The following is a 247897-nucleotide window of genomic DNA, read 5'->3' on the forward strand; positions in this document are numbered from 1 at the left end:
CCATCGATGGGATTGGGGGAACACACGGATCCCAGTTATGGATGTTCCCTAGTCCCATCCCCAGACCCAGCCACGGGATAATGGGGAGCACACGGATCGGGGTCACAGATTTTTCTCTAACCCCAGGGTTGGGGTCCTGAGAGGCGTGTGAACCCAAGTTAGGAGGCGTAGTGCACCCGCGTACGGATCACCCCTAGTCTTGGCCGTGGGTGAGCACAGTCACAAGGGTCCTTGGTACGCGAATACCGACCCGGCTTCAGCTCTCAGGCCGCTGTCCCCGGGACGCGCGCACCAGGGGCGCGCGGGACCGGGATGGGCGGGCCGGGTGCGGGCGCGCGCTCCTGGGGGCGCGGCGCTGCCAATCGCAGACAAAGGCCGCCCAGCAGATCATGTGGTGCGGCGGGAGGAAGTGCGGCTTGTTTTCCCGGCTGGGCTCTGGAGCGGCGGGTGCGGCGCGATGCACGGGTACCCGGGAGCGGACGGCTGCGAGCCCCGATGAAGCCCGAGCGGCCCCAGCCCGATGGAGGCGCCTCCGTGGGAGCCGGTGCGCAACGACTCGCTGCCACCCACGCTGAGCCCGGCCGTGCCGCCCTATGTGAAGCTTGGCCTGACTGCGGTCTACACCGCCTTCTACGCTCTCCTCTTCGTGTTCATCTACGCGCAGCTCTGGCTGGTGCTGCGCTACCGCCACAAACGACTCAGCTACCAGAGCGTCTTCCTCTTCCTCTGCCTCTTCTGGGCCTCGCTGCGTACTGTGCTTTTCTCCTTTTACTTCCGAGACTTCGTGGCGGCCAACTCGTTCAGCCCTTTCGTCTTCTGGCTGCTCTACTGCTTCCCCGTGTGTCTGCAGTTCTTCACCCTCACGCTTATGAACTTATACTTCACCCAGGTGAGTCCCGAGAGAGTCGCTCATCTGCTGGGGTCGTCTTCCATCCTTCAGGCGGGGACAGGTGGAGAGGGTGGTGGCGAGGCGCGGGTCCTGGGACCATTCTATCTTCAGATCCTACTTGCAGGTGACCCCACTCTATTCTGAAAGTAGGGAGGACTCACCGGGTACCGGGAGTCTTCCGTGCACATCGTGTTGGGTGCTGATGCAAGGGGTGCCTGAACTCTAGTTTCCCTTGTCTCCCTTGCTCGTCTTTAGACACCCCTTAGTCTGGTAGGCCATTTGAGTCTTGACCCCACTTTGGGGCCAGACGCGGCCTATTGGGAGTAATGGTGGGGCGGGCTTGGTTTTGATGAGATGTTTTGAACCTTTGGGATTAGGAGCCCTACTGTACTGTGAATTAGTAACTCATTCCACAGGATTGCTTCACCAGGGCCGTCTGGTGGCACGCCCAGCTCCCCAGCTGCAGGAGGTTTTTGGCTTGCTGTCTGAGCTCAGCGGAGAAGCCCCAAGAAATAAGTCATAAAATTGAACCTGGGCTCTTTTTACAGGCTCACCAGCTTCGTTTTATGAGACCTGGAGATAATAAGCTAAAGGATTGCACGAGGGCTCCTGTGGCTGTGTCTTTACTTAGTGAAAACACAGTGATTGCAGGAGGCTTTACAAATACCGAGCCACGTACTTCTCCAAGGCTTTAATGACACTGCGGCGTTATCCTTGCCTTCTCCAGTTCCCTTTAGCTTTCCAGGCACTAAAATGTCCATTTTCACAAGGGCCCTGTCCAGGGGGCAAGCTCTAACTGTCACCTGGTGGGAGTGATTTAAGTATCTTCTTTGTGGCGGAGGCCCGTGCAAGCAGGCATACTGTGCCTTTGAACAGTTGCTCTGTTTTCAAAATGTTTTGATGAAAAGAAACGTGTGCTTGTTGGGGTGCAGGTCAGGGGTCTGACTAGCCGGGGCAGAGTTGTCCTGGTATCGTAGAAACTGCTGACTGAAAATATGGAAGAAATAGTTTTGCCTAACAAATACCAGATGTGTTTGTGCACACCTGAAATCCTGGTACTTGTTGAGTGGAGGCCGTTGGGTCAGGGGTTCTAGGCCAGCCTCAGCTACATAGTAAGTTTGGGGCCACCCTGAAGTATATGAGCCCTTGTAGGGAGTCTGAAGGAAGCTAAAGGGGAGAGGAGGAAAGATACCAGACATGTCAGGTGTGGTGGATCGTACCTGTAATCTTAGAACCTGGGTAACTAAGCCAGGAAGATTGCTGTGAGTTCTAGCATAGCCCGAGCAACAGCATGAGACCCTGCTTCCCCTCCTTCAATCAGATGGAATATATAACGGAGTATGTATGTTTATATAGTACTATATATATATATAGGGTCTCTGCTTGGAGCCTTCTTTTTTTTTTTTTTAAAGATTTATTATGTATACAATGGTCTGCCTGCATGTGTCCCTGCAGACAGAAGTTGGCACCAGCTCTTATTACTGGTGGTTGTGAGCCACCATATGGTTGCTGGGAATTGAACTCAGGACCTCTGGAAGAGCAGTCAATGCTCTTAACCACTGAGCCATCTCTCCAGCCCCTTGGTGCCTTCTTAGTGGTCCTGTGGGTCAGCATATTTTCTAGTCCAGGAGTAATGGGTGTGGCTCTTCTGGTGCTGCCTTTAAACTCTAGAACCAGTCCAGGCCATCGGCTTCATGACACACGGGTTTTGTAATTGAGTAGAAATGGGTGGTTCCTGCAAGATGCAAATGTGAGGTAAGGCAGTGTCATTTGGAAAACTGTGTCTCAGATGGAGATCTTATCTCTGGTCCCTTTTGAGTGTGCTGCCCTGTCTCTCCGGCAGTCACATGCCAAGCCTGCTCTTAGAGCCAGATTAGGGCCCGGCCGGCGCATTTTCTGCACCATCTGCTGGTTGTTGAGTAAATGCTGAGCAAGGGGAAAAGTGACCAGGCAGGCAGAGCCACTTGTCAGGAGGCTCCAAGTCACCATCCTTGTTTTCTTTATGTCCCCCAGGTGGGAGGACACAGCAAGGGGGCGTTTGTCTGAGGGCTCAGGGTAGGAGAAGACAGCACCACAGTGAGGACGTTCCTAGCTTCCTGACAAGAATTCTGGTCCTGGAGAGTTAGGAAGCTGACTCCTGGACTCCAGCCTGCTGTGCCATCTCTTGTTCTCTGACATGGGTTCTCAGTCACTAGAAGTGCCTGGAATGTGGCTCTCCAAGGATCCCTGTGCTTGAGCTCCTTTCAGACCACGTAAATCCAACTGTGGGGGAGAAATTGTGTGCTGGCTGGGCCCAGTGTGCGGGTCTATGGTCTCAGCTCTTCAGAGGTGGAGACAGGAGGATTACTGAAAGTTCAAGGCCAGGGTAGACTACAGAATGAGACATCTCAGTCCGCCTAAAAATAGTCAAATCCAGTTGAGGCGATAAGGTCTGTACACACACACACACACACACACACACACACACAATCATGACTTGAGGGGCTGAAAAGAGTGAGGGCTGGAAGACTTGTACAATGCGATGCCTTCATCCCCAGGGATGGGGGTCCTGAGGCAGGGGACTGGATAGAAGAGAGCTAGAAGGCCCAGGGGTTGGAAATGATCAAGAAGGGAGCTGCCTTCTGGTTGTCACATCCTTAGGCCTGGCTCATGTCACTTACAACCCATGAACTGTTCCTCCTCCCAAGTCTCAGAAAGAGGCGGCATTACCACGAAGTCAGCGTCCTGTGTGGAGTGCCCCCACCCCTGGAATGCCCCACGGTATTTTTGTTTTACACAAAGAGCGGTTTGGAGAAGGGCGTGTCTGCTCTCAGCCTGTTGCTGTCCTATGAGGAGCAATACCTTGCCTGGTAGCTCAACCTGTCTGCCCTGGTCCTGTTCTCGCTCTGCCCCTGTGGGTGACTGCTTTGTCTGCGAGGTGGGCCTCAGCTTCATTCCGGCCCACTTTCTGCTTCTTTTGCATGAAGCCTTAGTGGTGGTAGGATCCCCTGCACTGCTTAGTCACACAGACGTTGGGCTGGCGGTCGGATCCCCCATCTGGGCCCTTTTCCCTTGCCAGACAGAAAGGTACCCCCATCCTGCGCGCATGCGCAGAAAACTGAGCCAGGCGCTAGACCCTGGCAGGGTGAGTTCTTCCAGAACTCTCTTAGAAGTCCACTTTCCGTTGCTATTTATACCCATTGGGCCCACCCAGTCTCAGATCAATGGGTGCCTGTTGAGGCTACTCAGGGACTCGGATTCGGAAGGGGCTCTCATGCCAGTGGGCTCGTGAGACTCCATCTCAGCCACACCTTCTGAGGTAGCCAGGAAGATGGAGGCTGGCTTGGCCTGTTAATCGGAAGAAAGCTATGTGCAGTGTGAGTGTGTGTGCTATCCCTAAATGTCTGAACTCTATTCGGATAGACTTGTTGTTCCCAGTGATGGGTCCTTGCACCAGCTCCAGGGGCCGGCTGAGGTACACACAGCTTGGGGAGGGGGGCAGGGAGGACGGACCAGACATGCACGGAAGCCTTGGACCCGGAGTCTGACGAGCTCCACATCAGATCACGCTCTTAATGGTTAGGGCCTGATAAGACTGTGACCATGAAAGTCCCTGTGTGGCGGCATTGTGTTGTTCCCCTCCCTGGGCTATAGGGCAGATGGTCCAAAGTAAAAGGTCTCTCAGCTTCTGCACGGAGCAGGTCTATCTGTAGAGCAGAGGGTCATGAGGTGGTTGGGGCTCTGCTTGCTTTGTGTCCCAGACACCTTCCTAGGAATTTCCAGTCCAGGACTCCAATTTTGGAGGCTCCTGGGGTTGGTTGGATGAAGTGGGTACGGGCTTCTCTTGGACCCTCTGTGGTCTGAGAAGAGGAATGAAGGCGTGAGCTCTCTGTGGGGAGAGGTGGCGTGGCGAGTGGACATTGACTTGGGAAGTAGGAGCCACCAGAAAATGGAGTCTGTGGACTATGTCACCATGCCACCAGGAGAACGGGTAGTGGATTTCGGACAGAGTAGGTTCTTACTGTGACTTCTAGCAGTCAGTTCAGTCAGAATTTATCTGTCAAATACCTGTTGTGTGTCAGGCCTCTGGGAGCTGGGAGGGAGAAGCTTCTAGGCCTCTTGGTGATTATGAAATGGTCTAAAGTTTGGGAAACAGACACGGCAGATCTTGCTGACTCCAGGTATCTCATGTCAGAGCTGGGACTATGCCTAGCCTGGGCTATGCACCCCACATGGTCCAGGTGCCTTGGCCCTTGTGCTTACACCCCAGGCTCTCGGTCAGTGAGAGCTGTGTGCATTTCTGGGTGTGCATTTGTGCAGCTGCCTGTGTGATCACAGGTGCAGAGTTTTTGCCCACACTGTACTCAGTTGCACCTGCGCGCCTACTTACCTGTCAGGGTCTGTGTGCATCTGTGAGAATTTGTTTATGCATGCATACTTGTGTGTCTCTGTGTACAATTGCCTGCATATACACGTACCTGTGTCTCTGTGTGCCTGAATATGAACCTATATGTGTCAGCACGCATGCTTGTGTATATGCCTGTGTGTGTGTGCACAGCTATGTAGATCTGTGAAAACTCACCTGTGTGTACATGTTTGTCTTGTGTGTACACTTCTTTGCATGTCTGTGTGTGAACACCTATGTCCCCATTGGTATGCATGCTTATGTATGTTTTTGAGAACATGCTTGCTGTGAATGCTCGTGTGTGTCTCTAAATATGTTTTTGTGTGCTCCTCTGCATGTTTGCATGTGCTAGTGCTTGGATACCGGTGTGTGTGTCAGTGTGCATGTCTGTCTGTGTTTGTCTTGTGTGTCTGTGCTCCTGGAGAGCTTGCACTCACTGTCATTCCTCCTGTCCCCAGTACCTCCTGGGTAGAACCTTCTATTTGAGCAGGACAGGCTCCTCTGCTGTCCCTTCGGCAATGTTTTTGTTTGCTTGTTTTGTTTTGAGACAGGATCTCCCCAGGTTGTCAAGGTTGGCCTTGAACAGGCAATACAGCCCAGGCAGGCCTTGAACTCTTGACCCAGGCTCCTGAGTAGCTGGGTTGTCAAGTTTGGGTTACCAGATATGACTTTACCATCTTGTTTTCCTCTCTTTCCCCAAACTTCCTTTGCATGCTTGGCACTCTGGGAACAGGAAGACAGCTCTATAGCAGGGGCTCTAGTCCTCTGACCCCGGCTCTGTTCAGTGGTTCTAGTCCTCTGACCCCGGCTCTGTTCAGTGGTTCTAGTCCTTTGACCCCGGCTCTGTTCAGTGGCTCTAGTCCTCTGACCCCGGCTCTGTTCAGTGGCTCTAGTCCTCTGACCCCGGCTCTGTTCAGTGGCTCTAGTCCTCTGACCCCGGCTCTGTTCAGTGGCTCTAGTCCTCTGACCCCGGCTCTGTTCAGTGGCTCTAGTCCTCTGACCCCGGCTCTGTAGCAGAGGTTCTAGTCTCTGACCTTGGCCCCAGCAGAGGCTTGGCTGAGGACACTGCACGGCAGTAGTTATCCTTAGGAGCTGCCAATGCTGGTCCCTTACATCTCAGTCCCTGCCTTTGCATGGTCACACAAAGAGACATCAGGGCAGAGCCCTGTCCTAAGTTGTTGTCATTGTGTGGATGAGCTCAGTGACCCATACCAGGGTGCATCTGTCCGCACCCACTGTCCTCAGGCTCACCTCTGAGGCCCCGTCCCTGTCCCTCTCCTGTTAGACGGTCCTCCTGCTAGCTGCTCAGCACTGAGCCCAGCATGGGCAGGGAGCGTGCGAAGGGCTGAGCAGGCAGGCAGTGCCCGTGCAACACTCTGCAGCACCTCCTCGCCAGGGTGTCTGGGGTTTGGGGAAGATCCGATCTGTGTCCACTTCCTTCAACCCTTCCTGGTCACCTTGAATTTCCTTGTGAGGAGGAAGCCACTTCCAGACTGGAAGCCCTGCCAGTCTCAAACTCCAGGTAGCCAGGGCTCCTAAGACAGAAAAACAGCTGCACCAGCGGCTGACTCAAGCAGCACCTATGGGAGCCGCGGGGGCTCAGAGATTCTAGTTCATTCTTCAGCTGAGGTCTTTACCTGGGAGGGACTAGTGAAGCCTAGTATGCCCAGTCCTTAGACTTCATGTGAAAGATGGGGTGAAAAGAAGGCGTGTCAGGTACTGGCCAGGACATCAGGCCTGTGAGCCACATGTGGTCTCTGTCACATAGCCCTCTCCCCCTTCCTTCTATTTTCAAATCATCCTTTATAAAGGTAAACCGTCCTTAGCACACAGATTTTAAAAATTGCCTTCGGGATGGACTTGGTCTGTGGATGTAGTTCTCTAGCCCCGGGGTTAGGACAAACCTGTTTGTTTTCCTGGCTCTCACACCACCTTTAGTCTGTGGGGTTTGTTGGAGCAAGTCCTGCAGGCAAGTCGCAAGCCTTGGCTTTGCTCAGGAGAGTATCACTCATTCAGCGCCCAAGTTTTTACTACCTCTTTCCCAGGAGGGCCACACTTCCAACATACAGACAGATCTTTGGGGGCAAATCATAGCCAACCCGTGGCTTCCATTAAACAGTCACCCCTTCCTCTTCACGGCAGCCCCAGGCTGTCCTTTCTGTCTGGACATTACACATCATTGCACAGCAGAGGAGTCATACAGCGTGTGACCTTCTTCGTCCAGCTTCTCACACTTAGTCTGTTACGTATTTGTTGTTCATTTCACAGTGCTGGGAATTGAACCGAGGGCCTCCCAGATGCCATATAAGCACTCCCTTTAAGCTATATCCTTAGTTCTCTTAACTTTTCATTTTGAGGCACTAAGTTGCCTGAGCTGTCTTGAACTCATTCTGTAGATCCAGGCAGGCTAACTTGTGTGTCATCTTCCCAAGTAGCTAGGATGACAGGCCTGTACCACTAGGCAAAACTGCCTTTCTACTTGGAACCAGCCATCCTTGGTGCCCTCCCTTGTTCCTGACACGATACGGACTTATCCCTTCCTTCCTGGTTGCTGTCCTTTCAAGTCCTACCCAGAAGCTGGGCCTACTGGCCCAGGCCTATCAAGCCTGCTACACAAGAGACTGAGGCAGGAGGATCAATATTTTAAAGCCTACCAGGGCTGCAGAATGAGTTCAAGGCCAGCCCAGGCAACTTGGAAAGTCGTTGTCTTCAAATAAAATAGAAAAGGAGGTTGGGGATATAGCTCAGTGGAATAGCACTTGCTTGGTATGCTTTAAGCCCCAAGTTCCATCCCTAGTGCGAGAGGTGGGGGAGAAAAAAGCCTCAGCCAGGCTGCTTCCTCTTCAGGAGTTCCCATAGCTATTCATTCTTTGTAGAACACGAGGAACTCCATCCAACACCACATGACCCGCAAGGTCACGGGTTCCTGGGAAAGTCTATAAACCCTTCACATTTGTCTTATTTCTGAAGCAGAAGGCTCCTCTGTGGGGGAAACCTGGGCATTTTGGGTGCTAACTTGTTTCGTAGGTTTTGCATAATTTACTTTCCAGGAAGGAATCCTGTGGTAAGATACAGTGTGTGGCTGCTGTGTGCTGACCAGATGACCCTCCTTTGTGGAGCCCTTGGGCTTGACTAACTAGTTCCGCCAGTCACTTGGTTAATCTCCTTTGGATCATGTGGCAGTTGAGGAGTCCTGGCTACTGGACTAAAGGTTCAGTGATTGTGGCTCCGTGTGAGAATATGATCATAGTACTACAGCCCGGTCACTCCTGGGACTGAGAAGAAAGCTCGTGAGGGAGGCTGTCCTCGGATGTTAGTCTGTATGCCGAGGCAGGTGGACAGTGCTTCCCGGTCAGCTTGGAACGGGCAGTAACAGGAGGGCGGGGCGGTGTGTAGCTCAGACTGAAGCGGTCCTTGAGTCAGCGAGGTCACCTCTGCCTCTTCACTGGACAGGTGGAAGCAGAGCCCATGAGGCATGTCTCCTTAGAATGAGGCTGCACTGACGGTCGTGGGTACCTGAGGACAGAGGGTACAGATATCTCTGGGACAGCACCCAGATGAACGTCTCTCCACCTCAGTGGTATGGCAGATGCTGAGCCCGTCTGAGCCTGGGACTGGGCTGACTCTGGATCTAGCTCGCAGCAGGGACAAGAACAGGGAGAAGCATTTGGCCTGCCCTTGGGTTCAACTTGGAGAACTTTCCATAGGAGGCTAGCCTTGGCCTCACTGTGTAGCCCACGCTGGCCTCAAACTCATCACTTTCCCTTCTCAGACTCCCTAAGACTGGAATTACAGACATGTGCCACCACGTCTAGCTTCTAGCTGCCCTTCTTAAGTGACGCATGTCCTGGGGGACCATGCGTACAGTGTCGCCTCTGTAGGCCCAGCTCTGTTGCCATGGACACGGGCTAGGTGTGGGGCTGCAGACCCTCTCTGGTCCCAAAGCTGTATCTCTCACCCAGAAGGAAAACTAACAAAGAATGCAGAAGCAGACTCTCACTTTACTGTCTTGCACTGCTGACCTCAACTGCAGATCCCCTAGGGCGACTCCGAATTCTCCTGGGAATCCTGTAGGAAGGGCTACACTCTGCATCTGATTTCAGGGACCCTGACCGTCTGTGGTCCTGCTCGGTGAAGTTGGACGCTCAGGGCCCGTAGACACACACCGTGAGGCAATGGGTGATGCTGGTGCTGGCAGGCAAGGGAAGAAGGAAGAAGACCAGGGCCTCGGGAGTTATGTAATTTCCCCAGTGTATCAGGAAGTGGGCAGTGCAGCGTGGCCGTGAGTAGGTGCTCACGTGCCGCTGAATCCCTCACCTGGTTGAGTAAGAGAGCTCCTTTTATGGTCGAGAAAGCATCCAGGCTAGTCTTTGGGCATTTAGAATCGAGGTTTGAAGACAAGCCAGGTGATCCTGAATCTTAGTAGCCGAATGGGCGCCACAGGACTCCATAGTGTCTATCAGTAGGCAGGGGTTTGGTATTTCACTCACCGAGGCCTCAGAAATGAAACGGGCAGGTGCTGTTACCCATCCTATTTTATGGGTCCCGGAGGAGTAGTGAGGTCAGGCACCTATCCCAGATGCACAGCTGATAATTGGTGAAGCTACCGGAGTTCAAGCCTGGACTCAGCTCAAGCCTCCCCACTCTTCCCCTTGTTCCTCTGCTTAAGATGGATGTGTACAGGTGGCCTGCGAAGGCACGGTGAATGTGGCGCTAGGTGAAGGCGCAGGAGCTGGAGAGCCGTTCCACTGAGTGTTGTTTTGGGTGGACACGCCAGCTGTAGAAGACTGCGGGAGGGATAGAGACATTCATAAGAAATACAGCCGGCTGGTGGTGGCTCAGACCTTTAATCCCAGCACTCAGAGAGGCTGAGGCAGGCGGATCTCTGTGCATTCGAGGCCAGCTTGGTCTACAGAGTGAGTTCTAGGACAGCCAGAGGTACACAGAGAAACCCTGTCTCAAAAAAACAAAACAAAAAGAAGAAAAAAGAAACACAAACTGGTGTGTGATAGCCCCATAGTTTCTTCTGCATACATACATATACAGTAAAAGTATAAACCAGGCTGAGTCGAAAACAGTAGCCTCAGGGAAGGAATCACCCTGGCAGGGAACAGAACCAAGCAGGGCTTAGCTGGCAATGGTAGCAGTTTTATTTATTAAAATCAAAGTGCAGAGCTGGAGAGGTGGCTCAATCAGTCAAGTGCTTGTTGTACAAACATGAGGACTTTATTTCTGATACTCAGCATCCACATTAAAAACAAACAAATAATCCAGGCATACATAGTAACACATGCCCGTAATTCCAGCTCTGGGGAGACAGAGACAGGAGGATCCCTGGAATTGCCTGCATAGCCAGCCTGGCTTAACTGGACCTTGCCAAATTTAGTGAGAGATACTGTCTCAAAAAGTAAGTTGGACACTGGTTTAGGAAGACTTGTGATGCTGACCTCTGGGGCGTACACACTCACGTTCTCTCTCTCTTCCTCTCTCCTACTTGGGACAGACATACATAAGCGTTACTATTGGAAGTGAATGTTGGGCATATGAATTACTCTCTGTGCATGTGTGCATACGGAATGTTTTGAAATAAGATGTGTAAGTGGCTGGGGATGTGGTGTAGCATATGTACGAAATCTTGTACAACATATGTAAGAACCAAGAAAAAGGGATGTATGAGCCTTAGAGGTGATGGTGCGGGCCTGCCATCCCAGCTACCCTGGAGGCTGAGCAGGGGGTCTGGAGTTCACAGCCTGTCTGGTCTTCAGAGTAAGTTCAAGGCCACCCTCAGCACCTTACTGAGATGCTATCACAAAATAAAAAGGGAGAGGGAATGTAAGGGATGTGTAATTCAGCGGGAAAGACTCAAATCCGTCTTCTTAACATTGCCAGACCAGTGCACATACATACATTTACAAACCTACGTGTGCACGGCTAACTTCTCAGCTACTTCTAAGGGCTCCCCAGTGCCTTCAGCCCACAAGGCAGGACCGTGGCTTCCAGAGGGTAAGGGGATTGTGCTGCGCCTCCAAACCTGTCTTTTCATTGGGTTGGGTACAGACTCTTAAGAAGGTTATATTTTGGAAGGATTTTGAAGGTTCCTGTAGAAGAATTCTTTTTTTTTTTTTTTTTTTTTTTTTTGGTGGGAGTGGATGATTTGCAGGTAGGATCTCAATATACAGCCCCAGGCTAGGCTCAAACTCAAAATGATCCTTCTGCCTCAGCCTGCCAAATGCTGACATTACAGGTGCATACGCACACCCTGAAAACAAAGGAGGAATTCCACATCAAGTATAAGTTAGGAAATGTCATGGAGCTCTTGGAACATAGTGGGAACGGCTGTGTCTCTGGGGACAGCAGGTTTGCAAAGGACACTGTCACACATGGGAAGGTAGGTAATGCGGGCTGTTTCTACCAGGACCAACTATTGTGACATTAGTGAAAGAGAATGCTAATGCCAGCGTGAAGTAGTGGTTGAAAACACGGGTTATGGGGAGTTCAGAGGGTGTGAGCCGATCTGTGACATCAACAGCCTGAGATTTATTAGGGGAGAGAGGCAGAGGTCAGCCACTTCTCAAAAGAACTGCGTCACATGCAGGGGCCTGTCATCTGGAAGGGTGTGGCGAAGAGCCTGGGGTTCCTGGGGGGTCTTGAGGTTAATTATAGTTGAGGGTAGTGAAGAAGCCGATTCAGGGAACCATGCAGGACCCCCACATTCCTGTCATCTGTCAGCTGCAGCCTTTTAAGGCTGAAACTCAAATGTGCAGCCTTCACGATAGAGAACAAGTCACTGAGTGCCACCTAAGACCTGTGTGGCACCCTGCCTGGTTCTGCTAGGACAGACCGACACTGAGAGGACTTACTTCTGTCTTTTCCGCTCCTTCCCTTTCCTCTTATTGGAGATTGAACCCGAGTTCTTTTGAATGTGAGGCAAGCATGCTCTCACTGAACTATGAACCCAGCCCCTTTTTTTCTCTTCATTTTCGTTTTCAGACAAGTCCTCACCCAGTTGACCAGGCTGACCCTGCATCATAGTGCTCAGTTCCAGGTAGAACTTAAAGAAGCAGAGGAACTGGGTATGGTGGTTGTGGGGCTGTCACCTTAGTGCCTGAGAGAAAGAAGAAGGGGCTTGAGCCTTTCAGGCCAGCCTGTGCTAACTGACACCCCCTCCCCACAATAACAAAAGACTGATGAAGTGAAGTTAAAACTAAAAGGAATTTACAGGCCCCTTTGTCTTGGTAAAGGCCCAAGAGACAGGCCTGTAAGACCTGAGGTGACAGGCCTATGGTGGCTCTGATGAGATTGGTATCCTCCTCCTTCAGGCCATTCCTGCTGTCTCTCTCTCCCCTCTGTGGGGGAATCCCCTGAAAGCCCTGGTCTCAGTGTTGGGAGGGGAAGGAGGAAATGCCCAGTTCCTGACCCAGCTTCTCAGGGTGTCTGGGAGCCTGTCTTGGTCAGTGTTCTGACACATGACCAATGTAGGTGGAAGTTTCTGTCCTGGCCTCCTGGTCCTAAAGAACCACCCAGAGGGCTGGAGAGATGGCTCAGGGGTTAAGAACACTGGCTGTTCTTCCAGAGGTCCTGAGTTCAATTCCCAGCAACCACATGATGGCTCATAACCATCTGTAATGAGGTTCTGGTGCCCTCTTCTGGCGTAGAGGAGTACATGCAGGAGGAACATTGTATACATAATAAATAAATCTTAAAAGAACCACTCAGAGTCTTAATATTAATTATAAATGCTCAGCCAATAGCTTAGACTTGTTACTATCTAACTCTTGAATTTAAATTAACCCATATTTCTTATCTGCCCCCTGCCACACGGCTCATGTCTTGTTACCTCATTTTCTATACATCCTGATTCCTTTCCATCTCTGGCATCTCCTCTGACTCCGCCCTTTTCCTTCCCAGCATTCTTAGTTTGGCTTTCCCACTTAACTTTTTCCTGTTCAGCTATTGGCCATTCAGCTTCTTTGTTAAACCAGTCTCAGTGACAAATCTTCACAGTGGACAAAAGGATTATTCCACAGCAGACCAAGGCGACTCTTATAAAAGAAAGCATTTAATTGGGTGCTGGCTTACAGTTTCAGAGGTTTGTCCATTATCGTCATGGCAGGAAGCATGGCAACACACAGGCAGACATGGTGCTGAGGAAAGTAGCCAAGAGTTCTACATCCTGATCCTCAGGTAGCAGGAAGAGAGAGCGCTCAAAGCCCACCCCCAGTGACACATTTCCATTAACAAGGCCACACCTCCTAATCCTTCTAATCCTTTCAAAACAGTTCCACTTCCTGGTGACTAAGTATTCAAATATATGAATCTATGAGGCTACTCCTTTAAAATAATTTTTATTATATTTTTTTACTATGTAAAACAATTTTTAACTTGAAATATATTTCGATCATTTTCTTCCACTTCCCCAAGTCCTTCCAGATTCTTTCCCCATCTCTACCCACCCAATTTGACGTTCTTTCTCAAAAAACAAAACCCCCCAAAACCAAGAAAACAAAATAAGCCACCACCCCAAAAAGAAGCAAAATGAAACGCCAAACTGCAACCAATTAAAAGCATACAAAAAACAGTGACACCCATTATATGCTGGTCAACTACTCCTGAGCGTGAGACCTGTCCTGGAGTGGTTGATATGCCCAGTGTCAATCCAATAGAGAAAACTGATTTTCCCTCTCCCAGCAGGTGTAAGTGACAATTCAGTTGTTAACCTTTACCATAGGGGCTAGATTTTCCTTCCTTCCTTCCTTCCTTCCTTCCTTCCTTCCTTCCTTCCTTCCTTCATTTAAAAAAATACAACAAAGTAAAATATAATAAGATAAAGCAAGAACTATCAAAAACAAAAACTATCACATCAAAGCTGGACAACACAGACCAAGAGAAGGCATAACAACCAGAGACCCACTTGTTCTCACACTCAGGAATCCCATAAAAACACTTCACTGGAAGCAGTAATATATACCCAGACCCATGCTAACTCAGCTCTCTGAGTTCGGATGAACTCCTGTTGATTCCGAGGGCCTTGTTTTCTTGGTGTCCTCCATCCCCTCTGGCTCCTACTCTTTCTGCCTCTTCCACATGGTTTCCTGAGCTCTGAGGGGAGGGATTTGATGGAGACATGCCATTTAGGGCTGAGTGTGCCAAGGTCTCTCAGTTTCTTCGTAATGTCTGGTTGTGAGTGCCTGTGTTTGTTCCCGTCCGCTGCAGGAGGAAGCTTCTCCGATGATGGCTGAACAAGGCACTGATCTCTGGGTATAGCAGAATCATTAGGAATCGTTTTATCACTACATTCTTTTTTTTCTTTTTTAGACTAGTTTTTTGGTTTTACCTTAGTCCCTAGGCTGTCTAGTTTCAGGTATTGTCAGAGTATGGGTTCCATCTCATGGACTAGGCCTTTAAGGTCAAATGAGTGATTGTATGATTAGTGGTAGCTTTGTGCCAGCATTACTCTATTTGCAGACAGTGCACCATTGACGATAAAGTATTTGTGGCTGGCTTAGTGTTTACATTTCTCTTTGGATGTGTGCGGAGGACTTCCCTATGACAGAGACCCTGGAACGGAGGGAATGGCGGCTCTGTGCTGGTCCCAGCTGGACATCTCTGTGTTCAGTGAGTTGTGTGGGTGTTGTCTTCAGCAACGGCGCCTTGCTGTTAGTTGTGGAGAGCAATCAATCACAAACTATAGTCTTGGTAACAGCCCGAGTTGTTTGGGGATCCCAGTGGGGCTCCTTTGGCCAACAGCTCCATTAGATGTAACCCAGTCCTGGTACTGGAAGCTTTTTGGTGACAAGAGATGGCCAGCTGGACTCTTGTTTCCTTGTGGGGGCCGGCTCTTACTCAAACCACCCCAGGCCATGGCCTGGCTTCTCCATCCTTTTGCTGGGTCTCCTGCCTCTGTCCTGCTCAGATCTTCAGTCTTAAAATTTTAACCAGGGCCAGCTCACACCCTCCAATAACCTCTGCCTGACATGTCACCTGAATCCATTTTTAAAGAGTGGTTATGTCCAGATTTGACTCACAGCTCCCACTTCCCTCTGCTTGGGGTTCTGGGTACGCACTTCCCTCTCCGGCCTTCCCCAGCTGCCAGACCCAGTGGCCACAGTCATAGTGCCTCACCTCTCCCCATGTGTGACAACCCTCCTTGTCCCACAGTTCTGCAGACTGACCTTGACTGTTGAATAGGCCCTCTGACTCCTCTCTGTTCCTCTTTGCAAAACAAAACAACAGCTTAACTAGGGGATAATTCACGCCCCACGGTTCCCCTACTTAAAAGGGCACCGCATTTAGAGTGGTGCAGCTATCACTACAATCACTTGTCACCCCAAAAGGAAGTCCCTTTTTCCCCACCTAACTGCCCAGACAGCCGTCCATCTACAGCTTGGCTCTGATTTGCCCATCTTTGCTTCTGCCGAGAGCAGTTCTTGGAACCCTTCTATGGTTTTAACCTGGGAATGTACCCTCCCAAGCCAGGGCCAGGCTGGTGTCTCCCGGCCCCCCTGATCCAGCCTTCCTGCTGTGCCAGGACTCCAGGAGGCTCCCAGGCTCACACTTCCACCTCCGCTCCTCTGTGTCCTCACAGTTCCCATCCCGCTGCCCCACACCTCCCTGTAATTCTACCTTCTGCCTACCTACATCCTGTCAAATCCCGCGAACCCACAAATCCAAGCTCTATCATATCTTTTAGCTCCTCACGCCTCCCACGTCTGCTCACACTCCCCACATCTCAACCTCACCCTCCCCATACTCCCCCCCCTTCTCTCTCCTCACCTCCCTTCCTTTCTTCATCTCTCCTCACATTTTACCTTTTCTCATCTCCCTCACTTCCATACACTCGCATCTTGACGCTGTCCCACCCCTCCCTACAACCTCACACCTCTCTCACCTCCTTAGACCATCCTGTACCCCCTCTCCACCCTTCCCTCCCCTCCTCAGACCCCTCTGTACCCCATCTCTTCACACCTCCCTACCCCTGCCTTTGATCCCCTCTTTTATCTGACACCTCTCTTGGTCTCTCACCTCCACACCTCAGATCTCCTTACACTCTGGCCTGTCCATGCGCCTGTCCACCCTGTCAGCCCGCCTGCTTCCCTTCAGAATTCCCCACCTCACACTTCCCCGCTTGTCCTCAGACCCTTGCACCTCCTGTCTCCTCACTTCCCCTCAGACCTTCCTGGGTCTCGCATCCGTCCACACCTCCTTACCCTTCCTCATGCCTGATTCAGTGTCTTTCTTCCTCTCGCCCTTTCCTACGCCCTCCATCTTCTCTCCCCTCTTCTTTCCTCGCTGGTGTTTGTTTAGGGTATGCCTGTTTGTCTTCAGGTCAGGAACCAGCTCTTCCTTTCCACAGTTGTTCAGAGGCCAGCCAAGTGCCTGCTGCCCACTCTGGCAGCCCTTTGACGGCCCGTTACAATTGTTTCCTTAATCTTGTTGAGTTCACCCCTTAAGCGGTCAGGTGGTGAGGTCTCCTTCCTGTACCTTTTGTGGCTCTGACTTTGTATCCATCAGGATATACGTGCTGTCAACGGCTCTGTAAACTGCAACGGAGTGGTTCATCTTTGCCTCCCCACCAAGGAGCTTCCTGTATTCCCAGCCAAGCTCCTGGAGTCAGTGCAGGCTCACAGAAATGGTAGTGGGATAAGAGGCCCCAAGGACCAAGGCGTCACGTGAGGCTGGTTTCCATCAATCTTTAATGAAGGCCTGCCGACAGAGTGGGTGCACAGGACAGCCTGGAATTATTACCGCTTTACAACTTAGTGCAGGTGTGCATGTCTTTTAATTAATGAGGACAAAATTATGTTCAGAATCTTTATATTTGCATTGATCTATCAGTATGCTATCTATCAAATATCCGTTCTCACGTCACTAATATCTCAGTTTCAGTCGTCAGTCATTTCTGTAAACTTTAAGGAACTTAAGTTTTAGGACAAGGGAAGAGTTCTGAGCACAGTCTGAGGAGCCTGGCTGCATTCAGATGAGATGCTGTTGCCACACATGCAAAGTAGGTGGAGCTTTTGTTTTGATTTTGATTTGTTGGCTTGGGAGGATCACAGTGGTGTCCTTCTATCATCTGGGATGACGTCTTCCCTTCAGGCAGGGAGGAGACCTTAGTGGTGAGTTAGGGTTGGTAGCTTAGTGTCATCTTTGATAGCAGCAGGTGAGAGGAGCGACTTTCCTATTTAGTGTATTCCTTGGATTCGTGTCCAGGGGCTAAAACTTGGATACATTTTAAATTTGCTCTTCCTAATTAATATTTTTATTTTTTTGGTTTTTCGAGACAGGGTTTCACTGTAGTTTTAGAGCCTGGCCTCGAACTCAGAGATCCGCCTGCCTCTGCCTCTGGAGTGCTGGGATTAAAGGCGTGCGCCACCAACGCCTGACTGCTCTTCCTAATTGTTGTTGCATTCTCGTTGGTGTTGTTACCGGTTCTCAGGCTGCCATGAACACCCCATCTCTACCACAGGGGAGTGTTCCCCGGCATCTGGTCTCTGAGCAGCCATTAGGAAGACTGAGTGATGAAATCAGTTTGGAAAACTGATGCACAGCTTGTTTCTCTTAGAGACTGACATTATAGCAGTCTTTTTAAAGGCTCTGAGAACTCCTGTAGGGAACAGGTATTTTCTGGGGCCCCAGGACAGGTCAGTGGGTCAAGATGCCTGCTGCCAAGACTGATGGCCTGGGTTTGATCCCTGGGACCCCCGTGACAGACTCACAGATGCTCTTTGACCTCCACCTGCGTGCACGGCACATCTGTGCCCATATTCGTGCACACACAAATGATTTAAGATGATAAGTATGTTTTCTAATGTTTCTACATGTATTTGCTCACATGACCATATCCTCAGTTTCCAATACTGTTTATTATTGATTATCAGTTCTGTTGGAACAGTGTAAAGGTTCTGCCTCACAGCTAATCCTCACACGTGGGTTGCTGTGCTGAAGCAGGAAAATGTTTCCAAGACGTGTGTGCTGGAAATGGGAACCCTGCCCTTTGTGTGGGGCTGGGAAAAGATTTTCACGGGTCTTAGCTAGGGTCGTTGGGTCTCCCCCGAGTTCATTCAGTGTGTCCTTCACTGAAAGTGGGCAAGCAGAGCTGCAGGGCCAGGGACTTCTAGAAGCAAAAAAAAGCATTTCCTTATTTGTAAGGTACATAGTTGGTGGGGCTGTATTGACCAACAGACTGTGGGGACTATTTTGTATCTCTTGAGTGAGGACACCATTCTGCACATTCCAGAGAAAGCAGACACAGCATTGGCCAGGGCTGGGAGTGAGCTGGGATCCCACAGGAGCCCTGGGCCTCCATTCATAGTCTTTCCCATGTCTTCGTGTGACCTAGGCCACACCTGCGGCCCTACTGAGGGCAGGGATGATGGTGGCCCAGTCAGAGACTGAGTCCGCAGCCTGTAAGTCTGTGCTCCCGCCAGCTGCAGTTAGAGACTCTTTTAGTAGGTCTGCTATCTGGACACATTTTCTTCAGTGGGACTGTAAGCCATCGAAGGCAGGGCTGGTCTTTGCCTTCTCTTTGCTGACAACATCATGCATGGAGCTGAGCTCATGGGATAGGACCACTCACTTGTGTCCAGGCTGGCAGTGTAGCTCCCAGAGGCACCGTGGGTAGGGATGGTTAGTCTCACGGTAAAGCCACTGAGCCTTAGGGACTTGTAGATAGTGAGTTAAAGAAAGCTACATACGTTGAATGAGCCCGACTGTAGCACAACACTAAACAAAGTGATGTATTTTCATGATAAGATAAAGCACCTTTTTTTTTTTATGTGACAAGAGTCTTGCCTTGGCTGGCTCTAAATTTTTGAATTTCCTGAGTTTGGGGATGGTGGTCAAATACCACCATGCCTGCTTTAAAAACACCCCTTAAAAGTCATGTAGTTTCTGTCTTTTCTTCATTGGCTACTTTAACGAAGTCCACCCCCCCCCCTTTTTTTTTTATTTTGGTTTGGTTTGGTTTTCTGCAGTCCTGGGAACTGACACTTGACTGAGCTCAGGTATTTATTAGTATGCATCCTCGGTCCTTACTTTACGTTTCAAGACAAGGTTTCACTGAGCTGCTGAAGCTGACCTTAAACTCACTTTGTAGCCTGGGCAGTCTTGGAACTTGGTGTCCCTCTTCACCTTAGCCTTTTGAGAACTGCTTCTCAGTGTCAGGGAAAGTGCCTGGTACCTGGCTGTAAAAGGAAGGGGACTTTAAGTGATGGTGACATCTTGTTGCTAAACACTTTATGCCCAATCTTCCATGTTTTTCTGTCATTGCAGGTGATTTTCAAAGCAAAGTCAAAATACTCTCCAGAATTACTCAAGTATCGGTAAGTACCCCAGAATGTTGCTTCTCAGACAAAAGGTCAAAGTGTACATGAAACCGCGTAGACACTTACCCTCTATAAACACCAGACAGCCCTGCAGTGGTCCTGTTTACCTAATGGAGTGCTCTCCTTGTTCACGAGAGCTGGCACATTGTTGGGTTTGCTGGAGTCCTGTGGAATAGTATGTACACACACACACACACACACACACACACACACTCACACCAGGCTGGAGTCCTGTGGAACACTATGTACACACACACACACACTCACTCACACACACACATACACACCAGGCTGGAGTCCTGTGGAACACTATGCATACACACACACACACACACACACACACACACACACACACACACACACCCCAAGTGTCTTGCACTCTCTGTCCTCCTTCCTCAGCCTCCTGCTTGCTGGCTTTGCAGGTACTTACTATCATGCTTGCTTCAAACATGTAACTTTTGGTCTAGTGCTCGTCCAGCATGCATGAAGTCTTGAGTTCAACTCCTAGTACTGTAAAAACTGGATGTGGTGCATACCTATGATCTCTGGACTCTAGAGGACTCCACCATTTAGAATGGTGGAGTCAACATCAGTGGGTCAGAAATAGGCTGATGTCATGGCTCTGTGGTTCTGAGAGTGTACTGCTCATCCAGGGGACCCGAGTTCTATCCCCAGAACCCACGTGTAGAGAGTGTAAAGAGAACCAGCTACCATAAGTTGTCCCCTGATTTCCACATGTGTGCTGTGGCACATGAACCCACATACATACATTATATACCCCCTCCCATGCACGACTCCCCTAGAAAAAAAACCTCCCAGAAAGAAATTGCATCGGTACTGAACATACACACACATATTTTCTCGTCAGTCATTTGCTGTATATTGGTTATCCTGCATGACACAGACTTGATTTAGGTTATACAGGAAAATGTGCATAGGTTCTGTGCAAACAGGCCTTTTTATGTAAGGGTTGTCCAGGCATCCTTGGATTTTGGTGTCTTTGGTGTCCTGGAATGAATCTCTTGTAGATACTGAGAGATGACTGTGTGTTGAAATTAGGAGCGGCTAGGTCCAGTTTCTTATTGGCTAGCTCTTTCATATTGTTCTAACCCATTTCTAATATTCTGTGTAGCCCATGAGCTGGCTTACCAGGGAGGATCTTAACCTGCGTCTGTCTGGAGTGGGAGCATCATGGCGACTCACCCTCAGCTTCTTTTTCCCAGAATTCTCTTCTGTCTACTCCGCCTACCTAATTTTCTGTCCTATGAGGGCCGAGGCAGTTTCTTTATTATTAAGAAATCACTCCCCCATCAACTGTGTGTGTAATGAGGATTCTACAATAGTTATTCAACGCTCAATCTGTTTAAATGCTTTTGAGTGTGTGTGTGTGTGTGTGTGTATTTGTGTTTATGGGGATGCCCGAGGACGCTGGAAGTGTTGGCTCCCTCTGGAGCTGGAGTTATATGGTGCTGTAAGCTGCCTGCTGTGGGTGCTGGGGATTGAACCCGGGTCCTCTGGATGAGCACACACTCTCATAACCACAGAGCCATCTCTTTGGCCACCAGAAGAGTTATTTTTTCATTCCCAGTCTGTATCCGAGACACAAGTTCAGAAAACTGTGCACGGATTGGGAGTCTGTGCCCAACACTGCCTGCCTGCAGTTTGTGTGCTCTGATTCTGTCACTGCTGCCGTGTCGTTCTCTGTGTTTTTCCTCCACACCATTGAGCGGGAGCTTTATCCCCTAGATGCTGGGCTGTTGGGGCCAGGAGGTAGAGTACCCTTAATCTCAAAATTACAAATACCCTCAACACAGAGCACCTGAATGTGCGGATGAAACATAGTTGTTTCGTTTTGTTGTTGTTGTTTACACTTGGGGGCTATTCCTGAGATACCTCACTCACTCTAATTTATATTCCCAGCTTTTAAAACAATTTTTTAAAAAGATTTATTTATTAGGTGTACAGCATTTCTTCCACGTGTGCCCGCATGCCAGAAGGGGGCGCCAGATCTTCATTACAGATGGTTGTGAGCCACCATGTGGTTGCTGGGAATTGAACTCAGGACCTCTGGAAGAGCAGTCAGTGCTCTTAACCACTGAGCCATCTCTCCAGCCCCAAAACAACTTAATTTTATAATTAATTAATTGTACTTGGGATTAAACCAGGGCTTTGCCTAGTCGCAAGCGTTTTGGATGAGGGCTACTCGGTTTGCAATGAGTAGACCGCTGTTTTATGGTAACAGCCCAGCTTGTCTGTGCTCTGCACCGTCATCTCCCATCACGGTGCTAACCAGGCTGACCCTGCTTAGCTTTTGTGGCCTCTGGATTAGTGATGCTCAACGTGGGAAGAAATGAAAACGACGCTGCCTCCGCTTGCAGCTCCTCCACCTCCCAGGACCCGCAGTGATGTGAGCCGTCGAGGTTCTGCGTCTTCCAGACAGAGCAGTCTGACCTCTTCTGTCTTGTGGGGTAGGGGTGGGAGTCTGGGGTGGAGTTTCAGTGCCCCCGTGCCTGTGTCCAACCCCAATCACATACGCCTTCTGGTCTGTCGGGATCTCATTTCTCTGGGCCACATGTTTCTCCTTCCAGGGTACACGCACACTCTGAGCTCCTTGTCATTAGAGCTGGCTTCCCCTTTTCATCAGATGAGTCTGGGGTGTGTGTGGCTCTGGGTACAAGGCTGTGCGGGGAGGCATCCCCGGTCCCCTGGAAAGATACTCGTCATTCATGCCAAATTGTCTCCAGCAAGAGGATGTTGTAGTTTGGGAGTCAGAGGGAGCCAGGTTCAGGTATCTCACGCAGGGTTTTGGGCCTGAGCCCTTCCTTCCGAGGCGAGGTTTCATGTCTTCAAGACTGACCCCCAGTTCATTAGAAGGTCACTGAAGATGGCTGTGAACCGCTGATCCTTTCCTGGTTCCACAGGCGTGCACCAGCACTCCCGGCTAACTCAGCACTGGGAATCGAACCCAGGGCCTCATACGTGCCAGGCGAGCACACTAGCGGCTGAACCACGTTCTGTTCTTCCATCTCAGAACATACAGAACAGCGGCAGGAAACCCCGCCTGCGGTGGTGTGAGCACAGTCAGGCCTCAGGCTCTGAACCTTGAGTAGGTGGGGGCAGGCATGACTTGGTTCTTAAATCTCTCTGGTTCTCAGTCATGAGAAACCTGTGGAATTTAAGTGTGAGGGACCCAGGAAAGCAGAGAAAATGGAGGGTGCACGAGGGTCAGAGGCAACAGAGGTCTCTGTAGCAGCTGCTGAGCTTAGCTACAGGCTGTTCTGGAAGCCAAAGAGCAAAAGGCTTTGTGGGGTCACGGCTTCTAACTGGTGTTGAGACTAGAAGCATAGGTCACTTGGACCAGTCTAGTGTGTGTGTGTGTGTGTGTGTGTGTGTGTGTGTGTGTGCATGTGTGTGTGCATGTATGCATGTGTGCAGGGGGCGGGGTACATGCATGCATATGTGTCCACTTATCCACTCAGAGGCCAGAGGAGGACATTGATGTTGTGCATCCAGCTCTATCCCAGTCCTTATTCTCTTGAGGTCGTCTCCCACTGAATCTGGAACTAGGCCAGACAGTTCCCATCTGTCACCCTAGCCACCTCCAGTCACTGGGCTGCAGGTGTGTACAGCCATGCCCTTTTTGTGAATGTTCTGGGGATGTGAACTAAGGCTGAGCCCTCAACGCCAGTCCGTTTTTGAGTCACATGATTTCCCTCTTTTTTGCATTTCTACCACGTGGGTCTGCGGGAAGAGCTATAACGGGAGTGTGAGAGGAGCCTGAGGTGAGATCCCAAGTGAGGCGGAGCAGTCTGTGTCACCTGTGGTGGCGGTCTCTTACCCGCGTGTAGCTCTGAGAAACTGTAAGCGGGAACTGGCAGGGAAATGAACCACCTACGGCTTGGCTCTGTAGTTTGATAAGAATAATCCATTTAGCCTGGCGGTGGTGGTGTATGCCTTTAAGCCCAGCACTCGGGAGGCAGAGGCAGGCGGCTCTCTGGGAGTTCGAGGCCAGCCTGGTCTACAAGAGCTAGTTCCAGGACAGGGACCAAAGCTACAGGGAAACCCTGTCTTGAAAAAAAAAAAAAAAAAATCCATTTAGCATTTATTAGTTGCCGTGGCAGGTTTGTGTTGTGGTTTCCTTGCACTGTTAGAGCTCAAATCCAGGTCTCTATGCTAGGCAAGGGTTTTGCCACTTAGCTAAGTTCCCAGCCTCAGCTGCGGCAGGGTTTTTTTGTTTCGTTTGGTTATTTTAAACCTGTATTCATTTTATGTATGAGTGTTTTGTCTGAGTATATCTGTGTACACCTCGTGTGGGCCTGGTTCCAGTACAGGCCAGAAGGTGACTCTTGGGCTGGAGTTACAGTTGTAAGCTGTCATGTGGGTGCTGGGAATTGAACCCAGGTCCTCTGGAAGGAAGAATTGCTGAGCTGTGTCTGCAGCCCCGGTGGCAGGTTTTTACTGATGGGAGCTCTCTGCAGCTGGTGAGTGTGGGGGGAGGCATACAACACATATGCAAATGATGTATTAACTACGTCCAGCTGTCCCTTAGCATTTGCGAGGGATCGGTTCTGCGACCCAGAATGTAACTCATGTAACATCCTGGTTTCTCGTTGTCACCAGGTTACCCCTCTACCTGGCCTCGCTCTTCATCAGTCTTGTGTTCCTGCTGGTGAATCTGACGTGCGCTGTGTTGGTGAAGACGGGAACCTGGGAGAGGAAGGTTATCGTCTCTGTGAGAGTGGCCATCAATGACACACTCTTTGTGCTGTGTGCCGTCTCTCTCTCCATCTGCCTCTACAAAATCTCCAAGATGTCCCTAGCCAACATCTACCTGGAGTCAAAGGTAAGGTGGGAATGTGGCAAGTTCCTTATTCTGAAAACGGCTTCCTGGCTTGCACCTAGGGCACAGCAGATCTTGCTCGCCCTGTGGCTCACTGAACTTTGTGTGAACTTTTATTTCTGGGTGGCTTAGCATACGTTAAGTGTGTAAAAGTTGTTGGGGAAGCTTAGTCTGGTTTAGAGCTACATCTGATTAACCGTTAACTCCTTTTTGTGGTGCTGGAGATCAAACCCAGGGCCTGTGCATACTAGGTAGCATCTCCCACTGAGTTGCAGCCCTGCACATTTGAAAAATTCTTATTTGGAGACAAGGTTTTTGATGTTTCCCAGGCTGGCTTTGAACTCAGCAAAGGCTAGCCTCAAACTTGTGGTCCTGCCCCTTAGGCCTCTGAGTAGTTAGGACTAGCAGAATGTGCCATTAGGCCTGGCTGAACCCACATCTTAATTGTCTAGTAGTATAGCTATACCAACAACACTAATAGCATGCAAGTGTCTAGTGTTGACTGTCCTTGGTCCCTTGATAAACACCCTTTTGGGCATGGGGTAATGGGCTCAAACTCAGGGCGTAGTGTATATTAGGCAAAATCTATACCATTCAGCTCTGTCCCCAGCCTTTAAAAAACAAAGAAAACGAAACAAAAATCCTAAGACAGGGTCTCGCTGAGTTGCCTCGGCAGGCCTTGAACTCACTGTCACCCAGGCTACACTTAACTGGTGATAACCCTGCCTCAGCCACCATCACTATAGCTGGGATTATGGGCTTACACATCCAGGCCTGACTTGACAAGCATTTTTAGTGGGAGTGTTAAATCCCACTTAATGGATAAGGAAACAGAGACACGCCCAGAGAGGTCAGGAAGCTTGTCCCAGGTCAGCAAATGAGGGCCAGGGTTCATGGCCTCCATGGTGACTCAGATTCAGCCTTTCCTTGCTGGTGGAATGTTCCCAGAGCTTGCTCTGGGACAGCCAGGGGCACTGGCCCCTCACCTCAATCCTCACTCTGATTACTCCTCTGGTCTGGCCCTGTCAGTTGTGAGGAGCCTGGGATTTCTCCAGCGTCTGTGCTTTAGCTGCCCTGTGACAGACCTGCTGTCGCCTTCCTCTGGAACTCTCTGAGTCTCAGTGTGCCTTTGGCCTGAAAACCACAAGGGTTGTCTTTAGGAGCGGTCAGTAGATGAAGATCCCCACCTCTAGCCCTCACAGGGCACCCCGTGATTCAGCTGGACTCATGAAAATCCTCCATTAGCTGGGCCAGTTCTTTTATTTGTAAATTTTGATGAGTTTTACATTAATTTTTGCCATAAAGTTCATTATCTTACTTCTAATACATGAATTGTGCATAAAATTTTTGAAAAAAGCTGTTTTTAAAAGGGAGGCTTAAACGGTGGATGTCAGATATTAGCTGACCCCTGTGACAGATGGTCCTTTGATTTAATGATTCTTCTTCAGTGCAGGACTCAGTCAGTTCTGCTTTCCTGTGGTCCTTTAACTGAGGCAGAGCCTGATAAAGCTTCATAAAGAGGAATAAGTCACAGACAACCCGTGACCCCATCCCAGAGGCCGAGCAGGACTCCTGTGCTCCCAGCCTTGAAGGTTCTAGACCTTGAACAAGGCCGTGTGCATCCTGACCGGGGCTTGCGGGCTGTGCCAGGCAGTCAGCCAGGATCTTGTCACTGAACGGTGGGACGTAAGGGATCCCATGAGCTTTGTGACACTCTGGCTCTTAAGATCAAGGCCTTGGGGGCTGGGCTGATGCCCCAGCCAGTGAAGCGCAGGCGTAAGGACCTGGCTCCGACTCCCCCAGAAGCCATATTAAATGTGGAGCGCAGCATCATGCGCTCGGAATGGCAGTGCTCAGCAGAGGGGGCAGGAGGACCAGCGAGCTCCAGGTACAGTGGGACCCTTTCTCAAGCACAGGGGAGTGTGACCCAGGAAGACACTAAGAGATACACACGGAAAGAGGCATCGTCCCAGCTCCAAGTTTTAGATGAAGGGAACAGAAGTCTGAGAGGAAGGGGTGCAGATGCAGCAGGGCCTGGAGTGGGGTACTCTGGCTACCTTCCAAGGCTCTCAATTATCAAGGCCCACTGGGTGACACCAGGGACGGGGCTGATGCACCTCAGTGGCCCACTCCTGCTGGCTTTGTCTTCCAGGGCTCATCGGTGTGTCAGGTGACTGCTATCGGTGTCACCGTCATCTTGCTCTACACCTCCCGGGCCTGCTACAATCTGTTCATCCTGTCGTTTTCTCAGATCAAGAATGTCCACTCCTTTGATTATGACTGGTACAATGTGTCAGACCAGGTCAGTGGGGGCATGGCAAGGTGCTGCATCAATGGGGACCAGATTAGTAGGATACAGTGAGTGCTGCCTGCTGGAAGGCCAGACTCTCCGTTTCTGCTATTAGTCCAGTCCTGCCCTGTGGGAGTTGATGGCCCACTGATGTACCTCTGTGGTAGAGAAATGAACCCCTCTAGTAACACTAAGGAGTATTGCAAAACAATCCAACAGAGTCCTAACTGGAAAAGCAGCAGTTACCCAAAAGTGTGTAAGTCCAGGTATGAGATGCCAGCAGTGCTCACAGCTGGAGCTGATTTAAGACCGTGAGATAAAAATTACCTCAGTGAGCTAAACGCCCAATGGCTATACACATTCTATCCCTGGAAAAGATGAAACCACGGCTGTAACCTAGCAACCCTGGCCAACCCTGTTCCACAGGTACAGCAGGGAGAACGCTGGGCAAGGATGCTCAGGTCCACGTGCTGTTTAAGGAAAGCCAGGCATGAGAATCCTAGACCTTAAGCAGTGGTGGATTCCAGAGGTGTTCATCATACACATAAGTGTTTTCAAGAGAGACAGTAGCGCCGGTGCACACCATTCAAACCATCGCTACTGCCCACTTTTCCTCTTCCCAAACTGAAGCTTCATCAAGCAACAGATTTGGTTTTAAGTTACTTCTGTTTTTCTTTCAGCCAAGGGCCTAAAACCTATGTTTGGGTGCGATGGTTTTGGTGGCTTCAAGTACCTGCATCTCCTTGGGGAATGGGCGACAGCACTGGGCTGAGCTGCAGTTGTCAAGGAGATGTAGGAGGAGTGAGGCAGCCTTCAGCATGATGTGCTGGAGAAGGCTTGAGGACCAGGCTGTGGCTCAATGTTCTCTTCCCAGTAATGGGCCGAGAAGCTCCCACATCCGATTCCTCTCTACTCTGGGACCTTACCTCCATGAAGCCCCCGTGGCCCTCCCCTTGCTCAGGGGACTTTGCCTGGACAAACTTTCTGTGGTCAGCTCTTGTGGGAACAGGGTGTGGCTATTGTGAAGATGAATCTGGACAGACAAGCTATTCTCCTTTAGGGGAGGAGTCTGGGCTGGGTGTGGGCTCTGGGTTCATCCCCTGAGCTGCAAAAGTAAGTGAGTGGCCAGTCATAGCCATCTAAATGATCTCCACTGTTCTCCAGCTGGGGCCTGACCCATCACTGAGACCAGGTTTCAAGAGTGGGTTTTAGGGGGGCATATCACTGTGCCTAGAGGTGTTCTCTGCTCTGTGTCCTCCACCACCGGTTGCCTGAGGTCTCCTGACTTCATTTTCCCTACTCTGGAACAGGCAGACCTGAAGAGCCAGCTGGGTGATGCTGGCTATGTGGTGTTCGGCGTGGTGCTTTTCGTGTGGGAGCTCCTACCCACCACCTTGGTGGTCTACTTCTTCCGAGTCAGAAGCCCCACGAAGGACCTTGTAAGTACTTAGTCTCCGTTTGCTGGCACCCCTAATCCTCTTGAAACCAGCAAGTAGAATTTCCCTCCTAGTTTTTCAGTGAAAAGTGACCATTGTGAGGTAGGCTCTCCGCGACTCTTTCGAGTAGGATCTTCTTTCTCTTAATTCTCTTAAAGAAAATGCATTTGGGGGTTTAGCTTTATTTTATAAAAGAAATGAAAATTAAGGTATGTCTCATGGCTCAGGAACTAGTGAGAATCTTGGACCTTAAGCAGAGTGCGATCACAGAGGTGGTTATCATACACTCAAGGGTTTTCTTTTCTTTTTTTTTTTTTTTTAAAGATTTATTTATTTATTATGTATACAACATTCCTTCTATGTATGTTTGTATGCCAGAAGAGGGCACCAGATCTCACTACAGATGGCTGTGAGCCACCATGTGGTTGCTGGGAATTGAACTCAGGACCTTTGGAGGAGCAGGCAATGCTCTTAACCACTGAGCCATCTCTCCAGCCCCCCTCAAGGGTTTTCAAGAACTAGTGATGCCCAATGCCGCACAGTGTTCACTGCCCCCTCCCATATATGCTGTTCTTTTAGCAGAAGGCGGAGGGAGGTATGGCAGTTAGGAGAGTACTTGCCTGACATGCATGAAGCCTTGGGTTTCATCCGTAATACCACATAATCCAGGCATGTGATCCTAGCACTGGGGAGATAGAAGCATGAGGATCAGAGTTTCAGTCATGTTTGGCTACGTGGTTCAAAGCCAGCCGGAGCTACATGATACTGTCTGAAAAAGACTGAAGACTCACTTTATCCCAGAGTGATAGCAGCTCATCAGGGAGTGGGAGAGCAAGGCAGTGGCGTCGCAGTGACCTTGCTAGAGCCACCCACTTGTGTTTGGCCACATCTGCTGAGCCAACCCTCTAGAAGAGAAAACCAAGTCAAGTTCAGAATCCCCTGGAAGCCTTGCTGCACCATATAAGCTGGGGTACAGCTCTGTCTTCCTGGGTCATACACTCGGGGGGACGGGCGGCAGTGTGAGCGATTGCGTCACAGAATGATGCACGTAGACACGCCACAGCTCCTGGTCCATACCTCTGGGTGGTCACTGCTGAACCAGGCACAGGAAACAGACCAAGGTAAGGGGGAGATGGAGTCCAGCCTGGCTCTGCCAGGATGGACTCCAGCAATGCCCATGTGCATTTTTTTTGAGGATTCAGTTTGGGGCAAAAGAATGAAAGATCAAGGAGGGACCCCCGAGAGCCCATGTGCTTATACAGGTGTGTCTCCACATGGACTGTCTGCTTTAGTTTGGGGAACTTTTTGTCGTTTTGAGATAAAAAGTCTGCTGTAGAATTTGAGCTTGAGACAGAACCTCTTGCCCCAGCCTCCCAAGTGCTGGGACTGTGAGTGTGAATGGCCATGCCTGGCTATTTGGACGTATCTGTGAGGATATGTAATTCATATGAACAGTAATTCACCATTGGAACTAAGAACGCCATTGTGAGGTTTATACAGGCTTATGTTTTTGCTCCTCTTCTCTCCCTGTTTCCCTCACTCCTTCTGATCTCCTTTTTCTCACCAACTAGTCTGTCCTTTTTTATAAACTCCCTATAGATCCTTAAAGAAAGCAGCCCCTCCCTCCTCCATGATGTATTTTGGGGACTGTAGCTCAATTGGCAGAGTGTTTGCCTAGCAATGCAGGGAACCTTAGGTTTGATCCCCAGCGCCTGAGAGGTAAAAGGAGGGAAATCAGCAATTGAAGGCCATCTTTGGCTACTGAGGTTGAGGCAAGCCTGGGATTCATGAGACCCTGTCTTGACAAGAAGGAAAAGAAGAAAAGAGGCACATTAAACACTCTAGCCAATGGCAGCACTCCTTCCTCATGCTAGCAGGCTGTTGTGGATGCTAAAGGATAATGTCTTCTTCCAGACCAGCCCTGGGATGGTCCCCAGCCATGGCTTCAGCCCCAGGTCTTACTTCTTTGACAACCCCCGAAGATACGACAGTGATGATGATCTTGCCTGGAACATTGCTCCTCAGGGACTTCAGGGAAGGTAAGAGCCTGCTTCTGGTGGAGAGAGACTACCCCTGACAGAACTGCCCTGCATGGGACGTAGCCAGGGGTGAGAGAAAACCAAAGGTCTTTAGAAGATTCCCCTCCCCCAGCATTCTTCCTACTCAGTATTCCATGGAATGCTTGATAGCTGTGCTGATTGTAAAGAAATCAACCTTTACTTAGGACTCCTCCGAGCCTTCCCAGAGAGCGCCAGGGCATTTGCTGCTTGAATCACTCAGTGAAATTGATCTGGGACATCCAGGCAGACATCTCTGATCCTCTTCTAGAGCCAGAGAATACATGAACAATAATCACTAGAGTGAATATTTTAAGAACCAAAATTTTGAAATTTGCCATTGTTTTTTTTTTTTTTTTTTTTTGGTTTTTTCGAGACAGGGTTTCTCTGTAGCTTTGAAGCCTGTCCTGGAACTCTTTGTAGACCAGGCTGGCCTCGAACTCACAGAGATCCGCTTGCCTCTGCCTCCCGAGTGCTGGGATTAAAGGCGTGCGCCACCACCGCCAGGCCTGAAATTTGCCATTCTTAAACAGTTACAAGATATTCACAAATATCACCTCATTCATTGTTTGCTACAACCTTATGAGGTCAGTATAGTTGAGTTCTCATGATTCAAGACCTGTCTGAGGGAGTCCCTTTGCTGGGTAAGCACTGTGGCTGGCCCTGGAGCACACTCAGTGTCAGAGCACATGGGAACTGCCTCCCTTTCTTGAAAAGTCACTAGCAGACTGGGCTCAGTCTGTTCTGGGGTGGGTGCTTACACATGTTAGCATTCACAGTGGTGTGTGTGCTCAGGGCAGTAAATAAGCTGTACCTGGCTGCCTTCAACTAGTTCCAGTCTGGATAACAGCTAGGAGATAGGAAGCATCTGCCTGCCAGGAGCAGCCCTCATGGCTTTGGTTCCTCCTCACCTTTTGCGCTATCTGCCCAGTGCTCAGAATGCGGTGCTTGCTTTGCTCTCTGTATAACTAACAGAGAAAGTCCTTGGGAATGAGGAGAGGGCTCTGAGAGGACCTTGGTTTGGGATACAAAGCTGAAACAGAATACATTCCTGTCTCCCCGGAGGAGAGATCCACGATCATATAAAAATTAAAAGCAGTTAAGGAAAGGCACAGAGCAGCCATGTGTAGAGTACAGTCTCTGGAAGCAAGCCAACATGCAAAGATTTCTCAAGGGCAAAAGTTACCCTCCCAGAGTTCGGGCTCCACTTCTGCCTGAAACTGTGGTTTTCTTACCTAGCTACCCTGCTGGAGCATCCCTAACCTTTTCTTGCCAGAAGTTAAGAGCAGAGAGGAGAGTACTCACCCTGTACACAGAGAAAGAAAAGACCGTATTCCATGATAAAGGAAAATGAAAACAGTATTCTGAGTTCTAATGAGATCTTAGATATTGCTTTTGAGAACTGTTGTAGGTGTCCACTCAACCCTGACAACAGCCCAACAAGGAAATTACTAATGTCACTCCTGTCCCACAGATGAGGAACTTGAGACTTAGAAGTTGTCTGTCCAGAATGTACGGGTAGTACACTATAATGCCACCTTAGGGTTCAGGCACAATTTTTTTTGCTAAAACTATGTTCTCTACAGTGGCTAGTTTTAGGTTCTAGTAGTTCGAGTTCTGAGCACTGCAGAGTCCAGTAGACTTGAACACAGGCCGCCAGAGTTGTGTGTAGCTGTTGGTTGGAAAATGGGCTTCAAGACACCTGGTGAAGAACTCGGGTCTGTTGCTAATGTCAAGCCCCTGAACTGGTTTTGTTTGTTTGTTTAAAGTTTTGCTCCAGACTACTATGATTGGGGACAACAAAGTAACAGCTCCCTGGCCCAAGCAGGAACTCTGCAGCAAGACTCCACTTTGGATCCAGACAAAGCCAGCCAAGGGTAGTACCAGCTGACAGTCCTGTGCAAGAGTCCTCTGTCGGAAACCTTCAGCCAGACAGACTGGATGACAGCTGAGTTTTTAGGGCACTTTTCCTTATGAAACAGGACTCCAGTTTTTTTGCAATAGCTTTCTCAAGGCTAGGTAGGACTAAGCAATAATTCAGAGTGATAAACTCTTAACTTTAGTACTAGCAGAGAGCCTGGCTATTTCAGTGGGTATAATTTAAACTTTTAAGAGAGATTCTGTACTTTTATAAAGATGTATTTTATATAACTTAAATACTAATGCTAAAGTATACTAGGTTTTTTCCTTGATTGTTATTGCAGTGTTGTAGTTTGCACAGATTTTCATGCATAATTCACTTTAAAACGTATAGAATACGGGGTCTAACAGCTGTAAGATCCTTCCGTCTGAAGGTCATTGAAGGTCCCAGTGATTGTGACGCCTGTACCTGCCACTCCAGTGTTGAAAGTCTAGGGAAGCAGGGGACCGCCGTCTGTAGTAACAGGCTCCACAGCAGTCTCTCCTGAACCCTGCCCACAGCCTGGTGCTTCTTCACCGAAGGCACTATACTGTACGCACTCCAGGAACAAACGGAAGCTGTCAAGATGCACTTACCAGCACTAGTCGGCCCGGCCGTGTGGGTAGCCACTTTGTAGTTTTCTTCAGCCCAGTTTAACTGAATACGCACTACCTCAGGAGGAAGGCGAGAGTGCCTTCCCTGACTCAGCCAGTGCTCGCTATAGCCGACAGTAAGCCACGGGCTCCCCACAGAGTGTTAACAATAAACATTTCTGGCCCTCAAGCTAAAGGACTGTGGACTCCTGACAGCTTTTCTGTAAGCATGCCTGTTATTGGATGAGCCTGACATGGTGCTCACTGCCTGTGATTTTTAAACAGTTCTTCGACGTCTGTTGAAAGCTATGGGTGTGAAAAAGTGGGTTCTGCCTATGTGGTAGCAGGACCCCTGTCTCAGCCAGATAGTGTTCCCCGACAATGTTCCCATGTGCTATCTCAGGGCTCCCCTGGGTGCACCCTAGAACCAAAATGGCAATCCTGGAGGCTTAGATGCTCTGGCTTCTCACAAACTGCATCATCTGGTCACCAGGGCCGGAAGACAAGTCTCGCTCACAGGCTCTAGCCCACTTCACACATCTCTCCTGCTGTCCTAGAGTTCAGGGATTTAACAGGGACAAACCCACTCTCTCCTATTTAGATGGTTTCAAATGGGCCGTGATTGGATAGAATACCACGTTGAAGACCTACACAGCCCCTCACCACATCTTTGCTTTTGAGCATGAGCAAACATCTGGGTTACAAGCCATCCTCAATGGTTATTTGCCAGGGTGAACTCCACATGGAGGCCTGACTCAGTAGTTTACAATAACAGTGTATATAAGACAGCTTACCTGTCACTGTACCTACAAGTGTTCACTGTTGCAGCCAGTGCCTGTGTCCTTGTCTCCAGCAGCAGCCGAGGGCAGGGCTTTCTGAAGAGCACAGCAGCATCAAAATAGTTCTGGGTGCACTCATTTTATAGCACATGCACACTTTACAGTTTGTCACAGAGAAGACAGGCACCCAGCACTAACCAAGCTATGATCCACTTTTACGATAACGCTGTCAGCATTCATGCCAGCTGTTTATTTTTTATTGGAAAGGGCAAAATGATATGTCTATGGAAACTCACCATTGTTTAAAAAGACTATTAACTCTTAAAGGCTGTCCCCGAAACACGGTGGCCGTGGATCCCATGTAGGGAAAGAGGAACAAAACTGTTCCAAATGTGTTAGATTAAACCTGGGGAAAGAAAAGTTCATGTTTACACCACCATGAAATTAAAATCCTGGTAATATTACAGCTTGAAGTACACAGGGTCAAGCCGGGTATTATGCTTGCAATCCCAACACTAGGTCAAGTTTGAGTCCAGCCTGAGCTATAGCAGTACTCTGAGATGAACAGGTACATGGGACAGAGGGAATCCCACCAAAAATGTGGTACCAGCATTGAGGTCTGCCGTAGCAAGAACAGGACACACACGAGTTGGACTGCTGGGAAAGTCATTTGCCCACAGAGCTAAGGATCTGGCCAAGCTATGTTTGTAGCTACCATTGACTGGCAAATATTCCATTAGACTTGGTTAACAGCCAAGTGTTAGGAGTTGTGAGCTACAAGTTAGTACAGCATACATCCAGGTCACATTGTTTTCCTTGTGGCTGCAGCAAGGATGGACTCCAGGGCCTTACTCAGATATGGCCAATGCTCTACCACTGAGCTGTATCCTCTGCTCCTGACAACTCTGTCTTGACCGTGTCAGACACATAGTAGCTGTTCTGGTCCCATGTTTGTCTGCATAGATTGGGAGGCACTAAGGTTTGCCCAAATTCCCAGCTGCTTTTTGTGAACAATAGTATTGAACCAACACTTCACCCCTATGAAGAACAAAAGCAGCGTTAGTGTTAATTACTGTGGGCACTTGAGAAGCAGTACGAGAACCTCACTCGGATCTGCGTAGTGTATTATGTGTTACTAGAACGTTGTGTACCCATATGCATGTGTACTTGCACAGTGGCCATCAAATCTTGGCCTTACACCCGCTAAGCAAGTGTTTTGCCACTGAGCTACATACATTCCATCCCTGTTTGTTCTCCAAGGTTACAAGTGAGAACAACTATTTTAGAAAAGAATCCTCTCACTTTTACCGGTCAGAGATCTAAGCAGACTGGTGCAGACATGCACCAGTGTCCATTTCCATTTTTTCCAGTATGAGCTATCCACAGCTGATGGGACCAGATGGGAGCTGCTGCACGGAACAGGCTCGAGTCAGCTCTCAGCAAAGACTAAACCAAGAAGGCAAAGTGAGAAAACTTTTAAAGTGGGACTGTGAAGACAAGCTGTGTAATTCAGTGTCCACTGGGTGTCTCTGCTGTACTGGGCTGGACTGACTGCAGTTGTCATGAGTTTGGACCTGAGACAGCACAAAGAGGATCACACATACATTAACTTCCTCTTGTCTCCTGGCAGGGACGTGAAGGCCCCTCTCCCAAAGAACAAAATGCCTGGTACTTGCCGTAGCCATCCCTATGTCCCAAACTATTGGACTCCCAATACCTTTATCTTGTCCTTGCCCTGGGTGGGTACTGTGTTCAGTATGGACTCATGCAGTCCAGGCTTGTGCTCCTTGGATCCAATGTAGGGTCTTGGCAGCTCCTACGGATATCCACAGTTGCCTTCTCCAAACCTTCATCTGCCCCTGCTCCGTTTTCTGATGTAGATACCTCACTGGTGGCTTCTTTTCCCTAAGTCTCATCTGGTTAACACCTCAAATTCTGACTTTCTATGCTCTCAACAGACCATTTTTCCCTGCACTTTAGCCCAGTTAGAACTGGAGTTTAGAGGCCCACTTTATTTGGCTTATGAGCCTCAAAATTCTTCCCTTTCTACCAACCCTTGTTCATGTAACTGTTACCCATGTTTCTGACACCCACTAGTATTTCCCAGTCATGATGTTTCTTCAAGACCCTAACTAAGCATAAAAGGGTGCTTACATTCAGATAAACAGTGCTTTCCCAGGGCTGCTGTGTCTGTGGAGCTAAGCCTCCTTCCTGAAGTTCCCTATAAATAAACTCACCAGCCCCCTCCAGGCTTCAAGTCTACAGGTCAGAGGCCTGTCAAAGGCTTTGCCCAGCTGTAGGTACATCCCAGGCAGGTTGGCCTGTGTGGTTTGATGAGGCCCTGACTGGCAGCTGTCAAATCGCTTTCCCCAGTCAGTGTTCTGACAGCATCAGGAGGGAACCTTTTAGGTGGCACATGGCCTCGGTGGCATTTTCTTCAGGTGTGGTCTTACTATAAATGGAATGGAATCTGGTTGGGCTGTGGAAGCTGAGCTGTGTGGTGGCAGGAGTGTTTGTTTCGCTCATTGCTACATTCCCAGACCCCTCGAGAGTCAAATCCCGTTCTTTTCAGAGCTGCCCTTAAGTAACTCTTGCACTTTTACCAAGCTTAGCACTCACTGAAGGGTCCCCCACTTATGAGTCTTTAACAGATACCCAATTTTTTTTTAACAAATAAATGGAGGAGGGAATTTTTTTGTTGTTTTGTCTTACTTATATGAAGGGAAGTCCAAAATCATTCTTGGAGACTTTGTCTTACTTACCAGGTGAACTCTGACTTCATGGGTGCTGTGTCAGACCTCTATGAATCGCTCCATTTAGTAAGAGTGCTCAAATTCTCCAGGTAGTTAAAATCTAAAAGGGTCTTTCCAGTGTTGAGGCTGAGTTAGAAGAATAAAGCAAAACCATAAACACTTCAGAAAAAAAAAATACCAGTGGATTGCGGTCTTGGTCAGAAGTGGGGAAGCTATTCTGTGAGTTAATATAGAAGCTACCAAAGGACCAGTAAATCCGACTAGAAAACAGCATGGAAAACCTATTAGAGCAAACAAAGCCAAATAACTAGAAGACTAAGCCGCTCATCACACTCGAAGGACCAATACTAACAGGTGAGGTTCTAATAATCACGTGGTCAAAACGGACAAAGATCAGTAAGCAGAGCCAGGAGATGCCTTCACATATTAAAAGTTGTTCATTTTATATAGTTTGGCAGACCCCAGATGTTGTGGGTGAGCAGCACTGTCAGACTGTAGGTGGCGTGTGAACAGAACCAGCCTCTGGAGGACAGACTCCATCAGTGCCTTTCACAACGCAAAGTGTGTGTCGTCTTTCACTTTTCAATACTTACCGTAGCGATGCAGGTACAAACGAGACATGACATGTGGACAAAGCCCAGGAATGGTACTGTTCAACTAAATAATGACACGGCCATGGTAAGGATGCCCAGCAACCACTAAAGTGAAAAGGCGTCTGTGCCATGTGGCCACTGCAATATCAGGTGATAAAAAGCAAATGATGTGTGTGTGATATCACTCCCGGATAGAGAGAAATAAGGCTTTCTATTTATATATGTTGGCTATTTTTTTAAAAAAAAAGTATGGATGGAAATACACAAAGCCCAGGGAAGAAGGCATCTGTGTGCACTGTAGCATATTTTTGGTATAAAATGTATTTTTTAACCATATGAATGTACCACCTATTCCTATTCAGAAAGTTAAATAAAACAAGCATTGTTTTTTATAAAGCCTATGGCTCAATACAAATCAAAGAATGCCAAGGTTCCTATACTTTGATTGAATGGTAATAGGTCTTTACAGAAATGACACAAATGGCTCTCGTTATCATCAGTAGAGGCTCTGGAGCTGATGGTTCTGGTGACACTTTCAGGCTCCACAGCCGTGAGTTATGACTTTGGCTGAGTCTCAACTCATCTGTTTTTATGCTTTAGGAAATAATTGTACTTACCACCTAGTGTGCTGGTGACGAGCTGACGCATGTGGCACCCTCAGCACAGGCTGCCAACGCCTGACATTGTGAGCGTGAGAAGAGCCCCTCAGAGGATGTAGATGTACATTTTCTTCTGATTCTTAAGTTATAATTGATTGCTCTTGAAATGGAGGAGGAGAAAAAAACCAAAGCAACAAAGATTGCAGAAACATGTACTTTAATTCATGGTCTAGATTCTGGTGGATACAACAGTGAATTATATGGAATTCTCCGAAAACTCAAAGTTGCACCTGTAGATGTTACTTCAAATAAAGGACATGTGGATTTCTGTGCTTGGCTTGTACCACGGAATTTCCATGACACCGTGTACCTGGTCCGAGCCTTCTGGTGACTAGCCTTGGCTTCTGCAACTGCGGGGAGGCCTACTGTCAACTGTGTCCAGATGTCCAGCTGAAGGCAGTGCCAAGAAGACCAGCACAGCTGTCTTTCCTTATACACAGTGGCACCTAGGCAGAGTCGAGAAATACGGCATAGCGTTTCACACACACGACACAGAGGCCCAACATTTGACTTGTCAACTTTCAAAACTGACATCTTGTTCTGGCTGATCCGCCACATAATCCAAAACCGGAGGTGTACTGAACACTGGCCATATTTTAGTATGTACAGTGTCTCACACGAATGCCATTACAGGAAAACAAGCGTAGGACCTGCTCTTCTTCATGTTGAATATGTACCAGGTGCGCTCATTCCCATCGGTCTCGCTTGTCAGGTGCTCGAGTTTTACAGTGGGTGATGAGACACAGACAGCATGTTGTGGCTCAGCTGTCAAGCGCTCTCAGTGTAGGCAGTATCCCCCAGCACTGGTGCAGTGCCCAGCCTCATATGCCCAGCTCAGCAGCTGACAGTCTCCACAGTCCTCAGATACATGGAAATACAGGCCATGCACACAATCGTGATGTAAAAGTTATCCAATGAACATCAACTTAAGAATACTTCCTTTACTGAGGAAATTCAGTGAACCTTGAGTACATTCTAACTTAACCACAGCTTTTCAATTTCCTAGAACACACTCCAATACTACTGTGTGTCCTAAGCTTGAAATAAATCACGTTAAGAAAAATTCAGCAAGTGGAAATGAATATGTTTTTTTCTCAAGCCAATAGTGTAAAACAATAGCATCTAGCTGCAGTAATGGTAAGGAACATTACCAAAATGACCTCTGCATTTAAAATAAAAACAAAGTGCAAAATTTTCACATTTCCTTACATTCTAAATGGACACTACAGAACACTTCTTACTGATGCACTAGCGAGGTCACTGGCATTCACTTTGTGGGCTTTCTGTCTTACAGTGGCCCACTCCCATCACACGGCAACACTTGCAGCTCTTTAAAATAAAAAGCAAAGAAGAAACTGAAAGCCAGCTTAAAAAAATAATCAATCTACAAAATTCACCACTATCAATAAAACATTAAGTTTATAAAGGTTAGAAATTAGGAGGGAAATAAGTAGTGAGGCCTCAGTCCCCATCACCCCTCCACAGTGGATGACGAAGCACTGAGAGAGGAGGGAGCCAACTCAATCTGGCACACACCATGAAGTCACAAGGAAGACAGGTCAGACTTTGGCAGATAAGATATGGGTTTTTAAGAGCACTTACTGTTTACTTCAGAAAGACGGACTCTAAGGAAAAGCGAGACTTTGGACTCGCATTACTTCCACACAGGTAAAAACCTTTCAAGTAATTTCATTATCCACTGCCACCTTTAGAAGAACCAAAATTTAAAATATTTAAAGACTTTAAATCCCAGGTTTAAAAAATGACAGTCTAGGCCTTCCAGTCCTCTACTGTCTCAAGTCACACCATGGACGGCTGATCTGGGATGAACTGAAGATGGAGAAGGGGGAAGTGACACGCCTGCCAAAGCATCTCACCAGACAGAATCACACCAAGAGGTAGAGGATTGCATAGATTGTGTCAAAATCAAATATTGAAAATGCACTTTAAAACAGCAAAATTTGTGTATAATGCATTAGCATTATAAACCCACAGGATCCCATTCAAATTTTATGAATAAACAATCCATTAAATAAATAGGGCTTTTCATAAAGAAACTGAGAATGTTTATAATTAGGAAAGGAATGAAGAAGTCCAAAGAAGAGGAACTGTAGGCTTTAGGGAACGGACACTCCACTCTGAGCCGGCCTGGTGTACACAGGACATCTGGCCAAGTAAGCACGGGAGGGCACTTACCCACTTCCACCAAGGCAGGTCCCTTTAGGCCAAAACCAAAGCAGCAACAGCAATTAAACATCTTAAAGTGGTTGAGTCCTGGGAAATCATCCAGAACCTCTCTCACTAGTCACTGAAAGGCCTATTCATTATAGTGACAGCCCCGTATCACAGAAGGACACACAGTGTCAGCAAGGTGGAAACACTACAGCACTGTCAACTTTCTGTCACTGAGACCAGCCCTAGGCGCACTGGTTCCCTAGTTCTTCTATCACAGACTGAATAGTCTTCTCAGGATAAACAGTCATTTAAAGTTTGACAACAAGGAACGCAGGGTAATACAATACAAACAAAACCAATGTGAAACAAACATGGGATTAGTATAACTTACAATTTTAAAGTATATACTTCATTTATAAATATCTCTAGTCGATATTCTATTAAGGATCATAAATATTCAAGTGAACATTTGAATTTTCTCTGTAAGAGTTCAGAATTCTTGAAGTCTTAGACACTTTGTCTGCTCAAGGTCCAAAGCTAAAAGGCTTCACACAGTCCGTTATGTCTACAGAGACATAGAAAAGTCTTCATTACCTCCTGTGCTGTAATAACGCTTTAAAGTTCTGTAATTCTCTTATGCTTGTAGAAAGCCTACAGGAGGAAAACAAGTGCTTGTTAGTAAGGACAGCGATGAGATGTGTACACATTAGAATAGCTGATACCGGATCCTGGAAGCAAAAATCTAAAGGAACCAAACACTAAATATTGAAAATTCCATTTTATTTATTTTTTTTTCATTGCATATATTTGGGTTTTATTGCTGGAAAACATGCAAAACTAAAACTGGGATAATGCTGAACATCCACAAAGTTCCCAACTACAGAAAATGCCAAAATTCTTATGTTCAAATCTATATATCACAGAGACACTAAGTGTGCTCTCTTCCACTGTCTGAAGAACTAAGTTCAGTATACAAAGTGATGCAGGCAGGAGGATCTAGGTGTTTAGAAGGAGGTAGGCACCATTGTGCTATAAGGTAAGTTAACCCTTACTTGAGCAGACAATTGGGGGAAAGCCTAGAAATAAAATCTTTCTAGGCCTACCCTGTATGGAGTATTTTAGAAAAAGGAAGTTACTTTATATTCTTATATTAAGTCTTTCAATCTCTGGCCTCTGGTTTTTGTTTTGTTTTTAACTTTAATTGGAATTGGATTTATTTTCATATATGTATACAATGTGCTTTAAATATATTCTATCCCTACTTCTGCTTTCTCCATTCTCATCCCTCACCCATCTCATTAATGTTTTGTTACCCTAGTTTTCTTTACTTTAATGTCATTTATACAAACATGGTGTGTGTGTGTGTGTGGGGGGGGTAGAAACCGCTCATTCATTTCCCAAGTGCCCAGACTCAAATAATAATGTAGAAACTATATTAATTACAACATTGCAACATTGGTCAATAGCTTATGCATATTTCTAGCTAACTCTTACATCTTAAATTAACCCATTTCTATTAGTCTGTATATCACCATGAGACTGTGGCCTACAGGTAAGGTTCTGGCCAGCAGCTGGTGTCTTTCTCCTTCAGCTGCTACATGGCATCTCCCTGACTCCACCTACTTTCTCTCTATATCTCTGTTCGGATTTCCACCTGGCTTTACTCTACTAAGCCATTGACTGAAACAGCTTCTTTAATAACCAATGGTAATAAAACATATTCATAGCACACAGAGGGGACGCCCACATCATCTGTGTTGTGTGTATAAAATCTGTATCCACAAATGACAGAAAACATCGTCGTTCTAAGCCTGATGTGATTCACTGTCTTGAGTTCCATCCATTTCCCTACAAAGGGTAAAACATCATTTTTCTTTATACTATAAAACAAATTCTGTATATATACTACGTTTTCACTATACTATTAGACAGTGATGGCAACTGGCTCCAGGGGTGGTAAAATGATTCAGTTCTGACTCTGATGTATACTGTTTGTAGCTCTCTTGAAGCCAAAGCAACTCCGACCTAGTATGCGGTCAGGAGTAGAGAAACGTGTTCACCTCACTGACAAGTGACTCATGGGATGCCTGTTTTGACAAGAGATAGGAAGTGCAGAGAGAGCACAGAGAAACAAAGGATGGAGCAAACCTATGAGAATTCACTTTAAATAGTTATGCTGTAATTCCATTAAAAGTGACAAATCACAGGGCTCTGGTTCTTTGGGCTTGCTTAGAAGGGCAAAGGAAGCCAATTCATCTTCACATCAAGACTACAGATGAGAGCTAGGTGTGGTGGTGCACGCCTTCAATCCCAGCACTCGGGTGGCTGAGGCAAATGGATCTCTTGAGTTAGGAGGGAGTCTGTCTGGTCTACAGAGTGAGATACAGGACAGCCAGGGCCATACAGAGAAACCCTGTCTTGAAAACAAAACAATAACAAAGACTGTAGATGAACGACAGAAACAGTGCCATGCATGGCTCACAAGTCCCTCCCAACTCCCATTACCTATCTACATTTATGGTACTGTGTAAGTGATTGCTGGCTCAATGAATAAATAGGCAGCTCAAACCCAGAAATAAAATTCTGGGATGCAAAGAAATCAAAAACCTACAAGGTCATTTTTCCTAATGTAAAAAATTCAGGGTTAATCAAACAAAACTCCAGTATGCCTTTAATCCCAGCACTCAGGGAAGCAGAGGCAGGCGAATCTCTCTGAGTTCGAGGCCAGCCTGGTCTACAAAGTGAGTTCCAGGACAGCCAGAGATACACAGAGAAACCCTGTCCCAAATAATAAAAAAAAAAAAAAAGACAGCCAGCTAGCAGGTCGCAGGTTGGCTCTGAAGAGGAGCCAAGGTTTGCTGAGATGCACTGCTGGCAAATGACAGGTCAGGATCCCAGGACTCCAAAACCTGATTCCTAGCCAGCATTCCCTAGAGGAGAAGGGGCTCTAGACAAGAGCTAAAGCTAGGAGGGACATTTCTGAGAGCCAGTGAAACTTTGATGGAATGTTTAGTTTGATTTTTCCTTAATTTAATTTTTATATTAAAATGTTTAAGTTATTTAAGACATTTTTCATTTCAATTAATTTACATTTTACCTAGTTTCTTGTTATTTTTCTTCAAACCTCAAAAATGTGTAGGCTGAATGTATCCTGCGATGTGAACCATCACCAGCTGCTACCTTGTGAGCTGTATGTCAATTAGCACAGACATCTTCACATAGAGAAGAGCTGGACATAGCAGCTCCCACCCTAGCACCCAGGGCTGAGGCAGCCAGAGTTCCAGGTCAGCTTGCACAAGAGCAAAACCCTGCCTAGATAAAAACACGTGGAGGAAACAGGTGAAGGCTTGGCATTAAGGTGGGACATAACTAAGTTATCTTTAAGTGATCGGTCTCCTTTGAATTTAAAATCACACTCATAAAACATACACATTAATCCCTGTCATCTGGTTCCAGTTTAAAAATAAATTTTCTCCATGATGTGACTTACTTTGCCCTACTGTTACAACACTGCATACAATTTCCTGATTCTTTTCCTTCTGCTTTATAACCTTCAACACTGCATAAATCTCCCTATAAATTCAAATTATTTTTATACCCATTTCTGATATAAGAAGCAGTGTATGTTTCCTGATACAGAAAGAAATGGGGCAGGAATGTGGAAGAGGACTCCCACACACTGTGTAGGCAATACAGGGCAGGGAAAAGGCTTCATATCTTTGATTACTTCATCACATTCTCCTCCTGTCTACTGCTATACTACAGCAGGCAGTAAGTAGCTGGTGTAAGAGGTCCTTCTTTCTATGTGTTGCTTTCATTGGATGAATAAAGAAAACTGCCTTGGCCTTTTGATAGGGCAGCCCTTAGATGGGCGTGGTAGACAGAACAGAATGCGGGTAGGAAGAAGGCAGAGACAGCCGCCATGGAGCCAGCCGCCAGGTCAGACATGCTGAACTTTCCTGGTAAGCCATGGCCTTGTGGTGAACACAGATTATTAGATATGGGTTAAAGCAAGATGTGAGAGTTAGCCAATAAGAGGCTAGAAATAATGGGCCAGACAGTGTTTAAATGAATACAGTTTCTGTGTAATTATTTTGGGTATAAGCTAGCTGGTGGGACACAACCCGCAGCTCCTCCATACTACAAGTAGCCAAATAAAATAAAGAATATTAGGAGACTCTTTCCCCCATCAAACTGAGAAGTTAAACTGAAAGGCACTGGTACTGGAAACTATCAGTTCTTCCTGGGACTGACAGAGAACTGACTGTAAGCCTGAAGGTCACACTAAACAATTTAAGGTTTTTTTTTTGTTTTGTTTTGTTTTGTTTTGAGACACACTTTTTACTACTTAGGCTAGGTTGGCCTTGAACTCATGATCTGCCTTCCTCAGCTCCTCAAGCTGGGGTTGAGTGTGTGCCATCACACCCAGCATTTTAATCTTCTGTTAGCAAGCCAAACCAAAGCATACCTTTGGGGAAAAAAGACAATCTGTGCAGTATAGTGAAGCCTCGAGGGAGTCAGGTCTCAGCTGTAGGTGCAATTCTTACCTTCCAAAAGCATTTAAAAGAGCAACTATTTCCTGCCGAGTGAGCTGGAAGCCTTTAGATGGACTGTTCTCCGGAAGTTTCTGGATTTCTTTTTCAGAGAATAGTATCTTCAAGGCAGTTCCTAAACCCTGAGTCTAAAGAGAATATTCATAAACTTACAATTAACGTCACACAATAGCTACTATGAAGAATTGCTCAGTAAGGACACTGAACACCCTATGAGGGAGCTGGAGACATGGCCCAGCAGCTAGGATGCTTGCTGCTCTATCCACTGGCTCATAAGCACCTGTAATTCCAGCTCCAGGGAATCTGACACCTTCTACTGGCCTCTCTGGGCATGTGAGAGCACATGCGTGCGCGCACACATACACACATACACACTGCCCTAAATATAAACAAGGGAAATAATTTCTTTTTAAAATCCTATGGGTTGAGCTTTACGACACAGGGCTGGATTATGCACGAGCAGTGTCTATCCCCTCACAGGTCACATGCACACAAACACAACAATGCTCAGGAAAACTTGATCAACCTGATGCTTGTTGAGCATGTTTCTGTTCCAGATGACTGAAGTGCCTGTTTTTATCTTCAGAACACAGTGCTGACTCGGAATCTTGAAAGCACTACTACTTTTTTTTGTTGTTGTTGTAGTGTTAGGGGATCAAACCTGCTCTACCTCAGCTCTGCACCCCAGACTTCTTAAACACAGTTGCTGCATTTAGAACCTTAGCAATTCAAAGTTCCAAGAGTATTGCAACAATAAGATAGTTCTCAGCACTAGAGGAAAAGAAAATCTTGATTTCAGCACAGCTTCCTTTAAAATAAACCTATCTCACCAGCTGGTGCAGAAAGATCACAAATTTAATGATGCCTTGAGTACAAAGCAAGACCTGTATTTAAAAAAAAAAAAAAGAAAAATACCCACACAAACAAAAATTTTGCCTTTTGACTTTCTGTACTTATCATCATCTTTGGAAGAAAATAAGGTAAAAAATCAAATAATCCTCTGTACACTAAAGATTAAGGCCTGACACACAGAACTTTAGCATTTTGTTTCACCACTGAAACAAACCATGTTCAAAATTGAATGTTTAGGGCTTATATAACCAACTTTAAATATGATGGTACTAAGACATGGGATACAAAAATGTGCTTGCTCATGAACCAGTTTAGTAGTGTTATCTTTCAGTAACAATACAAAAAAAGCCATGCTTGGATCTCCTTGTTTCCAAACACTAATTCATTGAACAACAAATAAATCTTGATAAAACTAAGCAGCTGGGCAGTGATGATGAATTCTTTTAAACCCAGCACTTGGGAGGCAGAGCCAAGTGGATCTTTGTGAGTTCAAGGCCAGCCTGTTCTAGAGAGCTAGCTTCAGGACAGCCAGGGCTATACAGAGTAACCCTGTCTCTAAAAACAAAAAGAAAAATAAAACTAAAGCAAGCAGAAAAATGTAAGGCTATGAATATGAACAGTCTGAAAAGGAAAGACAACACACACCTGTAATTTCCCCCACAGTCTGCATTTATCACATCCCACACAGTCCATGATACGGGAGATGTTCTTGAAATGTAACCGGAATTCCTCCTGGTGTGCAGAAAATACCAGAATTAGACTTTTAAAATTAAGTTACATTTGGTTGAATTACATATAGAATAAAGTTTTGAAGTTTACAAGCGATTAAGTTGTTTTTCAACAGTAAAAGCTCTGACTCTGTATACACAACATAGTATGTCACACAACAGACATTAATAGAAGCCAATATCCCTGTGCACATTTAACACGCTTTACTGAGAAGACACCTAACCAAGGGCTGGAAAGTCAACAGTGTGAGAGAGGCCTTTACTTGTAAGAACTGAGTTGTGGCTTACATTGAATGGCTTCTAAAATCTACTTTGTCGGGGTATTTCCTCACAGCAACAGAAAAAGGAACGAGTATAAAACGTAACTCAGACTGTTGGCCATAGAACAGATCCAGCCGTAAACCACTCAGTGCTGTGCTGTGACATAGGTCCTCAATCAACAGTGATCACTATAGGGAAATCTAATCAGACTCGCATCAAAGTGTTGGACAACTAGGAAAGTCTGGATGACTAAGATGAAAATACAACAAATGGCTCCCACAATACCCCTGTTACCTTTAATGACTTGGCCCCCTTCTTGTCACCTGCAAACATGGATTTCTCATCAAAGTGCATGGGAAAAGACCTGATGAAATGACAAGACTATTAGTAAGTTACTAATGAAAAGTCCAAGGGCTTGTCCTAGTGCTCTGCTAAAATTTTATAACCTTACACACATTTAAAATCTGCTATTTATGATGTAGGAGGGTGACAGTTCATGCATACACAGTAAGACTACAGCAAGCTATTCTCTCTTTTGGGTTTGTTTTTTTCGAGACAGGGTTTCTCTGTGTATCTTTGGAACCTTGTCTCAGAACTTGCTCTGTGGACCAAGCTGGCCTCAAACTCAAAAAGATTTGCCTGTCTTTGCCTCCAAGTGCTAGGATTAAAGGCGTGTGCTACCAATACCCAGCTAAGACTGCAGTATCTTAAGGAAATTAGTAAAATTATTTACAAGTGAAAAGCAATCTCCAAATATGCCAACATTTGTATTCTTGTATACATTAATGTGTAGTTTACTTTAGTCCTTCACCATCTACCTTTTCCTTCGTGCCTTTTGTAACACAGAGAGCATTGTTTTACAGACTACAGATGATTTGAACAGTTATGTTCCAGAAGGAAGCGAATAGCACCTTGTATGCTCACTGTAATGCTTATGCACTTACTATGACTCTACAAGTTTAAGCAGTAACTGAAAGAATACCAAATCAGTAGAGCATTTTGATGCTACATAAAATCTTTGGTTCTTTATTAAAATATACATAGCCTATTTGCAAGTGTAAACCCCTCTGCAGCCAAGCTTTAGAGAGGCTTTTTACTCAACATCACTAAAACTCCTGTGGTAATATTGCTCCTGTGTTCCTCGGCTCTGCATCTCTCTTTGCTAATGTCTGGAGGACTCCAAAACTGACATTTAAGTCTTACTTTGTGTCCTGAAAGATGCTAAGAAGAAGAGTCTTGGTGTCGGCATCTTCTTCCAAGTTGCCAGTGTAAAGATCAACAATTGAGCGCTCAAAATAAGGGGCCACCTTTGACAAAGCACGAAGCTCAATCAAGTATAAAAAGTAGAGATTCTTCAGCCTTCTTGGACCCTCCCCCTTTGTTTCCACAGGATCAAAGCGGCGTTTGAATTCTTTGATGTTAGGTCCCCAACTAGGTTTACCCCAGGTTTCTGAAAATAAAGAGAAATATATGTTTTTTAGTATAAAAAGCGTTTTTTTTTGTTTCGCTCTGCAGAATATGTATTTTACTTTCCAACACTTTTTACAGTATCTTAGAAGTAAATTAAGTCTTCATTTACGAAATCGAATTACCTTCCAGAAGATAATTTGCACACAGATGTAAATTGATGCTGGCATGTAGTCCTGATATAAGCTTATAGAATACTCTCTTCTCAAGACACAAACCTATTCAGAAAAACAGAAAGAAAAAAACAAACCATGCTCATTAGATACAGAATATTTAATCAAAACAGGCAGTACCTGGGCTTTAGATTAATATTTAAGAGCACTGTTATGGCTGGAATATGCAGTATCCCTGCAGGCTCAGGGTTGGGATTCTTAGGTTTGTTTTGGTGGGGCCTAGCTGGGAGAAATACAGCAGTGGGAGCAGGGCCTGAGGGGCAGTGTTATTCCTGTCTGCTTCCTGTCGCTCTCTGCCTCCAGCCTGCAGTACAGCTGCTCTCTGCCACACATTCCATCAGGATGTTCTTTTCACACGCTCAGGGCCAAGTAGCCATCGAGTAAACCCCGTGAAACTCTGAGCAACATTAATCCTTCTGCATGTAAAAAGTTTCTGTCAGCCATGTTGTGCTGTGAGACAATGGTCTTAGACCTGCAGGCCCAACCTGGTGACTGTGCCCACGAAGAGCAGGCAAAAGCTTCTACCTCTTGCTCTGCAGTAACACAAAAAGCCGTCCTACAAAGGCAATTCTACCAACTTCTATTCTAATGGTACATAGCAAGTTCGACCAGCAAACTTAGGGAGATCACTTCTATATTTAAGAGCACTCAAATTAATTTTCAATGATAGGCTTAGGGGACACTGAATATATGTAAACATGTTAGATTTTCTGCTGTCACAGTTGCCCTGAATTAGAATATCTCTGGGCTGTTTTCAAGAACTTCTCCAAAAAAAAAAAAAAAAAAGAACTTCTCCACCAACAGCATAGGTGGCAGCAGTTACTGTCACAGCTCCAGCTGAGGAAACAACCTCAGAAGACACTGAACCAGTTGCCTATACCTACATGAGCTCTTAGGAACCACACACACATCCAGTGCTTCCAAGCAGCACGGTGGAGTGAAATGGTTGGTGCACAGGGCCTAAGGTCAAACACTGTTAGATTTTATTTTCCTCCTCCATTATCAACATTCAAGTGTTTCTCTCTGAGTCTCAATCAAGAGTGTTCAACTTATACCTCATGTGTTAACTCATCCCAGATATCTATAAATGCAGTCCAACATGCCTGTAGACCCCAGTATCAGGTCACAGTGTCAAATGTTGGACACCCCTGATCTTACTTTCCACATTGTTCATCTTTAAGGTAAACTTAAGCTGTGCATCATTTTCCAACACAACTCATAATAGTAGTCACACATGTTCACTTTAAAATGACCAGTATATACATATAAGTGACTAAGAACAAACAGAAATTATGTTCATAAGAAACACAGGCAGCTAACAACTCACAGAATCAACTACTTAGAGTTTAACACTTTGTTGGAAGCTCTAGCTATAAAACAATGACTTCCCTCTACCACTCAGCTTGCTAATTCATCCTCCACCAATATAAAACAGTATAGTGCAAGTTCAAAAGCATCATAATCCCAGTTACTAACCAAGGCTGTTAAACTCCTAGAGTATCTAGCTTTTAATTCATAGTATTCTATATTGGTAATATGGAAAAGACGAAGGATGAAAAATGTGTTATAAACTATATTGCTTTAAGTTTTCATTAGGCAAATGTGGACTGTATGAACAAGGGTACATACGTACCATCTTCTACATTTAATTCTCATTGCCTTGTTTTACACATCACAAGTGCTTCCTTCCTAAGAGAAATCCCCCTGCTTCAAATGCACACTTGTTTGCTACTTACATAGGTTAACACCAAGGAAAACCCAATAACCTGTTTAGCCTGCATATTCATCTGGTACGGATTTTTGACTGCTAACATCCTCAGGGTTTTCACATAATTTTATCACAAAATATAATAAACTAAACGTTAATTTCTTTCAAATATTGTTGAGTATCAGTTGTCTAAACAATGAACCACAAATTAAAAGTTTACCTTCTAGCCAGGTATAGAATGATTCTCCTTTAAAAAAAAAAAGAATTTGGTTAAAATATTTTAAACATTTGTGTATAAAAAACAAATTTAGGCCACTTAAGGACTACCTCTAGGGATGCCCACTTCTTTAAATAGTAAAACGGGCATACATTTCTAGGAAAAACCCATATATAATTTAAATAACTATGGAGAGTGTCCTTACAGATATCTTAATTATTAAAATATATAATTTTAGTGTAAGTACTAAAATATATCTTATTTACTGAAAGTTTAAATTCAAATGCATGGGAGCAAACACTTAATGAACTTAAATCTGTCGGAGGTAACAAGCATAGTATTATACCAGCAAAGAATAAATACAAAAAATAAATTATAATTACTCAATTTTTCCTAAGCCAATAAAGCTAGGTGTGTTTCCTCAATAATCTAAGAGTAAACTTCAAAGGATAATTTTCAATGTAATTCTTGTTTAGAGTGACTGTGACCCAACTGTATGGGCCCTAAGACATCTCCTGGGACCCAGAGGAAGGTGGTAAGGAGCACAGAACTTGGTTCCACAGCAGCCGTGAGCTGTCTAAACCAGAGGTCTGCTATACAGCATGCTGACTAGAGTTAGCAACAATGTGTTGTGTTCTTTTTTTTTTTTTTAAAGATTTATTTATTTATTATGTATACAACATTCTGCCTCGATGTATGCCCGCACGCCAGAGGAGGGCGTCAGATCTCAGTACAGATGGTTGTGAGCCACCATGTGGTTGCTGGGAATTGAACTCAGGACCTCTGGAAGAGCAGCCAGTGCTCTTAACCTCTGAGCCACCTCTCCAGCCCCATATGTGTTGTGTTCTTACAAGTGGTTTTTGCCACAAAAAAGTATGTGTATATATATAGAGAACAGTAATCTTGTTTAGCTATTCCCTATGACACATGCTCCAAAACACTGCTGATAAATGTACAAAATTTTGTCATTAAAAGACAGAAGCTTCTGGCTCAATAATGCTCTCCCGAGTTAGGAAGGGAAAAAGAAAGGGAAGTGCTGCTGTACTTCTGAGAGAATGACAGAAAACCTTGCCCAGTTTCAGGGAGCTCCTCTGCCTCCTGAGTGCTCCCCATTCCACCACAAAACAGCTGACAGCCTTTGTAGTACCTCCTCCTCCTCCCCTTGCTAAGGGCTGTTACCATCCCACTTCCTTACCTCCACTGCTACTCCCATTGATGATGAGGCCTCTTAACCCATCCTTTAACGACTTCAGTCTTTGCACTTACTACTCAGCTCTCGGGTTCATGCATTTCCTCCAACAAGCCTGCACTAGCTAGTTCTACTGCTCTACACCTGCTCCTGTACTTCAGCATTCACCTCACAGGCCATTTCTCCAGGAAGCTTTTCTCATCATGTCCCATCATACATAAGGTGCTCCGTTGCACCCTTACTGAGTCACACCTGCTGGGGTCTGTGTCTGAGTTTCCGCATGTTGCTGTGTCAGTGTGTACTTACTGAGTCACACCTGCTGGGGTCTGTGTCTGAGTTTCCGCATGTTGCTGTGTCGGTGTGTACTTACTGAGTCACACCTGCTGGGGTCTGTGTCTGAGTTTCCGCATGTTGCTGTGTCGGTGTGTACTTACTGAGTCACACCTGCTGGGGTCTGTGTCAGTTTCCGTATGATGCTGTGCTGGTTGTGCACTGCATTTGCTTTCCTCTGTGCATCCTTGGCTCACAGAGGGAAGGCGTGCATTTTATACATCCTCCCAGTCTGCACAATGCTACTGAACACAGGTAAGGAGACAGCAACTGAAATAATTTTCTGGCTGTTTTGCAGCCAAATGCTAGTAATTAGTGTTTATGAGATTAAGCACTACATTGAAAACTGAGAATGTAACTTTCAAAGTCAGTAAGTAAATAAAGAAGTCACAAATTATCTGGTAAAAATAACTTTGCTACATTCCCTCAGAATCTTCACGTAGATTAAACAAATTATTCATAGTGTACATGGGTGGGAGGCGGGGTCCTGAGTGCCACAGCTGTGTGGAAGTCCCTGGACAGCTAAAGGGATCTGCTCTCTTCCACCATCGTGTGGGTCCTGGGGATGGACTCAGGACATCAAGCTTGGCAGAAAACATCTTTACCACCAACCTTCAAAATTTTGTTAACAGAAAATGGGGAAGTGGACTTACTTTCTATACTAAACATTTAAGTAAAATGGTAAAATGGTCTCTAAGCTTTTTTCTTTTTTAAACATTAAGACAACTTCATTATTTAAAAAAAATCTCATTTTTGGTCACCATTCATTTCTGAAAAAAAAAAAATAGGCTAAGCCACCTGCATTTGGTGAAAAGAAGAAAAACACCAAAAGTTAATAGTAAAAAGGTTCCTTCCATGGTTGAAGTAAACACGAGTTTCAACTCACCATCATCTTCCCCTAGAGGAGAAAAGAGAAAGGACATTACAAAGTGCCTTACCCTGCCCAGATTCAGTCCCACTAATGTTAACACACAGCTTATCCTCCCTGCTAAACTTTTCACTGGACCATGAACTCTGATCACTACTGCAGGCATCCTGCAAATATGAGCCTTGTCTGCAGGCCAAAGAGGGCAAGATTCCCACATTCTATAAAACAAACAGGAGGAGGGAGGAGGAGACAGGAAGAAACTGACAAGGGAGAAGGAGCTGGGCCTGGTGACACTGCACAATCCCAGACACTTGGGAGGCTGAGGCAGGGCCGCACCACTGAGGCCAAGGCCTGGGCTCTAAGGTGAGTTCTAGTCTGGGGTGGTGGCTCAGTCAAACTCTGGGGAGCTGGGGATGCAGCTGTGAGTGTGCGTGAAGCCCTGGTTTCCATCTCCAGCACATTAAAAGATCAGGAAGCAACTGAAGTGGGCAGAGGCAGCTAGGCTCAGTGCTTATCAATACACAGACATCCTTCAGTTTCCACGCTTGGGACTCTTTTGCTCAGACAGGGTCAACCACACTCTCCTGCAGTGGGAAAGGCCCAAAAGCTGAGCTGGCTCCATGCTGCTCACCTTTGTGCCTTTGCCTGACAGATTCTGGTAGAACAGTTTATTTTTCAGAAAAAGGTTCTGTTTCTCAAAGACTTTTGGAAAAATAGTTATAGAAGCCTAGAGCTGCCGGGTGGTGGTGGCACACGCCTTTAATCCCAGTACCTGGGAGGCAGAGGCAGGTGGATCTCTGAGTTCAAGGCCAGCCTGGTCTACAAGAGCTAGTTCCAGGCTCCAGAGAAACCTTGTCTCTAAAAACCATAAAAAAAAAAAAAAAGGAAGGAAGGAAGGAAGGAAGGAAGAAGGAAGAAGGAAGGAAAGAAAAAGAAGCCTAGAGCTGGCACTACTTCAGGAACACAGTGGAAGAAATGCTGAGCAGGCAGAGCCCTTCTAGCCCCACCTGTCAGCAGGAGCTTCCACACCCTCTGCTTCCACTTGTCTTTAATGGTCTCCTATTTTTTCTTTTCCTCCTTCCCTACTGGCATTGTTGATTTTTTACTCTCCTCATCTTTGTAGCAGTTTCTAGTCTAGTTTACGGTAAATGGTAAGTGTTTCTTTGGATTTGACATATTTTGTTAAACAATTGTATTTTCTACTTTGAAACAGTCACCACAGAAAAGGTCTGAAGGAGGGATGGCCCTTTGTCCTTTATACAGCTTCCGCGGTGTCAATTTTTAAAACATTTTGTGTAATTAAGACATTGAAGTTGAAAACATAAAAGTTATGACATAAACAGCAAGAGACAAAAAATAAGTCATGGCCACTCTGCTCATAGTCCCAACTTTTGCCAGTCCGTTTCAGAAGGAGCTTGGAGAACAGCATTTGCCTTGACAGAGTCAGCATCTAAGAGCAGTGCTTATGTCAACCACTCCACATCTACTCAGGTCTCGGGCCCAAGATATAAATCTACTTAGGCATTTCAACTTTTAACTCAGTCCTGGCCTAGACTCTGGAATAGTAGGTCAGCTACAGGGTCAATCCCAGGGATTAGCTGCGCCTAGATAAGAGGATGAAGATGTCCCCACTGACCATAGCATGCTACACCTGAACAGCACATTAGCTATACATACATGTACCTTAAATAGCTATGTTTTTACAGTAGGTTTGTCTGGTACTACAACCTCAGTAGCATGTGATGTGGATTAAGTTCTACTCAAACATGGAGGTTGGGGAGGGGTCACCACAACATGAGGAACTAAAGGTTAAGAACCACTGAACTAGAGTGTTTAAAAATGGGGGCCAGGGGCTAGGCAGTGGTGGCGCATGCCTTTAATCCCAACACTCGGGAGGCAGAGGCAGGCAGATCTCTGTGAGTTCGAGGCCAGCCTGTTCTACAAGCACTAATTCCAGGACGGGTTCCAAATCTACACAGAGAAACCTGGTCTTAAAAAAAAAAATCAAAAATAAAATAAAAATAAAATGGGGACAGGGGACAAGGCCCTCATTCTCTCTTTTCTTAATTTACTACTGTGGGGCAGGACCTGAGCCTCCAAAGTTGAAATTTCTCAGGAAATCTGAGATTCATATAGATTCCTCACATCTTCTAATCCATCCTACAACCAGGCTCCTAGCTAAAGACCAGAAGACATCTAGTCTATTAACTCATGCTTGTCTTAATCACTAAAATTAAAACATAAAATTGCTGGTTTACTCTTTTTCAATTTGAAAAAGTATGAAATGTATGGAAAACCCACCTCGGCTGGGTGCCAGAGGATTTAAAGGACGATACACAGACCGAGGCCTGGGAAAGAGCAGAAGGTGCAGCTGTAAAACGGTTCCCCACAGAAGCAGACACCTGCTCCTCCCTCCCCGCCCTCCGTCACTTTGTTACACATCCCAGTTCCCCACAGAGACAGACACCTGCTCCTCCCTCCCCGCCCTCCGTTACTTGAAGCAGTTCTCCTCGTAGATGCTGTTCCACACCCTCCATGCCGAGGAGCCCTTGTAGCCAGTGTACCGCTCTGGGTTCAGCAGCAGGTCCACGTACTGCGCAGCAGGGGAGCGCTCATCTGCCGGGAACAACAGGAAGACAGCTCAGTGTCACTACTCACCTACATGTCACTTCCAGCTCACACTGCTGCGTGGTTAACCCCCGTGACCGCACTTGACCCTGAATTTGTACAACTTGGACAAGTTACTCAAGAGAGGAAAGAACAACTTCTTCCTTTTCTTTGGCATCTCAAAGTTCACTCAAGAAATGCAACATTCTCTACCTTAGTTATAACCACCCAGGAATAAAAAGAAATAACAGCATCAGATTTATGTGATTTCTTTTCTTTCTATAATTACCTATCTCAACAAAGACTAGGAAACATTTTGTTACATCTTCTATCACAAAGATTTTCCCATTATTCTCTATAGAATGAATGATCTGGTCATTAAACTTCCTCTTCCTTTCCTACCTGACATTGTATTTTTCTGTCACTGAACAAGATCCATTAGCTATTCAATGACTTTGATTCCCATAATCACAGGGGAAGCTGGCAACCTAACACAGCCCATTTGAAGACTACCTGCTATCACAATGGAGGAGGAATAGAAAGGTAACAACAAATTGTTACTATAAATGAACAGAATAAAACAGGTAATGGAAACATGCAAGATTTTATCTCTAACCCTAATCCCAAAGATATTGCACTACACAAATTAGGCACAAGAAACAAGTTACAATTAGATATTAAAAACTCACAGGCAATTTAATTTGAATTGATGTCATTAATTTAAAAAATCCTAATAAAAAATAAAACCTCAAGTCATGAGGTCTTAAAAAGCATTTCTTTTCAGGTATAAGAATGCAGGAAGTAGCTAATTGGTACAGGAACTGGTGAAGTTGTGGATTTTAATACCTGCAAAACAAACACAAACCTTAAGAGGAAAAAAGTATGTTTTTCCCCCCTTTTTGTAATTAAATAAGAATTGCTAAAATTTATTATTTAATTTCTACTTTTTTCCAAGAGTACAACAAAAGACAGGTTTACTGGGTATATTTCAAGGGAGCAGGGCCAGGGCAGGAACAGAATGGCCTGCCTCACTTATTTCTAACTTCTGTATCTTTTATTTCTAAATCTTTGTATATGGGTATTTTTGCCTGCATGTATGTTTGTGCACCACACATGTGCAGTTCCCACAAAAGCCAAAAGGGGGTGTCAGATACCTTGTAGCAGAAGCTACAGATAGTTGTGAGCTGCCACATGAGTGCTGGGAATTGGAAACTCAGGAAGAGCAGCCAGTGCTCTTAACTGCTGAGTCACGTCTCCAGCCCCAGTTATGTATTTTTAATTTCTTTTAGCAGTTTTTTAAACTCATCTGTAAGCCGGGCGATGGTGGCGCATGCCTTTAATCCCAGCACTCGGGAGGCAGAGGCAGACGGATCTCTGTGAGTTCGAGACCAGCCTGGTCTACAGAGCTAGTTCCAGGACAGGCTCCAAAGCCACAGAGAAACCCTGTCTCGAAAAACCNAAAAAAAAAACCAAAAAAAAAAAAAAAAAAAAAAAAAACCCAAAAAAAAACTCATCTGTAAAACAGATTAGTTATATATAAAACTTCTTAAATACCACTGAAGGTCATTAATGTAATCTCTGATATAAACATGTGTGCACACATACATACTCTGAGTGTATACATGTGAAACTAAACATGTTCAGGGTCTGCTATGAACGTGTGGGCGACACTAACACCAATCTCCACACCACAGAAAACCCACTCTACTATAAAGGGAGAAGATTCTGACAGCAAACCATGACGATTTACAGTATATTTTAGTGGGTCAGCAATGTAGCTCAGTGAATGCATACTTGTCTAGCATGTATAACACACACACATACACACACACAAAAAAAATCATCTAATAAAGTGTTTTAAGGAAACTTTTAAAAAGGTGTATAATCAAATTACATCAGCTTAAAAAAACTCCTTAAATAAAACTTTTGTTCTTGGTTTTCCTTCATTTTAAAAATCTTTTAATTCTTTTTAAAATCATGGAATGGGTAGTATTTGTTAACTTATGCTAATAAGGGGGTTGGTAAGCTATCCAACAGCTATCTTTTCTGTTTGACCATGCTAACCACGTAGACATCGGAGGGTAACCTTGGCTGCCTGTTCTGCCTCTATCTTGAGATAAGGTTCTTAATGTTCACCATGCCCTACCTCATGTGAGTGCTGGAGATTCAAACTCAGATCCTAGCACTAAGCTCTATATGGCTAAATACTGGAGCCATCTCTCTAACTCTGAGTAGAATTTAATGAAATGCCTCCTTTTAGTGTAATATACAGTCACAGAATACGAAAATCTCTAAAATAATCATGCTTAATCTTTTAATGTAAAAATTATAGTGGGTTTTGTTTAGTTGGCTCATCTTTTTAAGATGAGGTCTAACATAACCAGGATAGACTTGACTTCTATGCAGCCAAGAACGACTGTGAATTTCTGATCCTCCCTCCTCTGTATCTCAAGCACAAGGATCACAGACATGAGCTGTGGCCCAAGAAATGCCTCTAGTGTTAAGCACTCAGCATACCTGAGTGTCAACCAGAGCAAACAAAAGAACAGCAACAGAAGGTGGCTCTGGCAACCCATCAGTTCCACCCATCACAATGAGGACGCTGTCTGCTTCTGTAGTGTTACATCTAGATTATCATGGCAACACTTTCGCCTCAGTCCTCATCTTGACTCTGCTACAGCACCAGTCCTCGTGGGAGGAACTGGGTCACGGGTGGGCTCTGAAGTTTCAGGAGACTCCAGCCATTCCTGGTATTCCCTCTCCCTGCCTTGTGCTTGAGGATCAAGATGGAAGCTCTCAGCTATTCCTGCCACCATGCCTTTACTTACCACCATGGGCTCTAGCCCTCTGAAACTGTTAAGTCCAATTAAGTGCTTTTTTAAAATGTTATCTTGTATAAGCTGCCTTGGTAGACTTTTGTTTTGTTTTGTTTTTTAAACCACAGCAATAGAAAACTAAGACAGTCTAGGAATCCTCTTCAGTTATTACAAAGCAGCAATGACCACCTTAGATCCCTAAAGGACTTAGGAAGTTTCTGCTGTCCATTTCCATGTAGTCGAGCTTCATGTTCTTTCCTATTTCCCACAAGTTAACTCTGCACTAAAAACCAAAGAGAGGCCAAATGAATGACTTGAATGCACAGCACAGTGCAAATATTCTCAGGCAATTTGTGTTTCTGTAATTTTCTTTTGCTAAGAGAGGCAGTAGTTACTTGTCTGACTGATTCTGCCCATGTGCCCTTCTAAGGGATGCTTGGAAAGAGAGGGCTACAAGGAAGTCAAGTCAGAGTCCTCCCTAGTACTGCAGGAATCGTTATGGTTTATTGAGACCTCCACCAAATTTTTATGGCCTGTTTATAGAACCAAGTGATCTGATGAGAAGGCCCATGGGATATGGCATGCTGGAATGTTCATACAGGTTTGGGACTCAGATCTAGAACTGTATCATGTCTCAGCCACTTGCTATTATATGATCTTGGGCAATTTATTTGCTTTTTGAGGCTAAAGTTTCTCAGCCATGGAATAGTATACAATCTACTAAGGAAACTATAAAGATCAGAAAGAAATAACATATCTATAGCACTTAGCACTGGGCCTCAAACATAACTCTCCCAATTAATGCCAGTATCAATGGTAAGGTTTCCACAGAGAGAGATCCAGTGTTAAACACTAATTTAGGTCATATTTTCAACAGTTTAAGTGTCTCAGAAAAGGCTTCAGGTTAAAGTGAAGATGAAACTTATTTTATTACCATCAAGTTCACAAAAGTGATCCTGTGAGTCGTCATATCTTGCCCAGTCAATGAATGCTTCTTTGCTTTCATTACTATGGGAAGGAGGAATAAAAAAATTATATTTGGAGCTGAGATATTAACATTGTATTCTAATGAACAAAAATAGAGACCATTTCTTGAGAAGATGCCACAAAGTCTAGCAGTAGTAAATGAAGGAATGATAAAAAAAGTCATGTGAAAAACAGAGTTATCAATTTCGATGAGTTGTTTATACTTCCTAACTACTTTGAAATGATTATTAGCCCTTGTTAGCACTCAAGGTCACCACCAAAACTGACATACAAACTGCAGTAATGTTATTTTTTTCTAAAACAGAAGATCAGCTTATTTTCTGAATTCTTTAAATTCAAGTTATTCTATATTTATAGAACCCCCAAATATTAAAATCATGACTTGGGCTGTGGTGGTGCACACCTTTAATCACAGCACTTAGGAGGCAGAGGCAGACAGAGCTCTAAGTTCGAGGCCAATTTGTTCTACAAAGTGAGTTACAGTGCGGCCAGAGCTACACAGGGAAACCATGCCTTGGGGAAAAAAAAAGTCAATGCTATTAACAAACTAAGTACAATTAAACTTGCCTTAATGTACTATTGATGGCGCCCAGCTTGTTGGCCTGCTCACAGTCTTCCAGTTCCTTGGTATTGTTTGCTGCCTGTGAATACTACAAGAGAATTCATACAAAGTTAAGTGAGAGTGATTAGCTCTTCTTTAGCAGACTCTATTAATGGTGACGTGTTCTATTGTGAAAATCCTTACTGCGGATTTTTACAAGGCCTGAATCTGTACGTATTAAGTGAGCAAAGGCAGAAAAAGCCACAACAGTTAGCAAGCATGTGCTGGTGATGATGTCATCTGGGAAAGAGACTGGATAAATATGTATCTAGAGTTTTACAGACACGTAAGTCCTTAGAGCGGAGTCTTCAACTTAGGCCATATCCCAAGGAAACATTTTTTTATATTATAATCATCTTAGTGTTTGTATCATTTTAAAATGCTGAGATACACAGACCTTACTGTCCAGCATCTCACTTCTCTCTTTTTTTTTGGTTTTTCGAGACAGGGTTTCTCTGTGGTTTTGGAGCCTGTCCTGGAACTAACTCTGTAGACCAGGCTGGTCTCGAACTCACAGAGATCCGCCTGCCTCCATCTCACTTCTCTTTACAGGACTAGGGAAACTATCATGTGCTCACAATGAAGTCGGGGGCAAAAATGCCAGTGCTTCACTGCAACAGGAAAGAACCTGAATGACTGAAATGTCCACGTGCAGGGAGGCTACTGTTAAGTCACACAAATGACTAGCACACTGCTGTGAGGGTGAACACACAAGATCCAGTGTGTCAACAGAGAGAGGTTTAGGAGCAAAAATAATGAGCCAAAATGTAAACTGAAAAGTATTTCCAACTTGAAGAAATTCATTACTAAAAATTTTAACTTCTCACAAAATAATCTGTATATTATTGTACTGCAGGCACATGCTCTGAAAGTGTGTTACTTATAGACAGATACGTATGTAGTAAGAGTAGAACCACATACGTAACTTCAGGAAATGGATGGCTCTGGGGAGGAGGAAGTAAATGGGATTAGAATGGTGTTAGGAACAGGGGGTGGGCTGGACTACCTTGCTATGCTTTGTTTAGTATAGCTTTGCAGCCAAAGTAAAGATGAGCAAATAAACAACAACAATGCATGGAAGAGATGGGTAGAACAAGAAGACAGCACACAAGGCAGAGAGAGAGAGTGGAAGATCTTCTTCGTGCATGTGTGTGCAGTAGTGGAAAATAAGAGTTAACTGCCAGCTAAGAACACAGCTTACTCACTGTAGCACCAATTCTAATTGGCCTTAATAATAAAAACCCAGAGTCAGATATTAGGGGGTGAAAGCTGAATATCAGAGAAGCAGAGCAGCCAGCTACTAGTTCTTACCTCTACAAAATCATCAGACAGAATGGGGTATCCTGTTTCTGCAAGTCCTCAGACTGAATGCTGTCTCTACGAAATCGCCTGTCTCCTCCTGCCTTATATTCGTTCCGTTCTCCACCCAGCCATATCACTTCCCATCTCCACCTCCTTAGTGCTGGGATTAAAGGTGTAAGTCACCACCACTTGGCTCTATGTCTCTTTTAGACTGATTCAATCTCGTGTAGTCCAGGGTAGCTTTGAACTCACAGAGATCCATCTGACTGTCTCCTGAGAGCTGGGATTGAACATGTGTGCCACCACTGCCTGGCCTCTATGGCTAACTAGTTTGGCCAGCTCTGCACTCTGATATGTAGGCAAACTTTATTTGTTAAAGCACAAATAAAATATCACGATTCATTTTTAAAAAGCACAAAGAATACCTTAACATCATTTCCAAGTACTTGGCTCAAAATATCTTGGCAATAATTTTCTTTATACAATGTAATCTGAATCTAACAGACACTAACTGAAACAGAAGACCAAAAATAGCTACTAGTATTTTTGCTGCAGTTACAGTTTAGAGTTTTTCTATCTAGAGATTCTGCAAACAGATGTAATTTCAAAAGAAGCTAGGCATGCATGGCCCCAGCACTTGATTCAAGAGTTAATAATTTGAATTCTGAGGCCAAGTGGCTCCATTCTCAGCTAAATTCATGGCTCTCTACTGCCCCCAGTATCCAGAAATTTTCAAGGAAGAAAAGTAACTTACCTTATTTGAACGCCCAGCTTTAATTCCAACTGGAATTTTACTCTTAAAAGAAAAATAGTAACATTACTTAGAAGACAATCAGAAGGAATGGCTGCTATGGAGGGAAAGAAGGGGAACAAAAAGAAACTGATCTACTTTGTTTCCTATGTTTGACTTCTCTATTTAAAAAATTATACTTTATGTGTTTGAGTGTTTTGCAGCGTAGATGCATGAACACCATATGCATGCCTACTGTCCATGGCAGCCAGAGAGGACAGACACTGATCCCCTGGAACTGTGGTCATGGATAGCTCTGAGCTACCATGTGAGAGCTGGTAACTAAAGCCAGGATCTGGGTAAGAGCAGCAAATGCTCTTAACCCCCTAAACATCTCTCCAGCCTCTGTTGAGTTTTTAAATAAAAACTTCATTTACATTTCTGATTAGAAATGTAACACAGATGAGGTTATAATGCACTACAGATGGAAAGTACCTGATCATTTGAATTTACAAATTAAACACTCAACTTAGAAACCTATTATGAGCCAGCCAGCACTGTGGTTCATACTTGTGATCCCAAAACTCAGTAAACTGAGGAAGAAAGACTGCCATGAATTCAAGGCCAGTCTAGGCTATAGGGCAAGAACCTACCTTCAAAAATTCAAATGCACACACAGATAGATACAGACACACAGACACACAAATACAGAATATCAAAGTCAAATTAGTCAGGTCTAGCTGTATGACACAGGCTGAGCAGGAACATATCGACTCCCAGGCCAACTTGGGCTATATAACGAGATCCTAACTCAAACAAAAACAAAGCCAAATTATGCAGGCCTGGGTGTGTAGCTCTGTGGCAAGGTGCTTGTTTAGCCTGTACAGGCCCTGGGTTCTGATCTCAGCACTAGCACCAAATGAAAACAAAACAAAACAACCTGGCTCCTGTTGCAGAGAACTCAGGACCTTCAGATTATGAGACTGATGCGCTGCCTACCGCGCTAAGGAGACGTGCTCCTGTTCCGGAGAAAATGAAACTGAAGACACGGGACAACAAAATGCAGTACTTAAACCTGACTGGATGGACAAGCTACAAAGCACAAGCATGTGGTCAGCTAATGATATGTGACGAATGAGGCTCAGAATGGTATCAATATCCTGATTTAGTTCATTCTGCTAACGTTATATACAAAAAAGTCTTGCTTCTAAGGAATACAGCAGTATTTAGAGCATCCAAACATAAAGGACCAGTCTGCAGCATGCTCAGACGGTTCAGGGAGTACAGCAAACAAGGGACCATGTGCATCCAGGGGATCTGGATAAAGATCTTAGATCTTTCTTGCACGTCTAAGATCACTTTCCATGAACATCTTATCTTGTTGAAAAAGAAGATAATTTTGCAAGAATCTTCCATTTACGATGACAGTGGTCCACACGCTCTTTCAAAAAACTATTTTCAATGCCCACAAACTAGCCTGATTTGGTAAGAAAAGAACTGAAAATTTAAATTATAGCTTAAAACTAATTGTTATTGAGGGAGAATCATTTTAAGTTAATTATGTTATATGTCAAAACTGAAGTATCAGAACTTGGGGTGTATCTCAGTGGTACCTGCCTAGTATGTGTGAGAATGTAGGTTCCTGTGTGTGTGTCTCAGACAAACCCCACCCACATACCCCTAAAATGTAACATTATCTTGGTAGGAAAGATAATGTTTATGTTTTATTTATATGGTAGTAAACATAGTTTTAAAGGTTGAAAAAAAAAAAGCAATGGGGGGCTGGAGAGATGGCTTAGTGGTTAAGAGCATTACCTGCTCTTCCAAAGGTCATGAGTTCAATTCCCAGCAACCACATGGTGGCTCACAACCATCTGTTATAAGGTTTGGTGCCCTCTTCTGGCCTTCAGACACACACACAGACAGAATATTGTATACATAATAAATAAATATAAAAAAAAAGCAATGAAACTTTACTCTAGGCTAGACTTTCTCACTTCATGCACTGAAATCCCCATTTTAAATGTGACATTTAAGGTCCTGAACTTCTCTTTTTGCCTATGAAACAAGATCAATGAAGCCCACTGCAGGTCTAATGCTAGAAATCCTTAGGTCTCCCTCCCATTTTAGAATCAAGACTTACGTCCACACACCGTCACCAACACCACTGGACACAAGAATCCCTCAACTCATCTTTCAAGGAGTCTAGTCATACGAGCTGAAAGCCTATGAAGTCTGCCGGTAAGTCCAAACACAAGGATACAGGGTTGTGATATTTTTAAAGCCCATGAGGAAGTCCCCCTTCATTATTATACTCTTAATTACTGTACCTCTGGACAGGGCTCCACATGACAATCTTTTATTGAGCAGTGGCCATCTTCTGCCCAGAAAGGACATGGTCGCTTCAGATTAACCTTTCGAGGAAAAACAAATCAACATTAGCAATTGGGTATGATAATTACAGAATGTTTGCCAGTGTCACTATGGTGACATGGTAGCGATGAGGAGAGAGGAGCTTCTTGACCCTGTGGCGCATACACAGCTCACATATTAAATGACTGCAGCTTTGCAGGCACCTGGGTGGCATGTTAACTTTTAAAACAAAACGATTATGGGTTCTCTGACACTGGAGCAGAGGAGCAGGCAGCTCGAATTCACTGCTCATCTGAAGTACAGTTGTCACTGGGCAGCCTTTTAGAATGACCTTAACATTCCCCAAATACCTGCGGTCACCTTAGCATCGGGGTTCCCACACCCCCTTAGTCAGTGTGTACTGAACACTGGCTATCTGTCAGACACCAGGTTAGGCTCAAGGCAAAAGAGAGCTTTCTCTCCCTAGGACTTACAATATCCTGAAGAAAAGAGAAATCAAATAATCGCACATTGTAGTACATGTTTCAAAGGAGAACCCAGAGTTCTGTAATAGTGCTGCTGATGGACGGAGCCTCTGAAGCAGTCGTACGTTAGGAAGATGAAAGGTGGTGGGCTTGTGTATTTGGCTACAGCAGTGGAGAGCTTTGTGGTGCTAAGAATGAAGAACCACCACTTCCACCATTTTTAGTGGGTAAAGAATGGACCAAAAGGACGGAGGTCAAAAGGTAAATACCGATTTCCAAATTCTTCATACAACAGGAAGCTGGTAATCCAACAGGACTTGCAGATGTTATTGCCCAAGCTAAAAATCAACGTTGTCTGTTTCCTCTCTTACTTGTTACTACTTTTTATCACCTTCATTTGCCTCTTGCCTAAGTTACCACAATAGTTTTCCACCTTCTGCACATAGCAACAGTTACATCAAAACCAAGGCAGTCCCTACCAGTGTCTGCTCAGAACTTCATCTCCCTTGGAGCAAATCCAAGCCTGCAGCAGCTCTACAAGCCCTACTCTGTAACCACTGGCATCTGCCTCTCCTTCCCTCATCTATTACACTACATTTCTGCTTGACATGCTGGGTTCCTGGAGTCCCAGCGCCTCTATACTGCCCATTCTCTATCTGCTTTGCTCCTACAGGGGGCTTTTTCTCCACCTTATTCAGGTCTCTCAACAGCAGCAGGCCTTGACTAGACCCTCTAAAGTAGTACTTAGAATGCAACCACCCCCAATATATTGCTGTATGGTTTCTGTGTGTTTGTATATGTGTTTGTGTATGTGCCATGTGTACATGCTCATGTTTTTAAAGCTGACCTACCTATCTCTCCAATCCTACTCCTCATTCACCTGCTTCTGTGGTCTAATTCTTCAAATAAACTAAGCTTACTCCTGTGTCAGAACTCTTACATCTACTCATTAATTTCCTTGGGATGTTTTCCGCAGATCTCACCACTACTCACACTTTCACATTAGGAAGGTCTTTCTCAAATATCACATTAGCATAAATGCCATCCTTTCCTGACCATTTCATCAAAGCAAGGCTACTTATCTCTATATCCCTTACCCTCCCCTGCTTCTCCACAGCACTCACCTTACATCTGACATTACTGTCTATTTACTTATTGTTTGTCTCTCCAAGCAGAACAAAGCTTTGCCCTATTCACTGCTGTACCCACAGTGCTAAGACTAGAGGCTGTCTGTCACAAAGCCATCAATATGACAATTGCCTAGCTGAAAAGGTGAGCGGCTCCATCTACCTCCTTGTTGGCTGAATCCCAAGTCTGCACACGTGTTGAAACCAACTCTGATATTTTTGCTTACTTAACTTTCATTTTCTCTTCTTCTGTAGCAGTCTTATAATTCCCTCGACAAACAATCATTCCTCGTGTCTCTGAATGGCACTGTTACCCGAAGTATACTTTCTTCTTTTGGTAAAGGTATCACATGACAACCTGGACTAATCATTTTCTCCTCCAGAAATTTGACTCTTGTATAAAGAACAAAAAATACGGGAAAACAGTTAATGTGGCCTGGAAGTTTGGTGCAGGGCTGATGGTACAGCTCAGTGGAACAGTGCCTGCCTGAATGTCTAGTGGCCAGAACCCTAGAACCACCACAGTTCTGGTGGTGTCCTAACGATAATGCCACTAGAGTCTGCTCCACTTTCAGCTTCCCTGAAGTGCACTACTTCAGTTTGTCTTTCAATTTGTAAACTACTTATTTTCTCTCTCAAACTTCTATTTTTTAGTCAACACGAGTGCCCTACTTAGGATACTCGGGCCTATTATTTCTTCATTTTAAAAATGTGGATAATAAAATTTTCATATGAAGAGTAAACGAGATAGCCATTCATCCAAATCCTCAATTCCTCAATGGGCCAGGCTTTGTATGGATACAAAACTAGAAGATGCGATCCCCAAAGGGAGGTGTGAGTGCGGCTGTGACACCCAAACAAAGGCGGTCTCTGACAGCACCCACAATTTCTACTTACTAGACTGAACCGTATGAAACCGGTATGCTTAACCATTTCATATGATTTTTCTAATATTATGAAGGAAGCAGCTACACATACTGTCAGGGATTTCATGTTCAGAAAGCACCTGTCTTATTTGTATGAAAAATGCCTAAAGATCAGCCACAGTGTAGGCATAGATTCACCAACTGTACAAACTCTGTTAGGAGTGCAAAGGAGAAACATTCACTCCTTTCTGGATATTCTTGGTATTTGTGGGCAAAGGAATGGGTTTCCAAATCTGTAACTTTCTAATTTATCTTTTGAACACAACCTACAACTGCCAAAAGACTACATTTTTTATCCTCAAAAATATTTAAAGAGCTAAGATAATATATTCAGAATCAAAATAAAAAGGAAACCATGTTTAAATTTTAGAACAAATTAAAATGAAAATTATATACCAACTAAATTCTGAGAACAAGAAGACCACAGTAAAGTCAGGCATAGCTTTAAAATGCAGTTGCAACTGGCCGGTGGTAGTGCATGCCTTTAATCCTAGCATTTGGGAGACAGAGGCAGGTGGATCTCTGTGAGTTTGAGGCCAGCCTGGTCTACAGAGTGAGTGCCAGAAATATATATTTGTCAAGTAGATTCTGTGAGCGCACACAGAGGACAGGGACTAGAGGAAAAGGGGAGTGCATATGGTCAAAGGACGTGCTGTACTTGAACCAAAAGGCCATCAAGAAGCCCACTGCTTTGTACAATGAATATACACTAATAATTGTTTTTAATTCCCTAGACTACACCCTTGGTATTTTCTCCTTAAAAATGTATAACTACAATTGTTTCTTTGAGTTCTGATTGCTGACATAGTTAGGAGACTGCTATTGCTTTTCTGGTATTTCCAGAAGGGCTAGAGACTCATACTAGGTTAAAAACAGATTCTACAGAAATACGATGAGGGTGTATCCTCCTTGTAACATCTCTTGGTTTGCAGCCTCCACAAAGCATGCCAGTGAGAGTCTGTTACTCTGCACTGCTTACGACACTCCCCTTACACAAACACGATGCCCCACTGAAGCCTTGTTGGGGAATATTATTTTCAGGCGTGTGACTTTTGTTTACACTGCATCTGTTTAACTCTGTGAAGCTGTGTTACTGTGCCTGTCTAAAACGCCAAGGTCCTAATAAAGAGCTGACCGGCCATAGTGAGGTAGTAGCAAGGATAGGCAGGGCTGGCAGGCCGAGAGTATAAACAGAGGAGTGAAGAGAAGAGCAAGAGAACAAGGAGAGGAGAACATCAGGGGCCAGCTACCCAGCAAACAGAGAAAGAAGTAAAGAGAGTATACAGAATTAAGAAATATAAAAGCCCAGAGGCAAAAAGTTAATTTAAGTTAAGAAAAGCTGGCAAGAAACAAACCGAACTAAGGTCGGGCATTCATAACTAAGAATAAGCCTCTGTGTGTTATTTATTTAGGAGCTGGATGGTGGGCCCCCCAAAAAAAGCCAAAAGAGTGAAAAATTCATACAATGAAGCCTGGATAGTTCGGTCCAGATCACAGAACCTATGCTCACAGAGGCTGACGAAGTCCATGTGGGCATTTGAAGCATCTGTAAAGGAGGAGTCTTCCATCTCAAAATCAAAACTGAAAGAAAAGTGAAGGGGGTGCAGATTCTTGGTATGTAATAAAATCATTTTTCCACTATGATGCTTTTATAAAATTTCATTTTTAAAAGATTTATTTTGAAAAACATAATAAAACAGTCACATTTGCAGACAACTACATAGAAATCTTTGGATTAACAGAATTAAAAATTTCCATCTTACCTTGTAATAACGAAAATAGTCTCGCTCTTGTAACTTTTTTAACTTGGGGAAGATTTTGTAGGTGTTGAAGTTATCAATGCTGTCAATGTCACACAAGCAATCATCCAGAACTCCAGTCACCTAGAATGTACAAACGTATCAACTACAAGATAGACAAATTACTAATGTTTATACCTTAATAAATCTATTATTCTAAAAAATTTATTCATTCAAGTTGACCAGTTTTACTGATTAAAGTTCATAACATTAGGGCCAATAGAAGGGTCTAGAGGGTAAAAGTGCTTGCTGCCAAGTCTGACGACTTAAATTCAATCTCCCTCCATATGGTGGAAGGTGGGAATGGACTCCTGAAACTCTCCTCTGACTTCTGTATGCATGCCATGCCTCATGTATACTCAGCACCAACAATACACGAAATAACTAGCTGTAAAAAATACTTTTAAGATTCATAACATTAAAGCAGTTACTTTTTAACTATGACAGTTGAATATAAAAAACAAAACAACAAAACCAAGAAAATTACAAATTATCTACTTTGAAATACCCAACCTTTCAGGGCTCAAAACAGGAGATACTTCTCTGCCTTTCCTCTGCCTAACCACCAATAAAAATGCAAGTAGCCACTGGATTCCAGACTAACCTAGAAGTCACAGCCTGTAATGCCACTGCTGAGACCACCTGCATCTTTCTTTTTGGCTGCCGTTTATGTGCTAGGCATGATGGTAAGAGCTTTAGTGTGTCATCTCATTGACTCTTTAAAACTATCCTGCAAATAAGGTATTATGACCCTCATTGTAAGGAATTAGTTTAATAAGCTTACAACAATTGTTTACATACCCATGGAACTTAACTACCAATCTATTAGGCTTCAAAGTCTGTTCTTCCTCACCACTCAGAGTACCCATGAAGCCAAAAAGAGAAACAGGTATATAAGAGGTAAATTCTGAGTCCAAAAAATTCCATAAGCCATTCTTCAATTTTATTAAAAATGATTCTCTATATGTAATCCCAGAAGAAACCTAAGTAAAACACAGCATTTCCCCAAAGTTATTTTATGGTTTCATGTACAGAATGTTCTGGAAAGTGTGAGGAATGGTGGAAAGTGTGCTAGTCTCCAGGGTTCTGGGACTGGGTAGGGTATAAGAGCTGGGATGGGAACAAGACAGTGTGGTAATACAAAGGCAACAGACAGTGAGATGGCTCAGCAGGCAAAAATCCTCCCCAAAGCCTGATACTGGAGTTCAATCCCTGGATCCCACAGTGGAAAAAAAGAGCCAGTTCCCAAAAGTTGTCATCTGATGTCCGCATGTGTCCATACCTACATGTGGATTGTGCATGCATGCACACACACAAACACAAATGAGAATGGTAGAACAGGATAGATGCTTGAAGTAAGTGTCTACACCTACACATTGCATACATGCACACGTGTGCACACACACAAGCACTCACACACACAAAGATGTTAGGAACAGGATAGATGCTTGAAGTTTACATCTACACCCATACATTTCATACATTCACACACACGCACAAGTGTGCGCACACAAACACACATGAAATGATAATGACGAGGGGAGACAGGAACAGCATAGATGACCGAAGTGGTTACCCTGATCCATATTTTCACTGTGGGGGTGAATGCATGAAACTGCAACGTAATAAAAATGTGAATACACAGAAATAATGTAGAGTCCAGAAAATGCAAATCATTCTATCAATAGCAAGGTCCTGTTTCTAACTCTGTAGTCTATCTTTACAAGATGTTACCTTTGTGATAACTTGGTAAAGGGAACGTAGCACTTCTCTGTATTATTTCCTACAACTGCACAACAACTTGCATCTCAGTTCAAGGTTTTAAGTAAAAACCAGAACGGGACTCTGTCTATTAAAAGTTCTATTCATAGCCAGGCAGTGGGGGCACACGCCTTTAATCCCAGCACTAGGGAGGCAGTGGCAGGTGGATCTCTGTGAGTTCCAGAGCGAATTCCAGGACAGGTGCCAAAGCTAAACAGAGAAACCCTGTCTCGAAAATCAAAAACAAAAAGTTCCATTCATGAAGGCTTTGGATGGAAGGAGACACACAAGCAGTGAATGGAAGTAGAAGACCTAGCCAGTTCTTTTTCTTTCCCAAAGTAGAAGTGTCTCTTTCAACTCCCTCCCACATGGAGGCAGCAATGCTACCTTTACATGAAGAACAAGGGCTGGCTGTCCAGCATTTGGGCTCTGGAAATTCGGCACTTAACACCCTAGAATCCTCTAACTCCAAATTTCACTGAACTTCTAGGTTCTCAAGTGACAGGTGTGTAGGGGTGTAGGGGTGTGTGTGTGTGTGTGTGTGTGTGTGTGTGTGTCTGCTTTTTAAAACACTTTTTCTAAGCCAGGTACTGGTGGCAGTAAGGGTTTTGTTGCTGTGAAGAGACAACCATGACCACAGCAACTCTTATAAAGAAAAACATTTAATTGAGGCTGGCTTACAGTTTCAGAGGTCTAGTCCATTATCATCAAGGCAGGCCGACATGGTGCTAGTGAAGGAGCTGAAAGATCTACATCATGCAGCAGCAGGAGGAGAGATTGTCACACTGGTTGTGGCTCGAGCATATATGAGCCCTCAAAGCCTGCCTCCACAGTGACACACTTCCTCCAACAAGGTCACATCTATTCCAATAAGGACACATCTACTAATAGTGCCATTCGCTATGGGCCAAGCATTCAGAGATTTGAGTCTATGGGGGCCATACCTATTCAAACTACCAATGTCCCATATAACTCTATCCCAGTACTTGGGAAAAAAAGGAAGGTGGATCTCTGTGTTTAAGACCAGCCTGGGGCTGGAGAGATGGCTCAGCGGTTAAGAGCACTGCCCGCTCTTCCAAAGGTCCTGAGTTCAATTCCCAGCAACCACATGGTGGCTCACAACCATCTGTAAGGAGGTCTGGTGCCCTCTTCTGGCCTACAGGCATACACGTATAAATTGTATACATAATAAATAAATAAATAAATATTAAAAAAAAAAAAAAAGACCAGCCTGGTCTACAAAGTGAGTTCCAGGACAGCCAGGGTTACACAAAGAAAGACTGCCCCCCAAAAGAAAATGAACAAAAAACCCTTTATGTAGTAACTGTTCTTATTTTTTTTTTGTTTGTTTGTTTTTTGGAACTGAAAACTTTTGGTTTGTAAACCATCATGTTTTCAGGGGCTGGAAAGATAGCTCAGTCAGCAAAATGCCTGCCACACAAGCATAAACGTCTAAATTCAGATCCCCAATATATCATAATAAGCTAGGGAGACAGCACTAGGAGGCAAAGACTGAGGAGCCCTGGGGCTTGCTGGTCAGCCAGTCTCACTGAATTGATGAGCTCCAGCTTCATCAAGACTATCTCAAAATATAAGGTAGAGAGAGATTGATGGCACTTGATGTCAACTTCTAGCCTCCATATGCATGTATGCACACACATGCCATTTTCATTGTAAGAAGGATAAATTGCTGTTAATACATATCTGTAACTTTTAAAGACTACTCAGATAAAACCTATGTCACCAAAATTTTGAAATGTAGATGTGAATATTGCCTGTATCCTTGAAGTTCCTTCTCAATTACATCTACCTAAGAGGTTAAAATCAAGCTTACTGTTGTGATCTATTTTTTTTGTAATGCATCCATAAATAATTCCCATGTTCATAACATTAGTATCATTTCCTCTCAATTCTTCTGCAAGGTGCTGCTTTTGCTAACATTTTTACTTTGGCATTATCTATGAGAGTAAGTATTACTTGTAGCTAGCTCGTTCACCTTTCCTGTTGTAAATGCTATATAGTATAAAGACCAACAGCTTATCTATTCTATTTTGCTCCATGCAGAAGGAAGAACAGCCCTGGGTATGTAAGTCCTGATTCCTAAGATTCAAGTTCACAAATGTAATCTTTTTGTTGTTGCTTTTATTGTTTTATTTTGTTTTTTGAAGCATGGTTTCTCCGTGTAGTCCTGGTTGCCCTGGAACTTGCTCTGTAGACCAGGCTGGCCTCGAACTCAAGAGATTCACCTGCTTCTGCCTTCTGAGTGTTGGGATTAAAGATGTGTGCTACCGCTACCCAGTTCACAAACTTAATCTTAAGAGAATATTGATTTATAAAGCAAGAGTCTTTAAAGATGTGATCAGAGACAGGTAAGATAGCTCAGTGGGTTAAAGATGCTTGCCAGGCAAACGTGGTTACTTGAGTTTGATTCCTGGAATCCATGTAAAGTTGGAAACAAAGAACCAACTTCTCTGATCTCTACATGCATGTAGTGGCAAGCAGGTATACACATGTGTGCACACAGACACAGAAAATTAAAAAAAGAAAATTTAAAGATGTGATTAAGATCTTAAGGCGTGAAGATTATACTAGATTACTCAAGGGAAACAATAGTTAGCAGAATCAGGAGGAGGCAGGAGAAATGAGAAGAGGATACAATACTGACATTGAAGATACAGGAAGAAGTCACAAGCCAGAGATAAAGATGCCTTTAGAAGCTTGACAGAAGTACAAACAGTTCCCAGCTACACCCTCCAGGACTCCCACCTTGTTGATGTCATAATTTTATCACTGTAAAACTCATGTTCAAATTTTTGGCCCCCAAAACTATAAGATTAAAAAATTATATTGTTTATAAATTATAGAGATTTGTTAAAGCAGCAAACAGGAAACAAATATATTCCATATTGATTATAAATTTGAAAAAAAATTTGACTAAAGAGCAAAGGTACACAATATCTTTGTACGTATATCTTCGGATATATGTGCAAGAGTTTCTTAAGGTGTTAATCTTGGGTGTAAAGGTACACGTTCAGCTTTACAGGGGTAGAGCAGGCTGACTTCCAAAGTTTTTATATCAAGTTAGTATCTCAGCACCGATGATCAGGAGCTAATGTTGAGACATGCCCTCCTAAATACTTAATATTAATCTATGATTTAAATTTTACCAATCAAGAAACCACACAGAGGTATGAGGGAGTAGTGGATTTTTGTCCTAATGTACTACATTCATTGCTTTCTGATTCTGAAGTTTGAGATGCTTGACATCCAAATGTAAATGCTGGCAAATAAAAAAAATGGATATGGTGATCTAGAACTGAGATTTCTTGTCTTCAAACATAAACCTGAAACTCGGGTATAGATGGGTTTTCAAAACTAAGCATCTAGGTAAGATAAACAAGATACAAACCCTGAAACTCTAGGGCAGAATGTTCTAATGATGGACCAGCCCACTACAGATGAAGTCAACCAGGAGCATTAGCAAGAAATAAGTACTTAAAAGAGTTAAGAGTTGAGCTGTGGGGAAAAAAAAAATTCTGCTGATAGGTAAAACTTGAGGTTTCACAACTAATGTATTGACAATAAAGACACGGCAACCTTGACAAGAGAGAGCAGTTTCAGGGTAGTAGCAGAGGAGTTTGACTATAACGAATAAGCTAAATAAAACAGGAAGAATAAAGTTAGGCTAAACAGAACGGGAGAAAATGAAACAACTCAAGAATTTTTCTAGCTATAGAATTTAAAAAAGGAGGAAGGGGTAGCTCAATCAGTAATGTGCTTGATGAGGACCAGAGTTCAATCCCAAGAACACAAGAGCACGAGATCATAGGATGACAGTAAGCAGCACCCATTAGGGGAAGGAAAAATTAAAGACCTAGGGAAAAAGAAGACATGAAGGGACCCATTCCCTTGAGTGGGAAAGAAGAAATGGCCCCTAATAGAAGAGCACACGTGACTCATCCGCGCTTGTAACCAACAATCACACAGCTGGCAGACACCAGTTAAAAGTCGATTACTCTATAGCAAGTTCTCCTTTGTTAGTAATGAAGCTGACGGGGCAGAAGAGCAGATGATGAAGGATTAAGTTGAAAAATCTGTAATTTAAATTTCTTCAGCTGGGTGTAATCAGCTATTTAATTCATCCTTTGAGTTTCAAATTTTACTTTTTTTTTTTTGGAGACAGAGTCCGAGGCAGCTTGGGCTAAGAAGGAACTAGCTACCTAACTGATACTAACCTTGAGCCTGCTTCCTACCTTTTGAGAGAGATTACAGGTTCACACCACTACACTTGTCTTAAATTTTACTTTGAAAACTTCAATTTCATTATTTTTGATATTCTGACCATTCTTTTAGATCTGTTTTTTCATACTTCTATGTGGTTTTTTATTTAAATACATTAAAACTGATAGTAAGTTACTTACCTAAAAATATCAGAACCTAAAGTCATTTACTGTCTCTGGTGTTTCTACTATAGATATTCCTCAACTTCCTATGAGAAATCTTCCCTAATAAGCTCACTAAAACAAAAAATATCAAATGGAAACTCAGTTAAGACACACAACCTGCCATACATCATTGCACAGAAACACAGGGCACAATTTGGGGTGTACAAGTCGTCTGCCCTTGTGTTTGCCTAGCTGATCAAGACTGTGGCTCTCTGTCCCTGCCCAGCACTGAAAGTACGTAGCTAGTCAGAGAAGAAGAAAAAAAAATCAAAATATGAAATAGTTTCTACCAAGGCTTTCTAACATTTGTAAAGTTAAAAAAACATATTGTAAATTCAAGCATCATAACACAGGGACTATCTGTATCTGATTCATGGTGCCCTCTTGCCTTGTGGTTTCGGTGATTACTTTTTTTGGCACACTGTTAGCTGTTTATTCTACTGAACACTATCTCTGAAAAAAATCTTAAGTCCTTGAGTTGAAAATACACTTCTCTAGGAGGAAGAGATATTTGCTTTTTCTGAGAACTTGTGGGACCATGAACCTGGGCTTGCCATGAATTCAACTTCTAACCAAAGCTTATCCTAGCACACACAAGTGGTACAACCTTTGCCTGAAAAGGCCTGTGAAGGCTGCTCACAGATTCTCAACTGAGTTTTCATCCCTTTCCTTTAATAAGTTCTTTTATTTTCCCCTTTACTCAAAATGGGACTCATTTCTCATTCACGCTTACACTAAGAATGTAGCTCTTAGGGTCCAGGATTTGTGTGTGTGTGGGGGGGGAGCTTAGGGAAGACACTACTGTTATTTCTTCCCAATTCCACCTCCTGCGAAGCTGTGAGACTAGAAGCTTGATCTTTGGGGTTAAAAGACAGCCTGAGGTAATGGGAGTTAGACACTATGAGTCCCACGTTTCTGACTTACATTTGGTGGGGAGCTGTGTGTTTCTTGACTTCATGCCACCGCAGATGGGCATTTTAAAGGATTTCAAATATATCTGACTGAAATATCCTTTTACAGGAAAACCGTATGTAACATGCCATGAATCATATTTGCATTTCATTTATAAGAAAATGGGGCATGAGATATACAAATGAACATCCTTTCACATGGTCAAGAATATTTTCCTGCTTTCAATATAGAAGGCAAAGTACTCATTTCCTTAAATGACTTTGATTTCTTGAGAACAGAGGTGTTTTTCAAGAGTTCTAATTTCTTCCTTTTATCTTTATGGGTTTTTCTTTTTTTTTTCTTACCAAGTTTAGGATGCATGAGAAGTTTAAAAAAAAAAAGAAAGAAAGTCTTAGTTCCACTTTCTGATTTTCTGGTCACTGCGTCTCTATACTCTGAAGCAAGTATACCAATTACTACTGTGTAGAGCAGAAGCGGCTCCATCAGGGCCCCAGCCTATGTCACTTAACAAGTCAATTAAGCTCTCTGAAATTCACTTACCATCACAGCCTTAACCAAATAAAATGTAATATATAATTAAGCATGTTACATTTAAATGTTATTAAAAACTATATACTAAATGTTATTAAAAAAACTATATATCAAACCACTGAAAACAAAATATACATATACTTTTGTAGTAGACTTTTTAGCACAGTGATACATTGAAATGCACTAATATTTAACTGTTGAGCTATATATATTAATCTGGATATAAGGAAACAGAATTACAGGTGCATTATAAACCACTAATAAGTATGATTATTGGTAGCTGGAAAAACCTTAAGTGAAGCTTCTAGACTGGTGATAAATTATATAAATACAAATTAAAATATGACATATTAAGCAAGAAAATGAGAAATCAGACTTTATAAAAACATCTAAATGTAAGGTCCACTCAAACCGGATAAACTAGTAACTAGAAAAAAAATTTTGCTATTGATGGCCTGGGAAATTTATCTTTGCTAAGTCTAGTAAATACATCCAGAATTCTATCATAGTGTTTTCCAAACCAGGCTAAGACATAGTGGAAAAAACAACTTCATTACAGACACTCGCAAGGCTTGTTTAAAATGCTTATTCCTTGCTCAGTTCCAGATGGACTCAAAATATATTGAAGGGGGTCAGAGAATCTCCACATTTAACCAAGAGTTTCTTTTCCTTTCCCTTCCTTCCTTTATTCTCGTTGGTTCGGTGTTTAGTTTTTTGAGAGTGGGTCTTTCTATGCAGTCCTGGTTAGCCTGGAACTTAAATGAAGGCCAAGCTAGCGACCAACCTGTGGCACTCCTTCCGTTTTTGTTTTGTTTTTTCCCTCCTGAGTGCTAGGGTTACAGGTGTGCACCACTGTTCCCAGCTGTTGCTTCTTTTTAAAATCAACTTATTCATTTAAAGAACACTCACATGGACACAAACATAATATTCAAGCATTCTAGGAATTAGTGCTCGGCATTTTAACACCAAGAACAAAGTTAGAAAAACATGTTTACATGGTTATCCTCATAGTTACCATTATTATTATTTTTTAGCAATGAGCGTTAATTGCTTCAAACTACATGCCCCTCATTACCAGGCCATCTGAGACACTTGTTTTGATTCAGTTTTGGCTCTTTGAGCTAACACTTTGCAGCAGGTGCAGACAAGATGCAGCAGCATCTGGCAACCTATTCAAATCTTACTTTAAAAAGCAACAAACCTACCTCTCTTCAAGGCAAGAGACTGAGATCAGCTAACCCTGGACTTTCTAGCATATAGAGCTCTACAGTAATATCCACTTCATCGAGGCAACCCTAAAGTCCAACGGACTCTCCAGAACAAGCCTTTCTACGAGGGGCCCACAGTCAGGGCCCAGATCCTCCAGTGTCCTTAAGTGGGCTCACCTGGCAACGCCGCTTTGCATACGTAGGACAGGTGGGCAATAATAAGGCGGGTAAAGCCTGGCAATCTCTAGTACACAAGTTCAAGGAAGTGAAGACCTGTCCTCCTCCCCCCCTCTAGTCCTCTCAGGAAAAGGATGGAGAGGCTCCCTGTCATCTCCAGAGGAAAAGGTGCCCCCCACCACCCCGCCTCTTGCTCAAGACACCGAGGTTTTCCTCCCCGTCACCATCACAACGATAAAGCCGCTAGCGCTTACTGGCCGTCACCATCTTCCTCTTCCGTCTGCCTCCGCCACGCGTGTCGCGTCCCCGCGCCAGCCGCGCTTTATAGACGTTTCCCGCACTAGCCGGTGCGGTTCTCTCAGTCCCTGACCGGCCACTCGTACCTCCCCCTCGGCCCCTCGGCGACGCCGGCGCGGCCCGTCCCCCGCCTCCCGCCTCTCCGGCTTACCTGGGTCTTGACGAGACTTGGGAGGAAGCTCAGGGTGACCAGCAATTGCACGGCGGCCGCCGCCCCCTGCCCGACGACGGCCCGGCGGAACCCCGGACTCATGGTGACCTCGGCCGCTCGGAGCTGGGGAACGGCGGGCCGCCGCGATGACGACGGCTGGAGGCAGTGCCCGGGAACCGGGAGCCTCCAGGACCAGAGGTCTGCGCGCCGGCCTCAGGATGGAAACGCTCTACGGTCCCCAGCAGCTCAGCGACTGATGTACCAGCGCTGCGCGCCCCCGCTTCATCCCAGGAGGCCCCGCCCCCGGAGTCCTCAGTTGTGATCACGCCCTCTGTGCAAAGCCTTCTGGGAGTCGTAGTCCCTGCATCCCCACCCCCTCCCACCCACTCACGCGCACCGGGAAGGCCTTGAAAATGGAGAACTACGGGCTGGGAGGTGCTCTGCCTCCCTGAGGCGGGGCTCTGCGTCGGCCAATGAGGCGGGACCACGAGGGCTCCAAAACACCCAAGAGCGGGGCGGGAGAGCGAGTACTGTTTTAGGGGTTGGCGGTGGCAACGAAGCCTCTGTTTCGTTGCTCTGGAAAACGAGGCTGGGGGCCCTCAGGGCTTCCGGTATTGTGCCGGTTGTTCCTGGTCACCGCTTGTCCTTTTGGAGTCAAGACATTCTCGATAGGCAAGATCTTAACTTGCTGTCCCAAGAGCTTTCTTTGCCTCCTTTCTCACCTCTGCAGTTACCTAAAACCACCTGGCATCTTGTCAAGGTGGCTTCAGCACCTCCTTCATGTCACACGCCCCAGAAGTGAATGCCATTGCCTGGTGTCTCCCCTACTCCTCTACTAGTACCGGAAAATCTATAACGCACTTTAAAGCATGAAGAGAACACCAAACCCACACAGCGAAGAGGAAGAATCAGGATAAAGGCACAGAAAAACTAGAAGCGACGTGGGCTATTCTAAAATTACCACCTTCTAGTTACAAGCATTGCAGCTCAGATGGAAAGGTACCCCGGCAGTCGGGAGCCAAGGAATACCACAAAGTCAGTCTCGTGGTCTTAATTACACCTCAAATATTGTCCTAGGACTATGTAAGGTTATGTACATAGGCTTCCTGTAGTACCTAGCAAATAGGAAGTATTCGATAAATGGTAACCGCTAGCTTTGTCAATATCCCTGGGTTATAGGAAACACTTTAGGTAGCATGTATCAATTTGTCATTGTTGATGTAACAAATGACCAGAAATTTAGTGGCTAAAAACAAACAAATGTATTATCTTACATTCTGGAAGCCAAAAGTTCAAAATGAATCCACAGTACTGCATTTGTTTGGAGTATTCGAGAGAGAACCATGTTTCCTTGCTCTTTCCACTAGAACTTTTTCTAGAACCACTTGCATCCTAGAATCAGGACTTCACACAACACAGTGGCATAGCCTGCTTCCATTGCCATGTGCTTTCTGACCCTATCTCTCTGGTTCCCCTGCAGAGAAAGACCTATTGCGTGGGGCTCACCCAGGCAATCTCTGTATCTCAAATCTTTAATCATCGCATCTTCAAAGATTCTTTTGCCACCTCACATTTACAGGCTCCAGAGATTAGGGCAGGAACACTAATTAGTGGCTGCCCACTAATCCACCCAGCCGTGCTTTATATCTTTCAGAGAGTATTCACATACTGGATTCCTCCGGACCTACTGCGGAATCTGGAGGGTCAGCTAGACATGGAAGTTCAAGGACTCTTTGAACTTTCTAGACAATGGCAGCAGAGCAACGGACCAAGTGTAAGGCCCTGCAACTCCACAGTCTCCTCATGAAGCTAGCTAGCGCCCTTGGTCCTTTCCTCCTCCATTCTTTTGTTTCCACTCTGGATCAGGCCTTCTTTACTTACACAACCAACTTCCACTTGCTTCTCAAAGCTTCTTTTAGCTGGGTGGGTGGTGGTACACACTTTTAATCCCAATGCTCAGGAGGCAGAGGCAGGCAGAGCTCTGGGAGTTTGAGGTCATCCTGGTTTATAAGAGCTAGTTCCAGGACAGCTCCAGAGCTACAGAGAAACCTTGTCTCAAAAAACCAAAAAAAAAAAAAAAAGGATAAAACGCTGTCTTTTTCCATGCTTCTCATTTTGTTGTGCTTTGGATATGCAGGGGGACTTTCCATGAGCCCCTTTGTGCTTCATTTGGCCTTGGTAACATCATGGAACATGGCCATAATTTTTTTTTAGTTATAAACTGTACTATTTTATTATTTATTTTGGTTTTTCGACACAGTGTTTCTATGTGTAGCCCTGACTGTTCTAGAACTTGCACCACCACTGCCCAGTGTAAATTGCTCTATTTCAAACCCTCAAGTTTTTAATATCTGCTGTCAAGGGCAGAAGCTATGACTATCATTCAGAGCACTTCAGGGTCTCTGTCACTGAAGAAACACTTGAGTAATCAACAAATGTTTGCAAAAATTATAATGGAGTCACATGGCACACAGTATTTGTCTTTCAGCTCAGAAACTTGACATTGTCCCCTCTTGGTAAGTAAGATCAGAAATAGGTGTTTTCCATGAGAAAGGACGGTACTGAGGGTCACGTTGACCAGTGCTGTAATCTGTTTTCGTGTTTGTTGTAACAAGCAGTGTGAGGAGATTGTGAAGCATGAGCTGCTGCCACAGTTTAAGCCTTGCTGTTTACTTCTGCTTTTCTTTTTTTTTTTTTTCAGAATAGGAAAATTTATTACTGTGCTTCCATTGCCAGAATTTAAGATCTTGGTTTTTCCTTCTTGCCCTTGTCCAGGGCCAAAAGGGACACATTGGCTACTTTAACAGCCTTAAAGTGGACTCCAGGATTGGCCTTCAGGCTGTGCCCAAGTGGGCTTTCTTGTATTGTTTATCATGCCACTTCGGGTCCCGTCGGTGGCTGCGGAGCTTCCTGGCAGTCCGGAGACCACAGCATTTGCTCATCTTGCCGACACCACGGGCCTGAGAGAAAGTTACTTCTGCTTTTCTTAAAACCAACTACACAGCAACCAGCACCAGGGCAGGCATTGCCTCTATGACGCCAACCTTGCTTCCCATCTATCATCCTCAGTTTCAAACTTCCCATCCTGATGATGGGGTTGGAAGTTGAAACGGGAAGGCCAAACCACATCCCTTTAATGGCAAGCTATAGGAAAAATTCAGATCCAATTAAATTTAAAACGAAAAATAATAGTAAGTAGAGAAAAAAATGACAACTCACGGGATTGAACAAGGCCTCACCCCTTACAGCCCTGGAAGGGTGAGTCCATCAGGGTGTAATTTGGGGACCAAGAGGAGTAGGGACTCCTGGCTAGCCTTTTCCAGAACATGGCTATTGTACTGATTCACTGCTTCCAGTTACTTTTTGTCAATTTTCTCTCCCATTCAGATCCCCCAAGTTTAGCTAAGATAGGCCATACTGGCTGGTGTTGGGTGTCAACTTCTCACAAGCTAGAGTCATCCAAGGAAGGAGCCTCAGTTGAGGACGTGCCTCCATGAGAACCAGCTGTAAGGCATTTTCTCAATTAGTGATCAGTCCTTGGTGGGTGGTGCCATCCCTAGACTGCTGGTCCTGGGTTCTGTAAGAAAGAGGCTGAGCAAGTCAGGGGGACCAAGCTAGTAAGCAGCTCTCTCCTGTGGCCTCTGCATCAGCTCCTGCCTCTGGGATCCTGTCCTGTTTGAGTTCCTGTCCTGACTTCCCCAATCTGAAAGTGTAAGCCCAATAATCCCTTTCCTCCCCAACTTTCTTTTTGGTCATGGTGTTTCATTGCAGCAAATGAAACCCTAACTAAGACAGAGGGGAAGAGAAAAAAATAAAGAGAAACAGCACAAAAATATTGACAAGCCCTCAGGACTACAAAGAACGGGAAGAAGCTAGGTACACAGATGCACAGCAAGACCCACTCTTCCATTGTTAACAGAGGGAAAGAGGCTGGACACGCAGAAGCGATAGCTGCTTTCCTCAGGAAGCCATTCTATAACTGTGTGTGTCGTACAAATTCACCTCTTCCCCCCTGTGGTGGTAGAGATTGAACCTCAGGCCTCACACATGCTAGTCGAGTGCTGTACTGCTGAGCCGTATCCCCACTCTTCTTCATATTTTAATTTTTAAATAATTTTATTTGTATTTACATATACATGTATGTGCCTACTATTTATTATTTATTAATTATGTATACAATATTCAGTCTGTGTGTGTGCCTGAAGGCCAGACGAGGGCACCAGACCTCATTACAGATGGTTGTGAGCCACCATGTGGTTGCTGGGAATTGAACTCAGGACCTTTGGAAGAGCAGGCAATGCTCTTAACCGCTGAGCTATCTCTCCAGCCCTATGTGCCTACTTTTTGTGCACATTGTGCATGCCTGCAGAGGACAGAATAAGGTATCAGATCCCCCGGACTTGGAATTACAGGAGATTATGATAAGAATGCTTAGAACAGAGCTGGGGTCTTCCGTCAGAGCAGCAAGTGCTGACAACCACTGAGCCATCTCGCCGATTCCCTTTTTTATTGCCAAGTTGCCTGAAGAGGCCATGGAATTTCAACTCTCCTGCCTCAAGCCTCCTGAGTAGCTAGAATCGCAGCCTGTGCCATCAGGTCTGGCTTTCAATTCACTTTTATTTACCTTGGCTTGCATTCACACATCCATTAAATCTTTTCAGTTGTCCTGGTCTTTGGGTACACTGAAAAGTATACATCAGGATACTGGCCAGCCAAATGTAGCAATGTTATGTTCTTGCAGATAATGTAATTCATTATTTACAAACCACCTGGCTTAGACAAGCCTAATTATCTGGAACTAAGCTGAAGGAAAATTATCTTTTTAAGTGGAAAAAATACATGAGCCTTCCAGATCAATTCTGGGAAGGGTGAGGGCCAGCTTTGTCAATTAGTACAACTCCTTCAGGGCAAACAGTGATGATTTTTCATTGATGTGGTTGGGATAGATTACAGTTAATTCTGTGGGAGAATCAATCTTAGTACAGATGATGTATTACTTTTCTCATTGCTATAACCAAACACCCAACAAGAAGCAACAAGGGAAACAGGTTAGTCCATCATGGGGCTCGGGAGAGCCACAGAAGCAGGGGGACAGGCTCTAATCTGTAGTAGTGGGAGCATGAGGCTGTGTGATCATTTCTCAGTGGATGAGGAGACAAAGGAAACATCAGGCTATAAGACCCATTCTTCCCCTCACATACCGTGCACAAACACACACACACACACACACACACCCCAGAAACTGATTTCCTCAAGTCAGGTCCCCTTCTAAAGGACTCGCAATTTCCCAAAACAATGCTACCATCTGACCAAGGATTCAAATAAAGGAACCTCTGGGGACATTTTATATCCAATTATGACAGATGGAAAGCCATGATTTTATTTCCTGTAACTCTCAAGGGAGCCTAGCCTAACTGAGCATGAGTGACCCGAGTCTGTTTCACCGTTTGGAACGGATCGTGTGAATGGCACTTAAACATCTCCCCAGCCCTTTGTTTTTGTTTCATCTTGCTAGTTTTGAGCCTCCTTCCTCGACCTTCTGAGGAGCTGGGATCACAGGCCTCTGCCACAAGGCCTGGTCTTCAGATTCCCTCTTCATGGGAGACTAGGAGATGGCTTATTGGCTATGCAAGCACAAAGATTTGACTACTATCCACGACCTTCACCCGAATCTGATAATTTTATGGTCTGAGTTGGAGTCCGCTTTTCTCATCTATAGATTATAAAATTTTAGGCAAACCTATCTCGCACTATATTCTTTTTAAATCTCAATCCCTATGAACAGCAGCTGATGTCTATAATTGCTGATTAGTCGTGTTGTTCACGGTCTCATTTATTTTAGGACTTGCCAGGATGTAGGGCCCCTGAATGTTTCTTGTGGAGAACTGGGTAGTGTGTGTATTTTAGAAAAGAATATCCCTGAAATTAGAAAGACAGTTTTTCATTAAGACATGAACAGCGGTATATTTGGAGAACAAAGAAGACTGGGAATAACAGGCTGCCACACTGCTGGAATCTCATTACCAGAAACGACTACTTTATAAAAGTTTTTTTTTTTTAAGTATGTGTATGGGTGTTTCGTCTGCATGCATGTCTGTGTACCACATGGGTGTGCATGCAGGACTCAAGGAGACCAGAAGAGGGCATCAGATCCTCCCCCCCCCCCCAGCGTTCAGACAGTCATGAGCAACCATGAGGGTGCTGGTAATTGGACCCAGATCCTCTGGAAGAGTTGCCAAAGCTCTCAGCATCTAAGTTTTAACAGTTTCCCTAAAGGAAAATAGGGTGCAGCAGCGGTGTGTGTGTCGGGGGGGTGGGGGGGGGGAGGTGGCTGACAAGAGACAATAAAGAAGAATGAGTCCTATCAAAATGTTTTAGATCCACACATGCAACTAAGCCCTTGATAAAATTGATAAAATTAGCTTTTGCTGTTGTTGTAGCCTCGAGGACTTTTTGAAATGTCTGTTGCTGCTGCTGGTTGTGGTTTGTGTGTTTTAAGCAAAGCCTTACCTACTACCTCAGGTGGATGACCATGATGTCACTGACAAAGTGACACGAAGTCTGCACATTTCCCAGGTGTCTTCAAGTGCATGGTGTTTCTTTGCCGGCTCTATGGCACGGAGAACTCCTGACTTCTAATGAGGAAAATCTGACCAACGGCTCTAAATAAAAGTCAAGGCAATTGAGTGGAAATTTGGTAACACCAGTCATTTTTTTTCTCGATAGCAAGCTGAATTGTGATTAATGAGCCTGCAAGGTGGCAATCTGACGTGTTTAAACAACTGTGCTGATAGTCCCAGCATGTCAACAGATGACCATAGGGACAGATTTTTTTTTTTCCTTTTCTTTCTTAATGGGATCGCCATCTGTGACTTACAAGGGACTTTTTTTTTGCTTGATGATCACATCTCTGAATTACAACTGAGGGGATTTCTTCTCCTTTTCTTTTGTAATGAATTGGAATTAAAGGTAATGAAAACCAAAGAGCTTGGCTGGCGGATGGCTCTGTATTAGCTATTCTTCCTTTAAAGTGTTCCTTGTGCTCCTTAGTATTTACCCAGCTGCAACATTCAAGTGTGTTTACTAAGTAGTATTAAAACTGATAGACTTGAGTCTGTTAAGAAGCTTTGCTATTCTCAGAGGGATTAACAGGTTTTATGCAATTTGGATAAAACCTTCTTTGGTAGAACAGATTCAGTTATGTTACTATGCTAAAAGGAAATATTTAATCTCTTATTTTCTTTGTAATACTGGGGGTTAATGCTGGGACTTCAGCCATGATAGGCAACTGGCCTGACACTGAGCTATACCCTGAGGCCTCTTTTGACTTTCTGTTTTGAGATATGGTTTTATTGAGTCACTTAAACTGGCCTTGAATCCACGCTTAGCCCAGACTAGGCTTAAATCTGTGATCTTCCTTCTTCAGCCTTCCAAGTAGCTAGGGTGACAGGCCTGTGCCACTAGGTTTATCTATAATCTATGATTTGATGGGGGTGGGACAGTTAAATGAACGAAATCGCTAGAATCATTTTCGTGCCAGCTTCTTCCTCTCACCTTGTGATAGTCAATGTTGTTAGGTCAGCAGCTGTAGAACCACCTAAGACAGAAATCTCCGGGGATGCCCATAAGAGAGCTTCTCGATTGGATTAACTAAGGTAGGAAAGCCAACCCTAACTACCGACAGCATTCCTCCATGTGCTGGGCTTCTCAATAAAAGGAGAATGCAAGAACACCACCCTGTGTAGGTCCAGCTATGACAAGCTCAACAGAGGCCTGAGTCTCAGTAGTTTACCCTAAGGGAATACCTGGTTCCGAGAAAGACCACAAACTGAGACTACCCAGGTACCACCCAGGAACAGACCATCCAAAGGAAATTCCTAACATCCCAACCATTGTAGATAGGATCACCTGCCAGCACACACCCATCACTTTTTACCAGGACACCCCTAGACAAATGTCAGCCAATCAGGATTGAACTCCAGACCAATGGGAGGCCCTGTTTCATAAAACAAGATGGCTTCTGGAGAACAACATTCAAGGCTGACTTCTGACCTCCGTGTGCATCTGCATCCCCATAGTCAAAATAAAATAAATAAAACACACAAAATTAATCCTGTGATGATGATGATGATTGGAAAATAAAAGACAAGCTTAGTACATACTCTTCAGGGCATGAATTATGCTTTTTCTCTTGCTCTTCTGGTTGGAACCCCTGGGCTTCTCCTGGAATGTGACTTCCCACAGTCCTGCACAGGGCTGTGATGAATCATCATAGGAAGGTAAGGTGCATCCTGGGGAATCCTCTAGATCCTCAAAAATGAGCTAAGCCAATTGTGCTGTCCCCCTCCCATGATTCCAAAAAATTATATTTTCTTTTGATACAGGGTTTCTTTGTGTGACAGCCATGGCTGTCCTGGAACTTGCCTTGTAGACTAGGCTGGCCTCGAACTCACAGAGGTCTGCCTACCTCTGCCTCCTGAGTGCTGGGATTAAAGGCATGAAATATTACTTTCTATTCTATTGTCCCATTAAATTATCTGGCTGCTTCTCAGGAAATTATATTTTCTTTCTTGCATCTTGGTGTGTGTGTGTATTTATGGATGCATATTTACATGAAGGCCAAGAGGTCTACAGTCAACATCTGGGTGTCATTCCTCAATCAATCTCCTAATTTTTTGAGGCAGGTTCCTTGCTGAACCTGGATCTCATCAATTTGGGTAGCCTGACTGAGCAGTGGGTTCCAGAGATCCTCCTGTCTCCACCTCCCCAATCCTGGGGATTCAGGCATGCCCACTGCACCCGTCTTTTTCGTGGTGGTCAGGGATCTGAACGCAGGTTGTCATCCTGGCATGGTAAGCACTCTGAGTGCCTACTATAGAGCTAATGCCATGTGTCCCCCTGATGGAGTGGGATTTGTATGCCATGCCTTTGAAAAAAAAAAACCTGGTGAATGGGATTAGTGGCCTTGCAAAACAGACTTCAGAGGACTGTGGAGATGGCTCAGTAGTTAAGAGCCCTGGCTGCTCTTCCAGAGGACCCAGGTTCAGTTCCCAGATCCACATGGTAGCTTGAAACCATCAGTAACTCCAGTTTCAGGGGATTTGGCTTCTGTTTGTGGTCTCTGTGGACACTAGACATGCGTGTGGTGCACAAATATACATGTAGTCAAAACATCCATGCAATTAAGTCTCTCTATATCTATCTATCTATCTATCTGTCTGTCTGTCTATCTATCTATCTATCTATCTATCTATCTATCTATCTATCTATCTATCTATCTATATCAAAGAGGACTCTTAAGAAGAATCTCGGCTGGAGAGATGGCTCAGTTCCAGGGGATCTGATACCCTCACACCAACTGCACATAAAATTGAAAGACCCCCAGTGCTGGGGAGACTCTCACTCAAGTCTCGGGATAACACGACCCCCCCCAGTAACTCACGAGAGACCGTCCTTGCTGCAATCACACGAGGCTTTAAAGATGAGATGAGATGGGAACCAGTGAGACTCATAACCCAAGCAGGGGGAGAGTTCGACCCCGAGTGACCGGGAGAAGCAATTTTTAAGGGAAGAAACCACAGCCCAGTGATCCGGAATTGGCAGGGGGTACGGCACAGAAAATTCCAAAAAAACCAGTGAAGATTACAAGGGGGCAACCCCCTGCCTCTCAGGACCACTCCCAAGGTCATAATCAGCCAGTTCTTAAAACACAGTACAATGACAATCACAAGGGGGAAACTACCTGTTTCTCAAGATTATTCTCAAGATTACAATCTAATTTTATCTTCAGCTAGTTTCTGAAACAGTCACTAAACTGGCTAATCCTGATTTTTGATTCTTCTCTTCCTGCTTGGATTTTTGGCTATTTTCTTCCTGCTGGGGAGGTCTGGATTTATCCAGGTCTTTCAAAATAATTTTTTTTTTAAAAAGGGGAGTCTTTGGTTTTTTTTGGGGGGGGGGGTTGAGACAGGATTTTCCTATAGCTTTGAAACCTATCCTGGAGCTTATCTGTAGCCCAGGCTGGCCTTGAACTCATAGAGATTCACCTGTCTCTGCCTCCCAAGTGCTGGGATTAAAGACGTGCACCGCTGCCACTGCCCAGCCAGTCTTCATTCTTTCTACCATGTAAGAACACAACAAATAGGCAACAGCTTATGAGCCAAACCTGCCAGTCCTTTGACTAAGACTTACATAGGACCTTTTCAACTAGAATGTAAGACCTGCCTCATTTTCCTCTGCACAAGGAAGAGCCCTGGACATAAGGAAGTAACTCAGTAACTATTTGTTGACGTAGTGAGTGGGCATGGTCTACGTCTTGCCAAGGACTTTCCAACTCAAGGTCCATAAATGCCCTGCAGCTCAGTGCTACAAAAATAACCTTGTGAACAATGAGGGTAACAGAAGCAGCCTGGTTTGGGAGGACAGGGTTCCTGGTTAAAACAGCTGAAATAATACACAGAAGACAAGGAATGCAGTGAGGAGGTTCCCAGTGCCCAGGCAGCAAGAGTGCTGAAGTTGGTGACAGCCGTGTCTCAGCTGAGCCAGTGTGATCCTAAACAGAAGCAAATTAACTCAAAGTCTTGCAGCTTATTTTCCAGTAGGTAATCAATGCCTCCCTACTCCGTGTGCCCGGTTCCCCGGGCTCTCTGAGAACAGGAAGGATCCAGTCAACACAGAGTGAAGCAAATAAGAAGCCCTGGTAAATATCCCAGCGTGGGGAAGCGTAGTTGACTCTAGCTGAACCCCCGAACTTGCTAATGACCCCAGGAATCCCAAAGTTAGGGGCTGGAGAGATGGCTCCGCAGTTAGAAGTTAGTGCTCTTTCAGAGGACGCAAGTTCAGTTCCCAGCTCCAGAGGATTGGGAATCCCCTTCTGGCCTCTGCGGGCACCTGCACTTACACGCACATATATGCACACTTAGAAATACATATTATTTAAAAACAAAAACTGAGCACCTGGGATGTGGTTCAGTTGGTAGAGTCCTTGCCTAGAATACATGAAACCCTGGGTTCAGTTCCTGGTACTGTGTGAACATAGCATGGAAGTTCACCACATGCATACATAATCAAAAATAAAATATATCTTTAAAAAGAAATATTGGAGTTGTTTACTATAATCATTTTTGTAATCATTCTTATGATCATATATTGATCGTACAGAGCAAGGAGTTTCTTTATGATTACTTTATACATATACATATACATATACATATACATATACATATACATATACATATATAATGTACTTTTAATCATAGTCACCCTCAGCTGGAGAGATGTTTCAGCAGTTAGGAGTTCTGGCTGCCACAAATCACACTCCCAGAGAACCTAGGCAACAATGAGGACCCTAAGGGAGCTATACATAGATCTAATCTACATGGGAAATAGAAAAAGACAAGATCTCCTGAGTAAATTGGGAGCATGGAGACCTTGGGAAAGGGTTGAAGGGGAGGGGAGAGGCAGGGAGGGGAGCAGAGAAAAATGTAGAGCTCAATAAAAATCAATTAAAAAAAAAGTACTGGCTGATCTTTCAGAGGGCCGAAGTTTGATGCCTCACAACCATCTCCAGTTCCAGGAATTAATACACTGGTTATTACTTGATCTACTTGGGTATCAGAAAGAGCAGAAATGGAAATACTGATTCCCAAGGATCTTAGTCTCCAATCCCAGTGTATTTCTACAAACTTATTCCCATACCACAGCAGCTTCCTTACTCGTGTGGACTAGGATTTACCTCATGCATTGCCTCCATTCTACTTCGACAGGGTAAGCTAATTCTGTATTTACTTTCCACTAAGACATAAAGTGGGAATAGGTGAACGGCCTAGAAAGAATGTTGTTCTATTTGCTAAACAGAAACATTTCTTCCTTATATATAACTCCAGGCTGAAAAAAAAATAAAGAGGGTGAATATGATTAACTTTTTAAATTTAATTTTATGTGCATGGATGTTTTGCCTGCATGCCTGTCTGTGCACCACATGCCTGCTTGGTGCCTGGCAAGGCCAGAAGTGGGTGTCAGATCCCCTGGAACTGGAGCTGGAATTACAGGCAACTGTGAGTCACTCTGTAGGTGCTGGGAATCGAATCCAGATCCAATGGAAGAGCAGTGTTTTTAACCCCTGAGCTACCTCTCCAGCCATCAAAATATAGTATTTTTATCATACTAGCTAACAACATATGGCTTTTTGTTATTATTAACTTACTGAATCCTCACAACAACATCATAACTGGTAGGCATTTTGCTCTTTCTGCATTGTAGATGGCTTATGCACCTTTTCTAAATTCAGGCAGCTTCAAAGGAAATGGAGGAATTAGAATTTGCAAGAAGCCTTTCCCCCAGTGCACTGGCTCTGCACCACCGTACAATCTTAGTGGATCTGACCCTTGCTCCTGACACCCTGACTTGGCTGTCATACTCCACACTCCCACCGTTTGCAACTGAGAAGCTGTGCTTGAATCAATATAGGAGAGGGAAGTAGAGAACATTCCAGGCTTAGAAGCTGTAGGATAAAAAGGCCAGCCAAAGAAACCAACCAATCCCTGAGCACAAAATCCAGCACCCTGACCCTGAACCCAGAGTACTGAATGAAACACTTTATCCCTGTACCTAGAACCAAAGAAACACGCCCTGACTCCGGAACCAGTGCCAAAGAAACACACGTTGTCCTTAGAATCAGAGCCAGTAAAAGAAATATGCCTTGGCCCTAAGGTTAGAGCCCAAAGGCTAAAAAGGACCAGTGAAAGAAACACAGTTTGGCTCTGAAATCAGAGCCATCTCTGCCCCTGACCAACTAAACTAACCAATTCCTGAGCAGAAAAATTTCTCTCTGGGGAAACTCCGTCCCTAAGAAGTCCTATATAAGCCCCTCTGCCTGTTCAGTTGCTGGCTGTTCTTCACCACTCTGGCAGGGGCAGCTGTTCTCCTGGACTCCTCCTTCTCAAAAGAGACTTGAATGAAGATCCTCCTTCACTGGAGCAGAAAAGAAAAGCGTTGCTGGGATGTCCCTTAGGGGACGGAGCAGAAAAATCTTGTTGATAGGTTCCCTTAGGGAATCTGAGCAAGGCTGAGCAGAATGAGCAGGAAAAAAAAAATAACTTTTCGCAGGAGTCGGAGAAGCTTGCTGCATTTATGCAGGGGCTTCGCTTTAGCAGAGTGTAGCAGAAGCAACACCTTGGGCTGCAGAAGAAGTGGGTAGTGTTCCCTCAGGGGAACAGAGCAGAGATCAGCTGTAGTGGCTCTCTAGGAGAGAAGCAGGATTGCTGTATCCTGCTGGGACACCATCTACACAGCATCCCAACTTCAAGTAGTCTGGCTTCATGACAAGTCAGAAGATTAGATTCTCTGTTAAAAAAAAACAAACAAACCATGCAATACTTTTCATTTTTCCTTCCCCTTTCCCATCAGGACAACCCCGACATACACAGTCCCACATCCACTTTCGTGGCATACATATATGATGGCTCATTTTTGTTAAACATAATGACCTTCAGGTCTACCTGTCTATCCTCCTGAAAATGACATCATTTCATTCTTTAAGGCTGATGAAAACTCCCTTGTTGGAGCCAGAGAGAGGTTGCCCTATGTAGCCAAGGAAGACTTGAACTTCTAAACTTCCTGCCTCCTCCTAGGTGTCAGACTCACAGGTGTGCACCCCACACCCATGTTATGGGGCGCTGAGGTTCGAATCTAGGCCTGAGCATGCTAGGCAAGCACTCTACCAACTGTGCTATATCCCCAGCCCCAGCCAATTCCTTTCTAACTTACTCTCAAACCCCACGGTGCAAAGAAGAGTTCTACTTTTCTAAAGAGGAAGAAGAAAGTTAAAAACCTTGCTGTGTAACATTTCAGCTGCCCAGAGGCAATGCCGCAGATGTCTTGCAGTTTCCCTAGCCTTCGCTTCCCATAATAACCTAATTTCTGTTGCCACAAGACAGTTCGTTATCAACTGGGACTCTTTCAAAGCCTTTGGATCATTCTCTCCAGTGATCCCACTAGGTTTTACAGCCTCAGATTCGTTGTCACATTGCTTCTTTCTCCATCAAAAGAAAACCCAATGTGGAGAGACTGCTCAGCCAGTAGCGTGCTTGCTGAACTAGGAAGAGGACCTGAGTCTGATGCCCAGAATCCAGGCATGATGGGATGTGCCTGGAATCCCAGCCCCGAGGAGGTGAAAACAGATTGATCCCCCAATAGATAATCCCTAGGGAGAGACACTATCTCTAAAAAGAAGGTAGGCAGTGTCTGAAGAATGACCTCTGGTCTTCATATACATAGGTTATTTGTGTGTGTGTGTGTGTGTGTGTGTGTATGCGCGCACACACACACATCTGCAAACAGAAAATAAAGGAGAATTCATAGACAATGATGCTGACAGGGGCAGGACAGAGAATACAGATTCACTTGCAGGAAGGGTACCTCCTGGAGAAGGATAAGAAATGCTGGGTCATTTCTCAGAAGAAAGGAGCCCAGGGTTCCTGCCATACTACCAGAGAACTGGCAGCCTCAGACAAGGGGCTCACTCCGGAATTCATGGTGCATTGTGGCAAGCCAAGAAAGTCGGGCACCACTCCTGGGAGAAACAGCTTGGGTGATAAACCTTCCTGCTTAGCAACATATAAAGAATGTTCCCAACTTTAGGGACATAACAAAGACACCAATGAGAGTGACCATGTGTGTGTCTCCCACATCTTGGCATTTCTTCATCCATGACAGTGCCTCTCTGTCATGGTTATTCTGGGTCAGAGACTTCTGCTATTGACATGAAGAGGGTCCCCTGCTTCCTGGGCTCTTGGGTCTGAAGCCCTGTCCCAGTTGTGAGATTCCGAATCCAGATCCTGTGGGCGGAACACCACAGCGTGCGAAGGCCGCGGGTACTTCACCGGTATTTATAAAGAAGGCAGCGAACTCTCAGTTGTTTGTTTTCTCCTACCCCTAGTTTTGATTTTACAAGTCCTCAGGATGCCAACATAGCTGCCATTGCTCCTGCACAGTTTAAGTGCTGACCGACTTTCTCCAGGAAGTCCAAGAGTGCATCCAGCTTTCTCAATGCATTTTTTAAGTTTTTAACTTGTTTGATATCTGATCAAGTTTAGGTTTCTGTTAGGGGTGGATTTTTTTGTTCTGTTTTTTATTTTTATATGTTGGGATGAATGTGAGCAGGCACCGGCACGCATGTGAAGGTCAGAGGACAACTTTGCGGGTGTCAGGTCTTTCCTTCCACTGTGTGCATCCAGGGTATTGAACTCAGATCCTCAGGGCACAAGCCAGAGCAGTTTCTCTTTTCAAGACCAAGGGCAGAGCTGGCAAGATGGCTCAGGTGATGACTGCACTTGCCACCAAGTGTGACAACTTGAGTTTGATCCCTGGGACCTGGGCACTGAAAGGAGGGAACGGACTCCTGAACATGTTCCTCTGATCTCATGGCGTATGCACAGGCATCCAAACATGTACACACTGAAAAACTGTGGTAAAGTCCAGGGGATAATGTAACCCACAGTGCACATTGACTACTTAGGTTTGTGTTTTATGCCTGTTTAATTGTCAGTGGCCACCCAGAAGAGAGACTCCTTCATCAGGAACCCCCTACTGATCAGAGCTCTCTATCTCTGCCCCCCCCTCTCTGTCTCTCCCTCTCACACACAATGACCAATGAGCATTTGCTGCTAGAATCAAATACTGCTTACACTTTCTATTAGATTCCCAAAATGGCCATCCTAGAATTGGCATTCTTCACAGCAAGAGAAAATTATAAGCCCTAGGTACTTTTGCTTGGGTCTTATTAAATTTGAAGCCATCAAAAAGATCTCAACAGAACATGACAGTGTTTTGTTGAGAAGATGACATCAGTGTGCACGCTGTTGACAATACAACATGGTCACCCATCAGCAGAGGAAAGGGAGGAGCTAGAAAACATTTACTGATGGATCACTATGGCAACACCAGGAGGAAAGGGCATCCTCCACACAGGGTAAAGTTCTGAACATATACTTAGCATCACCAAGATGAATTTGAATTTCTTCTGGGTAATTTTTTAGAGTGATTGTCTTGTACTAAACTGTTTGTGGTTTTCATTTATATTTTGTATTTCTTCTCTCTCTCTCTCTCTCTCTCTCTCTCTCTCTCCTCTCTCTCTCTCTCTCTCTCTCTCTCTCTCTCTCTCTCTCTGTCTCTCTCTCTCTGTCTCTCTCTCTCTGTCTCTCTCTCTCTGTCTCTGTCTCTGTCTCTCTCTCTCTCTCTGTGTTTGTGCACATATGGAAGAGTTCTTGTAGGAACCACATAACAACCTTTATTGTCACACCTGGGATGCCGTCCACCTCTTTTTGAGAGAGTCTCTCTCACAAGGCTCACCAAATGAGCTGGGCTGGCTGGATTACAAGGATGCTATCACACATGGCTTTTTCCACTTGGTTCTGGGAGTCACACTCAGAACCCCTGTGTGTGCAAGTACCTTTTCTGACTGAGCAGTCTCCCAAGTCTCCTCATCTATTCTTTTTACTTTTTTGCCTACAACACTTGCTATTCCTAGGTGGTCTCCCATTGCAGTACTAATCAGGCCCTCAACTTTTTTTTTTAAGGCTACAGCACCAGATATTCCCAGGCAGTCTCCCATTCAAGTACTAAGCAGGCCTTCATCCATTCTTAGGCACAAACTGTGTTGTTCCCTTCTAAGAAACTTTGAATGTAAGGTTACATACTACACTTACTATGTATTTATTAAGAAACACAATTTCAGTTTTCCTTTGCTGGAGATATTTAACATACCTAAATTTTAATGTTTATATAATCTTACTGCATTTACCACGACAGTGATGTCACCTTCTATGACCCTACTGCATTACCACGACAGTGATGTCACCTTCTATGACCCTACTGCATTACCACGACAGTGATGTCACCTTCTATGATCTTACTGCATTACCACGACAGTGATGTCACCTTCTATGATCCTACTGCGTTACCACGACAGTGATGTCACCTTCTATGATCCTACTGCGTTACCATGACAGTGATGTCACCTTCTATGACTTCACACTTTGTTTTATAAATTCACCAGGATATGTTCTTGTGAATTCATGTGTGCAGGAAAAAGTTCTTCACGTGCTTTCTCATACCTGTTTCAGAAAAATACATTATAGCTGGGCATGGTGGGACACAGCTTTAGTTCTAGCACCCAGGAGGCAGAGGCAGGTAGACGACTTTCTATGAGTTTGGAGCTAGTCTGATCTCCATAGCAAGTTCCAGGTCATTTAAGGCTATACAGTGAGACACTGTCTCAAAATAAATTACGTGACTTTAAAGGACTATATTTTTAAAATCAGGGCTTTATGTATTTCACGCTGGCCTCAAACTCACAGAGTTTGTTTTATAGCTGAGTCTGACCCCGAAGTCCCTGCTTTTCCTCCTTCCACCCCCCAAGTGTTGAGATTACAGGTGTGTACTGTCACACACAACCGCAGAACTATTTCTAAATAAAAAGTGAGTCCTGTGTCTCCTGTGTTCTGGACATTTCTTTTGGAAGGCTTAGATATGGCATTTTGGACAAGGCAGCATGACAGAAGTGACCTTTCACTGACAAAAGACGTGGGAGCTTTTCCCCAGAAGGTCATCAGATCAACATTGCAGAGAACATAGCAGTGTAGGTAACCCCATGAGGTTGGGACTTCATTTCCTTTCAATCAGAAAAGAGATTGCTGATATAGAAACAACCCAAGCGTCTGTTGATGGGTGGCTGGGTGGATGGATGGACAGATGGATGAATGGACGGATGGATGAATAAGCCATGAGGCATTGTGTAGGCAGTAGAGTCCGTTAGGTTTTACCCGGCAGAAATAACCCAAGGGAAGAAAGGTTTGTTTTGTCTCATGGCTTCAGAGGGTCTTACTCCCTCAGAGAAGAAAACGAATGATGGAGTTCATGGAGTTGGGAGTTTGTAGCTTATTCAGACCACCAGAAATCGGAAGCAAAGATCATAATATTAGAACCAGGGGCAAGTATAGCTTCAAAGGCTCGCCACTGCTGACCTGCCTCTTCCAGCCAAGCTCGACCTCCTAAAAGGTCTATGATCTTCAAAATAATATCATGAGTTGGAACCAAATTTTCAAAACATGAGCTATGAGGAGTCTAATAGTCACCTCCCTGTTGTGAAAAAAACACCACGGCCAACACCACCTTACAGAAGGAAAGGTTCAGTTGGGCTTATGGTTCCAGAGGGTTAGGGTTGACAAAGAAGGACACAACTTGGCATCATGCAGATGACATGGCAGCTGAAGTTGGAAGCTGCAAGTTCCCATCTTAAACCTTAAGCAGGAAGCACAGAAAGGAATCTTGAAATGATACAGTCTTTTGGAAGCCTTAAAACCCACCCCTAGTGACATACTCTCTCCAGCAAGGCCACACCTCCTAAACCTACCAAACAGCACCACCAACTAGGGACCAAGTACTCAAAAAACTGGACCTAAGAGGAACCTTGTCATTCAGATCACCATGGGAAGATTTCAGATCCAGATCTGAATATTCCACAACATTGGAATAGTACTCAGCTCTGAAGAAGAATGTGAACAAGAACTTGCCATATGCTACCTCATGGATGTGCAATAGGCCAAATATTCCAGTTTCATTTCTGCTGCTGTGTTACAACACTATAACCAAAAGCAGATCAGAGGAAAGGGTTTACTCCATCACAAGACTTACAATTCATCACAATCCATTATTGAGGGGAAATCAAGGCAGCAGGAACTTGGAGCAACTAGTTATAACACATCTAGGAACAGAGAGAAATGAGTGAACCCATACTGCTTTCCTGTTTGCTGGTGTCTGGCTTTCTCCTGCTTTGTATGGTTCAGGATCGCCTGCTTAAGGAATGGTACTACCCACAGTGGACTAGGTCTCCTTATACCAACAGTCAAGACGGTGTTCACAAGCTGGCATGATCTAATCATCCTTCTACTAAGACTCCCTTCTTAGGTGATTCTAGGTTGTGGCTGATGTTTAAAACTAACCATCACTCCACACATTGAAAAGTATTTCATGATCTCTCATGGGGAATCAGAAGTAAGGAAAGAAAAGGAGGACAGTAAGAAAGGAAAAAGAAAGAAGGGAGGGATGGATGGAGACATGAAGGAAGAAAGTGTGGATGGGAACTCCTAGAAAAGCCGTGTCTGTGGAATCTGGCTGAATGGAACTGCAGTACTGAAGAAAGACTTGAATGTTACGGGTTCAGGGGCTAATTATCTTATCTTGGGCTAGTTCTGGCTCCCTCTGAATCTGAGCTAGCATCCTGTGACTAATAGATTAAAAAAAAAAACTTATAATCTATTAGCTTAGCACACCACTAGTTCCACCAACCCCAAAGCTTAAAATGTCATCAGAAAACATCTTCCCTTCTTGCCGTAGCCTCCTCTCTGATGTCCCCACCAATGTAGCTTAAGCTTGTCTTGATTTATGACATTCTTTGTTCTGTAAAACTGTAAATTTCATGAAACTGCTTGCATGTTTGAATGGAATTTGGGGGTAACCCAAATCTGAATTCCAGGGCCATGATCACTAAAAATGTGCCCAGGATAAACTCTCTTGTTCCCTTTACAATGAGACCCTGTGATTTTTACATCGACAGAAAGAAGGGAAGAAGGAGAGGAAGATGAGAGGGAGAAGAAAGGGAACTCAAAGACACAGAGAGAATAAACAGTTCTAAGAAGCCGGAGAGGGGAGAAACAGGCACAAGACAATGGATATGTAAGATAAACAAGTCTAGATACCTAATGGACCTTGGGAAGACAGACAATACAAATCTGCTGCATTTGAGATTGATTCTAAATGAATAGATGCTAGCTGCTGTCGTCATGGAAACAAAATGAGTGTGTGATATGTGGATAATTAATGTATGCGGATACGCTAGTTTCCTTCCAATATTTTCACTACACGTGTAAGTGGAGACTCTGCTTTGGTTTCTCGGCTACCCAGACCCGAATAATCATACAGAAACTATATTAATTACAACATTATGCCTGGCTCCAGGCATATTCCTAGCTAGCTCTTATATCTTAAATTAGCCCATTTCTACTAATCTGTGTATTACTACAAGACTGTGATTTACCTGGTAAAGTTCTGTCTTTCTGCTTTGGAAGCTACATGGCATCTCTAGCTCTGCCTTCTTCCATCCTGCATTCAGTTTAGTTTTCCCACCTACCTATATTCTGCCCTGACCTAGACCAAAGAAGTTTCTTTATCAACCAATGGTAATAAAACATATTCAGAATATAGAGCGGGGAATCCCACATCAATACAGATCCCATAATATCATTTTGATACCTTGAAGACACATACTGAATTCAGTTTTCTTAGAGAGAGAGAGAGAGAGAGAGAGAGAGAGAGAGAGAGAGAGAGAATCAAAATCTTTTTTCAAACCCAGAACTTTACTTTGTAGATGCTAACACTCTTCTAGCTGGGTTACATCCCAAGTCCAAGAGATCGGGCAATCTTGTCAGCTCCAGGTTTTCTCCTCTGGGTGGGGAGGTCATTTGTAGCAGAGGTTTCAGAGTTGCTGTTAAATTACGCTATACTCAAGGGCCAGTGTGAACTAAATTTCATTGAGTAATCTCATTTGGTTGGTGCTAACAAATGCAGGGTCATTCAACAGCCGAGGCTGGGTTTATTTGTCATCCTAATAAATGAAGGAAGGGCTGAAGGACAGTTCTGTTTCTACATGAAAGTGTTACCTTGAAAACATAATAATGCAATTTGCATTTTAAATATCAAGATGCACTGGATTGATGAGCTAACTGCATATTAATGCTTATGTATTCTGTGTTATAAAGGGCCGCCTGGTGATTTGTCTCTTGGATTTATATCTATGAGTTCTTGTTTGCAATTATTAAGTTCCTAACCTTTTCCTAGGACTTTTTTTTTTTTTTTTTTGGTTTTTCGAGACATGGTTTCTCTGTGGCTTTGGAGCCTGTCCTGGAACTAGCTCTTGTAGACCAGGCTGGTCTCGAACTCACAGAGATCCGCCTGCCTCTGCCTCCCGAGTGCTGGGATTAAAGGCGTGCGCCACCATCGCCCGGCCCTAGGACTTCTTTCTTTCTTTCTTTCTTTCTTTCTTTCTTTCTTTCTTTCTTTCTTTCTTTCTTTCTTTCCTTCCTTCCTTCCTTCCTTCCTTCCTTCCTTCCTTCCTTCTTTTTCTTTCCTTCTTTTTTCTTTCTTTCTTCTTTCTCTCTTTTTCTCTTTCCTTTTTTCTTCCTTCCTCTTCCTTCCTTCTTTCCTTCCTTTCTTCCTCTTTCTTTCTTATTTATTTATCTTTCTTTCTTGTATTTTTTGATACAGGATCACACCAAAGCCCTGGATGGCTTTGAGTTCATTATATAGACCAGGTAGACCTAGAACTCCTAGAGATCTGCCCGCCTCTGCCTCTGAATGTGGAAATTAGAAGCATGTGATACCACTCTCTTGCCTATTTTCTTTCATTTGAAAAGTCATAGAAATACAAAGTCAACAAAGTGAAAGAGACCATTCCTTCATCCCTCTGAAATATTTCTTAACTATAAAATTTTCTTCTTTTTACTGTATAACATAGAAAAACATGAGATACTTCAGGATCATTAACATTTCTTTCCCAGGCTTGTTTCAAACTCCTTATGTAGACAAGGATGACCCTGAACTCTGGATCTTCCTGATTCTTCCTCCTGAGTACTGAGCTTACAGGCATGCCCCAAATCCAGTTTTCGTGATAATGTGAGCAGAACCCTGGTTTTCATGCATGCTAGGCAAGCGCTCTATCCAGTGATTGAACTATACACTTCACCTTAGGATCATTAGAACTTCCAACAAGTAATGTTTTGTGGTGGAAGATCATTCTGAAATAACCAGTATGTCTTACACTGGAGTTTAATGTAATCGCTCTCTCTCTCTCTCTCTCTCTCTCTCTCTCTCTCTCTCTCTCTCTCTCACACACACACACACACACACACACACACACACACACACACAAGATAGTCTCAATAGCATGATCTTCCTGTCTCTGCATCCTGACTGTTGGATTACAGGTGTGCCACATATCCAGTTATACTTAGATTCCACAGAAACTCAAGTAAGAAAAGAACTTTTGTACCCCTTCCTCTTCCTGAACTAATCAAGTTGGGCTCAGTTCTGAGTTCATGGGAAAAACAAAACCCTTCTTTACAGGAGAACCATCAGCCATGTGCCAGCTGGAACACTCCCAATGGCATTAAGTAACTCCCCTAAAACAACAAACAAGGACACGACAGAGATGGCAGTAAGCTTTATCAGGTCTCCTTAAATGGACAATACCAGTTTTATTCCACTAAATCCACAGCACCTAGCTCCTTGTGGACACGCAACAGCAAAGGTTAGGCAATTAATGCCCTAATTTCTTTAGAAGCCCAAAGTAGTAGCATTAACTACTGTTAAAGCAGAGAGTCTTGTGTCAGTCTGTGAAAGACAGAAACAGACAAACTTTCCAACCTCCAAGACTGCTGTCTTAGTTACTTTTCTATTGCTGTGATAAGACACCACGACCAAGGCGACTTATAGATATATTGGGGGCTCACAGCATCAGACAGAGGGAGTCCGTGACCATCATGGTGTACAGCATGGCCTCAGGCAGGCACGGTGCTGGAGCAGTCACTGAGAGCTCCCGTCTCGAAACACAAGAGGTGGAGAGTAAGGATAATGGGTTTTTTGACCCCCAATAATAGGTTTCTCCACTGATGCAGTAAGTCAGACCAAGCCAAATTAAAGGGTATAACAACAAGTTTCTTTGAGCAAAGAAACTCCCAGGCAAGATCAAGGCTGGAGAAGCTGCACCCCCCAACCCCTCCAACTAAAGCAGGGAGACTTTATAGGTTGTAGGTAAGGGATGATGACCTGTTTGCCACAAGCTGGGTTTGTGCCCAAATACGGGGTGGGGAGGGGAGAGGATTTGGGCCGCTGGCCATAACAGGGGAGGAAATTGCAATAGTAGCCCAAACTGTGGAACTGGGCCGTTTGTGCCTTTTCTTTGTTGGAGACTCTCTGAGGAGGTGGCATCTGGAGAGAGACAAGAATGGGGCTTTCCAGGTCAAGAAGGAGCACCATGGAGGTTCCAGGTGAACAGAGAGAGCTAATCCCCCTCCTAGTGACACACCTCTTCCAACAAGACCGCGTCTCCTAATCCTTTCCAAACCCTTCCGTGAACTGGGGATCAAACATTCTTATATGGGAGCCTACGGGAGCCATTCTCATCCAAATCTCCACATTCATATAACTCCACAGACGGGTCCAGGATGTGAACAAGACTGAATTTCCCAGCCTATGAAGGACAAGGAAGCTGCACTCAGAGACCCGTGGCCTCAGCCTTTGGCCACTCCCCACCGTTCATATAAACACCCCAAATTCTAACAGTCTGCCTTTGAAGGAGTAGCAGTCTGCCACCACCGGAAGGGTGGGCAGCAGCGGGAACTAGAAAACTGAGAAGCAACTCTTTCATTCATCTCGCCGTGAGCATAGGCCCCGGGAAAGCCAGCTGCCTGTGTCCCAGGAGCCACTGTAGCCCTACAGTTCATGAAGGTCACAGGAACTACCATGCCCATATGGTCATGCACAGGCCTCATTTGCCACAAGGACCTGCCACTGCTTGGATGCTTATTGCTTCTTCATCTTCTACAATAGCTGCAGATCTACCTTGCTATTCCATCTATTGCTGATGGAATGGGATCGTTTAGTCCCGGTGACAATATGTCCCTGAGACAACATCTCAGTCCTGACTAGTCCCCATTTCTAGGAACCTGCTTCAGACACAGCGATCAGAATTGATCTCTGTGTCTTGCTCAGGCTGGCCTCAGACTCCAGGGGAGCCCAGGCCTGGTAAAAGGTTCTATGGCTCCTCAGGAGCATGGGCCTCACCATCCTGGTCAATACAATCGATTTGAGCCAGGAAGATGACTAAGTGGTAAACGTGCTTGCTGTGTAAGCTTGAGAACCTGAGTTTAGAGTCCCAGGACCCACGTGCAGCCAAATAAAGTGGTTTCCTCCTGTAATCCCAGCGTGCATGGGAGGTGAGACAGGAGACGCCCTGGGAGCTCACAGGCCAGCAACGTGGAGTGTGCAGGGCTGAACCGCAAAGAAGAGGCTCCATCTCAAACAAAGTGGACAGCTAAGACTGGCGCCCAAGGTTATCCTCTGATCTACCTACGCATGCGCAGCATTGGTGGCTCTGGGGCACCTGTGCTCACACTAGAACACACACAGAGAAAAATTTCAGGCAAGCAAACACGTAATTTGAACAGACTACTAAGTTTATCCTAGATGCTCTCTGGGAGATCAGGCCTTAATCCACTGAGAGTTCATGATAGATCTCCATGAGGGTGAGGAGCTGCCTTCAAGTCTGTCAGGCCAATGTTTAATCGCAACTCACAGCTGTTACAAAATTCCCAGGTGCTGCGTTCCCATGGTGTTCACAGTTTAGCTCAGTATCTCATAGGGGGAAAATCTTCTTTAATGATCTCCTGACACAAGAGCCACCAGCCATGGGTACAAAGTACACTGATAAGGTAGCTCGATGTTGGAACATTTCTGGACTGCCAGGTGTTTGCAAGTGGTGTGTGCAGCAGTTAGAACGGTGATGAATGCCTGGCAAGGTCAGAAACCATGTAACACGAACAATTGCCCTCCAGGCAGGTACTATTATGAACCCCAGCTCCTAATTTATCAAGAAATAGCAAAGAGAAGTAGCAAGATTTGAATCCTGAAGGTCTGACATCACAATAAGGCAGATCCAATAAGCACCCAGACCTGATTCTAGTTTCACCTTTGTGCTAGCCTGGCCCCCACCTTGGATAAGCTGCTTACATCCAGGGTCATATTCTTCACCTATAAGTTCAGAATAGTCCCACAGTGCTCCTGTGGACTCTCATCTTGTTAATGAACTGCCTACTAGACCATTTGTCCAGAACTAGGGAGGGGGAGCTAGGGAAAGGGCTCAGTCAGGAAGTGCCTACTACACAAGCCTGAGGACTCCAGTTAAGTTCCCAGACCCACTGTAAAGGGCCTAGGTGGGGCAGCACCTGCTTGTAATCCCAGTGCTGGGGAGGTAGAGACAGGTGTATTCCTGGAGCTCCTCAGTCAGCCAGACTAGCCTATGTAGCAAATTCCATGCCAGTAGGAGATCTTCCATTAAAAAAATAAAAGGGCTCTGGAGAGATGGCTCAGGGGTTATAAGAGCACTGGCTGCTCTTCCAGAGGTCCTGAGTTCAATTCCCAGCAACTACATGGTGGCTCACAACCATCTATAGTGGGATCTGTTGCCCTCTTCTGGCATGCAGGTGTACATGCAGTGCACTCACATTTACACACACACACACACACATAGTGGATGGCACCTGAGAAATGGAACATCCATGCACATATGTGCATGCCCCCCTACAAATAAATAAATAAATAAATAATTTTAAAAGGCTTATGATGCTAAAACATAAGAATACCCTTCATCTGGCAAATAATCTACCAGGCTTCCAACCACATGTGGCTTTGGCATCTCAGAGACCACCATCTAAAGAGCAAAGGAAAATTCCTTTAGTCATTGCCTATTTGACAGACAGTTTAAGTACACGGTTCTTTCTGTGTCACTACCATGGTTAAGCAATTGTACAATTAGGAAAATTGCAGTGAAAACTTACATTTTCTCGATACAATCAAGGATATTGTTGCCACTTGAATGCTGTGGGTTGAAGGTTTAGGACTCGTCTCACTCTGTGTTTGTGTCAAGGCCATAGGATTAAATGGAACAGGCAATTTAGCTGTAGCTTTGGAAGGAAATGCAGTTGTGATTAAAGGGCCAGCAGGTGTCTGGTAACTAACTACTTCTGTTTACATGGCATACAGAACACAGATATTGTGAGGTGGGTCCTAGACCTCTACAGAGGCTGATGATTTATGTACTGAATTACATCTTGACTTAGATATAACTTGCAATTTGTGGTTGGTGATAAGATTGCTAGTATTTATTTTCTCCTTTCTTTGGCAAGTTCTCAAAATAAAAGGAACTAGAATGAGCCTATTGTTTCCCTTCTGTCTGTTTACAGAGCTATAAAACTCTCAAGTTTGTTTTTTTTTTTTTTTACTAGATGGAGAGGAAAGATAAATTCGGGATAAAGTTTGAAATGATTAACGGTTCTCAAAAGGAGGTGCAAAATGAGAGCTGTCAGTGTGAGGAACGTTCATTTGTATAACCAACATTGTGTAGGCTAGCGATTAACGAGTGCCATTCTTAAGGGCGAAACAAGTCAACTGAGCAACTGGTAAAGCAAGTTCCGTTCCTCCTCCTCTTGGTTGCAGACTGTTCTCCACACAAAGCACAGCGCTGAATGTCAGTTATAATAGCAGGCATCAAACTCTGGATAATTAAAGAGCAGGCATCAGCAAGAATATCCCATCAAGAAGTGACAGTTAGCGAAAAAGCATTCCCCAAAGATCTTAGAAATGGAAACAGCTGCAGAAACAAACCCACAGCTGGAACCGTCCCAGAAGGCGCCCCAAGGGATGACACGATAAACCCACTGAGGTGTGTAAAGAAAGCATCAAGGAGGACCAGTACCCAGACATCCCATGGACGCAGCCGTACCCCTGCTCATCCTCTTGGCCACACTCAGAAAGGATTGAGTGGTTGGGCTTTTCCCACTGTGGGCTGGTCTAGGGCCCGGGTTTTCTTTTCCCATATGCTCCAAAGCCACCAGCCCCCAGGTTTGCGCCTGCGCTGCCCCCGCCTGGACGCAAGTTACTTAATGCCCTCCAGGTCAGAGTTCCCGGGTGGTTTGTGACTCCGGGTCAAAAGGAGGCACCTACCACGTGGGGCAGCAAGTAAACCGAGGGTGCGAGTGTAATTCGGAGACCTCATTTGCATAGATGCCTCGCCCATTCTGCTCACTACACACTTCGAGCTGGGCGGACCACTCCACTGCCCCGCCTATGGCTCCCCCACGACCAATGGCTGTAAACCACGTGGCCTCCAAAACAAGGAGAGAGCGTGACAGAAGTGCCTGCTCCTGCGCCTTCGGTGGCCATCTCGCCCCCTTCTGGTCTTCTTCCACTCATCTTGTGTTGGGACTCTCTAAGTGTTGCGTCCTGACTCACCAAACCTAGGCTCAGGCTTTTCAAAACCAGGACTCTCCTTGTGCAGACAAACAGGCTCTTAGGATCTTAAGTTGAAGCTGATTTCAGAAATTGGGTACCCTGGTGGCTGTGCAGGTGCAAACCGCAGACCCAGACCTGCCTGAGAGCTGCTCTCCTACCTGGACTCCTGGGAAGCTGTTGCAATGCCGGGATAGAAGGACGCCAGCCTTTGATGAAAAGAAGCCCGGGAGGAAACTGATTCACGTCTAACTTGTATTAATATTACTCCAATCCCTAGTGCTGCTGCCGATAGCTTTCTTCTGCTTTGGGCTGGTGTCCAAACAACAGGACTCCAGCAGCTTCTCCCATGGCGTCTCACAGTTAAGTAAAGGGCTGACAGGCTGCAAAGGGTTTGTACTAACGGAGTTAGAAGTAACTTTCCTACTAACTAGCTCAGTGCACAGCAGCTCCGACAGCTAACTCAGTGCCTCCAACTCTGTGCCTATGAAGCCAGCTCCTGGCCACACACTGTCACAGAACCCATGTGTCTGAAAAACACTAGCAGATGGTACTGTTTATAAGAGACTGTCTTTACTCCAAGGTATGTAACACCTTTGTCAAAAGTTAGGAGACTGTACCTGTGTGAGTTTATTTCTGAGTCCTCTGTTCTATATGTGGGTCTACATGATTGCTTTTGCGCTGGTAGTTGGTTTGGTTACTATGGCTCTGTGATATTTGAAATGGATTGTTATGACACCTCTAGTGCTGCTCTTTCTGCTCAGGGCTCTTTGGGGTCTGTTTTGTTTCCATGTGGGTCTTAAGATCATTTTTCCGGTTCTGAGAACATCACTGGGATTTTGACGGGGGTCGAGTTGAATCTGTATATTGATTTCAGCCCTATTGCCATTTTCACAATATTCATGGAGAAGAATGAAACTAGATCGGTACCTCCCTCGGTTCCTGCACAAAAATCAATTCAAAATGTGTCGGGGACCAGCCTCAACAAAAATACCACTTGTCGGGGTAGGGACATAGAGATCAGAAATATAAATAAAAGAATATAAAGATGGGAAAAGAATAAACCAGAAACCATAGAATGGTTGTTTGGTTGAAAGCACCACCCCGGCCCCCTGGGACCCCTTTACCCAACGAGTCGGGGATGTTTGCTTGGAAGTGTCACCCCAGCTGCTGACATCCTTATATCCAAAGAGTCTGGAATGTTTGGGTCCAAGCATCACCCCAGCCCCCTGGCACCCCAATATCCAAAGAGTCTGGGATGTTTGGTTGGAGGCTTCACCCAGCCCCTGGCATCCATTCTAAAATGTTTGAGTGGAACTTTCCATTCCAGGCCCCCTCCCCAGACTCCACCTTTGAAAAAGCCCACCAAACGGTGACCCCTCCCCAGGGAGGGTCAAGACCTCTCCCACGGGCTATTTAAACTGCCCCCCAGAGACCAAACATGTGGTCTTCGGGTTCTCCCTTTCCCCTCTCTGTGGTTTCCCCGTCTTCCTTTGGGTGGGGGCCGCTGAAGGGCCACCCTGGAGCGCTGGCATCCATTAAACCTGAGCTTTTTCTGATTCGGTTTGATTTGGTCTGATTTGGATTAATTGCATCGGAGGAGAGGTTTGTTGAGCTGTAAAAAAACTTTACAATGGTACCAGTAGAGGGTTCCAGTGAATACTGAAATCACCCACGATTAATTTCCAACTGCCTAAAATACCCCCACCCCAAGAAGTAGGAGTAAGATAAAAACTGCATTAACGTGATACAAGGAAATGAACAGGCTAGTCAAAGGTCGCGGGCTGCATTCATAGTTAAACATTCTATTGCTAGAACAAAACAAATCACATTCATACCCTAGACCATAACACCATTCCCGGGGTGAAATCCAATGTTATCTCCTTAAAGAAACTAGAACTTTAGTTGGATCCTTAGACTTTTGTTTGAGGTAGGAATATATCTCTTCTCTATTCCTGAAATACAAGGTCTGGCTGTTAGCCACACCTGCTGACAATAACCTTGAGGCGAGCAGAATTCTCTGAGCTGAATCTAGTTGGGACCTTGGTTTGAGGTAGAAACGCAATAACGTTGAAGGAATAGAGGTAAATTCCAACTCTCTGATGTTTGGTCAAAGTGGAAATAGGCTCACATTTTTGGACCTCCACCAGAATGGTTCAAAGACATTGAAGTAAGACCTGAAACTGCTACAAGGGAATATTGACAAAACACTTCCAGATATAGGCACAGGTAAAGACTTCCTGAAAGGCACTTCAGCCGCACAAGAGTTGACAAAGAGGATTAGGTGAAGCTGAAGAGCCTCTGTAGAGCCAAGGAAGCTACCAACAAAGTAAACAGCCGACAGAGTGGAGAGAACAACTGAACTTCAAGCGAGGGATCAATGCATAGGATGTATAGAAAGAACAACACAAATTAAATACCAATAAATTTCTCAATCAATAAATGGGCTTATGAACTAAACATATAGGTCTCAAAAAAGAGATACAATTAGCTGTTAAATATTTGAAATGGGTTCAACATCCTTAGCCATCAGAGAAATGCAAATTAAGACCACTTCGAGATTCCATCTTGCCTCACTCAGAGTGGCTGTCATCAAGAGGGGGAGAAGGTAACACATGCTAGCAAAAATGTGGGGGAAGAGGAAGTTTATTTACTCTTGGTGGGATGGTAATCTTATGCAGCCACTATGGAAGTCAGTGTGAAGGTTCCTCAAAAATCTTGGTGTCTTAGTTGGGGTTACTATTGCTGTGATAAAACACCGTGTTTTGTTGTTGGAGAGAAAGGGTTAATTTGACTTACATTTCCACATTGCTGTTCATCATAAAAGGAAATCAGGACAGGAACTCAATCAGGACGGGAACTCAAACAGGGCAGGAATCTGGAGGCAGGAGCTAATGCGGAGGACACGGAGGGGTGCTGCTTACTGGTTTGCTCCTCATGGCTTGTTCAACCTGCTTTCTTTATAGAAGCCAGGACCACCAGCCCAGGGATGGCACCACCCACAATGGGCTGGGCCCTCCCCCATCAATCACTAATTAAGAAAATGCTTTACAGGTTTTTTTAGGGCCTATTCTTATTGAGGCATTTTCTAAATTGAGGTTTCTTCCTCTCAGATGATTTCAACTTTTAAGTTGATATAAAACTATCCAGCACACGTAGGTATATATCAAGGACTCTAAGTCAGCACACCACAGAGATACTTGCACTTCCATGTTTATTGTTAGACTATTTATAATAGCCAGGAAGAGCAATCAGCCTAGATGCCAAATGGCAGATGAATAGACAAAGAAAATGTGGCACCTATACAAAAAGATTCTTATTCAGCCGTTAGTAGTAAAAGTGAAAATATAACATTAGCAGGAAAAATGGATGGAAATGTGGAAATCACATTAGAGGAAATAAGTCAGTCTCAGAAAAATACATGTTTTCTCTTATGTACAGAATTGAGATTTAAGTGTGTGTGTGTGTGAGAGAGAGAGAGAGAGAGAGAGAGAGAGAGAGAGAGAGAGAGAGAGAGAGAGAGGAAACTAGAAAGGGGATCACCAAGGGGAAAAAGAACCAAGTGACAAAGCCTGGTTTTCTTGGTTACTTAATGTTAAAGTTGAGTCTGAACTTATGCAGTCTGAATTCACAGCCAGGCTACCCCAGCTGTGCGGAAAGGAACATGTGACCTTGGGAACACTCCTGACCTCTTGGCTGACTGCACAGAGGTGCACTATGTGCGATAAGAGCCATTCAAGCTCTGAGCTTGTGGGACGCTGAACACTCACGATAGTGAGACCCTTGCTAACTGCATCAGTGACCTCTCTCCTTGCTGGGGTGAAAGCAATTTAAGGAAGAGTTTGTTTGATTCCCATTTTGAGGATACACATATCCAGGATATGTCCTGCAGAATGTCTGGCAGACTTCTTCATGAAGCAGGAACCCTGAAGGATTGTCTCACCTTTAGGCAAGTTCAGCAGTCATTTCTCTGTGGGTCCTGCATGTCCAGTTCATACAATATAGCATTAGGCAGTCCAGGCAAGAGAAGTTTATTGCTCAATTGACTAGCAAACTCCATAAGGAGTCTCTTTGATACCCATCTTCCTCTTGAAGTAATTGTTGCTACCAGGAGCAGATGTGTCTCACTGTCATGAAAAGTCCTAAGTTCTTAAAACATTTTAAATGTCATGTTCCTCTTTGAAAGATTTGAAGAATATCTATCTAACTGAACTATATCTCTATATATCTAGAAAACCTAACTAACATGACTACAAGCTTGACTATTATAGATGACTATCTATTAACCTATATTCCTTAATTATACATTACATTTTTAAATGAGTTACACAAACACAGTAACTTAATTAAGAGTAGAAATATATATGAGGGTCTCATATCCTAGCATATATGTTTGTGTATCTCAGATCCTAGTATATACACATGTGTGCATGTCTATGAGAGAGAGAGAGAGAGAGAGAGAGAGAGAGAGAGAGAGAGAGAGAGAGAGAGAGAGAGAGAAGCAGGAAAAGAATGCTGGCTCTTGGCTCACTTCCTCCTTTTTGTTCAGTCTAGGACCTCAGCTCATTGCATGGTGTCTCACCCACACTTAAGATGACTCTTCCTGCCTCAGTTCACTTAATCTAGAAGCTTCCTCACAGTCATGCTAAAAATCATTTTTCCATGGACCCGAAAAGCCCTTTCAAGCAGACAAACAAGATAGCCCATTGCTCTGACACGAGGAAACGGACAAAAATCTAGGACGAAGGTTAGTGCTTTGGACGGACACTATTCCTGGGAAAGCCACTCAACTGTGCTCCACCCGAGTTCTTGTTGAAAGACAAGGCATCCTTTTATCTCTCAGCTTCTCGACTGCTTCCTCTAGCAGCGCAGATAATCAGCTTCGAGTGTTGCTTAGGAAAGGGAGCCTCTCCTTACTCATCCCAGAGCTACAGACATTTTTTCTTCAACACCCCGGGTTGCCAGGCTTAGAGCATCTGAGATACTAAGTTTTGCCTTTGTAATCCTGTTTTATGAGGCTGGGTTTTTTTTTCCCCCTTTGAAGACTAACTCCAAGTCATTTAGATGCTTAAGAGCCTAGACATAGCACATTTTATTCTGTTAATGTGTTCTCCTCAAATGCCAAGTAGGGATCGCTCTGCCTTTCTAGGATGCAAACGCCGGCTTATGTGCAAACAGCTCACATTAAAGTGCCAGGCAAGCCTAGGAATTTTTTCTCTTGACTTAAAATAACTTTTTATCATGCAAAGGAATAACTTCTTCATGACTTCTCCAAAGATATGATTCACTGTAACTTGTCCTTATTCTCTTCCATGACCTCCTCCCACCCAAGATGGCCCCTTTCCTCCCACTAAAGACTCTCATTCTGCTTTCATTGTGTAGATGTATGTGTCTCCATGGTGATTCTAAAGTCCATCAAGTTGTTTGTGTATCTATATGAGTGTGTATACATTTATGTAATCTAGATTAAATGAGAGAGAAATATGTGATATTTTGTACTTCTCACTATTCTTTCTATTTAAATTTTACCATTAGTCCTGTTCTTCCTCTCTCCTCTATTTCCATGTCTGGGAATGGATACTGTACGCTCTTCTTTATATATGTAGGTAGGTATGAGTGTTTTGCCTGAATGATTATAATGTGACTGGTGCCTGTAGAAGCCAGAAAAGGATGCTGGATTATCTGGATCTTGAATCACGGTTGGTCATAAGTTGCATGTGGATGCTAGGAATCAAACCCAGGCCATCTGTAAAAGTAGCAAACTGCTCTTCACTGCGGAACGGTCTCTCCAGCCTCCTACCATACCCTTTTCAATTTGTTATGGCATTGCAGGCTTTTGTTGCCATTGTGGGAACTGAAGGCAGGACCTTGTGCATGCTAGGTAAGTGCTCTATCTCTGAGCTGCATCTCAGCCTGTGGTTATGGCATGTTTTATAACCCAGAATAAATTGCTCTCATAGTGAATGTTCTTTGAGTTCCTGAGAAGGATGTGTATTCTGCTGTTAGATAAAGAAGCCAAGACATGTTAATAATATCAAGTTGATAGGTGACTTTTTTTTTCTTCCAATTTTCACAGTATAGTGCTTTCAGGATAGAAAGTTTGCTTTGAAGTTACTTCACTCTTTCAAAAATGCATCTCCTGGGCCAGTGAGATGGCTCAGTGGGTTAAGGCACTTGCTGCCAAGTCTGGTGAGCTGAGTTCAATCCCTAGAACCCACTTAAGTGGAAGGAGAGAACTGACTCCAGGGGGCTGCTCTCTGACTGACTCATGTGCACAGAGGTATGCCCTTGCCCACACACATGAACAGGCACACACACCAAATGAATGCCAAGGAGTGTGCGTATGTGTGTGTGGGGGGGCGGGTGGGTGTGCATGCAGAGGCCAGGGTTGGCATCAGGTGTCTTTCTTTGTCATTCTGCACATTATTTTTTTGAGACTATCTTTTACTGAACTTTTTCCTGGAACTTAACTGATTCGGAGAGATTAACTGCCCGTCAAGTCCACAGGATCTGCCTGCCTCTGCCTTCAGGGTTACAGGCAGGGCTCCCATGCTCCCCAGCTGTTTTCCTGGGTGCTGAGGATTCAAAATCAGGTCCGCATGTTTTCATGAAAGCACTTTACCCACTGAGCAACTCCTCATCTCCCAGGTGCTTACTTTTTGACTGGACATTTTAGCAGTGCTGTGATGGCATTTGCTAGCCCCACCTGCTCATCTCCTCACTTCATGCATTGCTTCACCTGTCCACTAGAGGGCGCAGAAGTAATCAACTTTCAATTCTGTTTTTGCAACACACTTTGATGCGCAAATGTTCCACACATAAAATTAAAGAGTATGGGTTTGGTGGCTATTTTTCTTTTTTTGGAATTAGCTGCTTTTACATTTTGTAATGTACCTTTGTGTGCGTATGTGCAGGGGCCATGTGTGTGTGTGCATGTATAGGTCAAAGGGCACCCTCAGATATTATTGTTCCTCAGGTACTATTCACCCAAGTTCTCTAATTGGTCTGGGACTCACTAAATAGGCTTAATCTAGCTGACCAATGAAAACAAGGGTCCGCCTGATTCCATTCTACCAGCCCTAAGATTACAAGGGCTTGACAATGCCCAAATTTTTTTGCATGGATTCTGGGGATCAAACTCAGGTTCTTGATTTTCAGGGCAAGCACCTTCCAACGGCACCATTTCACCAGCCCTGTAATTCCCCTCTTTGGCTCTGATAACTTGCCTTGCTCTAAAGTATGCCTTGTCAGAACTTAATGTAGTTATTTCGACCTTCTTTTGATTAGTGCTAGCACCGTTTGTATATCTCCCACCCTTATGTCTTTGCATTTAAAGTGGAGTTCTCATAGACAAGACATACTTGAATCTTGGTTTTTAAATTATCTTTTTATCTTTTTATTTTGTGTTCATCTGTGCATGTATGTGTATGCATGTGGACCCACACATGAAGACCAGAAAACAATCATTGGAATAGAGCTGTCTCCTTCCAATGTCTGGATTCTTGGGATCAAAGTCACATTATCAAGCTTGTTGGCAAGCACCTTGACCATCTGAAATTCCTTGTATCTTGCTTCATGATCCTTTCTAATACTCTGTCTTTTTAAATAAAGATATTTTGAGTTTTGTCTTTGTTGGCTCTTTGCTTTTGTTGTTGTTTTGAGACAGAGTCTCACTGTGTAGCTCTAGTTGTCTTGGGACTTCCTATGTTGGCCAGGATGCCCTTCAACTCAGAGATTTCTGCCTCTGCCTCTGGAGTGTTGGGATTAAAGGTGTGAACCACCATGGCCAGCTGACCTTTTTTTTTTTTTTTTTTTTTTGATTTTCGAAACAGGGTTTCTCCGTAGCTTTTGGTTCCTGTCCTGGAACTATCTCTTGTAGACCAGGCTGGCCTCGAACTCACAGAAATCTGCCTGCCTCTGCCTCCCGAGTGCTGGGATTAAAGGCGTGCACCACCACTGCCCGGCATGACCTTTGTTATTTTTATAGCATAACTATGGATTATAATTACATATCTAGACCATTAATGTTTAAAGTGATCGTTGGTACAATTGGATTCCTGTTTACTGTATCTGTTTCTGTTTAATGCTTTTGATCTGTTTCTTTTTTTGTCTTCGACCATTTTTCTACTTGTAGTTTAAACTGAGTAATACGATTCCAACATATCGGCTGCATTATATTAAAAAATATTTTTGAGTGTTTATCTTAGAGGTTGAAATATACATTCACAACAAATACAAGCACATTTTCCAATAGTATACAACACTACCCAGGTAACATGGCACCAATGAGAACAGAAAAGTCCCCGTTCCTCCCTCCTGCTCCTTTGCATTTAGAGGCTAAATTCACCAGGTGTAGACTTCTAGGAGGGGTTTATTGTCTAGCCATGCTCTCAGGTTTCCACTCCATGCTTCTCTTGATTGCACAGTTTCTGAGGAGAAGTTGACACTAATTCTCTTTATTTTATTATCATGTGTACGTGTCTGTGTATCTACACCTGTGTGCAGTGCTCAAGGAAGCCAGAAGAGGGTATCAGATCCCCTGGCACTGGAATTACAGGTGGTTATGAGTTGCCTAATGTGGATGCTGGGGACTGAACTTGGGTCTTCTTCAAGAGCAGCAAGCGTTCTTAACTGCTAAGCCACCAATCCAGCCCAACTTTACTATTGTTTTACAATATTTTGGAATTTTCTTTCCTTGTTATTTGTTCTGAAAATTATTGTGAATTTACATTTCCATATGACTTTAATTTTCAATCAGTTTTAAGTTCCAAGAAAACATTGCTAGTTTAATTGGTTTTCACCAAATTTATAGTTTAATTAAGGAACTGTGAATATATTGATAAGATTAAACTTTCTTATCTATTAACTGGGCATGGCAATTTTGTAAGATTTGCTTTGTTAGAGACAGGGTTTGCTATTTAGTCTTGGCCTACCTGGTAATGGTTCTCACTATGTATCGCAGGTTGCCCTCCAAGCCGTAGTGATCCTTCTGCCTCAGCCTCTGAAGAACTGAGATTATAGGTGTTTGGTATTTTCCCTGCTTCTATTTTGTCAGATATTTAAGGAATGTTTTAACAAGGCTTCCTAGTTTTGTAATAATATTCTTATATATTTTTATTGAATGTGTTCCTGGTTACTTTATGGTTTCATTTGGCTATAGAATATCTTACTGCTCAACATAGCTATTTAATAGTTCTAGCAGCTTCTCAGCTGACTCCTTAGATCTAAGTCCACCTTCTCAGCAGTGTATAAATTCCAAACAACCATTTGTTAAAGATGTTGCAGACTCCTATCACCAATCTAAGCTTGCAGTCTACATCCTGGGGTACAAGGTACAGGAAACCACATGTGTTGATCATGGTCACCAATAACACTAGTGTTGTAGGAGGCTGCTAGTTCATTTCCCGGCTGCCTAGACTTCCGAAATAAACACACAGAAACTGTCCTAATTAAATCACTGCCTACTGGCAAGGTTCCAGAGTGTCTGTCTCTGGCAGCAGCTCCATGCTTCTCCCTGACTCCACCTCCTTTCTTCCAGCATTCACTTGAGTTTTCCCCACCTAGCTCCCTATCACAGGCCTAAGACAGTTTCTTTATTAACCAGTGGTATTCACAGCGTACAGAGTGGAATCCCACATCACCTCCCCTTTTCTGTTTAAACAAGGAAGGTTTTAACTTTAACATAGAAAAATTACATACAACAAAACAGGTATCAGGAAGAATTACAGTTATAATATTTATATCTATTTTATTTTTATCATATCTAAGGAAAACTATAACTATTTATTCTTCAACTCCATCCAAGACTCCAGAGGGATATAATATTACCTAAGTAAGCAGGAAGTGCATTGTAAGCAACTTCTAAAACTCTAGAATTGATAGAGACATCTCCCTGCCTGGACAGTTACCCAAAGTTCTTCTGTATCTTTGGAACATCCATCTTCAGCCTATAAGTCCATAATACCCCAGACTTTTCCATGAAGCAGGAAATTTTAAAGACAGTTCCACCTATGTTGGTAATTTGTCAGTCACTTTCTTCTGTGTCCTGCAGGATGTCTGTCAGACTCTTTCATGAAGCAGGAACCCTGAAGGATTGTCTCACCTTTAGGCAAGTCAGCAGTCATTTCTCTGTGGGTCCTGCATGTCCAGTTCATATAGCACAGCATCAAGCAGTCCAGGCAAGAGCAGTTTCTTACCCAAATGGCTAGCAAACTCCATGAGGAGCCTCTTCAATTCCCATCTTCCTCTTGAAGTAATTGTTGCTGCTTGGAGCAGATGTGTCTCACCTTTATGAAAAGTCCTAATTCCTTAAAACATTTTAAATGCCATATTCTGTAGTCTTTGAAAGGTTAGAAGAGTACCTATCCATCTGAAATGCATATCTGTCCATTAGAAAACCTAACTAACATGACTACAAGCTTGACTATTATAAATGATTATCTATTAACCTATATTTCTTAATTATACATTACATTTTAAATGAGTTACACAAACACAATACCTTAATACAGTCAAAATTGTCCTTAAATTTGTATCAATAAACCAAGATCCATACCAATGCAAATCTCTATAGCACATCTCCCTTTAAATTTATAAACAATCATTTAGGGAATTTGGGCATAGTTCTCTCCAAACTGCTTCCTGTTTATTTGTTGGGCAAAGTAATTTTTGGGGGTGTTCATGGTGACCTTTGGGGGATTTTGGTCTATCAAACCACATTAGTCTGGAAGGATTCCACAGGTTCTCATCCTCTGTGGAAACAAAAGAAGAACCTCTTTTCCAAAGCAACATATCCTTAAACTCAAATTTTAAAGTCAAGATACCTTTACCTTGGTTTAGCTTAGCAGCCTGTACAATGAAATGTCTCTCTGTACTTAGCTCCTTCACAGTCAAAAAATTTAAAGAAAATACAATAATATACATAATTCAGATTCTCTATGTATATTCCATCTTTATGTGGCTTGTTTGCTTTTACTCTATTACTTCTTAATATTTATTATCTTTACCCCTTTAATCTACGACTGTCTGTACTTTGTTTCTTTAAAGACTTTGTTTTATTTTTTAAAACCATTTACTTCCTTTTATAACTGTCTATACTTTTTTTCCCCCTTCTCTCTCCCAAGCCTATGTACAGTTATCCAACACCGTGACCCAGTTAGAGGTCTTTTTCATCTGAGTATGCTTTCCAGTACCCCACATCAGGAGCTCATAACCATCTGTAATTCCAGCTCCAGGGGATCCACCATTCTCCCTGGGCTCTGCATGCATGTGGTTTATATGCATACACACATATTCACACAAACGCACATGTGCACACACAAAATAAATTATAAAATAAAACTTTAAAAAAACAGAAAAAGATCTAAAAAGAGGGGATAACAGAAGGTAATGGAGAGAATGAAGGAGTCAAATATTACATATTTTCTCTTATGTGTGGTATACACACAACATACATGACATGAACACAGAAGGAATACTATGTGGGGGAAGAATGGGACTTGGGAGTGTGACCAGAAAGGACAATGGGGAGCACAATGACAGACATTTATGAAAATGTCATACTGAAGCCAATGATCTTTGTATGCTAAGAAAAATAAAAAGCCAGGTGGTGGCAACATATGCCTTTAGTCTCAGCATTTAGGGCAGGGGCAAGCAGATCTCTGAGTTGGAAGTCAGTCTTGTCTACAGGATGAGTTCTGGGACAGCCAGGTCTACACAGGGAAACCCTATCTTGGACAAACAAGTAAAAAGAAAACAAAAAGTCACTAAAAAAAAATAAAAATGAGAAAATTATTTATATTAAAATGATAGTGTGCTTCTCCCAGTCAGAAATTAAACCAGGAAAGCAGATAAGTTTAAAGTTTTTAGCCCTTGGTTAACATTTTGGAATATAGATTTTCCAGATTACTTTATGGATATGTGCAAATTGGTATATAGCTATGGCTGCCTCCAGACACATCAGGACACCGGGGGTTTTCAGATGAGTTCCCACCATACACCAGCACCCTTTCTCAGAACCACTGTGTCAGAACTCCTTGAAGAAGCAGCCTCAGAGAGGGCAGGCTGATCGTGGCTCCTGGCTTCACCAGGTACACTCCCTCAGACCAGGGAAGGCATAGCGGCTGGGGTGGCTCTATCCACGACTTGGTCACAACCACGCAGGTTAGGAGGCCGAGAACTGCACTGGAAGTGGGTAGGATTGTAAACCTCAGAGCCCAGCTGCCTCCATCTGCCAGCCAGACACCACGTCCCAAAGGTTCCACGGCCTCCCCAAATACTGCCACAGATTTAGGGACCCAGTGATCAAAACATGGGCCTGTGAGGGACATCCCACATTCAAATCCTAACAGCCCCATCTAGGTAAGATATAAATTTGCTTTAAGAAACTGCGGTGTCCTGAGGGTCTGGAGATAGTGTGGCTCAGTGGGTAGGAACATTGTTGACTAAGCATGAAGGCAAAAAAGGTCAGGTGTGGTGTGGCCACATAGAGTTGTGTGCTGACCTGTACCCTCAGGACTGTGTTGGGTGGAGACAGTGGGGCCACCGAAGCTTGCTGGTGACCTGCCTGGCACTAGGGTCAGTGTGAGACTCTAAGGCAGAGCCTCCTGGCCTCTGCATGCACCCTGTGTGCGCACACACTTACACACAGACAGATACCACACACACACAGTGTTTAAAAATTACAGTGTGCTGAAAGATCGGTTCCCCACCTACCTTGGTGTCTCTGTTCCCCCTACGCACAGCTGCCAAACTAATCTCTCCAAAACACCAATTTTCTTCTGCCACCCCAGTCCCAGCTCCCTGACTTCCTGTTGTCTAAAAACTAGCCCTGCGTGCTTCTACCTGATGCTCAAGGCTCTCTAGAGCATAGATCCTCCCAAATGGTCCCCTCTTTTTCATTTTTTTCCACCACCAGCTACATGTCCTGGACTAATTATCCAAAAAGTCACTCCCAGTTCCCCAAAGATGTCTTTCCATAGCCATGTTCTAAGAGGCAATGACAAAGTCAACTGCCACCTCCTAGGGTCGGTGGTCAGAGGTGATACTGTCCAGCAGTGTCCTATTTTCATTTCCGCCGCTGTGATTTAAAAAAAAAAAAATGCCCCAACCAAAACAAAACAAAATTCACAACTTAGGAGAGAAGGGGTTGATTTCAGCAGCTGGCAGAGGAAAATGAACACCTGCCTGCTTACATGCTGGTGCTCAGCTTGCTTTCTCCTTTCTTATAGTCCAGGACTACCTGCCGAGGAAATGGTGCTACCCACAGTGAGCTGGGCCCTCTCACATCAACTAACCCTGCTGCTAAGAAAAGCCCTCATGGGCATGCCACGGGCCAACCTGATCTAGCTAGCTCTCCCCAGGTGACTCAAGGCTGTGGCAAATTGACAAGTAACATCTGGACTATCAATGCCATGGGCTGAATGGGACAGAGACTCTTCAGAAGGAAGCTGGGACACTGTGATGAAAAGCTAGGTGGTGAGGTGACAGAGGACTCTCTGCCTGCCTTGAAGTACTCCAGGTGAGACTGAGCCGATGAATGCCCCCCTGAATGAGGAGACACTGCACCCTCTTGTTGGAGTGTTTCCCACTCTATCTGACTCCAGGAGGGTATGCCAAACCTATCCTCTTGTACGGTACAGGGAAGCCTCTATGTCCCTCTAGTCATATGCTGTCTTTTACAGCTCAAGATAATTTATTTTGCTCAATTAGGAGGTGGCTGAATTTGTTATTTTTCTGCCGCTGTGATAGAACACCATCACCAAGACTGTTTATAGAAGGAAGAGCTTGCTGGGCCCATAGTTCCCAAGGCTTCGAGTCCATGACAGCAGAGCCAAGGCTTTATAGCAAGTGCAGGAAGCTGAGGGCTCATGGACGATAGCAGAGAGAGAGCCAATTCCAACAGACAATAGTGATTAAACTCTTAAAGATCACCTCCAGCGACAGTCTTCCTCCAAGACACTCATACCTCCTAAGCCTCCATAAATGGTGCCAATAACTGAGGACCAAGGATTCAAATGGAGGAGAATATGGGGGACATCTCATTCAAACCACTACAGTGGCCAAAGCCTAGTTTCCTTGGCTCGTCAATACACAATGTAGCTTTTGGAGTCTTTGAAGTAAGGAAAAAAAATGTAAATCTGTGAAGTTTTTTAAACCTTATGCCACAGAAATTTAACTATCCCTTCAAAAGTATAATATAAACAAAACCAATATATCCTATGTAGGGTAAAAGGGCCAAGGAAAGAACACCTATCTCAACCTGGCGACCAGGGCCAAAGGAAAAAAACACCCTGACCTTGACTTGACCCCAAGACCAGGGCCAAGGAAAAATACTGTAACCTTGACTTGACACCAACCCCAGGGCCAAGGAAAAGCACTCAGACCCTGACTTGACCCCAGGCCCAAGACCAGGACTAAGAAATAGAATACCACCAATTCCTGAGCATGCCTCAAAATCAGGCCACAAAAATTTCACCAATCCCAGGCCATCCCAGAAAATTACCCCAAGGAATCCTGTTCCCTGCTGCTTCTCACTGAGCAGAAGCAGCCACCCTCCTGGGTTTCTCCCTCCGAACAAATCTCTTGTGTGAGGTTTGTTGTGTGGTGTGACTTTGTGGTATCCTGGGCTCCTGACTGCCTGGATACCTCTTCCTTCAGAGCTGGGACACTTCCACTGGGGAAACCTTCCTGGCTACAGCAGAGCTGCAACATGTCTGTTGGGGAAGCCTTTCCCTTCAGGGCTGGAACACATCTTGTAATGAATTAGAATTTAAAATGTGGACACTTATTTGACAGTGCTAAGAACTGAATCACAAATCTTGCATATGGCAGGCAAGTGCTCTGCCACAAAGAACCATCTTGGTTCTTGGATTTTTTGTTTTGTTGTTGTTGTTTTAATCTTTCTTCTCTTCTTCTTCTTCTTCTTCTTCTTCTTCTTCTTCTTCTTCTTCTTCTTCTTCTTCTTCTTCTTCTTCTTCTTCTTCTTCTCTCTCTCTCTCTCTCTCTCTTNCTTCTTCTTCTTCTTCTTCTCTCTCTCTCTCTCTCTCTCTCTCTCTCTCTCTCTCTCTCTCTCTCTCTCTCTGTGTTTGTGTGAGTTCATGCACCCATGGAGACCAGATATATTGGGTCATAGTGGAGCTGGAGCTACAGTCAACTGTGAGCTACTCAACATGGGTGCTAGGAACCAACCTTGATTTCTCCGAAAGAGCAATACATGTTATTAAATGAGCCACCTCTTTAGCCTCAGGGCTTGGCATTTTGCTTGGTGCACAAAATTATGGAATATTTAAGAAAATATTTGCTGGTCTGGTGACATAGGACTGTCATCCCAGAACCCCAGCACCCCTGAGGGCTGAAGCAGTAGAACAGCAAGTTCAGGACCGTTGCCTGGGCTGCAGTATTAGTTCAGGGCCAGCCTGGGAAACTCAGCAGGGTCCTATCTCAAAATAAAAACTCGGGGCTGGAGAAATGGCTCAGCGGTTAAGAGCACTGCCTGTTCTTCCAAGGGTCCTGAGTTCAATTCCCAGCAACCACATGGTGGCTCATAACCATCTGTAATGAGGTCTGGTGCCCTCTTCTGGCCTGTAGGCACACACACAGACAGAATATTGTATACATAATAAATAAATAAATGTTTAAAAAAAATAAAAACTCAGATGAGGACTGGGGTACAAGTTCAGTGTAGGCCCTAGGCTCAGTCCCTCTCAAAATCATTAATGAATGCAATCATTTACCCCTCTGGTCCCTACCATATGGAAACAAAATATACTGAAACATTTATTGGAAAAAGACAATAAAAGCTTAAGTCTGTTGTGAGCTTGTGTCTCCTAAAAATGGCAAAGAAGCTACACCCTTGATATCTCAACAACATGGCTGCCTAACCAAGACCTGAACAATGACAATACCAACAGATCTGCTAATGTAGAAAGGGAAAAATTTCACAGGGTCCCACCCCTAGATAAAGAACTGACAGCAACTAAGAAATGCTGAGATTGGGAGAAATATTCTTCCCCAGGGATGAGTGCACTAATTGGTTATCCATGAAATCACATACATTCAAGCAACACTGAAAGGACTCATCTGGTCATATACAAGTATGTACATACATACATACACACACACACACACACAGACGCATATGTATATGTGTGGCAATAATAATTGGAAATTTGGAAGGAAGCAAAGGGGGAATGGGGAGGGGAGAGATTGTAGGGAGGAGAAGGAAGGAAAAATAATATATTTATATTTAATTTTTTTAAAATGAGGAAAACAAAAGCTGCTCGGAGTAGTCTAAATTGTAAGGAAAACATGAACTGTATGACGGTCACCGACTTGTGTGACAGTCACTGGTTACTCCTCCATCTTCCTTATTCTGCTGTTCTTCCCTTCTCTCACTCTCCCTTCACCCCTCTCTACCTCGGTCTTTCTTTTTCACGCAATGCTGGCATCAAACCAACAGCCTACAATATGCTAAGCAAATATCCTCGCACTGAGCCACATCCACTGTCCCCAGATATTTTCTTGTGTTTGTTATTTTGGTAAATGTTCACAGTCGTACAAACCACCTCTGAGTAGGTCTCTTGCTTGTGGTTTCATGCCCAAGAGCCAAAGCCCGCTGATTTGACTCTGAGATGACCAAGTCGGAACAGGACAGATGGAGGTCAACTGAAAAGCTCCAAATCAACAGCATTGGGCATAAGAGCCCATGCCTGTGGTCTCAGAGGAGGAGGTGGGGGGACTGGGAACTTAAGGTCATCCTCAGCTACATAGAGAATTCAAGGCCACCTGGGCTACATGAGACCCTTTCTCAATATATGAGAAACAAACAACTCTCCCCCCAAAACATAACTGGGCAGTGGGGGTGCACACCTTTAATCCCAGCTCTTGGGAAGCAGACACAGGCAGATATCTGTGAGTCTGAGGCCAGCTTGGTCTACAGAGCTAGTTCCAGGACAGCCAGGGTTACACAAAGAAACCCTGTCTCAGAAAACCCAAGAGCTGGTGTGATGGTTCAGTGGCTAAGAGCACTCGCTATGAAAACAAAAGGGCTTGAATTCAAACCTCCAGCCCTCCTGTAGAAGCTGGGTGTGGCAACAAGTACCCACGGAGACAGGTAGATCCTGGAGCTTGCTGGACAGCCATCCTAATCAGAATGATGAGCTTCAGAGAGACACAATACTATCTTAGGAAAGGAAGGAAGGAGGGAGGGAGAGAGAGAGAGCAATAGAGGAAGAAACCTGACATCATTCTCTGGCCTCTCATGTCTGAGCACTTAAGACACATGCAATGCCAACCCCCAAATAAATAAACCATACACACATGAAACCAAAAACAAAACAAAAGCATTAAAGTAAGAGAAATATGATACTTAACAAAGGACTTCAAGACTGATTTGATTTGGGGCATTATAAGAAAACATCATCAATGCCCAACTTTACAAGGGTGGGGACCAACAAGACGGTTCAGTGATGGAGATGTCTCCTGCTGAGTCTGATGCCCTGAGTTCTATCATCAGGACTTACAAGGAGAAAAGAGAACTGAATGACTCCTAGAAACTGTCCTCTGGCCTCCACATGTGCACACACACATGCAAGCTCTCTCTCACACACACAACAAATCAGCAAATGTAACAAACTATTATTTTAGGAGCAGCAGAGGTGTCTTAGCAGTGACGAGTACTTGTTACTCTTACAAAAGACTTGTGTTTGGTTCACAGTGTTCCAGACTGGGTGGTTCACAATCGCCTACAACTCCAGTTCTGAAGAATCAGACATGTCTTTTGGCATTTGGGGACATCTGCCCTCACACACACTTACCCACATATAGACATAAGAACTGGGATTAGTGTGCAATGGATAAATAAATAATAAATTTAATTATAAAAAAATAAGTCTTGAAAGATACTTTTGAAAGGGTCCTGTGATTCCTGCCCTACCACCACCACTACCAAGCATCACACTCTCCAGGAGCAATAAGAGTAGACCCTGAGAAGTCTAATATGACAACAGATGGATTGCATGGGAACTTCGGAGGATGAGAAAGAATGTTAATTGCTATGTTGTATACTAGCACAATAATAGATCCTTTTGTGTTATACTTCATTGATCATGAAACGTGTCGGGAAGAGTCGAGGATGATGGCATCAGTTGCAGTTCATAGGAAAGGAAGCTGAAGAGTCACACCAAAATATCAGATCCATTTCTCTTTAAAAAAACAAAAACAAAAACCTCTGGACTGGAGAGATGGCTCAGTTAAGAGCACTGACTGCTCTCCTGGAAGACCAAGTTTGAGTCTCAGCAGCCCGGTAGTTCACAACTGTGACTGGAGTACCAGGGGATCAGATGCCCTCATTTGGCCTCTGAACACACTACATACGTGTTGTACACAGACATACTTCAGGCAAAATACCCCTCACATAACAGTTTAAAATAATTTAAATTCACCTTAGTCTGATGTGGAAGCTCACTGTAATCCCAGGATTCTTGAGGCTGAAGAGTTTGGGAAGATTATCCATGGGTTTGAGGCTAGTCTAATCTACAGAGTGAGACCTTTTCAAAAAAGAAAGAGGAGGAGGAAGAAAAATGAGAAGGAGAAGAAGAGAGAGGGAGAGAGAAGAAGGAGGAGGAGAAGGAGGAGGAGGAGGAAGAAGAAGGAGAAGGACAAAGAAGAGGAGGAGGAGGAAAATAAGGAGGAGGAGGAGGAGGAGGAGGAGGAAGAAGAAGAAGAAGAAGAAGAAGAAGAAGAAGAAGAAGAAGAAGAAGAAGAAGAAGAAGAAGAAGAAGAAGAAACAATGAGCTAGGCTCAGCAGGTAAAGGAAGATGCTCGCTGCCCTGTCTGATGACCTGAGTTTGATCCCCATGACCCATATGGCAGAAGGAGAGAACTGACTTGGACACGTTACCCTCTGACCTCTGCATTTGCTCCCATGCACACACTCACCCACGTGTACACACAGAGAAAGGGAGAAGACAACACACATTTCTAGAATCATCTTCCATTCAATGAAGGATGGGTGACTTCAGAAGGCTTATTTACAGTTTTATCTGGAAAAAAACTAACCACTTGATCTTGTGTTAACAAGACAGCTCAACTTGATATGTGGTTCCTGACAATCAAACCTCAGAAACAAATTCCATCTCCGCATGAAGTACAGAAGGAGCCACAAACCAAACCTCAAAATAGATTCCCTTAGAAAACACCCTTTCTAAAATAACTTCCTTCCTACATGAGCTCTGACGAGGACTGTGATCCTCCCTTCCACACAGTCCCACGTTGTAGCCTTATCTCTGAACTCTCTGAAGGCCGGGTTTCCCCATCCCCTCACACACACACACACTTTTTTTTCCTTTTTAAGATAGTATCACGCTATAAGTTCAGGCTGGTTTCAAACTCTTGTGTGCTGGGATTACAAGTACGTCATCAGGCAGGTCTTAAAATAAACTTTTAATTTAAAATTTTTATTTTTGCCATACTAGGTTTTAAACCCAGGGCCTACACAAGCCGGCATGCACTCTACTAGTGAACCACATCCCTGTCTGCTGTCTCCTTCAAACTCCTTTTTATGGTTCTATGATTACGCCCAAGGGCACATATCGATTATGTGATACCTTTCAGAGATTCCTATTGAGTTTAAGTTATCTGTAGCCTTTGTATAAGGCAGATATAGTTAGTGAAAATATAGCCACTTGAGCTGGAGAGGTGGCTTAGCATTAAAAGTGCATATTGCTCTTGCGGAGGACCCAAGTTCAGTTCCTGGAATGGCACAACCACCTACAACTCCAGGGAACCCAATGCCCTCTTCTTGATTCTGTAGGCACTGCACTCATGTGTACATAGCCACCCAGACGGTTTAAAAATAATGAAAATAACTTTTTTAAAATTTGAAATAAAATAAAATATAGCCATTTTAAACGATCACGTTCTGTGCTCACTTAGCATCAAATCTCATTTAAAGTAAAATTTAATTCGTTCAAAGGTCAATGGATTCTGCATTTCTGACAGAACCCTACATTGTGCTTTTTTTTTTTTTTTTTTTTTTTTCTACCAGAGGAGAGAGCAAGAGACTTTGCGACTGACTTTTCTTCCCTCTCTTTTGTGTAGCGCTCACCCAGGGGGTCAGGCAGTAACTAATGCCAAAGAAACATCAAAATAGAAAGTGCTAGCGTGTGCGGTCATGCAGCCGTTCAGGCTGCCTGAAGATTAGGAAACTGTTCAAACATCAGATCGCCGGCAGGCGTCTCAGTCCGGGCCTGTGCAAGGAGCACGCTGGGAGCGCTTTGGTGTCCTAGCTGAGGGCGAGATTGGGAACCAGGAAAGCCACCCGCGCGTGCGGCAGCGGGTGCCAGGCTGGCTGAAAGACCCTTCAGCTGCGATCGTGCCCCCGTGGTGGGACGTGTGCACTAGGCTCTAGGTACGGGCAGGACACGTGCTCTGGGCCCCCCGGGTCCTCTCGTGCCCAACCGCAACCACGGAATCCTCTCCAGAGTTCTAGAGAGACGTTAGCGCCGGGCAGGGGCTTTGCTAATTGCAGGAAGTGAACACGAGGAAGAAGTGGCAGAGATCAAGAAGAGGAGGGGAGGAGGAGCAGCAGCCCGACTGCAGAGCTGTAGAGTCGCGCACTGCCACAGCGGAGGTTGAAGCTCGGCGATCCTCCTGTTCTCTGGGGTCCCAGAGGCTGCTCAGCCCCGCTCAGCTCAGACACTCGTCTGTCCTCTCCCGGTCTTCATGGCTTCTCCGGATGACCCTCTGCGCTCAGGTAAAGTGGCACCACCGTGCACCTCCCGCACTTGGAGCGTGACCACCCGCTGGGTTCTTGAGATTGAACCTCAGTCACCCCTGAGAGTGTTTCAGGACACCAGCGCCTGTGCCAGATGTGTGCCAGGCTGGATGGGGACGGTGGTGGCACACTGTCCTACCTTTCCCAATCCCACCTCTGTGCTTCCTCCCCTCTGTGAGCGGCAGCTGACCTGCTCGCCTCCTACACACTGCAAGGTGTGCGTGGTCCCTCTCCCCACGCGGAGGCCCAGCCGAGCGCTTTTGTTCTGGGCCACGCGGGTGCCAGGTTGAAACAAGTCAGTCAACCTTTGGCAGAAAAGAACATAGGTTTCTGCATCCCCTCCCGGGCTCTCCCTTGCTCCCCACTCACTTCAAGGGGAAGCCTTCTTGCTTCCCCTTCTTCCTCCCTGGCTCCACTTTGCAGAGAGGGTTTGCTTCTGTTTTTAAGTCTTACCTCTCCGAGTTCTATAAACTATTATACTCTCCATAGAGCCAGGAAGGCGAGCCCACCTTCACAGTCCCCACCTGTGGAGGCCCCTAGTCCCATTAGTACATAAAAACGTTGTGCTTTTATACAGTGAGGCCAGCATCTAGATTTTTCTGTCGCTTCTCCCTGCGTACATGTAAGTAAAATTCTCTTTAAACTTCATCTTCCAGGAATTCTCTCTGTCCTCCTGCAACCTAGCTAAAAACTTCATGGGTGTTTGTGGGACTTGCAGGATGAATGGATGGTGTCCCTCGGAGTGCACTGGGTCTCTCTGGTTTTGTTGAGGTTGGAAGCTCTGATGAAAGCCACCCAGAACCAGGTCGGTCTGGACTGCTGGGATAGATGTGACTGCTTGTGTTTCATATGTCATTTCTCGAGCTGGAGCAGGGACAGAGTTCAGTTGTTCAGCCCCGACTAGCCGCTTGAGCCACTTGACCTGACTGAGAGGATACCATGTATCTGGCAGTGGCCAGAAGATTAAGACCAATGGCTACGTTGACATCTCGAAGGACTGACTTGGGGAGGAGGCTGTTTACTGGTGACATCGAAGAGAGAACAAAATTATTCAAGTGTGGCATGGTCAACCGGCTATCAGTTGAAACGAACTGGCCATCCCTCCCATTGTTCGCAAGAACAGAATGGGAAATGAAGGGAACAATCCTCTCATCCTGGTCCTACTCCTAACACTACCCCTTCCTGTGCTGAGAGCCTCGTTGCTAAGATGCCAAGGGGGTGTTTGGGGCTAATTTTAGTCGTAATGGTTCCAGACTTCTTAAATGGTACTGGCGGGGGATTTAAAAGACGGAGAGAGGGAATTCACTGAATGAGGATACAGGTAACATTTGCCTGAGCTGCACCCCAGCATCACTGGCACCAGAGAAAGTGTGAGTGTGTGTGTCTGTGTGTGTGTGTGTCTGTGTGTGTGTGTGTGTCTGTGTGTGTGTAGGGAAGCTGGAAGTCAGTTCAGCAATGATAGAGTGTAAAAAGCCTCAGGTAAAATGCCTCCCAAGCAAGCATGAGGACTTGCGTTCTGATCCCCACCACTCATATCAAAAGTCAGGCATGGTGTGGTCCACCTGTAACCTCAGGGCTGGAAGGACTGTTTGACTCAGACAGAGGATAGATTCCAGGAGGTCGCTGACCAACCAGCCAAGGCAGATGGATGTGTTCCATTTTCAGAGAGACCCTGTCTCAAAGAAAATGTGGAGAGAGGTTAGGGAAATGGCTGTGTGGGTAAAGAGTGGCTGCCCAAGTGTTGAGAACCTGGCTTCTAATCTGAGTTTAAATTCTCAGCACACACATAAAAACCTAGGCATGGCACCCATGCCTGTAACCCTAGGGCTGTGGAGAAGGGGTGGAGACAGGAAGATCCCTGGGGCCTGTGGGTCATCAGCTTAGCCCCAGGTTCAGGGAGAGGCCCTGTCTCAAGTGGGTAGAGGGTGACAGAGCAGGGTGCCTGCCATCCTCCTCTGGGCTACGTGCACACATACACAGGTGCATATGCCTGCACACACGCGTGTGTATACAATGTGCACACACACACACACAGAGGACAGAGAGAATTAATGAAGACACCCTAAGTTGACTTGTGGTCTGTACACACAAAGGAGCACACATGCACATACCCACATGAACATGTGTGTATACCCCCACACAAAGCCGTGTGTATGTATTTGGTGGTAGATAAATGATCTTAGGAGACAGTTACAGTATTATAAGGTTAGTGTTGCAGCTATGGTCTTAATTAGCTTGATACATATAGAATAGATGCCCAAAACTGCAGTAAAGGGACCATCAGATCTCCGTATGTGTGGAATGGTAGGAACGGAGCGTGTCCTGTAGGCAGTCTGTCTCTCACTTCACGAGGTAGAACCCAAACCTCTATGTGAGCCCTTCGGGGAGAGATGGACTGGGGCTCCCCACAAAGGAAGAAGGCCTCCTTCAGGGATCCTGTCGGCAGGGAATGGTGAAGATCATATTCGGGCCTGGGAGATATTAAGAATATCCTTTCCCATCCTGGGAATCTGTCAATCAAAGAGGCTCCTCTATGTAATACATGTCTTGACACATGAGCGCTTCCATCCAGACACCCCACCTGGCCCTTCCATTTCTGAAGTGCAAACACAGGTGGTGTCAATGTGTACAACCGGTTGACTGAAAATTTCAGCTCTCCAACTCAGACCACGCTCTTCCTCTGGGCTTTCTGCCCCCACCTCCCGACTGGAGTTTCCACACTGAAGCAGGCTTCCTGTTGACGGTCCTCCAAAAGGTGGTCAGAGCGAATTCTTGATCAGTCATATCCGTCACCCTCCTGCTTGGGCTCACTTCTCGACAAATTCTCAGACCCTGGAAGGTTTCTTCTGAGCCATCCATCCTGCTACACCCTTACCGGTCCCTTCAGCACCTTTGGTCGCTTGCTTGGCATGACAGCCACACGGCCACACTGCCTCCTTTCTATCTTTTGAAAACTTCCCTGTTCTGTGCCTCCTGCTCTGGCCCCCCAGGTCCCTCCTATTTCTCCAGACTTCAAAGACCCAGCCTAGTCCCTGATCACTCACTCAGTTCTCCTGGAACCTTCTTTCCGCTGTTTCTAGATTCCATCTGGCCAGCGTCACTCTCTCCATTGGAAAGTGAGCTCCAGCTAGAACCCGAGTCTCTCTTGCCTGTAGCTCTTCCCTAGCAACCACGACAGTACTCAGTACACACAAAGCCCTGTGTAAACATATTTTACTTCAGCAAGTGGAGAAGTGAATGGATGGATGGATGACACAGAATTTTAATGAAATTGCTTCAAACTGTGAGAAAAAAATCTTCCTGTGTTCGTTCCTGAGGAGTTTATTCATCAAGTGAAGTATGTCAACCAAGTTCACCTTGCAAAGTGTGTGTGTGTGTGGGGGGGATCTGTTCCCTCACACACATAATGAAGACATAGCTCAGTGGCAGCGTGTACTTTGCCTGCTATACATGAGGCCCAAGGTCCAATTCTTAGTCTGCCTCTCTCTCTGTCCCCTCTCCTGCACATACGCGTGTGCGCACGCGCACACACACACACACACGCATGCACACACACATCATTATGTTGTGTTAACTAAGTTTTTTTAGACTTATTGATTTTTGTCTATGTGTATAAATGTTTTGTCTGCATGTATGTATGTGCCTGTGACCTGTGGGGGTCAGAAGAGAGTATCAGACGCCCTGGAACTGGAGTTATGGATAACTGTGAGCCACCATGTGGATGCCAGGAACTGAACCTGGGTCCTCTGCAAAAGCAACAAGTGCTCTTAACCACTGAGCCATCTCTCCAAGCCATGAAGTTAACTTGTGTTTTATGTATATGTGTATGGGCATTTTGCCTTCATTTATGGGCACCACCTGTGTGCTTGGTGCACCCAGAAGCCAGAAGAGGGTGTTGGGTCCTCTAACTGGAGTTACAGTTGGTTGTGAGCCTCCATGTGAGTGCTGAGAATTGAACCCAGGTCCTTTGGAAGAACAACTGGCATTCTTAACCACTGAACCATCTCTCCAGTTCCCATGAAGCTAATTAAAAAAAAAAACTTGCATATTAAGAAACTTCACAAGATGCTTGAGGTCGCAGGGAAGACAACGGCAGTGATGGTGAGAGGCTATCCGGCCGTCATTCTCGGCCTCCCTCACTGACCTGCCACTGTCTGTCAAATGCGACTAAAATCTGGCTGTTCCTGTTTATTTGGATACCAAGACCTTACAAAGAATGGCCAAGTGAGGAGGTGGATGCTCGGTTACCTAAGCACCCTGGTGGCTGAGTACAGTCATGTGACTTTTCCCTCTGTTTCAGGGTCCCATTTTCTCTGCATAACCTGGATGTTTTGTGGAAGCCCTTGTCCAGGTCCTAGCCATCAGCCTAGGACTCTAGGAATGTGCTTTTGAAAGTATCTCACCTGTAATCAGCCTCCCTTTACCCTCCTGTAGGCCAAATCCTGGGCAAACCACTTCCAGCAGAGCTGGTCCAGCCTGCTATGTCTGCGTGACTACCAAAGCAGAGGGGGTGGGCATCTGTAATTTTCCATCTCCTTCTCTGCGGCATTTCCCAATTTCATTTTATTTTCCTTTTGTTGTAGTACTGGGGGTACTAGAAATGGGACTTGGGGCCTTGCTTCTGCTGGCCAAGCGCTTTATCACTGAGCTACACCCCAGTCCTCTTTTTATGTTTTGTTTTGAGGCAGGGTCTCCCTAAGTTACACACCGACCTTGAATTCGCTTTGTCGCTCAGCGGGGCCTTCATTTTCCACCCTCCCGCCTCAGCCTTGGCTGGCAAGCCTGGGCTACGAGGCCTGCTTTTCTTACTTATAATGCTTCCTAACGTCACTGTCCTCTCCCGCTTCTGCGTGTCCCCTCACATCCTCTCAGCTCTTCCCTGATCGTTTTGATTCTTGTCACCGGGTCCGCAAGGGAAGGCCTTCTCCAAGGACCCCATAGGAACACACCTGTTTGACGCAGGCCCCCTCCCCAGCTAGTTCAGTCACATGACTGGAGGGAAAGAAGCCGCCAATGCCAACGGCAGCCTTTCTGCGGCTTTGAGAGTGTCTGTGATCCTCGAGTTTTGCAAGGAGGAATGAAAACAGCTGTGTGTGAGAGAAAGTTGGGGGGTTGTTAAAAAAGAAAGAAAAGAAGAAAAACAACTTACCTCTGAAATCCCGAGTTCAAAGAGTCGCCTTCAGTTCGGCACTGAACACACAAGGGGCCCCGCTCTTGCCTGGGGAGCTGGGAGCCGAACACGATCCCCTCTTTATTTCCTCTGAACAGACATCTTTGGGGATAGTTAAACTTTCTGGGCCAAACTGCTGCTTCGAACCAGAATGTGCTAGGTAAAGGGAGATGTCACTTTATCCTTGCTGGAGCCATGCAGCTGGTTCATCATGCAGAGCCTCCAGGGTGCTGACTGGTCCCCTTCAAGCTGACTCTGGAGAGAGAAGGGTGTGGATCTCTGAGTTGAGGCTGAGTAGATGAGGGTTTGGATTTAGAGTTGATGTTACAAGGATTAAGGGTTAGGGAAGGGTGAGTATTCCGCAAGTAGGAAGGACAGAAATGGGGAGTGGGTTGTGGATGAATAGTATTCGAACCCCCAACACTTCAGAAAACATTATGTTGAAGTCTTAATAGCCAGTTTTCCAGAATGTGACGTTTTCTGAAAACAGAGATTTTTTTTAAGGTAATCTTGTTAAACTGAGGTCCTAAGAGTGGATCGCTAACCAATTTGAAGATGTCTTCATAGAAAGGGAAAATGGGTCCAGTGACGCGGCTCAGGGGGTGAAGGAGCTCACTGCACAAGCCTGACCACCTGATTGTGACCCCCTAAGCCCACATAAGAAGGGAGGACCACTCCTCAAAGCTGTCCTCAGACCTTCACATCTGCACACACACACACACACACACACACACACACACACACACACACTAAATGAAAAGTTTAAAATGAAAAGCATGATTGAAAATAAACAAATAGGACAAGTCTGGACAGAATGGCGTCCCCAGCTGAGTCTGCCTGGTGAACTAGGCCTGAGCCACTTCTAGAAGCCTCTGGGGCTAGAAACCCAGCAGACTCAATCCTGCCTCTCACATGTATTCATGAGCTAGAGCACATGCTGTAGAAAGGGGGTTCTCATATCCTTCTCAGGATGGTCGCAAGGCTTTCGGTTTTGTCACAAATGGGGTCCCTTCCTCAGCAAGCAGGCACCAGCAGGGGTTCTCCTCATCCAGGTAATTCTGATACCACAAGGAGGTAGTGGAAGATCTCAAGGGTTGAGCGCCTGCCTGTCCCTATACTGCCACCTCCCCTAAGATTGCATGTCTGTGCTGGTGAGCCTGTGCGTCTGACAATGGACTGAGGAAAATGTTTATTTACTAATCTTTACTTGTTTTTCTGTTTGTTTCTGTGGTGCTGAGGGTGGAACCCAGGGCTCTAGCACAGAGTTATCCTTCCCCTTCAGCCCTTAAAGGGTTCTACAAAGGACACACATAAAGAAACAGATGCTCAGAGTGAGGTATGGGCAAAGAAGGGGCATGAGGCTGTGAAGCTTCCTAGCTCCTCTCTGGGTGCCACCACCCAGGTGTTCCCGTGCTGGGCTGACCAGAAATTCCTTAACATAGTCCTCTCTCTCTCTCTCTCTCTCTCTCTCTCTCTCTCTCTCTCTCTCTCTCTCTCTCTCTCTCTCAACTGAGATACTATCTCAAGTAGCCCAGGTCATCCTCCAGCTAGCTGCGTAGGATGACCTTGAACTCCAGTCTTCCTGCCCCCCACCTCCTGAGTGTTGCGATTACAGTCCTGCGCCACTACACAGGGTTTATGTAGTGCTGGAAACTGAACGCAGGGTTTTGTGAACTCTAGCTAGGCAAGCACTCTACCAGCTGAGCCACCGCCTCCAACTCCTTATTCTAAGTTTATGTGGAGGTTTCATTGCGGGCTTGATCGAAGCCCGAGTGACCCGGCGTGTAGAAAATATGACCCGACAAAGAGGCTTTTCTGCTGTCGACAGCCAGAGAGGGTCCCAGTGAGGTTTCAGCTCACTTCTTCCTGAACCCTCCCTATCCCCTCTCCAATATGGGACCCTTCTCAAACACAGATGAGATGAGGTATCTCAGAGAGTTTTGGATGCACAACCCCCAGGCAGAGGTGGGGGAGGCCGGAGTTGAATGGCCTGCCTTGGGAAGGGACTTTGAAGCAGGTGCCGCCGAGGAGAGAAATCGACCCGTGTATGTCAAGATATCACAGAGGCCGTACACGTGTGCAGTGCAGCGTGGACGTGAGGGAAGGAGAAATTGTAACTCTGACTTTGGGTGCCAGTGCTGGGTACTTTGTCACTGCGGGGCTCCTGTAGTCACTGTCGCAGACTGATCTTTGAAGGGGACAAAGGTGTTCTTTAGTTTGCCACTGTTGAATCTTTTTTTCTATAACCCAGGGTGGCCTGTAACTCACTGGTCCGAGTTGGCCTTGAACTCGTGAACCTTCTGCCTCCATTTCCAGAATGCTGGGAGTACAGATGTGAGCCATCATATCTGGCTCTCTTTAGCTCCTAGCATTATAGGTTAATGTGGTCCAGAGATCTGGGTGATGGTGTAGCCAGCTCATTCTGATCTAAGTCAGGGTGCTGAGAGCCTGCTGGTACCCTGCCAGAGATTCCCCACGGCTTCACCAGGGAGAACTCTCTAGAAGGTGCTTGTGAGGGCGGGGCATCAGTTACTGCAGTACGCAGCTGCCAGCTGATGTAGGGTGATCTGAACTCATTTGGGGTGGTGGAGGCAGCGCTGGGGAGGGAAACTTGGTCCAACAGTGGGTGACAGCTGGGGGCAGGGGAACGTCCCCATCACCCCAGATAAGAACTGCTGGCTATGCCCCCTTTGGGGCTCACATCCCCCTCCTGTTTGTGTTTCAGGCCCCTTGGTGCCCCGCATCCCACCTGGCACTGGATCTTTGCCTGTGGGCTCAACCTGCTGATACCCGGGGCTTGTAAAAACAAACATTTTCAAGCTTTAGATAAATGATTTGATTTTATACTTAATCGTATTGTAAACATTCAACTTCAAGGCCTCCAGGTAAGGCTTGTAGAAAACTTTCTAAGTCTAGCTCTGTCTCGGGTAAGCAGGAACAGCCCTCCCCTCTACAGCCTCCTTGGCACACACAACTCTGGGCCTGTGCGAACAAAAGCAGCCGGGCCTGACCTGAAACAGCTGCCAGGAGAAGGCACTGGATCAGAGGTAGCATGTGGAGCACCACCACGGACCCGGGTCTGTGAACGCGTTTGACAGACAGACGAAGAAGAGCTTAATCTAAAGCCCCATGAGCAGCAAAGGCCAGGGCAGTCAAGTGTTTAGGGTGAAAATAGACTCAACACGCAGAGGCGAGGGTGTAGCTCAGCTGAGAGAGAGTGCCGGGCACACATGAGGCCCCAAGTTTCCTCCTCAGCACCTCAGAAACCAGAAACACACGTTATCCCAGCACGGGGGAGGCAGAGGCAGGAGGATCAGAAGTTCAAGGCCATTCTCCCTTACAACAAAAGTTCAAGGCCGGCTTGGACTCCGTGGGGGCCTGTCTCAAAAACAAAACAAAAATAATAGCAACAAAGACCTAAGCATGCCTCTTGTGCTGGTTCTCAACACGCCTTTCCCGAGTTTGCTGGGACCTGGTTGTGCTTTAGAAACCAAACCATCAAAAGCCCTGCCAGCTGGCTGGCCCCTAGCTCTCCTGGCCCTGCCTTCTGGTATCACAGCTGGCAGTGAGGTTCTGAGGAGCAGCTGCCCAGGTGACCACAGCTAGCACAACTAGTGATTATCAGCCACATGGCATCCAGGGACGGAGGGCCTGGATTTGATCTCATGTCCCAGAGGACATTCTAAGGCGTAAGCAGCTTAAAGCCCTTCTGATGGCAGCATCTCCCCCAAGGCCACACCTTAAGGTTTACCCAAGTTTAGCAGACACACAGATGAGGGCCCAGGCCTCTGTCACAACTGACTAACATCGCTGCTTGCTGATGCTATGGTGACATTGCTCCTTTCCTGGCCATCACAGCCATTGCCCCCTCTTACGTCTTTCTTTTCTTTTTTCTTTTCTTGTACTTTTATTTTTCACTATATAGCCCAGACTAGCCTCAGCTTTACATCCTCCTTTCTCAGTTTCCAACTGTTGGAATCATAGGCACACACCACCAGTCCCAAAAGTTGGTTCTTTTCCTCATATAATTTTTTTGATTTAATTATAGGAGAATCCTTGTGCCGGTGTTAATGCATGCGTTGTCTAGGCCATTTTAGTCTCTCTCAGAAGCAAGCTGTTTCCCCCACCTGTGTGTGGTATTTGTGTGTATCGAGCACAGGAACATGTGCACATGTGTGCACGTGGAGGCTCAAGGTGGATGCTGAGAGCCGTCCTCTGTTGCTTCTCTGAGGGAGGGTCTCCCCTTTCCTCACTGGCAGGCAGTCTCTTGCTGCACCTGCAGACTGCCGATCCCAGTAACTCTAGTTAGCCAGCTTGCTCTGGGATCTCTTGTCTCTGCCTCTCCCAGACTGGAATTATAGACAGCAGTCACACCTGATTGTCTTATCGGGTGAGGGGAATCCGAACGCTGGTCCCCATGCTTGCGTGACAAATGACTGATCTCCTGAGCCACCTCTCCAGTCCAAGAATCTTATCATTTTTAAGTGATATTTTTTTAAAAAAAATTTTTTTAGACTTGTTTATTTTATGTGTGTGTGTTTTTAAGGCGTGTATGTATGCTCACCATCTGTGTGCCTGGTGCCTGCAGAAGTCAGAAGAGGGTGTCAAATCCCCTGGAACTGGAGGTACAGATGGCTGTGAATCTCCAAGTGGGTGCTGAGAACCACACTGTAAGAGCCCCAAGTGTTCCTAAGTACTGAGCCATCTCTCAAGCCTTGATTTTATATACACAGAGACTAGGAAATGGGTAAATATACAGGATTCAGAATAAAGTCCTCAAATAAAGTTACACATAATCAAACAGGTAGAGTTGTTAGTAGCTGGGAGATAATTCCGTCAGCAAGTGCTTGCCTTGCAAGAATTTGATCTCCAAAACCACTGTACAAAAGCCAGGTGTGGTAGCACACACTTGCAATCTAAGCACTGGGAAGGCAGAGACAGGCATATCCCTGGGATTTGCTATCCAGCCAGCCTCACCTGTTTGGTGTGTTCCAGGCTAACGGGAGAATGCGCCTCATAAACAGAAGGCAGATGACTGTTGCAGACAACCTCAGGTTGTCCCTTGGCCTAAATACACAGCACATGCTTGCGGGAATCATATCATGTTTGTATAATTTGCAATCGAGTATAACTCCCAGAATTTGAACATATGTACAAATAACTTGTGTTTGTTTTGAAGTCCTGAGTGTCCTGGTTTTGTTTTTCTGTTTCTCTCCCTTGTTGTCTTCCTTGAAGTAACATGCAGAGGTCTTTGGGTTACAGGAGTAGTTAAGGTATATTTATATTGCCAGGGAAAGAAAGCCTCTTCAGATATGAAGATGACAGGGGAGGCCTTATCTGTGCCTTTGTCTCAAAGACAGCCTTGTCTCTTTGTATCTCCCCAGATCACATGGCCAAGGAGCCAGTGGAGGACACAGACCCCAGCACTTTATCCTTCGCCATGGTAGGTGGCACGTTTTATTTTGTCTCTTCTTATATGGCACTGTAGTCACCAAGCATTTCCAGGAAATCCCAGAAACCCCAAAGCAAGGTTTTCCAAAGATACACTTCTTTCTCTTGGAATCCTCTGTGGTGCCATCATCCTCAGACTAAAAACAGTGTTAGATCCTGAGCTGGGGATGTGGCTCAGTGGATAGAGTGCCTGCCCAGCATACATGAAGCCCTGGGTTTGATCCCCAGTACCACATAAACTGAGTAAGGGGGTGCACACTTGTAATCCTAGCACTCTGTAGGTGGAGGCAGGAGGATCAGGACTTTAAAGTCATCTTCAGCTATATAGCAAGCTTGAAGCTAGTCTGGGCTACATGAGACCTTCTCTGAAACAGCAACAAAGTGGTGATAGGTCCTCTTCCTGCTTCTTACATACTAAAGAGACCTTCTTAGATGTTCCTAGGTCTTTGCTGGGTGTCAACTTTTAACTTTTGTCTATTTTTAGTTAACCTTCTTTTAACATTTGAAACATCTGACATGGAGTCCTGTCCCAGGATTCAAGCCCAGGACAGAGTCCCACAACAGTGACTATTGCCCGGAACATGTACATGTTGACCCAAACGACTGTCACAGAAATGACGAGGAGAAGCATGCACTCCCAGAATGCACAGAGACAAAATCTGAGCATAAGGCTGCAGGAAGTGGAGAGGGAAAACAGCCCAGCCCAGAGGGAGGAAGTGTGGTTTAGCGGTCAGAGCCAAGGAAGTTAAGAGGGGGTTATTCTGTTTCAAGTTCCAACATTAACCTGTTGACTCTGATTTCGTTTCTATCAGCTCAGAAGAAAAGCAGTGAGTCAGGCCTGCTGATAAGCCTGAGGCTAAAGACCTGGAAGGTTTAATTTTACTTTATATTGCAACCCTGGGGATGGAACCTGGGGCCTTCTGCATGCTAGGCAAGCACTTTGCCAATGAGCTAGCTACACCCCAGCCTGCTCCCGAGGTTTTAAACTGAAACCCAACACAAAGCTCTCTACTCACTTTGATCTCAGAACTGACATTTAAAAACAACTCTCTCCTTTTGTCCGTTTCTGCAGTCAGACAAGTATCCCATTCAAGACACCGGCCTCCCTAAAGGTAAGAGCAGTTGGTGTAAGGGCTTCAGCTTGTGACTAATTGCGGCTCTGGAACAAAGCACCACTCAGAACCCAGTTCTCCTTACTGAAGATGGTAAAACAGAAAGAGACCAATAACTTGGCTCGAGACCGGCTACACAATTGTCCTCAGAAATGAGTTTCCTTATTAAAATGTGCCCATCATTTTATACCAGGTCATAAACTGTGTTTGACCAAGCATGAAATAAAGCTAGCCGGGTTCTGTGTTCAAGTATCTGAACTGACTCAAATGTGTTTAAGAAGGAGGCGAAGAATTGGGTGTCATAGCTCAGGCCTAGAATCCTAGCATCTGGAAGGCCAGGCCAGGAAGACTGGTAGGAATTTAAGTCCAGACTGAGCTACACAATACGTTCTAGGCCAGCCTGAGCTATAGGATGAAACTCTGCTTCAAGAACACCAAAGGGAAAAAAAAAAATAGAGAAAGAGAGAGAGAAAGAAGGAAAGAAAAGACTGATTAGCTCAGTCAGGGCTCTCAAGGGGAGCCTGGATCCACACATTTAGGGGTGATTTTGGCTCAAGCCTTTGACCTGTGGCTCTGCTGTCCTCAGTGCCGCCCTTGTTCCTGCTGAGGAAGGAAAGAGGGTCTCAGCACTGCCCCAGCTTCCCACCATGCTGTTCTCCCCAGAACCGTGATGCAGGCAGTGTGGGTCACATGGCCAGCCCTGAATCAGTGGCTGTCATCAAGAAGATGGGGAATGAGCGAGCCCTGAGCTCTGGCTGGGAAGGCTTGGAGTAGATTTCGTTGAAACCCAGCAGTGTTTTGTGGCCAGACAGACAGCAAGGGATTCTTGTCAGGCTCCAAAGTCACCCCCAAAGTTATCTTTTATATCCCGTAGCCTCAAGTTTAAACAAGGTAAGGATCAAAAGTGGCCAAATCCTAGCCTCCCATGGCCCTGTGCATGTCTGCAAAGCCAGCATGTGGCTTGTTATGTCACAACTTTGACCTTGTACCTTGTGGGCAACCCAGAGACGAGGGCACAGGGGCAGTCAGATGGTCCCAGCTATGGAGAGGGCAGGGCCCGTGGCTGTCTGGTTTCTGTGCGGAGGTGTGGAGCCCCTTCCCCGGGTGGGTTTCCCGACCTGCCCCCGGTGGTGGGAATGGGGGGAAAGAGCCAGGGCCATCAGTGGATGAGTCCAGGTCTCAGCCGATGCGTTGCTCTGCCCCCTCCCTGGCCCCAGACTCTCCTGACCTGTAGAGTGACGTCATTAACGTGTCAGTTTTCTGCGTGTTCCTGGAGGGACTGTGGGATTGGGGAGACGACCAGAGCCCGGCTTGAGTGTAAACCATGCCTGTGCTTGGGAGATTTCCAGCAAGCTGCCTTTCCCTGAACCCTTTCCACAGGTAAACTGTCCCTCGTCTAGAGTTCCTCTTTTCTAGCCTATTTAGTTACATTTTAAAGTTAGCATACAGAGTGATGCGTGTTATCCTGGCCTTGCCTGCCTTATGTATGTGTCATTATACTTTACTCTAATTGTCCCCTCCCTGCAGTCTCGGCCCCTGCTCCCTCTGGCTGATTCGCTTTCTTCCCCCGGATGTCCCCTCCCGATTTCAAGTCCCACGTATTCCATTCACCTTTCCTCCCTAGGGGATGGCGGGAAGGCTGGCCCAAACCCCACAGAAATCAGTTTGGGGACGGTCAAAAACTTCTAAGTAGACTGGCCCAGGGGGACACTTTGGATACCTGTCCTAAAGATCTTTTCTTCTTTGCCCTTGAATGTGATTTCCTGTTTTGAAAGGCAAAGATTGCTGCTAAGCGACCTGGTCCTGCACTAGAAACATGGTCAGGTCGCTCCTGGATCCTGCGCTGTATACATCTTTCCCCCAAGTCCTTTGCAAGAAGCATGACTTGGAAACCATGCGGCAGGCCTCCCCGTTGTCCTATGTCACAGGGCCCAGGATAAAATACTCCAAATAAATGCACCGTTTTGTAGGCAAATGAATCTTGGTTAGAAGCTTTAAAATTTGAATTCAATGATAAGGTGATTTAATGTCTGATAGTGTTTTCCTCTATCTTCTTGAAGAGGAGGTATCTGTCATTGGAGGTTTCTGATAATTTTCTCATGGAATTTGTGTTTTAAGAGAGGGGCGTGGAGGCGGCCAGCCTGAGGGGGAATAAGAACAAAGAAGAATGATGCTGTGTCTGAAAATGGGCCACACTGTAACCTGTTACTTTATGTGCTGACTGAAGGAGTTACTGAAGGGGCTGGGGAGATGGCTCAGGTCACAAAGTGCCTGCTGCATAAACGCGAGGACCAGAGTTCAGATCCCCAGCACTGCGTATAAGACAGGCATGGGGATTGGGTCTGCAAACCTAGTTCTGGGGGTCAGCCAACCTTGCTGAAACAGTGAGAGAGACCCTGTCTCAAAAGCAGTAAGGTGGATAGAAGACACTTCACATTGACCTTGGGCCTCCACAAATATATAAATAAGCACAAATGAATATTTAGAAACAGTTATTTTAGGAATATAAAATCCATATAAAATAATTTAAGAGACTAATTTGTGGACCTAAAAATAAACTAAGTTGCAATTTAATTCTATTAAGTATCAGCTAGAATTCCAGCATTCCTGTGAATTGGGATGTCTAGTTTATTTAATATAGGAGCCACGGGTAATTAGCTTTAACAGTTTCCCTATGGTTGAGAAAGGACTGCAGGCTCATTTTCTTAAATAGGTTAGGCAAGCTTCCTAGCCTCTGCCCTCCTGTCACTGGAGCCCTATGTAGTTTGTGCGCGGCTTAGAGCTCTTCTTTAGTGCCTGGCAAGCTCGAGGGCTTTGGAACAATGTGGTTTTGCTGTAAGTCATGTGGAAATCTAGAGTAGTTTCAGTGGTCAGCGTATGATTTATCACACCTGCTTCTCATCAGGGACAGAAGCATAGCTTCCTCCGGAGCCAGTCCCTGTCCCTAAGCTCAGGGGTTTCTGGGGGCATTCTGCAGGGCTTCTTCCCCAGCAGCTCCTCTGTGACCCTGCAGGTATTTGGCGGGCGTGAGATGGGGTATGGATTACTTACTTTTCTAGTTACTGAGACCAAGTCCCTGACCGAAAACAAAACAAAACAAAAAACAAGCAAGCAAGCAAGCAAACAAACAAACAAAAGCAGCTTAAGGAAGGACTTATTTTACTTAAAGTTTCAGGGTCCATTCTTTCACAGGGATGCGAGGCAGCTGGTCACATGACATCTGCAGTCAGGAAGCAGAGAGAGAGAGAGAGAGAGAGAGAGAGATTCTGGCACTGAGCCTGCTTCCTTTCTCCTTTCATTTTGGCTCAGGACCCCAGTTCATGGTGGTGCTGCTGACATTCAAGGTTGTTCTTCCCTCAGACCTTTCTAGGCAAATCCTCATGAACACACTTACAGATGTGTTACCATGGCGATTGTTGATGATGAAGCTGTTATGCTGCATTGCAGGGGCTTAGTACATTGCCATCACGAATGTCCTGACTTCCCCCAGAAGCTGCTAGATTGAGCATCCTGAAGAGGATACGTCTCCCTGTCACATTCGCGAATGTGTTTGGGCAAAACAGTTCTGGTATTTGAGTGAGCGCTCACGGCAGGAGGCAGCTGTACACAGAGGAGAGCCCTCGTGTAAATTAAGAAAACATTTCATCTTTGGCTGTCCTGGTAGTACAGGCCTGTTACTGGGAAGGCTGAGGCAGGAGGATGGGGAGTTCAGAGCCTGCCTGGGTTACAGAATGAGGCTATCCCAAGCAACTAGGTAAGACCCTGACACCAAACAGTCAAAAAAGGAGCCCAGAGACAAGCTCAATGGTAGATCATCTGTTATGTATGTGTGAGGATCTTAGTTCAACACCCAGTCCTGATAAAACAAACAAACAAACAAACAAACATACATACATACAAAAACCTAAATTTCCTTTGGAGTGCCTCTCTCCTACTATAAGATTCAAAAAAATCTCATAGTAAATTTAAGCTGCAGGGGCTGGAGAGATGGCTCAGGGTTTATGAATACGTGCCGCTCCTCCAGAGGACCTGAGTTTGGCTCCCAGCACCCATATATGCCCTGTAACTCCAGCTCCAGGGGATCCAGTGCCCTCTTCTGGCCTCTAAGGGCACCCACATATAAACATATAAACTAAAATAAAATATTTAAAAATATTTAAAATGCGAAGAAAAGTGATATAGACTGATCTTTGTATGAATCTGAGCATGCATGCATGCTGGGGGAATTGCTTTAATGTTGAGATACAGTCCAAGCCCCAGGAATTTGAACTTTGCTGTTATTTTAAGCAACCAGAATATACATTTCATTTCAGTTTTTTTTATTGTGATGCTGGAGATCAAACCCAGACCCTTGTGTATGCTAGGCGAACACAACTCTGGTGCTGAGCCACTTTCTCCCAGCTTCTGGAACGTTCATTTTGCAACTTCAGCGTCACCTGCACATAGCCTGCTGTGAGGAATGTTCAGATTAAACAAACCCTTGATGGCCCTTCCTCCAGGGACTAGTCATGGATCTCTTGGGGGTCTGGACTCCCTCCAGTTGAGTGCTTTGTAGCCTGGGTGGGGCCCTCCAACTCCCCGACGGCAAGATTTGCTCTCCGGGTACAGGAAGTAGCAATGCTGAGCACGGTGCTGGAGCGCTGGCCGGGGAACAGTAGCACCCAGTGCTCTGCCTCCTGTCTTTATTGATCAGCGCAGGGTCCTCAGCCCTGCCCAGCCTGACCACTTCATTGCCCTTAGAGGTCAAGGGAAAGATACGCAGTGGTAAGGCAAATAGCAACGAAGGGGCAGGCAGGTCACTACCCTGAATTGCATCAACCAAGGTGCCCAACAGGGTTCTCCCTGGGTGGGAAGCCCCTTTCCTTCTGCCAGCCCAGAAGAGCCACACCTCGCCTGTACTGCTGCTGTGCACACACAGATCATGTTTAGAACAGACCCAAGCATAGGAAGCTCACGAGGTCACTGTGAATCTCCTTAGTCAGTGGAACCCAAGCAACAGTCAGCCAAGGTACTGTGCTCTCACTGCTGGGACAAGTGTGTGTCCAGAGACTAACCTGCCACCATCCTCTCTAGCCACTTAACAGTAGTTTCATCCTGAGACCAAAGAAGGACTCACACTAGGCAGTGGTGACTCATGCTTTTAATCCCAGCACTTGGGAGGCAGAGGCAGGCAGATCTCTGTGAGTTCAAGGTCAACCTGGTTGAGATATATATATATATATATATATATATATATATATATATATATATATATATATATACATATACATACATACATACAGGACAGGCCCCAAAGCTACACATAGAAACTCTGTCTCGACAAACCAAAAGAGAGAGAGAAGGGCGGGGTGGGGGAGGGCCACCCCAGGCAGCCATCACCAGTGAAGTTAGTTAGCCAGGAACAGATAATTCATTCTCATCAAATGGCCTTGACCATGGTCTGGCCACTGCATTGATCAGGAAGTAGTTTTGATGGCCATCTCTATAACCTGTTGATGAAGACAGGATGCTACCCTAAGAGTGATGGGGCTGGCCAAACACATGGTGTTTGGTCCTGAACAGATGAAATAGGGGTGCAGCTATAGAGTCACCTACACTTGGGAAACAAGAACACCTCATAGTGTACAGAGCCACACCAGGGTGCATTTAGGAACACAGAGTACTTGAAAGAGTACAGGCTGTGAGAGGCAGCTTCTGTGGGAGCTACAGGGTGAGGTGTCTCTGGATCCCCTGGTAAGGCTATAGCCTTGTTTGAATAATCCTATTTGTTGGCAGTGAAAGGAACCCTGGTTCTCCAAAATCAACAAAACCATGCTTAATCCCCCCCCCCCCAGAAGAACATCGCCGGAGAGAAGAGCTGGGACCTAAACTTGTCCTCATTCAAATCCATCCCAATTTTACCAGATGTCAAGGCAGCTCTTAATTCTGAGTTTTAATTTTAAGTCTTAGACTGGAGTGTGTACTTTCTTTACCAAGCTGTATATTTTTTTTGCCCCCCCCCCAGCCAAGGAGTGTGATTCAGTCGTTTCCAACTGTCCACCAAATTCTGATGATCAACATCAGGTAAGAATAATATTAGCTATTTGTTCTACTTCAAATACCCAGAAATTTTGTAAGAATGATCTGAACGAGCTTTAAAAATAAAAATGAGGACATGTATAGCAGTGCATGCCTATAATCCCTCCATCTAGAGGGCCGAGACACAAGGATCATGGCTTCAAGACCAGACTGCGCTGTGTGAGACCCTTCTCAAAAGACAAGAATTGGTTTGGGAGATGCTTGTGCAAGCATGAGGATCTGAGTTCAGATTCCCAGCACCCATGTAAATGCTGGCGCATGTGGTGGCCTGCCTGTAATTCCAGCAATCGGGAGGCAGGAACAGGGGTCCCAGGAGCAGCTAGATGGACTAGTGGGAGCTCTGAGTGCAAGTGACAGTGGAGAGACGCTAAGTGTCGGGCTGTGACCTGCACGCACACTCAATAATGCTCCACAAGGGTGATGTGGGAGTCCCCTCTGTATGCTGTGGTTACCACTAATAAAGAAACTGCCTTAGCCTGTTGATAGGGCAGAACTTAGCTAGGCGGGAAAAACTAAACTGAATGCTGGTGAAGAAGGGCAGAGTTGGGGAGAAGCCCTGTAACCCACCGGAGACAGATGCTGGGAACTTTACCTGATAAGCCACAGCCACATGGCTATTCACAGATTAATAGAGATAGGTTAAATTAATATGTAAGAGCTAGCCAATAAGAAGCTAGAGCTGGTGGGCCAAGCAGTGATTTAATTAATACAGTTTCTGTGTGGTTATTTCGGGTCTGAGCTGCTGAATGGGCCAGAACGACCAAGAGGCCTTATAACAACACAAGGGTGAGTGTCTAAAGGTGAGCGATGGAGTGGCATGTACTTCTCTGCCGTTTCTCTGTTTTCCTTGTCTTGTTCATACAAGCTAAACTTTAAAATATTAAACGTTTTATCATCAAAAAACAGGAGCTGGGGAGATAACTTAGTCAGTAAAGTGCTTGTTATGCAAGTTTGAGGACCTGAGTGCAGATCCCAGCACCCATGAAAAGAGCCAAGCACAGAAATGTGTGCCCACAGTCCCAGTTCTGGGAGGCAGAAGCATGCAGGTGGGATAGCTCCGGGTTCAGTGAGAGACCCTGTCTCAGAAACTAAGGTGAGCAGGTCCACGTCTGCTCACTTTCTCAGTGCTCACTAGCAACATTGCTTACAGTTCAATCTCTGTTAAAGGAGACTGTACATTGGTTTCCCGGCTGCCCAGACCCAAATAACCACATAGAAACTATATTAATTACAACACTGTTTGGCTGATGGCTCAGGCATATTTCTAGCTAGCTCTTACATCTTAAATTAACCCACTTCTATTAATCTATGTATCACCACGAGGCAGTGGCCTATCAGTAAGATTCTGGCGTCTTTCTTCTTTGGCAGTTACATGGCGTCTCTCTGACTCTGCCTTCTCTCTCCCTGTATTCAGTTTAGTTTTCCCACCTAGCTCTATTCTGCCCTGCCATAAGCCAAAGCAACTTCTTTATTAATCAATGGTAATAAAACATACGCACAGCATACAGAGGGGAATCCCACATCAAATCTCCTAAGCTACAGTTAGAGCATTAAGTGTCTCAGAAAGCATACCTTTAAGGCAGGCTGATTCATGCCTGTGCCTTCGCACACCAAGCTGATTCCTAGCAAGTTCTGCTTAGGAATCCTTTAAAAACAAAACTATGTTTTGAGGCAGAAATGGAAAAGGACTTGTCCGGTGAAGGACTAAAGGTTCAGCTAAGGTAAACTAAAGATGTGTGTTAGAGTTTGGGCTGCTGATGACCATTAGACAGGAAAGAGGCTTCTCTTGGTAGTGGGAAAAGGAAGTGTTAGAGGAATTGAAGACTTTGAGGTCTCCTACACTCTGAGAACAGAGGACCTGATTGGTGGATTAGCTAACTCTGGCATTTTTTTTTTCCATTCTTAGAAATAACCCACGATCAAGTCTTTTTCTAGAATTGAATCATTTGTTTACAGAGTAGTTTTAGGTCCCCAGGAGAATCGAGTTGGAGGTGCGGAGATTTCCCACCTAACACCTTCCCCACAAACACAGCCTCCCACGTTGCCAGCATCCTTGACCACAGTGGCACAGATGTTACTGCTGGTGTGCCCACATTGGTACATCATCAACCACAGGCCATGTGTTCACTGAGTCTCCTTCTGGGTGGCGTATATTCTGTGGCTTTGGCCAAATAGTCAATGCCAAGCACCCACCATGACAGAATCACACAGGGTAGCTTCGCTGCACTAAAAGGCTTCGTGCTCAGCTGCTCACTCCTCCCACCCCCAGCCCCTGGAAATCTCTTATCTTTTCATCATTTCTATAGTTTTGTCGTTTCCAGAATGTCACAGAGTTGGGATCATGCCCTAGGACTTCTTTAGTTATATGCATTTAAGCTTCTGTGTCTCTTAATGGTTGGCATTTCATTGCTTTTTTTGTGCTGTGCAATATTTCACTATCTGGATATACCACCGACAATCTATTTACCTACTGAAGGATACCATGATTAGAAGAAATAAATCATTTTGATCCATTTTCAATATGGGGTATGTTTAGAACTCATGACAGAATCAAAGATAAGTAGGAGGCATTAGGCCCTTCTTTCCTCTAGTTGGCCACTGATGCCACCTTGTCTAGATGGTGGCAGTTTATCCTGGCTTGAAAAGTTAACGGGAGCCTGTTGTATGGCTGAGCCATAATCAAAGACAGGAGGATTTTAAACCTGTGGGTATACGTGAGATGAAGCTTTGCGTGCTGAACTACCAGGGTGGAAAATTGAGTGGGGAACTTGCTAAGGGAGCATGGAGACTGTAGCTCTCTGGCGTCCCAGACTCTGGGACAAAGGAGGCAGGAAGGTTTGGAGATCCGGGACTCTAAAACCCACGTGTGTCCCCAGTCGGTGGTGCTAGCCACTTTTGCCTTTTCTCCAGGCTGAAGTCAGTTTCTACAGAATTGGGTCTTGTGTGTTACGATGGCTGCCTCAACCTTCCGGCACTTAGGAAAAAACAGCTCTAAGCACCCGTATGCAGGTTTGGGCATGCGTAAGTTGTCCAGGAACATGCCTGCCGGCTCGCGGGGTGAGAAGGTTCAGTTTTGTAAGAAGCTGACAGCGCAGTGTGACTTCCAGAGTGGTGGCTTCACTCCGAGTTCTCACCAAAAGCCGATAAAGTCCGGCTGCACCGCACTCCCTCCAGCAGTTAGTGTTCTCTCTGTTCGGATTTTTTTTTTGGCTATCCTAATAGGTGTATAGTGGTTGTTTTAATTTGCATCTCTGTGTTGGCAGGTGATGTGTATGGAGTGCTTTCTAATATGCTAACTTGAATGTTTTATTTATAAGGCGTGTTTAGGGATTTTGTTTATGTTTTTAAGATATATTGATGTATTTATTTTTATCTTATGTGTGTATTGCCTACGTGTATGTACGGGTACCACAGGCATGCCTGGTCCCCGCAGAGGCCAGAAGATAGCGTGGGATTCCCTGGACTGGAGTTACAGTTCTGAGCCGTTCCATGTGGTTCTCTGCGAGAGCAGCCAGTGCTGTTAATCATTGAGCCATTTCTCTAGCCCGTTTTTGCCCATTTTTAAATTAGTTCTTTGTGTCCTTTTTGTTGAGTTTTTAGAGTCCTCAGCATATTTTAGATAGTTCCTAATTCAAAGTATCTTTTGCAAACAATTCTCTCCTGGCATGTGGGTCATCTCCCCTTTTTTTGTTTTTGTTTTGACAGGGCCTATAACAGGACAGACATTATGTTTAGCAAAGTCCCTAGGAACCACTGCGTAGGAAAATGTTATTACAGTGTGACAGTGGCCATGGCCAGGGAGACCACTGTGCCAAACTCCACGTTGAGGTAGACTTTATGATCTTATCTAAAAGCCCCTAGAACATACAGCTTTCCTGGAGGGCATTTACATATCTAAGTGTTTGGCAGGTTATTTAGATTAGTATTTTGTTTATTTTTTAGTTAATATACAAAATGATAGGATTAGGAAGGCATTTTAAAACATGATTTGTTTTTGCTGATCCTCCTTCCTTCTCCCCCATCCCTTTTTTACCCCTTTGAACCTCCCCACCCCAGTCTTCCCCTTCTGCTTTCACCACACGTGTGTCCCTCATCTCCTCCTCAAGGAAGAGGACAGCGGCACCTCTTTGCTCTTTACCTGAGAACATCACCCGTTTTCTGTAGACATGACCAAAAGAGCTAGCAATGCCCTGTAGTTGACCTGAGCTCTTTAGAGACGGCTGTCCTGATTGTCCTGGCCGGTCCCATGCTGCCCCCAGAGGTCTGACATTTCTCAGTTGGTAGCAGCTGGTGTACCGTGCGCATAAACCTAGATGTATTGGGGAGGCCCTGGGCTGAAAGTACCGCCTGTGTGGATGCTACCAGAACTCACCCGGTAAATGTGGGGTTTGTGAGTTTCCTTCCTGATTGTGTTTCAGAGCCCCTCAGAAGCATCTTAAGAGAGGAAGAATTAGTTTGGGCTCACAGTTTCAGAGATACAGTCCATCTTGGTGGGGAAGACTTGGTGGACTTCCTTGTGGTGGGAGCACATGGTGGCAGTTCCTCACATTGTGGTAGACCAGAAAGCAAAGACCCAGCAATAGAGGTAGACTGACAAAGGCCTGCCCTTAGTAACCTCAGTCCTTCAAGCTAGGCCTCACACCCCAGAGATTTCACGACCTCTCCAAAAAGTGCCAGTATCTGGGGACCAAGTGTTCAAACACATGAGCTTGGAGGTGACATTTCAGACTGGAACCCTCACTCAGGGCTCGCTATTTTCTTTGCGTTGGATTGTGAGGCATTGGGTAGAATGTTAGCCAGCAGCCTCGTTGTCTTGGCAGAGCAATGGGCTCACCAGAAGATGCGCAGATCCAAAGTCATTAAGTGCACGGTAATAACAGGGCATGTCAGGGACCGGCAGGGCTGCAGATGCTGTCTGCCATTAGTCAGCCTGGCAGGTCCCTGCCTGCAATTCTGGACACGCAGCAATCCTTACAAGCTCCAACAAGATCCGTTTCATAGATTGGCAGGGCCTTGAGCTTTCTTCTCTGGGGGAAAATCAGATAGCTCTGGTGTATTTGGCAATTTCTTACTTTACCCCTAGTGTAAAGTTTACAGGACAAGGAACCAGCACTGCCAGGTAAGGCTGCAGATTTTCTTAGCATGCACATAAGAGAGACACCTGCTGTAGCCTGTCACTCCAAATAGACCACACTTTTCCTTAAGCCGGCCCCAAAAGGTCTCTTGACACACAGTTGTCTGGGCAACCAAATTTCAAGGGGTTGGAAATCACCTGCTTGGTCCTATGCTCATGGTCTTGACATCTCCCTGTGTCAGTTATTTGGGGTTGCGGATTGAAGATGCTACCTTTGAATAGACACTTTGATGTTAAAAATACTTGAGCTGAGATGGCAGGATGGTTCAGTGGGCACAGCACTTGCTGCCAACCCTGATGACTTGAGTTCAATTCCTGGCACCCACATGGTAGAAGGAGAGAACCCAGACATCATCCTCTGATACCCACACTCATACTATGGCATTTGTGTACACCCAGATACACACAGGTACGTACACACACACACACACACACACACACACCGCCCTGTGTGCTGCCCACTGGAAGGTCTGGTCCTGGATTGTGTCCCTACTGGGAACAAATCCTGTAGCCCATATGCTGAGGTTTTCCTCTCTGTCCCAACTTGGCCCCTCTCTGCAGGTTCCCCTCCCTACGTCTTCTTGTTTGCCCTTCTGGGCTTTCTCACGGCTGTAGAAAGATGTTCTTGTCATTCCTGGCCCCCACAGCCCTAAGATGGTTGCCCTGGCACTGATCCGGGTTAATGCTCTGGTCAGGCATTTTGGTGATAATCTCACTAACGTTTCTGAGGGGTCTGCCTTGTCAATTCTGAGGTGTCCTGTCCCTGTGTTTGATGGTTAGGAATAACAGAGTGTCAACCTTGGCTGCTGTTGGAGCCCCAGCAAACCCACGCTCCCCAATGTCCCTCACACGTGAGGCTGAGATAATGAATGTAATGAATCTCTCCAGAAATAAACATCTAAAAGAAAATTGTATTATTTTGACTTGATATGGCATATTAAAGCCAATGGCTTTGACTTATTACTGTTTTGTGAACCAAGTCAAGATTAAATATTTGTGGCCTTGTTAGGGCCTGTAATCCTGGCTAACTGAGAAGCTGGTGCAGGAGGATGAAAGGTTAGAGCTTATCCTGAGCTACAGGATGAGTTCAGAGCCAGCCTAGGCAACTTGGTGAGACCCTTAAAATGTTTTAAAAGTGAAGAAAATAATACTGAGACTATTTTTCAGTGGTAGAGCACTTACCTAGCATGTGTAAGGCCCTAGGTTCATCCCTTTGTTCTCAAAAATATATGCATATATGTGAACACATGTACATGCACAGATATCATATACACATGTATGTATGTGTGTGTTTACACATGTACATATATACATGTGTATCTATAAATGCATGTTTACATGTACATATATACAAATATATATTTTGTACATATATACATGTACACATATATACATGTGTATGTATGCATATATTTGTGGAAAGGCATAGGGAAGTCAAAGGTTTCTATAACTTAGCTGTTTTCCTTTGACAGTCTAAAATTTTTTCCTTAGCTCTTCAGAGCTCTGCTGACTGTAACACTCTTGGGTTTCATGAATGGGTTAGAATTCCCTGTGGGCCTCAGTTGGTCTAGATGTCTAGCAAAACTACCCTCATATACTGAGGAAGTGGAAACAGATGTAATTTTGTAGAAAATTATCCATCCATACCTCTTGCTAATCAAGTGAGCAGTCTCACTTTAAGGGCAGGACCCCAGAGAAGGTCGAGTGCAGGATACACATGGTGACACTGGACATTGGGGAGTGACAAACATCCTCATGCTTATTGAGTAAGTCAGTATAAAACTGACTTCATTCACACTGTGTACAATATTCAACTACAACAACAACAACAAGAAACATGGTGGCTCATGCCTGTAACCCCAGTACTTAGCCAGAAAATCAGCCCAAACTACATGAGATCCTGTCTCAGGCAGGCAGGCAGGCAAATAAACAGACAGATAAATAGACCGACTAACAACTGGCTTTAAAAGAAACTCCAGGCTGAGCTGCTCAGGAGGAAGGGTGCCAACTGTCTGAAAGCCATAGTCTATCGCTAGGATCCTAGGAGATACGGCTAAGTAACTGCTCAGAGCACTTGCTGCTCTTGCACAGCCTCAGCCCAGCCCCCCATGTTGGGCAGGTCATAGCCACCCATAACTCCAGCTCCTGGGATCCAGTGCCCTCTTCTGGTCTCCTCAGGTACCTGCACATGCGCGCATGCGTGCACAGACACACACACACACACACACCCCAAAAATAGAGCTGGAGAGATGGCTCAGTGCTTAAAGTGCATATTCTCTTCAGAGGACCTGAGTTCAATTTTCAGCACCCATTTTGAGTGGCTCATAACTGCCTAGAACTCAAACTCTGGTCTCTAAGAGCACTGCACTCAAATGTACACACACACACACACACACACACACACACACACATATACATCAATGAAAATTAACAAATCCAAAAATATTTTTAAAAGAACAATAAAATAAAAAAATTTAAATATGAGAAATGTTTTAAACCAGGTGGTGGCGCACGCCTTTAATCCCAGCACTCGGGAGGCAGAAGCAGGCGGATCTCTGTGACTTCGAGGCCAGCCTGGTCTACAAGAGCTAGTTCTAGGACAGACTCCAAAGCTACAGAACCAGAGAAACCCTGTCTCAAAATGACACACACACACACACACACACACACACACACACACACACCAAAACAACAACCAAAAACAAAAGAAAAGAAATGTTTTAAATAATAAAATACATTGAAATAGTCATCCACATGCAAGCTTTTCCATGTTAACACATGGAATGACATGGCCTTTCTTAGGCTCACATACTATTACACCAGTGTCTAATGCTGTTCCCTTCACTGCATGGCTGACAAGCCTCTGTTCCCAGCACCACTGGTACTACGAGTCTGGAGTTTGTGAATGAAAGGACCTAAGGAGAAGCTCCCACTACCCTGTAATTTCCATGTCCTGTGGTCTACCTGTGTTTGCATGCACCGACCATAATCGCCTGTGAAGTGTTCTGTGATATTTCTGAACAATAACCGGCTCTACTCCCTATATAAAGGGAAAACCCGCAGTCTTTGTCTCTGCACCTGTAGGGTGGGTTTGGAATCACACTCAGCACCCCAGCCTCCCAGTTCTAGCAACAGCGAAGGTTTTTGACCCACACTTCAACCCCCGCTGGGGCAGGCCTATGCCATTGCATAGAAAACCCACGGAGGAGAAGAAAGCACTAAGGGTACACAAATCTGTAGGTTTGTTCTCATCTGAGCAACAATCGTGGCATTTCTTTCAAGTTTTTGTACTTTTGTATTTAGCTTTACATCGACAGGGAAGAGATCCCTGCCCCGGCCTCGTTTGAATCCCTGCTCACCTTTGTGTGGTCTTTGCTGTATCTGGGCCTTTAACACAGGACTCCAGAGATGTTGGTCTTTACGTGTACAGCCAACAGTATGTTCAGTGGAGACACACCGAGAGCATGTCCCTTCTCTTAGTTAATATATTGCGCTCATCTTAGCAATTACATAAGGCATAAAGGGAATGAAAATGGGAAAGAATTCAAACTCTCCCTGTTGACAGATGGCATGACATTACTTTGGTGACCCTATAAAATCTACTAGAAAGCTCCTATGTCTAATAAACACAGTAAAGTTGCAAGATACAAAACCAATATAAAAATAGAGGCAATATCCTTCATATGTTAAAACAATATACCACTGAGAAAAAAAATCAGGAAAAAATATCCTACTCAAATTAGGGGGGAAAAAAAGTACCCAGGAACACACCCAGCTAAAGAAAAAGAACTTTCCAATGAAAATTTCAAGAGACTGAGGAAATCAAAGAAAATACTAAATGGCGGGAAGACTTCCCATGCTCATGAATTGTCGGTAATATTGTGGAAAAGACTATACTATTAAAATTAGCCCACAGATTTAATTTAATACCTGTCAAATTTCTGATGTCACATTTCACAGATCAAGAAAAAAAAACCAATACAAGAATTCACGTGGAGCCACAAAAGACTACAGATATCCAGGCAGTCCCAAGGAGTAAGAATACAGCAGGGGGTATCACAATATCCGACTTCAAATTACACTATAGAGCCAGAGTGACAAAGTCAGCCTGGGATTGGCACAAGAACAGATAGACCAATGGAACGAAACAGAGAGCCCAGAACTAAACCAACAAAGCTATGCCCACCTAATTCCTGACAGGCAAGCATGCACAGTGGCGGGGAGATCGCCTGTTTAATAAATGGTGTTGGTGAAACCGAACCTCCAGCAGCAGCAGAATGAAATTAGGTATATATTATTATCTAATTTTTAAATACGTTTATTTCTTTCTCTTGGAGGCATCATTTTTGTCTTCCTAGTTGTCTGAGCCCAGCGGGCCCCTTCTTGCGTTCCCCACTATCCTCTCTCCTGCTTTATTGGGTGGCATTCACTCTAGGTCTCCCCCACTCTGCTGAGGAGCTCTTCCTTGTATGTGCCTCTGACCTCCCAGCACCTCCGCTCTTAGCTAGCCAACTTTTTAATTTTTTTTGTTTTATTTTATTTTGAGACAGACTCTGTCTTGCCTGGAATTCTCTGTGTAACCCAGGCTAGCCTCAGACTTCTGATTCTTCTCTTCCACTTCCTGGGCACTTAGATTACAGACATGTGTCGCTAATGCCCATTTTATGCAGGGATGGGGATCAAACTCTGGGCCACATGCATGCTGGACAAGCCCTCTACCCCCTGAGCTACATCCTCAGGCTTGAACATAGCCTTTGTGTTCCAACCCTAGAGATATAAAGATGAATAAGACACAGTTGCCACCCTTTGTGGTGGAGCTATAACAGAAGTGTGCACAAAATTCATAACCCAAGGAGCACAGAGAGTTATTGGAGACAATGACGCCATCTCTGGAGATTGGAGTGAAGAGGACAATGACTTAGGGCAAATGCAGAGACTCCTGAGGATGGCTCAGCTTGTACCTTAGGAAGTCAGGGGAGAGAGGGACACGAGGACCTCAGTGGTGAATGCAGGGTCTGCATCAGGACCTGCTAAGACTCAGGATAGTCAGTAGGTGTATTAGTTAGGGTTCTCTGGAGGAAGAGAGCTGGCAGAATGAATACATAGCAAAGGGAGATTTAGCAGATTGACTTACAGGAAATGGTCTGGATAGTCCAGCAATGGCTGGAGGCCTCAGCAGTCCCAATCTGGTACTGACGGCCTGAAGGATTCCTGGAGAGGCCCAGGCCTTCTTGTTGAAAGAAGTCATTGATAGAAGTCAGCGAAAGACGGCAACAGGTAGCGTGCCCAGTCGCAGCCACAGCACGGTGGATGAACTCGCAGACGAGAGGGGAAGCCAGCGGGTGAAAAGCAAAAGTATTTCCCTTAATCCTGCTTCTGTTTGGACCACAGGCGGAAGGTCCTGCCCACTTGGAGGGTGAGCCTTCCTGTTTCAAATCGCCTAATCAAAAAGATCCCTTACAGGTGTGTCCAGAGGCGTGCCTCGTGGGCAGTCTGGATCCTGTCAGTTGACAGCGTTAGGATCCTAGGACGAACAGGGAACAGCGAGATCAGATAACATGAGTGTGTGAGGTTTGTAGCTTTCTTTTCTCCAGCAAAGCATAGCAGCGTAGAGCAAGCTGGATTGGAGTGTAGGAGACTCCGTGGATTGACCAGGGGCCCACACTTATCTAGGAATGATGGCTGTCGTGTGAGCTTGTCCTGGGGAGACATAGACAAACATCTGCTCACTCCAGATAGGGCAGCAAAGACTGACCAAAGCAATGACTCCATCCGAGAGTAGCTTGGCAAAGTGAGGAGGTTGGATTTACCGATGAGAATGTGAAAGAGGGCTTGCTTGCAGGAGTGTGGGTGACCCCAAAGCTTCTGATCACTGAAAAGTCTCACCCCAATACGAATGACATCCTCATAGCTGCACAGATGGAGCCCCCCTCAGTTTAACTCCCACACTCTATATGAGCCATCATGTCCTGGGGGCAGAATTACATACAGCTGCCAGGGGTATGCAAGTCAGAGTGGCTGGGTCTTTTTTTTTTTTTTTTAACAGTACTTTGTGTATTGAGGTAAAATTCTGACACAAATTTTGGAGTAAAGCATAAAAAACAGTTGGGATTGGAGCTATAACTTAATTGATAATCTTTAGTTTTCTGATTGCTTATATGTCTTTTTTTCTTTTTTCACATTTTTTTAAATTTATTTTTACTTAAAAATTTCCATCTCCTCCCCTCCAGTGGCTGGGTCTTAGGTGAGAGTCTAAGGACCTTCCCATTGCCTCCTGCTATGGGGAAGATCAATAGGCCTGATCTTGAGGGTCACTTCCAAGTTGTCACAAGAGAAAATATAGCGCTCGGGCAATAACTAAGTGGATAGGAATGGAGGTGAGAAGGGAGCCACAGAGCAGATGGGGATGGAGGAGATGTAAGAAGACTCGTGTTGAAGGGCAACTTGTGGGATGGGCTTGAAGACGTGGGCTGCATTCTGTGACCTCCTTCCTTTTTTTCCCCCTCCCTCCACAGACATTTGGTGCTCCAGAGCCCAGTGATCCCCCACTGTACAACACACACCATGTCCTTGCCATGCGGCATGCAGCCTAGGGCTGAAGACAAACTCCAAACCCAATGCCACCGGCGCTGTGGGTGATGGTACAGGATACTGTGGGAGGACCCAGGTCACAGAACCCACATGGGGCATTTGGAGAGGAAGTGATGTGTCAGCTGAGGCCTGATGGGGGCAGGATGGGAACCTGACAGAGATAGGTACCTTGGAGCATTCCAGACAGATGCGGCCGTGTTTTCCAGCCACATCCGTGGCAGTACTGCCCACCAGAGAGATGTTTTCATTCCCACGGCTTGTGGCCTCACTCGGCCCCCAGACCTGGCTGCCCTCCCCAGCACTCCTGAGGGTCCCTGCCCTTCTCTCCGACCCTGACTCTGCTTTCCTCCCACTGCCATCACTGTGTGGGATCTGGGGACTGCTGGAGGTTTGGACTTGCTCCCAGCTTGCTCTCTGCTTCTCACCTCTCCTCCCAGAGTCTGCTCAGCATCCCTGGTTCCATCACTTGCTGCGGTCTCTTTCAGAGCTTCTAGGGCCTATCGCATGCAGACCTGACCTCTTCCTTGTCTGTAACCTCTCCAGAGCCTGCTCTGCCTTCTCTCCCCGTACCTTGCCATCTCTGAGTGACTTCTTCACCTCTAGTCTTCTTGCTTCCTCCTCCCTCCCAGAGAGAGAGTCTGTATCCCGGACTCAGCCCTGCTTTCCATGAGTCCTGTGCCTACAGCCAGTCAGGTATCTCTGCTGCTAATTTCACAGTGTTTTGGGTGGACATGTCCTTCTTCCAGTGAGAGCCCACGGTGAGCCCTACTGTCTGTAGATAAAGTCCAGCACTTACAAGAACATCAGCCATTCCCTTCTTCCTGCTTTCTTGCTCCTCATCTCATTCCTTGCTTTCCTGTGTCCCTGTCAACTTCTAAAGGCTCTAAGCAAATGCCCCATTCTGCAACTGTCCACTGTGACAGACCTTCAGCAGGACCAGTCTCAGCCATCTTTGTATCTGGGAAATGACCTCTGATTTATTTTATTATTCATAGTTTTGTTGTGGTATTATTTGTGTTTTTGTTGTTTGGTTTGTTTTTTCAGAGACAGGGTCTCGTGTAGCCCAGGCTGGCCTTGAACTTCTGCTCCTCCAGCAGTCACCTCTCAGGTGCTGGTTTTGAACTCCTGATCCTCCTGCCTTTACCTCCCAAGAGCTGGGGTCATAGAGGTACGCACCACCACACCTGATTTGTGTTTGTGTGTTTTAAGTTCTCACTGTAGCTCGGACTAGTGTCTACAATCAGCAGATCCTCCTGTCTCAGCTTCCCAAGTGCTGGGATGACAGAGTGAACCACCACACCCAGTTTTGGTTTTATTTAACTTTTCTGTGACGCTGGGGCTTGAACCTGGGGCCTGCACAAACCAGGCAAGCACTCCCTCACTGAGCTACAACCCCAGCCCCCTCTGGCATTTTCAGTCTGTGGAGACCTCTTCCTGGGGGACTCGGTCACATCTCCTTGAGTGCTCGCCATCCTCAGCCTGGCCTTTCGGTTAGGCCTGTGATTCTTCCTCCTGTACCTCAGGTCAAGGGCTAGGGTCCTGTGGATATGGGTTCCTGCATGCAGCTTCGACACATGAACAGCTCAGTAAACACACGAGGAATAAAGGCAGGAGCGTTGTTTCAACAAGACCAAAAGAAATAGATAAGGTACAAAGCGAGTCTGTTCTGGTTCCACTGCTGGGAGTTTCACCTGGAAGCAGCGCAGTTCCCAGGCCTGGAAACGAAGGCCCTGGCTTATCTTTTGTTTCATTTTATTCTTGGAGGCAAAATCTTGCTATGTAGCCTGGGATGGCCTGGAAGTTCTCACAGTGGTAGGACTAGGGGCGTGGGCTACTATACCTGGCCACCCTGGACACTCCTCTGTCTTCAACCATTGCACAATAATTCTGAGTTGTGCTCCCTGGCCACATCCTGAGGGTGAATGTGACCAGCTGGTATTGGCCTGTTATTCTCTAGATGAGGAGAACTCAAATAGAATGAGCCAGGCCACGCAGTTTTGACTTCTGGGAAACACTGTGTTTTATCAGGGACCTCTATACCACAACATCTACAAACCTTTAACATTCCCGTCTCTCTCTATGACTTGCAGTTTCTATTCTGTCCTTTGTAGCCCACACTTCCGATTCAGTGAGCAGAGCTGACTGTGTTGATATAAGAGTGAGCAGGCCTGCCCGGGCCTGTGGAAACTCTGCAGATAGGAAAGGGCAGGTCTCCACACGGCCTTCAGGGCAGTGAGTGTAGTCTTGTGGGGATGGGGCTCCCAGGGCTTCACCTTATTACTGTGTAAGGCTGTGCTGAGGTATTCAGGCCCCTCCAGGGGCTTCCTCCAGTTCTTACACATGCACACACACACACAAAGAGAAAAGAGAAAAAAAGCACTGCAGAAATCCCATGGCTCCCAAGCATGCTGGCTTTGTTGTCCTGGAGCGTCAGGGAAGGCAAGAACGCAGAAAAACCAAAGCAAATATTGTCTCAGTTCCCAGGGGAAGGTCTAGCTAGTGGGAATAGGAATGTCCCTGCAGTGGGTGGAAAGCTAGTCTTGGGATTAACAGACATATGTACACTGCAGAGGGCTGGGATTCGTGAGTTCAGGCAAGGAAAAAGGCTTCTTAGAGGATTAATCAAAACAGCAAATGCTTAAAATATACTAAACAGTGACCCTGCCGTTGTTCTAAGACAGTGTGTTGTTTAAACCCCACCTTAGTCTTGAGTTTGTAATCCTCCTGCCTCTGCCTCCTGAGTGCTAGGATTACAGGTATGTGCACTGTGTCCGGCCAAGTTAGCACTTCTTTACAAACAAAATTCAGACACCTGGTAATTAAAAGCCACCTTCATGTACATGGGAGGTCATGGCAGGTGATGTCTGCCTGGAGCAACAAAGTCCCTTGCTCGAAGGACACCGTACTGAAGGCCATTGTCATCCTAAGACAACATGACCCTGGCAGTAGACACAGAATCCCAGTCGTACAGGCAGGGCACTGTCTACTCGTCCAGGGCTTGCCATTACTTTTTCATATTTGGTTTTAGCTGCTTTGCAATAAAACTTAAAAGACATTCATAGAAAGGCTTGGGAGATGGTTGAGTGCTGGCCGCACTTGCAGAGGACTGGGGTTTACTTCTCTGCACCCACATGGTGGTTTATAACCACCTGTCACACCATTTCCATGGGATTCCTTGCCCTTTTCCAGCCTCTGCAGGCACCAGGCCCACATGTGGTGCACAGACATACATGCACACAAAATACACATAAAAATGAACTTTAAAAAATCCATAGGGAAGGCAAAGAATTGTGGTCTGGAGTGTGTGCTGGGGAAATGGATCCTTCCTCGGGTCAAGTGCCTGCTGAGCAAGCACTGAACCTGAGTTCAGATCCCTACACTCGCATGAAAGGTGGGTGTGGATGATACCTCTGTAACCTTGACCCTGACTGGGGCAGAGTATAGAGACAGGCAGACTCCTGGAGTTCGCTGACAAGCCAGTCTAGTTAAAGGTAAGAGACACTGTCCAGCAACCACATGGTGGCCCACAGCCATCTGTAACAAGATTTGGCGTCCTCTTCTGACCTGCAAGGCATACATGTGGGCAGACTACTGTATACATAATAAATAAATAAATCTAAAAAAAGAAAGAAAAATATAGAAGGATGGTAGGAGACACCAACATCAAACCCTGGTTTCCATAAGCATGTGCAAACACACCTCTCTCTCTCTCTCTCTCTCTCTCTCTCTCTCTCTCTCACACACACACACACACACACATACACACACATTTTAGCCTAGGCTGGCAGGTCTTATCCAAGATAGAATGAAAACAAAACTGCTGTGAGATAATGCTCTTGTACCCTGTAAAGATTTGTCACTTGTATTGGTTTAATAAAACACTGATTGGCCAGTAGCCAGGCATGAAGTATAGGCAGGGCGACCAGACTAGGAGAATTCTGGGAAGAGCAAAGACAGAGACAAAGTCACCAGCTAGATGCAGAGGAAGCAAGATGAAAAGTCTGCACTGATAAAAGGTACCAAGCCATGTGGCTAAACATAGATAAGAATTATGGGTTAATTTAGGTTGTAAGAGCTAGTTATAAATAAGCCTGAGCTAATAGGCCAACCAGTTTATAATTAATGTAGGCCTCTGTGTGTTTCTTTGGGACTGAACGACTGTGGAACTGGGCAGAACAAAAACTTCTGCTTACACAAAACAAAGAAAACAGCATATAATAAGGATAAAAATAAAATAGGAGCCTTAGTTACATGCTCCCATGGTTATGTGCCTTCAGACATTTGAGATAGGACCCTGGCCTGCTTCACCTTTGTCCAGTGTCTCCTGGAGCAGTTGCATCCTGGGCTTATTCCACATTTTGGATTGATTCTTACAGCTCACCATCACTGAAGGACCATCTCTGAGCATCAGTGAGACCCTCATACTTAGTTGGTAGAAATTTAACTAACAAGGAAGGTTGACATTGCCATTTTTTTGCGGCCATGATTTTAATGAAGGTTGATTTTTGTTTTAGGAAGAAGAAAATGACTTTCCAGACAGCACTGGAGATCCCCTTTCAGGTAAAGGATGGCCTAAGGTTCCTGGGCATCGGGAGTAGCTGGGCAGAGTCATGAAAGTTATGCAGTGAATATGGGTATCATTGACTTGTGTTATGTGTGTGGCTTTATAACTATCTGACAATCAGCAGTTAGCATTCATCCATGTTGATTATAATTGTGTGCATGTGCGCATGCATGTGTGTGTGCATGCGTATGAACATGCTTGTGTGTATTTGTGTGTGTGTGTGTGTGTGTGTGTGTGTGTGTGTGTGTGTACCTCAGTTTTTGAGACAAACTTCACCAGGCCCTCTCAGGCTCTGATAAGACTGAGCTAGCTGGCCAGGGATTCCTCCCTCCACCTTCCTAACACGGGGACCACAGATGTATGTTACTACCCCTGGCTTCTTTATGTAGGTTCTGAGGACCAAACTCGGATGCTTGGACTTGCATAGCAAGCTCTTTGCTGAATGAGCTATCTTTCCAGTTCCAACCATACCTTACTGAATGATCTATCTCTCCAGCCCAAACTGTACCTTACTGAATGATCTATCTCTCCAGCCCAAACTGTACCTTACTGAATGAGTTGTCTCTCCAGCCCCCAACTGTACTTTGTTTTTAAACAATAGCATGTGCTTTGGTAACCAAAGCATAGATCTTGCTTAGTGACTCTCCATCCTTGTCATATTTTCTGGGTAGAGTAGGGGACATTTTTTTTATTCCTGGGACCCAAACACCTCCGTGGAGCCTGGTGTCAGTACATGTACTGGGAACACTATCTTTCATGAACATGTCCCAGTCCCTTTGAGTACCTGAGGGACTCACCTATTGAACGTGTTTTGATGGCGAATTCTCAGTCACTTCTATAGAATCCCATCTGAAAGGCCCAAGTTATGCAGAAGAGGGCAAGGGATTGTGGGAGGGAAAACCTATCAGAACTGCTTACAACCCGCATGCAGAATAGAGTGACTTTCCAGCCTACCTTGGTACAACCAATTACATAGCAAGGTGCGTCTTCATCCAAGGCCCCCCACCACCCCAATGCAGTCCGGGGGATGGAACCCAGGACCCTCACATGTTAGGTAAGTGCCCTCCCTCTAAGCTATATCCCGAGTACTCCTGAAAATGTTCAGAGAGGTTTTCTCTGATATGGCCCCCTTCGTCTGTAGACCCTGCACACTTCTTGTGCTGACAGCCACTGACCTGTAGTCCCTCCTCGAGACTGTGGCTTCCATCCCAGCTGTGCATCTGCAGTCTCTGTGGGAGCTGGGACACTCCCGTGCCCTGCTGCCGTGCCACACTAATTAAAATAGAACCTTGGTGGCTGGCCCAGATGTGAGGAGGATTTCCCGCAGGGGTTAGAGGGGATCAGTGGGTTCCATCCCAAGTGAAGCTCAAGCGCCACTGTCCTCCCCCCCCCCCCCACAGCTCTCCACTGGGCCATGCTGTGTGTTAGGAGGAGGCTTGGATGGATGATGTCTTTAATCCTAATCCTTGAAGCCACTTTTGAGACCACCGTCATTACCTGTGTTCACAGAGTGGGACCAGGGCTTAGCACACACCTGTGCAACAGGCCATCTACCTGGCCACAGGGGCTTTCTCCCTAGCAACGCTCTCACCTCTCCCTAGCAACGCTCTCTCACCTTATCCCTAGCAACGCCCTCACCTCTCCCTAGCAATGTTCTCTCACTTTTTTTTTTCTTTCTATGTTCCTGTGGTCCAAGCTGGTCTTAAGCTAGCTATGCACCTGAAAATGCCCCTGAATTTCCAATTCTCCTACCTCCACCTCCTGAGTACTGAAGTCGACATGTGTGCACCAGATTTATTTATTTATTTATTTATTTATTTATTTATTTATTTATTTTTGGCTTTTCGAGACAGGGTTTCATTGTAGTTTTAGAGCCTGTCCTGGAACTAGAGTTCTTGTAGACCAGGATGGCCTCGAACTCACAGAGATCCGCCTGCCTCTGCCTCCCAAGTGCTGGTATTAAAGGCGTGCGCCACCACCGCCTGGCGTACACCAGTTTTATGCAGTGCCAGGCACTGAATCAAGACTCAAGCCTGCTGCACAAACCCTATATATACCCCCAAAGCTCTGCGCTCTGAGCTGGTCCCCACCCCCTTGTCTAGAAGTGACCGGTAGGACGAGAGTGGTTAAAGCGTCGAAGTGAGGGATGAGTATTTTCTCAATCATCTCCTCTCTTTCCAGATCTCGAATTGACCCACAATCTTTTTATTTAGAGACCAAGTCTGTACTGTTTTCCAGCAACATGTACTCCTGGCTTCCTCTTCCCTCACTGAATTCTCCCTTCCACTTCCGAATTGCCATCAGGGGAAGCGACATGCATGCTTGCACCTCCTTCCCTGGAGAAGCAGAATTCTCAGTTATTCACCCTTGGGGCAAATACATATTTAATTTATTCTTAAATATTATTTATTTAATTATGTATATGTGTGTGGTGGCGGGTGGGGCTGTGTGCACGTGAACGTAAGGGCCCAAGGAGACAGAGAAGGGCATGAGCTCCCGTGGAGGCAGAGTTACAGGAGGTTGTAAACACTCAAGTGCTGAGCCATCCTGCCAGCCCCTGCTTTTTAATTTCTAGAGAGAATTTGTCACTGGAGTAAGGGCTAGTTCCTTGTCATTACCGTAAGTGTCATTTATTCAGTGCCTGCTGTATACCCGGGGCCTATCTATCACTTGAGAGGTATCGGTCGTCCCCCAACACTAGCGATTTCTTTGTTCTCTCTTCCTTCCTCAGGACATCTCAAAGTTTGTCCTTCCAGATAGAATACTGTATGCGCTATGAGAAGTATTTGGAGTGTGGGAGGGGACTAAATATATCTCTTAGAAAATATTCCCACCACCTAAAGTTTATGCTTTTCTTTTCAGTTTCCTCGACAGGGTCTTTCTATGTCGTCCTGGCTCTCTTAGAACTTGCCACGTAAACCAGGCTGGCCTGGAACTCCCAGAGATCCACCTGCCTCGGCCTCCCAAGTGCTGGGATTAAAGGCGTGCGCCACCATGCCTGACGCAGCTGATGATTTTAACAGGCAGTTTGAAATGTTCTCATGCATCAGTTCACATGGGTTCCGGTATTGCTTTTCCACCTTATTCACCGAGGCGAGCTCTAATCTTTCCAGGCCGCTTGCTCTGTGAGTCCTTCTCTCCCTTTGAGGATATCACACTCACGCAGCATTTACAGGGGGTCGGGGGTCAGGCTAGGGGCGTCTGACTTTAAGCCCTTGTGCTTGTTTGGCAAATGCTTTAACCACTGAGCCATCTCCCTAGGCTGCTGTTTTGTTTATATTTGAGACAGAGTCATGCTGTGTAGCCCTGGCTGACCTAGTACTCAGGCTTACACGGCAAATACCTTACCAGCTGAGACATTGCCTCACCCCGCCCTTGTTCAAATTCCTCACTCTCCTACAGCCACTGCTCAGTGACAGCATGTGTAGCAATGTGTCATCTTATAGTAAAGGTCACACCCCCACAACTTTCCAAGCCTATGACCTTTAAACCCAATTCAGACTTTGGAGACATCATTGTGCAGCTGACACTGCTTGTGGCCGTGTCCGCAGAGTGAGACCACTTCAGTGGCCGTGTGTCCGCAGAGTGGCACCACCGAGGGCTTCAGTGGGCGACTTCCTGATACCTCTTCCCCACTAACTTCCACTCCCACCCGTGGTTTTGCCTCCTGGTGATAGATGACGCTGAGACGATTGAAGCTGGGGTGGGAACCGGTTTTTGGGTGAGGCCCAAGCTAGAGCCTGGTGTGCTCCTCGGCTTGCCTCCAGCTCCCCGCACACCCCGGGGGCTGCTGGCCACACTTCAGACAGAGCCTCTGTGAGTAAAGAAGACAGATAAAGCAAAGGAATGATAAGGAGGCTATAAATTCCCAAAGAAATCTTTCTGCCAGTAGCCATGACAGATATGCTTTGGGTTTTCAGATACGTGCAGGGAGCAGGCGGGGACCAGTTTTCTTCCTTTTCAAGAACTTTTGAGGGGCTGTGCGCAATCACATGTACCATCTTCATGTGCTAGGTTTGGTGTTAAAAGCTGTCAGGGAGGCCAGTGGAACGGCTTAGTAGGGAACGGTGCTTGCTGTCAAGCCTAGCAACCTGAGTTCAATTCCCGGGTCCCACGTGATGGAAGAGATAACCGAGTCCTGCAATTTGTTCTGTGACCTTCACGGGATGTGGCGCGCAGGCACCTGTGCACACACACAACAGCAAACAACAACAATAAATGTAATTTTAAAAGTTGTCGTGAGCTGAAGGATGTGTGCATGAATTGGTCCTGGAAGCCTTAATCTGGTCAATGGCCCTCCAAGCGTATGCTGGAATGGGGAGAGCATGGATGGGAAGCGAGGTTGGCTTTATCAACTCTTGCTCCTGCTTTCAGCCTTTCTTTTCCTGTAAAGGGTAATGCCGTAGGGGCTGCTGAGATGTCCCAGTCAGCAAAGTGCTTGCCTTGCAGAATGGGACCTGAGCTGTATTGCCAGCATCCCTGTGGCTGTGGTGCCCATGTCTATGACTCCAGTGCTAAGGAGGAAGAGATCCCTGGGGGTTGCTGGCCAGCCTACCCTATTTAATAAGCTCCAGGCCAGAGACAGATACTGTCTTCAAAAACAAAACAAGCAAACAAAAACGGGCTCAGTGGGCAAAGTTCTTGCCGTTGCCTATCTAAAAGTAAAAGGCAGGTGCCTCAGAGACAATGCATAGCAGTAACCTGAAAAGTGGGTCCAGATTCAGGTAGATCCCCGGGGCTTCCTAACCAGCCCGCCTAGCCTACTCTGTCCATTCCAGGCCAGTGAGAGATGCTGAGCTAAAGGCGTGGGTGGGGTGTGACACGCAAGGTTGCTCTCTAGCCTCCACACACCCATGCTGCACACCTGTGCACACGTGCACGCACACAGAAGAACAGCACTGTGGGAGCAGGGAAGGCTGTGTGACACTTCGATGATGTCGCCAAGACAGTAGGGAAATAGAGGGAACGTCGCCCGTGTCTGCCAGGCCCCTGGCCAAGCTGTGGCCTCTCTGTCATCCTGCAGGTGTCAGCAGAAACCGGCCATGCAAGGAAGGCTGCTCGTGCCCCTCCTGTTCACCCCGGGTCCCCACCATCAGCGACTTGCTCAATGATCAGGACTTGCTGGATGTGATCAGGATAAAGCTGGATCCGTGCCACCCGACCGTGAAGAACTGGAGGAATTTTGCCAGCAAGTGGGGCATGCCCTATGATGAACTGTGCTTCCTGGAACAGAGGCCCCAGAGCCCCACGCTGGAGTTCTTGTTCCGAAACAGCCAGAGGACTGTGGTCCAGCTGATGGAGCTCTGCCGACTTTACCACAGGGCTGACGTGGAGAAGATCCTGCGCAGGTGGGTGGATGAGGAGTGGCCCCACCGGGGACCCTCGGACAGTTCCATGCACTTCTAGGATCCCCTTCTGGCACTGGCCTTTCTGCAGCAGAACCAGCATGGGTCACAGGGAATATGGACCTGCTCTTAAGATGTTCAGAGGAGATGTGGAATGGGCAGCGGTTGTCCCTGAAGCTAGCGGCTGGTGGAAGGATGGGCTCGGGTTTGGTGGCAGGTATTTGTTTCTTTTTGCACATCTGTTTTAATTTAATATTCGAAACTGGAATTGGGGAAGAATATTTTGTAGGTTGCATAGGGCCAAAGCCTGTGGTTGGGACAGAATCGTGCCAGCATGGAAAGCAAAGATTGCACCGGGATCCCAAACTGCTGATGTCTCTGGACATGCCCACATCATCCTATGCAGAACCTTTGCACTCTCAGCCTAGCAGAAGATAGGATGGAGAAGTCACCCTGGCCTGTTCACTGTTACTGTTTCTGTTGTAAAGGGCTTAAGATCTATGGCCTTTGATATGGCCTGGATACAAGAGCCATCTTCTTTATTCAAACACTTTTATAATTCATGGGCTATCAATACTGTCATTGAATTTAGTATTTTTAAAAGAAATACAAAGTGTACGGTGTGTAGGTGAGCAGAGTGGTTAGTACGTGTCATGGGAATGGTATTGGCAAAGACTAGTACTCAATATTCCCTCTGGGGGCTGGGAGATGGCTCAGTGGTTAAAGTGCTCACTGCATAAGATGAGGACTAGAATTCAGGACCCCAGAACCCGCATAAATGTGGGATGGTGTGGCAGCCCACCTGTGATTCCAGCACTCAGAAGGGAGAGACAGGACTCCCGGAGCAAGCTGACTAGCCAACACTAGTCACATGGGTGAGCTCTGGAATCAATCAAGAGACTCTTTTTCAATGAACAGTGTAGAGATTGATTGAAGAAAAACTTCAACATCAACTATATGCACACACATGTACATGTACATCTGTATCCACATGCAATAACAACAGCACATACACATGCACACACACACAAATCTTTTAAAATGCCATTAGGGGAGGCTGAGGACATCGGTCAATGAGTAAAGTGCTTAGGTTATCAGATGAGGATCTGAGTTCAATATCCAGCACCTGCATGAAAGTCAGACACGGCAATGTGTGCCTGTGACCCCAGTACCAGAGAGCCAGAGCCAGGAACTCACTGGCTAGCCAAGAGAGTCAAACTGGCAAGCTTTGTGTTCAGGGTGAGACACTGTCTCAAAAAGGAAGGTAAAGAGTGATTGAGGAAGATACCTGAGGTCAACCTCGGACCTACACACATGCACACATATACACACCCACAAACACACATACACAGACACACATGCAAACACAATACATACATATACATACACACAAACACACACTCACACATACACATATACAGACCCACAAACACACATATACATACATACATGAAAACACAATACATACATATACACAGACACACATGCAAACACACACACATACAAACACACATACACACATATACATACACACAAACATATGCACTCACACACATACACACATATACATACATACACACATGTACATACACACACACACAGACAAAATGCCTGCTTGTTATCCATGCTTCTTTTTCAGTGCCAGGGATGGAACTGAGGGCCTTGAGCATGCTCAGCCAGGACTCTACCACTGAGCTGCACCTGCACCCCGGTTATTCATGATTTGTTATTCTTCTCTCATACACTACACCCCAATTGCAGTTTCCTCTCCCTCCGCTGCTCTCAGTTCCCCTCCACACATGTCCCCTCTCCCCTCGATCCATTCCTCCTCCACTTCCAATTCAGAAAAGAGCAGGCCTTCCAGGGATATCAACCGCACATGGCATAACAAGATACAATATGACTAGGCACAAATTCTCACATCAAGGCTGGCTGTTATTTTTATGAGAGCCCAGCACAGGAGCTGGGCATGGTGGTGCACACTATTAACCCCAGTGCTGGGGAGGAGGAGCTAAGCTGCTCCCTGGGGTTGCTCACTAATTCAATTAAAATAAACAAAAAGGAAGAATAACATTGATGACATAGAAATATTAAGATGAGCTCAAAAGGTGATTTTCTAAGCCACCATTTTTCCCCATAACAAATAGGTTTTTCCTTAGGTTATTGGTAAATAAAGTCAGCTTCTTACCCAAATAAATAAAGCAGCCAAATCTACGATGAGACTTGCCCATCACGTCTGGTTCACTAGGAATTTAATTACACCCTACATCCCTGCTCAGATTTAACACATTTATGTCCACTTATTGACAGATACATTTCAAGTGACAGCTAACGGTCAAATGCAGACATTTAAATGCTTTTCAGATGTGTTTTACTTGTATGAGTGTTTTGCTTGCACGTGTGCCTGTGCACACGCATGCACGGTACCTGCAGAGGTCAGAAGAGCGTGTTAGAGACCCTAGACCTGGAATTACAGCCTTCATGTGAGCGCTGGGAACATGACTTCTGTAAGAGCAGCTTTTACCTGCGGAGCTCATCTCTCCAGCCCCTAAATGCAGATGTTTTTACCTGCGGAGCCCATCTCTCTCCAGCCCCTAAATGCAGATGTTTTCAAAAACAGTTTCTCAGAAAAATCAGATTTTTTTTTTCATCACGGGCCTGACCTAGGTTCCCAGCAGAATTGACTAGGGAATTTCATGGATGTGATTGGTTACTTAGTTTTCTCATTAAGCTGTCCATTCTCACAGAGACTCCTAGCTCAGGCTACTCTCAAACTCACTGCGTAGCACAGGATGACCCACACTTCTAATTTGCCTGCCTCTGGTTTTCAAGTGCTGGACCACAACATCTGGTTTTTGCTCTCAGTTCTTAGAGCAGAAGCAACCACAGGGAAATGAGAGGGCTCTGGTAATCACTTTACAGGAACTCAGCAGGTGAAGCTCAGAGGTAGCGGGATGCTAGAGCATTAGGAGATGCCAGCCCTAGCATCCAGGTGTATCCCAGAACTCCCAGGGGGAGGAAACGGGTAGTTCCCAGGCTGACATATGTCTAGCCAGATGTTTCCAGAAAGCCCCTTCCCTCCCATCTCCACCAAGCAGACTTGTCACTTTGGCCCAATCTGTGATCATCCCAGAGGCATTGGTGCAGGGGAAACCCCCACTCTGTTCCCTTTCATCAGCCTGATACCCTGTACCCATCCTCTGAATCTGCCTTTCCCACACCCAGAGAACAGAAGGGAGAGGGAGAGGAGGAACTCCGGATGGACGAAGGCCCAGGCAGAAGGGCATGCGCTAGCTCCTGACTCTCTGCCCTTGTCCTCAGCTCATCCCTGACCTGCCTAGAGCTTCAGGCCAGTCTCTATGGCTTGGAACACAGCCGCTGAAATGATGGCTTCTAACTCCCTCCCATGGGCCCAGTGGCAAAAGCAATTAAAACTTGAACATCTTCCTAATGGTACTGATTTTTAAACCAAGAACTGAGGTGAAAATCCCGCCCATAAAAATCCCCACCATTTGATTCATGGTGATTAGGGTTTCAGAAAACTCAGATTCTCCTCATACTTGATATGTAGCCCAGGCTGGCCTTCAACTTCTGATCCTCCTGAGTGTTGGGGTTGTGGGGATGTGCCACCATGCCCAGCCAAACTTGAGTCCCACACACCACAAACTTCAGAGCAAACACTTTTCATGGCTGGCCTGGGGCAGCCGATCTGCATGACCACCGCTTCCACAGGAAGTGTTTTCAGCACTTCAGCCTCCAAACTGAACTGGTCACGCGGCATCACAGCTGTGGTTGCAAGTCTCCACCGAACTTGTCTTTCTAGAGTTGGATCAAAACTGTCAGGCAGGGCTGGAGAGGATGGCTCAGCAATTAGGAGCGCTTGCTGCTCTTCCAGAGGACCCGGGTTCAATTCCCAGCACACACATGGAGTGGCTCACAGCTGCCTGTAACAGCAGCTCCTGGGGGATCTGACTCCCTTTTCTAGTCTCCAGGGGCACTCAGGCACTCAAGGCATGCACTCACACACAAACACACATGGCATGCGCACACACACACACACACACACACACACACACACACACACACACAGAAGTAAATCTCTAAAAGACAATGTCAAGCTAGGGCTGGGAATGTAGTTCAACTGGTAGAGTGCTTACCTAGCATGCCCAAAGTCCTGGGTTCGATCTTCAGCACCATGGTGTGGTGGCGCACGCCTCTAACTCCAGCACCTGGAAGTGGAAGCAGAGGATCAGAAGTTCGAAGTCAGGGAATATTCTCAGCTGAAGCACAAATCAAGTTGAAGTACCAGGTCCTGGTACTTCACAAAAGGGAGAGCCAGGAGGAAGGAGGTCATTTTATCACCAACTGATTATAAATCACTTTTGAAAGCTTAGTCATCACTTTTTAAATATTTACTTTGACTATTTTCAGTTACGTGTCTGTGTGTGAGTATGTGCACTTGATATAGGTGTTTGTGGAGACTGGAGGTGTCAGATCCCCTGGAGCTGGAGTTGCCAGACATGGGTGTTGGGAGCTGAACTGAGGGGCTCTCCAAGAGTAGCATGAGCTCGTACTGATGAGTCCTTCTCCACCCGTCACCGTTAACCCGGAAGAGTTTTCTATCCTGGGCGTCTGTGTTAAGATGAGCACAGTACAAGATGCACACTGTTTTCCCATTACAGTGTCGAAATCCCCTTAGCTATGTTTCCAAAAATATTTTTCCTTAGGCCAAATGTCTCTCTGCAGTGGTCTGTGAGGAGGCTTTATATGGTGTCCATTTCATTTGGTTGCAATAATGAAGAGTCAAATGAAAGGGAAGGACTCAGAGCCGCGCTGGACAGTCGTACACACAGGGACAGATTACACACATCTGGGGACCCATCCCGAAGGAGGCAGACAAAAACATGGCTCACAATATTAGCATGGCGGCGAGGTTTTAACTAGCTAGGGCTTGCAGATGTGCTAGGATGTCCCAACTGTGCTTCTAAAAGACCCTGTACAACCACCCACTTCTGTAGCACTGAAAAATAAAACTCAGTAATACAGGAAATGTGGGCAAAGACCTTGTGGTTCTTTCTGAACAGTAATTTTAATACAGTGCTGCCCCCTGCTGGTTGATACACTCTAAATTGGTTTCCAGTTAGAGTCTAGCTTGGTCAGGCAGAGAAAGGGTGTTGTTGTTCTGTGACCTGGCACACACAGACACTCTCGAGTGACATGGCTGACATGGAGGCTCCTGACTCCAGGACGTGCCCAGCACAGTGTCTACAGAAGAGGTCTGAGGCCCGGTAACCACCTAGCAGCACTTAGGTGGACCTGTCTCCACAGGGACAGTTGTGTCCGTCGGGTCTCCTCTTCTCCTGGTTTGGCGCCCACGAATGCCATGATGCAGTGGTCTTCCCCCTCACCTGTCTTCAACCATCTACATCACAAAAAAGATGTGCTTCTAAAGACGGGATTAATAACAAAGGCGGAACAGATTGTTCTCTTCCGTCCTCTCCTTTTTAGTCTCATTTGGTTCTTTCTTCCTTGCCTTTATTATTATTATTATTAAATCAATCCTGTTGTCCCTTCTTTAAGAATTTCCTCTCACTTGAGGCTATGATGTTGCTGTATGTGTTGCTTGTTCAGAGACTTTAATGCATGTACATCTCAAATCCCCTTCCTCCACTGGCCAACAGTATTGCTCCTGTGAGCTGGCAGCAAAACCTGCTTCTTCTTCTCATGTGTACACACAGAAGCAATGCTGTGGGCCTAGCAATGCCAGCCACTCTCTCCTCTGGGTGCCACAAAGCCAAAGACTGATGTTATCTCTTGTAACTGAAAGACACACACCTTTGGAGGGCACATACCTACATATGCCCAGGCAACGACTGAGAAACATTCGCTGTCTCATTGCTGCCTGGGACACCGATCCCACCCTGGGACTCCTGGGTACTCGGTATGCACAAGGAAGGGTGAACTTGCCTCTATTGTATTTAGAAAGAATCAAAGCCAAGATGCTGGGGCTACTGGAGCCTCAGCACTAGAGGATGGAGCACCCTTGGGTACCCAAGACCTAGACTTGAAGGACCCTGAAAGCAAGGCCTGGGAGGGAGTGTCTCTGGGAATTATGTCTTCCAGGGGATCCCCGGGTGATCAGATGTACTGAATGGACCGATGCAGCTGGAGGGGATATGATGAGCTCACCCAGCTCTCTTGGGGGCATAAGAGGAAGCACCTCAATGTTTTCTGAGTGCCCTGTGCTCTTTCATTTTGCGTGACAGTCCAGTGACCAGTGTCTTCTGCAGCACCCCCTCGGGAGTTTATACAAGACATTTCATCCCGAGAAGGTCGGTCACGCTTCTGACATCCCTACATCCCTGGATGCCATCTGTATACCTTGGTACTATCTTTTTGGCTCTGTCTATGTTTTCATCTTCTGTATGATTCTGTTTTTCTTATGAATAAGGAAAGATTTTTATTACTGTAATAATGGGTGCTACAAAATTAAAGACTGATGTCAACTGCTGTTCCATGGATGTCTCATTTTTAATGTGTGCGTGTTTCTGGGAAGGCTGTGTTTTGCACGTATGTGCATGCATGTAGAGGCTGGAGGACAGCCTTGGGTGTTAGCCTGATGAACACATACCGTTCACCTTTGAGACAGGGTCTCTCATTGGCCTGGGGCTCACGAATTAGGCCAGGCTAGCTGGCCAGGGAACCCAAGAGATCTTCCTGTCTCTGCCTCCAACAAATGCATTCTTCAATGTCCAGCATTTTTATATAGGTTATGGGAACCAAACTCACAAAAAGCCCTTTACTGACTGAGTCAGCCCTTAAGACCTACTTTGCATAGATTCCAGTGTAGTCATTATCTCATGTCTTGTAGCCCCCTCATTCATTATTTGAACACCCAGTGGTTTTCTGAAATGCGTCCCAAATGCTGGAAATGCTGATAAACAATATGGTCCTGCAACCCAGGAGCTGTCAACAGGTAGACTTGCTGCAGGTGAGGACTGATGGAACTGGGGATGTGGGCAAAGGTGGTCCAGGGGCACTGAGCAAGAGAAAGGATGAGCAGTTAGCCTTCCGGGAGGGGCTCCAGTGTACTGTGTCTATGTGAAGGACTGTTTCACCATTACTGCCTGCCTCTTCTGACCTCATCTGTCCTCTATTATCTATGGGCTTGACATCTCTGATTGGAGCCTTATCAACACCTCAGACTCAACCTGTTCCATGATTCACCTCTTAGCTTTGTGTCCCACCAGAGCTGTCCATGTCAATCATCCACCAGCAGCTCTGAACATCCTTAAGCTCTCATCCTCTCCTTGGTCTATTTCTCTTTGGGTAGTTTTTAAAAAAACTAGACAGGGTCTCACTATGTAGTCTTGTTTGGTCTCTAAAGTAATCCACCAACCTCTGCCATCTGGGTCAATGATCGTGTGTGTGTGTGCATGTGTGTGTGTGTTTGTATACATGCACATATAAGATTGCAGTTATACATGGTATGCATGTATGTGGAGGTCAATCTCCAGTTCTCCAGCAATCGGTCCTCTGGTGCCATTCACCTTGACTTGTTTTGTTTTGTTTTATGGTTTTGTAACTGGATGTTTCTCTCTGGCCTGCCAGTTCCCTAATAACCACTCAGAGGCTTAATATTAATTACAAAGGTTTGGCTGATGGCTCAGGCTTATTACTAGCTAGCTCTTACATTTAAGTTAACCCATTTCTATTAATATGTATATCATGACATGGCCTGTGCCTTATGCAGGCAATGCTTGGGCATCTTATTCCTCCAGTGGCTGCTCTCTGTCTTCGCCTTCTTTTTTTTTTTAATTTTTAAAGGTTTATTTATTTATTACGTATACAGTGTTCTCCCTGCATGCCAGAAGAGGGCACCACATCTCTTTTTATGGATGGTTGTGAGCCAACATATGGTTGCTGGGAATTGAACTCAGGACCTCTGGAAGAGCAACCAGTGCTCTTAACCTCTGAGCCATCTCTCCAGTTCCTCGACTTCACCTTCTTTCTCCCTGCATTTAGTTTGACTTTCTTGTCTAGCTATATTCTGACGCTTTATTCATCAATCCATAAAAGCAACAGCTATCTGCAGCGTACGGAAGGATTCCCCACATCATCGTTTCTCTAACAGCTCTGGGTGTCCTGGAACTCACTCTGTAGACCAGGCTGGCCTCGCCTCTGCCTCCCAAGTCTGGGATTAAAGGCTTGTGCCACCACTGCCTGGCACATCTTGTTTTTTTGAGACAGGATGTCTCCCTGGCCTGGATCTTAGGTATTAGACTGAGCTGGCTGTGTTGCAAGCTACATACCCACACATCCACACAACCCCACCACACACACACATATCCCTGTGTCTGCCTGGCAATCGCTAGGATTACCACATCTCACCATGTGGTTTATCTAGCTATTCCATAATGGGAGTTGCCCACCTCTATTTAGACCAGTGCCTCTCAGTCTTCCCAGTGCTGTGACCCTTTAATACAGTTCTCCATGTTGTGGTGACGCCAGCCATAAAATCATTTCACTGCTGCTTCATAACTGTAATTTTGCTACTGTTATGAATCATAATGTAAATATCTGATATAGGAACCCAAAGAAGTCGCGACCCACAGGCTGAGAACCGCTTAGACTCCTTCCCGGCTCTGCAGCTCATCTTTCATGTGTGTGCTAGAGCGACCCAGAATCAAACACAAACAAGTCGTTACCTGCTTGAATTCCTCATTCTCTCATCCCATCCAAACAAAATTATCTCTGTCAGTTTAAATGAGGAGGACGCCTTGAGAATCCATCCAGGAACCTAAGATATGTCTGTTTTGAAACTATCACAGCTTGAAAACCACTAGCAATTTTCACGGTTGCCTAATTGCAGTTAAAAAAAAAAAAACAATAACTCAATATAAAATGCAATTTCAAAACAAAGAAAAAAGTTGTTTTTTTTTTTTTTTTAAAGAAAATAATGCAGTCTAAGTAAAACATGCCCTTGGTACCTCACAGCAGAAGTCTGTTCAGGTCCATGATGGATTCACTTTTAGTGTTATCCATGGAATCAGGCCATTCTCTTACACACCACTTGACAGAAACATATGATGGACAATGTTTTGCCTCTTTCTGGCAAAGCTTCCTTAATTGGGAATAACAAGGCAACCAAGGAGATGATAAATTAATACTTAAATATTAGATTGGGAAGATTTCAGAGGGGATGGGGCCAGATTCCTTCAAACTTCTTTTAAGCAACTGTCAATACTAGAGAACCTGCTCCTTGTTGATCTCTGGGGAGCTAGTCCAGGGAGGTCCCTGCCCAGGGCGGCCCCACCAGGCCTATGATATCTCAGGCCTCGTAATCTATCCCCAGCAGTACCAAGTCACAGTTTGTTTACCGAGCTAGGTCCTTCTCATTGCAATGAGTAAAGAGACACTTTGCAAAATGCATTCCAATATGTTAATTCAGGACAGCAAGATGGCTCAGTGGGTGCAGGTACTTTACAATCAGGCCTGATAGACTAAGTTCAAATCCCCAGGACCCACATGGTGGGAAGAGAGAACCAATTCAGACCTGCACATATATGCTGTGGCATACACGTGTAAAATCAATAAATAAAAGTTATCAAAAATACTAACTCTACACAAATGTTTTTAAATGTCGGCCACCTCTCAAAGGGAATCTTAAAAGCTGTACCTCCAAGCATCTTAAGTGGTGCGTGCATGCACGCAGGTGCACAGGGTAAAGATAAAACCCTCAAGGACTCCCCTCTCCCAGCAACCCACTTCCTCTAGAAAGGCCTGCCTCCCCAAAGCTCCACAATCTCCCCCAAACAGTGCCACCAGGAGACCAAGAGTCTGTAGGGGATATGACATATTCAAACCATAGCAAACATAATTTTCACACTGGTTCTAATGAAACAAATGTACCTCCACTTCAAGCTGAGTGCCCCCTCCTCTGGTCTGGAGGCACATATATTTGAGGCCTGAGCAAGGAGAGGGTGGTGGGAAGCTAGGCTGGCCGGCCAGTGAGCATCAGGGCCATCTGCTGCCCATCTCCCAGGTGCTGGGATTACAGGTGCATACCGCTGTGCCTGGCTTCTGTGTGGGTGCTGCAGGTCTCGTGCTTGTGTGACAAGCACGTTGCTGGACCAGCCATCTCCCCAGTCTGTGGATGAGGCCAGCTAGTTCTAGATGCTGGGGCCCTGTGCAGTAATCCCCTCTCTCAAACTTTTGGGGTTTATCCTGGAAGAAGTTACTAGAGATGAGTCCGGATCCCCCACGGGATGCTACCGTGTACACGTGATCTAGAATCATCTAGTCATTATGAAGAACTGCTGAGGTTACCGCCTTCACCAACTGCCTGCCGTGCTAAAGGTCAACTTGGGCTTAAACTTTAACTCCAAATCCTACTCCAATAAATGGCCCTGTTTTCAGAAAAAAACACAGCCTTTTCCACCTTTGGTCAGGGCCTCTACTCCCAGAAGGTCCACAGTCAGTGCAGGGAATACCCACAGCAGGAGCAGCTCTAGGGGCTAGCTTGTGGCAGGCAGAGTGCAGCTCTAGGGGCTAGCCTACAATAGGCAGACATGTGGATGTGGCTTCTGAGTCTAAGCCGTGTGATGTCTGCTCACACCTCTGCCCCGTGTGTTAAAGTTGACTTGGGTTTTCAATAAAAGATAAGGAGGACTCGAGGCTGGAGAGATGGCTCAGTGGTTGGGAGCACTTGCTGCACTCATGAGTCGGGCAGAGACTGGGGAATCACTGAGGTTTGCTGAATTCCAGCCCAGCTGAGAAAACACAAGCCCTGGGTTCCAGGGAAGACCCAGCCTCAAAGGAACAGGCAGAAGGCACCTTAGGAAGACACTGTCGTGGTGATAAAAAACATGGACCCACGTCAACCTGGGGGAAGACAGGGTTGATCTGACTTGTGGTTTAGAATCTATGAGGGACCCAAGGCAGGGACTGCAGCAGAAGGCACAGAGGAGCACTGCTTACTGACTTGCTACCCAGGGCTTCTCAGCCTGCTTTCTTACACAACCCAAGACCACCAGCCTAGGAAAAGCATCATCCACAGGGGGCTGGACCCTCCCTCATCAATCGGTAGTCAAGAGAATGCCCCACAGGCAAGTCAAGGGTAGGTGTAATGGAGGCAAATCCTCAGCTGACTCTACTTATGTCGTTAGCAATGGAACAACAACAAAAAAGCCAACACCCAATGACTCCTTCTGGCCTCTGAATAAGCACATGTGCATACATATGTGTATGAGTGGGGGGGAGGGAGGAAGAGAAGGAGGGAGGGATGAAGGAAATTATACTAAATAGGGCAGTGAGATGGCTCACCAGGTGCAAGTTCTTGCTGAGTAAGCCTGACAATCTGAGCTTGATCAATGGAACCAAGTAAAGGTGGGAGGAGAGAAATGACTCCACAAAAACTTTCCTCTGACCTCTCTACATGTGCACCACAGCAGGTGTACACTCATGCGCGTGCGTGCACCCACACATACACACACACAACAAAGATAAACATAAAAAATACTGTTATGTTTGAAGAGTCACCTTGAGTTCTGATCTGCTTCAGAACTACCACTGAATTTATTATCAGTGCCTCACTCATCACTATAACGAGCTGCATAAACACAAGCTAGAAGTAGATTGGCTGAGCCAGAAGGTCCAAGGCTGGGTTGCTGAGGGAATCCTTGTACTGAATCTCGGTGACTTGGCAGGAACAAAAGAACGTATGTGTAACAACAGCCTGACTCTGAGCGGCTTTACGCTCCGAAACAGTCCATTGTTCGTACTATTCTATCTCTAGTGGGCACATATCTTGGATCTCCCTTTATATACATGTATAAATACTACTGTCTAGAGAATAGAAATCTTTATATTCTTTTATAGTATCTTATTGTCCAGTCTTTAGATTTATACAATTTCAGATACGTTTTCCCATATCAAATACTTCTCTAGTGCTAGCATGTTACAGTCCTGAAGATATCCAGGGGGAAATATTTTAAGAAATAGGACCGTATGTCCTCCTTCAAGACGTGGTGCTTCGATTCACACTTCTCATAAGACCTCTCGCATCACTAAGATTCTATGGTTTTATGAGGTAACCAGTTCTAGAAGCTTGCTTCTCTCAGCTGCAACACTAAGGCGTGGGACATGAAAGCTGTAGAACAGAAGAGGTAAGCTTTGTAAATCTGAGCAAGAGGCCTGGCTGGAGGGAGAAGAGGTTCAGCTCTCCTGGGTGCTGCTGCCCGAGCGTGGGAGACACCAGGTCAAAGCGAAAGGATTCTGGGTCAGGAAGACAGGTGTCAGTAAAGCGCTTGTCACACCTGAGAGCCTGCATTTGGTCTTAATATCCACATAAAAGCCAGGTGTGGTGGTGTGGGCCTGTAACCCCAGCACTGGCAGAGACACGAGGATCTCTGGGGCTTGCAGGTCAGCCAGTCTAGCCAAATCCAAAAGCTCCAAGTCCCACTGAGACACCCTGTCTCAAAAAGCAGGGTGGCTGACTCTGGAGGAACAGCACCCAGGGTTAACCCCTGGACTCTCCTGGCATCTGGTCGTCAGTCACGTGATGGTAAACGTTTCACATCTGACTTTCTAGAGAGAAAAGTTCCAAGAGGGAGTTCTTGTTTTCTTAGCAGAGCCTTGTCCTTGTCCAGGAGTCAGCACGAGTGGAAAGCACAAACTGGCTCTCACACTGATATGAGCAGACTTTCATCTTCATTAAGTGTTTCCGGACTTCTGGCTACAACTCACTAGTCGCGAGTGGGGTCTTGTCAATAGTGGATTAGTAACGGCATTTTTAACCTTTTGGGGTTTTGTTTTTTGTTTATTTTTTGTGATAGGGTTTCTCTGTGTATCCCTGGATGTCCTGGAACTCGCTCTGTAGACCACGGGGGCCTCAGACTCAGAGATCTGCCTGCCTCTGCCTCATGAGTGTTAGGATTAAAGGTGTGTGCCACGACTGCCTGGCTGCATTTGTAATTTTAGAAAGATTTTATTTTATATGTCTGCCTACATATGTTTGTGCAGCACGTGTGTACATGAATAGAATTTTTTTAAATGGACAGATCAATCCCAGAGTGAGTTTTGTGAAAACCCCTTTCTTCATTGAACCACAAGAAGTCACAGTGGAAACAGTTCTCATGGTGGCTTCTGGTTGCAAAGCCTAAAAGCCCCCACTGTTCTATTGTCTCTTAAAATAAAGTTAAAAAAAAAAACCAAAGCAGAAGGCACACATAATCTTAGTACTTGGGAAAATGAAGCAGGGGGATTGAAGAGTTCAAAGCTAGCTAGGACCACAGCATCTCAAAAATGAAAATCTTTTTTTTTTTTTTTTTTTTTTAAAAATAAGATTTGTAGGTGTGTGTAGGTGTGTGTGTGTGTATTATCCTCTGGACCTAGAGCTGCAAGTGATTGTGAACTGCAGTTGGATTCAGGTCTTCTGCAAGCACCATGTACATTCTAAACTTCTGAGGCATCTGTCTCTCCAGCCCCAATGAAAACCCACTTATTACTCTTCCATTCCCTTGCTATAGTGCTGTTTCTCAGTCCTTCCCAGAAAACGGTTTTTTTTTTTTTAAGTTTAAGGCTACTATTTCTACCATTTCTTAACCTCTCATTTCTTTCCTACATCAAAGTCAGTTCCTAGTGACCTCTGCTGCTTTGCCCATCGATCCTGTTTGTTATTTGAGCCCTCAGAGAATTCAGCACACTGGCTGCTCTCTCTTTTGGTACCTGTAGCCATGCCCAGCAGGTCTCCAAAGCAGCTCTCGGTTTCTCTCTCTCTGGATTTTTCTCCTTAGGGTTCTGGCCAAAGCTGTTTTCTCCTATCTGCTCTCCTAGGGGACCTCATTCCCATGACCTCATCTCACCTCCTGCCAGTCTCAGCACGCTGATGATTTTTTCAGGGCCCCAGGACTTTGCACAAGCTCTTTCTACAATTTGGAATGCATCCAGCACTGAGATAAATTTATCTTAACTCATTTTAGCCTTGCAAAGAAGTGGAAGAGTTGGGCAAAACTGGGTACTCGAGCCGGGCGGTGGTGGCGCACGCCTTTAATCCCAGCACTCAGGAGGCAGAGGCAGGCGGATCTCTGGGAGTTCGAGGCCAGCCTGGTCTACAGAGCTAGTTCCGGGACGGGCACCAAAGCTACAGAGAAACCCTGTCTCGAAAAACAAACAAACAAACAAACAAACAAACAAAAAAACCCTGGGTACTCAATTGCTCTTCACTTAACCAATAATGACCAATAATTGGTAGTCAATCCAATTGTTAGGGACCTATTTCTTTAGAGGGTTTACACAAGGTATTGGGAAAGTGAACAGCAAATTCCTTTTCCCAACTCAAAACTCAGAGAAAGTAGGTTAGGAGTCCACCACATCTAACAATACTACAATGCTAAGGCATCAGGGGTTCAATCCAGCTACTCAAGTAGAATCCTGAGGAGTGAATCCAATTTAGAAAACGGACAAGAGGAAAAAAGTTAACAATGACTCAGAACATAAGGTTGCCTCTAAGAGGCTTGTAATGAATTCAAATTAAAATAAAACACAAGGAGAGGAGGAACGGCCATGTCAAACACGTCTTTCAAACACAAACACGGCAACAGTCAGCATAACTTTGAGCCCGTTAGCACATCAAAACCTTGCAGCCGCTCAAAATACCCCCAAGCAGGCCAAACTATCAGCAGTGTGGTTCCCTCACTGTGCAGCTGAGCCTTCATTGACCATGTCCTCTACTCAGAATCCAGCACCACACTCTAAACTGTTCTCTAAGGAAACGTCTCACTTAGCAAACCCCAGCACAGAATAACTAGCGAGTTACAGAGTTGGCACGTCCAGGCTACTGCTCCCAGATGGAGATTTCCTGCTGGGGCCCACACTGAATAGATATCCTCCACACCTAAGGCGAGTTACCGGTAAAAAGGAGCGGCTGCTAAATCCAACAGGCTCACAGCAGCGCTCGGCTCAGACCCAAGGCTACAAAGGAGCTAAATCTGGTGGACCCTGGCCCCAACCACACCCGCCCACAATTACTCTTTAAATGCATTTTTTATGACCTTGAGATACAGTGTCTGTCCCAGAGTGAGCCAGAACACTAAGTTCTCCACCACGGTCTCCAGGAATGACCTTGAATTTAAGATCCTCCAGCTGCCTCCACTCCTCAAGGGCTGGGATCCCAGGCACGCACCCCGACCAGTTTGTGTAGAGCTGGCTGGAAACCAACCTGGGGGCCTCCAGCACGAGTAAGTCACACCCCAGCCCTGAACTAACTTAGACGCCCCACTCCCGCAGCCAGCCAGTGGTCTGCAGGGGTGGCAGGAAGAACCCCTCGCCCAGGTCCGCAGCCCTCGGACGCCCCGCCCCTGCGGAAACGGCCGCGGACTAACCCCGCCCACTGCCTGGAGTCGCGCGGGGAACCCGGACGGTGTCCTGCAGGGGCCACGCCAGAGCACAGCGCCTACTAACACCGTGCCGGGGTGAGTCCGGGCGACGCCGGGCTCAGGGGCATCGGGATGTCACTGTCCCCAGATAGGAATCCGAAGGGTGGTTCGAGTGCGGACACGCCGTCGCGCCGTCCCCGTCAGACACGCGATCTGGGCTCCGGACACTGGTCTCTGGGTACTGGGCTCCGGACACTGGGTTCCTGGAGGTGGTTATGGGTTGAGGCTTGTCCTCCGGCCGGAGGGTCGGGACGGCGTTGACCGCCGCGGGTGAGGTCTCTCTTCTCGGCTGCTCCCCGACTGTGGTCTCCATCCCCAGCCGAGGAAAGGGCGAGCGTCACCTGGATCCCCAAGAAAGACAGGCCCCAGGACAGTTGATTGACAGCCGTGCCACACTCCGTGATCACAGACACGCACTTTAGGACGCTGAGTCATTCGATCCTAATGTTGAATGTAGAGAAAACGCAATTTCCTTGGGTCTGGGGTTCCTCCTAAAATCTAGGCGAAGGCTTGTTTTGACTGGGACGGTGGGACTTGCCTGGAGACTTCTCGGGGACTAGTTATTTAATGCCAGTCTAGGCCATCTGGATCTCTCTCTGGGCAAGATATCAATTATGGATGTGGTGAAGGCAATTCTTGTCTCCTTTTTCCTCCGTTCCTGCGTCCTGAACTGCACGGAAATGAACGAAAGGTTCGAGGGTTTTGAATGAAGTGATAGTGAGAAATACTGGGTAGGGGTCTAGGTTTGTCTTTTAGGGTGTAACCAAGAACGATCGATTTCCTTTTTCCCAGTAAAAACTAAGAGATTTGGCGAGTGCCTATTGTAGTACAGACTAAGAGACTGTAGGAAGTAAACTGCAGGAAACTCTAGTTTCGTTTCTGGCTTGGTTCTAGTTTGAGTCATCAGTCCTAGAGGTAATAAAATGTTTGCACTGGGGACGGCACAGAGGGGAGTAGGCACTTTTATCTTTAAAAGCGGAGCAGATACAGAACATTGTATCTAGTATACTGAGGAGTGGCTAGACCTCACCACCCCACCTCTGACTTCCTTAATTTGGCTGGCTGAAGAAGAGCCATCTTTTCTAGTAATAATAGCTAACGCGTACCGAGCCGTTTTCCACTATTTAAACCTGTTTAATCCTCAGGGGAGTGTTGTGGAATATTATTTTAAGGTGTGTTATATTTATGCTGTGGAACATTTCTTTTTAATGATGCAAAGATGTGTTGTAGTTTTTTATGTTGCATTTGTTTAATTCGGTGAAGCTCTGCTACTCTAGAACACCTGACTGGTCTAATAAAGTACTGAACGGCAATAGCAAGGCAGGAGAAAGGATAGGCGGGGCTGTCAGGCAGAGAGAATAAATAGGAGGAGAAAAAGTGGGATTGGGAAGGAAGAGAGTATCAAGAAACGAGAAAAGAAGGGGCCATCCACACAGCCAACTAGCCAGCCACTGAGTAAGAAGGGAAGAAAGGATATACAGAAATAGAGAAAGGTAAAAACCCGGAGGCAAACGGTAGACAGGATAATTTAAGAAAAGCTGACAAAAAAAAAAAAAAACAACAACAACAACAACAAAAAAAAACAAACAAACAAAAAAAACAAGCCAAGCGAAGGCCGGACATTCATAAGAAATAATAAGCCTCCATGTGTTTTTCTTAGGAGCTGGGTTGTGGGACCCCCAAACCCCCAAAAGAGTAAAGTAAAAACCAACTACAGGGTAGTCCTACAATGGGATTCCTACTCGTTCTGCAAACAGGAAAAGTTAAATGAATATTCTCATAGTTTCACAGGACTGTTTGAGTGGTATTTGGCATTTAGTTTAGGGGTTTGTTTTTGTGTTGGGGACTGAACCCAGGACCTTGAGCACATTAGATAAGCTGAACCACACCCCCCAAACCCGTTCCTCACCTGTTGGTGTTGAGGATTGAACCCAAGGCTTCAGTCACACTAAGCACAGTGTAAATGACTACTGATCTCCTAGCCTGGGTTTTAATTGCTTTTGGTTCCCAATACTGGGATAGAACCTAGGGCCTCATGCACTCTAGGCAAGCTTTCTACCCAGCTCCACCCTCAGCACTTGAAGTGTTTTGAGACAGGATGTCTTGGTCATTGTTCTATTGCTGTGAAGAGACACCATGAGTTCGGCAACACTCGTGAAGGAAAGCGTTTCCTGGGAGCTTGCTAGTAGTTTCGAGGGTTAGGTCCATTGCCGTCGTGCAGCACGCGGGCGGACTTGGTGCTGGAGAAGTAGCTGAAAGTTCTCCCTGGATCTACTGGCAGCAGGAAGGGAGAGACGCGGCCTGGTTAGGCTTCTGAAACCTCAAAGCCCACTCCCATGGCACACTTTCTCCAGCTAGGCCACTCCTCCTAATCCTTTCTAATAGTTCTAAGTATATGAACCTATGGGGGGTATTCTTATCCAGATCACCGCACAGGGTCTTGGTAAATATTGCCTAGGCTAGCATCCAATTTGTAGTCTTCCTGCCTCAGCCTCCCAAGACGCTGGGTTTCCAGACATGTACCACCACACTTGCAATTTCAGTATTTTTAATAGCAAACTCCATGTAATTTTCTGCGTATGTGTTTTTTAAAATACTTCCTACACTGATAATTTAAAATTATTTCATGTATAAATACATTATTAAGGGGGTGGTGGCACACGCCTTTAATCCTAGCGCTTGGGAGGCAGAGGCAGGTGGATCTTGTTAGGAATATTTCCTAACGCGAGCTCTCTGCCGACGCCAAAAATCCCAATCAAGCCATATCACAAGAAGCTGAATTAAAGGATATCCAGGTTTTAATGGTATTCCTGCCCTCTCGGGTGCCCCCCCCCCCAGAAAATCAGGAAGCCGCCAACGTGACCACAGGGAGGGGCGGGACCTCTAACGATGGAGGTCAGAGACCGGACTTACAGATCTCAGTGAGTTTGAGGCCAGCCTGGTTTACAGAGAGAGTTCTAGGACAGTCAGGGCTAACAGAGAAACCCTGTCTCCAAAAAAAAAAAAAATTTTTTTTGGTTATACTAACATTCTGTTATTTGATAACTATCGTTAAAGTAATATAGTTTGCATATTAAAATTTGATGTGAAGAAAAATTATGCATGCTTGCTTTCCTATTTTGCTTTTACACAGGGCAAGTTTTCAATTTCAATAATCTTTAAATGACACGTGGGTAAAACCTTATATAAAGAAGAGAGACTCCAATCAACAATATCAATAACAAGTTGGAAAAGAACGATGTTGTCCTTAAACAACCTGCAAAATATCATCTATAACCCGGTAATAGATTTTTAGCAAATCTTTTTTTTTTTTTTTTTTTTTTTTTTTGCCTATGACTGAAAATACACTCACGTTACAATTATTCATTGGGACCAGCCATGAACACAGTTCAGTTAGTATACATGGCGTTTCCCTGGCTGAAAAGTAGATGGGGCTCTTGTTCCCAGGCTGGGGGAGGAACCATGACAGTCCGAGGTAAAGAGAAGCTTGGGACAGAGAATTTAAGGGCCCTGAGGGGGTAGCATGTCTCAGATCTTTCGTAAAAGCATAACTTTTAAAGGAAAATGGATTTCTTCTTCTGCATAGGTTTCCCTTCTTGCTTCTTTTTTACATTTTTTGTTTACTGTGTACTTGGTATGTGTGCATGCGTATACCTTGCCGCCACAACATTCACACGAAGGAAGGTCCAGGGATGACTTCTGGAAAATTCTTCTATCCTACCATTTGGGTTCCAAAGTTGAACTCAGGTGGTCAGATTCAGCAGCAGGCACCTTTACCTGCTGAGCTAGCTTACTGGCTTGCTCATTCCTTCTTTCCTTCCCATATCTCTGTCTGTCTGTCTGTCTGTCTGTCTGTCATCTATCATATGGAGGATAGAACCTATTGCTTCGTGATTTGGGTATATTCTCCCACTAAGCTGCAGCTCTATCCCTTCATTGTTTGTTCATTCATTGGTTTGTTTTGAGATAAGGCATTGCTGCTAGAGGCCTGGAGGCTCAGGGGCAGACTCAGCACATGCTCCCGGGCCTCTTAGGTCCTCCACAGTGTGACAGCCCTGTGGAGTTGTCTATGGGGGAGTCGCTGAAGACTTGGGGGTTTTTATCTGGTGGTGCTCACATAGGCACTGTCTGCCTCACACCCAGGAATGCTCCAGACACCTAGATGGAAGCTACAGGTGTCGGCCTGTTGTTTAGGGCCATACGGGTCTTCTTGGAGACCCAAGTGTAGGCGCCAGGCAGGGGTCAGTGTTTGTGCCTCACACTCATTTCTTAATCCGCTCTAGAACGTTACTCATCACCTCTGTTCAGACTTTAGGACCTAAGTGTGAGCTGGGCGTGGTGACTGCCTAGAGTCAGGACTTGGTGGGAGGCTGGGTGGCAAGGGAGTCGGGAGCTCAAGGCCATCTGCCACCAGCTTCCATCAGTCACAGAGTTTGGCTACAATTGCCTTGTAACTGAATTTGTTTATGAAAATACATTTGTAAAATTTCTTTCCCTTAGACAGTCCCCTATGTTGGCACCATTTCTGAGCAGCTGAAGCCTGGCTCTTTGATTGTAATCCGCGGGCATATTCCTAATGATGTGGACAGGTAAGATGGCTGTGTCCTGTGGACGTCCCCCTAGCAGCTCTGAGGTGTGAGGAGGGTGAGTAGTGGGGTAAAGACAAAGTCGACTGGAGTGTTTTGTTTTGAGACATGGTCTCTACACAGCCCTGGCTGTCCTGAAGACTAGGCTGCCCTCAGACTCACAAAGATCCGCCTGCCTCTGCCTCCTGCCTGCTGGGATTAAAGGCGTGCGCCACCATGCCTAACTGGTTACTGGAATTTTTTATATCATTGCTGTAAGTCTGGTTTCAATATAAACAGATACACTGATAGAAAGGGGGAGAGGTTGTTGGATAACAGGAAGTCTTGGTGGTTTTGCTGAGTGTCTGCTTTGGGTATAAACTCAGGATGTGTGGTTCCTTTTTTTTATTACTGAGAAAAGCAAGAAAAGGAAGAAAGGCTCTTTTTAGCTTGTGATTTGAGGATCCGGTCTATCCGATGGGGATAAGGGCGGTTCTACTCTGGTGGAGGATCTGCGGCACTTCATCACATCTAGTCAGGAAGGCGAGAGAGATGAGTGGCTGGGGCTCAGCTCACTGTCCCCTTTTTTCTTTTGTATGCAGTCAGGAACTCTAGTCTGTGGGTGCTGCTGTCTACGTTCAGGATGGGTCTTCCCTCAGTCACACCTCTCAGGAAAATGCCCTCACAGACACACCAAGGGGTGTGTGTCTCCTAGGTGACCCAAAATGCAGTGAGGTAGACAAGGAAGAGTAACCATCGCAGGCCATGTCAGTCAGAGTTGAGCTCTGAGTGGCTGACGTCACTGATTTAATGTGTGGGAATTACCTCACAGAGACCCCTGTGCTTTGCAGTTAGTTCTACCCATCAGCTTGTGACTTGAGTACCCCTGGGGGCAGGCCTCTTAATGGGGATCCTCAGCTAAAAAAAAATGCACCCTCACTTTCATGCTTTGAAAGACTGGAGGGTGTATGTGGAGCAGGGGTGGGGGCGTGGAGCAGGGGTGGGGGCGTGGAGCAGGGGCGAATGAAGACTGGGTGCTGCCAGTCTGTGCAGACTCCAGATGAGGAGTCTCCTGGAATTTGCCTTCTGTTGGTCAGCAGACTGTGCCCACACAGACAGGCCAGGATCCAGGGCAGTCAGGAAAGGAAAGTTGTTATTCTGGGTCCATACAGCTCAGCTCAGACTGTGGGCTCTGTTACTAGGGAAGGAGGAACGGAGGATGGGCAGGCTGCCCTGTAGCTGCTGTGGATGAGGAAGGGGTGTGTGTGTGGTGGGGGGAGTTATTTACTCTTTCCCCATGGCTCATCTTATAGACTCATGTGGTTCTGCTCTGCCTTTGCCCAGATTCCAGGTGGACTTGCAGCTCGGCAACAGCCTGAAGCCGAGGGCTGACGTGGCCTTCCACTTTAACCCTCGCTTCAAAAGGTCCAACTGCATTGTCTGTAATACGCTGACAAACGAGAAATGGGGCTGCGAGGAGATCACCTACGACATGCCCTTCAGAAAAGAGAAATCCTTTGAAATCGTGATCATGGTACTAAAGAACAAATTCCAGGTAGGTTCTGGGAGAGAAGGGGAGTGTGTGAGTGAGCGAGCTCGGGGCGTCTCTGAGGCTACTGGAGGAAAGTTCTGGATTGGCACAGCATCGTGGCATCATTAGGAGAGTGGATTATAACCCCCCCCCCCAAACTGTGGGAAAGTCAGCGAGAACAGACTGTTGGTGACCAGGGTGCACCCCAGAGGGGCAGGTCCAGTCTCACAGGCAGATATTGCTGTAGGGCCCTGGGGGCCTTGTGAACACAGCCACTGGCTTCCTGGCTGCAGTTTGTCTCCAGAGGCTCTATGAGTGCCAGCCCTCAGACCCATCTAGAGGGCTTGTAAACCAGACGGCCTCCAGCTCCAGGAGCGTGCCCACATCTCAGTCTAGGTCTTTGGGGGACATTGCTCTCTGGGGCCCCCAGCACTCCTCGGTTTTGTGTCCCCTCCCCCCCCCAGTCTCAGGCAGTAGAGCCCTACCCAACACATTGCCCTGGGCTTGTTATAAGTGGGATTTTAAAGCTCCTTGAGAGCCCTGCTGGGGACCCTGCTGTGGGCTGCTTATGTCTCCCTCCTGGACTCACACACCGCCTGGCATTTGGAGGCATTGTGTGGAGGACTCCCAGAAGGCACTTAATCGACCACTGAGTGAGGTTTCCACTTTCTACAACTTAGAGATAAGAAATCTCAGAGAAGTGCTTTTTTTTTTTTCCCCCTTTTGGTTTTTTGAGACAGGGTTTCTCTGTACATTTGGAGCCTGTACTGGAACTAGCTCTGTAGACCAGGCTGGCCTCGAACTCACAGAGATCCGCCTGCCTCTGCCTCCTGAGTGCCAGGATTAAAGGTGTGTGCCACCACCGCCCAGCTCCCAGCTGGTGTGGACTTTCATTTAGTGAAGTCAGCGCATACCTGTGCCTCCCATATAGGTGGGCTCTGGCAGAGTGTGGCCCTTAGAGAGGGTGGGGCAGCAATCAGGCAGAGCTAACCTGCCTCCCAGGCTTTCAGACATCATGTGTGACCCTTGGGGCCCTGAGCATAGCTATCTCTTGGGCACACACAGACAGACATATGTGGAGCACATGTTTCCAAATGTATGTATCTGCCTGGAGAGGTGACCCAGACGCTTAATTACACAAGACTCAGAGTTCAGGATCCCTGCTAGCCACAGTGTGAGCTGTGGGAAAATAAACCCAAGAAGGCATTTTACTCACTCAGTCATTCACTTATTTTTGTGGTGTTGGAGATGAAACCTGGGGCAGGTGTTGTCCACAGCTCCACTCCCTGTAAGTGGCTCTGAGGCCACTGTCTTCTGTGCCCACCCAGGTGGCTGTGAATGGGAAGCACACTCTGCTGTATGCCCACAGGATCGGCCCAGAGAAGATAGACACGCTGGGCATCTATGGCAAAGTGAATATCCATTCCATCGGTTTCAGCTTCAGCTCGGTAGGTGCCCTCCTCACATACCTGGGGGTCTCTGTGGCCGAATAGTAGGAGTTTTCTTTAATTTACGTCTTCCATTTAGATAAAAGGAGTATAAATATTTCAGACTAGTTGGGTCCTGCTCACTAACCAGGCTTTTGCTGTTTGTGGGACCTCACATCTAGAGTGAGCCTGCAAAGTGAATGAATACCTTTTTATCTGGTCAGTGTGTGTCTCCTGTCCATGGGAGCGAATAAACCTTTCTGTAAGACAGTTTTCTAAGTGTCGGAATTTGTTTCGTGGACACTGACAGCTTGTTCCCAAGGATGTGAGCAGTCAGTGCTCTCAGCAGCTGTGCCCAGCTGCTCATGTGCTCATGATCCCATTAACATCAGATCTTGTTCTCACACTCGCCAGTTTGGGGCGGACCCCCCAGTGTTCAGTTGCATTTTTTAAATCATAATCCTCAGTCATTTTCCATGTTCTGTATCCCTGATATTCTTTTGCTTATGTTTGATATTATTTAAAAGATTCTGGTGCATGTTAAGCTGATCTATGGTTTTTTTGCAGGGTTTACAGAATATGGAAACATCTCTGGGACTGACACAGATAAGTAGAGAAAATGTAAATGTTCTCTCTATGAACCAGCAGTTTAAAAATGTTCTTAGTTACCATCTGTGGAAGGAAGGCGCTTTTTTTTTTTTAAGTATGGAATTTTCTCTGTTCACTCGTGTGTGTGCAGGTGCATGTGTACATGAGTGTGTGCATGTATGTGGAGGCCAGAGGTCAACTCTGGATGTCATTTATCAATTGTTCTACATCTTTTATTTATATGTGTGCAGTATGTGCATGTATATGCATGTTGACATGTGTATTGACATGTGTGTGAAAGCCAGATAGAGATATTGGATGTCTTCCTTGATTGCTCTCAGTCTTTTGAGGCAGAGTCTCCTTGTTGAATCCAGGGCTTGCCAGTTGAGCTAGGCTAAGTAGCCAGGTTGCTCTAGAGATCCTGTCTTGTGCTAGGATTGCAGACTGGCCTCTCCATTGGCCCAGTATTTACATGGTTACTGAAGATTTGAACTCCAGTCCTCATGCTTGTCCTGAAATTGCCTTAGCCTCTGGACCATTTCCTGAACTCTTCCACCTTATTTTTTGAGACAGGGTCTCCCACTGAGCCTGGGACTCCCCTACTGGCTCGGCTGGCTGGTCAGCTCACCCTGGGGATCCTCCTTTCTCTGCCTCTCCAGTGCTGGCGTTACGAATGCGCAACTCTCATGCCGGGCTCTTAAATGGGTGCATAGCAAGCACCTTACCAACTGAGCTGTCTTCCCAGCTTCCCAAATTAAGCTTTTAATGTGAGGCCAGGAAGCAGTCATTTAAGAACCAAGGGGTGCACTGTTTTAGGGGCGTACTGTTTTATGGTCTTGAGCACTGTGTTTTTGGTTGACATGTAACTTACCAGTTTAAATGGCCACCGTTGGTCATGTAAAAAGCACTCTGTCACCCTGCTTCTTAAGAAGTATCGGAATGAAGCACTTGTAAATACCAAACACAGAGGGGCGGATGAACTCTCTTCCCCCTGTGGCAGCAAGAGCAGTTTTAAAATTGACACTTTGCTGTTCTGAAGAGAGCAAGGCCTTACCCCTGCACATCAGTGCTTACAGGTGGAACAGCGTGTCAGAATTTGGAGGGTTCTTGGGAAGGATAGGTAAGATATGTTGGAGTTCACTTGTGAACCTTGAACAACCATGAACTTATGGACGGTAACATATTCACATAAAGAAGGATGCTGGACTTGGCTCCAGGGCACGTGACTTTTCATAAGCTCTGTGGTGCCCGTCATGAAACTCAGTGCCTGTGTCACCCCAAGGCAGCTGAACCTTGAAGCACAGCAGGCTGCTCACTGCACACCTGTCTGCCCAGGAGGCTGTTCTCACTCTTCTTTCTCTTCTACCAGGTCCGGAAGTCTGGCAAGACACAGCTGGTGAGTACTTTTGCTTAGTGGTTCCATGTGGACACTTTATAACAGACCCAGAGCAGGAGCAGCTGAACCCTGGAGGCAGCTGCATTCTCACCGCACTGTATTGCAGGACAGTTCCTGTGACCTGGTAACAGAGGAGACATTTCTAAAATCATACGCGACTGTCTCCACCAAGAGCATAGACTCAGCTGTCACTCACGCTAAAATCCTCCCTCCCAGCTGTTTGTCTAGGGTTTGAAGAGACAGACAGTTGAAGTCTGTATAGAAATTAAGTTCTAATTAACTGGTACATATAACCTCCACTCCCAGCGAAGTCCAAGGCAGCCCCTAGCATTGTACTTTCCCTGGACAGATACAGCCTCAGGCGTGTTATCTGGACCACTCCTGTGGGCTGCATAAGACAGAATGACTGTAGGCCATGATACTTGGGCAGGCAGTCGGGTCTCACACAGGTTTCAGGTGCCACCCTTGGTGCCGACCCTGCTCCGATTTGCATGGCACCCAGCTGAGATAAAAGCCAAGGTTCGCCCCCTCCGGGGGCCACAGATTCCCCTGCTTTCACACTGTTGGCAATTTCCCCACAAGGTCCTTGTCTGAAGATGCCTCTTTCTGTGGCCCCTTTTCAGAGCCTGCCATTTGAAGCAAGGTTAAACACCTCCATGGGTCCTGGACGAACCGTTGTCATTAAAGGAGAAGTGAATGCAAATGCCAAAGGGTCAGTATTGCTGCCTCAGGACTTGGGTCTGTGGGAGGAGCTGCTGCGCTTTCCTGAAAGGAGGGACACAGTGCAAGGTCCCGCTAAGGAGCTATCAGCAGTCAGGACTGAGCTCTTTTGGCCAGGCAGGTGACATTTTTGCCCATGAGGCTCTTCTTGCCCAGGATAGCCTCAGTGTACCAGACTTGGGGGGGTCACAGTTCATACCCTAAGAAGCCAAGTTCAGCTCTTCACCTTCAAGGAGCCAATGAAAACAGCCAGATTAATAATGGAAAGTAAAGGACTCAGTGTGGCCACATGGGGAAGTGAGGTAGAGTTCCAGGGACCCCTGATATGCATTTGCAGGCTCCTGCAGCAAGATTAAAGTGAATCAGAGGTCAAGGTCCCGGTCAAGGTGTGGTTCCAGCACCATGGCCCATTCTTGTCTGGGCTTCAGGTGGCCTTATAAGGTGCAAATGTTTTTCCAGGCAGTGAATTCCCACTTTGATTGGTGCTATTTCCTTCTCCTAGCAGGAGACTCCTGGGAAATCCCCATTTCCTGGAGTCCATTGTTTCAACAGTCTGACAGACTGAGGTTCCCCTTCTGTGCTGCAGAACATGCTGCTTTAAGAATCTTTTTTCTGGGCCGGGCATGGTAGTGCAGGCCTAATCCCAGCATGTGGAGGCAGAGGGCAGCCAGGAGAATACACATGAGTGTCTCCAAAAAAAGGATTTCAGGGGTGGGGCTAGGGAGATGGCTCAGAGGTAAAGTGTGGGTTACTAGCACCCCTGTGAAAAAGCTGAGTGTACTAGCATGCACCTATAACCCTCAAGAGAAACCCTGCCTCAAAAAATTAAGGTAGAAGGACTAGAGAGATGGCTGTGATTAAAGCGTGCTGCTTTTGCAGAGGTCACTTTCCAGCACCAATGTCAAGCGGCTCACAACCTCCACTAACTCCTGCTCAGGGGATCTGGTGCCCCCTCTGGTCTCCACAGGCACCTGCACTTACCTGCACATAGCTATGCACGTGTGCACAATTAAAAAATAGTAAAACAAATCTTTAAAAATCAGTGAGTTAGAAAGCAATACTGGAAGACACCCAGTGTCAACCTCTGGCTTCTGTGTGCACACCTGCCCCCAAGTATCACACACACACACACACACACACACACACACACTCCCCTGTAGTGATATTTTGTTTTAACAAATAAAGCTTGCCTGAAGATCAGAGTGCAGAACTAAGCCACTAGAAGCCAGGTTGTGGTGGCTCACACCTTTAATCCCAGCACTACGGAGGTGGACACAGGAAGTGATATGACTGGGCAGAGAGAGGAGTATAAGGCAGGAGGAGACAAGTTCTGCGTAGTCTGGAGATGCATTCTGAAGCAGGCAGTCTGAGTTCAGGATCACCCTCTTAGTCTGAGCACGGGTAGAGGTAAAAGGTCTCTAGTGGCTGGCCACTCTGCTTCTCTGATCACTCAACTTTCACCCCCTAATATCTGACTCCAGGTTTTTATTAAGAACAATTAGAATTAGTGCTACACTTCTTTTTCCAAGATGTTCATGTTCTTGAGCGCTTTTAAAAGGAATCTGTTTCCTAAAGTAGCATCCTTTCAAAAGGGGAACATGTGGAACTGATTGGCAAGTGCCTGCCTTGAGGAGCTGAGTACTCATGGGGTTCACTTGTTCTGAACCCCTAGCTGCTGCTAGGCCAGACCTCAGCTTCAGCACCGATTCTAATCTCACATTGATTGCAAATGAGTCAGTGGCATGCAAATTTGGAGTGGGAAGCCCCTCCCCCACACTCCCTTGCATGATTTGTAGTTAGTACTGTGGTTCAAGTCTAAGATTTTTTTCTTTCTCTTACAGCTTTAACGTCGACCTAGTGGTAGGAAAATCTAGGGATATCGCTCTGCACTTGAACCCACGCCTGAATGTGAAAGCATTTGTAAGAAATTCCTTTCTTCAGGATGCCTGGGGAGAAGAAGAGAGAAATATTACCTGCTTCCCATTTAGTCCTGGAATGTACTTTGAGGTAAGATTATGGCTTCTGTTTTGTTTTGTTTTGAAATGGGATAGGAAAAAGGAATCCTGAGAACACAGTAAAATAACTTTTATTTAAATCAAACCCGACCTCTAGGTAGGGATTTATGCTGTTGTTCACTGACTGTGGAGGCTGTGTTTGAACACGGGCTGTTGGTGTGAACAGCAGGGCCGGTATAATTGACATCCCAGAATACTTGCCATTTGTCATAGTGACAGTATCTGTCACCCCAAGGAATTCTGACAACAACTTTGTCTCAGGACTGGAACTACAGATGTACTCATTGGCACGAGTTACTCTTTAGCATGAGGGTGTGCGTGCGTATGTGTGTGCGTGCTTGTGTGTGTGTGCTTGTGTGTGTGTGCAGTTGATGTTAGGTGTCTTTCTGTAGCTCTCCCTATTTTTTGACACACATCTCTTACTGAGCCTGGAGCTCACCAATTGGCTAGATTAGTCAACAAGCCTTAGGCTCTACATCTCTGCACCCCAGCACTGGGAATAAGGTCCCTGCCACCACACCCAGAGTTTAACTCAGGTCCTGTGTAAGGCACTTTACCTACTGAATCATCTCCCAGCCCCACATCTGCACTTGGAAGTGGGAACCCTAACAGTGTCTGTTTGCACTGCCCATGGCCTCCACAGTTCCAGATGCTGGCAGTATTTCTTTTTAGGAGCTGTCCCTGTTGGTGGGTGGCTAAGGACTAGTTCACAAGACCCTTGGACCTAGAGGCCTTGCAGTTTCTAGGCCCCAGTATTATTATGTTAATCCATGGCTTTTCCCACAGCCACCTTTCTGGGCTGTTTTCTGATTGTAGAGTGCTGGTTCCTTGGGATGTAGATGCTAGCTGGCTGGCTCGGCTTTCTCTCACTGGCTTAGGTGATGGCCTCTCATGGTCTCTCAGGATTTTTAACTCACATGCCTAAACTATTGGGGTTCCCAGGGACTCATCCAGCTGGTGGTTAAAGTATGAATGCCAAGCATTGTTGTGATTTAACAGTCACAGAAATCCAAGTTACAGGATAAGGAAGCACCCAGTGCTTGGAGGGTCGGCAGATAGGGACTTCAAGGTTCCTTGAAGGTGTGGGTATTGACTGTTAATCCAGAAGACTGAGCAAGATCTGGAAGGCCAGGTTTAGGACACTTTGAAGAAGTCACTAGAAGTGGGAGGTGTGGCTCAGGGTTTGTGGTTGGCAGGGGCCAGGGTATATGGGGTGACCTAGGGTACACAGGAGGGAGACAGGGGTACCTCTAGAAGGAAGCTGGTCCTGTGGCTGAGAGGAAAACAGTAGTCTAGCTTGGTGCCAATTGAGGACACTGAAATAAAAAGGTAACAAAAGTCAAATAATGCTGAAAAACAGAAAAATGAAAATTAAAATATTTACCTTCAATTTGACTCAATTTGATAATGCTATGCTATTAAGAGTAGATGAAGCAGGGGCTGGAGATGGCTCAGTGTTAGGCGTGTGCTGCTCTTGTAGAGACCTGATTGTTTCCAGTCAGCACCCGCACTGGGTGGTTCACAGTTACCTGTGACTCAGCTCTCCGGGATCTAGTACCCCCAGCCACGGTGGGCACCTGCACTCACGTGCACATACCCCACATACGAATAATGAAAACTAACATAAACCTAAAAAAATTAGATGGCGCCCATTCCAGACATTTTTCTGTGGACACAGGGAGCCAGGTGGGCGCACTGCAAATCTGTACTCCGCAGCACGTGGACTCGCTTCCCTCGAGAGTGCTCGTGCTCCGTCAATGGTTACCCCGTGCTGCTGGCCTCCCACAGTAGCAGGCTCTTCGTGTCAAACCTCGGACTTTTCAGTGTGCTTTCCCGAGGTTCTTGCAGATCTTCCCACTATGCCGTTCCTTTCGATTACACAGGACCTTGCACTTCAAATTCACTTACCCTGACCCTGTGTGTGTGTGAGAGAGAGATTTGTGTGTACCAGGCCTACTCTGCCCTTCAGTGCTTTATTCTTTGAGGCAGTGGCTCTCACTGAACCTGGAGCTAAGTTGGCAGCCAGCAAGCCCCAGCCATCCTGTAAGCACACCCTCACCTGCCATAGGTGGCCCAGCTTTTTACTTGGGTGGCAGGATCCAAACTCAGGTCCTCACACTTGCTTGAACAGCAAGTTCTCTTATCCACAGAGCCATCTCTCCAGCCCCACTGGGCCTCACAGGCAAGCACGAGTCACTAAGCCTCCACCCCTAGCTCTGCCCTACAATCTCATTCAGTATTGCACTGCACTGGAATATTGTTCAATACACAATCGCTTATGTGACCTGGCTGTGTCAAGACATCCGTCACTGTGTCAAGTGGAGCTCACAAAGCATCAGCTTCACTCTCCTGGATGTTATTAGGAGAAGTCCAGAGCAGTCAGAATCAGAGCCAGAACACTTTTCCCAGCTGCTCTGGGAGGCGGAGGACTTCTTTCTCTTCTAGGCAGTTGCACTCTGCGGGTCACGTGCCTTCCTGTTTTTGTCTAGCTGCAGTGTTTCCACTTGTTGCGTTTGCACTTATTTGACACCCAAGGGAACTTGCTAGGATTGTATCTGGCTTCTTGCCCTGCATTTCCACTCTCTTTTTCCTGTGTATTATGATTTTGAGATTTCCCCCATTCTTGGGGAGAATCTCAGTAATAGATAGTTCCCCAATTCCCTGTGGAATTTTTGGTTTTAAGTCAGTTATGTGCTCAGTTCCACCGTATTCTGACTTCCGGTGGTAGCTTTTTCCATTGCTACTGTCTAAAGAATAGAACCTTAATGAGTTCTTTGCATTTTCAAGTTTGATGCTCTAGACTGATCTCTGGGAATGGGGCAGGCCCAACCCAGGCTGTGCCATCTTCTGAAGTCTTCACTGTGGCAAGGAGCACAGTGCAGGGTCACCAAAATGGCCTTTTCAGTGAGTGGTCACTTGGTACAGTCAGTGGCCCTACTGGCAGCAAAATGCAGGCTTAGGTGTCTAGGCGGTGTTATAGGATACTGGCTCTGGATGCTAGGGTTACTGTTAGGAAAGTGCTCAGAAGGGTGGGCAATGGTGATGCGTCTGCCAGGATGCCAGTAACTGCAGAGCCTGGGGTCTTGATTCTGACAAGCTTTTTGGAAACAAGTAGAGGCCAGTAAGTTCTGAGCAAGGACAAAGTTAGGATTTCTGAGTAACTGCTCTCCTTACCAAGTGTCCCAAGCTGTTGGAACCTCATCAGTTGACATGGCCAAGACCCTAGCATTGAGGTTCCAAGGTTCAGCTTCTCAGAGAAGGGGGTGCAAGGCAGCAATCAGCACCTTACTCTTAATTCCCAAATATCACGAGAGACGCTTCCCAGCTTCTAAGAGCCAGGAGCAGAATGGGGGAGGACTCCTGAGGACCTGGTGAGACACGGTGCTGAAGCAGATGCCACATGACACATTGGGGATTTGGATTGCCTTTGAAACCACTCAGAAGGGAATCAATGGTACAAGGCTGGGAAAACATCTCCAAGCTCAAAACAAGCCAAATGGCTTCCCTTCCGACCCTCTGTTAATATAGAAGAAACAAACTTTAAAATGAAGGGCAGCCACTGAAGGTATGGTCTCTTCTCTTTTCAGATGATAATTTACTGTGACCTCCGAGAATTCAAGGTTGCGATTAACGGTGTGCACAGCCTGGAGTACAAACACAGACTTAAGGAGCTAAGCAGTATCGACACGCTGGCAGTGGATGGAGACATCCATTTGCTGGATGTAAGGAGCTGGTAGCTACCGTGACCGCAAAAATCCCTAAAATACAGAATGGCTAATGGGCTACTGGCCATGTCGGATGCATCTTGTTTTCACCACATTGTTTATGTTGTTTGAGCTCATAGAACATCAAAATCTACCTGGTGTTCTCAGGCCTGGCCTGAGCACATGCAGTGTGGCTATCACTGTTCGGGGGAACAAATCTGGGGCAATCCCAGCTTACGCCAGTGAGGCTCTGCACACACGGCCTCCTCTTGCAAAACCACACTCAACAAATATTTAAGTGCCTACTCTAAACTAGTTAATAGGGATGGAAGGCATATTTCCTGTATATATATTCTGAGCTGGACATAGACCCGGTGGTACCCAGGACCAGTGTAGTCCCTGTTTTCTGGCACTCACTTGCCCATGATCTCCCACTGTAGGGCTTTCCTACATTAATGCATTAATCCCACTAGGGGGTGTCTGTAGTTAAGGTCAGAACAATATACTGATGGATGGAAACTTCCTCAGTGATCCTTTCATAATCAACATCCTATCATATCTCATAATAAGTATAACACTTATTTAGCTCTCACTTTAAGCTTTAAAAAATAATATGCTGAACACAGCAGAAAAATTGAGGAAAAACCCCTGAATTAGAACAAGTGTTGTGCTCCAAGTAGACTTCTGCTTATTTGCACTCAACTCTGTCTGTGCCTGTGGCAAAGTGCGGAAGAGAATGATAAATGCAGTTTGCAAACCTTGGGTAACTCACACCAAGATGAGACTCGGTGAATGTGCAGAACCATCGAAGCAAAACCTACACAGGAGGGTAATGTAAGAAAGTTGAGTTGCCATGTAAGCCAGCCCTTGCCACATGTCTGTCTACATCAGCAGTGAGGTCAGACGCTGCTGTCTGCTAGGGGGCAGCTTGCATCAGCAAGCTCGACTGCGGCACTCTGTAACTTCTGTGTGACTGAGCTGGGAGAAGCTTTAGGTGAAGTCTTCACAGTTCCAATCTTGGTCTGGATTTCAAAGGTTTGGTGTGGGGACGGGGGGAAGAGTAATTTCATCAGGTCATTTTATTATTAAACCACAGGGTAGAATTCTACCAGGGCTTGAGTACTGACAGCCAATTTGCCCAAATATATGTATTCATACATGGAAATAATACCATCACCATTTCTTACTTTTTAGGAAGTACTCAATGCAGCAACTGCAGTCCTTCATTCTTTTCATGTCAACCATTATGCTGGCTCTTGAAAAATTTAAGCTGCGGGGGTGGTGGGTGGAGCTGGGCAATCTATTGGAGCCCAGGAGGCTCTAGAATCCCCACTGCTGCTTCTCCATGAAGAAGGCATGACTGCTGAGACGTTGGGGGCTGAAAGGCATCGGGGAAAATAAAAGCGCATTCATAGAATTTAAGTTGTGACATGTTTCATTGTATATTTCTAACTTTTATTTCTAAAGTTCAAAATGGCCTTTTTGCTAATCATAATTCCGCATTAAAATTTTGTATTAAATCAGGATACTCTATGGAGTACTTCTTCCATGCTGTAGATACTGAAGGCAAACTGATTTATCTGTTTGCACTCTCATTTCCAGCCTCGCTGTAACAATACCAGCTAGAGAACCACAGAGCTAGCACCGCTGTCCTTCCTGTCAGCTGTCAGTCTATTTTGTCTCCTCACAGACAGGAAGCTCAACAGTGCAGACAAGCACAGCCCTGTCAGGCTGCATGGCAGAGCTGCTCCAGCTGTCGGTCTACCCCACGTGGCTGTCACCAGGAACTTTCCTTGTTGAATGTTGCTGCCTGATGCCATTTCTTGACCCAGGCCACTACTGTGAGTGTTAGGACCTACAAAATGTATACCACACACAAGGTGCTGCAAGGCACAGCAAGATCCTGTGTTTCAGGGAAGCGCTAGGCCTCAGGCACTGAAACAGCATGCTGGCCTCATCCAAAACACCAACTAGGAAGAAGACGAATAGCAGACAGTTTGTATAAAACACCATTCCATTTTCTCCTTAGCAAATCTGTACAAAAGGCAGGAGAGGCTTCTGTGGGAGCCCAGACAGGCAGGGATTTTGTAAAAACATTAGATATTGGGAGATGTAAAAGTACCAAAAATAATATGGCACCACATCCCCCCAAAACCATGAGACTAAATCGGCGAGCACGAGGCAGCGGTGCGCGTCCCACTTCAGAAGTAGCTCTGCAGCGGCTCCCCCAGCACGGTCTCCAGCTGCTGGACTGTCTTCTGGCACTGACGCTCCACTTCTTCACATTCGTCTAACAAACAACACCAGCGTTAGAGTGGGCCTGCCAGCCATCCTGCCCAACTGCCACTGTCCCTCAGTGCACAGAAAGCACCCAGCAGGCTGTGACCCGAGCTGCTCCCTCACTGACCCCCCCCCCCCACTCATAGCCATGTTCTTGTTCTTGGCTGCTGAAGAGGACCAAGCCACATTCAAATGCAAGCTCCAGAGGGACCCCTATATAGGAGCTCTCGGCCCATGTTAGACGTCAGACATAAAAGGGTGTGCTTCTACCCAGATGCTAAGCCAGTGAGATACGAAGTTACCTCTTCCCTCACCATCCCCAATCAATATGAAGGGCATTGGGAGGTCCGATGTAGAGGCATGTCAGTGCAGAGGTATATTCTCACTTAAAGCAGCTCCACCTGCCACTTAGTGCTATCGTCAACATCTTTAAACTTTCTGAGATTTGAGGGACAGTGTGAACCCACTGCAAGATTATGTCACCACTCAACACTGAGTACCAACAAGTACAGCTCATCATTCCAGGGGACAACTGATTATGTCCGTAATGGCACAATGAATCATATGAACATTTGAAGTTATTGCATGAACAATACAATACACACTGCAGGCTGCTCTCCAGTGACTGCGAGGTCACAGCTTCCTGACTTGTGCCCCAGGGACGGGTAAAGGACTCAGACAAATCTGTGTCAGCCAGTGGCCACAGAGTTTTGCATCTTTGTTTATTAGCGTTAGGCTTACCTTCCATCAATTCTGCTAGAAAAGGAATCGACTCCGGAAGCAGAACAATATAATTCTCTCTCAGCTTTTCAGCCACTGCTAAGACAGTAATCAAGGCTGCAAACCGCACCTGGAAGGAACAGGCATCAAGAATGAGACCGTTTCATCTGTTCCTTGCTGCTGTTCAATACCTTAAGACCTGCCCTGACTGGAGACGGTGCTCTTTACATAGTGTCCATAAGGTAACACTTTAGTAGCCATTTGAGAGCTATTTAGAACAAAGGTAATCTACTTATCAGGGTCTTTCAAACTGTGTTCTAGCATTAAAATGTGGGGAAAAAAATACTCTATTTCCTTTACCAAAAAAAAAAAAAAGCCAATACAAAGATGGCTCGGGGGGTAAAGATGCTTGCCACCAAGCCTGGTGCCTGAGTTCAATCCTTAGGTCCACATAAAGAGAGAACTGACTTTTGCAAGTTGGCCTCTGACCTCCATAAGTGCACGACATGCCCACTCTAATATATAAAAGTAAAACAAAACATAAAAAAAGAAAAGAAAGAAAAAAGCAAGTCATACAATATAACTAGCCAGGAGGTAGTTTGTTGGGTTGCATGAGATGGTACCACCTGGCGATGGAGTGCCTTGGCACCTCTGACAGCATCTGGATGGCCACGACACCTACTTGGTTAGTCTCATTCCAGCACTGAGTAAAAGTCTGGGTGTTCCCACATAACCTGCCGATCATGAGCAATCCAAGTAGCTATGAAGCATCGACAGCAGCTCGCAGAAACAAAATGGTCCCCTTTCAATTTGGATTAATTTTCATAATTCATTATATTTAAACAAGATTTTCCTAACATGTAATCAAAATAAAATACTAAAATAAATTTGTTTCTGCAACTATGTAAGAACCTATGATAGCTTTACTGTTTCCAACTCCTAAAAAACGTAATCAATTTAAAATAAATTTGACTAAAAGTCTGCTTTGGGCTGTTTACCCAAGTGAGATTCTCATGAGAAAGTGATTTATTAATAAAACTGCTAGAAAATTCCAGGTAAGGAATGTCAACGTACCGAGTCCATTTCTACTCTAAAGGAGTGTTCTGTGCACACAACACAATCACTGATCTCAGGGCACAGTGACGTTAAAAACAAGGACCGACTTCAAGTGGTTACTGTTTTAGAAGAGGAATTTAGAAATATTTTAATGCTTATGCTTGCCATGACTAGGAGGTTGAGAAATATAGCTATTTATAAAGAGCCTGCAAAAGAAATAAGGAATTCTCTATCATTTATGTGTGTGGTGGATGCCACGTATACTTGTGTGCACATGCATCTGAAGGCCAGAGGCCAATTTTAAGTGCTGTTCCTCAGGTGCCACCACCTTGTTTTTCAGCACGACTCTCATTCTTGCATGGCACTCCCGGACACACATCATCATGCTGGCTTCTGACGTGTTCTGGAGACCAAACTTCAGTCCTGTGCTTGCACAGTAACAATGAGCACTCCAACTGAGACATCTCCCGGCCCAAGAATTCTTCATAAAGGCCAGCATTCTATATCATACAGTAGACCAGACTTCTAGTGATGAGACCTAGGGCCAGGCTCTCCCTATCAGTGTCCTGGGGCTGGCATCCATGACTATAGGTGGATATTTAGGCCACACCCATGGGGGGGATGCAAGTTCAGCTTTAGAGACTGTGACCCCCAGACCTCACCTTAGGGGACGAGTCTCTTGTCTTCAGCAGAATCTGGTAGTTGAGGGGCTTCCACATGGAGTCGTCTGCCATGGCCACAGAAAACTGTGCGATGCAGGGCACTAGGTGCTGTGTCACCCGCTCTTGGAACCGCTCTTCTCCTCCAAGCCTATTTTCCAGCTGGGAAGAGAGACATAGGTGTCACCTTGCTCCTGAGCACACCCCTCGTGTGTGTTCCCCCCACCCTAACCTTGTCTCTTCCCTCTGGAGCTCAAATAGCTACAAAAGCCCTTTCCTGTGGGGACAGGCATGCCCAGTGAGGCTCAGTTGACAGCCAACATACCTTTTCAATGGATAAACTGACAATGAGATTGTATTTCAGGCCTTTTGAAAAACTCCCAGGTAAAACTCAACACCACAATGAAGACAAGTCATACCACGAAAAGTCCATTTTTGAATAATATTTTCATAAAGGATCCCTCCCCTAAAAACCACCTTTTAAAAAAAAAGTCTTGCAAGCTACTATGTAGCACACATAAAACGGCAAGGATCAATCCAGGCAGCCTCAGTGACTGAAGACCGTCCAGTGGGTTACCTGATCCACCAGGGGCATCATTAAGGCTTCTGCTCTCTCTTTACTCATGAAATTCTGGGTGTCGAAAAGGAAGATCTTGTACAAACAGCTCAAGATGAACTCCAACAACAAGCAGCACTTTTCAGGGTCCTGCTCAGAGTCAAAAAACGCTTCATCTGCAGGAAAGAGCACAAGTGGGGACACTTCTCAGTTCCTGGTGTTATAGACATTGCCACAATAGAATGACTAAAAACTGTAAACGGTAGAACCTGAACAGTGGGGCTCTCCTTCAGAGCAAAGACTGCAATGCTTAGCTGGGCAAGTTCAGTGACTTCAGCTAGCTATGAGCAGAGGAGAGACCAACTCAAATAGAGATGAGCCACGGTCTCACCTGTATCAGGAAGAAGTACTCTACCATGACTTTCTCCAGCCTCACGTTTACTATTATAGTAATGGTAATAATGCCCACTTCATTCTTTCTCTGTGCCCACTGATTATTGTTCGTTCTAACATAACAGAAAATCACCATCCTTAGCAGGTAAGTCAAGGAACATGAAAGTCTTTTCTGAGCTCCAGGTCTCATGCTAACTGCCTGTGTCAGACACATGGACAAGGCTGGTACTGGCCCAAAGGAGCTACCAACCTGTTTTGGAGATGTTTACTTGGTTCAAGGTGTCTGCAAAAGGTTTCACCAAGTGGCCAGCAAACAGAGTGAAAAGGCCTTTCAACTTCTCAGCAATGCAGTTGGCCAGATTGTAGAATGTCAGTAGTCTGTCCTTTGGGGCGTCTTCTGTCTTGGCCCAATCATACAGCTACAACCAGAACAGTGATGTCATCGACTTATCCTGCCACTTACAACAAGCAGGAGATCCAGGGAAGAGAGCCTCACCTTGAAGAAGAGAGGCCTGAATGTGACCTCAGAGAGTTTCACCACCATGGCAACTAGACAGTCAATGATCCGAATTTCCGTTTTCCCAACTTCCTCTAGATTAGCCTGAAAATGAAGGAACTAATTAGACAGCATGGACTAAATGCTTTGGCAAGGACAAATGCTGCACAGCTAATTCTTACCGGGCTCTTGCACAGACAGGGAGATGACAGCTTTAGGGTATGGGGAGTGGGAATCAGCTCACCTCTGAGTGCTGTGCCCGGAAGTCCAGGGCGTCCAGGAAGAAGGTGGTCAGCTGAGATTGGTGAGACAAGAGCTCTTCCTTCTTCATCACCGTGATGTGCTCTTGCAAGATGCTCATAAACGGGCCCATGTGATTCTACCATGAATGCAGCAGAGAATACAAGTTTATTTATTTTGTCTTAGAGCTCAGTGCATCCTCACACATTCAGTACCAGCTTCCCTCTCCAGAGTCCAACAGTCAATGTAACCTCACCTTCCAGTTCTTCTGGATCTGCTTGAAAGTCTTGCTAACGGCTGGCAGCAGGACCCGAGGTGAGAGCATAGTGGCGAGGGTCTTTTTAAGAGATGTCAGGCGGATGTTAGCCTGGGAGGCAGAGCCCATTTCACTAGTGATTTTCTCTAGGTGAATCACCTGTAGGGACATGAAAAACAGTGACTAAGGGCACTGGACTATGCTGACGACCACACTCACAGAAAGGTTTGGTGATGGCAAGCAGCCAGCTCAAATGGCAGAGCACAGAGTTCTTTTAAAGGAAACTGACTATCTTCAGATATAACTAAGTAGATGTTTCTCCTAACTGGAAGCCAGGGAAGGTGAGCAATGAGCCTATAAGCACAAAGGCCTCTTGGCCCGATGGTTTTCCTACAACTCATGTTCCTCCTCACTAAAAACAGTTGAGGATGATTCCAGCAGCCTAGCTCCCTTGCAAGACAACGACTTTGAGCCCCAACCTGTAGTCAATGAATGTCAAGTCCCTAGCACAAGGGCAGTCAAGACTTCAGCTTCACAAATGACAAGTGATCCCACAGCAGAACAGTAATAACCCTGTCAACAAGTGGTTGACACTCAAGGGTATTTTCAATCAAAAATGCCACTTGCCTACAGTGTGCTGACAGGCAACCACTCCACCTATCGTGGAGGAAGTCCACTATATGAAACACCTTACAGTTAAGAAAGCTTTCCCATCAAAACCAAAGCATACTGGTTTCCAAAAGTAATAGTAGGGCCGGGCGGTTGTGGCGCACGCCTTTAATCCCAGCACTTGGGAGGCAGAGGCAGGCGGATCTCTGTGAGTTCGAGACCAGCCTGGTCTACAAGAGCTAGTTCCAGGACAGGCTCCAAAAAACCACAGAGAAACCCTATCTCGAAAAACCAAAAAAAAAAAAAAAAAAGTAACAGTAGGCAACTCTACCTGCCCATTCTCAAAGATCTGAGGTAAATAAAAGCAATACATTTTGTACTACTGAGAAACGGAGCCACCCTTCTCAAAAAGGGAGCCTTGCCTGTTAGCTCCATGATGAAGCAGAAGGGACAATGGCAGAAAAAAGAGATACATGTTCAACAGACAGAAACAAGAATCATGTCTGCCAAACGGTGGTGAATGAAGAGCCAGTAAAGGGACTGAAAGGGTAAAACTGCTTCCCTTGCCACCCTGGGTAGCAAATCATAGCTGACCAGAGCCTACCTGGATCAGAAGTCCTTCCAGGTAGGGGCTGATGAAGTGTGGGAGAGTCTCAACAACTTTGTGCAGGGCAGTCAGGGCGCTGAGCAGGCAGACTTCACTGCGGACCAACTCACTGGTGCTCTTCATGGCTGCCAACAGTGATGGCATCAGACTGGCAAGAAGGAACAAGTGCATTAGAGCAGCTTTACAGCTCAGACACGCACTGAGAAGGGGATAGGAAGAAAAGCTCTCGGCCAGCTGGGCTTGCTATAACCCTGTAACCTACAATGTACAGAATACTGCCTGCGCATTTTACACCACTTGGTGCCAGCAGTGCCGACACACTGGTAACTATTACAGAATGTCCTCCAAAGACAGAACACGTGCTAGGTGTCAAGACTGTGCAAAGCACGGCAGCTTATGAAGAGAAACCTGAGGTATGCGGAGAATGCCCCGTATTACACACGGCAGGGCTTTAAACAAGTAACTCGCCACAGCTGCACAGCTGGTTATGGTCAGAGCCAACAGCAGTCAAGAGCACCGAGCGTCCCTCTGTGGCAGCAAAAGGCTGCTCTGGCCATGTTTCTCAACAGGGAATTGCACCACTGCTCCCTAAGCACAGGGATTCCACAAAGGAAGAGCATCACCAAGCTACGTGTCTGAAGGTCACAGCAACAGTGCACTTCCCAGTGAGATCAATTTTTTCACAAGTCTATTTTCATGCACTTTCTACCTCTAGTCGAGAAGCCCTAAGGTCTGCAAGACATTCCCCTCTTTCTGCTGTAGCGGCTCATGTTCCACGGTACCTGGGAAGCTGAGGGATGGCCAGTGCTTCCAAAGTGGAGGTCACCTCTGCTATGCACAGCAGGGCACTTCCCAGGACGTTTTTCTCCTCCTTTTTCTCTGGTGCTATCAGCTTTAGTGCAGTGCTCAGAACGGGTATGAAAGGCTCTCGGTTCCGTGCTCCAAAGTTCTTGCACAGGAGCTTTAGGGTGTACAGCGCTGTCTGTCTGTTAATCGCTTGTTCATCTTCTGCCTCCTTTTTCTTATGCTGCACGATGTCTAGAAGGACTGGAACCAGCTTAAGAAAGCGGTGAACCTGAAGAGGCAGTCAAAATGACCAATAATCAGAGCTATAAGGAGGGCCAGTCTCCTTTCCCATCTTCCCTGCTTGGGTCTATCTGATGTGATTCAAGTCCCAAGCCACACAACCACATTCAAGTGACTGTTCCTTTTTAGTCCCCAGTGGAGCGGTGTTAGCCAGGGCCTTGACCATGTTAAATGAGTGTTCTACCATGGAGCAACAATCCCAACCCTCTTGTGCCAGATCTCATTATCGATGGTTCTGAGCTACCACGTGGTTGTTGGGACTTGAACTCAGAATCTCTGGCAGAGCAGCCAGTGTTTATCTGTGGAGCCATCTAAGCATTCTCAGCCCTCTTTTTGCATTTGACTTTTGAGACAGGGTCTCACTAAGCTGCCCTGACTGACCTAGAACTCACTATGAGTATGAACTTGAGAGCCTCTTATCTTGGGCTCCTAAGTGCTACCATTTCTAGTTCCAGCTACATTCCTTACAGCAAGCAGAAGTATTAGGTTGGAGTCCACTTTAACACACCTTCAGCATGAGAATGAACAACACACGTCTGTCTTACATAAACACACACAGTATGCCAACCCAGAGAGCAATATCCTCCCAGTTTAAACAGTGTACCTGAGAAGACAGCTCTGCAATAAGCAGACAGAGGGATGTGGGTTTGGAAAAGGATCCTCACTCACCATTTTCTTCTTCCACAATGCGTTCTGCTGTAGCTTATTATTCAAAAGATCCAGAGCTTTCCTACGAACAGATGGCAGGGGGTTGCCTACCAGCCCTCTGATGACATAGATGAACGTTTCTGTAGGCAACAAGGCATTGACCTATAGAGAAGGGAACGAGTAACACAAAAGAGAAAAGCAGAGTTTTATCATTTTGACAGAAAGTATACCTATGTAGCCCAGGTGGGCCCTGAACTCGGATTTGAGCGCAGGGACTATATACATATACCACAAATCACAATGTCCAACTCATACTCTTGTTTATTGCAAGCCCCGTGGTACCAGACATTTTATACAGAATTCTTACAAGAGCTCTCAGGTAGTTATTACTAATCACAAACAAAACTGAGAACCCAACACTAAAAGGAAGTAAACTACCCCAGGCCATGTCCTAACTTCAAGGGCAATCATTTATCTATTACATCTAACAGTGGGGCATTCTATTACCCCACTGCAAAGAAGCAGAGCATCACACACACACACACACGACAAACCCTTCATCAGATTTACTGAGCACGTGTCTCATGGGTAGGGAAACACTTGCTTTCAGACAAGGAGCACTTGAGCTTCCTCGTATCAACAAAAGGTGTCGCTCCAAGTGTATGGTTAAAGTGGAAGTTTAAGTCAAACGATCCTACAATGGCATAAAAACTGGTGACAATGACGAGTAGGGAGAAAAGTGAAGCCGACCTTATCCAGCGTGTCGTAGGCTTTGCTGAGCAGGGCTCTCCAAAACTTCACAGTCTGTTTGTCTGCATTCTTTTCCACGGACTGAGCTACTGTGTTAATGTAGCCGAGGACTGTCTCCAGCAACCTACAAAAGAGGCACACTCAGAAAAGGCAACCTGGGACCTCAGAATTCCTTCAGGAGGGAGGGGAGAGGCAGTATCCTCACTCTGCTTCTAGGTTATCTATCTAGAGGATCACCAGCCCAGGGAATCTTCACTGTGGCTCGGAGCCAAGTATTTAAGGCAAAGAACGTCTTCAGCGAGAATGAGAAAGGCAGGGGCAAAGTGGCAGTAAAGATAGGCTGCGTATCTGTTACGCCCTTCCACTTCCTCTGCAAGTCTGAGTTATTCCCCAAAAAGGAAAAAAAGAAAAACATACCTCTGTTCCAGGCCATGTAGGATCTTAGGACCACCACTTTCAACCACCTATGAACGGAAGAAGCTCTTGAGAACAGTATGGATGCTGACGATGGCATCATTTGATACAGGTTAAACAACAGACTATTCCCACCATCCGGCCCCTGAAACTGTTCTCATATGACTGATTAGGTTCTCATAGGCTGATTAGGTTCAGATGACACTTACTGGCTGTAGCTGATGACTGGGTTTGCCTATCTGTAAAGCACAGCAAGATTCAGAAAAGCACAGCAGCACGCAATGCTTCTTTTATGGAAGTGACCCTGTGAGCTCATACACTTAGGGTAACTGCTTCCTGGTCCACTCTTCCTGTATCCCAGACCATCAAGACAGCCTGAATCTGCCATTAAGTTTTTAGACAGTGGTTGGGTAGTGGCAGCACACACTTTTAATCCTAGCACTCTGTAGGCCAGCCTGGCCTACAGCAGTTTCCTGGACGGCCAGAGCTATACAGAGAAACCCTGTCTCAACAAAACAAATAAATCGAACCCCCCCCCCCCCCCGGCAAACCCCAAACCAAACCAACCGAACCCAAAGTTTCTAAACTGCATATACATTAGATTATTAAGAGCCATGTATGGAAGTCTATCTTGCTCTAGTTCCTTCAGTCTGGTGACATATCATTCCTCTGTAGATACATTTAACCACTTCCCTATATTGCTAGATAATTTATGTCTTTTTTCCCTCTCAAAGATTGAATACCACCCCTTACCTAAAAATGCTTAAGATGAGACCTGCTTCAATTTCAGATTTTTTTTTAATTTTGGAAACTTGCATACAAATGATAGTGAAGATTGGACACATGTCTAAACATGAAATTACCTTATTGTCTGAAGGTAATTCATGCTGTGATTCTCCTGTGCTTCTGTTTGGATGTTGACCTGACACAGGAAGTCAGGTGTACAATTTCCCACTTATGGTGTCAAGTAAGTGGTTTCAAAAAGTTTTGAATTTTAAAGTCTTTCTGCCAAGTTCAGATCAGGGCTGTCCTCCTGCACTAGTGAAGCTTGAGGGCGGTTATAAGTCTTGTAAGCAACTAGGCAGGCTTTACTCCCCTCTGACCCCATTGCAATCTGCCACCAAATGCTTTCTGAGTAGCTGCCTGCGCTGACACACACTCCTCACGTGCACGTCCTCCTGAAGTGGCTGGCTGCGCTCACACACACTCCTCACGTGCACGTCCTCCTGAAGTGGCTGGCTGCGCTCACACACACTCCTCACGTGCACGTCCTCCTGAAGTGGCTGGCTGCGCTCACACACACTCCTCACGTGCACGTCCTCCTGAAGTGGCTGGCTGCGCTCACACACCACCCACCTGTACATCTCGTCTTGTAACCTTGTATCTCTCGGTATGAACAGCTTTGCCATTTCTGCCACTTTGAGGGGCAGCCTCTCACTTATTCCACATTTCTTGATTTGCTCACTAGGGCACTTGAGTTGTACGAAGTATTAACTAGCCACTTATGGTTCCTCTTCATCAAAACTCTATTCTCTGTCAGTGTTGTAATGAAAACATGATTTTACCCACAAAATGCAGTAATCTAAGTCTACAGCTTTCTACTTTGCCTATGGTGGCATTGTGGTAAATCAAAGCTTGAAAGAAAAATTATTTCTCCTTTGATCACAATGTTGTTCTCCTTGATTTTCTTTTTTTTCCCGCCCCCTCCCCTTGATTTTCTTTTAAGAGTTCTAGGTGTTGCTTTTCACATCAAAGTTCTTACTATACCTAAAATTATCTGATGTACATGGTGTGAAAGCAGATTCACCTTCCCCCATAAATAGAAACAAACCATGCCAGCGTTAGTACTTGAACAGCTCTTTCTTCGTGGACTTGTAAACCTTCTGCACTCTTCCTACCCACCTCCGCCTAGATCTGTTTCTCCTCTTGGCCGTCAGTCACAGTGACTCATCTGATTACTCTTTCTCTAACATTTTGCTTAACCCTCTGCTTATCAATATCATATTTTAAAGTTAACTGGGGAAGTGCAGTAAACTTATATGTTAATCTAGAGAGAACTAAAACTCTTTGAACAGTGGGTTTTTAAAAAAAATCTAGTGTGTGTATGTGTGTGTGAATGTGCTCTCGTGTATGCTACAGTGCACTGTGGAGGTCAGAGGACAGCTTGCAGGAGTGGGTTCTCTACTCCTACTATGTGGGTTCCTAGGATCAAATTCAGGTCATCAAGCTTGGCAGCAAGCATCTACCTGCTGATCCTTCTAGCCAGCTCAACAGTATGCTATATCTTCATATGCATGAACACTGTCTCTGTTGGTATTCAAGTATTCTTTTGTGCCCTTTAAGATCCTGAAAATTAGCTGGGTGGCGGCGGCTCATGCCTTTAGTCCTGGTACTTGGGAGGCAAAGGCAGGTAGATCTCTGAATTCCAGGTGAGCCTGGTCTATAAAGCAAGTTCTAGGATAGCCAAGGCTATACTGAGAAACCCTATCTCAAAGAGAAAAAAAAAAAATCCTGGAAATTCTTTCAGAATATTCTTGGCAACATTTCTTTAGGCTGAATTTTCAGTACCTTATTTATGTTGTGTTGCTTATGAAGTTTTCCCCTACAATTTAAATACAATAGTAGTATTCTATAGAGGTGAGATAGCTGGTTATCTTGTAGAGATAACCCTACCACACCAAGTCTATTAGGAAGTCGCAGAGCTCAGGGATAGGCCTAAGAGACTGCTGATACTTTTTCCTGATTCTCATGCTCCACTTCTTTTCTTGCACAGAAGGGACACCAGAAGGCACCTTAGCTCCTGACTTTTGGAGAGGCACCAACACTTTCTCCATTACCATGTTATAAACCATAGTTTCCTTTCTAAAAAGGGTTATCAGATGGCCGTGCTGTTCATTATCTTTCCTCAGAACCAGGAGGTTTATGTACTGGGCTGGCAGACCCTTGGTTGTTAGCAGTCGAGGGCTGGCATGAATAATGCTATCCCCACTTGCCTGGGAAGGCCTGTTGCTGTGCATCCTCACATGCTTCTGCTGAGCCTATGCTGCCTGAGAATGAAGTCACTGAGTCTCAACTCTGGTGCGTAATGTCCAGCAGGTCTGCATGGAGAAGCTTACTGTTTCCCCATTATCTTTCTTGGCATGCCTCATATTTTCACAAGACATTTGCCAAGCTAGTTTTTGCAAGTCGAAAACATCATTCTTTGGCAAAAGCAAGATCACTTTTTAGCATAAACCCACTTAAAGTACACATCACCTTTTTAAGGAAATGATTAGAAGCCAGGAGTTGGGCCATGAAGGACACTGACAAATATTTAAAATGCCGAAGCTGTTTGCTTGTGTGCGTGTCCACCTTAAAGACTGGTAGCATTTCGTCTTGTACTTCACTCTTACTAGACATTGTCTTGGGGTTGGCTTCTGAAAAACAGCAACAACACAGACAACTTTACTCATCTTCAACGCTAATTTGTCCACTGAGCTTTCAGGTGTGGCACGGAGAGCGGGATGCCATCTCAGAGGGAACTGTGCTCAGACAGGACACCAAACTCCTCTGCCAGGGCAGTGAGCAACGGGCCCACATTCACTGAGGAAGCAGCTACCCCACAGGCCTGAGAAGTGTGGGTCAGTCAGAGCAGAAAATACAACACAATAGGAAAGTGGAGACATCAGACACTCCAGCTCTGGATGAGTTCCTGAGGGCTGAAGCCACGTCCATGTGAAACACTGGCCTGAAAGCTGAAGCTGTGTATCTCAGAACTTCTAAAGAGCTGCTATGGTGTTAGAGGTAGGGTGTGGTCAGGTCTTTGGTAGGCCACTTAAAGCCCACAGTTCTTGATCTGTGGATACACTAGGTTCCAAGGACTGCCTCATTCTTTCTGCTCCTCCTCAGCTCTCAGATTAGATGGTAGCCAACACCTGAGCCATGCTTACCTTCTTTTTCCTCTGGCAGCTTTTCCAGATACTGGAGGATAAGCATCAAGCTCTGGACCTGATGCTGGACACTGAATTCACAACAGACGGAAATCCAGAACTCAGTATCTGCCTCTAAAATAGCATCCTGTTTAGAAAGAAAAGGAAAAGGTCAATAACGGCCTAACAAGTACATCAGTAAACATACACGAGGGACACACTCAGAACACATCCTTCAGCAGTTTGTCACCAGATGAAAGGTGTAAATCCCTTCAGCTATTCAAAGAACTGCCCAGGTGAGGCTCCAGACCTGTTTCTTAGAAACAGTCAAGGGCTCTTAGAAGATGTTTGTTTAAAGATGTTCCAGGTCTACATATTCTGAACGCTTAAGAGAAACCAGGAACTGTCCTGAAGAAGCCTCTGGGCGAGCACTGTCAAATGGTGCACATTAAGCTGAACAATCTCCCAAAGCCCACGTGACATCACCCATTCCCCTTTACCAGCCCACCCAATATTCTGACCTTTTCTCCATAAGCAGCCACCAGCACTGTTTTGGTGACATACTGTTCAAAAAGCAGGACGAGGAGAATCCACAGGAATTTTTCTGCGCCTAGCGTGTCGACAAGCTGAACAAGGATGGGCAGGCGCCTGTGCTCTGGCACATGTGGAAGAGCATCCACAAACACACCGATGATTTTCACCACAATCTCTTCAACATTTCTAGTGACTTCTATAGAGTCCCCAGTATCAGACTGCAAAAAATCAAGCAGGGAATTGAGTAAGCACTAATAACCTTTTTCCAAAACCAGCTTGCAGAGGGACTAGGCCAATCAATGAAAATTCAGTGAGTATCTGTCTTATCTCAGGTCCCACTTGGCTTTGAGGGAAATACAGCATAAGGCACTGGCTTTGCCTCCCTGGAGTTATCTGTACAAAACAAGATGCGCACACAAGCACAACAGAAGGCAGGAAGCGTTGCACAGGCATCTTCACATGGGCAGAATCTAAGTAGGCCCAGCACAGAAAAGCCAACAGCTCCCCACTGCTTTCAGAGCCACGTTCAACTCATTTCACTCTGGTACCCACAATCAAAACAAAGTGGCTGAGTGAGAGGCTGAATCAAAGAACTGAAAGACTAAGCCCCAATGCCATCTAATTCTACCAACAAGTCCCTGCCAACTGGCACTGTCCCTCTCCACACACAGTGTACGTGCTCTTTCCCATACTTCAGATGGCGCTGCCATATTTCTGTATAAACTGTGCCCTCCCTTTCATTGGTTCAAATCCTATTTCTTACTAATTTTTCTGGTTATCTCAGACTATGTAGACATTTTCTTATTCTCAACCCTTTATCAAACAAAGTACACATACGCACAGAAACATACAACAGGCATTCACCCTCCAGATACCAATGTACTGAACATAGAGGAAACCCCAAACTAACACTGAGAATTAAAAGGAGACAGTGTGAAGTCAAAAGCATTACAAATGGTATTAAAAAGTGGGGGTAAGAGATAACCACCCTTTTTTGCTTGAAGCTACTTTTCATCTCCTGTATTTATTTCCCACCGTAAAGACAATATTCTCTGAGTCTTGGCTCTCAGACCATGTTTAGAAAACCTGTATTAAATTGAATGCTAATAAGTTTGACAATGTAGCTGTAAAAGTTCCTTTCTCTTATTTTTTCTTTACTGTATTCTCGATCTAAAAAGCTCATTATCAAATCATGAAACAGTCAATATAAAGTTACTCATCATGATGTCAAAATGCTTTCATGGCTACACTACTGTCACTCAGTGGAACCAGATTTAATGTATTTGAGGGTAGGACCAGAAGACATTCATTTGTAAGCCCATTTGCTGGCTTCACCATTATAAAATTCAGGACACAGAAGAATCAGAATATTTCCAGACTGGCATTTACACAAAATTGTAAAAATTATAAAAATGAAAGAGTAAAACAATGATGGCAGCACCCAAACAGCTTACCTGGATAAGTGCTGGAATGACCATTTTCACCGTCTTGCTAATAACTTGAAAACTATAAGCATCATCTAGGCGCATGACATTGGCTCCCATGAATGTAAAAATAGACATGATATTATGAAGAACTTTATCCTGAAATAAAGCACAATTTTCACCATTTTTCTATTTTAAATACCAAAGATTTATTTTTAAAAAAATCACCAATAAAAATAGCGCTATCTTCCCTCAAAAACAGGCAAGCGGCTGGGGCTAGGGTTATAGCTCAACAGCAGAGCGCCTGCTTAGTACACTCAAGGACTGAGGTTAATGCTCTACACCACCAGAAATAAAAACAAACAAAAATGGGCAGAGCTTAAGTTTCCAAATAGAAATGGTCAAAGTAGATAAAGAGCAGGGAAAGCAGATGAACAAGAGACTGTGATATTAGATCGACAAAACCCACTCTGCATCCATTACCGTGGCTAGGAGTTCTACAAGGACAGCTGTCACGTCTTCATGAGGTAGATGATAATCAAACTCGGGTTTTGTCTTGTCTGTTTAGAATCTTCTAGGGATTGGCGGGCTAATCTTCCTGGACAGTTACTATGTCTGTGTCAGCACCGTATGAAGAACTAACCACATACCACAGCTGAAGCTTCACCATATCCCAGTGAGAAAAGTTACCATCATTCTACTTTACTAACTGAACATGCTGCTTCCTTTTTTTTTTGGCTACACTGGGAACCAAACCCAGGGTCTTACATCTGCCAGACAAAATTTCCATTGAGCCCCACCCCTTGCCTAATGAATTTAAGTCAGTACACACCAATGCATTTCCATGGAAGAAAAGACCTGAAACAGCCACTCAAGTCTTAAACCTTTCACTTACCGGAAATATCCCAGCAACAGTACCCAGGAGCAGAAGGGCCTGGTGGTGAGTCTGCGGCATCTCCGAGAGGCGGATACACTGCACTATCAACTCTACATTGAACTTCTCCTCATCTACAATGTCTACAGTGGAGGGAAAGGAAAAGGTCTGTGGCTGATACATTCATGTGCAAAGCAGAGAGTTTTTCTGCCCCTCTCTTCTGCCAAGCACATACCTTTAGGTATTCTGCCACCGTCTGGGGAGAGTTTTTGGCAGATGTTGAGCAAACAACTCAGAATTAATTGTTTAGTGTATTCCATGTTTCCCTGTTCCGATGACAAAGGTTCTAAACACCTTGGGGAACCACAGAAGAGAAACAATTGGGAATGTAAAAGTTAATCTAGCCACATTAGTGACCACTGTCCAGAATTTATTCAATAAGGAATAAAGAAAAGCCTATCATTTAACAGTCTAATATGCAAGGTTTTAAACTCTAGTTTTTTTTTCTCATATAACCAAGTACAGATTAGATAATTTCTCCTCTCTATGTACTTTCTTTTCACTAACCTGCTAACAATCTTCCAACAAATGTGGAGAATTATTTTACTTTTTTAATGACAGCACACTCCTCAACTCAATGGCAAACCTCTACAGCTGTGCTTTCTAATAATTTACAATTAAACTATAGCAGGTGTTATATAGCATCCTCAAAATACAAGTGAGGCGGCCCAGATATGGCACTGGAAGTTACGTAGGAAAGCAGGCAGATGAGGCCAACCACCGCACAACATAGGAGGCCAGCTATGGAAATCGTAACGGTAACTAAAACCATTCTTCAGTATTTCAACTACAGTACAACTTCCTTTAATGAACAGACAGTCAAAACAAGAAGAGTATTCCAAAAGAGAGAGATAAATCAACCCAACAAAATTTCTACCACTCTATTATCTCACAGACCAAAGCCAAGCCTTACCTTGACAGCAAGTTAAAGAGAGTTGGAATCAGTATCTGAGGGCTTTTGAGCTTCTTTTTGTGCTGCAGTAACTCCAGGATGAGGGTGACTCTCCGCCAGTAAGGGCCCTCAACTTCTTGGACAGATTCTACATCTTGTGATTTCCTGGACAACAGAGGAGAAAAAAAAAGACTGAAAATGCAAACACCATTATGTGTGTTTATGTAAAATGGGTGGGTTTCTAAAAGTCATGATCAGAGCAGCCAGAGCCAAAGGAACAGGGAGCAGGCTCCTGGTGTGTCAGAGCGCTTACTTCTGCTGCATTTTCTGCCTTCTTGTTTGCTGAATTGTGCCCAAAGATTTGGCTTTATCTCGCGGCTCCAGTTCTATTCTGACTTGTTCAGCATCAACAGAAATCTGAAATATTGAAAGAATGTCTAGTGATATAATTCACTGGGACAAGATTACAGCAATAGTTGTAATTAAATTATCAACTTCAAAATAAGATCAAAACATTACTGCAATGAACAGGACTACACAGGTTGATGAAAGCATCTCAGTCCGCTTTTATGTCATTATGCCATTTGAGGCCTGCCCAACCCCCAAATACAGACACTACTAATGACTTCTTATGCATTATTTAAGGTGAAAACTCAAATACTCAGTTGAATGGATTACTCTGGTATCTTGGAATCTACTCATCTCAGTATATGCTTATTTCTTCATATGCTATGGACTCACTGTCACTAAGTACAAAAGATTGTTCTGATAATCACACTTGCCTTACAGCCAAGGCTGAGCTTATATTAAGCTGATATGGTATGCTTGAAAATATGTCTTCTTTGGTTTGTCTGGTTTTAGATTTTTGAAGATAGGGTCTCAGTATGGAGCCTAGGCTGGCCTTGAACTTGTAATCCCCCTGCCTCACTCTTCCAAGTAGGATTAAAGGTACATCAACCTCTGGCTTGCAAATATTTCATGTGCACAATAGTCTACTGTGGAAGATGAAGTAATGAGAGCAAAAAGCTCCCTTTTACAACTTTTGAAATCACTTATCATGGTCCCATTGGCTGTGTTTCAGTTGAAAAGGATCTACTATCATTATATTATATTTAAAGTCTGCTGAAATGCTATCTCTATGATCCTAATTATCCCCATTTCTTTAAAATAAAAACGAGAAGCAGAAATGGTCCCATGAAAAGGGTTTCTTTAACTGAAGGGCCAGAATGGCACCCTAGCTCTGCACGCCTCCTGCCCTCCTCCTACTGTCTGATGTAACCTCAAGAAAAAGCAGGAGGGAGGATGGTTCCAACCAAAGCTAGTCCACACTCGCCAGCACGAATCTAACTTGGAGGTTCACTTTAGCTGAGCCCTCTTGCCAGCACACACTTGTTTTCTATGGGGTCCCGGATCTCTGTTACAGGCATCTCACAATTTCACTTTCATCCCTCTGTGGAAAACACCCTGGCTCTACATGCCAAAACAGATATTTCTCACTAACTGGAAAGAATAACAGATTCTTACCCAAAGAGACTATTTAGATATGGGGTAGAAACAAGAAATTTTTCCCCCCAAAAGTTCTGACCACCACAAGTAAATATTTAGACCCAATTCAAAGAAAAAAAACTGTCAAAAATATTTGTGAGATATTCATTAAAATATGACTATGGACTGAGTAATAAATGATGTCAAGGAATTCTGTCATTTTTTTTTCAAGTATGGTGCAGTTGTTGTGAGAAAATGGCCTTTTTTTTTTTGTTTTTGTTTTTGTTTTGTTTTGTTTTGTTTTGTTTTTCGAGACAGGGTTTCTCTGTAGCTTTGGAGCCTGTCCTGGAACTAGCTCTTGTAGACCAGGCTGGCCCTGAACTCACAAAGATCCGCCTACCTCTGCTTCCTGAGTGCTGGGATTAAAGGCGGCAACACCACCACCGGCAAGAAAATGACCGTTTTTAAAAGGTGAAAACTGACGTGCATAGGGATGGAAATTAAATGTTCTAGACTTACTTTAAAATACTTCCGCAAAAAAAAAGAAAAAAAAAAAGAAAAAAAAAAAGAAAAATCTGCTAAAGATTTGAGAACTAAATCTGGATATTATAATTTCACTATTTTTTAAATTAATTATTTTATGTGTATGGGTGTTTGCCTGCATATACATCTGTGTATGACCTATACGCTTGGTATTTGTGCAAGCAGGAAGAGGATGTCAGATGCCCTGGAACCAGAGTTATAAACCATTGTAAGCAGCAATGTCGGTTCTGGGAATCCAACCCAGGTCTTCTGGAAGAGCAAGTGCTCTTAATTATGGAAGCCATCTCTCCAGCTCTGAATTTCATTAACCTTATTGTTGCATGCATTCTGTGACTGTGGAATGTATGTGTGTGTGTGTGTGTGTGTGTGTGTGTGTGTGTGTGTGTGCAAGTGCAAGTGGTGAGCCAACATACACATCAAAAGTCTTCCTTGAGGGGGCTGGAGAGATGGCTCAGAGGTTAAGAACACTGACTGATCTTTCAGAGGTCATGAGTTCAGTTCCCAGCAACCACATGGTGGCTCACAGCCACCTATAATGAGATCTGGTGCCCTCTTCTGGCATGCAAACAAACATGGAAGGAATGTTGTATACATAATAAATTTAAAAAAAAGTCTTCCTTGACTGCTCTTCACCTTATTTGAGGTGTCGCTCACCTGAACCCAGAGCTCAGCCACACAGCTAGTCTACCTGGCCAGCTTGCTCTGAAGATCCTGTCTCTGTCTCTGTCTCTGTCTCTGTCTCTGTCTCTGTCTCTCTCTCTCTCTCTCGAATCAGGATTTCTCTGTGTTGCTTTGGAGCCTGTCCTAGAACTCACTCTTGTAGACCAGGCAGGCCTCGAACTCACAGAGATCCGCCTGCCTCTGCCTCCCAAGTGCTGGGATTAAAGGTGTGCACCACCACTACCAGGTCTGTCTTTGCCTTTTAAGCGCAAGAACTACAGATGGGCTACAAAGCACAGCAGGATTTATGCAGGACACAAACTCCATTTCTCACACTCACATGGCAATCACTTTATTCACTGCCCCTGCCATTCTCTACTTCAGTCAATTCAGGAAATGGAATAATCCTCCCCAATGTAGCTAGGTTTCAATATACATAAAAAAGTAACAAGCAGTTTCAATTCCATCTTATACATTACGAATCTATTTAAGTAAAATAAGGTCACCTTGCTCTCAGCATCAAGCCCCTCACAATTTCCTATTCCTTTCATAAAAAAGGCAGCCATACCTACTGAGTAAGAACCAAAATAAGATAACCATATGCCCTAACTTATTAAAAATATATACTTCATATAACAATAATAAAAAAAGGTGAATAGCCTTGCCCCACTTTGTTTGTCCTGTTTCCTGCACTTGGATGGTAACGTGTGGTCTCTCAGCTTCCTGCTGTATCTGCCTGCCACCATGCCTCCCTCAGCATTATGGACTCTCCCTTTAGAACCATTTGTGCTGCGCTCAGTCTTGCTCAAAGAAGCTTCCTATACGGAGGGCAGTAGTTTTTGCAAAAGACCCCTAGCCATTCAAAAGACTGAAAGTAAATGACTGTGAATGTCAGCCACAGATGGGACGTCTGTACTGACCGCCTGTACCAAACAAGGCTCGAGGAACTTGGGGTAGTGGGCAGAAATCATCTAAGACTGGAAAGATGGAGAATGCTGTGAAATGCTGGACTCCCACGCGAACTCACAGCAGCTGTGCTTACCTGCATGCCTTTAATCTCGGCACTCTGAACTCTATGAGTTCGAGGCCAGCCTGGTCTACAGAGTGAGTTCCAGGACAGTCAAGGCTACATAAAAGAAACCCTATCTCAAAAAATTGGAAAAAGAAATTTTTAAAGCATGAATGGGAAGGGGCTCCTGTGGTTCCATGCCTAGCTGAGGAGCCACGACAGCTGATGGCTTCTGAGAGAGGGGTGCCACTGGCAGGCTGCCTGTGCCTCACACCCATTTACATGGTGACAGAACTGATCAGAATCAGTGGACTGTTTCTTTTTTAAAAAAGGGCTTGAAGCTGGAAAAAAGATATATTGGTAGGGGCACAGGGGGAGGCAAAAGAAGTATGGTGTGGCTATGATTAAGATGCATTGTATAATCTCTGAAAAATTTAAAGAATTCAAAAACCAAAAATAAATGGCAAAGACGTAAGATGTGGGGTTTGAACCTCTTGAGCACATACTTTCCTGTGAATATTGTTAATGGTGAAATCTGACTCCAAAGGAACACTGTAAAATGCAGGGTAGTTATATGTTTTGTTAATTGGAAAAGACTAAATGTTTACAAATCAGTTTGCGACTTACCCCTTTGAAAACACTGCCAACCGTCTGAACACAATGGGAGTTTTTACAGTTCACCAGTAAGTCAAACAGCACACACAGAAGCTTCTGCTGCACCTTCCCGTCTAACAGAGCTGCAAAGAATGGCTTTGTAATCTAGGAGTAGGAAAAAGCAAACAAACCCACGAGTCAGTAAACAGCCTCAACCTAAGACTTCTCCTCATGGTGTGTGTGATCCACGCATGTGCACCAGTGGAGGTCTGAGAACTTCTGGGAATCAGTTCGCTTTCACCTTCACTTCAGTTTCGCTTTTAAACTCAGGTTGTTGGGTTTGCACAGCAAGCTCCTTTTACCTGCAGAGCCCTCTCACCAGCTTTTAAAAGCAAGTATTTTTTAATGTTCTGCACGTAACTTTTGTACAGTAGGTAAACTATATCTCGTGCGTTTAAAAGTGTGCTCAAACCATTAATAATTTACAACCTGCCGGGCGGTGGTGGCGCACGCCTTTAATCCCAGCACTTGGGAGGCAGAGGCAGGCGGATCTCTGTGAGTTCGAGACCAGCCTGGTCTACAAGAGCTAGTTCCAGGACAGGCTCCAAAACCACAGAGAAACCCTGTCTAGACCCCCCCCCCCCAAATAATAATTTACAACTCAGTACATGCATGATCGAGCTTGAGTTTCTGAAGGAAGCCACTGACCTTTTCAAGAGCAGTAATCTGAACGGTTGGCATTCCTGGGTGAAGCTCCTTTGTTGTGTGCACAGCCTTTATAAACAGGTCTAGACTCTTTGGGTCTCTATGTAAAAGTGGAGCTGAATACTCATTGTATTTTCCCAGAGTGAGATGTAAAACGATGGCCTCATCTTTCAGGACAGCTGTGGGCTCCTTCTCCACCTTCTCTAGGAGTCGCTCCACCATAGGCAGCAGCTGGGCCAGCACCATCTAAAGACAGAGAAGGTTAGTAGTAGTAACCGAGGCTCTTGTTCTGCTCAGGTGTGCTCTCACAGTTCAGCTACAGTTCTCTACATTCTTTACAGGAGTGAACACATTCTAAGAACAGAAACTACAAACTAAAATATGAGTACAGCAATAGTTAGCATTTGCTAAAGTACTGCATTTCCCTCAATTTGGTATCATTAGTATTGATTCAAATGAGGTATGTAAAGGCTTTAATAGTTAAACCAGAAGTCATGGCTCTTCTGACAAATCCAGTGATGTCCTGACTTTTAAACTTGTTCATTGACAACAGCCACAATCATCTGATTACATACCCTGTCTGATCTCACAGAGGCAAATCTGAACAACTGCAAAGAAAGATGGTCCAGAGCCCGAGAGTTGTTTCTTGATATCTGCAGAGTACTGCCCATAAGTCACTCCTCAGACAAAACTCTGGATACACAAGCCCCTGTATAACACGGCATAATTGCTTATATAATCTAGTCTCAGTTTTCTAAAAAAAACTTTTAGTCACCTCTAGGTTAATCATAATAAATACTGATTTTTTTTTTTTTTTTTTTTTTTGAAATAAGGACAAGAAAAAAGCCTGCTTTTTTCTCCCAAAAAACTTTCTCCCAAACACTTCGATTCTGAGCCTGGCTGAACTAGAAGATTTGAACCTCATCGACAGGAGTTAAATCATATTCACTATCTACTGCTTTATATAAGAAATTTGCCAGCCTGTTAACACCAGGGACAACTCAGGGCTGATAACTGGGAAAAAGAAAAAAAAAAAAAACAAATAATTTTTATTCTATTTTACCCACTTTAATTCTCTGGATTTGCAGTTGGTCAAGAGCAATGGGAAGCATGGGCATTCCAGGTATGGAAAGAAGGGAGTTAAAGCCCTGTTGGTCAGAGCAGACATTTCCTTCACATCACAGGCTTCCCTGAGCACACAACGAAGGCTATGTTTTTCCCTACAAAAATTACATGAACCCGTGTATTTTGTAAATGAGAGAAAGAAAAAAAAAATCCAGTTTTAGAGACTCTAAACATATTCCTTTGTAGAGGATTTCTCCTTAAAAATGAACACAAGTTAAAACCTATTCTGAGATTAAGTTGCTGAGATTACATACTGAATTTAAAAATGAATGAACACTCATGTGTGCTTTTTGAATCCTGAATCCTTCTTTCCTCCGTAATTCTTCCGTCCATGTGGTGAAGAACTTCTCACCTGAGAACACACAGCTGCTTCCTCATCCTGGCAGCTACTTCTCAGGAAAGTCATGGAATATATAATCCACTGCACTCTGTGCAAAACACTCATACCTCACTGTTCACGTCTTGAAATACTTTCATCAAGTCTTTTGCGATGTACGACGGGCAGTCATAAATGCCGTGAAGAAGGCTTCTCAGTGTCTCAGACAACTTCTGATGTGATTTCTGTTTTTCTTCTCTCTGTAGTTCATCAAATAACGTAGCCAAATCCTAGGTACCAGAAAGACAGAAAACTGTCTTCAAAAGGGGAAAGGAACTTTAAGGACTAAATGTCTTAACTATGGAAGTCTTTTCTAATGACAGGACACTGCTTACATCTTTTAACTTCTCTTCAAATAAAGTACCAACTGGAAAGGGTTTTAGTATCCAACAGCTGTGAACACTGTGAAGACTGAACATTAGTCTTTCATGCAAGAAAAGGACAACACAATTGAAACACAATATGTGACCTTTTAAAAAATGGCAAAAAGACTGAAGTTGCTGACACAAAATTTTAAATTAGTGGATTAATCCACCCAAATCCCTACAAGGTACAGGAAGGAGCAAACTGCTCTGTTCCCTAGGCTCTCCATTGCAACCGTCTTTGACAGTAGTCTACCTGGACCACATAGGTAGCATCTGAAGTGATCTCCTCTGCCTTAGGAACCAGGTGCTCTATCACCAGCTGAAACTTCGAGGCTACTCCGCTGAGGGCCTGGAGACACTGAACAGCAGCTCTGCGCACTTCTTTTACAGGGCTTCCCAGACTGAGGAGCAGAGACAGCACCACTAAATGAAATGGGAAAGAAGCTAGTGTCAAAGGTTCACAGTGACAGGTTTTCTTCTGGAGCACAGCTCCTTTGCATAGCACACATCTGGCCTGTAAGACACCTGGTTAACATCCCTGGCACTACCCCATCCTGGCCATCACACACATACAAGGTTCCCTCTCAGACATCCCTCCTCTGAAGACTGTTCACTGCCTAATTATTTCAGAAAAATAGCCACATTTTCTCAAAACATGCAATTTGTCAACTGTCCTCTCACCTTAAGGGTTGTTCCGATAGGCACACATGTATCTAAAGTGTGCTTTTACTCTTAAGCTGTCAAGTGCTAGTGAAGGTCAGGATTTCAGAACAACGCTGCAACAGCCTCCAAATCCACTCCTGCTTTAGGAGCAGCAGGAAGTTACCATTGACTTTTACTATGGGTGCTTTGCAAATATTTAAATTACTGCTGATTGGTGCAGGTTGTTGCTTTCATACAGTCCAGGCTACCCTGAAACTTCAGATTCCCCTTCCTCCCCTTCATAAGTGCTGGGATTACAGGCATTAGCCAATCAAAGCTGGCTCCCTGATACTTGACTTCATTTTTAGTGCAGAAATCTTACAATCTCTATCTATTTTTTTTCCTTCTAGAGTTATTGTTTGGTTGGCTGGGTTTTTTATTGTTATTGTTTCCTTTTCTGAGATAAGGTTGAAATATAACCCATATATCCCAGATTTGTCTATAAAAGCTTTTCTACTTTTATCTTTGGCTCACAAAGGTACTGCCCACCCTGAAAACTCATTCATAAAGTATCAAGCTCTGTATTTAGAGATCATATGCATCTGTCTTCTTCCAATACCAGTTAAATTTTATGTTACACCTTCATTTTAGGTGGAGAGTGACGCTCTTCAGTCCTGCTGTTTGTAGAGAGAGGTATACATTAAGGAGGGCTGCCCATTGCCTCTAACACAAAGGAAGGAAAATGTGTAATGCCAAACTGGAAACTTCAAATACTCATTTCTAAACAAAGTACATATGCCTTCTCTGTGTAGAGACCAGTGTGTAGACCACACTGGCCTTGAATTCAGAGATCTATTTCTCCATCTGCCTCTGCCCCCTCAGTGCTAGGATTAAAGGCATGTGCCACCACACCCATTTTTGTTTTTAACTTCTTATTACATTTTTAAATTATATTTTTTATGAATAAATAAAAATAAAGATATTTTCTGTATCTATATGTGGTGTGGTGTGGTCACAACTGTGCTGAGTGCAGAAGTCAAATCTCTCCTTCTACAATGTGGCCAGGATTAAACTCAAGTGCCTTTGCACTCAGCACCATCTCCCCACCACAGGGTCAATTATATTAAAAAATTAGGTTACCTCTATGCAATCAAATACAAGACTAAACTATACTTCCTCATCTACTGTATGTCTATAACGTACTAATTTAATGGTTAAATGTGATTTGTCATACCTGGAGATGCAGTAGATGCCAGCTTTTGCTTATACTGTGTATTCTGAGAAGAAAGCATCACAGAGCCTATGTAAAGAGCCTGAGTCTGCAGCTCTGACTTCACAGTGCAGTTAAGTGGATTTGAGAGGCTAGAACCATAGGTCCACAAAACACAAAAGAACTTGAACACCTGAAGAACATCTTGTAGGTGTACCTAATCAAAAAAAAGCAAACAAAGTGAAGTCTCACTTAGACAAACTACCCCCGGATTTTGTTTTGTTTTGTTTTTCGAGACAGGGTTTCTCTGTGGTTTTGGAGCCTGTCCTGGAACTAGCTCTTGTATGATGCAGGAGGTTTTTTCGCTCCTCCAGCCAATAGCCGCTGAGATACCAGCCCATTGGGGCGTGGTCTCTCTCTTTAAAAAAGCGGCCACTTCCCTCCTCGATCTCTCTTTTTTTTTTTTTTTTTGCTTCCTGCTCCGTTTCTGGCGACTAGACTCCTTCCTGATTGCACAGAGGGCTGTTGTCTGGGACGATGATCTGTAGGTTTTTTCCCCTTTAAATAAATACCACCCTATTAATCATAATTCCAAACTGATGTGGGATTGTTTGTGACTTACGCCTTCAGTGGTCTCGAACTCACTGGTCTCGAGGCTGGTCTCGAACTCACAGAGATCCACCTGCCTCTGCCTCCCAAGTGCTGGGATTAAAGGCGTGCGCCACCACTGCCGGGCGTTACCCCCGGATCTTTTCATTAATGTACAATAGGACATGAGTGATTTAATGTCATGTACCTTGAATCACTTCTTCAATACTTGGAATTTTAAGGACTTAGAAGGTGTCCTTGAAGAATGATATTCAAGAACTCTACTATAACCTTACAGTTGAAAACACGGAACAGAAAAGATAGGGACAATAACTAAAAACCTAGACAAGAACGGGACCTGAAAACTTTAAGAAAGCATTCTGAAGGAGTGAGCAATGCTGGCAATGCTAAATACCATGGAGAGAGGGAGTCAGACAAGGACAAGAGCACACTGCTTGCAGCATGGAGGTAATACCGCCCAGGATAAGTTTCACGAGTGACTGCGTCTCCTGAATATCGTCTTTCAACACTAGGACAGTTTTCTCATCTACAAATGACATTTACAACGTGAACAGACTGGGCCGCTTTGATTCTTAAACACACTAGCCCATCCATAGGAACGCTGCAGGCTACTCTCGGCTCACTGTGCTGCCTGGCTGTCTTTACTATACTGCTCTGGAGGGGATGTTGAGCACACTCCTCACTGCTGCAAAATATACTCCCATTAGTACTGGAACTGTGGTAATAAAATAACCTTCACCACCCACAGCAAATGCCTGTGAGGAGAAGCCCAGTACCTTCATGATAAGGCTCATCAGAACCCTGAAATGCATGGCGTCAGAAAACTCAAGCAGCAGTTCAAAGACACCAATGAGCAAGTGCAGGTAGCATCTGCTGTCGTCGTCTAGCTGCTCGGGATTCCACCATGTAGCATCTGCAGGGACATGGTGACAAAGAGAAGCAATGGGGAAACCTACATGAGCATGCTCGGGGAGCTTCGCATTCAAGTGAGGTGAACTATGGAGTTAAGAACTCAGTGTTGCATCACATTTAAAGATTTATGATCGTGCCTTACCTGTAGGAAAAGATTTGGGAGCCTTCAAGGTAAAAATAAAACACTTCAGGGAAAATATCAGTAAAATGGCGTCCTCCATAGTAACCTTCTGAGCACTGTGGAGCTGCTGGACGTAGCGCGCCCACAGCTCTTCTGGCAATCCTTTGTTCAGCATCAGTTCCAGGTGCCACTCGGAGGGGATTTCCTGCAACATTGGCGGACACAGAAACTAGCACATCCTGGAAGGAGTTCAAACGTGTGCTCTACGAGCAGACGGCAGCAGACGTGCACGCGCTAGGAGGGGTGGATTGACAACTGCATATAGTTGTCTATATGCATACACCACTGCGTGCGTGTATGGATGGGTAAGCGGCTGCAGCTGGAAAGACGCTCCTAGTCCTCAGAAAGGGTATTGACAGAGCAATGTGAAACAACCTACCACCTACACAAAGTAAAACATAACTGCTCTATCCTGCTAACACTGCGGACAAATACAGCTCCAGCCGCTGTACCTCACAAGAGACAGACACTAAGGGGGGCTCACCTGGGCCACCTTTTAAAGTATGGAGAAGCATGTTCACATAATTTTAGCTAACAATGACTAAAATTAGAATTTATAAAAATTCTGGGAGTATACATAAATATGAAGAAAGTGTAACAAGTGTAACTCAGCAAATCCTGTAATGGGCAGCCCTTTGGAGTTTAGAAGATAAATAAAAGAAAAATACTGCTGCAAACAGCAGATATTAAAACAATCTTGTTACCTCAAAATGGGATACTAGGTACAAATGGAAACAGGACCTTTAGTAACATTGTCAGAGACAACGGCAGGCCAGAGATGGCCAGACCTACCAGGACACTCAACTGTTTTCAATATAAAGAATATTCTTTCAATAAATACTATAACAGGTTTTCTTCAAGCCCTAACTCTGCAAGTGAGTTTGTCATCACCAGAGTAGTTATGAGTGAAACCTGGATAGTGGCCTGACAAAAAGAGTAAAGAGGAGTCAGTCATGACATAAAACCTTCCAACCTGGAAATCTCGTGATCTGAATAAATCTGCTGCAAAGCACGAGAGTACCTTGCCTGAAACCCACTGCCACCACTGCTTCCCACTCCCCAGCTAGACCCCCAGCACCCACGCTGTGCTGCACTCTGTACCCAGCTGTCTGCAGACACTGCACTCCTTACCACAGTAGCCATGATGCTTTTGAGCTTCTTTACTTTTTTCCGCAATAAACTGAACACCCGAATAGCAAACGGAAAGCAGGTTTCTCTGAAGGATGAGCAGCAAGAAATAAGCACAGACATGATCACGTGAAATGTCACTTTCTGCTGCAGGCTATAGGACTCCTTCTCCCCGGCACTTATTAAATCTTCCACCTTGGGAAAGAAGCATTCTCCGTTACTGGTTAGTCATGATCTTTCCAGAACAAACTTTTCTAGCTATCTTTGGCTGATCTATGTATCATGTATCATGTGAGATGACAAACAGCCTTTTAAAAAGCAGTAAACACTGATTACTAGGTAACTGTAAAAACACTTAGAAATTAATGTACATAAACACACTTGACAAATCAAATGCATTTAAAACACATACTTAAAAATACAAGCAGCAACAAAAATCAATAAATCAGACACCTAACACCATTAAAAGGTTTATAAAAGTATTTTCTTTTAATTTCATTTGGATATGCTAACAATGAAAAGACTTTAATATGTCAAATATAAATTAGAAAAAAATGAAGGTTAAAAATAACAAAGTATTTTAACTAGTCCAAAAAAATTTATATATATACAGAGAGAGAGAGAGAGGACTTAAACAATTGGTAGAATATATTAAGTTAGTAGTCGTACAAGTTTATAATCCTAGCACTTGGGAGGATGAGGCAAGAAGATCAGGAACTCAAGGTCAGCCTGGGCTACAACAGCAAGTTCCAGGTCAGCTTGAGCTGTAACTCTCAGTCACAGTCCCCACAGGAATACCCCAAACGACCTTTGTATCTGTTTAAGACTGGAACAACAACAAAAGACAGCACGCCTACTGAGCATGAGAGCAAAGTGCAGAGCAGGGGTGGACAGCACACCTACCAGCCTCAGCATCGAAGAGCGGTCCCCTGAGCTTAAATTGCCAGCCAGCAACTGGACCATCTTCTGATTTCCTACACCAATTATATCTATTGACTTTCTGCTTCTAATAACATTTTCAAGAACTGTAAAAAAAAAAATTGAACACAGACAGCCCTTTATCAGTGGCATTCATATAAAGAATTAGGTAAAGTTACACATTTAGATAAAATTTTTACTAGTTCTCTTCAAAGGCTTGCTTTTTATGCTTCTTTTTAATACAAGTCTGAATTTGTCTATGAGCCACTTAGTCAAAATAAAGACTATTATGCTGACATATAACAAATACAACTGCAAACAGCAGAGAAAACCAAATTTTAACAGTTTCATCTTCTTTATAGGACAGACAGCTGTTTTATCTAACACTTGTTTCTTACCTTCTTTCCAGCCTCTTAGTAGAGGATGCAGAGAGCAAATTCCTGATTTTGACAGATGTATAGCAATTTTCACATCAGGAGACTCGATGTCATCACTAGTAATGACCATGAAAGGCAGCAACTGGACAACCACCTGATTTGACAATTGATCGCTTGCACTCAGCACCTCTTCTTTAATTAGGACGTTTGCTGCGAGCTCTAGCACCCTGTACCTGGAAGACATGAGATACATTTGGTTCAGAGACATGTTAGAGACTTCAAGCCAACAGAATTCATTATTACACTGTTCTGGCTCAATTGGTAATAGCTCGCCTGGTCTCCTAATGAAAAATACTGCTCAGAGACAACTAAGACACAACCTCAAGCCCATGCCAATAAAGGAGTTATCTAGGCAATAATCTTGTCCTGTCAAGTATCTTAACAAAAAACAAACACCTCCAACTGTAACAAAATATATTACATCAGATACCTCAGCTCCACTAGACAGTGAAGATTCACATCCATCCTGCATTAAAAAAAATGCATATTCTAAGCTGGAGAGATGGCTCAGCAGTTAAGAACACTGGCTGCTCTTCCAGAGGACCTGGCTTATGCTCCCAGCACCCACACGGCAATTTAACAACCAGTGGTAACACCACTTCTGGGACTCTGACACCCTTTTCTGGCCCCCACAGGCACTAAGCATTTATAAGGTACACAGAAATACATGGTAGATGGGGCTGGAGAGATGGGCTCAATAGTTAAGAGCACTGGCTGCTCTCAACTCCCAGCACCCACATGGCAGCTCACAACTGTCTGTAACTCCAGTTCCAGGAGATCTGAAACCTTCACACCAAAGCATATAAAATAAAGTGAAATAAATTTTAAAAAAAAGGAAAAGAAAAAAATACATGGAGGCAAAATACCCCTATACATCATATCACATAAATTAAATGAAAAGCATATCCTTTCTGGGGAAAGGGGGAGCCAGCTTTCATTAAGGATTGTGGCCCCTGCTAGACCAACCATTCTCCACTGGATGGCCCCATGCCCATGCATGTACGGGCAGCACAAACTGGATTGGAGGGTTATAAAGGAAAGAGCAGAACCACAAAATTGGGAAGATGTGACATCAAGGGTGAATCTAGTAGTGGAGTGAATATGGTTAAAATACATTGCACCATGCATGAAATTATCTCCCCCCCCCCCACGCGCTCCTCTGTCACTGTATCAGCAACTGACCTATAGAGCAGACAGAAACTATATGAAACATCCTCTCATGTTCTCCAGATCTGTCACTTTTCCTTGCCAAAAACAAAAACCTAAACTAAAGCTCATCATATACTTAAGTGTTACAAGCTTTTGAGCTGGTTTACTTTTTATTGACTTTAATTACAAATAAGAGAATTAGAAAACTCTTCTCACCCTATGACTCAAAATTTAACATCTTTTTTTTTTTTGAGACAGGATCTCACTATGTAGCTCTGGCTGTCTTGGAACTCACTCTACACCAGGGTGGCTTCGAACTCAGATTCACCTACTTGTGTGTCCTAAGTACTAGGATTAAAGGCATATGCCACCACACCCAGCTCTAATATTATATCATATACTTTTGCATTTTATTTTTTAGAAGTTCAAGCATAGAAAACAGCATTCAAATACCAGGAAATCAAATAGATGTCTTACAGTTCAAGAGAGCAATCCATTAAGATCTGTTTTACCAGGGCTGGTGAGATGACTCACAAGTCAAAGCAATTGCTACACAGGCCTTGACACCTGAATTCAGCTCCCAGCCCCATGGGAAGGTGAAAACACAGAACTGACTCCACACAATTGTCCTCTGACCTCCAAGGGTAAGCAGTGGCACATACACGCACATTGTACAAACACAGGCACACATACAAATAACAAACTTTTTAAAGCTCTGTTCTATAGTCCTGAGCAAAAGTCAACCACTAAGTTATTAAAGTCCTCAGGAAAAGGAAGAGAGCAGTGTGAACCTGAGAGGGCACTGATGCACAGAGCATGTGCTCAGCAGAAACAAACATACCACCCCTTATTCTTGAGAAGTTCTGCTCTTTGGAAGAGATTCAGAAGATGCGAAATGGTCTCCTCTACACTCCAGTGTTGCTGGAAAATCTAGATAGGGAAGAAAACACAATTAAATAAATATTTACTATCAAATATCTACAGTGTTCTTAAAATGAAATTTAAAAAATTGAAATTTTCAATTAATTGTAAAGAATCTCTCCGAAGAATCCCAGTAGAATGTCCATTCTATGAGAACTTTTCTTTTGTCGCACTTTTCTTTTCACTTAGGACAATTTCTCAAAAGTGGCATTCATGACCCAATTTGCCCTGGTCTTGGGACACTGGCTGTCGACACAAAGCTCTCACACCATAAGCACGTTTCCTTTCTGTAGTATTTCCTTATCAAGCAAACTGTGCAGTCTAGCTTCTCCTTTGAGACTCATCAGACTATGTTTAATGCACTAATTTCCAGACACATTCCTGCATAGAGCCAAGCACCACGTGAGAAAAACCAAGTACCTACAAACAAAATCCGCACATCCACAGAACATGTTTACTCACCTCAAAAGCACTCAGCACTGACAAAACGACATCTACATTATCATCGCCTAACCGGGTTAGAATAGCTTCTTTAATGAAAGTCTCATCAATGCCCTCCTGAGCAAGAGAAAAGCAAATTAACTATTGCAACAAAGCTCACAAATTTTACTGGAACCTCAGAACACCAGTATGGAGACCAAGCCCTACTCTGAGAGCACACGAATGAGAACCAGGTCATGTCCAACAGGCCTTCTGAGATGGGTAGCTGCTACAATCCTCTTCCAGTCTCACTGAACATAGCATATACAATCTAAATGCCATCTTTTAATTACGAGTTGGCCTTGCTAAAAATAGAGAGCCCAGAGAGAGATGACAGGCCAGTGAGATGACTCTGTGGGCAAAGGCCCTTGACATGACAACTTGAGTTCAATCTCACATGGTAGTCCTCTGATCCACATATTTTTCTCTGACCTCTGTGCAAACACTTGCATATATAAGCACAGGCACTAAATAAATAAATAAATAGATGTTATCTTAAAAATCAACTATACCCCTTAAAATATATAAAACAAAAACATAAACAAACAACCCCCAAAACAGGGCAGTTATTTTGAAAGAACAAAAACTAAATAAATAAAATAAAGTTTGACTTATCTGTGATTATACAATATAAATTCTTGACAGAAACTCCAATTTCTTACTCTAGAATTAGACTTGGAGGGGGATCTGACACAAACCTTTGATGTTTTCATGATATTCTTCAGGTGGTTAATGGCCAGAAGTCTCACAGGAGCCAGTGGATGATTCAAACTGAGCATCAAAGATGTGTCAGAGTCCTCTAAAAACTGCAAGTCCAACATAATAATTCAATTATTTCACTTAATCTGAGTAACACATAACTAAAAATGAAAACAGAAAACACTCTACACTTCCCAATATGCTGTGCAATAACCATCTAAATGTAGAAACAGAAAAGTAAATTAGTCTAGAGGACACAGTTGAGTTACAATACATGAGAACATTCATATTGCACATATGTTCCATATCCTTGTGTGGATGGGTGTGGGTTAAATTTAGTGAAATAGCATTACAACGTAAGTCTAATTCCAAGTGACAGTACTAAGTTGGTACCTCAGTGAAGACAGGACACAACCCAGAAAACAACAGAGAAGCTTGAACTGGCATAAAATCAGACTACAAAGGTCATCTACCTATCTACCTGATTTGTTTTTTGTTTTTTCGAGACAGGGTTTCTCTGTGTAGCTTTGGAGCCTGTCTTTGAACTAGCTCCTGTAGACCAGGCTGGCCTTGAACTCAGAGATCCGCCTGCCTCTGTCTCCAGAGTGCTAGGATTAACACCTCCGGGCTGTCTACCAGATTTGAAAATGCACCATTGATGGTGCACACTTTTAATCCCAGCACTCAGGAGGCAGAGGCAGACAGATCTCAGTGAGCTCAAAGCCAGTCTGATCTACAGAGCTCAGGACAGCAAGGACTGTTACACAGAGAAATCTTGTCTCGAAAAACAAACAATAAAGGAAATGCACCACTGGAACTAAGAGCCCGATATCAGGAGAAAAGTGCGTTTATCTTTATAATATTCATTTTCAAGGGGAATCATAAGAACCTGTCAAATTTCTTAGCATTTAGGCTTGAACTAAAAAATTTCTTAAGATTTATTCAGGGTCATGATCATGTGACTGCAGGCTCCTTACGCTGGTAGGTGCACACCTGCAGTAACAAGGCATGCTGGGAGCCTGTGCAGCCACCACTGGTGACAACATATGAAATGCCCAATGTTTTCCCGAATAGTACATTTTTCTTTAGTTATGATTCCTGCCCCAGAGCTCTGTTTCTAGTATTTACACAAACTATAAATTCTCAGCTCTCTGATGTTTTTTTGTTTTGTTTTTTTCTTTTCTCTGATGTTTTTCAATAGAGGAAAGCAGGAAATGACTATTGGTTGATGCTCTTCAAATAAACAACCACACCAATTCCTGTCTTGACTGCTGGGGAAGGACAACCTACCTGATACTTTCCTCCGCTCGTAGAAAGGGAAATAAACTGATGGAAAAGCTCCTGCTTTTTAAGGCCTGTGATTTCTTTCAGGTGTTCCTCTAATACAACATCTAATGTTCTGGGGTATCTAGGAAGGAATTACAGTAGTCATTCAGTATTTTTTTAAAGATTTATTAGGCATATAGTATTCTGCCTGCATGTATGCCTGCAGGTCAGAAGAAGGCACCAGATCTCAGATGGTTGTCAGCCACCATGTGGTTGCTGGGAATTGAACTCAGGACCTCTGCAAGAACAGCCACTGCTCTTAACCACTGAGTCATCTCTCCAGCCCCATTCAATATTCTTGACAAAGCTATTAGCCACATTCACCTACATGTACAAAACACATATTAAACATAAAGGCTAATATTGATCAGGTCTGTCACTATGAGACAATAAAAGTTTATAGTTTTTAAAAAAAAAAAAAGTTATACTGTCCACAGACCTGCCACAACCCCATGTCCTTTTGTCTTTCAATATATCTCATTCTAAATATACTGTCCTTTTCTGGAAGGATAAAGTAGGAAAAGTATCTACAATCCATTGCTTAAGACACGACTTCTTTGCAGAACAGACCAACATTGAAGACAAGCACCCACACACACCCAACTTACTTGCTTTCTAAAAGTCTAATGAGAGGAAGAAACTGCTCGTTCAGCAAAGCTACTTCATTAGCATGGGTTTCCTCCTTGGAACTGTATGAAATATATTCTTCAAAAAGAAGGCTATAAAAGAAACACCAGAAGATATGGGTTATCATTCATGGAATCCCTGCTATGTACTAAGTGTTTTACAAATCATATCTCTAATGATCACACCTCCATAGGAAAGAAATTATATTGATTTTGCTGATGAAAAAAATAGGGCATTGGAAAGCTTCCATTTTGCCTGAGATTGAAGGAAACAGCAGCAAACAGAAGTCAAAGGTGTAGTAACCCTTTCTGTGTCAGGAAGAGAAGAGGGCTATAAATTTCAAAGGTCATTCTGATTCCAGAGTAAACTAAGCCTCTGTGCACACAAATGAGGACACCTGCAGGCAGTTCTCTTTCTCACCTAACAGAAGGACAAAACAGATCCAGGAGGACTGGCTTCTAAAACTACTATTCTAACTGAAGTGGCATTCAGCCAGATCCCAACCTGTGTCAACTACAACACCTAGACATTCCAGTCGTCACATCAAACTGCCAATCAAATAGGAAATGAATAGAGAAGACAGAAGTGTCTTTCGGAGAAACGGAGGAAACAATTTTCTCAGTATGAAGATTCTAAATGACATTTACTGAGTATCCATTTTGAGGTGCTATTTCAGGCACTACGCCTGAAATTATTAATAGAAATATTTAAACATCTGTAAACCTAGTTACAACTCAAATTTAGCGGGACTAATACCTTCTCATTTTCTTCTATAAACATTAATGACAATCAAGAAATTGTACTTTTGCATTTTAGGCTGTCAGTTGTTAGATTCAATACTCATAACTAAAGAAATGATATAGACAGTGCAAACAAAATACATTAAAAAGCAAACCAGAAAACTACTGATAAATACTGAAATGAATACTTAGCCATAAATATGCAAATCAGAAGCACGTTAACAACAATCTTACCTAGCTAGCAGGTGATCTAAGTTGTTCGTCAGCGGTATTTTTGTAAGTATTGCTTCTAAGTGTCTCTTGTAAATTTGACCATCAATTCCTTCAGTTTCTTCTCCTTGATATATGTAAACAGATGAAAACTGAGCGATATTCTTTTTGGCATCTTCATGATTAAATTTACTTACAGTGAAAAATTTTTCTAGTAATAACTTAAAAACATATATACTAGTATCTCTAGCTTTTTACTGATTATCTTTTTTTTGATTCAAAGTATAACTTTATTGGTAGAATGGAGTGGCAGTGCAAATAATTCTCCCACAACATGTCCCCTTTTTGTCTAAATAATGGGAAAGGTTTTAACTCTAACATAGTAAAACTATATAAAATACAGTTATCAAGTAAAAAACACATCCACAATATCTAGTCCACTATTATTTGGCAAATTCAGAGAAAATACTCCATTATCTATCCTATCTTGGTGAATCCAAAATTTTGTATGTAACTTACTTTCTATACTTATTCTCTTTTGTTTAAAAAAATTTATTATGTATACAACATTCTCCCTCCATGTATATCCACACACCAGAGGAGAGCGCCAGATCTCATTATAGATGTTTGGAGCCACCATGTGGTTGCTGGGAATTGAACTCAGGACCTCTGGAAGAGCAGCCAGTGCTCTTAACCACTGAGCCATCTCTCTAGCCCCTACTTATTCTCTTTTTAAAAATTACTTGTTTATTGATGTATATGACTGTGTGCCTACACAGAGCTTATGTGTACCAAATATCCAGGTGCCTTTTGATGCACAGGACATCAAATCTGGAACTGGAGTTACAGACAGCTATGAACTGTCCAGTGTGGGTCCTATGTAAGGGCAGTCTGCACTCTTAACTGCTGAGTCATCTCCCACCTACTTTTTCAATAAATAAATAAATAAATAGTGTACGATATTCTGTCTGTGTGTATGCCTGCAGGCCAGAAGAGGGCACCAGACCTCATTACAGATGGTTGTGAGCCACCATGTGGTTGCTGGGAATTGAACTCAGGCCTTTGGAAGAGCAGGCAATGCTCTTAAGCTCTGAGCCATCTCTCCAGCCCCCTCCCACCTCTTTTTAACTAGAGTCAAATGTATATTACATCTATTGAGTCATTTACATTTCTCAAAACATTTTTTGTATAACTGCTCTCATTTGTCCTGCACCTGAAATTCTCTATACTTTTTATAAGCATTATCATGATATAGGTATCAAGAATAAAACAGAAGTGCAAAAATTATATTGTTTCCCCAGACCACACTAAAAGTTAGAGAAGCTGGCTCTAGCTGGGATCTCTGAAAGAAGGCCAAGCTTTCCTGGCAGTGCCTCCTGACTAAACCAAGGCTGCCATCTTCTAGACTTACTGAAATGAAAGCTTTAAGTCAAGATTTAGTTGTGCAAACCTTTTTATATCTCACTTAACATAATTTAGAGATGTTTTTGCTAATATTCTCTTAAGCAGCCATAGAACCAAGTATTTACTTTCTTTTCTGTTTATTGAAGCAAAGAAAAATAATGAAAATTATCAATTTCTTTCATAATTTGGATTTGTTTGTTTGTTGCTTTTTTCTTTTTTTGAGACAGAGTTTCTCTGTGTAACAACCCTAGCTGTCATGGGACTAGCTCTGTAGCCCAGGTTGGCCTTGAACTCACAGAGATCCACCTGCCTCTGCCTCCCAAGTACTGGGATTAAAGGCCTGCGCCACCACCGCCCAGCCATAATTTGTATTTTTATGTATGAAATCTTCTTGGCTTACTTTCTGGCAGCTGGATATTTACTGTGAATGAATCACTAGAGATCTTTCAGTATCTTTATGTATCTAGATGGGAATATTATTTTAAGGTGTGTTACTTTTGTCTATGCTCTGAAATATTTGTTTAATGATGTAAAGATGTGTTGCTTTTGTTTATGTTGCATTTGTTTAAGTCTGTGAAGCTGTGATTCCTTGCCTGTCTAAAACACCTGATTGGTCTAATAAAGAGTTGAATGGCCAAGAGCAAAGCAGGAGAAAGGATAGGCAGGGCCGGAAGAGAGAGACTATAAATAGGAGGAATCTGGGGTGAGGAGAAGGAGCAAGAGAACAAGGAGAGGAGGACGTTAGGGGCCAGTCACCCAGCCTCCCAGCCAGTCACACAGTAAGAGTAAAAGTAAGACATATAGAGGAAAAGGAAACAGCCCAGAGGCAAAGGTAGACAGGTTAATTTAAAAGCTGGGTGGAAACCAGCCAAGTTAAGGCCAGGTGTTTATAAGTAAGAATAAGACTCCATGTGTGTAATTTATTTGGGAGCTATACAGCGGGCCCCTCAAAAGAGCCAAAAGAGCAAAGATTAAAAAAGCCAAAAGAGCCAAAGGGTAAATAAAACAACAACAGGAAGCAAAGATTTACTTGGCCAAATCCTTTCATTCCAACAGAACCTATTTAAATACCAGAATCCTGAGAAATGTCTCAGAATGATAGTCCTCCCTTCGGTGAAGCTGCCCAACCCTAAAGATTTTTCACTTAACTATATAGAAACAACTTAGTTACACAGAAACACCTGAATAGCAAGTTTTAAATAGTTTAAAGCTATCAACCAGGTGTCTGTCCTATTTGATGATAGTTGGAACTTAGGAAGCTTTTAGGCCCAAATGTAAGCCACATACCTGCAACGTGCTGAACAACAGAGGTAACCAGATGGGGAAGCATGTAGCGCAGAAGAGGACTGACGTCGTAGCGTTCGGAGATCCCGTGAAGTAGCGCTATGAGGTCTGGAATGCTGCACAAATGAGGAAACGGCCTGGAAAGAAGGAAGTATATATGATATGGACAAATAGACAAAAGCAGTGTAAAAGCAGTAGATCTCACCAAAACTTATTCAAAACAACTTCACTGGCCTCTACTGTAAAACAATACCTACTTTTTCCCAAGCGTTTCTGGCTTTTGTCGCTGTAAGAGAATTATCAGGCAACCTAATCCATCCTTGACCTGAGAAGGAACCTTGGTCAATGTTCTGATGAGCTGGGATGCCAGTGAATTCACAAAGGTATCCTCCATTGTTACTTTCACAGAAATCTGACAGATTATCATGTATGTGGCAGCTCTATAATCTGGTAAAGATGATTTCAACCCCTAAATATTATTAAAATAAAAGGAAAATGAAAAAACATAGAATTAGGTTCTTCTACTTAACATGTTACTTAAGTACAACCAATCAGAAATGTTAATGTTTGCCCTGATTCATGTATAATCCTATGTTTCCATGTATAAGACAAAAACAATTTTTAAGCCGGTGGTCACACCGTGACTCAGGAGGCTGAGGCAGGATGAACATGAGTTCAAAACCAGTGTGGGCCACACAGCCAAAGGCTCTCTCTCAAAACAAAACAAAATAAACAAAACAAAACTAAGGTTGGCAGGATGGTCAGCGAGTCTTAGGTACTTGGTACCATGCCTGACGACCTGAGTTCAGTCCTCAGGGCACACATGGTAGAACAGAACAGACTCACACAAGCTGTTTTCTTACACAGAGGCAAAATGCAATTTTAAAACTATCTAATAAATAAATACATTGTAGTTAAAAAAGCAAATGACAGGCAATGACTCTTAAGAAGTGGAATACCAAGGTGTTCACTTTCTTTCCTATGCGGACACAAGGTGAGAAGGAACAAACTCGAGAAAAGCCTCCTAACTCGGACATCCACTACACATCCCAACAAGAGGCAACAAGCTCTGCTTGACCTGCAAGCTCATGTCTTTGGAAGGGAGAGGTCCATCTCATCATTCACGAGAGTAAAACTGTATTATTGTATTGAAGACAGTAATCTGGGGCTTAGAAGCAGTGAAAGCAGAACCTCTGTCAAGTGTCTGGGAGGTGGCAGGTAGGAAAGACTCAGCGCTAAGGAAACAGGGAAGAGTCAGCCTGTGCCTGAAGGGCAGGCTCCTCTTTCCTGTATGACAAAAATATGACTAAGAAAATAGACCTAGGACATAGAAAGAAGTGAACATTTATTATTAGATATCTATTTAATAATGGAAGTATTTTTTAACCTAAGGATTTGATCTTATCAACCATTTAAAATATAAGCTATCAATTTAAAAATATGTACTTCTTTATAAAATTTTCAAAAGCAAGCAAATTCCTTTCTGTATAAAATTATTTACTTGACTTACCTTTTGGATGTATGGAAATAGTTTGGCAACTACATTGTCTGACAGGTTCTCAGCAGCCACCAGAGCAGACACGATGGTGGAAGCATAGAAGGCCAAGAGCACCCTGAGCTGGGCTGAGCTTCCCGGATACTCAGCGAATGCCTGAAATAGGGAACACACACACATGCAGGCTTTGTGGAACACTCTGGTTCTTTAAGGATCATGCACGATGCTGAGTAAAGATGTTTCTTGACATTTTTAGGTAGTTTCTATTTAATAATCACTGTAGCTGGAATCTGACAAGCAATAGGCTAAGTTACTTCCATAGAAAATATCTTTTGGTGAAAAGACTGATTCTCCACCTGCTCATGCACCCCAAGAGCAGACCATTCAACATAGGAACTTCTTCCAAGTTCTACCAAATGTTTCCTTTCTGAGAGCCATCCATCACTTTGGGAGCCCACACACTCAACAGCACACTCATGGCTCACCTTCACAGATCTGGTCACCAAACTGCAAATAAAATCCATGAATCCAAGGTCTTTGTAGCAATGGGTGACCAAAGTTCCTCTAGCTAAGGGCACTCCAGACTGCTGTTATTGATAAAAAGAACAAGCTATTAGAAACAACTGCCAACTGACCGTTACCCCAACTAGTACCTATCTAATAACATCTGGTTGGTCATCAAGACCTTGTAACTGGTGCTGATGAGATTAACACATAAACTCTTAGAAACTTTTGGAACTCCAACGAGCAGGGTAACAGCGAAAGAAGAAAGCACTTATAATGTACCACTTATACATATTTAATCTCAATTTTCTAGCTCGTAATCATTCTACTAGTAAGATTTGGTTTTTGAATCGGTCCGCCTCACAATATTCTAATAGCAGAAACAGGCACAGGCCCTGGAAAGCCTATACTGCTATCCCCACTAAATACTACTGCACATGGTCTGTTAATAAACATTAACAAAACAATTAAATGAAGAATCCAAGTCATCTTTAAGGGGAGAGTGAGGTTTGGATACCTGAAAAGAGTTTCTAGATAGTGCTGAAGTCTGTGGAAGACCAGGAGAAAATGGTCCTGATGTTCTGAGCAGCGTGAATGCAGGGAAAGGCAGCTTTGGCACAGACTAGACTTTCTGAACTTCAGTTAGCTTGACTAATTTACATTCAGGTTCTGAAATTCTCTTTTGAAATCAAAACTGAGGATTCCTTTCCTCTAGTTCCTTCTGACTGCTAACTTCACTACCAGCTGTCACTAGCTCTTGGTGCAGACCCATGGCCTACTGGTCTACCTTCACTCTCATCAGCTTTTACCCCAGCCCCATTAGCACACTCACAGGCAGTAAAAGTTCCTTTCTATGACACCCACCTACTTTCTTCTAGTCTCTGTTGTAGACGGACCTTTCTAGGCCCTTCTTCTCAGTAACTATCCTTTCATTCCAAACACCTATTCAATTTAAACAGTTTCCTGGTGCTCTTCAAGTTATCCTTATCCCTTTAATTTGTGTAAGTATTTTAAGAGTTTCATTCTCTCCACCTTTTAAAAAATTACTTTGGCACTAAAATTACAAATGCAAAGTAGCACTCATATTGCAACTGTGCCCGCTTTAGTCACAGGAACTCTAGTAAGTAGCTTCAATTTCCTGAGTCCATCCTCACCTCTATAAAGAGTTTATAAGACTTCAAGACAGTACGATGTAAAATGCCTAGTCTAATGTCAGGTACTAAATAAATACTAGATGTCATTATAAGAGTTTAACGGGAAGTTAAGAAACAAATGGTACAGATAAAACTGGACTATCTTCATGATCATTAGGGCTTTACTTTTCCCAAATTAAATTAAACTGAATCCAAAATTGCCTATCCTTTCCCTCTTTTCCTTCTGATTGCTAGCTTCAGCACCATCTGCCATCAGCTCTTAGTACAGGCAGATCTGTGACTCTGAGGTCAGCCTGCTCTACATGCTGAGTTTCAGGCCAGCCAGGATTACACAGAGAGAAAGTTTGAAAGTAGCTTGGCCTCTACAGTGAGACCATACCACCAAAACAAAACTAATAATACTAGTCAAGCAAGTAGGGAGAAAGGGGGTGATTCTCTATGAGTGGAGGCTGCTCAGGTGACACCCTGTCTCAAAGCAAAGCAAACAACAAAAAAAAGCAAAACAAAACAAAAACCTTAATCATGGTTTATAATAATTATATACATGAATGAACATGGCATTAAACAATCTTACCTTAACAGGAAACAGCCAAAACCATTTGTGTTTTGGATTGCTAATTTTTAGAAGTTGTATCACCCGCACAAATACCCGTGTCTCGTGGTAGGGCAGAACACAAGCAATGAGACTATCGGGATTGTAAAGATGGATATGGAACCTAGGAACAATATGGAATGATTAAAATCAACACAATATACAAAATTCACAAGTACTTGCTTTTGCTCTTTTTTTTTTTCCTTTCGACAGTCTCACTGTGGGGCTTGAAACTTGCTATGTAGACAAAATCAGGATGGCCTTGTCTCATGAAAAAACTCACAGAGGTCCACCTGCCTGTGCTTCCCAAGAGTGAACCACCATGCCTGGCAGACACATGTTTCTAAAAGGGCCAAATCCTGTCTCAATGGTATAATGACCTACAATGAATTTCAATCACAAGATAAACAGTACTTAGATAATAAACTCTATTTTGCATTCAAGTTTGATTCAACATGGTTCAATCAATTCTGAAGCAATAACATTTTGAATATTCGGTATCAAAATTTATACCCTATTCACTTTAAACTTTAATGAAACTGTGATCGTCATCATTATCATCATCATGAAACCAAGAAAACTAACTGGCTAACAAGACAACAACTGCTGGGCTTGTCTGCGCTCCAGTAACCTCCTACTGCTTTCCTAGCCACCATATTTCAAAATACTTGTAATAATAATAATGATAGTAATAAAAAAGTTTGGTTGTTTTTCAAGACAGGGCTTTTCTGTGTAGCCCTGATTTAGCCTGATTTTTGTAGAGCAGACTGGCCTTGAACTCAAGAGATCCACCAATCTCTGTCTCCCAAGTGCTGGGACTAAAAGCGTGTGCCATCACACCCTGTGAAAAACCAAAAGATTAATAAAATCACATTAATTTCTTCAGACTGAAATATAATAGTGCCAGATCTTGCCTTCTATTAATTTTATACAGGCTCGAGTATTAACCATGACACTACTTGTATGAAACTTTCTCAACAAATCCTGTCAAAGTCACCTAAATCTTATGTAAACTTTTATTGAGGTATTTATTTAAAGACAGTCACCAAGGACAACCTACAGATTTTTTTTTTTTTAAAATCACACTTAACGTTTGCTGAATGAAGGCTACATGAAGAAGGACTGGAGTGGAGGCTCAGCCATTTAGCCTCTACAAGCTGCTCTTGTAGAGGTCAAAAGTCTGGTTCCCAGCATCCACAGTAGTTAGTATGGGCCATGTTATATACATGCTTAATACACATTACTAATACTACTTGACTTGGTTTGATATTTTAAAGGATAGTCTTAACCTCTAGTGTGGAAAGAAAAAAACTTAATAGTTTCATCCTTGAGAATGACTCTGAAAAGGAAATGTACACTGCTCCTTAGAACCAATGAGGTTAGCCGGGCAGTGGTGGGGCAAGCGTTTAATCCCAGCACTCGGGAGGCAGAAGCAGGCAGATCTCTGTTGAGTTCAGGGTCAGCCTGGTCTACAAGAACTAGTTCCAGGACAGGCTCCAAAAGCTACAGTGAAACCCTGTCTCGAAAACCAAAAAAAGAAAAACTAATGAGGTTAGGTTTGGTCTGATGGCACCCACAGTACTTAGGCAGGAGTAAGAGTTCAGAACCCTAATCTCAGGATTTGGGAGGCAAAAGGAGGCAGATTCAGGAGTTTGAAGTAACCCTGATTTATACAGTGAGTTCCACACCAGCCAGGGCTACAAAGAAAGACACATTCTGAAAACAAAGAGAAAGAAAGAGAGAAGTTAAAAACCAGCTCAAGCTGTATGAGACCTTACCCTCAAAATAAAACTACACAAGAGTGATGGCATACACCTTTAATCCCAACACTGGGGAGGAAAGGGGCAGATATCTGAGTCTGAGGTCAACCAGAGATACACAGTGAGTCTCTGTCTCAAAAAACAAATGAACACCACAAAACCCAAAAAAATCTAAACACACTAAACAGGACATTTTACTCGAGATCAGCATGTTTAATATAAGAACATGTTCACTTCACACTCCAGACATCCCATTAATCTAAGTCAGCTCCAGCTAACAACACAGCTTTAACGAGTGCCTGCAACTCTCTAGTCCGTAAAGGATTAACGTGGTTAGCTACCTGTGAATCAACCACTCCAGGCACTTCTGTGCTGGCTTAAGCAGGAAATACGGAGACAAGTGAAGGAGGAACAGTGAAATGTTTTCATCCAGCTGTTTGTTCACTGCTTTGGTCTGAACGCTGCGCTCCAAGGTTTTTGCTAGCTGGCTGAACAACGGTGCTTCAAACTGTTCAAAGGCAGGGTCAATTCCAAGAAGCTCCTCCAGGCCAGTGCATCCTACAAGAAGAGTCACTTAGAACTAACTTCTACAGTTTCCTTACCCCTAAATCCAAGAACTGTATAATGTGTAATGCACTCTCAAACACTGGTTTTTGGTTTTACATATAGGACTTATCTGATCTCACTCAATAGGAGGAAAGAAACTACTTCACACCAAGAACTCCATCCCGACCCCTCTTTCTAATCCTTGTTATAACTACTCTCAGTTCTGGAAGACTCCCTCCACACCCCAGTAATTTTCTCAATCTCCTTATTTTTCTTCCTTTTACGTATTAGTTGCTTTGTAAAATTTCAGATTCCACTATTTATAAATACATTTAAGCATCTAACAAGTTTGCCTTTTTTCCCCCTTAAGAAGACAAATCAAACAAGGACCTGCTCGGAAAGCAACAACGCAAAAGACAAGAAAACACAGAAAAAGCCCCCAAAACCATTGCTCCAGGAACTTTGCTGAGTGAAAGGGGGCTCACCGATGGCAAAGGCGGTGTCCCTGTCGATGGTGGCCGCCTCCTTGGGGTCAAACAACAGAGAGGCCACTTCATGTCTAGACAGGAGGCTGGGATCAGTTTGAGGAAGGGCGAGTCGTTGGAGCTGCTGGGCTAAGGAAGTCATCTTGCAAGGCAGTGGATGTCTCAAAACACGGGCTAAGAAACAAACATCGTGGAAAACTGCGAAACTTCAAGCGGCTTAACCTGGCAGCACAGGTCTCATGAACTGGCAACACCGAGTTCCGTACTCTCGAGAACACAGAAACCCACCGCCCAGGCTCTCCAGAACCGGCGAGGCTCAATCACCGAAACAGCATTAACTACACCTCGGCAGCTCACGCTTTCCCCAGGCAAGGAACTACGGCTTCAAGTCCCACCCTGGCTACCCGTCCCAAGTCACGGCCGTTCCTGGCTGAACCGTGCTCCTCCTCACCCTGAACTTGGAATATCTGCAGGACTGGATAACCAACAACTCTTCAGAGCAGCTCCCACATGGTGCCGGCTCTATCCCGGAACTCCAAAGCACGCCTCATAGGAACTTCCGGTTTCTCACTACGGCCAGAGAAGAGGGACATGTTTGTAGGAAACGCGATGTGCTAGCCCCGCCTCCCCGAGAGCTAAACCTACCTCGTGCTAGTCGTTTAATCCCCCACCTACTTCCCCCTGCACGTGCCTGATCCTTGAGGCCCCGCCCTCGATCTCCGCACCTCTTTGAAACTCCGCCTTCCAACCCCGCCTCTTTCTAAGACCCCACCTTTATCCTACGCCCCTTTTACTAAGCCACGCCCACAACCCTACCCCTTCGGGCCCGTTCTGTCCCGAAAACCACGCCTCTAGGGCCCGCCCCTTTCGGAGCCCCGCCCCTTGGTACTACAGTTTGCTGCTCCGGGTCCCTGCTGTTTCGCCACGGTTTGTGTTCCCCTTAAGCTAAGGTCTGGCGTTAAGTCTCTGCACCGCCTTTTGGAGCTTAATCGTAAGTGTAGTCAGCTGGTTCATTCACCTAGCCCACTAAATGCTGAGGCGCGGAAAGCCGCGTGCGGAGTACAGACCTCTGCACTAGGCCTCCTGCTCCTCTGTAGGAACCTCAAATTCCTCACCTGAGTTTGTCACACGCGAGGCGGGGGCAAACGTGGGATGAGCAGCTGACCCCAGTGCAATCTGCTTGAGTTGTAAATACTGAACCCTCGCTGCGCTCAGCTAGTGACAGCTTTATCACTTTTGCTTTGTCTGCATTCCTACGGGGTGGTATTTTTCTTACTCCTTTTTATTAGTATTTGAAATACGACTTTTGGGGGGCGGTTTCGAAACAGGGTTTCTCTGTGTTGCCCTGACTTTCCTGGAACTCGCTCTGTAGACCAGGCTGGCCTGCCTCTGCCTACTGAGTGCCGGGATTAAAAGCGTGTGCCACCACCACCAGCTTGGAAAAAAACTATTTTCAGTTAAAAAAAAAAAAAAAGTCTCCGGGAGGTGGCGGCGCACACCTTTTTTCAATTAAAACAAATAAAATGTCATCAGGCTGTGGAGGCAGAGGCAGGCGGATTCTGTGAGTTTGAGGCCAGCCAGCTCTACAGAGTGAGTTCCAGGACATCCGGAGCTGTGCAGAGAAACCCTGTCTTGAAGGAGAGAGAGAGAGAGAAAGAGAGAGAGAGAGAGAGAGAGAGAGAGAGAGAGAGAGAGAGAGAGAGAGAGAGAAACACAAAATCGAATAATAATATTTATAGATAACAAACCAGAATAGGACAAAAACAAAGAAACAGAAGAAAAAGAGCTAAAAGAAAAAGCTCAAGAAACATATAGACAGAGACACATCCACTCAGACACAAAAATCCTATAAAATTATAAAACCAAAACGAAAGACCTGGAAGGTAAAAAAGAAGGGGGGAAGCATCCTGACAAAGCACTGTGAGACAACCCCACCCCCCCACCCCCGCAAACTGAGGTTATTTTGTGTTAGCCATCTACTGCTTGGATGTGGGGCCTGGCCTGAACAGTGGTTGGTGGGGGGCTTTGTTTGTCTGAACAGAAGAGCCTCCTACACCAAACAGTGGTTCATATAGAGAGTTGGACTCCATTGGAGAAAACTATTTATTTGTGATTATCAGTCCGATGGGAGTTAGCTTCTGGGTTGGGGAGGTTTGAGGGGATCTTGTGTCCTTCCTTTCTCCGTGCTGGGAGCCCATCTGGTCCAGACCTGTGCCTCCGTTCCCTCTGGCTCTTTCTATCTTTTCACCTCCTTTTCTGCAGAGTTCCCTGAGGGGAAGGATTAGATGGAGACTGAGTTTAGGACTGAGTCTTCAAGATCTCTCACTTTCTACACATTGTCCAGCAATGGAGGAAGTTTCTCTGATGATGGCTGAGCAAGAACACTGATCTAAGTATAACAGAATGCCTTTAGGAGTCATTTTATTAATCTAGCTATATCTATGTATTTATGTATGTATATAATATATTATGCATTATATTTTAATATGTAATATTAATATGCAATATATGTGCATCCTGGCCCTTACGGGGATCCAATCCATGATCTTGGCGTTATTAGCAACACACTCTAACCAACTGAGACAACCTGTGCATAGCCCAGGTTGGCCTCAAACTTGTGATCCTCTTGCCTCCACCTCCTTCAGCAAATACTACCAGCGTGCGCAATAAATAAATAAATAAATAAATAAATAAATAAATAAATAAATGGCTAGGCAGTGGTGACACACACCTGTAATCCCAGCACTTGGGAGACTGAGGCAGTGGATCTCAGTGGATTCAAGGTCAACCTGAACAGCAAATCCCAGGACTGTCAGGACTGTTACACAGAGAAGCCCTGTCTCAAACAAACAAACAAACAAAAAACAATATATGTACATACACACACACACACACACAACACACGGACAGTAGTAGTTGGTTTTCTCCTAGTTCCCTGGCCCATCTAGTCTCAGGTTCTTGGCTGCCTGAGAAGTGTCAGGCATGGGATTCATCTCATGGACAGCCCCTTAAATCCAACCAGACATTGGTTGGTTACTTCCACAAGCTTTGTGACGCTATTGCCCCAGCATCTTACAAGCAGATCACCATTGTAGACTGAGGGGTTTGTAGCTGGGTTGGTGTTTACCGTTCTCCTCTGGTAGCATGCAGAGTACCTTCCAGTACTGCGAACACTAGCCAATAGGGGTGAAGGCCCTAGGTAGGCACCAGCTCCACACCTCCACGCTCAATGAGATGTGTAGATGTCTTCACCAATAGGGTCTTACTGTCAGTTTGTGGAGAGAAACCAATAACCTTGGCAATATTTTGGGTCATTTGGGGGTTCTTATAGGGCTGCTTTGGCCAATGACTTGATTAGATTTAACCCATTCCTGGAATTTGGTAATGAGATGTCCAGATGGCGCTACATCTCCCCCATTATTTGGTGGTTCCATTCAGATCATCTTCATATATGTATATATTTTGGGAAGCTTCTACTGTTTAGTGTTGAAATAAGAAGCGGTGGGGCTGCGTCCCCAACACCCCGGCCACTTGGCTAGCTCATGCCCGAAATAACAGCACACAAACTGTATTCACTTAAGAACTGCTTGGCCCATGAACTCTAGCCCTTACAGGATAATTCTCGCACCTGGACTAGCCCATTTCTAATAATGTGTGTAAGCACCCCAAGGTGCGCTTACCGGGAAGATTCTAGCCTCTGTCCATCCTGGGAGAGTTGAGCATGGCGTCTCTGCTCCAGCAGAGCTGTCCGGTCTCTCCGGGAGCAGAGCAGAGTCTGACCTCACTTCCTCTTCTGCCCAGCATCCTATCCTGTTTATTCCGCCCACCTATCTTATAACCTATCAGGGCCAGCAGTTTCTTTATTACTCAGCCAATGAAATCAACAAATTGATATATGACACTCCCACATCAGTTTAGGTTTCTGTATAACCCTTCAAATGATCTTTAGTTTTAGCTGTCCCTCCCTGTGTTTCCTCCCTCAACCCACTCTTCCCTCCCTCTCCCCTTTTGACTCCCTGTTCGAGTACCACCCCACCTCTATCCACCCATAACTATCTGTTCCATTTTCCCTTCATGGGGAGATCCAACACTCCTTCCTCATCCCTTATTTTATATCTAACCCCGATGGTTGTATGGATGGTAGCCTGCATATTGAAAATTTAACAACTAACATCCACGTGTAAGTGAATAGATACCTCACTCAGGATAATTTTTTAAAGATTTCATTTTTTAACCACTGAGTAATACTCCATTGTGTAAATATACTGCATTCTCTTTATCCCATTCATCCACGGACAGACATCTAGTCTGTTTTCAATTTCTGACTATTATGAATAGAGTAGCAATGAACAGGGTTGAGCAAGTGTCTCTGTAGCAGGTGGGATATAGAGTACTGGAGAGACGGCTCAGATACTCAGAGCGTGTACTGCTTTTGCAGAGGACCTCAGTTTAGTTGCCAGTGTCCTCCTCACAGGGCTTCAGCTCCAGGGTATCCAGCACCCTCCTCTGGTCGCCAAGGCACCTGTAATCATGTGCACAAACTCATATATTCACATAATTGAAATAAAAATTCAAGTTCTCTTTCTCTTAAGAAGTCAAATACAGATGATAGTGATAAAATTTTGAATAAAATTATTTAAGTATACTTAAAGTTTTAGTCCTTGGTAAATAATACCTTAGGAAATGTATCACAGTGATAAATTATAATTTTGTTATTTAATGTTGAGCCATACGAATTGTTTAATATTGTTAAGTATTCTTTAGCTGCCGCATGCCATTGCTGGGAATGCTACTCTATTGTCTGAGTACATCCTCAGCCATAAGCTGGACATACATAGGGAGGTTGGGAACTGGATGTTTGAGACTTGTCAGAAATAATTTCCCACTGTGAGATAATCTGTTATGTTATGAAAGGAGGGGTGACTACTTCCCCAGTCCTTTCTTCTCACTAAGAGTTCTCATTGAGACCCTCTCTGCAGCCTGAAGCCATGTCCAGAAAAGCAGAAGCCTAGGGACATCCATCCTGTCTTCTATTGTGAGGACACAGGAGAAGAGCCCCTTCCAAGAAACATAAACACATACACTTTTATTTTTAAACTTTTATTTATGTATGTGTGGGTAAGTGCATGTATGTGAGTGAGTGTGTGTGTGTGTGAGAGAGAGAGAGAGAGAGAGAGAGAAAGAGAGAGAGAGAGAGAGAGATA

General features: G+C 45.0%; 5 protein-coding genes and 1 long non-coding RNA gene across 16 annotated transcripts; 4 read left to right on the forward strand and 2 right to left on the reverse strand.

The window, feature by feature from the left end:
- Positions 1–390: 390 nt before the first annotated feature.
- Positions 391–37568, forward strand: Gpr137b (G protein-coupled receptor 137B). Of its 3 annotated transcripts, none has more exons than XM_050142229.1 (7): positions 391–889; positions 19545–19594; positions 24218–24440; positions 26590–26739; positions 28038–28166; positions 30078–30202; positions 34830–37432. In XM_050142229.1, exons 1-7 carry the CDS (start codon positions 521–523, stop codon positions 35041–35043), a joined length of 1260 nt encoding a protein of 419 aa, XP_049998186.1. In that variant the 5' UTR covers positions 391–520; the 3' UTR covers positions 35044–37432. The 3 variants fall into 3 exon arrangements, with proteins under 3 accessions (XP_049998186.1, XP_049998188.1, XP_049998187.1); XM_050142231.1 differs by lacking the exon at positions 34830–37432 and adding an exon at positions 37439–37568 and having other exon boundaries at positions 392–889; XM_050142230.1 differs by lacking the exon at positions 34830–37432 and adding an exon at positions 31990–32903 and having other exon boundaries at positions 393–889.
- Positions 37569–37638: 70 nt separating this feature from the next.
- On the reverse strand, positions 37639–77523 carry Ero1b (endoplasmic reticulum oxidoreductase 1 beta). 3 transcript variants are annotated; one of them, XM_050142228.1, is made up of 17 exons: positions 67715–67771; positions 67462–67532; positions 63392–63475; positions 61086–61127; positions 58996–59078; positions 58376–58449; positions 54514–54634; positions 54320–54366; positions 52037–52048; positions 49635–49661; positions 47659–47751; positions 47270–47516; positions 46361–46430; positions 45723–45809; positions 44220–44353; positions 40267–40323; positions 37639–37943 (listed from the first exon to the last, which is right to left on the reverse strand). In XM_050142228.1, the coding sequence occupies exons 2-17, from the start codon at positions 67495–67497 to the stop codon at positions 37928–37930; spliced, it is 1230 nt and encodes a 409-aa protein (XP_049998185.1). In that variant the 5' UTR covers positions 67498–67532; positions 67715–67771; the 3' UTR covers positions 37639–37927. The 3 variants fall into 3 exon arrangements, 2 of the variants coding, with proteins under 2 accessions (XP_049998185.1, XP_049998184.1); XM_050142227.1 differs by lacking the exon at positions 67462–67532 and adding an exon at positions 77233–77523 and having other exon boundaries at positions 37644–37943; positions 67715–67834; XR_007591705.1 differs by lacking the exon at positions 67462–67532 and adding an exon at positions 77233–77522 and having other exon boundaries at positions 37645–37943; positions 39100–40323; positions 67715–67834.
- Positions 77524–104170: 26647 nt separating this feature from the next.
- Positions 104171–111942, forward strand: LOC126501509 (uncharacterized). 2 transcript variants are annotated; one of them, XR_007591702.1, is made up of 4 exons: positions 104171–104935; positions 108902–109099; positions 110185–110233; positions 111804–111942. It is a non-coding gene; the product is annotated as an uncharacterized lncRNA (long non-coding RNA). The 2 variants fall into 2 exon arrangements; XR_007591701.1 differs by having other exon boundaries at positions 108902–110233.
- Positions 111943–124521: 12579 nt separating this feature from the next.
- Edaradd (EDAR associated via death domain) lies at positions 124522–164640 on the forward strand. The gene is made up of 6 exons (XM_050142193.1): positions 124522–125107; positions 135683–135741; positions 136822–136861; positions 142866–142924; positions 159179–159224; positions 164252–164640. Exons 1-6 carry the CDS (start codon positions 125077–125079, stop codon positions 164632–164634), a joined length of 618 nt encoding a protein of 205 aa, XP_049998150.1. The 5' UTR covers positions 124522–125076; the 3' UTR covers positions 164635–164640.
- Positions 164641–179905: 15265 nt separating this feature from the next.
- On the forward strand, positions 179906–196055 carry Lgals8 (galectin 8). Of its 6 annotated transcripts, none has more exons than XM_050142186.1 (10): positions 179906–180046; positions 183144–183290; positions 184511–184599; positions 185920–186130; positions 187435–187554; positions 188101–188154; positions 189491–189517; positions 190141–190229; positions 192079–192244; positions 195840–196055. In XM_050142186.1, exons 2-10 carry the CDS (start codon positions 183249–183251, stop codon positions 195987–195989), a joined length of 948 nt encoding a protein of 315 aa, XP_049998143.1. In that variant the 5' UTR covers positions 179906–180046; positions 183144–183248; the 3' UTR covers positions 195990–196055. The 6 variants fall into 6 exon arrangements, with proteins under 6 accessions (XP_049998143.1, XP_049998147.1, XP_049998148.1 ...); XM_050142190.1 differs by having other exon boundaries at positions 188101–188139; positions 189488–189517; XM_050142191.1 differs by having other exon boundaries at positions 188101–188136; positions 189488–189517.
- Positions 196056–197511: 1456 nt separating this feature from the next.
- On the reverse strand, positions 197512–243242 carry Heatr1 (HEAT repeat containing 1). Its single transcript, XM_050142185.1, has 45 exons — positions 243145–243242; positions 242694–242867; positions 242004–242220; positions 239885–240026; positions 238138–238239; positions 237668–237808; positions 236415–236626; positions 236161–236294; positions 233494–233596; positions 232501–232611; positions 231857–231974; positions 230566–230673; positions 229850–229945; positions 229308–229396; positions 227279–227490; positions 226866–226987; positions 225966–226157; positions 224796–224979; positions 224518–224654; positions 223157–223349; positions 221534–221703; positions 220987–221145; positions 219418–219660; positions 218743–218874; positions 214732–214835; positions 214440–214583; positions 213702–213820; positions 213488–213609; positions 212623–212751; positions 211156–211386; positions 210656–210782; positions 209982–210142; positions 206730–206776; positions 206313–206436; positions 205584–205724; positions 204611–204903; positions 203826–203976; positions 202613–202771; positions 202361–202495; positions 202117–202221; positions 201871–202039; positions 201249–201403; positions 200675–200833; positions 198978–199086; positions 197512–198246 (listed from the first exon to the last, which is right to left on the reverse strand). Exons 2-45 carry the CDS (start codon positions 242833–242835, stop codon positions 198158–198160), a joined length of 6432 nt encoding a protein of 2143 aa, XP_049998142.1. The 5' UTR covers positions 242836–242867; positions 243145–243242; the 3' UTR covers positions 197512–198157.
- Positions 243243–247897: the final 4655 nt, after the last annotated feature.

This window comes from Alexandromys fortis, unplaced genomic scaffold, assembly GCF_014885135.2.
Source record: "Alexandromys fortis isolate MF-2015 unplaced genomic scaffold, M_Fortis_MF-2015_v1.1 scaffold_5, whole genome shotgun sequence".
Classification (NCBI taxonomy): domain Eukaryota; kingdom Metazoa; phylum Chordata; class Mammalia; order Rodentia; family Cricetidae; genus Alexandromys; species Alexandromys fortis.

Excerpts from the sequence above, each read along its gene's own strand:
- Ero1b (XM_050142227.1), bottom strand. The coding sequence starts at position 77,334 with ATGAGTCCGGGGTTCCGCCGGGCCGTCGTCGGGCAGGGGGCGGCGGCC. Across the intron at positions 59,079-61,085 it reads AAGCTGGGCGTTCAAATAAG|TATTCACAGGCAGCAAACAA; the intron begins GTAAGTTACTTT and ends ATTCTCTTGTAG. Across the intron at positions 45,810-46,360 it reads AGGGGGCCAAGTCATTAAAG|GAGGAATTCCGGTTACATTT; the intron begins GTAACAGGGGTA and ends TCTGCACACCAG.
- Gpr137b (XM_050142229.1), top strand. The coding sequence starts at position 521 with ATGGAGGCGCCTCCGTGGGAGCCGGTGCGCAACGACTCGCTGCCACCC. Across the intron at positions 24,441-26,589 it reads ACATCTACCTGGAGTCAAAG|GGCTCATCGGTGTGTCAGGT; the intron begins GTAAGGTGGGAA and ends TTTGTCTTCCAG. Across the intron at positions 26,740-28,037 it reads GGTACAATGTGTCAGACCAG|GCAGACCTGAAGAGCCAGCT; the intron begins GTCAGTGGGGGC and ends ACTCTGGAACAG.
- Edaradd (XM_050142193.1), top strand. The coding sequence starts at position 125,077 with ATGGCTTCTCCGGATGACCCTCTGCGCTCAG. Across the intron at positions 125,108-135,682 it reads GGATGACCCTCTGCGCTCAG|ATCACATGGCCAAGGAGCCA; the intron begins GTAAAGTGGCAC and ends GTATCTCCCCAG. Across the intron at positions 142,925-159,178 it reads ATTCTGATGATCAACATCAG|GAAGAAGAAAATGACTTTCC; the intron begins GTAAGAATAATA and ends TTTTTGTTTTAG.
- Heatr1 (XM_050142185.1), bottom strand. The coding sequence starts at position 242,835 with ATGACTTCCTTAGCCCAGCAGCTCCAACGACTCGCCCTTCCTCAAACT. Across the intron at positions 214,836-218,742 it reads TTGGCAGTGTTTTCAAAGGG|ATTTCTGTTGATGCTGAACA; the intron begins GTAAGTCGCAAA and ends TCAATATTTCAG. Across the intron at positions 202,040-202,116 it reads TCAGGCCTCTCTTCTTCAAG|CTGTATGATTGGGCCAAGAC; the intron begins GTGAGGCTCTCT and ends TTCTGGTTGTAG.
- Lgals8 (XM_050142186.1), top strand. The coding sequence starts at position 183,249 with ATGTTGTCCTTAAACAACCTGCAAAATATCATCTATAACCCG. Across the intron at positions 186,131-187,434 it reads TACTAAAGAACAAATTCCAG|GTGGCTGTGAATGGGAAGCA; the intron begins GTAGGTTCTGGG and ends GTGCCCACCCAG. Across the intron at positions 188,155-189,490 it reads CACAGATAAGTAGAGAAAAT|GTCCGGAAGTCTGGCAAGAC; the intron begins GTAAATGTTCTC and ends CTCTTCTACCAG.